The sequence below is a fragment of the Alosa pseudoharengus genome, unplaced genomic scaffold, assembly GCF_046254945.1.
Source record: "Alosa pseudoharengus isolate Yale_2024_CS ecotype anadromous, Long Island Sound unplaced genomic scaffold, YU_APseudo_1.1 YU_APseudo_1.1_scf_23, whole genome shotgun sequence".
Classification (NCBI taxonomy): Eukaryota; Metazoa; Chordata; class Actinopteri; order Clupeiformes; family Clupeidae; genus Alosa; species Alosa pseudoharengus.
The window spans coordinates 14,203,075-14,430,574 of record NW_027468685.1 but is presented as its reverse complement, the minus strand read 5'-3'; the positions used below and the strand labels follow the sequence as shown (position 1 = coordinate 14,430,574).

Sequence of the window (227,500 nt, the reverse complement as noted above, 5' to 3'; positions counted from 1 at the left end):
AAACATGTCGAAGCTTGTTTAAAGTTTGCCACAAAACATTTGGACAGGCCTATGAAATACTGAGAGAATGTAGTCTGGTCAGACGCAAAATGTAACTCTTTGTTTTTACAACACATCATGTTTGGAGGAGAAATGGCACTGTACATCACCCTAAAAATAGCATGCCAACAGTGAGGATTGGAGGTGGAGGCATCATGGTGTGTGGGGCTGTTTCACCTCATGGTACTGGCAGACTTGAGGGAGTGAAGAATGGAGCCATTTTCTTCCAGGAGAATCTTGCCATCCACCAGGATGATGAGGATAAGACATGGGGAGACCTTCCAGGAGGACAACGATCCAAAGCATAGAGCAAAGGAAACTCTCAATTGGTTTAGATAACGGAAATCGAGGCCCTGATTTAAATCCAACTGAAGATTTCTGGAAGGAACTAAAGGATTGACTAGCCTGGAAAATCCAGACCCTGTTAATCTAGAAAGATTAAGGGTCTGGCCACAAATAATGAAAATGGCCCAACTCGAGGGGCGGCACCAAGCATGCATTTGAAAAGCTCACTGGGCGCTATTGGATAACACTACGACCAATGTTTACTGACTGATTCGTTGCAGCGCTGTCGTCATCTATTTAGCTCGCCTATATCAGACACACCAATGTGATTGCTTCCTCGCGATGCAAGTGGTAAAAGTAACGTGCATCATTACTCATTGCCAGAGTGTCTCGCAGAGACAATTCAAATTGTGCTCTCACGAGAACTCTGGGTTTCCATGGTAAGGATTGACAAGAGGGACCCCTGGAATCTTCAAGATTTAAAGGATTAAATCTGTTTAGAAGAATGGGGCAAAATCACACCTGAATACTGCGACTGATTAGTTTGGTCATACAGGAAATGTCTTCAAGCTGTCATTACAAACAAAGGCTTTTCCACAAAGTATTTAAAGGTGCTCTTAGCAATGTTGGCTAACGTCACTTCTGTTGACGTTTAAAGATAACAGAGAGCTAGCTCGACCCTCCCTCCCGTGCAACTGAAACTCTCTTGAACGTGCATCTTGTCGGTGAATGGCTGGAAAAGTTTGTTAAGTTTCATGGACAAGGTTGCACCCGGCTGTTTTTGTTGCCATTTTTGGTCTGTCAAAATAGACCGCCTTGCTTTTACAGTGTATTTAGAGGACAGGCAACTAACGGATTGTGAGGAGACGTTTGCTGTATGTGACAAAAATGTTTTAGCTTAGAAACCGTGTGACATTGCTTAGAGCACCATTTCAGTAGGTGTGTTCAATGCTTTTTTCCTGCGCCATTCCACTTTTTAACACATCATTTTATTTATGGACTTTTTATATGTGTGGATTACTTGAGCTAATACTAATGTCTGGTGAAAATGTCATGTCAATAGACTCATTGGAAGTATACGTTCCATTCTTTTTGGAAGTACGCGTTCCATACTTATTTCCCCCACTGTACACTCACTAAAATAGGAAGGAACCACGAGGGAGGAGATGAGCTAGCCTACAAGGACCCAGTTCCTGATTGGCAGTGGAATGCTGCTTGTTCTTTTGCTGCTCTGATTAGAGTGATCAGAGACAGTGATCAGACACTGATCCCATCTCACGTCTCGTAGCATTAGCAGCGTTAGCAGAGATCAAAGTCAAAGTCAAAGTCAAAGTCAGCTTTATTGTCAATTTCTTCACATGTTCCAGACATACAAAGAGATCGAAATTACGTTTCTCACTATCCCACGGTGGAGACAAGACATATTTTACCAATTTTAAGTCCACAGACAAACATAACATTCAAGTAAACAAAAAAGTAAGTAAATAAGTAAATAAGAGGGCACATATAATGAAAAAATAAGAGCAGCAAAATTTGGTTGAAATTGTGCATAGACAGTCAATAAAATAAAATACTAGTGCAAAGTCAGGCCAATAAGAGGCTGAGGTAGTTCTGTTTGACCTAAGTAAGAAATAAAGTGGCATAGTGGTGCAAGTTATGTAAGAGCAGCAGAAGTGTTGTGTTTTCAGGACAACAGCAACAAGTTGCAAAGTGTACAAGTGTGCAAGTGGAGTGGTGCAGGCGGCCATTGTGGGTCCAATGTCCAGGATGTTATGTAGCTGAGGGTGGAGGGGGGAGAGGAGGGAGAGAGTTCAGCATCCTAACAGCTTGGTGTATGAAGCTGTTGGTGAGTCTGGTAGTGCGGGAGCGCAGGCTTCTGTACCTCTTCCCAGAGGGCAGTAGATCAAACAGATTGTGAGCGGGGTGACTTGCATCACTCACAATTTTGGTCGCCTTGCGGGTGAGGTGGGTGGTGTAAATGTCCTTCAGGGAGGGGAGTGAAGCACCAATAATCCTTCCAGCTGTGTTCACTATGCGCTGCAGAGCTTTCCTGTTGTATTCAGTGCAGCTTCCGCCCCACACAGCGATACAGCTGGAGAGGATGCTCTCAATGGTGCCTCGGTAGAATGTGGTCATGATGGCTGGTGGAGCACTTGCTCGCCTGAGTTTCCGCAGGAAGTACAGGCGGCGCTGAGCTCTCTTCGCCAGTGATGCTGTGTTGGTGGTCCAGGAGAGGTCTTCACTGATGTGCACCCCCAGGAATTTGGTGCTGCTCGCTCTCTCCACCACAGCACCGTCGATGGTCAGTGGCAGGTGTTGGGTGTGACCTCTCCGGAAGTCAACAACAATCTCTTTGGTCTTGCTGACGTTCAGCAGGAGGTTGTTGTCCCTGCACCACGTGGTCAGATGGTCGACCTCCAACCTGTATTGAGTCTCGTCGCCCTTGGTGATGAGACCCACCAGAGTTGTGTCGTCAGCAAATTTCACTATGTGATTGTTGCTGTAGGTTGCAGTGCAGTCATGCGTCAGCAGGGTGAAGAGCAGCGGACTGAGCACGCAGCCTTGGGGGGCCCCTGTGCTCAGTGTGATGCTGCTTGAGGTATTGTTGCCAACACGTACTACTTGAGGCCTCTGACAGAGGAAGTCCAGTAGCCAGTTGCAGAGGTAGGTACTGAGTCCCAGTTTGTCAAGTTTGCAGATGAGTTGTTGTGGTATTATGGTGTTGAATGCAGAACTGAAGTCTATAAACAGCAATCTCACATATGAGTCTCTTTTTTCCAGGTGGGTGAGGGCTGGGTGGAGGGCAGAGCAGATTGCATCCTCTGTAGACCGTTTGGCTCGGTATGCAAACTGGAAGGGGTCCAGGGTGGGGGGGAGAATGGATTTGATATGTGACATGACAAGCCGCTCAAAGCACTTCATGATGATGGGTGTCAGTGCCACAGGGCGGTAGTCATTGAAGCAGGATGGAGCAGTTTTCTTCGGCACAGGTATGATGGTGGCAGCTTTGAAACAAGATGGGACGATGGCTTGCTTCAGGGAAGTGTTAAAGATGTCTGTGAAGACATCCTTAAGCTCCCCTGCGCAGTCCTTCAGCGCACGACCAGGGATGTTGTCTGGACCTGTTGCCTTACGGGTGTTGATAGCAGCAAGTGTCCTCTTCACGCTGTCAGCAGAGAGGCACAGGGGCTGCTCATGTAGAGGGGGATGGGTCTTCTGTGGGCAGGTGCTGTTTTGTGCTTCAAAGCGAGCAAAGAAGCGGTTCAGGTTGTTGAGCAGAGGGATGTTGCTCTCGCAGCTCTGTGGCGCGGGCTTGTAGTCCGTGAGGGCCTGAATGCCCTGCCATAGGCTTTGTGCGTTCCTGCTGTCTTTGAAGTGGGTGGTTATCTTGTGAGTGTATTCCTTTTTTGCTTCCTTGATGCCACGGGACAGGTTGGCTCTCGCTGTTCTCATGCCAGCTTCATCCCCAGCTCTGTAGGCTTTGTATCTGGCCCTCAGCAGCCTGAGGACATCCCCTGTCAGCCATGGCTTCCAGTTAGCCCGAGTGATGATGTCTTTTGTGTGGGTCACATCATCAATGCACTTGGTGATGTAAGAGGTTACAGTGTCTGTATACTCCTCTATGTCTGTCTGGTTGTTGTAAGTGGCTGATGGGTTTTTTAAACTGATCTTCACACTCCAGCTTACCTTCCACCATAAATAAAAAAACTTACCTTCCGCTCTAGCATACAGTTATTGCGCACAACCAATTGAAGACATCACCACAGACATGATGCACACACACAGACACACACTCACACACACACACACACACTTTCACTCACAGATACACACACTCTCACACACTCCTATTCATATTGCCTACCGTTGTAGTATCCATACTTAACATGGGCATGTATGCATGTACGTATGCCTGCATGCTAGCACGCTCACACACAGATTTGTCACAGTCTTTTCTCTTTACTCAGGGTGCATCAGAGGAGAGTGTTTGAGACAGTAAAAAACATCAATCAGACCGTCCGACAACGCAGCCCAGCCCCACCTTTCTCCAACATCCCAGGGTCCAATCAGATGCTGTCCCCTCTAAGCTCCGCCTTTTCCAGTGGTATGGCCACTCCTCAGTCCAACCTCAGTGAAACAAAACTGAGTGGTAGCAATCTCGCCCTTGACAACCGCACACAGAGTCTCCTACAGGAAGGAGAGTCCACTCCCGGCAGGTGGGTTGAGTCTGTTTCCTGTTCTCTGCCTTAAATATATATTTTTAAATGAACATCTTAAAAATAAAAAAAATCTTTGATACAGTTAGAAGTGATTATTAAAGTAAGTAAAGTGAGTAAAAAGCACTCCAGTGCGGGGATATCACTTATTTTAACATTTTAGAGTTAGTGGAATACAAAACAGCTTACCTCAGTGGAACACTGATAGATTCATATTCTGATAGTATTGTCTTCTACCAGTGTTGAAATTTCAGCCTGTATTTGAATACTGTGGTATTTGAACTCTCCAATTTAAATTCTTTCTAATTAATATATGTCGTGTTTATTTTATTCGGGCAGTGGTATGGACACCCCTAAGAAGCGCACAAGCTCTGAGGACCTGAAGCTGGCGTTGCGCCGGCTGTCCCTGAGGCGGCAGAACTGCCTGAGCGAGCGGCGCTTCTTCGAGGAGGAGCGCGAGAGCGGCCTCTACCCGCACGACGGTCCTCACTACGTCAGCGGCCTCGTCCACAGCGACAGCATCATGTCCCTCGGCTCACACCTGTCCTGGGCCAGCCGCCCCTACCTGCCTGACAAGCTTCAGATCGTCAAGCCTTTAGAAGGTGACCTTAATCCTGACCTTAACCCTGACCTTCACCCCTGCCTGCCAAACAAGCTTCAGATCGTCAAGCCTTTAGAAGGTGACCTTAATCCTGACCTTAACCCTGACCTTCACCCCTGCCTGCCAAACAAGCTTCAGATCGTCAAGCCTTTAGAAGGTGACCTTAATCCTGACCTTAACCCTGACCTTCACCCCTGCCTGCCAAACAAGCTTCAGATCGTCAAGCCCTTAGAAAGTGACCCCTACCCTAACCCTAACTCTAACCCTAATCTCAATCTTAACACGTACCTGCCTGACAAGTTCCAAATGGTCAAGCCCATAGGAGATGACCCTTACCCTAACCCCAATCCTACCCCTAACCTTAACCCCAGCACTAACGATAAACCCAACACCAGGAGGAGTACGTATCTTAACCCTAACGCCAGTACCAACACAAGCCCTTGCATGACCCCCAGTGCTAAACCATTTCGGAAGGCTCCCCAAGAGCAGGAGGTGAGGTTTGACCTCCGACCTCGCCAAAGGTCCGCGAGGCGTCCCGCGCACCGCACACACAAGCGGCCCCCCTCCTTCATGCTCTTCAACTCTCTCTGGTCGGTTATGCACCACGGCAAACACACAAACTTCACACACAAGCAGGCTCGCAGGTGGCTGGAGATGCCTTAAAACACAGACACATGCACACACACACACACACACACACACACGCACGCACACACACACACATGCACACACGCGTGCGCATGCAAATCTTACAAAGCCGACTGTCTTGTTTACTGCTGTGGAGAGTAATGCAGATAAAAGATAAAAAATGAATTAATAATTAATAGTTAATTTCACGAGTAGTAAGTCAGTGAAAAGGTAGTGCTAGTCAGATTTTGTTTTTCCATGAGTTCAGTAGTGCCTAAATATATAACCTATATATATGTAGAAAATGTATTCTCTTTATATTTCCCTACATGCTTTTCAACATTCATCCATTGTCTCCATCCATTTCTGTGTTTCTGGTTTTATTTGTGTGCAACATTCTGGTTTACTTTGATTGTCATTTGACTTTCATTGTCATCATTTTTTCATCTCATGTTTACAGTGTCATTCATTGTCAATAAAATTATTTCTTCTTCATTTTTTATCATTTTCCTTCATTTCCCATTTCTCATATAATTTTCTATTTTATTATTTGTTACATTTGTTACTGTAATTTAGTTGTATTTCTATGTGTTTTTACGATCATGTTGTTCACGTGATAGACACAGGAATATGTAAAAACACATAATGACTGAGATGTTTGAGGGGCAGCCGTGGCCTACTGGTTAGCGCTTCAGACTTGTAACCGGAGGGTTGCCGGTTCGAACCCTGACCAGTAGGCCACAGCTGAAGTGCCCTTGAGCAAGGCACCTAACCCCTCACTGCTCCCCGAGCACCGCTGTTGTTGCAGGCAGCTCACTGCGCTGGGATTAGTGTGTGTTTCACCTCACTGTGTGCAGAGTGTGTTTCACTAATTCACGGATTGGGATAAATGCAGAGACCAAATGTCCCTCACGGGATCAAAAGAGTATATATACTTATACTTATATATGTAATTTCAGTATAATACAATCAGCATGTAGTCAGTCCTACATGCTTGATTATTTCTAGTTTTCTAAACCATTTCTATAGGCTCTGTAAGAGCAGGAGGTGAGTTTGACCTCCGACCTCCCCAAGAGGTCCCCAAGGTCAAACTCATAAACACCACACAACCAAGCACCAGGCCTGATGACCTCTCAGGCTGCAACTACTTATACATTTACATTTAAGGAGACCTTACTGTAGGTAACAATAAATACTACTATGCAGAGGAGACCTTACTGTAGGTAACAATAAATACTACTATGCAGAGGAGACCTTACTGTAGGTAATAATAAATACTACTATGCAGAGGAGACCTTACTGTAGGTAACAATAAATACTACTATGCAGAGGAGACTTTAGGTGACAATAAATACTACTATGCAGAGGAGACCTTACTGTAGGTAACAATAAATACCACTTTGCAGTGGAGACCTTACTGTAGGTAACAATAAATACCACTTTGCAGTGGAGACCTTACTGTAGGTAACAATAAATACTACTATGCAGAGGAGACCTTACTGTAGGTAACAATAAATACTACTATGCAGAGGAGACCTTACTGTAGGTAACAATAAATACTACTATGCAGAGGAGACTTTAGGTGACAATAAATACTACTATGCAGAGGAGACCTTACTGTAGGTAACAATAAATACCACTTTGCAGTGGAGACCTTACTGTAGGTAACAATAAATACCACTTTGCAGTGGAGACCTTACTGTAGGTAACAATAAATACTACTATGCAGAGGAGACCTTACTGTAGGTAACAATAAATACTACTATGCAGAGGAGACTTTAGGTGACAATAAATACTACTATGCAGAGGAGACCTTACTGTAGGTAACAATAAATACCACTTTGCAGTGGAGACCTTACTGTAGGTAACAATAAATACCACTTTGCAGTGGAGACCTTACTGTAGGTAACAATAAATACTACTATGCAGAGGAGACCTTACTGTAGGTAACAATAAATACTACTATGCAGAGGAGACCTTACTGTAGGTAACAATAAATACTACTATGCAGAGGAGACCTTACTGTAGGTAACAATAAATACTACTATGCAGAGGAGACCTTACTGTAGGTAACAATAAATACTACTATGCAGAGGAGACCTTACTGTAGGTAACAATAAATACTACTATGCAGAGGAGACCTTACTGTAGGTAACGATAAATACTACTATGCAGAGGAGACCTTACTGTAGGTAACAATAAATACTACTATGCAGAGGAGACCTTACTGTAGGTAACAATAAATACTACTATGCAGAGGAGACTTTAGGTGACAATAAATACTACTATGCAGAGGAGACCTTACTGTAGGTAACAATAAATACCACTTTGCAGTGGAGACCTTACTGTAGGTAACAATAAATACCACTTTGCAGTGGAGACCTTACTGTAGGTAACAATAAATACTACTATGCAGAGGAGACCTTAGGTAACAATAAATACTGCAGTGCTCTTGCAGTGCAGGGGTATAACTACTAGTCAAGTGTGTGAAAGGAGATAGTGGTAGAAGGAGATGGAGGTGAAGGTAGGAGGTACTTTCGGAAGAGTCAGGTCCTCAGGGGCTTCTTGAAGATAGAGTGGGATAAGTTGACCCACAATTGATGAACTACGAATGAAAATAGCCTGGATAGCAGTGTGTACGTTTAGGGGCGGTAGTGCCAGGCGACGTTTCTTGGAGGGACGTAGCGTTCAAAGAGTAACATAAGTCACTTGTGTCTAATCTAGCTTTCCGCTCAATAGTTTGCCACTGACAGTGCTAGTGGTGTTTCTATATCCTATGTAGTTTGTTGGTTTCATGAAACTGGTTATGATGATGCCAACAGTGCACAAAGTAGTCATGAAGGTAGATGGAGGCTATTTTGAAGAATCTAATACTTAGACATGTTTCGATTTTTAACAAAAGAAAACAAAATATGTTTCATGAATCAGATTCTTCAAATTAGCCTGTGTTTATGACTGCTATGCACACTAGTGCCATCATCATAAGCAGCTTCATGTGTGTAGGTGATGAATGTCATAACCGGCTCTCTCTGCTGTTTGTGTCCCCCTCTGACCCTCAGGCTCAATCACCCTGCAGCAATGGCAGCAGCTGGCACAGCCTAACCTGGGCGGAATCCTGGACGCCCGGCCGGGCGTGGTCACCAAGGGCTTCCGGCCGCTGAACCTGGACCTGGAGGAGGTGTGCCACTACAGCGACTTTGAGGAGGACGAGCCTGGGGAGCAGTACTTCCAGAACCTTCCGACCACGTCCACGCCCAACCCCAACCCCAACCCTGCCCAGACCCATGTCGTCTCCACAGCGTCCCCCTCCCCCTGCCTGAGCACTGGACAGGCCCTCAACACAGACTTCTCAGGTAAAACTCATTTACACTGATTTCATTCCCTACCACTTCTCAGGTAAAACTAATTTTAACTAATCTAATCCACTTCTACTTGGCTACTCATCCTGATTTTTCAGGTAAAACTCTGTACAGGAAAGTTCAATTTGATTTAATTTGCTTACATGGCCACTTATCATGACTTCTCAGCTCCAACTAAACTCAATTCAATTTCTCAATTAAATTTAATTTAAAGCCATTTATCCATACTTAACAACTTGTCTAGACCCATTACATTCAATTCTGCAATTCCAGGTGCAGAATTTCTACCACAAGATGGCGCCAAAGCTGTATCTATAAATGTCTAATATGTCAAACATTTTTCTATTTCTCTCTCTCTCTCTCAACAAAATAATGACATATCTAATTTTCCTGATTCCGATCATGTACTTTCTGGAAGTAAAACTTTCTGAATACAGACAGTCTATAATTTCTTTGATGAAACAGCCTGAAAAAGAGACCAACAATAATATTTCTTGTAGATGTTTCTTTTAAAACATCTAAGCAAATGAAACAGTGAAATGATATGCACAACAATGCATGATTCATGCAATGATACATCAAAGCAATGAACAATAACATCCTAGAATTTGTTTTAAAAAAGTAAACAAATTTCTGAGCTGATGAAACAGAAGTAGATGTGGTCAGCTTTTCTAGTCTTCTCTCTATCTGCATTAATGTATAAATAATGTGTAATTAATGTGTAAATATGTGCGATTGTGTGTGTGTGTGTGTGTGTGTGTGTGTGTGTGTGTGTGTGTGTGTGTGTGTGTGTGTGTGTGTGTGCGTGTGTGTGCGTGTGTGTGCGTGTGTGTGTGTGCGTGTGTGCGTGTGTGTGTGTGTGTGTGTGTGTGTGTGTGTGTGTGTGCGCGTGCGCGTGTGTGTGTGTGTGTGTGTGTGTGTGTGTGTGTGTGTGTGTGTGTGTGTGTGTCTGTGTGTCTGTGTGTGTGTGGTTTTGCAGTGTATTATCCTGGCAAGTGCATGGCGCACACCAGTTCCACCTACACCTTCACAACCTGTCGGATTCTTCACCCGTCTGACGAGCTGACGAGAGTCACACCAAGGTACACACACACAGACAGACACACACACACACACACACACACACACACACACACACAGACACACACACACACACACACACACACACACACACACACACACAACACACACACACACACACACACACACACACACACCTCAATAACAGCTCCAGTAGCATTCCATAACCTTGTTGCCAGTCTCCAGAGTGTTCTATAATCATAGAAAGCTTATTGGTCATTGCTGTGTTTCGTTAGCTCCATGTGAATGCCTCTTGGAGGTGATGACCTTTATTGACCCTTTCACAGTTTGAACCCCGGCCCCACTTCCTCCTGTGGGCCGTCCAGCAGCCTGCGCTCCACCCCGGCGGTCACGCCCTGCACGCCACGCCGCATGAGCCTCGCGCAGTCACAGTCCTTCACCAACCTGCGCGACTCCACCAAGACCTTCAGCACCTCGCTGGGGCTAGTGCGCCTCCTGCAGGAGCGGGGGATCTCCGCGGCCGTCTACCAGCACCAGAGCTGGGACCGCAGCAGTATGGCTCCCGGAGGCGGAGGAGGAGGAGGAGGGGGGGTCCTCTTCAGCACGACCGTTGCCCCGCGCACATCCGCGTACCCCCAGAGGCCGTCCACGCCGCCCAACTCGCCCGTCCACGGCACGCAGAGCCCCAGCTCGCTGGCGGAGCAGGACGACGACTTCTCATTCAAGAGCCCGTCCAACGAGAACTTCCTGGCCTCGCGTCCGGCGCGATCCATCCTCATGGAGGTGGCGGCTGCCGGGGGCGGAGGAGGAGGAGGAGGAGGAGGAGGAGGAGGGGCGGCGCAGCAGGCGCGCGACTGCGAGAGCCAGACAGACGTCAGCGTGTACAACCTCAACCTGGTGGACAAGCTGAAGCGCCTGGGCCTGGCCAGCCCCGGCAGGGGGCAGCCCAGGGGCCACGCGCCCATCCTGGGGGCCCTCGGTGGGCTGCGGAGGCCCGGCTCGCCTTTCTCCCTGAACGAGGGGATGCGGAGGAACCGCAGCTATCCTGTGATGGTGGGGGCCAGCATGGCCATGAAGGGCCCGGGGCCCCAGGACGACGAGGAGATGCTGCTGGAGCCCAAACTATCCAAACAGAGCAGCTTGAAGTAAACAAGTAAACAACAACAACAACAACAACAACAACAACAACAACGCAAGGACTTTACTGAAAGTAAATAGATATGAACAACTCTGATTTTGCCCAAAGTAAATATAAACAACTCATCCACACAGACTTTACTTGAAGTAAATAAATATGAACAACTCATCCACACAGACTTTACTTAAAGTAAATAGATAGAAACAGCACATGCAGGCGTGGTTGAGCAGTGGTAATGTCACCGACTGACAATTGGTCAACCCGGGTTTGATTCTTGCCCTTGCGAGTCTGTGTGGCTTTAGATAAAAGTGTCTGCTAAATGGCAGTCAACTTTAACTAACTTTAACCTGGACTTTACTTAAAGTAAATAAATAAATACACGCCCAACACAGCATGCATATAAGCTACTCATAGCCCTGTGCAGAATATACAGTAGGAAGCCTATACCCGAACCCATGCACACAATACTCTCATAAAGCCTATACATAAACTCCTGTACTGAACAACCTTTATAAAGCCTATACACACTGTATACACTCACCGGCCACTTCATTAGGTACATCTGTTCAACTGCTCATTAACACAAATATCTAAACAGCCAATAAAATGGCAGAAACTCAATGCATTTAGGCATGTTGAAGTTCAAGCTTTAGAATAGGGAAGGAAGGTGATTTAAGTGAAGTTGAGTGTTGAATGTGGCATAGTTGTTGGTGCCAGATGGGCTGATCTGAGTATTTCAGAAACTGATAATGCCACAACATGCCTGATTGTTAGTGACCATGTCCATCCCTTTATGACCGCAGTGTAGCCTACCCATCCTCTGATAGCTACAATCAGCAGGATAAGACGCTCGATGGTGTTTTATGCCCCCAACGTTGTCTTCCAGGCAGCGCTGCCACCACTGATTTAAAGGCACCTAATCCTAAACCTAACCCCAACCCTAACCCTAACCTTAACCCATGCCTAACCCTAGTGCCTTCCAGGCAGCGCTGCCTTGAAGACAATGTTGGAGGCATAAAACAACAAGAAATGGATAAGGCGCCATGTCACAAATCTCGAATCAACTGGTTTCTTGAATATGACAATGAGTTCACTGTACTCAAATGGCCTCCACAGTCACCAGATCTCAGTCCCATAGAGCCCCTTTGGGATGTGTTGGAACAGGAGATCCACATGGATGTGCAGCTGACAAATCTGCAGCAACTGTGTGATGCATGTCAATTTAGACCAAGATCTCTGAGGAATGTTTCCATGTTGAATCTGTCTGTGGCACAAAAGAAAGCAGTTCTGAAGGCATAAGAGCATTTAACCTGGTGCTAGTAAGTGTACCTAATAAAGTGGCTGATGAGTGTAAATTCCTGTCCAGAAGTTTCCATAAAGTCCTGTGGCAGGACTTTATGAACCACTATACTGTACAACTTACCCACAGCCTATATACAAAATGTGCACAGAACAATTATACATGACTCACACATGGTTATGTAAATAAGTAAACACATGTATGTGGCACATAACACACACTCAAACTGCTGCTGTACAGAATGAGAATAGTTACCACACAATTTACACACAATGTGCTGAAGTAACACAAAGTCCTGTATTGTACAATAACATACAGCTAGACAAAGCCAGGAGATGTGCATTTTTTGGTCACAGTGGTGTCAATGGTGCAACTCTCAGATTGTATAGCAAAACACTCATACAGAAATGCAAACACACTTTTCTGTTCAAAACCCTCTTGTATACCGGTGGTTCTCAAAGTGTGGGGCGAGCCCCACTAGTGGGGAATAGAGACTTGACAGGTGGGGCGCAAGGAACAGGAGGAAATTAGTTTTTTTGTGCCTATTTTTAATAATGCCTTTCTTTTTTGAAAAGGAACATCATAGATTCAAAACAAAATAGCCACACACAAACATATGAACATATTGTTTATGTCATAAACAAACATCCACATCCATACACAACATATGAATTAAAACAACATCCGATCCAGCGGACCGAGACGGGAAATGTAACATGGAACCAAAATGCAAAAAAAATATTTTTTTTTTTTAAATTAACATGACCATGTTGACAGGTTGATGGGGTCAGATGTGGTTTGAAAATTCCCCAACGGCAACGTTTGAGAACCACTGTTGTATACAATCAACCACGTTTAGGAATTGCATCCAACATCATCACAACCACCTGAAATACTAAAATAACCCAATAGCCTCAAATTTTATTGTGAGAAGTACGCACACTTCCTCACTGCTCACACTGCAAAGCATAGGGATATAGCAGCCTCAAGATTTGAAGTATTAAAATATGTAAAAAAATCTCTCAAATCTCATGTAGAGTGTGTATATAGCCCCCTCCAAATGATAGAGCCATAAGAATACACACTCATAAACATGGCGTTACAGAGATTATTATTGTTTCTCATCGTCAAATTGTCTTTTAAAAAGCTATAATAGATTTCTGCTATTGACAGCAGCGTAAAAAAATCAAGATCCATTTATAGATGTATCGTACACAATCATACATTGTCTGTCACATCTCAAAATCCTCACAGTCATTCTATAAACATGTAAATACACACATATCAGACACAGTCCCCATGCTGTAATCGTTAGTTGTGTAAGTATGTAGCAAGTGCTTAATATACAGGTAGTTCATGCTCTAAATAGATGTAAAATATAAGATGGACCTTCTCCTCCATACGTTTATATATGATGACCACAGATTAATGAAGAAATGATCGAATGAGTGAGTGAGTGAAGAGATGGCTGGAACAAATGGATGGATTAATGAATTGAACAGAAGAGGGTGGTATTTCAAAGAGAAAGCCAAAAAATAGGATTATCTAATGTGGATTATCTAAGGAAATAGCTGGGATATTCATTACAGGTCTGAACTATGTTTTACCACCTAGCTTCAGCTTAAACTGATACATATTAATTAAGCTAATTAATGCTTGACAAGTCTAATGAGAAAAGGCATCATTTGTAAACAAAATCATGGTGTTATCAAGCCTTTGTGTGTACAATTCCAAAAACCTCCAAGGTTTTAAAGGATAGAGATTTATATATGGAATTATTTGTCAGTCAAAGCGACTTCTTTAAGGCTGAACATCTACAAAGATGACAGACCATAATTGTTCCCAAAGCGTCCTTTAAAATAATGATCAGAAGCTTGTGAGCCCTCACTGAAGAACCCCTTTTGTCTTAAGAATGTACATATTTTACAAATGATAGTAGTTGTAGTTGTAGATAGTTTTATCTCAAATGTACATCCATGAGGTCATCTGATCAGTAATCAGTACCTCGATATACATGCAGTAGTTTTCCTATAATACAGTATGTGAATATATTAAAACCAATTAGGTACCAAATGGGTTTTAAAATAATGTTTCTTAATTGGAAATGAATGTGGGGGTGGAAAAGGTCAACATTACAAGTCATGGGATCTACCTCATAGCCCGAACTACAGAGATGGATTATTATGGATAATTATATATTGTTCATTATTTGTTATTTGGTCTCATTATTTTTACATATGACATACTACACGTAGAGCTAAAAGGCTACACACTGTTCAGAATATTTCATTTCAGTGATATGTACGACGTTTCATGTACGGAACTGTTGCATTAACCATGTAATCATGCCAGTCTGCCATGTTGTCATCTCTCTCCTTGCATGTTGAGCTCTGTTACTATAGTGTCAGAGGAAATGTTCTTTTTATCAGCCATTCTAGTTCCGGTGTCTCCATGATGGTCTTTGTTCATACTCAATATGGTTATGGTCCATTTACTTACATCTAGCTGAGGAAAGTTTGCAATAAAAACGTGGGTCGGAGTGGGTCTGCCATTCCCAAGCAAGCCCTTTAGTGAATTTAACCTCCAGCTGACCTTTCATACCTCCCAAACATGCCTTGCATTTCAGACGTCTTATTATCCACCCAGACTTTGTTCAAGTATTTCTCTGTAGAGGAAACTGTAGCCCAAGATAGATGTGTCTGGTGGAAGTTTAAGAATAGAAATGGAAGTCCTATGAGCAACCCAATATATCACTTCAAATCCACCTCAACACAAATATTCAATGAGTTCTCTAAACACCGCACTCACAACTCCACTTGGAGATATTAAATTGAAATATAGGATAGATTAATTCAGAAAACATGTACAGAGCTGCATGTGGCCTGAAACTATTTAAATCTCTGAGAGACTGAGAGCTGAGAGTTCTTTAAATTGTATGGAAATGAATGGAAAGCAGTGCAGACTCCTCATTACTGAGGGCATATGGCGGGCCTTTTGATGACCTAAAATATTCCAGGAGAAGGCCAGAGTTTCTGAATTTCGAAACATCTGCTTGGGACTGGACCCTGGAGAGAGTTTAATTGCTCCGCTGGCTTCGTGACTAATGCTAATTCCTGCTCCTACAGTGTATCACAGAGATGAACTTTTAATCCTGATAATCAGAAGAAGATGTCTGTGCCTGAGTGTTTCTCTTTTGAGATGGTCATTTTTCTGCTCATATATTCATGAATATTGTTTAAAAAATGCGTGAAACATTTTTGGTGACATTTCCAACTACATTTAGGATGTGCACTTTTTGCTGTGTGGATAGCAAATGTTGTTTGAATGTTTGTTTGTTTATGTACATTTCCTATGTAGCAGCCAAACCTTAGACAGATCCAACCCCGAGTTGGTGCGTATCTATAGGAAGGATACCAGATCAGGACCACACCTGAGCTCCAACATACTACACGCCGTGACACCAACATCAGGTGCTGTTTGTTGAATTGAGTCATTTCATTTTTTTCTCCTCAGGAAGATCGTTTACACTGATTTTCATTCACTGTATGCAATAAAAGTCATTTAAAAGTTTTTTTCAATAAAAGTCTATCAGTGATGATGCTTATGCCTTCAAGAGTGAGTATCTATTAGAACACTGTAAGTATAAAAGTAAGTACTGATGTGTGAAAATCAGTGTGTAAACTGATGACTTAAATTAGATGTACTCCAGTACAGTCCGTTTCAGTGTCACTAGTCCTGAAGAAGAGAGGATTTTATTTTCAAATAGGCTTAATAACCCTTCCTTCTCATTTAGACCAGTAAACCAATCTGAGGTTCTGTATGGACTGTGTAATTCCAAGTGTATGAAAAGCTCTCTGGGTGCAGATCAGTTAGACCCACATCTCTTAAAGATTGCAGCCCCTGTCATTGCTGAACCTTTAACTCACATTTTTTATTTAACATTCTGCTCTGGCTCTATTCCAGAAGTCTGGAAATCAGCCCTAGTCACCCCTTTACATAAAGGAGGAGACCCAAGTGATTTGAATAACTATAGGCCAATCTCCAAGCTTCCATGTTTAGCTAAGATGTTAGAATCATTTGTAAATGAACAGCTTCGTTCCTTTTTGTCATCATATTCTATATTAAGTCCTTATCAATCTGGGTTCAGAGCTGGCCACAGCACAATTACAGCAGCAACTGCTGTAGTAAATGATATAGCTACTATTGTTGGCAGTAAGAAACATTGTGCAGCTTTGTTTATTGACTTGTCAAAGGCTTTTGACACTGTTAATCACAGGTTACTTCCTGAAAAACTAACCTCTTTTGGTCTAGATGAAGTTTCCTTTAAATTGTTTCAAAACTACCTCTCTAATAGAACACAGTGGGTAGATGTGACAGGATCAACCTCAGAGCCATTGAGACTAAATAATGGTGTTCCACAGGGCTCAATTTTGGGACCACTATTGTTTACATTGTATATCAATGACATCTGTGCTTCAATAGAAAATTGTAAAGTTAATTTCTATGCAGATGACACAATCCTTTATGCCTATGCACCATCTGTAGAGCAAGCAGTGTCATATCTTCAATATGCATTTGATTGTGTGCAGAAATCCTTGCAAGATCTTAAACTGGTTCTAAATGAAGCAAAAATGAAGCCTCCTTTTTGTTTATAAGGCATTACTGGGAAAGTTACCTTTTTACCTAACTTCTCTTCTGAACATAAAATCAATCTGCCACAATACACACTCACAGGGTTTTATATCTCTTCAAACTCCTCAAATTAAATCTGAATTTGGTAAATTAGCTTTTAAATTTGTTGCATCTAATAAATGGAACAAATTGCAAGAGTTATTGAAATTAGATAGGTTTGTGTCACTAGACCAATTCAAGGGTATGATTGATGATTTGGCTGTTGCACAATATTCTTGCTTTGACTGATATTTTAGACCTTTTATATCATTATTATTTATACATTCCCCTTCTTTTCTTTCTATTTATTATTATTATTTTTATTTGATTTTTGTTGTTGTTTTGTAACTCAGGGCATTGCTGTAAAAGAGCTTGATGCTCAGTCAATTTCTCCCTGAATAAAAAACGGTTGATGATGATGATATACTTATGTACACACATTTCACATATGAAACTCATAAAGATGCATGCATGTACTATTTGTATAAAGCCCCTTGCACAGCACTTTTTGGCTTCTGTGGCTGTCATTCATCAGTACCAACACTAGAGTATCTGAATTAAACTGTAGCCTACTTCTTGTCCAACAGGACAAACACGGTTTACTTCTGCAACCCCTGGTACTGGTAAATTAGCTCTAGAATGTCAAAACATTCAGCACAAAAATGTTGATATAACACAGTAGCACTGTGTCAATATTTAAATGATTCCACCCATACAGGCTTTACCTACCGTTCCTAAGACAACAATACTGTCACTATATCTAGCGATTTGCTATTTAATGACTTGTAATATGTTGTGCTTCTGCCAGAGGATTATCAAAGTGAGATTGCATGAAGGAGACACCAGTCCACAAGGTTTAAGGCCAAAACTGAATTCTGTGTAGCTTTATTGAGATAAACCAAATACTTTCTCATTAACAGGGTAAATTAATTGTTATGCTGGGATGATCATACTTTCAGTCAACCCTTATTTTATTTTCCTCATCTTAAATTATGTCATACATTAATGTTATTCGTAATAGTATTCATAATATGCAGTACAGTAGGTATCATCATTACAAAGAATCAGAGCACATCCAGAACTGCACTGGCTTCTGTAGACAGCTCTACAGACAAATATGCATCAAACACAGAAAGATAATGGTAAAAGTATATGGTTTACTGCACTGCTAAACACTGCCTGTGCAGCGGATTTTGGAATGAACGGGGCTGAGATCTGTGTGTCGGATATTCTTGAATTGGCTTAATGTTTTCATTCTGGGCATTTCCACAGTCTTTCATGAGGAGTAGTCGTACTGCTCTGCGCTACGGCGACCAAAGTCCATCCAGCCCAGGTAGTCTCTGTCCTTTATCTGGTGATTGTTGCTTAGGCCACTTGCTTTCGATTTAGACGACGAGTTCTTACGAAGCAAAGCTGAAGAGGTGAGAGAGAGAGAGAGTTAAGAAGAGAGAATTTAAAGAGAAATAAATAAGGATAAGAATGAGGAGAGAAGATGTTAAAAAGAGGGGGAACAATGATGGAAAGAATGAGAAAGAAAGAAAGAAAGAAAGAAAGAAAGAAAGAAAGTAAAGATTTTCAGGATGTACAGTATGTAGATCAGTTTCATTCCATGGGAGCGCACAGCTAATAGACAGTCTGAGACTCCTAGTCTACATGGCCAATGCCAACACAAAGCCACTGCCAACAGATCTCATCCTATAATGCAAGGAGGTGATTAATTAGGGGGCCATATAGGCTACAAGGCAGAATGTGATAGAGATTCCCTGTGCCAAGATCACAGATAGGGAAAGACAAGAAGAAACAGACACAGAGGAGACAGCACACAGCAGAGAGGCAGATCCAATGAGAGAGAGAGAGAGAGAGAGAGAATAAGAGGGGAAGTGTGAAAAAGAGGAGAGGAATATGGACACAGCACCAGAGAGCAGGAGAGAAAAAGACCATTTGGTGGATGTGTGTGTGCCAGATAGCACCTTTCAGAAACAATGTGCATCTGATAGACTGCCAATTAGTGGCGGCAAATATCTGTGTAAGTGGAATCTACAGACAGCTTTGATTAAAAAAGCATGCTGTAGGCCTATATGATCGAGTTGCTTATGATAGTGATGACAATGAACAACATGATGGTGATTATTACGAGTAATGCAGTTATTAAAGTAATCATATCAATTGTGAAATGCGGCACCATATTCAATGCATGCCTGTGTGTGCATGAACTAGAGTAAAACAACAATATGTGCACAGGAACAATATTTAAATCTTTAAATCTATCAATTAAAAGGCCTACTAAAAGCTAATCATGATTAAGTTAATTAATAAATATATGAAATAATTTATGAATAAGGGCATTATTAGATGTCTTGAATGCTTTGTCACCTTTCCTGGCCATGAGTTTGGTGAGGAGCTCGCCTAGGTTGGCGGCGGCGGCGACGTTGGCACCTGTGCCATCTGTGGCGGGCATGGGAGGCTCAGCGGAGCGGGCGTGGCGTGAGAGAGTGGGCGCGGAGCCCTCCCGCTGGGCAGAGCAGCAGGTCCGCCGCAGGCACGACGCCGACAGGGTCACCAGGAGCACACACAGGCAGATCCCACTGTTCATCTGGGCAGGTGGAGCAGGTGTGTGTGTGTATTTATGAGTGAGAGAGAGAGAGAGAGAGAGAGAGAGAGAGAGGGTGTGAAGACAGGGAGAGAAACAATATGCCAGTAGTAGATCAGTGTGTGTGTGTGTGTGTGTGTGTGTGTGTGTGTGTGTGTGTGTGTGTGTGTGTGTGTGTGTGTGTGTGTGTGTGTGTGTGTGTGTGAATGTATTGATGGAGCAAGTCCAGAATTGGTTGGTGAAGAGGAGGTATCAGACTAATGACAAAATTACATAACTGATTGAGACAAAAAATGAAGGAGACAGCAAAATGATTTTAAAGATGCTTAAACCCACCCAGTATCTATAAAGCATTGTAAACACATTCATACATTTCAATAATGCATTTATAATAGAACTGACATAAATCTACTATTTAGAAATATAAATGACTGAAAACATAAAGTGTTACGGTGTTTTAAACCTGTAAGCAACAAAATAGTGCAGTCATTCCTATAGTTATATAGACATACAAATGCTTGTAAGGCATTAAGCATACCTTATAACCCTCTATGAATGTGTTTAATAAAGTAATGCTTTAAGGACACTGGATTTAAATAAAAATGTACCATCAATTCTTTACAGCAGTTAGTCTAAAGTCATAAAACATTGAGATGTACATTGGGGCATGCACATTAAGCAGGTTTGCATTACATTAAGCACCTTGTTTAACCACAGAAATACCTCTAAACCAATTGATAGGTAGATAGAAAAAGATAGAGAATCTCTCGTTTAATCTATAAACATATAAAGAATATAAAACATGGTCAGTAGTTATAGAACATTTAACATAGAAGAATCGATACAAGCATTTTCAGGTCAACATAAATAATCCTGTAACAGAACCATATCTCAGACAGATACAATACAAAATTATACTTAACTATCCTTAATACAAATTCATTAGTAATACCTAAGTGTAACAGTCTTTCCATATTCAACAAGAGAGATCTGCATTAAGAGAGACTATGGAAATTATATGGTGGACGTTAAGGTATGTGTGTTATGTGTGTGTGCGTGAGAGAAAAAAAAGACAATGCAGAGGAATTGGTTTCTTACCTTGTGCTATAGAAGGGTGCAGGGGCACGTGAGCATGGATACAGAGACCTCGTTTGAGAACCGGGAGGAGAGGTTCTTAAATACCTTCCTTCCCCTCTGACGTGTGTGTGCGCACACACACACACACACGCATACTCATACACACACAGAGAGGGATGCTCTCACGTTCACTCACACACTGATGCATCTGTCTGTGTAGGCCAACGCACATGCATTTTCCAGTGTGAGAATCAGCCGATATCCAAAGCCTCCAAACCCAAATCATAGATAACACTGATGTTATGGAAAAACTTCTGTCTTAGAGAGGTGACATTGGATAGCCTGAATCAATGATGCAGAATTGACCTAGCTCTTTGGGCATCTTTCCCTCAGTTTAAATTGGTATAAAGTCCTTACTGAGAGTCGAAATGTAGAGATCTGTGAGTTAATATGGTTTCTCCACTGGCCCCGATATGTAATTTGGAAAAATTGGTATTTTCACGATTGTCACTCTTCACTTCAACCTCCTAGATGCGTCTCTCATGGAGCAACCTTGCATCTTCCCTATACCCCCCCCCCCCCATCACTGCCATGGTGACAGACTGCCAGCACACTCACTGACTGGCTTTGCCAGCTGTCCGCCCTTAGAATGTATGCTGCTAAGAGCCTATCAGCTAAAAACCTACCAGTCTGTCTTGAACCTGCATCCTGAGTAGCTGCTGTGGTCTGACTTCTTTACACTGTGCATTTGCTCACTGCCGCAATGATAGCCAGTCCAAACTGCACAACTACAGCAGCATACTTAAGAGTATTTGGTACAGGAAGACATATTTTTAGCAGGCACGCAAGCATGAGTAATGACGTCCTGCTGAGCGTGCACAATATATAAAGACACATTCATACTATCACCAACAAGATGCTCAATAGCTGTAGCTGTGCAAGCCACTGAGAAACAAGGATATGCCAGCAGAGTATTATGCAAGACTCACTCTCTCCAAAGCCTACCATGGATCTGGCAAACAACTTCAATTTTGCAAAAACCCTCAAACCCTGAAAAATGTGTGATTGCTTTCACCCATTTTCCTGTAATGCACAATTGCAATATTTGCAATAGAAACAATATTGATTTAGCCAAAGATGAACACGGCGATCAATATAATCTTCCCAGCCCAAGATGTCGCTATGAATACGGTGTTTGTATTTCCCCCTTAGGCGTTTAACGTCTCCCAGAATTATGGTAATTAACTTTGGTAAATCCTCATATGTGGATATGTCTGTGCTTCAATAAAGGGAAAGTAGAGTAAAGTAATTCTAGTTGGGAAGTAATTCCGGTACATTGATTTTGTTGGGCTGGCCTGTGAGAGAGAGTAATAACAAAATCTTGGTTCAAGATTCAGCCGGCAGAAGAGAAACAGCTGTTGGGCCATCTAATTACTGGTAGGGGCAGGTAGTTCAAAGTGGTCAGATGGATCCTAGAACAAGTATGCTGTAATTTCTGATGTAGCGGCCAGAAAATGACCAGTAGACTGGACATAGGAACAGAGATGAGGAGAGAGACTGAGAAATGACCCCACCCCAAACAGAGTCATGCCATAGATATGGAGAGGGATGGCACTACTGCATCAAGGCCCTTTCTCACTATGAGTACACCTACTCTTTTGTCTTTCACTGAGAGTTATACATGTCAGTGCAATAGGATTGTAAAGAGAAACTGCCTTAAAGAGGCACACCTCAATTTGAGAGTGAGAGGTTCCATAGGATAGATGTGCTCAACAACCTCAAAGCACAGCCACACTAACAGACAGCTAGAGGACACTTGAGGGACACTTTTGTCAACAAGTGCAATGAACTAGTTTAAAGGACTGCACCTTAAAGATTAAAGGATGTTTTACGGGCTTAAAGACTGATAACATCTATTCAAAAATCAATTTGCTGACTTATTAACTCCTGCACAGGAAATTGGACTGTGTGCTATCTCTGCCACCAGTATATGTTAGGTCTATACGAGTACAGAGTGTAGAGGTGAGGGAAATTCAAGAAGCCTCTTCAATGTAAAGTTAGTACTGTAGTGATAACAAGTCCCTACTGATGCGTACAAAGACTTTGGAAAGACACAACAATATGACAGCTAGGTACAGTATAGGTCCTTTAAGCTCCCAGTCCGTTTTAAGATTGAGCAATACTAGCCAAGCAAGTGTAATTTAAAATGGAAATGTCATAGATGACGGCACTTTATTATTGCAATAATGTCCACACGCATCCTGGATCCACTGTAGAACAAGGGAAAGTCAGGGCTGTCCAATTTATGAAACCACATTACATTAAAATTACACAGGATAATGTATACCAGTCTAGTTTTGTATGAACATTATTATGTTCAAATAGTCATTCTGATTGAGCATTCCATTTATCTGATTAAAATAGAATATTTAAAGGTCATAAAATGATATGATAAAGTATGTGAGATGGGATTTCTGTTCAAACAGCATTGTGGTATATGGGACATGACTCGGATGGTGCTCTTGTCCATAATGATCTTTTGTCTGGGATCACCTGTTTGAAGAAACGAAATAGAAGGCACCGGAAAACAAGGATTAAGACACAGAAACAATCAGTGAAAATCATTATTCTCTAATTAGCACAGTAACAAGTGATGGATCATGTACAAACAGCACATTGTTTACATTGTGTGTGTGTGTGTGTGTGAGTGTGAGTTTGAGTGTGTGAGAGAGAGAGGACTCCATTTATCTGTTGATAATGTGATGATCTTATTTTTTATTTTTTTGTGATCAAATGTTTATTGAGAATTATATGGACAAATCACACACTCAGAAACATACACAATATCATAATGTAATATCAAACTGAATATAAGTAAGCAACCTCCCCCACCCCCCACCCACACAAACCAAACAAAGCCCAACCCCCACCCTTACCCTAAAAACAACATACAGGAAGAAAAAGAAAAATGACCGCCCCACGCACGCCCCCCCGCCCAGTCATGCTAAGGGGACGTAGACAAACAACAACAACAAAACACACTGAGACAAGGACACAGACACACAAACAACAACAACAACAAAACACACTGAGACAAGGACACAGACACACAAACAACAACAACAACAAACACACTGAGACAAGGACACAGACACACAAACAACAACAACAACAAACACACTGAGACATGGACACAGACACACAAACAACAACAACAACAAACACACTGAGACATGGACACAGACACACAAACAACAGGGGGAAAAAAGTTCATAGAAACTGGGATGAAATGATGAATGGCACTGGTAGATCACCCAAGTAACTCCTTTAGAGAGTCAGCTGCCATAAGCCAGTTATTAAAGGTCTTCTCAGTGGCTCCATGGACCCGAGCTGTTGACAGTTCCAGATACACTACATCTAGAAAAGTAAGAATCCACTGCCTGATGTTGAGCACCTGAGGGGGTTTCCATGGTAGCACAATCATCTTTTTAGCAGCTGTCAGGCCAGCTAACACGATGCGCTTATTTAATTTATCAATATTAAGTTCAGACAGATCATTCAGTATCAAAACTGACACATTAACTGGTAACAACACTGATATCAGGTTAGACAGTGTAGCTGCAACACCAGCCCAAAACTGCGCAACTGGAGGGCAATCCCACATCATATGAAGGAAAGTTCCAGGTGTGATGATCTTATTTTTGACTCACTTTTTAGTGTTCTCTCTCAAGTCTGTCGGCAGCATGTGGTTGCCGCATTTTACAAGTTTGTGCTCACTTGTATGCAGCTCTGACTTGTGGAATCGGTATATCTATTTGGCTGGATTTGTGTGTGTGGGGGAGGTGTGTGTGTGTGTCACTGTGGGTGGTGTGTGTGCCTGTCTGCCTCTCTGTGTGTATGTATGTGTCTGTGCAGAAGAGTGGGTGGTGCGTGTGTGTGTGTGTCTGTGTGTGTAGTCGTGTAGGTGGTGTGTTGGAGTGTTAGCGGTTGACTGGCTGGGGTGTGGGAGGTGTGGAACGGTTGCCGTGGTGAGACAACCTGTGGCTTCCCCCCCCCCCCCCTCCTTCTTTAGAGCCCGAGTACCACTTAATGTATTCCTCAGCAGATCATCAGAATGTCCCTTCTCTGCAGTCACAGACACACAATCATAGTCACACATAGATGTATTTCTGCATGTTACGTGAAAAAAGACAGGGTTTGTTCATGTACAGACCTATAAGGATCTGAAGGTTTTGGAAGTTGAAGAACATGAATCCATCATCAAGTTTTGGAAGTTAAGATATGATCAGTTCACAAATTAATGATGACTGTACTTCCCATTTAGAATACAAAACATAAAAGTATTTTCATAAACCTAAAGTTTCACAAATACTATTTCAATCAGTGAAACAGGGGAAACTAAAAAAAATATCTTCACTGTGTGGAGCAAATTGGGCCTACTTACATTATCATGCATGTTGCAATAATACTTGGGACAGAATAATAATGTTAACTTGGCATAGAATAGTTGGTAGCGGTGGTAATGCAGTGCCACCTAGTGTGGAGAGTGGACACCCTTTAGATTTGGAAAACCATGAGCATCAGAACAGAACCTCCCTTTTTCCAATAGTTTAATACACTGCGACTGACTTTTGTAAAACAAAAAAATGTATAAAACGTAAAAATCATGCCATAATAGATCATATCCTGTCAGCAACTATGTGACAGTAGGTGGCATTTACTCTTGACACTTGCTTGTGTAGGTGATAGGTCAAGATGCTGCAACCACCACATGCTATTATCATTTCACAGCATCAGGTGTAATTATGCAAGGCAGGAACTCGACTTGCTATCGGGCCTTTGTCCAAACATGGCACGTCGGCCATTCTGTGTTGCTGTAGACCAGTTCAGCTTGTGTGTGCACCAAGCCCCAGCCATTGATTTCCTCTAAATGGGGAAAGAGAACACTTCAGCTGCAGGGACCGGTTTAATTAGATCCACCGACTCAACCATGGATGAAATCGGACATGACCGATTGATCGTTGGGTGTGGGTGTTGAGTCGTGTGAGGTCACCATGTTCTGGCGGTGGGTAGGCAGCACTATGCTGGCAAAGAACACTCGCCAACACGAGAGCATGGCAAAGGGGCAGACCTCGGATTTCATTTAGTTTACGAACCAAATGAATCCCTTTAAAAATCCATTAAGGGCAATTAACAAGATTTAACACATTCAGTTCAGGTTTTCAATCCAAATAAACTGATTTGTTATTCTTTTACGTCTACTGATGCATTCTTTATGTCTTCACACAATACAGGTAATATAAAACACCCATCACAAAATCTAAATCAGTATATGTTAGTGTCTAAGCAACTGTGACGTGACTTGTGGCAATATAAGAGCAACATTTATATTCACCTAAAGCATGCATATTAAAGGCCACCGTTATTCCAGAGCAGATTGCGTGCAGTGTAAACATGGCTGATCAGGGGTCAGTCGGGTCAACATCACACACGCTAGGCAACTAGAGCTTCCTCTCGACCTGCCGCTGCCTTCAGTCCATGCAGCCGGCCTGCACCACTGGCAAAGGCCATGACAACACAATCCCACATTGATTTCTGCTGTGCAGTCTATAAGTCCAAACTGACTAAACCCAACCCACAAGGATGCACACTGTTATCACTGTAGCTCTGGACACACAACACAACTGTGATACATGCATCACTGGTACTGGTGACTTTTTACATGCGCCAAATTGCACATTTCTCCTGTAACGCTCACCATGTGCTCTGGATTACGTCGAGTGGATGAATCTCCGGTCCTGAAAGGCCTTTCCACATGTGTTCTACTTTTGAAATGAAAGGTTAGTCTAACATTGTTTAAAATGTATTTGGGACCATAACACATAGTAAATAGATATGGCTATACTGTACTTGTATTGACCCTTTCAACAATAAAAACAAAAACAATGCTTGAACGTTCTATTTGGGCCCCAATCTACTTCCTCTGCATTAAGATAACATTATGGAATGTTAAAAAGGAAGTCTTGTGGGGCCAACTATGATGCTGATAATGGAACTCTCTTGAAAGGGTCTATACTAAGTTTGGTTTTGTATCTATGGTGTGGTGTACAGTTCTCAAAAAGACAATCTCACATTCTATCGTACATTTTTCACTCATCTTCGCCAATCAACTATGTTGTAGCATTGACGCCAAATTCAATCCCCAAATCTGACATTGTGAGTCTGATTTGGATTAAAAAGTCTAGCTGATTTACCTTTGCACACTTTTTTTTTTTTTTCCCCAGAGATGCCCACGTGAAAATGGGAGATTGGAATTTCCTGGGGGGCATTTTGGAGGAGGTGCACATCCACTCCACCATGGTGGGCAAGATCTGGCTGACCATCCTCTTCATCTTCCGCATGCTGGTACTGGGGGTGGCCACAGAGGACGTGTGGAACGATGAGCAGGCCGACTTCATCTGCAACACGGAGCAGCCTGGCTGCCGCAACGTCTGTTACGACCGCGCCTTCCCCATCTCCCTCATCCGCTACTGGGTGCTGCAGGTCAGGTCTATTTGCGATGTCTAAAGTGCTTGGCTCTTCCCTGGAAGCTAAGGCCCTTAATCCGGTGACTAGCACTGTTAAAATTAGGCATTCATAACTAGACGTGTAAAACTCCAGCATCTGAAAGTCCAACCATATGTTTGTTCAAACCATTTACTAAACCATATAATTCTAATTAGCACAACTAATTAGATAAAGTAATTAGTGAAACCAGAGACTTTCTAATGAGGAGACACAGCACTCAAAGAATCCATAGAAATGCACAGGGTTAGTTCGTTAAAACCAATATGGCAGTAGTCTCTAGACATATCCCGCCCCTTCCTGTATGCCTCCCCGTTCACTTGAATAGGAAAATAGCTGGCCGATAACTGCCCAAAGTGCATTGCAAGATGGGGGGACTTGCATAAAAGGACTTTGGTGAAACTTGTTAAGTGCACAGGTAGAATCAATACATAGTACATCTTTTACTTTCTGAAGCCAGATTTTGAAGGCGCCTGTGTCTGTAACAACAGCACTGTAACATCAGTCTAAAAATGACAATCTGTACGTGCTCATACTTATTCTGCCCTCATCCTCCAGATCATCTTTGTCTCATCACCTTCGCTCGTCTACATGGGCCATGCCATCTACAAGCTGCGGGTGCTGGAGAAGGAGCGTCACTACAAGCGTGTGGCGCTGCGCCGCGAGCTGGAGACGGTCGACGTGGAGCTGACGGAGGTGCGGAAGCGGATCGAACGCGAGCTCCGTCAGCTGGAGACGGGGAAGCTCAACAAGGCGCCGTTGCGGGGCTCGCTGCTGCGCACCTACGTGGCCCACATCCTCACGCGCGCCGTGCTGGAGGTGGGCTTCATGACGGGTCAGTACGTGCTGTACGGCCTCCACCTGGAGCCGCTGTTCAAGTGCGAGCGCGAGCCCTGCCCCAACGCCGTGGACTGCTTTGTGTCGCGGCCCACCGAAAAGAGCGTCTTCATGGTGTTCATGCAGGGCATTGCCGCCGTCTCGCTCTTCCTCAGCCTGCTGGAGATGATGCACCTGGGCTACAAGAAGCTGAAGAAGGGCATCCTGGGATACTACCCTAACGTCAAGGATGAAATGGACGACTACTATGGCAACAAGTCCAAAAAGAACTCGGTGGTGCACACGGTGTGCATGAGCTCGGGGGGGCGCAAGGCAACCATCCCCACGACAACCAGTGGGTACACGCTGCTGCTGGAGAAGCAAGGCAACGGGCCCACCTACCCCATCCTCAATGCCACCTCCACCTTTGTGCCCATCCAGGGCAACCCAGTTGGGCAGCCCGGCGTGGACATTCCCAAAGACCCAAAAGATGTTGTGCTGAGCCCCATGGAGCACAACAGCAACTCCAACAACACCAGCAGCGAGACGCGGTCCCCTCCGCATGAGCCACAGGAGGAACACCTTCCGCACCTCCTCCACCCCCACACCGAGGACCTGGAGCTGGCCAGCTCGGAGTACCCCACACTGCCCGTAGTGGTGGCCGACTCTGCAGCCTCGTGCTCCGTCTTCACGCTGGCACGGAAGCCGCGGCGCGTCAGTGCCCCGTGGACCTGCAGCACGGTGGTGGAGGGCCAGGCCTCGGACAGCGGCTCGGACTCCGCGCGTGGCGTCGACATGAAGCCCCGCTGTAGCTTCGCCTCCAGCCGCGCGCGCGCCTTCTCCAAGCCCGACCTGAAGCGCCTCACCAGGCCAGGGAGTCCGGACTCTCTGGGTGGCCTGAGCCTAGAGTCCAGGCACAGCCATGGTGCCGAGCGTGGCGGCAGCAGCGACGCCGCTTTCTCGCCCGATCGCCGAATGTCATTGGCAAGTAGCGCCAGCAGCAGGCGAGCCCCGACTGATCTGCAGATCTAAGCGTTAGTTTTTAACACCTTATCTTATCAACACCAGCAACTTACAACTAACCTGATTTTACTGTATACATACTGTATACAGTTACAGATTTAAAAAGAGCCATCTTTGTTGTTTTATTTTTCCGTACAACAATGTGCACCTATAGTTTAACCATTGCCTCAGTTTTAATACTGAATAAAATCAGGTGATGTCTTAAGTATGGTTGTTTGTATGAACATATATGTTAGATTTCTTCTCAACAGAAAATAGGATTGGTTTGACTTCATGTGTGCTCTTCACTGAACCCTATGCATTGTTGACTTCCTCTAATGAGTCAAAAATCTATACTGGAAACTCAGATCACACTCGCCATTTGTATTTTATCCAGTAACCTAACTACGCTTGGGACATTACTATTTTTTGGCAGGACTCCATAGCACTGGCAATAATGCACTGAATTCAACTGAGTTCATTTTTATGCACATCAACATTTAATTATCCCTGTACAATGTGTACAAACTAGAGTAGGAAAATCTATGTGCAGCCTTAAGGCAGTGTGTGTTTGGGTGCTTATGTAAGGTACAGCTCAATACTCAAACTCTACAAACTACACTTTGTTGAAAAACAATTACTATTAGGTCGAAACTTTCTTCAGCATGATCTGTAAATCACTGATCAGACAGTCGTTAATGGGACCATAATACCAGAGATTCAAGATTTAAATACCTTTCCGATTACAAGTCAAAACTATTCCGTGCAAAAACTGCTTAACAACAGCAACCCGGATTCTAGCCTACATTTAACTACATGACAAGCCAAGTCTTTGACTGATGGCAAATAACTCTTACAATCTTGACTTTGTGTGTTTTTTCTTTCTTTTACAGATCACCGTGCTGCAGATGTCCTCCATCTTGAAAAAGCACTGATGTAATTAGGACCCTGGGTCCATGGAACAGTTTGCACTGTTTGTGAAACATATTCATGGGGTCCGGCTGGGCACCTCTCTTGCCACAACATGGGGGTTTAAGTTCAGGAAAAGAGAAGTGAGTTGTTAACCACTCATCCTCATGCCTGTAGAGCCCATATTAGATTTAGGTTTCTGGATCACAAAATGATGTGTATCTTTTTCCTTTAAGGGTGCAATATGTAGTTTCTGTTGGAAACTGGAAAATGTTTTGTTTTTTTGTCTTTTGTTGCAACTGCCTATAGTTTTCTGGATGTGTACATATGAACATTTCGTTATAAATACCGGTACTCAAGAAAAGAACATAGCTTACACACTATGCACTAACATCATGATGAACATTTTCAATTCATTCTTTCTGTAGTGGCACCATTATGTTTGATCTTCAGAGTTTTGTCAATGAATAGGGCAACAAAAATTGATTAATTGATTAGCTGTCAACTATTAAGTTAATCAGCAACTATTTTGGTAATCAGTTGATCGGTTTGTGTCATTTTTGAATGGGGGGGGGGGGGAATCTGATTACAGCTTCTTAAACGTGAATATTTCCAGCTTTACTTACTCCTCTAACTGTGCACTGAATATCTTTGGCGTGTGAGCAAAACAAGGCATTTGAGGACATGATCTTGGGCTTTGGGAAACAATGATTGACATTTTCTCACCATTTTCTGACATTTTAATCGATCAAATGCCAAATGGATCAATTAAGAAAATCATCGGCAGATTAACGGACTATGAAAATAATTGTTATTTGCAGCCCTAACTGTAGCAAGAAAAACTATATATTGCACCTTTAAAGCTCAATGTGTGTTCTACACTTTGGCAGTGAAGGTCAACCCATTCTTTGTGGTTGCTAGCAATATTCCAACCAAATGCATGAGTTTGTTCTAAGCTAATAGTACATTTTTTAACTGATGATTATTGGTATGAGGTCAGTATGAAGGTTGAATTTTCACTTTTGGATAAACTATCCTTTTAATGTAATATTTTTAATTGTAAGTAAAGTTGTACTAATATTTTTCTGAAAATGAATTTGTATTAAAACAAAAGCACATAAAATGAATTAATTCTTTTACATGTTTCTTTTACATGTTTATTTTCCTTGATAAAGAGTATGTTTTATGTAACATTATGCTTGAAAATATGCATTGAACTTAACAAAAGCTCACTCACAGGAGTTACCTAAGTAATAACCTAAATAAGTAAAAACCTAAATATTTCTTTTTACACGTCTTACAAAAATCACAAATGAAAAATACAACCTTGTTAACAGAAATATATTACTTTTGTAGTTTGTTTTACTTTTACGGTCCTCCTTGAACAAGACTGAGGCAATAATGGGATATCATTCTGTTCCTCCATCCTCTTTGGCTGGCTCATATTGGAGAAGCTGTGAAACAAATTTCACACATAGGGTCAGAGTCTTCCCATCAGTCAGACCCATAATTCATCTTGTGAAGTGCCAGGAAAAGAAACAAAGTAAACGGAAAACAGGACAGAAACAAAATTAAAGGCTAATCCAAAATACTTTTTGACAAATTTCTCATAGTCCCTGGTTGTCCTTTCTGTATGTGCATTCACACACACTACAGTGTTTTTACGTGGTTTGGCTTTGTAAATGGGAAAGCAAAAAAACAAAACCGCTTTGACTGAGCCATCAATGCACTGCTGTATTGGACTATGGCAGGGAGGGGAGCATGTGATCTGAAGGCTGTTGAGCTCCAAGATCAATAATGTCTTGCCAGAATCTCAGACATGATCTTGACATGAATTTCCTCTGTCTGCCACTCACCCGATTCTTGAGATCTTTGTTCTCCTCTGTCAGCATTTCGCATTTGTGCCGGAGGTCGGTCAACTCCAGGCGGAGTGCTTCAGTGTCAGCCGACTCTACCCCGGCACTGCCAAGATGGTTCTTAATGAAGCTTTCAAAGTGGTTAAGGTTATCAAATCAGGTTTCAAAATAGATAAATCACAGATTAAGATAAAATATTGCAGAAGACTTGTATCAGCTAGTCAACATCTTTGTTGAATGGAAGGATACTCCAATGCATTATTTGGTTTTTCTGTCTCTTCATAAAGAGCAATCAGCACTGAAGTCAGGGATAGAAAAGGGCTTTGTTACATTGAGGGGAAGACAATCTAAATATCAAATTGTAAAATGTGTATATATATATATATATATATATATATATATATATATATATATATATATATATAAATGTAACATTAAGGAAACAGTGGGTGGGGGTTGGAGCTTAAAGTTACCATTGGTGAGTCCATCAATGACTCCAGTCTTTTCGAGATATCTCCGAAATTGTTCACGTTTGGACTCAGATCCCTGAGGAAAATGAACACCAGTTAGATTTTGGGTACATATGGATATCACTGTCTCAGTTTTTTGCCTCTTAAATTATAATGCAGTTGTCACTTGTCAGGCTTGCATGGTGGTCATTATTTTGTAGAGGGTTAACATTAATGGAACACTAACATGCAACAACTTGCAAATTTTAGCAGCATTTTTAATGACCAAAATACTTTTGGCATCATCTTGAATGAACTTCAATGGATTTTGGCTAAGTGATGCACTGATAAACACCTGTTCACATTAACTAGGACGTAAGCCTTCACAGTAGCTCCATCACCAACAATCACCAAAATATGGCAGTAACTTTGGTTTATACAGAACCCTGGAGGGTACATTGCAAGATATGTTTGGTGTATCCAGAAAACGTGCGCTCATTTTACTCAATTGTGCACACATTTTACTATATTGTTTTATTAAATACTGGTAGACTCCAGGTGGTGAGGGTAGGTAGCCACACCTCTTCATCCCTTACCTTCAACACAGGAGCACCACAAGACCGTGTTTTAAGTCCACTGTTGTATTCCCTTTACACACATGACTGTACATGAGTTTACACACATGTGAGAGTACATGACTTCAACATCATTGTCAAGTTTGCTGATGACACAGCAATAGTTGGCCTCATGTCTAAGAACAATGTGCAGGCTTACTTGAATAGGTAGACAGACTTTCAAACTGGTGCTAAGACAACAACCTACTCCTAAAATGTTACCAAGACCAAGGAGATGTTTATAGATTTCAGGCGTGATCAGCAGAAAGACTTTCAGGTGGAAAGGGTAGAGAGTTTTAAATATCTTCTTGTTCATATTTCTAGGGGGTATTCCAAGTGTGTGATTTAGTGACAAACCTGGGTAAGTTAACTCAAGAGTTGTAATTTAATTTATTGTACATATAATAAAATGTGTGTACAATTGACTAAATTGAGAGCACAATCTAATAAAGTGAAACCACAATTTAATAAAATGAGCACACATTCAATATACAAAAAATATCTTGCAATGACACCTCACGGGCTCGGTTTAAAAGGTTCACAAGGTTTTATTTATTTATTTATTTATTTATTTATTTATTTTTATCAAAGTTTGTTTGTGGTGTTTTTTTTTTTTTTTTTTTTTTTTTACTTTTAGGTAACTTTAACGTTGCAGCTCATTATTTTTAGACCTAGTTTTACGAACCTAAATAATGCTGTTTATGACAAAATCAAAGTAGCTGTGCTAATTAATATAGAACTAGGCCTGGCTACTGCATCTTAAAAACAAGGTGTACATAACCCACCCAATGAGTTACATGTTCAGAGCCAGAGACCACCAATCCGTTTGTTGGTGTTGTACATTGTCTTCATATTCGGTAACGTTGAATTAAAAGTATGAAACTACATTCAGATATGTTATATAGAACACAGAAATAAGGATACCTAAATTACATATTTCCTTACAACTTAAGTAACAAGTCGTTGCTACAGTGGCTATTGACTTGCGTTGATGGTAGCAGCTAGCTACCGCAGGATAGAAGCTAACGTTAGCGAGAACCACATTAGTTCTAACTTACCCCCAACCTAACAACACTTTAGCAGGAACTAGTTTTCAATACAACATGTTCAAAATGTATTCATAGAATGTTACTTACTCCAGTATGTGCCATTCTGCCGATTTGGAGTCGGTATCTTTTATGATAACCAGTATGACAAACCTAGATCTCTAACTACCAACAGCTGAACTTCCCTCCTCTGCAGGCGCGATTAGGAACAGCTGGGTTTAGTTACCATTGGTTACGGTACACAAAAATGGGCACCCAGCGTCAAAGATCTAAAAGGCAAAGACAGAGAGGGTTCAAGCGGAGCGAGTAATCTATGGACCCTTTCAAGAGAGATCCATTATCAGCATCATTGGCCCCACAAGATTTCCTTTTTAACATTCCATATGTTATCTTAATGCAGAGGAAGTAGATTGGGGCCCAAATAGAACGTTCAAGCATTGTTTTTGTTTACCTTGTTGAAAAGGTCTATAGTTCCTCTGGTAGTCTGTTCTTGTTCCTGGGCTGGTCATCAGGGCTGCAAAATCCCTGTCAGTGAGGAGGGAATGGGTCCCTTCCCACAAATGACTGAAAACAGGCTAGGCTAGAGCATGCACAGGTAGTAGACAGGTGTATTTACTATTTTTTTTTACAGGTTTACATTTGTGTTTGGAAGTTATTTTGTGCAGGTTGTTTTGCCATACAGTACGTAGCCTATGTACGTAAAAAAAGATGGCATTGCCTGTTATAAAAACCTGCTGAACATGTTGATTAATTGCGTCAATTAGGCCTATGCAGTAGGCTAAAACATATTCACATTTCATAGAATATTTAATATCAGAGAGCAGAATGTACCTTTCTTCGACATAGCAGTCTGTCGATCTGCCTATTCAACAGGCTACTCAAGCCTACTCAAGACTCAAGAAAAAAACCTCACACCTCATTGCATTCAGGGTGCGCATGCGAGCGTGTTACAGTACATGTCCCTTCATGTCCCATGACACAACGAAGTTAGTTATTAGGTATGCTAAATGCAAAGTACTGGGCAGCTGTGAGATTGCCAACAAAAGCCATAGAGACCCATAGAGCCAAGCAGAACGACGTAAGGACTTGAAAAACGGAGGTAAAAAGCTTTCATTGGGAGAGGCTGTTTACTGTCTATGGAGAGGCTTGGTGGATACACACCAGGCGCACAAGAGCGCGCTGCACACAAGTGTGCTAGGCCTACTCCTATTCAATAGGTGGCGAAATAGCATGTGCATGTTATGACATGACATATCGAGTTAGTGCTGTAGAAGAACCGTACGTTTGTCTACACAGGGAACGCCAGGTTGTTAGACCTGTGTACAATAAGTGTATCCAACAAAATGACAGGTACGATGTGGATTTGGTAACTGCCACAGTAGCTGTACTTATGTCGTATCCTGCTCGTGGGTTGAGAGGTTAGTTGCTTTTAAGTGAACGGTAGCTGTCGCGGTGGAGCCAGTAATCCAGATAGCAGATAGCTAGCTAGCATAGATAGCAAAGAAGGCAAATCAAAATGTCGATTCAGTATGAGGAACCACTGGGAAGCTACAGTGGCGACTCTTTGAAAGACTTCGACTATGGAGTGGACGAACCCGACATCGAGGACAATTCACCCTCCTCTGATAGCAAACCAAGAATATTACTAATGGGTTTGCGACGGAGCGGGAAGTCATCTATTCAGAAGGTAACGTTACTCACAGCACACAACGTCAGGTAACAGTAACAATAGTGGGTAATGTTAACGTTAACTAGGCTATTTCATGATTGTACTGCAGTGCAAGATCTGATTTACCTAAGATAAGATAAATGCCGACATTTTGACCTCTGGAATAAATGGTCAACCATGGGGAATCCGGGTTGCTGGTTACTTCATAGCCAAGGCCTACGTGTTTTTAAAAAACTCTTTACACGAACAGACCAAGAGCTTGGTCAAGTTATCAGCTGTCAATAAGGTAGTAGGCCTAGGCCTAATATCTGTAATCGTCTGATCAAAAATAGCCTTCAAAGTTTTGATGTTCTATTTCAACCCTTTTTAGGTGGTCTTTCATAAGATGTCGCCCAATGAGACCCTGTTCTTGGAGAGCACTAACAAAATCTACAAAGATGACATATCGGACAGCTCCTTTGTAAATTTCCAGATCTGGGACTTCCCAGGTCAAGTGGACTTTTTTGACCCTACCTTTGATTATGAGATGATCTTCAGGGGAACTGGGGCTTTGATCTTTGTGATAGATGCACAGGTAAGATAAACCACTTTGCCTGTTGTTCTTAATGTCATGTCAAAACCATGTTTAACATAAGTCATAACAGTCTTATAAGTGTAGGCTACATTTTACATTCGAACAATCACAAATGCGCTGTTGGTAACTATCAGTTGGATAGGGCATTAAAACAATACAATCGTTTGTGTTTGTGTAACTGGAACAGACATATGTCAGTTTCTAAATTAGAATTTCTCCATTGCACAGGATGTTGATCAGATGACTGCTAGACTTATGATTGTGGTTTCCATTAAGTGGGCTTCATTCTCCCTTCATGTGATTAGATAGACACACAGGAAGTCCAGAAATACAAGTGTTAAAATGTGTCCTTTGACTTGGAAAGTTGTTATTGAAAAATGAGTTGACTTTGCCTAGGCAGGGTCTCTTCAACCTTTTTATTTTACATTAATCCGCTTACCGTATGAATCCTGTTCTGAACATGCAACCTCACTCAGTAACAAGCATGGCACTTACATTTGTCCAGCAAACGCTCTTCTCATATGTGAGGTGAAGTATCGTAAGGCGGATCAAGTAGCTGGTGTCAGTCACCCACCCACCATATATAAATCATATGGAGATCATCATCTGATATGTCAGAAGCTGTCCTTAATGGCATTATTCAGCAGTTTCCTTCATAATCATATTAATAGTTGTAGGCAAACTGGAACTTGGATCAGCCTTAATGCCATTATTCAGCAGTTTCTTCATATTCATATCAGGGCTGTCAAAATAACTGATTAATTTCGATTAATTCATTTGAGAAAAAATAACTGATTAAAAAAAATAACGCAGATTAATTGATTCCGTATGACCTTTGACCCCGAGCCGTTCTAGTTAGTAACCATTACTGTAAAATGAAGGAGAGAGAAGAAAATGTGCTGCCTAGATCATTGATTGGACCATTTACTTTAAAAAAAACGGCCTGATGGTGTTGACAAAACAAAAAAATCTGAGTGGTGCAGCAGGGTGTAGCATCATGATGGAGTGAGCTGCAGAGTGTGGCTTGTGCTGAGTGGTGCAGCAGGGTGTAGCATCATGATGGAGTGAGCTTTTTGACAAAAAAATCAAGTGTTGATTAAAATAAAGTCCTCTGCAATGTCTGCAGCAAGGAATTTTCATATCACCGGAGTTTGTCAACTCTAAAGTCGCACATCAATGGAAAGAAATAGTGTTGACATTGAGGGGAGTCAATGTTATATCTGTGGAATGAAATGCCTTGTATGTGAAAAAAACTTCTTCCCGAAGCACTTTTGAATTTATTTTCTCAGCATATTAGGTCATATCATAAATTATTATGGCCATTATTTGAACAGTGAAAATAATAATAAAAGAGTTTTTGAACTTTAATGTCACTAATGCTGATTATTCAATGATTCATTTGAATTTAAATATTTAAAATACTTTCTCAGCAAAAATTATATATGCAATTAATTAATCATAGAGTATGTAATTAATTAGATACATTTTTTTAATCGATTGACAGCCCTAATTCATATTAATAGTTGTAGGCGAACTTGGACCAGCCGCTTTCCATCTGAAGAGTGACTAAACCATTTGCTTGTGTGCATTTGAAGGATGACTACGTTGAAGCCCTAGGTAGGCTGCATTTGACGGTCTCGCGAGCCTTCAGAGTGAACCCAGACATCAACTTTGAGGTCTTTATTCATAAAGTGGACGGCTTGTCTGATGACCACAAAATTGAGACCCAGAGAGATATACACCAGAGAGCCAACGATGACCTAGCAGATGCCAGTCTAGAAAAGCTCCACCTCAGGTTTGGGATCTTCATCTTCATTTCATCTGTATTTATTGGTCAGATTGAAAAAAAAACATAATTTGGAGTTGACACTAATAAAAACCTATGAGAATGCCAACATGTGCCTCTTGGGAGAAGATTTGATCAGCGTCTTGCAGTGCTAGCATCTGAGTTTGTTGTAAGAGAAAGTGGAATAGAGCATTATGTCCAATATTCCAATATATGGTTTAATGTTCTGCTTTATGTCCAATATTCCAATATGTGGTTTAATGTTCTGCATTTCTCATTAGTGGATCACTTTGATACTAAAAGTATGATTCTATGTAATGACTGTATGATATCTGTACTGTCCCTGTGTATATCTGTGTGTGACTGTATTTAGAGATAAGCGGGAATATTATGACTTTGCAGTGTTTCACTGTTCTGCATGGCTGTGTCAGTAGCTATCTGCTCCCGATTGCCAGGTTGCCACTAATCAGAGTCTGATTCAGTGTAGTCCACGTGAAATTGGATGACCAACGCCATCTCCCGTCAGCCTGGAAGGATACTTAAACCTTAAATATTTCCTTGTCTAGTGAGAGCAGCTGATGGATCTTTAGGTGAAGTCATGCTGTCTCTCCCTTGATGCGCATCATTGTAAATAAACTCTGTTCCTGATTTTTCATACTATTGGTCTGACTGGGTCTCTATTAAATCTATGGTATCAAAATTACCATCAGTTGCTAAATCTGTTTTTTTCCCCCCTCTTTTCTTTTTAGCTTTTATCTAACCAGCATATATGATCACTCCATATTCGAGGCCTTCAGTAAAGTAGTTCAGAAGCTCATCCCTCAGCTCCCCACACTAGAGAACCTTCTAAACATCTTCATATCGGTGCGTACCAACCAACATGGCAATAAATCTTCTGCAGTAATAACTGTTGCACAAGTTATTAGTTTCTAGGCCCTTAAGTGATTGCAAGGAAACAGGTTTTCTCATATTCTTAAAAAATCTGTAGTGTGAACAACAGTGTGTGGTGTTCGCTATTCCTCTAAGATGATATGGTGATTTTCAAACAGAATTCTGGGATTGAGAAGGCTTTCCTGTTTGACGTTGTCAGCAAGATCTACATAGCCACAGACAGCTCCCCTGTGGACATGCAGTCATATGAGCTGTGTTGTGACATGATTGACGTTGTCATAGATGTTTCCTGTATTTATGGGTGAGGAACTTGACATTTTTTCTTTTTATTCTCTCTGTTTTCCATTTTGTTGGTGTCATCTTGTGTTTATCAAACCAATGGAGATGGGAGTAAGGAAACTTTGGCTTAAATTATTTTTTTAATGGATTGTAAAACTGTTGCTGAAGTCTGAACACTTCTGCTTTCAGTATGCTTGCTCACATGATGTGTGTATGTGTGTGGGTTTTGTGAAACTGAATGGTTATTGTGGCTGTTTTTGCCACATTGACCACAGTATAAATTACACTAAAGCGCTTCCCCTTGTGCCTGCCCCCATGAACACAGCCTCAGAGAAGACGGCAGTGGAAGCGCCTATGACAAAGAGTCTTTAGCCATTATCAAGCTCAACAACACCACAGTCCTCTACCTGAAGGAGGTCACCAAGTTCCTGGCACTAGTCTGCATCCTTAGGGAGGAGAGCTTCGAGAGAAAAGGTGATGCACTGTAGCTTACATGAAGTTGTATCGGTTTGGTACTTGGTATTTGTGGGTCTCTGGTGTCAGTATTTCCCTATCTGTAAGATAATGTAAAATGTAGTTTGGCTCTTGAACTTAACATGAAGTTGAACATGTATGATTTTACAAAATCATGTGTGCACACCATAGCCATTTTAAGCTGTTTTTTTTTTTAATCAAAATAATACTCTTCTGCAGGTTTGATAGACTACAACTTCCACTGTTTCCGCAAAGCCATCCAGGAAGTGTTTGAAGTGGGCTCCTCTGTCCAAAGATCGGGTTTTCTGGACGGCAGCCCGCCCACCAGCAGCCTAGCAAGCCTGAAGGCAGGAGCTCTCAACGGCACCCCCAGGAATGTTATTTGATATTTGGAACAGTGGGGGCAAGGTGACGGGCAGGGGGTATGGGTGGGGTGGGGTGGGGTGGGGTGGGGTGGGGTGAGTGGGGTATACAGAGAGCCTGCCCACTAACCACAGAAGCCTTCATAAACTCGGGGGGTGGGGGTGGGATGTAGAGAACAATGGTGAGACACTAGTAGTGATGACATCACCATCCGGGGACTGACAATGAGGACACTAAGAAGTATTTCTTTCTCTGAGGCCTGGTTGTTATGCTAGGATATGGGGAGAGGGTCAGATGTTCTTGGTGTCCTTGTACTGTTACACTTGGGGGGGGGGGGGAACTATCTGGAAAAAATAGGACGCCACTTTTCTTTGCCCCCATACCAACAAGTTTACCTACCGTAAATCACAGCTCCAGTATTATGGGATGTTGGCTGCTTATAAGGCTGTGAGTGCAGTGTGTTGGAAATCAGTGATCATTGAGGTTTCAAGTGAGAGGCCGTGTGGAGCTGGAGCTGGAGTGGACCACAATGAATTTGTTTCCACCCGGGCCATGCTGGGTTGGATGCCCATCTGTTTATCTGGACTCCAGATATCCCTGACGATACAGGGATTGTGATTATCTGTGATGTGTGAGCAGTACTTTTACAGCAACCTCTCATAATGGGTCATGCTCAAATGAGAATGCACATGGTCTTGGACGTTCTGGGAAAATGCGAAAAGTCCTGAAGCTCTGTGGGTGACTAAACATCAGGAAAGTGCAGCTGTTCCTCTGAGAGCTACTTACACTCCACTGCCAAGCGTGCCCTTATTTGTAAGCGCAGCGAAGATTTACACACCTCTGTCTGAGATCAGCAAACACGAAACACAGACAGCTGTGTATGTTTACATTTGTACAGATCGACCCCACCCTGCTGTGATGCTGCACTTACTGAAAATGACTTAAGTTCAGAAGGCAAACAGACTGAAAGAAAAAGAGAGTGGAGTTGGAGAATATATATTTTGATGTTTAAATATATATTTTCATGCTCCAGATATTTTGTAAAATGTATGTGCTGTTTTTTTTTTTTATAAATCAAAACATGTAACTGTTGATTGAGTGAGAGTGTGTGTATGCCTGCGTGTGTTTTGGTGTGTGTGTGTGTTTTTCTTTCTGGGGACCAATGTTGCAGCCAGTATTCAGCCCAAGCACTTATCCCCGATATGTCTGGTTGAATACAAACTTGGATTCAGATTCAAATTGGTCAAAGGCCTGACTCGGTCTGGTTAAAGTAGTCATCTTATTTCTGAGTCAATTCCAGTGCCTCAGACATCATATGTGTTGAAATTCAATATGTGCTGTAAAATGACCATGGACAATGGAAACCACCGTTGGATGAGATATAACCGTATATGACTTATTTTTAAGCAAGGAAATGAACACTTATTGTGGTAAATAATAAATAAATTGTGAAATACCATTACTATTCCTTTTTGTTTCTCTGTCATTGTAAATAACTTGATTATGTTATTATTTCTTGTTAAAAATGTAAGAGACAGTCTGTTTGGAGAGTTTGATTTTGTTGCTGTATAATTTGCTGTAGCCTACTCCTGAATATTTGCATGACGTTCTAAGCACTGTGCTAAGGTAATATTCATGGGATTCATGAATTAAGTCGTAGGTCTACCAGTAGATGGCAACCACGTAACATCTTGCAAAAAGCCCAAAGATTTACATTAAGGTAATTCCTGGACTGCTGTCTTTTGAGATAACAACGAGGGAACTATTTCGTGCACTAGTAAGTGGTTCTGGAACTATCCCGTGCTTTTTTGTTTTTGTATTGACTTGCAGCATCACCGATTAGTCCAAACACCATAGGCTACAGCAAAGATTGAGTCAGATAGGATATAGCTATAGATAAACACCCAAGACGTTTGAGGTTTTTGCTAAGTTTAATATCGGAATACAGTTAAAATGTTTTAATTATTCATGTTGTAGAAATGAACGGTGGGAGTATGACGTCTACCACGGCTGGGTGAGGCGGGACCGGTGACACTGTTTGGCGGAGGACTAACTAACGCAGGGGGGTGGGAATGACACCCTGCATCCCGCATAGCTGCGAAACTTCGATAGTGTCAGTGCGTCTCAGCGGGGCAAGGGCGAGAGTGGTACAGCACTAGACTTCTTATCCTTGAGCATAATTCGTGGTAAGTCATTCATTTGAAAATAATTATCCATGAACGTTTTATAGCCTATAGGCTACTGAACTGTCTTCAAATCGTGCCCGGAAGCTGGGGTGAAAGTTAAATGTAATATCCTAGATGTATCCTAACCATGAATCATATAGCCTATGCCATTCCGATAACATTTCGAGATTTCTATAATTCATAGGGTGCTAACACTAATAACCAATCCTGATTATGGCCCAGATTGGGTTATTATAGGCCACTGATGTCTTGTTGATGTTCATAGACTAGATGTTAAAATAAAATTACCAAAGAAATTACAGCAGAGCATTTAAACAAGCTCATTGCAAACTCTCCTAAAAGTGCCTCCGGGAGCTTGTAGCATTTACTGTCAACAGGGATCTGTCTCTTGACATTCCACCCGGTTGTCATCTGATTGCGGAGGTGGTTAAGTGTCTTCCAACGACCCTGCCAGAGGTGGATAGAGGTGGACAGGAGACCATGCTACAGACTAACCTGGCAAGAGAAACGTGTCCACTCACTGAGGTCAGACAGTGTAATGATCACACCGTAGCCTAAAAGCAGGAACACAACCCCAGTGAGCAGGAAGAGAAGGTTATTTTTGTCTAAAAACTAGGCAGTCTTTGCCCCGGCGAATTTGTGCGGCTTCCCCTCATCTATTTCAGTTTTTTTCCATCTTCCCGTTCTTTTTCTCTTGTCCTCCCTGGTCTTTTGGATAGCTGTCCAGCATAGGGGTCTGGTTTGCTGTCTTGCATGTTTCAACTGAAACCTGAACTTTTCAGAACCGATCCATGGATTAAAATTATCATAAAGTCATAGACCTCATCATACACTGAAGTGCTGTTGCTTATGGTGGCACTGCCATGTAGACCTATTCCCAATTAAGCAGGCTGATTTATGGGTGTAGTGTGAGGAAAATATTCAACTCTGACAGACATACTCAAAATAAGGATTAGGTAATCCTTATTCAAGATAAGGTTGATGAGGACTTGGAAACTAGTAGCCTGTGTTGATCAAACTGGCATGCTGGAGAGGGCAGAGTGGATTGGAGAGGAGGACTGTGCAAACCTGTTACCCAACTATTGCCCAATAAGTTCTTACACATCATATAGCTTTGATTGTATACGTGTTTGAAGTGGCATACAAGATTGTGTCACAGGAGAGAGCTTCAGAGGATTTGGTGGTTATGATGATGATGATGATGATGATGATAATGATGATGCCATCCTCAGTGGGCTGCTGGAATACATCACAAGACAATAACAATGTCACAACGTAATAACAAAGTGTAATTATTACTGTCTTCTCTTAGACACTCTGCGTGTCTGTCTGTAACAATGTTAACAGTTCAGCGTAAACGTACTCCACAGACTTGGATTTCACAACATTAACAAAAGAATAAACAAAGTGGTACATTGAGTTTGCTCTTGATTTAGCGGCTTCTGTTGTCAACATTGGGATGTTTGTGCTGATTTTTATTTATTTATTTATTTATTCCCACTTTAAATTGATCTTTATCTTTGTGTCACTTGACAAAGCTGAATATAGCAAGATACACCCTGGGCATGGTTGACTGCAACTTCACCTCCAGAACCAGCAAGCCCATGAAACATTTCTTTCTGCATTTACTTTAAGATTCACACATGCTATGCATGCAGCAGCTGCGTAACACTATTAAACCATTTTCCTCTGTGCATTTATTTTCACGCCCCCCCCCTTTTTTTTCTGAGTCTTAAGTGAGTGATGTCACATTTTTATGCTAAAGACCGCAGAAGAGTTTCCAGACGCTAACCACTATTGGCACCGTTCAGCATACTTTCCACTCGCATCCTGCAAACACTCAATTTCGAACACTGAAACGCAACATGTAAAACAGGGCCTGTGACCCATGGGGTAATGACCACATAGCTCTTTGACTACCCCAACAATTGGACTGCTGAAAGGAATCTTTCTCTATGAGTAATCATCAGCAGAAATGTAGCTATAGAAAGAACAAGGTCCTCATTTTTTCCCTGGCTGGAATGCGCCTTTTTTAGAACAGAAAGGGAGGAAAAATGCATTAGTTTGCGCTTTTTTTTCCTTCCAAATTCTTCTCTGGAGCCACACGACTCGGTCACTTATTCTGGCCTGTGCATTCCTTCGCCATGCTATAGTTTGGGGGAGGATCAGTGCTGATGTTTGAAATGGTGGTGTGAAGCAGAGCCAAAAGCACAGCAGACGACTGTCTCCCCTTCTCTCCGTCTCCCCGCCTGTCGCTCTTTCTTTCGCTGTCTCTTTCTTCTGAATCATGCCTCTCTCTCACTCCCAAACTCTCTTCCTCTCTCTCCCATCTCTCTCTCTCTTTCTGTCTCAGTTTCTCTCCTCTTCCTATCTCCTCATCTCTCTCCATCTCTGGCCATCCATGGTATCTCTCCCTCTGTCTCTGTCCTTTCGCCCTTTGGCCATATCTATCTCTCTCTGGCTATCTATCTCTTTTCTCTCTCTGTCTGCACAACCGCCCTGTGTCTCTGATCATCTCTCTCTTTCTCTCTGTGTTTGCTTTGCATGCGACCTTCACACATCATCAGAATGCATCCACTATCACCCAACATCAGAGACAATGAGCTGGTTTCATCATAGACACCCCCTCTCTTTCACACATGACCCAATTAGCTCTCAGTTGCTCAGTCAGCTGCTAGTGGTAGAACTGACCCATCCCTGCTTTGGGAAGAGTATGGAGGTGCTCTATACAACTGAAGAGAGAGGGGAGCACATCACCACACATCACCACATTCCATTTCTTTGAATGGCCAAATACCAACTATCAGTCCTGAAACTAAAAAGAAAATGACCACCAACCATCTTGGTTGATGACATTCAGTTTTGACACCAATACTATGAAGAGGTAATTGTCTGAACTGCAAACACCATGTAACCAATGACCACAGATACCAAAAACCCTAACCAGTCACATAGGTAGCCTACGTGACTATTACCTATGGGCCACACAATAGCAAGATGACTAAATGAACCCTCTCCACTGTCATGCAGACAGCAGAACTTTCATCAGGAGCACAGAATTGGTCTTTAATGGGTGGACACCCGGTGTGGCGATTTAGTTTCATGTGTGATTATATTGTGGTGGATTTGGAGGGAGGTGGGGTTGTTTTTTTGTATGGTAATCATCAGAGGTGCGGGAGATTGAATGGGCCTTTGAAAAGTAGGCTCCATTCTTCTGTAGGGGTAAACAGCACGTCCCAGGGGCAGAACAAAGCACCACAATGCACATACTGTACCCTGGTATTATAATATGCCTTGAAGTGTTTTACAGTTTTAAAAAAAAGCACAAAGATCATGAGATTGGTGATCGCACCTCAGTGACAGAAAGAGAGAGAATAAGAGTGAAAAAGAGAGAGAGAGTATGAGAAGGAGAGATGTTAATCAGAGTCTCATGTGTAACTATGGAGACCAATCAGTCTGTACAGGGTAATTACATCGACTTTGGGGTGTTTGAAGTAAATGTACCGCGAGCATGTTTTCATTTTGATGGCAGCCGACCGAGAGTGCAAATTGCCACATATAACTTCACAAGACGGCATGCAGCACAGCACACGGTTATGATGGCCATTCTGATTCAATCAATAAAAGAAATCTCATTAAAGATTTTATTGTGGCAAGCTTGTGTGTGCATGCTAGAATTTAAAGTGGTCTCTGATCTGGAAACTAATCAATGCCAGGCTTTTGTGCCGGGACTGCGAGAGAAGCCTTTCATCTAATGGTCGTGACTCCAGGCTACAAGTCTCCTGACCACACAAACAGACAGGCATTTCCATGTTAGTCTGTGTCCTCTGTGGCTTCATAGTGATAGTCACCAGATTGTCTAGTTACCAGTCTTGCCAAAACAGTCCTGGAATTCTTTCATTTAAATGCAAGTAAATCTAAAGAGAGTTCAATCTAATGAGAGTTCAAGATGGCTCAATACATTTACAGTAACTTAGTACAGTAGCAAAGTAATTTACATTTACATTTAATACAGTAGCTTTACCTTCAGTTTTCAACAACAAAACTTATTTAAGGTTTGCATCATAAATGACAATGCATTCATGGAACCATGGCCATATTTTCACATTGTGTGATTTAGTTTTTCCCCCCTAGTTTTAACGGAAATGAAACGGGCACTGTTAAACAGTGGGAGAGTAGGCCTATGTAGACTAGTCTGTTTTATGATCTTCCTCACCTTGTTAAAGTCTGAGTGCGTGCAGTAGTGTTAATGAAAGAGCTCTGCTCATTACAGTTAACATAACTTCTCTGTGTGATGCCACCATAAGGATCTCAGTTTTCTGCTGGGTGACGTGTGGAAACTGGACTTAAATCCTTTAAAGGTCTGGACATGACTCACATCCAGTGCACTGTTTGTCATATTCAGGAAATTGTTGCTCACAGTTAGGGATGTAACTGTATGAAAATTTAACCTCATGGTTATAGTGACCAAAATGATCACGGTTTTCGGTATTATCGCGGTATTTTTAAAAGTGTGTTCAATATGTTCAGAAAGCACTGATAGGCCTACATAAACTGAAATAGTTTCAAAAAGTGTCCCGTTCACTTTTTCCGTGTTCATGTTTAATTGGCTATGTGCTTACAGTATAGCTTAGCTTACCCGACCATGACTTGGAGTTTGCTATTTCTGTTATTTGGATCCAATGAGTGCGACCAAAGTAAGTGTTTGAAATAAAACTTTAGGCTACTATATTTTCCTGATAACGCGAGTGGAATGGATTTAATGTATGCGACCATAAAAAGATGCCGAGTGGCTACATGATATAGTGTATGTACGTTCCGCTTTTTAAAATCAGGTGTAGCCTAATCCGAGTTAAATCCATCAATTAGACAACAGAATCAGGGTACCAGTTTTGCTTCATTATACCAGGCCTACTGTATGCCAAAAGCAGGCTCGCATGAATCTGGGAAGGATTAAACACATGGTTTCCACACCATGGTAATCAACAATGATAATTATGATATTTGAAATGAAAACGGTAATTGTTATCGTCAACATTTTTATCGCGGTTTACCATTATACCGGTAATTATTGCATGCCTACTCACAGTCCTGTAGCCAGTTAGTTTTGTTTGTTTAGAAGTTAGCTAGGGTACTAGGGATAGATGTTTCTTTGGAAGTGATTGGTTTGTTTAGCCAGAGTTTGTTTAAATTTAGTGGCCAGGAAGAATTTTTTTTTTTGCGTTGTTGCGATATTTTTGGATGTAAAGACATTTAGCTTACACAATTCCAAACAATGTATAGCAGCCCTTAAGTTGCAATTAAATGCAAACATGTTCCTGCTTCAGGATTTAACACATCATTAAACAGCCAGCCAGACTTTGGAGGGCACAAAACACACTTGTGTGAGACTGACTCAGAGCATATCCACCCATGCTGTTACTTATTTATTTGGTTTCACAAAGACTAATTGTTTGTTCAACCTGGTCTGTGTGTATCCCTTATGAAGCAAAGTTAGGCTTTGTGATGCGAATCACTAGATTCTGTTGATATATTAAAACAAGCGTCCACTCGAGGCCGAGTGGATCAGTATTCCCGCTGCGTGCATGGAGATTGCGCGTTTGTCGGCACGTCATGACGGAACAAGTTCGGGGTCATTAAGCGAGTTGAGGAATTTATGTGGTTCTGGCTAATGCCAGTGCCTGACGGTGTTGATGTGCTTACGTAAAGAGAGTGCAGCGTTCCCTGGGGAGGGAGATGGTGTGGTTTCCAGATGAGAGGACACATGGAACTTGGAGCAGTTTCTTGGCCTTCAACAATGAAGGACAAAGAGAGCTAACATGTCAAGCACTCATTAATTGTTCATCTGAAATCATTACTGTGTCTGTCTGTCTGTCTGTCTGTATATCCACCTGTCTGCCTGTCTCTCCAGCTGTCAGTTCGTCTGCCTATCTGACTGTCTGTCTAGCTCTCTGACCTTCTATTTGTCTGAGTGTCTATAACCCTACAATACACACACACACACACACACACACACACACACTCTGATGCAATTTGGAGTGAAGGCCCAGAAGATTCCTCCGCTGTCGTCGTCTGGTGGTGGTGGTGGGGGGGAGGGGGGGGGGATAAATAGCTCTTCGGCAGCCCTTCCATCACACACTCACACGGCTCCAGCTGGCACCGGCACAGCGGACAACCGTCACAGGCCAGGGTTCTGGAAGGAACTCGGCGCTCGTATCCAGAACCAAGCCCCGGGGCCTCCCCAACACTCTGAACTGACAGGCCAAGGCCTGGTCATCATCTGGACCAGGGGAGTGTTTGCTTATAGAGTTCCGAGTCCGACTTCAAAGAGAAGGAGGATGGGGGGGGGGCGCAGGGCTGCTCGACTGCGGGTACAAGCAACATTAATCTTTCACCAGTGCTGGACATCACGCATGGGAATGCCCATATGAGCACATGCTGTCTGTCTAGTGTCATGCCAACATTAAACAGCCTTGCACTACGCCGAGATGGACATCTTTTAGTGTTTAGCTTAGCCATCTGCCACGATAGATTTATGTATGTATGTATGTATGTCTGTGTGTCTCGTGGTTGTAAGTTTGCTCATCATGTTGCCTGTGACTGTGTCCACTCATGGACTGCTGAGAGAGTCTGAGGAATGTGTCTTTTCTTCTTTGTGTGTGTGTGTGTGTGTGTGTGTGTGTGTGTGTGTGTGTGTATTCCTTGACAAATGATCTGATATCTGTGCATGTACAGCCATAATAAATAACATTCCAGCTCCACCACTTTGCAGACAGGCATAGCTGGGGGTGTCATAGTCCTGCTGAGCTTGATCATGCACTATTCAGAGGGTGGCGTAAGCGCTGCTGTCAGTTAACAGTTTGCAGACCACTCCGGCCGAGATGCTCAGAAAACGTAATGCAGTAATGAGTCATTTCATGTCGTGTGAGTCAAGAGTTTTATTATCTAAAATGGCGTCCAAAAAAAAGAAAAGGAAAATAAAATGAAAAAGAAACAACAAACGAATCTGAAATAAGATCGACGTGACTTGAATGGCCATATTTAGACCTTCCACTTGTTTATCGCCATGCCTGGGCATTGTTATGGACTTGTTTTCATCGCTTGTTTTTGAAAAAAAACAAACAAGAGGAGAGGGCAAGAAACGGTCGCGGAGAAGGGCCAGAACAGCTGGAGAGAGAAGAATGGCCTAGCAGATGTCAAGGGCCAAGGAGCAAAAGTTAGTGCGGTACTCCATGAGGAAGGAAGGCCATTGTTGTATCAGTATGTGTGTATCCATTCATCTGCCCTGATCTGTGGAGGACAATAATAGATGAACTCCCTGCTCAAATGTAGACAGGAAGTTAAGTTGAAAGTCTCAACAGGACAAAGTAATGGGTGCGTGTCTGAGTCACTACATCATAAGTAAACAGACATAAACTCTAGTTGAGGATTACTGGCATTTGCAGCTGCAATTGTTTCCTCTGACCCACAGTGCCAAGACAGTAATTAAGACAAACTGTATCGTTAAATTATGTGTGTGCGTGTGTGTGTGTGTGTGTGTGTCTGTGTCTATGTCCATGCATGTTTGTTTTTGTAAGGACGGCTCTTACGCCTGACTCTCATGGTCACCCATAAGGCAATTCATCATAAAGCTATGATAGTTCTTAATGAGTCGCTACGCCACCATTCAGAAACGTCATGATAGTTTTCTGTTTGTGTGTGTTTGTGTGTGTGTGTGTGTGTGTGTGTGTGTACGTATGTTTTGTTAGTGGGGTGGGGGGTTCAAGTACTGTCTGTGCATTTTTGGACATGGAGACTCCGACCCCCAGGGCCAGGGGAGCCAAGTTTTGTTTTCACAGGAAGAAATGGTGGCTGTAGAACAGTGTAAAGGCTATGACACTCATTTTGCATTTTGGTCATTTATTCAGAATTACACAAGGACACATACAGCACACAGTTTAGTTGAGTGTCGTATCAGTAAATATATTATAACGAAAAACATGCTAGTCCACGTTTTGAGCTCAAATACTCCACAAATCCAGAAATACTACCCTAATGACATGTTTTGTTTATGCCCTGTGAAATGGCATTGCCCAGCCCTCCCCACCCCAGTCCACTCCAACCTGGTCCAGGGCCGTTTCGGACCTCCCGCCCACATTCAGGCTCAGCACAGAGGTCCCAGAGGAAAGCCAACCCCCCTCTCTTTCCCACCCTCGGTTCCCGGTCATTCCCACTGCGCTCCGGACCGTGTTGTAGTGCATGAATGTGACCCAGTGGCTCTCCGCTGACCTTAAAGAAGGGGGAAAGCAACCAGCTGTGCCTCTTCCCAAAGCTCAACAGCCTCCTGGTTCATGGGCTGTTTCCTTGAGTTGAATGGAAAAGCCAGGGTTTTGTCAGAGCCAATAACATTTTACTTAGCTTATGAGAATATCATTGGTGCTCTTTAAAAATGTTGGAGATTCTTGAAGGTGGTATTGTCTGAAGATTCTTGAAGATGGTATTGTCAGTGTTCAGCAGGGGTTGTGTTGGGTTATGTTGGCACAATGTCAAAGGACCAGAATATGGGTCAATTCTTCATGTTTCTATCCCTCTACTGTCTCAAAAACAAACAAACAACATGTATGAGTAAAGTCATATCTGGAGCTGCTTCATCTGCTAATCACAGAGAAGGGAGAGGGATCTATGCGTACTGTATCAAAAATAAAAACAAAGAAAGAAATGGAAAAAGATGAGATAAATAATGTCATGCTTGTATACAACTTGTGTAATCTCGGAATTGGTTCTGATTATCAAAATCACGGAGGAAGAAAATTCTCTGCCATGTCCTTCCAAATCCTAACCACATCCTGATTCATGTCTTCTTTCCTTATGTCTAAACTAAAGCCAAGGTGAGTGAAAACTATTTGGCTTGGAGTCACACTTTAAAAGGGCGTGTGTGTGTGTGTGTGTGTGTGTGTGCGTGTGTGTGTGTGTGTGTGTGTGTGTGTGTGTGTGTGTGTGTTGTTTCAGGGTGAGATACAAGACGCCAGGCCAGCATGAGCGAACCTTTCGACTGTGCCAAGTGCAAGGAGACGCTGTACGGGCGCAAGTACATCCAGGCGGAGGGCAGCCCCCACTGCATCCCCTGCTATGACCGCCTGTACGCCAACACCTGCCAGGAGTGCAAGGAACTCATCGGACACAACTCACGGGTGAGCGTGTGTGTGTGTGTGTGTGTGTGTGTGTGTCTATCTGTGTTCATGTGGAAGGTGGGTTTATGGCTTTGTATGAAGAGAGACAGAGAAAAATGTGTGGCTTTGTGTGTGTATGTGGGAGTGTTGTTATGTGTATGTCTGTGAGAAAGGCAAAGAAAGAAAGAGAGAGGGAGAGAGAGAGAGAGGGAGAGAGAGGGAGAGAGAGGGAGAGAGAGAGAGAGGGAGGGAGAGAGAGAGAGGGAGAGAGGGAGAAAGTGAAGAGCTGCTGGTAATTCTAGGAAACCTTCCATTCCTCCTCCTCTTGTTTAGTTAACACCATGGCGACCGAAATCCCCAGGAGCTGCCGCTCGTCAGGCAATGGGGTGTTTGGCCTGAGATGGGGCCCCTGACTCTCTCTCTCTCTCACACACACACACACACACACACACACACACACACACACACACACACACACATACAGACACACACATACACACACTCACACTGGGAGACCCACACCGGGCAGTAAATAAAGCGCATGTTTGCCTTGGACCATCGCGGCAGCGGCCTCCCAGAATGCCCTGGGGCTGCCAGGCGCTCCCACCATCCTCTGATGTGCGCTGACCCAGATGGGTTTCTCATCTCACCCAGAACCTAACAGCGTCGTTAATCACTGCGGCGCGCGTCCGCCATTGCGCTTCATCCCAAATCTACATCTGGCCCGATGTGTTTTCTAGGATTATGTGCTTCATCGCAGTTACAGCTGCAGCCCTATAATACTTTTGTCAAATTCAGCGAAATTCGACTCAGAACAATGCGGGGCAGTGTGTGTGTTTTAAAAAAAAACACTGTTTGTCTATTAGTCCTGGCTCTGTAAATGGGAAATGAAGAAAGTGTACCGATCAGTACAACAATCTCAGCCAATCAACTCACTGCTTCAGGAGCACAAACAGGTGACGTGAAATTTGATTGGCTCCTGTGCTCAAACATCAACAGTTCTTCACCTTTTGACACCATTGTGATGTTTTTTGAGATGTGGCTAGATGTCTTTTCTAGGATTACGCATCGAGATGGTATTTTGTTGATTGGCGGTATGAGTGTCAGGTTCTGTCTGAGTTCTTTGTCCAGACCACGGGCCATCTGAGTACGATTCGTTTATTAAACAGCATGTCAGTTGATAATGCACCAACGGCGTGTAGGGAGATGCCAAGAGAGTGCTCCCTGCTCTGTTTGTCTTTGTGCTTTTTCAGTTGTCATAATGTTGCTATACCCTGGTGGGTGGGGAGGACTAGGTTTCAAAGTTGTTGTCTTTTCACTTCTTTTTTCTCCTTCCAGTTGTTTTTTTTGGCATGTAGCCCTTTACGAACCACTGTGTTTTTTATCAGCTATGCCTTAAAATTGTTTAGTCTGTGTTGTGTAAACTCCACTGTACAGGGAGTGCATAGAATGAAAGCATACATTAATCTACACTTCTACTCCACTGGAATTCAACATATGACTTGTGTGTCCACAGATATGGCACAAAGTGCTCTGAACACAGTTCAATTATAGTATGTAGATCCTATGGCTGCATTTGCCAGACTGAGGCTGGGGTCTCACGGCAAAGTCTGTTATCTTTGTACTTTTGTCATTGTAACATCCTATTCTTAAATTCTTATATTTCTGCCTACTGAGTGTTTATGGTAGAACTGAACTAACCCTGAAACTGGACCGTTCCAGATTCAGCCACTACTTCAAAAGACACAAATTAGAGTCATACTCTGCCATTTAACAACGATGACACTCCTTTCATGCTTTTGAGGATGGTTGCCCTGTGTTGCCAGTATTGCCATCAACAGACACAGCACAAGGTTCCAGCATTTACAGTGTTTATGGAGTATAACTAAGTTTTATTTTGTGTGATTTTAATGAAGTAAGCACATGATGTTTTCACCTAGTCTGACAAATTATATGGAACTGTTGTTCATTCTGTTAGTATTCATCTTCAGTCATTTAAGTCATTATCCCTCGGTTATGTCTCCCACATATGCATTCAGTTGCCAGTTTATCAGAAACACAGAGCTAAAATGAATGCAGTCTCATACATCAGTAATTCTTAGCTTCGCAAGTCTATAATTAAAGAGGTAGCACTCACTGTTACAGTAGTAGCTACCAGCAGCTCAACAACACCAAGGTTGTAGGTTCGATCCCCACTGGTGCAGGTCTCATGTATTGCGTCTTTAATTTGCAGGAGCTGGTGTACGAGGACCAGCACTACCATGAGCAGTGCTTCCGCTGCATGCGCTGTGGCCGCTCGCTAGCTGACGAGCCCTTCACCTGTCAAGAGGAGGCGCTGGTTTGCAATGACTGCTACTGCAATGAGTTCTCCTCCAAGTGTGTGGCCTGCGACAAGACCATCATGCCAGGTATGGTCAGTGGGTTGAGGGCCAGAGCTCTGCGTCCACTGAAGATGGATATATCAATAACAGCCAATCATTACAATATAGCGTTAGACTAATGTTAGACCAATTGCATATTATTGTAGTAGCTTGGTACTACCAGAGACTTTCTAATTAGGAGACACAGCTTTAAAAAAACCCTCCATAGAAATGCATGGGGTTAGTTTATAACACCAAAATGGCAGTTGTCTACCCCTATCCCACCCCTTCCCCGGCAAAACGTGGACATGTGAATACATTGAGCCAATCATGTGGTGTGTTGTGAATACATTGAGTCAATAATGTGGTGTGTTGTGAAGACATCATGCCAATCATGTTTTGTGATCTCACTGCTGAAGCAAGATTGGTGTCGTGAAGCCTTGCGCATGCGCATTTCTGCTGAAATAGATGCCCGACAAGTGCCTAAAAAGTGTTGCAATATGGCCGCAGAGTGGAGGGACTTACCTAAAAGGACTTTGGTACTAGTATAGCCAAAAACATGCCAAGTAGGGTCAATGGATCTGGGTCAAGCTTTACCACTGAATATCTCCAGATGGATAAATAACTCCACTAGTGTAATGTGTTACAATACATTGCTGGTAATAAGTGCTACTGATACTATTGTAACCTAATGTGTCAGCCATATGACCTGAAAATGACACATGAGAATGGCTGCTACTCAGTTTGGCCGGCAACAAGACCTCCAAACAATGATACAATCATACATGCACTCATATTACAAGAGGGAAAAGAAGCTACCTGGTCATTGTCTTGTACATCAGCGCAGTCAATGTTCTGCTTTTAGATTAGCCTAATGCTAGTAATACAGAGAAAGAGACTTAATAATGGTGTTTAAGTCACTGAAAGGGGTAGTAAACACAGTGATAACAGGGTACTCTTTCTTAGTAGTCTTGTGAATTCTGTCTTGAATGCCGAGAGCCTTTTTCTTATAGGCTCTCATTTCTTCCTACTTACTGAATGTGCTTTTCTTTCTTTTTTGTGCAGTTTCAAAAGAATAACGGTGATGTGCCATGGATATAATTGGTAGCATTGATAGAAAGGAACATTTGTTTATTGTGTGTAATAAATCTGAAGAACAGATTAGTGATTGTATTTGTGAGATAGAACAAATTCACACATCTTAATCACGCCCCTACAAAAAGCTTCACTTGATATGCAGGAAATGCAACATTTTGGGCATGGAAAAATTAATTGCACTACAGTACATAGTATTGCACTTCACTGCAGAAATGCAATATTTTGGACATGAAAAAACTGAGCTATATCAGATTGTAATAACCAAACCTTAAAACAAACTCTCAACTCTCTTTTGCCTTTAGTTTGAGGGATTTCAACTCTGACTCTGTTGTGTAATGCGCCACATATCGACCGTAGAACGGCTTAGGCACAGTGTTAAATGTCATGCCCAAGAGAGCAGAGAAGAAAAGCCAGCTAATGAGTTCTTGTGCGTTTTGGGTGTGACAGCACGTCACAGCAGCTCAGATGTAACTGAGCGATTGACTCACTTGACTGAAAGCGCCTGGAGTCGCGGTCGGATTCCCGCCTCCTCCAGATCTCGACAGTGACGGAGCAGGAGCCAGTGAGCGGACAGGTTTTAGATGACATACAATTACACATAATTCTGGCCCAGGCGGAGTCACGTTTCCCTCTCTCTTTCTCTCTCTCTCTCTCCTTTCCCCCCTCTTTTTCTCTCTCGAAAGTTTCTGGCCAAATGAGTGGTTATGCTTACATGGGTTTCTGTGGTGAAACTTCTGTAGAGGGACAGACCAATCCCACCCCATCCCAGCCCTCAGCACCCCCCCCCTCTCTCTGCCTTTTCAAACTGTACCACCCTGCACCCCTCCCCCTCATATCCCCTACTCCTCTCCACTCCTGACAGTGAGGAAAACAGAGATAAAAAAATATGAAGGCATATTTTTTTTTCTCTCCAAATATTCATGTCTTTCCACTTGTATCCAGCCACAGCTCTCCACTTCCTCAGAGTGTGTATATTTGTGTATTTCTGTGGGCAGGTACCCGCCCATGGGATTGGCATTGTTGCCGCTAAAAACAAACCAAGGGCAGCCCAGCCACTACGGTACACAATCAAGTATGCTTGGTGTTCACACAATGCAGTGCTGTTGGCTGTGGACTGCACTAGCAGTGTACAGACAGGCTTGGTTGTTTGGCTTTTCCCCACACTGGTTGTGGTTTAGCTGCAGGGCATGAGGCACGTTGCGTGTGAGCGCTGTGGCGCACGATTGCGCAATCACACGCATCTCTCATAAAAGATTACTCACAATTCACAGTGACACCTGTTGGGTGTTCATGTTGATTCCGGTAAATCTACCCCCCCCCTCCTAATCTCCACCCATTTCAACCGGATCTCTATTTGTCTCCCTTTTCTCTTTTATCAACCACTATGACAGGTTCCCGAAAGCTGGAGTATGGAGACGCGGTGTGGCACGAGGAATGTTTTGTGTGCCGGGTGTGTGAGCAACCCATAGGCGCCCAGGCTTTCATCCCAGACAAAGGGGACTACTACTGCATGCCCTGCTATGAGGGCAAGTTTGCCCCCCGATGCAGCCACTGCAAACAGGTGAGTTACAGTATCCGAACAAGCTACAGTATCCCACAATTCCCTATAAGGAAGTCTGTAGCAATGGACGAGTATAAGTAGCCACAGAGTATGATAACCGTATTTGAAACAAAGGGTGCCCTAGTTTAACAGTGTAGAGTATTTCACAATTCCATATAGGGGTCTGCAGCAATGCACAATTACAAGAGACATTATGAAATCTGATAGTTTGATGCATTACAGATGCATTACAGGTGCTTATATCTAATCCATTAATCAACCAGTCAGTCAAAGGCGCATTCCTAAAAGCGTCATAGAGCGGCCAACATGGTTTCCAAGGGAGAGTGAAAGTCGGCCTGTGGCAGTAGTTGTTCAGTGATGCTTTTCAGAAACATACCCACACAGAACTCAGTCACTAGAAATCACCATAAAGTATTCATTCACTCATTCATTCACTCATTCATTCTGACGTTACTCATATCTTACAGCATTGATGTACCATGTCAATCCATCAACAGTCTGACGCCTCTCTGATAGAAGTGTGCCAGTCAACTTAAATGTGAGGATACACAGGGAAAGTACTTGAGAAATCAGCCAGGCAATGTGGTGTTGGCACTTTCCCATTGATATTGAGCAATACATTTTTCATCTAAAGTGCCATGGACTCGCAACGGCGGTTTGGGAATTGAACCTGGGGCCAGCCGAATGTCAGGCAGCTTATCATTGCATCAGAACACAAGAACCAGTCATGTGGTCGCCCAGCCACATTGCTCTGAAAGTTGACTCGTGTATCATCACCTTAACAGCCTGTGTGTCTGGGGCCCTGCCCTGATTCTGCTTCTCTGCCAGCCTCTGACCCAGGGTGGCGTGACCTATCGGAACGAGCCGTGGCACAAGGAGTGCTTCCTGTGCACGGGCTGCAAGAGTCCACTGGCCAGCCAGCCCTTCACCTCCCAGGGGGAGGACCCCTACTGCGTCAAGTGCTTCAGCAGCCTGTACGCGCAGCAGTGCGCCGCCTGCAGCAAGCCCATCACAGGTGAGTGGGCACAACCGGCAGCGTTAGCTTTAAAGGTTTTAGTGCCAGGAAATGAGTTTCCCGGAGGCTGTTTTTAGTCTTGTGCCCTTATAGCTAATTTGGATAGTTTTGCTGCTCTCTCTCACAATGGGCTCTTCAAAGTTTTGGTGCCAGAATTAAGCACCATGAAATGAGAAAGGGGGAGGGACCATCAACCATCAACATTGGTCAGCATGATATTACGTTAACATTGCGATCATCCCAAGTGCACAGATGTTGTAATCAATTGGACAAAGTACATAGTATACACACTATTTCAAAGTGCACTAATAGATTTATATGGAATAAGACACAGAGTCAGCCTCCATCTGTATATCAGATTGTGATCAGTGACTTTATTTGTTTCTGGTACATTTGTTCAAAGTGAGCTGTTTATTTAGTGCACTAAGAGTACTCTAAACACTTTGTTCGTTATGCCTTCCATGTCAGGGTTGAGGGACTAAAACATACTAGATGCTGTATCCTGCTTGCTGGGAACAGTGACTCAATGACCCTCAGCCAGGAAAAGGCTCAGACAGGGAACCCTACAATATGAAGACAAACACTTCACCTTGCTCCGCTGTAGCTTAAACTGTAGCTGGGTTGCTATTGTGTAGTTTCATAGCTGGCGTGGCGTCCCTGGTAGTCAGGCAGTAATCATATGATGTTGACAGTTTAATGTGGACATTGTAGCCACTTGTTTAATATTCAGAGCTGGGCACCATTTTGTCTGAGGGACTAGGGAGGCAGCACAGAGGCTGCTTATTGTCTGCATAGTTGAGACTGAGACAAGATGGACTGGAGTTATGTCAGCCACAGCCAGAGCCACAGGCTACACCAGCCTGGAAATAGATACCGTGAACATGTCTCATCCAGGGTCAGTGTCTCACATGAATACACAATTATCACGAGTTCAACACAAGTTCATAAATAAGGTTTATATTGCTGGTTCTCTTACATATTGTTTATAAATTATTCAGTCCATAGTGACAACATTTAAGTCTCAATGAAACAATTCAGGCATTTATTATTAGTGATCTGTCATTGTTTAATTCATTGCAAGTGATTTGTAGGTGTTTGTATTATTGCGATTTGTGGTAGTTTCATGTATTATACATGGTTTGTCGGTGTTACATTTATTTCAAGTGATTTTCTAGTTGTTTAGTTTATTAAGAAGGTAGCACTATGTGCAGTTGTTGAATGTATCGTAAGTGATTTGTGGTTATTTGCAGGCTTTGGAGAGGGGAAGTACATCTCCTTTGCAGAGCGCCAGTGGCACCAGCCCTGTTTCAAATGTTCCCAGTGTTCTGTGTCTCTGGTGGGGGCTGGGTTCTTCCCCAATGGAGAGCGCATCGTCTGCAAAGACTGCAACGAGAAGTAACCGACTCCTCCTGGCAAACACCAAAGTAACCACCACCACCACCACCACCACCACCACCACATGCCCTGGAGGTTGGAGCATCACTACGTATGATACTTTTATCACAATGCAATGGTTGTCCTGTGCCAAACAGTTGCCTTCGCTGTGCCTTTCTTGCTCTCTTGAATAATTCTATTTGTGTGCTACTTTTTCTGTAACAAAAGCGGTAACACAAATATGCTTTATAAGCTGGAATGTACTGATGCTCATTTGTTTTGCCACGACCTGCAAAACAAGCGCTATTTAGGCCCAAGTAAAAAGGAGAAAGAGAGAGAGATTTAGTTCTGTGTGTGAGATATCTCTCTCTGTGTATTTATACCTGTAATAATATATCTGCACATACCTGTTGTCCTTTGCTACAATGGTATTTGAAATATTTATATTCTAAACTGATTTTATCAGCATGTGACAAATGTTTTTGTCCACTGATACCTTCCTCTGAAATACATATGGCATATATATATGTATGTGCATATATATGTGTATGTGTATATATGCAGACCTTATGAGAAGGCTGATTAGGCTCTGGATGTGGAAGTGACAAAACCCAATACTTTTTTTTAATTAATATATTGTACAGTATTTCCCGTCCTCTTACACGATAGCACTCTATATCATAGGCCAAATGCATATCTTGTCTATTTACATGCTTTTGGTCTGATTGTTTCAACACATAGTCCAACTGTGAAAGAGGACAAAGTATTTTTCAAAAAAAATAAAAATTGTAACACTGAAATAAAATTCCAAATTGTATCTTACTTCTTTATCTGATGTATTCATATGTTTTTCCCCACAATAACTAATACACTGTAATTTATATTATATATTATTTCTAAACTTAAATTAACTCCACCATGTGCACTACATACTGTACATCTTGAAACAATATAACCTACATGGTAAATCAATTACACTCAATTAAGACTGAAGCACACAGTGTTTAGGACACTTAATTGCTTCTCAGATACTTAATAGTACATACTTATAAACTTAAAAGTGTGTCTGACTAATGCCACTCCTTAGCCCTCATTTGCCATCTCCATATATGGCAAAAGGCAGACCCTTGCCAAGAGAATAATGGGTTGCATCTGATGGTCTTGTGGAGTGTGTCACCTCAACTATTTTCCCCACCCAATATGCAAAATGCCAGATGCTTACTGGTACTCTGGATGCCTTCGTATCAACATCGTTTTAGCCAAATAAGGAAGGGGATTACTACTATGGGCCTGGCAGATGAGGGCAGCTGGGAGTGTTGGAGTTTAAGGATGGAGAGCCACTGAGGTTGCAGTGCTGCAGTGATTCATTACGCTGACATGGCCATGTGGTTACGCATTAGTATTGGCTTCGAGAGGACTGGAAAGCTGGAGAATTATGCTGACAGGACCTGAACTCTCCAGCTCAGAAAATGTCATTGGGAGATGGCAAGGAAGAGGAATCAGATTTCAGAACCTCAACTATATCTTGGCCCAAAGGTATGCAGTAGAATAGAATAGAACATGATAGGATATCTCAGAAAGGGGATTTTAATCTGGTTTAATTACAGGTGGACCATGTGGATACACATATTGTATGCACATACAGTAGTATACAGTATATATATTATATTATATTATATTATAAAGGCCAATCAATCCACATTCTGCACAGACAGAAGCCAAACCAGGATCTATTTCTTTAATAATCAACCGTGTGTGTTATTTTAAAATATTTCCCATGATCTGCTCTGAAACCCAGCTGACCCTGTTTTCAGAAATCTAAACAACGCCAACGAAAACAGACTCACCCTCTCTTCCCTCAGTCCCATGAGAGGACAGGGGAGGAGGGGCAAATGAGGAGACATGATCAAAGACTACGGCCCTTGGCACTCGCCTCGACTACTGCAAAGAGATGGACGTTCAAAGGAAGACGCTCCCAGCAGCGTCTGCCCAGTGGCATCTGCTAAATAGATTATTGTCTTCAAACCCAGCAATGTGACCACACACACACACACACAGACACACACACACACACACACACACACACACACACACACACACACACACACACACACACACACACACACACACACACACACACACACACACACACACACACACACACACACACCCTCCTCGTCACATGGCAGGGCAATAAAGGTGACATTGAAAAACAACAACTGGCCCATTGTGCATTGCAGTGGCTGACCTGAGCCTCCCACTGAGTTACATCATTCCATATAGATTCTTAAAGTCGCTCATTTTCCCATAGATTGTGTGCACTCCCTGAAGGTTGTGCATGTGCATGGTCACATTCTGTGTGTTCCCTTAAAGCTGTGCGTCATTCCACATAGAATCCATGTGCTCCATAAGATTTTACCAAAAATAGTTGCCTATAAAAACAATTCTTTGAAAAAGGTGCAAATAATTGCATGCTTTTGCTTAAAAGGTATTTTGGCCCTGGGAACAGCCAGTTCAAGTGCACACTAGAATAAAAGCAGGTTGCCACTTAGCTTTTACCTGTAACAAAGCCATAAATCTGAGTGCGAAATTCCTTCTGCTCTAACTGGTGCTTCTCTCGGCCAAATCGTAAGCTGCTTGACACAGGCACAGACAGGCCAGGGAAGATCCATGACTTTGTTTTGACAAGGGTGGAAGTCGAGACCAAAGGGGTGAGTTAGGGTGAGCAGGGAGTCTTAATGTGCCCCATGCATCATCCTGCCTTGACTGCATCCTATCTCTTCTGCACCTGTCATCTGGGATAGATGTGGCCCAAGCCCCGTTCAGTTCAGTTACTTTGTCATCTCAAAGGGAAATGTGTTTTGCAGTCAAGTACACAGGATAAAAGGACAACAATACTGTACAAACATACAGCAACAGTAAACAAACATGCTGTGCAAGAATGCCATTGCCTTTTCATCGCCCCAGTCTTGATCTGCTGGGGGTTTTATGAAGTTAATGCCAGATAACGGGGTCATTTTCTGCTCTCCAGTCTCCAAACACAGGTCCACATTTTCATTTAGTTTTCAAGTCATTGCATTTAATAATAATGATAAGCAGAATATGCAGCAGGCCTGGCCAGATTACTCTTGTGCAGGGCACGAGGTGAGTGTATGGGTATGTGAATAAATATGCATGTGTCTATTGGTGACTGTGTGGGTGTGTGATGAAATGCCTTGCGAGTGCGACTCTGTGATATACTGAAGTGTTTTGTGATTGTGCTACAAACCAATGTCCCCACAGGGACAAATAAAGTATCCATCTATCTAAGGTGCAGTCAGCAGGTTAAACATAAGTCTTATGATCAATCTGTTCATAGCTGTGTCCTGTAACTACACAAGATAAGGGCAACATTGGCTGAACTCAACTGCCCTCTGTTAGGGCCAGCTGGTCATGCAAACTTGAGTGATTGGCTTAAAATTGATACTGAGTTACTGGTGCACCAAATTGATGTGGAGGGGAAAGCTTTGTGTGTTTACGCATTAAAATGGCAGAAGGAGAGGGAGAGTTATGCACTAAAGCCCCTGCGCCTGCCAAAGCAGCTAATAAACTGGTGTCACTTTTGTAATACGTGCCTCGTCACAGAGCCAGAGACCGAGGATGAGACGGGTGATTCCAGAAAGTCATGAGTTCTGGCTCAACCAGATGGTTGTCTATGACAGAGGGGGATCCTCACCCTTAAGCCTGCTGATGACTTTCCAATACACATTTGTCTCTAAGCTCGCAAATCTTACCCTGACACTCGGAGCACATGCATTTCATAAACAAATTCACAAATTAATTTCAAATATATCTCTGTAAACTAATGCTAGAGCAACAGGGCATTGACTTGGGGTATGTATATAAAAAACACCTAAGACAACCAAGTGAAAGAAAAGGATGACCATGTTGTGTGTGGATGCTTTGGTAGACCACATTCAGAACACAGGCCTATACATTATAATAATAATAATAATAATAAGCTTTATTTGTATAGCACCTTTCATACACAGAATGCAGCTCAAAGTGCTTTACATTTGAAGCATGTAACAAAATAATAGTCAGTCAGTCATTATCAATCACATTTCTTCATTGCTGGGGCCGTTTATGATCCACTCAGCAACATATCAATTATACATATCAAAATATCATATCATTAATCAGTGTGTCAGCTCTTAACAACTGGAAACAACCCTTTGACCTCATAGCTTGCATTAGCAGATACTTTATCTGCTGTGGTGAAACTGTCTCCACTGAGGATGAGGCCCATTGGAAATAAGTCACAGACTCAGCTTCATCACACGGAATCACCCAGTGGAGGTCTTCCCAGAGTGGCTGCTGACTCCTGTGCTAATCTGACTCAGATCAACACCGGTTCAGTTCCTCTCAGACACAATCCATGACTTCAACTAGCCAGACTTCAACAGTATTTGTCTTCACAAACTCACTGACTCCATTTTACACTTTTAGTATGTGCACGATGTGCTTGCTCTATGGGAAATATAGCCTTGGGCACTGTCAAGCGCCTTAACACACGTTCTTCATGGCTCGCTCTCTCTATATACTGCATATGTGTATATTATTAAATTGTCAGTGTCTTGACAGTTTCGGCGTGCAAGATTGAGATATCACTTGGAATTGAAGAGAGCATCTGTATCATGCAGCTTCTCACCACTGCAGCTCATGGACACGTTCCATCAAACTCACCATCGGGCCTGTTTTTTCCCCCTCTCCCTTGAAAACGTCCCTCTGCTGTGAGAACTCATACCACAGGAATGCTTGCACAATTTCATATCTTCTGTACAAACAGTGGCTTTCCAATCCTACCAGCGGGGCTTGACTGAAAATGGTGTTGGTCAGATTTCCCTGTATTTCACAAACACTGGGGCTGATGGGTAATGAGTGTGGTGATGGTGGTGGCGGTGAGGGGGAATCTGATGGGAACTGCCACTTTATGTCGAAGGCCACTCTGACAAGGTCAGAGCCTGGGGTGACACATCATCAGAGAGGGGGGAGAAGGAAAGGGGAGAAGGGGGAGAAGAGAGGGGAAAGAGGGAAAAAACAGGGGGAAAGAGTGGAGAGGGAGAGAAAAAGCAACAGAGAAGCAGAGAAAGCAAGAGTGAGAGAGAAAGAGAGAATATTCCTCCAATCCGTTCAGAGGGCCACTGCCTGAGAAAAAAAACAGACATACTGTTCCGTGTTCCTGTACAGACCGGCTGCCATCTTACTAATGAAAATTCCCAGGCCCCTGGATTAGTGCCGCGGTTCTCAATCAAGCTCTCAAGAATCCCCAGCTCTGCAGACCTTAAAAAACCTGTCAGAGGCTCTTATTTAGCCAAATACACCTGACTTACAGGGAGGCTACAGGGAGTTGAGGGTCCACAACTGAAGCACTCCGTTCACATAGCATAAAAATAGTCTAGACTGGTCTAATTTTTTGCCGCCATCACTTCTGGAACGCTTCAGTTACATGCCTGGTGTAGGCTCCATGTAAGATCATGAGGAACATACCACATAGCATGCATACACTTAGCATCAAGAGCCTACTACACATATTTACATTGAAAGAGGAGTCGCAGGAGAAGGATTAATTAGTCAAACTGTATACTACTGTCTACACTGCACTATATCTTTTGTCATGTCTATGCACCACCTACTTTGTATATCACATTGCACTTTTCTGCTTTTTTGCACTTCTGGTTAGACACAAACTGCATTTTGCTGTCTCTGTACTTGTACTCTGCAAAATGACAATAAAGTTGAATCTAATCTAATCTAATCTAAAACTGAAGTATGACACCTTCCTTGAGTATCTCTCAAGCAACAAAGGGGCATGATATGATTGGGGATGTTCTGAAATTTATTACACTTTTACAATTGTACACTTTTATGCAAAAACAAACATGGTACAAAATAATATCCACAATGACAAAATTAAGTCACAATGAATAATATCGAACACGTTAAGAAAAAAAAAGTATACAAGTTTTTGTTTTCTTTTAAAAAAAAAAATCAAAACAGTAGAAAACAAAATGAAAATTACTATGAAACAATACAAAACAAACACCAAACAAATGGTCTGACATAAAATACAAAATGCATGCTTAGTGTCCCTGCCTTGAGTCAACTGGAACATGCACCCCTGACATACTCTCTGTACAAAGCTTTTCAGAGACCTCCCCATCACAAAGCCTGTCCTATGCCCCTCGCTCTGATCACCAAAGGATAACAAGGCATGAGTGAGCAAACCAAAGAAGACATTTCTTCTATGTAATACAAACACAAGTGATTTTTCACACTGTTTGCTGGGAACGGCCAACCCCTTACTCTTTTCAAAAAGGGGAGGGAAAAAAAAAGATAAAGAATCACTAATTCATTAAACTTTCTGCTGCATGTGTAGAGCTCTTGAGCGTTCCTTGTGCGCTCTGTTGTGTGGCCGGTCAGGACCACCATCAGGCCGAGTAGTCCTGCGGACGCAACAGGTTACATAATGAGGGCGTCTGGACAATGAGAGCGTGTAAACTCTACTCGGGACACACTGTGCCGGGCTGAACTTCAAAAGTCACTCACCGCGCGGGGCTTCTTATTCATCTTCATGTCAAACCTGAGAAAGAAACATCACAGGAAACATCGGTTTGAAAAAGTACAGTTTGAAAATGAGAGGGAAGAGGAGATGGAGAAAGATAACGAAAGAACCCAACTCAAGAAAAATCATCCACAAACACCATCAATTTCATCTTATGCATTCCAAGATGAATTGACATATTAAAGGAAACATAACCTTAAAAAAATTTAATCTAAATAAAATTAAAAAGTGGCATCAACACGTGTTTTTAACACAACAATACAAGACAAAAATAATAATTTAAAAAAGTAAAACAGGTTGCATCGCCTACAAACATGCTTAACGGAGAATGGATCTACAGTGTCGGACAGACCAGTTGATTGGTCACTAGCAATGACAAACGTAAATCTGAGGTGACAGTGAGGCAATCGGAAGGACAGAGCAAGGGGCACAGTGGGAGGAAGTGACATCACAGGAAGCATGGAGGTTAAACTGGGACTTACTCAAAGTCATAATCAAACATGGCAGAGGGACTGTAAAGGGAGCAGCAATAAGAGAGGAAGAGAGCAGAAAAGGTTAGTATCTCAGCCTGACATGGCACCGCACCAGACCCAACACCACACCACACTACAGGGGTGCCCATGTGTTTCCTACCCTAATGTGCCCTAATAACACTTTTGACTAATCTTAAATGGAAACATCAAACGTATTTTTAAAAGTGTAATTCCAGGGTAATTTGAACCCAGGGACTATTTCACTACGGGGCAATTCTGCGCAAAACTGTCACATCCATAACGGCAACACAATGCCATGGTATTTAGTTTGCGTTATGGACGTGACAGTTTTACGTGGAATTGCCCTATGACAACAAGTCGAGCACCCCCCCCCCGAGAGCTAAATTACGTTGATCGAAGGAGTGCTGAGTTTGACCGACTTTAGTGTTTATAGCCTAAAAGGCTAACAGTGCAAGTACTAAGGGCAGTGCGCCAAGCGTATCCAAACCACCATTTTTTAACCACTAATAATGCTCAAAATAGCATCACACTTCTGCAGTAGTATGAAATGGGTCCTTACACATAAAATGAAGCATCAAGAACTTAGTAAGTGTACATTTGATTAACGCAATCTAGCTCTCGAGGGGGTGTTCTACTCGTTGTCATGGTGAAAAAGACCCTGGGTTCAAATTACTCCGGAATTACACTTTAAGCAGGGCTCTGTTCTCCTATCATATCTCATATCAAGGAAATAAACCCCAGGTTTAAAAAATACCAAAGTTTCCCTTTAAAAGATATGTTTTAGAATGTACCGCTCTCAGACCTTCCGTAGTTCCGTAGGTAAAATATGATGTCAGCAGCACCAGCTACAGAGTATGAGCCAATTTTCCAGAAGGCAGAAAAATACTGATGACACTGTATAGGTCCCTAATGGAACTATTCATTTAAAGATCACTTTTAACCAATTCCTGTAAGTGACAGGACAGAGAAAAAGTAATTGATAGGCACTATAGGTGGTTTAATCATATGAAATAGCTTGATATACTCTTTCCATATATTTTTCCACAAGTGGAGGAAGTATGGCCTGCTTTTAAGAACCGCTAATGCAGTGCAACTACCTCATACTTAAATGTTGCATGACAGGAACTAAACAGCTTGTATAACCTATACCGGAATTTATGTCTTGCCAGTAACTATTTCCTACCCTCAACACTGTCAGACACATCTTAGAGCCCAGGATGTGTACACATTCAGATACTGTAAACTGACCGTGCGTTATGTACTGCAAACTGTGTGCTATGCATGTATAACACACACACTGAGGTGTGATGTTGACCAGATGAAGTGTCCTACAGCTATTTAGAATCCTGTCTTGGCATCTGAGAATACTTGAACATGTCATTCCAATCCATCCATTTAGTGTTTTTTTCCCCTTCTCGGAGGAAGAGTTGAGTTTTTTTTTTTCCTTTTCACTACAACCGAGTTTCAGTCTGAGTGCTCTCATAGCACTCACGCCATTGGTTCAATCTTAACATCTGTCTAGTTAAAGCTGACACAGAAACAACTCGTGGGAGACTGCAGGAGATGAGAAGAGAAGGTAAGGGGAACAGGCGTAACCATGGGAGACAGGGTGGTACAGGAACAGTGGACTTAGAACACTTTCATTTACGCAATAGTCTCTCTATTGTCCAACAACTTGATGTTTACGTATGCTTCCCAGTGTTGCACATGCAGCAGAACTTATAAATAGGACATGTAAGCTATTTGTTTTTGTTTGTTTTTCTACTTGTGCCATTATGTAGTTCTTTCACAGCTTTTGTCCATGCCTTAGTGGTTATGAAGCCAATCCTCTTTCAAAATCCTATGGAGGCGTCTCTATTTAGGTTTTGAAATCTCTCTGCTGCGGCGATGATGTCAGTATTGTCAGAATTATGTCAGTCCATCCTGTATAAACGTAGAGACGTACCTGTGTCTGTTCTTGTTCTTGCGCTTCTTGTGGCTCCCATGGTGACCGCCAGAGGAGGAAGAGGCGGCCTTCTGGGGCTTGAGGTCCTGGGCGGTTCCGTCGCCGTCCTCTGTGTCCTCCTGACTCGGCTCGTTCTCCTGGTTCTGGAGGTCCGGGGACGTATCGCTTTCGGTTCCGCTGCCTGGCTCACCTGGGAATCCCATAGAACAGTTTGTCTAAATGATCAACCCTTTCTTAAATTCAACTGCACAGTATATAAGCATATACACCGTTTGCATTATCATATCAGTACTACCATAGGATCAATATATATAAAATATCTGTTAACAATATGTTATTTCTGTGAAAGTTTAATGTTGAGTAAAATACGATTTACTACATTACATGCAATAGGTGCAGGACACAGCGTAGAGGTAGTCAGGTCTATTAAAAGTTGGGCAGTCTGATGCATTATGCAGAAGGAGCCCCCTAGAGGCCATTCTACACAATGACACTCAGGCTGTGTACAGATGTCACTTCTTGCTCACCTCATGCAGGTGTGCTAAGGCTGCAACTGATGATTCTTTTCATAGTGATTAATCTGTTGATTAAGTAAGGGAAAAATAAGTCCCGACAGGGCAAACTGGACCCCGACGCACAGCGGAGGGGTTCTTGTTCTGCCCTGAAGGGACTTATTTTCACAGTAATGACCGGCGTTCTATACATTATCCCGCTTATTATACGGCTACTTGCCAAAACGAAATAATAAACTCCCCACGATACCACTCAGCCTACATAACCTAGCCTATTTGTTACCGTTCATCGTGGCATTTGCTGAGAAACAAATAGTTTGCAACAACACGCTGCTGAACTTGAATCAAACATTCTTTAGAACACAGCTGATCAACCGTCTGCTTTCACGTTTGAATGAAGTTCCAGTCCTTGCGTAGTGATATGAAAGACATATCAGAAGCACAAAACCCGTTGCCATTGACAGCGGTAATTATATGTTTGCAGCGGTAATTACATGAATATATCTTACCGCTAGAACTTTGGGAAATCCCATTCAAGTCAATGGAGTGTTATACTAGCATTGTGAAGAGCCGTATAATAATGTCTAAATAAATCATTTTGTTGTTTAATTGATAATATATTGAAAGATGACGAATCTCAGTTTTTCCCCAAAACTTATGATTATGTCCAAGCGACAAATATTTAGCTTACTGTCAGAGAGAAGTAGAGCAGAGAATATTCCAGAAGTTGCAATAAGCAAATTTAGAGTTTTTTTTTCCTTTTACAAAAATTAAAGTTTACCAAAATAATTGGCCAGTAATTTAATAGTTGCAAACTAATTATTATAATTAACTGATTAATTGTTGCAGCCCTAGTAAACATACTGTACAACAACAAAAAATGATGTCAAAGACATTATTACTTACGTTTCTCATTCATATGATCTGGGATGCCCCCAAGTGCACAGACAGCCTGAGACGACAGAAATTCAATGTTTTCAACAACCAGACACAAAAAAATATGAATGAATTTCTAGTTGACATACATTTGTATGGCAAGGTAAGTAATACATAGAGTATAGAGGTGAAAGGAATTTCCGTAGTTGCTGTGAACGTTCATACCAAATTTTAAGAAAAGACAAAGCATTCTCAAGGCATTGTTGAGATATCGTGTTCACAAGAATGGGACATACAGCGGGGAAAATAAGTATTGAACACGTCAAAATTAACTTAGATAATCCACACATATTAAAAAATCCAAACATTAATGTCCATAAGTAGAGTTATGAGTAAAAAAGTGGAATGCCACAGGTAAAAAGTATTGAACACGCCTACTGAAATTTCTTAAATACTTTGTGGAAAAGCCATTATTTGTAATGAGAGCTTCAACGCATTTCCTGTATGACTAAACTAATCAGTTGCAGTATTCAGGTGTGATTTTGGCCCATTCTTTTAAACAGATAGTCTTTTAATATTGAAGATTCCAGGGGTCCCACTTGTAAATCCTGATCATTAGGTAACTTCCAAAATTGTTCAATTGGATTAAAGTCAGGGCCTTGATTTCCTTTCTCTGAAACCAATTGAGAGTTTCCTTTGCTGAATGCTTTAGATCATTGTCCTGCTGGAAGGTCTAGCGGGGTGAGCGTGCATAGAGGCCATGGCGGTGGAGTGCATTACCTATGATTTTCTCTGTAACAATTGAACCTGCTGCCTCCAAGTCTTTCTGGAGCTTTCTCCAAGTGGTCCTTGGCTCTTAGGCTACACTTCTGACTATCCTTCTGACTTCCTGGTCAGAAATCTTGTGAGGAGATCGTGTGCATGACCGATTGATGATGCAGTGATGTTCCTTCCACTTGAAGATAATGGCTCCGATACTGCTTACTGGATGATTCTTAAGTTTTGAAATGCATCTGTAACCAGTTCCACTGATATGTTTTGCAACAATAATGTTGCAAAGGTCTTGGAAGAGCTCTTTGCTTTTACCCATTATGAAATGTTTCTTGTGTGACACCTTGGTTTAGAAAACCCTTTTTATAGCTCATTAATATGTACTAATCCATCTTATATTAATTTGCACAGATATGAGGGATAATTACTCTCTAACTGTGTATAGATTCCAGCTCGTTCCTGGCCATTCCTTGCCTTTGTGCACTGCTTTTTCTTAGCGTGTTCAATACTTTTTCCCTGTGCCATTCCACTTTTTGCTCATAACTCTACTTATGGACATTAATGTTTGGATTTTTTTGTATGTGTGGATTACCTAAGTCAAACGTAATGTCTGGTGAAAATGTCATGCTAATAGCCTCACTGGAAGTATACTTACTGAAAAAAATTTTGACGTGTTCAATACTTATTTTCCCCACTGTAAATGTGATCTCGGTGACCTTAAACTTTGACCTTTCACCTCAAAAATCAAATCAGTTCATCTCAAAGTCCAAGTAAACATTCATACTAAATTTGAAGTCTGTGTCTTGAGGAGTTCTTGGGATATTATGGTCATGAGATCATGACGGACAGATGTATACAACCCAAAAACATAATGTGTCCAGCCACTGCACAGGCATTAAAAGAATATAGCGATAAAGCTCTTTAGCAGAACTAAGAAATCAAGACAGGATGAAACACCTTGATTCATCCTTTCTGCAATATTTATAAAATGAAGCAATGGACTTACAGCCACAGAGGTGACAGAGGACTTGCTGAAAAGCCTTTCGGCCTCCTTGAACTTCCTATTTCTTCTGTCAGTCTTGCTATTTGAGTTCCTACAATATAAAATAGCGTGTATGAATGCAGGAGGACACAATCCATAGATAATAAATTATATACATTTAGGGCTGTGCGATATGATCAATACTTCACGTGACAATATAGAGATCATATCATGTCCTGATAATATAACAACATACATCATGATACAGCCCATTTTCTGCAAATGAAAAAAAAAAAAATCACAGCCTATAACTAAACTCATTAACTAGCCTTTACAATGGATATTAAATAACTCTGCATATGCATAGGCTAAAACATCATAATGCAACACTATCATCAATACCGCGATATATGACGATATGGTTAAATTCTTATCATGGGGAGTTATTATCACTATATTCAATAAATAAGCGATACAATATGGCACAGAAATGCAATTCCACAATTCTTACTTTTGATTGGTGAGGTAGCGGTCCCAGCCTCTGATAATGTTCCCATACATTTGAGTGTCCTCCAGGTAGCTTCCCTCAAACGCATATATCTGCCTCTCAAGGTTTACCAAAGTTTCCTGTCAAAACAACGTTAATCATGCATTGAAATATTGTCACAGGGTTGCAAAACAACAAGTAGATTCATTTAATATCTGCTGTCTGTAAATGCCTTGTGTCATAAAAAAAGGTAGCCAGTTAATAACAATGTAACAATCTATCGTTAACACACAGCCAAGGTCTTCATGGCAGTTGTCACTGTATGGATGGCGCGCGTAACTTCAAATGGCTAACGTTAGCTTCATTAAGGTTGGTATGATAGGTTTGCTAGTTGATCTTTGCTAATGCTAGCTAGCCCTAGCCGCTGTGTAACCATATTTAAACGTTGAGTTGTTAGCTTGCTAGTGGGCCTTCTGTTCAGTTGTTTGAGCTAGCCTAAAAGCTAACTAGCTTACTACGTTGACACAGAGTCGATACGTTCAGCTAGTCTTACAAATCACGTAGGCACACGACATTATTAGGTATCGAATCTAAACAGCCTTATTAAAATCGGCCTACCGCTAGTTCTTGTTTTCTCTTCACAAGCTCTGATAATTCCCGACGTGTATCGGGAATTTGTGGCGGTGTAGCTTTCGCATGCATCGCCATGATGGATTTCGCATAAAAACAACGCGCAAACGAGTGACATCCGGGAAGCTGAGAGGGATATCTAAATGAGTAGTAGAAGCTACTACTACTGATTGCCACATGGGGGCAATGTAAAACAAATTATGTAAACTCTGCAAGTAGTTTGACAGTGAACATGTGACATTCAGTGCGTGTGCGCTACCATGGTAACATAAGTACTTTATCACTGCAACAATGTTTCAACAATCGCAGTTTTGACAAAGTTTTTTTTCAGTGAAGAGGTAAGGACATCTTTAATTCAGCAAATATTTAATATGAGTCAATATGTTAATGTTGACATTGACAACGTTTATTTACAACGTTATTTGAGCTTTTCCTACTTCTAATGGTTCGGAAAACGTTTAGACAAATCAAGGATTAGGCTATCAATGTGTCTCGTTCTATGTTAACATGCTGCTAGCAACACATTTGCAAACAGCTGTGCCCTTATCCACAGGTCTCACTTTTTCCCTCTGCTTGACATGAAACATCAACACTTGAATTTATTTCATCTTGCATGGCTATAATGAGAAAAGTACATAGAAGTTCAAGTGACTGTGAGTATATTGTTAGCATTCTCTCCATGTGTCACAGTATAAAAGAGGCTATTGACATGCTTACAATCTCTTTCTGTGTCAATACATGTACCTGTCTCATCAAGGTTATAAGCCACTTGGATGTACCTCATCAATTCCTGTGAAGTATCAAACAGTTGTCATCAGCAATGAGGAAAAGAAGGGCTTTTGTTCCAAGTCAAAGAGGTTTCTCTTGGAAGACAGTTTGGTAAACAAGTAGCCCACTTTACCCAGATAAATACATTATATGAATAACACAGTTATTAAAACCAATTTTTTTTTCTTTCTTTCATTTAAACATTATCATTCAGAATGAAAATCCTGGTCCTGGTGCATACTTATCACATACACCCGCAGAAAATAATAGCCCTTCTTTTTCCAAGAAAGGCACTGGGGGCTTTGCATCAAAGGTTGGGAAAATCATTAAAAAAAAAACCTTATGTGAAATGTAAACATTCTCGTTTTCCACTTACTGTGCAACTCTGATTGCTGGTTGTTGTATTCCATCAGGCTCACAGAGTTTCTCGAAACTTACATAGAGGTATCCCAGGACCCAATGCTTATAACCTGCAATCCAGTTTGCTGCCTAAACACACCTTTTTAAGGGGAAGCACAAGAAATTTCCGTCTGCCTATTGCAGTGAAATTGGATAGTGTGACCAAGGGAACTCCAGCTCCAAACCAATACAACGTGGGTGCATTGTGTGACATGCCTATCGCAAAGGCACAGAAATGAGAAACTAGAAGCCTTTTTTTTTTATTGCAGATGGACCATATTACATTGTTGCCAATACCGTCTCAAACATTAAATTACATTACATTTGGCTGACACTTTTTAACCAAAGCGACATCCAAACTTAGATGATTAATTACTGCCTCTAAACATTTACTTATGAACTGCAGTATATTAACTTTTATTTTTTTACAGGTGTCTTACGGTGGTGTTGACAAAAGCACAACCATATCAGCTCACTCTGTCTTCCTCTCCAAGACAACAAGAAACGTGGCCAATTTGAATGGTTTAAAAGGACCATCCCCCTGTAAGTGGTATGAGTGAAAGTGAGATCAAGCTCTTAGCAGTATTATATTCACACTTAAAGGTTCTCTTCAGTCTAACATGATGTATATAGCCATTTAACAGAAGTTTCTTGTTACATAAAAGTAATTGTTTTACTTTTTTATCTTGTTAAAGGTCACTATAATGTAAATGACACCATAACGCAGAAGGACCCAAAGGTGCCCTATTCCTGTTTTAAATCAAACATTGCCCGCAACCCACTTCCACTGAAGAGTGAAGGCCCAGGGCCTGGGGCATACAACCCTTATCAGATCCCAGAGATGGTGAAAAGGACAATCTTACCGTACGTGAAACACATTGGTGTATACTTTTTAGTAGAACAAAGTACCCACAGTTACACTTAAAATGAGTGCAGGGTGGTTGTGGTTATGATCTGTCTAACCATCAGATCACTTGTTCTGGGTAACACATTTTGTGGATCTGGATAAGATAGCAGGACCCATTCCATGCTATTGGTAAAACCATAAACAAAGAACTCACTGTAAGGTTGAATTTAAAGTTAAATGACCAGTTGTCAATGTAGCATGTGTGATATAAGGAACATAATGAAGGTTCTAGTTTGGAATTTTATGTCACCTATCTACCAGACGGAGACATTATCTCGGACTCTCAGCACCTCCTCTGAAACTCCCAGAGAACCCACCTTTGCCAGGCCCGGGGCAGTATGACATTGTCAACTATGAGGGCTCTCCCAAGCACTTCATGTCCACTGCTGCATTTGTCTCAGGGACAAGCCGATGGGTACAAAATCCTAAAGGACACGATGTACCTGGTCCAGGTATAGCATTGCTATGTCAAGTTAATTGCAGTCAAGTTAATTATCTGAATCCACAAAATAACTCTTCAATTTGAATGTGCTTTTTTGTTCCTTACAGGATTTTATGATCCAGAGATAATGTCAAAGAGGTCTTTCATATACAACCATAGAAAGACCTGGGTACCAGCGTGAGCTGGGCAAAAATTGCTGTTTAATGTGAGACAAAGAATACTCAACAGGATTTTGGAACAGGAACATACTGACTTAAATTTGCCCATGGATGACCTTTTTATGTCACAATACTGTTATGTGCATTAAAACAGCAATTTTCATCATGCCAATTTATGTATTAAATGTGAGCTGCATTGTTATGTGATGAGACGAATAGCCTGTTTTCATTTAGTGACGACTGCATTGTAATAGGTCCTGTAGCCAGAGAGTAGCCTGTCCCACACCCTCTTCATCTGATTCTAAGAGACATTCCAGAACACTCCCTCAGAGGGTGACAGCTGACAGCGTGTCCTGACAGTCAGCATCCACACAGGGAAGACAGAAGGTGGGGGCTGGGACTGTCCCTCTGCACCAACTGTTGTGGTTTGGATGGCGTTTTCAGCTAGATCAGTATTTGAACTATGCAACTAGACTGTGTTTCAAACTCAGCACAAGTGGCTTTTTTATTCATAGTATGTATGCTATCTTTTCAAAAAGGATAAATATCAGTAAAGATATGTTCTATACTGATAGTATACCAGTATTGTCAGTATTAAACCTGTATTGTTAATCATATCATATTTACATTTAAACACCCATTGCGTGATGTGTGGTTTGGCCATACATTTTTGCTCAAACTAAAACAAGACATGTCCCATCTTATGGTGTCCTGTGAAATTGCCGCACTGCTCCGTAAATCTAAAGTAAACTTTTCTATTGAGGCTGTCCAGTTCTGTGACGATGTCGGTTGGAAAATTTTCCAGGCAGCTTTAGCTCACTGCTGCAGCTGATGCCACAGCAACTGTGGCTACAGTCGCCTCCCACTCTCAAACAGCTGTGGAGACATTCAGATACACACTGCAGGAGCACATTGTATAAAGCTATTAATCCTGTCTTCTCCTGTCTTTTTTTTTCATTTTGTTCAATTATGTTGCCTCTGGAAACTATTTTAAAGAATCATCTTCTGTGACATGTCATATGGTGTAATGTTTAACTAAAAAAAAAATATATATATATAAAAAGGTTTATATAAGACATCTTGTGATACAGTTGGCTGAGCCTTTAGGACCATCCTGGAAAAGGAATAAAATGTGCCCTACATTTCTAGTTGGAGAGCTACTGGGTAGCAAGAGAGAGGAAGAGCAGGAGAGAGAGAGGCGTTTAGCAAAGCTTGAAAGATAGGCCCCATAGAAATTAGATCTGTGTTGACCTGCTACTTTTCTTGTGCGGGCATTAAATGAATGACTCATAATGTCTCTGTTTTGGGAGCAACTGTCTCCATAGTGGTAATCCAAGAGGCGTAAAGGGAAATGAAACGCCAGAGTGAGACCTCTGCTGGTTTGTGGGCATATCAGAGCGAGAGTTATTTTAGCAGTTATGAGTCAGTTACAAGGACTCAGTGCCAGTTAACATGGTACTCTGAAAACTATTTCAGCAATCAGCCAGACCGTGTGTATGTCTAGGTGTCTGTTTTTGCATCTGTATTTGATACTAATTTTGCCCAGCTGACTGATGTTTTACCAGTCTGTCTTTGGCAGTCCCCTCTTTCATGCCGTGGTGTGCTGGCGAGGCAGCATTAAGAAGAAGGACGCTGGGCGACTGAACAGGCTGGTAGGGAAAGCTGGCTCTGTTCTAAAATTTCTAAAAGTATCTATCTATCTAAGAAAGTCTCAGCCCCAGTTTACCAATCCCCACATCCTATTTCCACAATCAGCTTTGGCTTTTGTTCTAAAATGAGGAAGCAAATTATTGGGTAAATGCTTTGCTTGTATTACTTGAAGAATCCTCTTCAAGGGGTTTAAACAAAACTAAAACATACTTTTTGGCTATAATAATAATTGGTTGTGTGATATGCACCCAGGCATTTGTGAATGTTTCTTATTCCTAATTGTTGTGTAACAGCCTGTTGGAACACTTCTCCAATCTGATTATGATCCCAGTGCCTTCAGATGACTGTTATGTAAGTATACATAATATCAGTGGGGAAAAAAAGATTAGACACACACCGCATTCAGACATGGCACCTGATTACTCAGCCCCCTACACTCACAGTCCTCCTCAAATCGTTATCCATTCAACAATTATTCACTTCATGATGTCCGCCCTCTGCTCTCCAACTGTGGAGATGTAAACACACTGTTTTTGAGGAGCAATAAGTTCCCACACTATTTTGCTAAGCACAGGTCTGCTTTGTTTCTCAACACACAATGTTCAGTATTTTTATTTACTTTCCAAGAACATCTATGATCTCAACAAGAGCAGTTATTTTTTAAACCGACCATGTGGTAATTTGATGGCAGGTCTGCAGTAGGAGAAGAGGCACACTCTATGGGCAATGTTATTACATTAGTGTTTGCCTCTTGTGTTGGAGGCTGTGTTTGTCCAAATCCCAATCACTCTGTGGTGTGTCTACAATGTTTCCTGATACCCCCACAACCCTCATGATGGCAAGGTCAATCCTTCTCAAACTCTCAAGAGGACCTCATTAATGCACAGAGGCATCCCTCACAAAAATGTCTCAAGATACAGACCTACCACCTTTTCTTTCAATGGTACAATTTGTGCACATACACCTGATTTATTCAACCTGGCATATTCTCTCTGAAATTGTCTATGTGTTCAATAATACCATATGGTTTGTAGCCTTGCAAAGATAGTTTTTTTTAGTATTCCACTGGACACTCTTGATAATGAGTCATCATAATTCACCTCTGTTCTATTTGACCTTATAAACAATTTTTTGATATTACACAGTGTAAAATAATGACTAAAGCTTTGACAGTGTAGTGTCATGAAGGTAGGTTTCTGTGCCTCAGGTTAAAATGATTTGGACAAATATAGAATCAGCATCTCATGAAGTAGGTCAAAGTTTCCTTTATCTAAATAAAACTGTGATGATTTTAATGACCACATCAGTTGTGCCAATGCCTCAGCCAGTCTGCTTGTGTGTTTTTTTGTTTGTTTGAGTGTATATTTTCTCCTCGCCTATTGCAGTTAGCCTCACAAATTGCACTGACACTTTATCTATAATTCATACGGACTTGAATCTGAAGGATTAAGGTGGGATGAGTGAATCAGGCCAAGCTAACCTATATTTACACAATTCCCGTTAAAAATGGATATATGTTGGTTTTCTCTCTTGAATCTTTTGGGAACAATCATGGCACACTCTTTCTATGACTGCATTGTTATCTTACATTGTGGTATCCTTATAGGCTTCGAGAGCCTAGTATAGCTGCAGATATTTTAGGCCCTAGTCTGAGATTTCTTGTTGATAAGCTAGGGTACTAGACTACAAATAATGAATTATCATTTAACCTGTCACATTTGCATACACTTCAATGTCAAAGACACCCATTAATCATCATAACAGAATAGCCTAAACGAAACACAAAATAATAAATTCAATCATTTTCACAACATTTCATTTTACATAATGCCTAACCACATTTCGAGGTTGGTATAACTCTCATCCCTGACTAAATAACGGTTCAAGAAATGTCACACTCCAGCGTCCCAGCCCGCGCATCTAACATTCATTATGAGGCATTCATGCAGACTTTCTACGACCGTCCACCTCCCCGCCAACCGTACGCTCGCTCTGAAGTGAAGAGGACGCACCGTGCCAGCCAGAGGGGAATCAGATTTTTCGGCTATGCCCATATTTTAGCTGGCATGTCTGTGTCAAGTGCCATGCCGAGTCAACAAATGTGCCAGTATACATCACCCTCCTATCAACACATATTTTGGCCGGAGTTACAGTAGACAGAGCAGACGTCAGCGATCTTCATGACACTGGTTCAAAAAGTATATCCCTGCCATATGGTACAGTCCATCGGAGAGTCAAAGACCATCCCGCATAGGCATTCTTCAAGCAGTCTTGCTGCTATGGGCTTGTCCGTGGACGTGGCCCCTCACTTCAGTTTTTCCTTTTGAAATAGGTTCTGAACTGCACATTTTGTAAAGTAGGATAACTGTCGACGACGGGTGTCTTAACTCCAGAACTAGTAATTTATTGAGACTGCAGTTCTTCTAAAGGAAACTTATTTTATGTTGACGTTTGCAGTCATTAGGTTACCTCTGAGATACTGGGTGTGTTGAAGTGAGTAATCTTGGGAGTTCCTTCTCTTCTCCTCTGTTTAAGTTTAGTGAAGGAATGACTAAATCTGTAAAAGGACACCGAGGCGTCTGAATGGAGAAAATGGAGAACAAAGATCTCGAGATAAATTTCGAAGAAAAACTAACACTGTCAGACAAAGGTAGGTCATATCGAACAGAACAATATATGACATTCAAACGTGCTTTCTTAATAGGGGATGTCATATGGAACTATTTTTGAAATAGTCATGAAACAGAGTAAATCATTACGAGCTATGATTCACACCATGGGAGCCTGTTCGATGGTGTATTATGGATGTCATCTCGTTGGAAAACATGCTGTGGTTTGCAGCTTGAAGTTCAATCAAAACGTGACCAAACAAGGTTTTATTATGTGTTACACTGTTGTCATATTGCGTGGGTTACATGTAGGCTACACATTTTGTCAAACACTTAACACATGAAGTCAATGTCATCAATGTCCTTTTCATTTTTGATTAGTGCCGAGGAAGCTTGCCGGTGTTTGAGGAAAATTACGCGCAATGTCGGTCTGATGCGCATTTGTCGTGGAATATTAATTTGGCTCATAATGATGCTTTTGGATGTGTCAGAGAAGTAGGCTAGTGCATGTACCAGATGTGGGATGTGGGCGTTTTCCGTCGTGACACCTTGATTTTACAGCCCCCACCCCCACCTTTCGACCTTTTCTTCGCTGCCTAGATATCATAACGACCACGAGCGGCTAAAACGCCAGTTCTATGGAATGCTAATGCACTCCAGCGGTATAGAGCAGTTCACGCCAAACGATGTGCGTGGGGATTTTGCGATACACGCCTGTAAGTCAGTGAAGTTTACTTCTTTCCATCACATTACGCCAGCACTAGTCTTTGCTTAGCGCCCCCACGTTGATGTATTTTTGATGTTTTCCTCCAGATGTTTTTCCTCTTGCCATAGACCAGCACTCACTCACTAGGCAGCCAAAATAGTACCAGCAGTCATAGCGACAATGCAGATTGCTCCAAGTTGCAGTTGATTTGGTTATCAAGAAGATCTGCAATGAAACAGCTTACTGAACGTTACAGTAAACATTCGTGTGCACAATTTGGATCTTCGAAATGGACATCCTGTGCATATTTTCTGTGATTTGTTTGCATGTTTCAAGCTCAGAAAGGAATCCAATCACATCTAGCATACCGTAAATGTGTTGGAAGACTGAAAAATGATCATGCATCGTCCCTGAGAAGACTTTTGCCAGTATTGTTTGTTAGAAGCATTTTTATTTCTATGAACAAAAACTTACTTATTGAATCATTGACAGCCAAGTCATTCATAACTGAAACACGACAGAATATGATTGTGGTTCTTCTAATAGTAAATGAATATCATTATTCCCCAGATCTCACTGAGAGATAACTGTAGGGCACGGATCTGGTGTTTGTTTATGCTGTAGGGTGCCAAGCTCCACCGCCATGCCAGAAATGTGCAGAGAAGAAACATCACTTCACAGTGACCTAGTTTTTAGGCATCAAGTGTATCATTTGGTGGGAAGTCTTGTGGGTTATTCAAGGTGTAACACTACCTGACTGCATTTACTGCTTGAAAGGCTTTGAAAAGGTGGTTTCGGCACATAGAAATGTCATTATGGGCAATAGCATATAATCAAATACCTTTAACCTAAAGGATGTTTCAACAATGCAGTATAGTTTTCATAACTCTATTGTACAATTTCAAATAAGTATCCCCTTTGGGAATCAGTAATATAGTAATATAACATAAATACATTATGAATCATTGGTAGTATAGGCGATGGATAACATATAACTGATATAACGCCTGAAGCCTATATCACCTCAAACACAGTGAGCAGTTACAGTATCGTATGGGCTTTAAATGGTGAAACTCAAGTGTAGGTGATGCTTTTGTGGTCTGTATCAGTATCAGTGTGGCAGAGGCAGAACCATTGTTTAAAGGGAAAACAGAAGACCTACATTCCTTTCCCATTGCTCAACACAGAGAGAGAGAAGTCCCCCTGAGCAGCCATTCCTCCCACCTCTGGTGCAGCCAACCCTGTTTACCCATCTGGGGGAGATACAGAACGTCATCTAGTTACATTCTGCTAGAAATGTGCTAGATAGGATAATTGGGAATTTATAGGCAATCTTGGTCTGCTGCTAATTCCTAAAGTTCATCTGCATTGCCCTTTGACCTACTGACTGGGTAATTTGTTAAGAGGAAATGTTTATGTCCAAGACCCTGACTTCCTATTGATGCTTGAGGATTCACAGCAGAGACGGACAAGCCCTAGAGTCTTCTCTTGGACAACATTAGATGCTTTGTTGCCAGAGTTGTGGGCTGGAAGAAAAATCCCCAACACAGGCCAAGATCTGACATGTTCAAAGAGATGTTGTTTAGTCTCTCTTTAGAAGGCAAGGTTTTGGTCACCCTGTTCAAATACAGCTTTCCGCTTTATCTCTCATAAGTACCTTATGTTTAAGATTGCATGTAGCTGCACATGAGGAATTAAGGAAATCCAAAAGATCCAAGTTTTATTTTTAAGTGTTGTTAATATAAATATAAGCTGTGGTTAGAGGCTTTTAAATGTCTTTTAAACCAGATGTTTAAACCACAGTCATAGCTTTTCTGTTTCAAGTGGTTGTGAGATGAAAATGATAACGTTCCCAGGTGCTCTTCAGTTCTTGGTTCAGTATTCCTGGCTGCAATTCAACATCATGTGAAAAGGGAAACAAAGGATCCTTAGCCTCCTCCTGATGCAATCTGCCTCAAAAATGCTTTTGTCAGACCTTCTATGCTTCCTGGAGAGTTCTATAAGCAACATTAGCCGTTCTTATTCATTTTGACCAGACTTACACACCTTAAGATTCGCTTTTGGTGCTTCCAATATTCTAGTTAAGTTTTCAACATGCATATTAGTATATATTATCCTTTCCAACATGGCTTCAATTCCTCCAAGCACTGTAAAAGTAACACAGTGGCGTGCAGCAAACAAAGGAAGGAAAGCCGGACATGCATGTGGTCAGACACACTAACATCCTCTCCACATTAATGGACCTCTCAATCAGTCCTGTACGGGCTTTGTGTGTTTTGTATGTATGAGCTGTGTGCTTTTAGAGAGCTGTGGGTGTGTGTCTGTCTGTGTCTGTGTGTGTTTTGTGTGTGACTTCCCACAAGTGGTAGAGACTGCGCTTTGTTTATGTATGAAACCATGTTCTCTGACTGTTTGATTTGAGCTGAGGCTCAGTCCCCTGTTTGAACCATGTCTAGACTGTTACTGCGAATGATGATGTTGGGTCCTTTGCATTAGATTTGCATTAGAAACTGGCCTCATCTGCCTATCTGCTGAACAGAACAGAGGGAGAGACAGGGTTAGACTGGAGAGGCTGTGAGGGTTTTCCTGTGGCGGTGTGACAGAACCCAGGCAGGGTGTGGAGAGTGAGTAATGACTTATCTGTGTAAGGGAGGACCGGGGGTCTTTCTTCTTCTGTGTGTGTGTGTGTATGCGTATGTGTGTTTGTGTGGGTGTGTGTGTGTGAGAGTCTGAAGGACAGGAAGAGGTGGAGACAGAGGAATAGAAGGAGGGGGGGGACTGATGCTCCTATCCCCTCCTCTGTTCCACCTCAGTCAGAACAGCGTATAGCGTCACTTCACACCGGATGAGATGATGTAAATCACAAATTAGATTCAATTAGATTAGATTAGATCAACTTTATTGTCATTGTCCAGAGTACAAGTACAAAGACAACGAAATGCAGTTTGCGTCTAACCAAAAGTGCAGAAAAGCAGAAAAGTGCAATGTGATATACAAAGTATCTAGGTGGTGCATAGACATGATAAGATATATAGTGCAGTGTAGACAGTAGTATACAGTTGGTTTACAGAAGGTGGTTTACAGATATATATATTAAATATAAATATGCAGTGCAGTGCAGTTACCTTATAAGACCAGACACACACACACACACACACACACACACACACACACACACACACACACACACACACACACACACACACACACACACACACACACACACACAGGGGAAGAGGAGGAAGTGGTATGTATGACTGAGTTATAGTGGACTGCACAGATCAGGCTGAATGCATTGTGTCGCATTGTGCAAACGTCCAGCATGCGTTATGTTCAGCCAGATCTCCGCAGCGCTGCATGAAGTCGTACGAGCCTAATCACAGGGGTTTGTTTAGTGGACAAGGACCAGCTGTGCCCACTGTACTGTACTGCCCGCATCCCCTGTGTGCCTGATCCATAGACGTCATTTTGCTATGAGGTATTTTAAGCCACATAAGGATGCCCAGAATACCTCCCTCAGGTGGTAAAACAGCTGTGCTCAACTGTTTATGCTTTAGCCTGGTGCTGCCATCTCATGAATTGCACAGTTTTCACAATGGTTTATGTGGAGTATGTAGAGACTGCCCTGGACTTGGCTTGACTGACCTGGGCGGGTTAGTCACGTAAGAATTGGGTGTAGTCCAGATTGGAATTCAGAGCCATTGAATCAGCCATTATCCAGTTAGAATTGACACTGCTGTTCTACACTGCCAGTTTGTGAAACACTATGTTTCTTTGTGATTCCTTTTCACCAAATGAGATTCTTGACTAGATGATTGGCGCACCAGAAAAACAGACTCCACACAAATTGAGGGCTAGAAGACTACAGTATATCCCCATGTGTATCTCAACTCAGAGTGTACTAAGTCTGAAAGGAGCAGGTGTACAACGCTTCTGCATCTGTGTCTTAGTGGACTGTCAGGGCCAGCTAGGCCACCTGTACAGGTCTAACTATTTTCAAACAGAGGCAGAAATCTGGGATTTTTTAACGTTGTTTATTCTGTGCAGTCTAATATTGGGTAATCAGTGCAGTGCACACCGTGGTGTTAGTTAACGAGGACACTAAGAATGCTGCCTTCCACCCCTCTATCAGAGCACCATCTCTGTAACATATGGGGGCAGCGTAGTCACGTTATATAACAACATCTACTGTTCCCGAATTGTCTTTGTTTTTCTTAAACATGAAAATAATTGGGCTTCCAGGACATTTGTGGGTAATCATGTGTTTTGTGTGATCAGTTGGTCTGGGGGTAAAGAGGTCATGGATTAAACAAGAGCAAAGGATTGAGCAAAATTCTACAATACACTTCATTGTCCTGTGCTCCACTTAAAAATTTTAATCACCACTCGCGTGAATATTTATGCAGATTCATGGCTAATTGCGCATGTCATTAGTAACTAAATTATCATGCCTTAGGATGTAAGCAAATTCATGCCCTTGGAGTTAATACAGTGATAGTGTGAAAAATGTCTCTAGGAGATAACCTATATTTCACCAACATCAAAGCCTTTCTTTTTTTTAACCCGGTTGAGTTGAGTTTTTGCACAGAAATGTGTATCATGTGAATAAACGTCACAACAGATTGTGCTGTTGGCTTGGCCAAAGCTTGTTTTTAAACTGGTCCTGTGTTGTTGAGTTTTGAGGCTTTCTGACCGAACGCCAGATTCAACATGTTTAAATGCCTTGTGCTTGTGATGAATAGGCTTTTTCTTTTTCTTTTTCTTTTTTTATTCTTCAGCCACTGAGAGTGTTTCATACTCAACCGCTTATGAGAGTTATTTTGCATGCCATCAGTCAGCCTCCTCGGCCAAATGCAGGGGCAGGAATTCATTTGTCATCTTAGTCATTCCTCTTACATGTAGTGTATGAAATGATACATAAATATAAATTGACGTCACATACTTGAGGAATACTAACATTTCTTGAAAATTATTGGCTGAGTCATGCCTCTGGCTACTCAGAGAGGTTTTGTTTTGAGCCTGGACATACAGTATATAGGTTATCTGTCTGGGTTCTCTATAGGTTGTGTGTTCAGCTGTGTGTGTAGGTTGTAACATATAGCATGTTCAGCTGTATAGTGTATATCAGGTTTGGCTATGTGGTGTGTATTGTGCTTTGCTATGTGGTGTGTAGTGTAGTGTGTATTGTGCTTTGCTATGTGGTGTGTGTGTATTGCGTATTGTGCTTTGCTATATGGTGTGTGTAGTGTGTATTGTGCTTTGCTATATGGTGTGTGTAGTGTGTATTGTGCTTTGCTATATGGTGTGTGTATTGCGTATTGTGCTTTGCTATATGGTGTGTGTAGTGTGTATTGTGGAATGAAGAACTGTTCTCATGGCTCTGGAGTCTCCCAGCACCATATTTCATTTGTATGCACTAAAGCCTTGCGAGCAGCTGTACCCCTGCTGTGGCTTTGAAGTGTGTGTATGTGCAGGAGTGTGTGTGCAGGAGTGTGTGTGTGTGTGTGTGTGTGTGTGTGTGTGTGTGTGTGTGTGTGTGTGTGTGTGTGTGTGTGTGTGTGTGGACTGGAGGACAAATGTGTGCCGTGTATATGTCTGTATGGGTGGGTGCATGTGTGGATTTATTTATGTTTATGTGCAAGAGGTATGTGTGTGTGTGTGTGTGTGTGTAGATACAATACATGCTTATAATGTGTGTGTGTTTCCATATGCTTGTCTATGTCTATGTGGACTATATACTCTCTCTGAGTGTGTTCCTTAGCACACTGTTCCTCTGTGACACACACACACACACACACACACACACAGCCGACCAAGGCCCTGCCACCATCACCATCACCATTCAGCACTGTCACAGGACCCAGGTGCTAATATTAGCACTGTAGCCGAGGAGCTAAAGATCAGGACAGCACAGGAGGCATGTCCGACAGGCCTGGCCTTCAAACCACCCGGACAACCTAGAACCACACACACACAAAGAAATAAACACACACACGCATAAACACAAACACACACAAACCAGCCCGCAAACCACTTCCAACTTCCAACCACATACACAAATGCGAAGTGCATAACAACACACACACACACGCATAGTCACTGACACACACACATACACACACACACACACATTGGATTACCCCCCACTGCATGGACTCTGTGACACATACCCCCTGTGCCCCATTCCCAAGGGGAAACTGGCTTTGGCCCACATTACATTACAAATCACCAACATGGCCATTACTGACCAAGGGAGAGTCCCACATTTGTCTCGGATCATTTCATACTTTGGATCGCAGCCACCCACGCACACACACACACACACACACACACACACACAGATGGAAGTGTCCTTTCCTGTCCTAACGACTGTCCTCCGTATGCCAAACCAGGACACACTGTAACCAAGAGGCAGAGTCTGTATCTGAAACAAATGTTGTCATGCCATTCGACAACAAATGAGTCATTTATCCACAATCTTTCTGTTATCAGTGATTTCCAGTGACTATCAGAGGTATCCATCCACCCCGTTACTTCAGCAGAGGGTTGTGAAACCTGCTGTGCTACTCATTGGAGCCCCAGACCCTCTGTGAGGCACATGGAATGTGTTCAGATGTGAGATGACGACATCCGATTGCTCGAGACTCACAGGGGCTTGAGTCATGGAGGAGCCTGTGTTTCTGAGGCTGCGCCGTTTCCTGTCACGTCTCCAAGGCAACGTAATGGAGAAAAGGTCGCCGCCCGTCCTCGCTCCAGGAAAATACTTGCGATTGGTGTCATGTGACCTGACTTCCCAGTGAGAATGGGAGAGAGAGAGGAGTAGAGAGTGTGTGTGTGCTTTGGCAGAATTCCTCAGGCAGGAAGTTTGAGCGCTCTTTTGACCTCCACTTCCTGGTGTGGAAGGAAGAAGCTCTGACCTGATCCCCTCTCATTCATCCACTTATGAATCATTGCACTTGTATCATGTGTATAGGGATTTTTTTATTTTTTTTATTTTGTTACTTCCGCTTTGTAGTTCTGACAGCCTCTCACCAACTACACTGAGCTCGGATTAATTGATTTAGACTTCAGTCTCTGAGTTTTCCCTACGTGAGGTTAAAGTGCAAACACACACTCACAGTCCAAATCAATTTTTAAAATACTTTAAGGAGACTTTTGTTGCACCTCACGCCAACACACAGCGTGGCAACGTGTAACAGCTGACCAAAAGTGTTAATGATGCATTAACCCACTGCGGTAATCAGTTAGAATTGAGTAATAATTGAGTAATAATTGAGTAAGAAGGCAGAAAATAATTAGCAGGGTTCATATTGAATGATCATTAGTATTCCAAATGAAGACCTGTAGTGAAATTCAGTATTGTCCTTTTACTGGACACGACAAATGAGACAGCATTACAAATTGACTTCACTTTTTAATACACTCCAAAGTGAATTTGGAGTGTTGTCCTATTTGTTAGTATTCATCTTGTTGAGGATTTACCACCCATCTCTCAAGCTATCATGAGGAGTTGAGCGTGTTGTACTGTTATTTTTTATGACATTCCTCAGAGCCTTGTGTGTCTGTGTCAGCCACCAGTTGTGTCAGAAACCTGTGAGCGAACCATCCCATGATAATAGCAGGACTGGCACAGTAACCTGCTTCAGCTCCTGCTCTCTGTTTTTTTTGAAGGATCCCTTCCCTTGTCCTGCACACACACACACACACACACACACACACACACACACACACACACACACACACACACACACACACACACACACAGACACACACACAGACACACACACACACACACACACACACACACACAGCGCTGCCAAGAAGGTCACTCCAGCGCAGTCATGCTCCACTTACAGTATGCCAACAGCTAGATAAGGTGAGAGCCGGAGAGGTCATCTACTTTCTGCTGCGCAGGCAAAGAGGGGGATGGTGGTCTACACAGAGAGATGGAGGCCTAGAGAGGCCAGTTGGAGTTATCTGAGGATTGCCAGAAAAACAATGATCATGTTTTTTTTTGTTTTTTTTAAATGGGCTTCATCCTGCTTGAACCCTGTAGTATCCTGTACATTAGATAGGTGGTATGTTGTGGGCTGTGGTCACATTACATGACAGTATTTAGGTCTGTTAGTATGACTGCTTGGTTTTGCAGTAATGGAAGACAATTCAATGCAAATTTAAGTCATATTCTCAATGTAAACAGAATGGTATGTGGCCTTTGTGATGTATGTAAATAACTATTTGAATTTCAGATACATTCTAAAGATACAGTTATGTGTGGCAACGTTTTATCCTAGAGGTGACTTAGCAAGTCAGTGATAAAATGAGTTACACTCTCACACCACACAGTTGTGTGGCAGTAGGCCAGTAGAATGGATATGATATACAGTTACTATTTGTATAGATTGCCTGGGGGTGAAAATAGGGCAGGGCTACTGTGGTCGAGGCTATTCAGCTCTGCAGGAGAGCATGGGGATGTTTGATATGCTACCTATGTTAATAAACATACATCATCATACACACACACACACACACACACAGACACACACACACACATAAACAAAACCTTGTAACCCCACACAGTATATTCTTGCACAACAAACAAGCTTGTTCACACTATTTTTGTTGCATATCTATTCTGTTCACATGTTGTTTTGTGAAATGTGTGAAAACTAACACAAATAAACCGTGAACGTCATTTCTACATGATGCTTAACTCACAAATTAAACACTCTCTAGCACACACACACACACACACACACACACACTAACAAACAGACAATTATCCAAAAGGTAGTTGCCACATGTTTTGCAGAGAAGGAAGATCGGGTGCTGCTGATACTGCAGTTTTCTGTGCCTCAAGGGTGTGTTCGTCATGAACATTTTGTTCTCCTTTACTGTAAAATATGGGGCTGTGGCGGCATTCACACTCACACAGCCTCAGATACACCGTCCTTAGGCTGTGACAAGACCTGCCACAGTAAAGAAGACACTGCTGTTTATACCAAAACAATACAGAGTCCAGCTTGACCAACGTCTTAGGAATGTGTTACAGGACATAGTTTTCCTCTGGCGAGTGAGTGCATGTATTTTGACAGACGTCTGACATACAGGCATCTTCGAAATGTCTTACAGCAGAGATTTTTGTAGTGTGCCTAACTGTAGCTTTCTTTGTTAGGCTTAGTATGTCAAGCATGGAGTGGATCGCCAGTGGGTTTTATGTCTTTTTTATTTGTTTTTTGTATGGGGTTTTTGTATGTTTTTTCCATTCACTGTTGTGGCAACTGTTTATGTTTTGGAGAAGGTGACGTTAAGTATAAGTATTTAAGTATATATACTCTTTTGATCCCGTGAGGGAAATTTGGTCTCTGCATTTAACCCAATCCGTGAATTAGTGAAACACACACAACACACAGTGAGGTGAAGCACACACTAATCCCGGCGCAGTGAGCTGCCTGCTACAACAGCGGCGCTCGGGGAGCAGTGAGGGTTAGGTGCCTTGCTCAAGGGCACTTCAGCCGTGGCCTACTGGTCAGGGTTCGAACTGGCAACCCTCCGGTTACAGGTCCGAAGTGCTAACCAGTAGGCCACGGCTGCCCCAATTGTTAATGCTCACTCTCAGTAGAGCCAGCCTTCCTGGAAGTTATTAGCCACACACACATAAGTTGTTATAGTGGTGCATAAGTTGTTGATAGTGGTGCAGGGTGGCTTCTGGATATTGTAGCAACTATCACTGGCTTTTGGGAGAGGAAAAAATTGATTGCCTGATCTGGCGGTTTAGTGTTGGGAATATACTAGTAGTATAAGAGTAGCTAGCGGGAATACTAGGAATGTACCTGGAAATTTGAATTGAGTTGCCAGGCCATGAACCCACTTTCAGGAGTTTCTAGGAATGTAGAGGTTTCACTTAAAGATTTGAGTAATCAATAATCCCAGAGAGATGTATTTACCATCTCCACATCCTAAGCAATGGGGACACTGCAGACTCAATACAAAACATGCCAAGCACTCAGTAGATATATCTTCTTTGTCATACCATCAGGACAAAGGAAGTGGCATCTTATGCGTTTTGTCCTTGACCTTGTCTACCCTTGACCTCTCCATGGCGCGTTTCAGTTGGTCCACAGGAAGGAACTCTTTCATGCATGCCACATGGCACAGGTGGCACTATTCTAATTGGCTCTGTGCCCATTGCATGCCCATGGCGTGCCCTTCACATGTGCTATAAGGCCCTGCCTGTTTCTGCCTGTCTGTCCTTATCTGTCTCTCTGCAGGGCAGAGTTACTGGACAGGTGCCTACACTGGCCTGATTGTGGTCTGGTGCTTTTGGCTTTCTTTGCATGATATCATATAACACTTATGATATCATATCACATTTATCCTTACTGCATTTCATCTTTTCAGTATATTTACTTATTTTAATGAGAAGGTTTTGGTCCCAGACAAAGATTTAGACTTGTTATCATCTACAAATAGACCCCTAGGTTGTAGTATACTGAAATGCTCCTTTAAACCTTCATCTGCATGTTATCTCACCAAAAACAAGCCTAAGCACATGTGCCCATCACCTGCTCCCGACTGGTTCTGTGCCAGTGCCTCCAACCTCAGCTGTGAAGGGACAAGTGTTGCCACCCTCCGTCCCACCCCCCACCACACCCTAGTCAGTCACTGCCCATGGCCACCACTCCCAACCTCTCCCACACATCTGTGCATTTTCAGCCTGCTCTAGTCCTTATTATATACTGCAGTGTCATTCCCTAACCCTCCTAGATTTGTATTCCCAGTCCTCTCTCTTCTCTTCTCTTCTCTTCTCTTCTCTAATCTTCTCTTCTCTTCGCTTCTCTTCTCTTTGCTTCTCTTCAACTCTTCATATGAACCATACATCAATACATAAATGTTCTCTTCTCTTTTCTTCTCTTCATCTGTAATGTTTCATCTTTCCCTAAAACATACACCATTTGTATCCCTGACCAATTCTACTGTCAATAGAAACCTTATTCATTTAACTAGACTAAAGCCTGTACAAAATGTGTCCATGCCCATACAAATGGCGCCCACAGGTATTCTAATATAATTTCATGTGGTGGGCCAGTGAGTGTGTGGATGGTTGCCTTTCTCATGCAGTTATTGGGCTCTAACACCGCTGTGACACTTCAACTTCTCCAGTTCATCTATTTTCATCTGAACTTGACACAGTTGCATGAGCAATAGGATACTGTAGGTGTATGTGTGTGTGTGTGTGACGGGGGACGGGGGGGGGGGGGGGGGGTTAGTTTGCAGGGGGTCGTGAGCTGAGTGAAGATGCTGCATCATTGATGGGCCATCCATGTTTCATGCACTCGTTCGCCCATGCCTGTTTGTGTTCCCGCTCTTTCCCATAATCTCTGTGTGAGTGAGCATTGCACATGTGGGTGACCCAGTTCAACAGGCAGGCTTTCACATACACACACACACACATATAGTGTATATACACATACATGCACACACTCACACACACATGCACCCATTCATATGCCCAAACAGGCATTAAACACACACACACACACACACACACACACACACACACACACACAGAGTGGGTCCGTGGGGAGAGATGTGCGGCTGGAGGATCGCTTTCCACTCAGCTGGAGGAATAAGAATGCCGCCCACCCCCCTCCCCTCTCCTGCCTTCTCCAACCCCCCAGCCCCTCCATTCTTTTTCCCATCATGCCTCATCCCTTCCCTCCCATCAGGCCGTGGCGTTTGTTGACATCCCGTCCACCCTCAGGCTGGGCGCTGGCAGCAGCAGCCGTTCGCCATCATGGCTCCTAGCCTCACTGATGCATGATGGGTGCTGCTGCTTGACAGTTTTAACCCTCCGTTTAGATGCCCAATCAGGAATCATTTCCATTGGAAATGCCTTGCAACTGGAATACACTAGACACTAGATAGATTTAAGCCATTGAGGGTTGGTGAATGAGTTGTGTGTGTGTGTGGGGGGGGGGGGGTGAATGAAATTAATTTTCATAAATCTTTTTTTTACATTTTGTTTTCAAAGTTATTTCAGTAGAACTGTATTTGTGAATTGTTATTTGCAACTGCAATTTGCTTGATATTACCTGAAATACACGATTAAATAGCATGACTTTTAATGTTTTTAAAAACGGAGCGTTTTCGAACCAAACTCTTCATATGAACCATACATCAAGACATAAATGTTTCTGTAAATTAGAGTGGTGATCAGTTTAAGCTGTTTAATGTGCTACTATACCCATTTCCCCAAGTTCCTTGTTTTGGGGCACCGTAGCCAGAGAACATATTTTGCTTCCAGACTTCTCCACGGCTCTGCACTTACTGTAGTAAGAGGCCCAAGCAGCAGCAGGGCAATGCCTGTGTGGTTGTGATTCAGACTTTTATTTTGTCATAAATAGTTGATTACTTTTCAACAGCTAAATGTCAGCTCATTTTATGCTCTATTTTTAGTGGAGCGTCGGACGTGCATGGAACAGTTCTGTGTTCTGTGGGAAAGGGCAGACGTTTGAGTGTATCCTGAGGTGACCAGTGTTGTGGTGAAGGGCAGTTGTGTGTACTCAAACCCCACCATTGTCTGGGTGAGCTTTTATTTCAGCTTTAGCTGAAGAGTCCATCATACAGTTCACCATTTATTATATATCGGGAGGGCACATGCACACACATCTTAGTGACAAGCATGCAGGAGTTGCAGTCTGTTGGGTCGGAGTTGAATCAGATGTTTTTCGGGCACTGGGCTAATTGAAAACACTTGTACCCACACACACACACATACACACAGAGAGAGACAGAGAGAGAGAGAGCGAGAGAGAAGCAGCCTTTGATGCTCCTGATGGGATTTGCTGTTAGAGCTAGTTGAAAACACTTGTACTCACACAAACACAAAGAAAGAGAGAGAGAGAGAATGATAGAGAGGAAGAGAGAGAGGGAGAGAGAGAGAATGATAGAGAAAGGGAGAGAGAGGGAGAGAGAGAGAATGATAGAGAGAGGCAGAGAGAGAGGAAGAGAGAGGGAGAGAGAGAGATTGATAGAGGAAGAGAGAGAGAGAGAGAATGATAGAAAGAGGCAGAGAGAGAGGAAGAGAGAGGGCGAGAGAGAGAGATTGATAGAGAGAGGCAGAGAGAGAGGGAGAGAGAGAGAGAGAAGCAGTGCCTGTCGCTCCCTGTGGGGTTGGCTGTTGGAGCTGTGCTCTTGGGCTCCACGGTGCAGTTGCCGTCGTGTGGAGTAGACAGGCAGAGGGGAAGCGCATACTGCAGATGCCTGAGGTTCGCCTGACCCAGTTCCTCTTCTCTGCCTCCTCGTGCTAACGCTGATGACCCTTTAAACACATTTGAACACACACACGCACACACACACACATGGACACACACACACACACACACACACACACACACACACACACACACACACACACACACACACAGTCATGACCTCTGAAACACACAGAAACTCACCCTCGCGTCCTTGCACAAGGAAAAATATGCACACACACACACACACACACACACACACACACACACACATTGATACATACCTGCATTTTCACACGCAACATAAACACAGACCACATGCCATTCCCTGTCTCATGTAAACACGAGATACACAAATAGAGCCACCTGCAAGTATTCAGCTGGTACTGACAAACAGGCACACACACACTGGCACACATACACACACACACACTGGCACACATACACACACACACACACACTGGCACACATACACACACACACACACACCCACACACACACACACACACACACACTGGCACACACACACACACACACACACACACACTGGCACACACACAAACACACACGCAAACACACACAATTATGATTTCCCCACATTACAGTAATAGCTACGCAATCTCACCTCTGTTTGAACGTTTCCCTGTTTGAATGCTCTCTACGCTTCAATGCTCTTACACTGGCATACAGGCAGGGAATGAAATAACATGGCCTGGCCAGGCCAGATATGGAGTGGAAACACAATAACAAAGTGGCTATGCAGAGTGTGGCTTCAGAGCCCTCTTGTCCTCCCTGGTTTTCAGGCCGAGGGACGTGGGGCAGAACAGCACCACAGAAAATCTGTGCATCTCTGTGTGTGTGTGTGTATGTGTGTGTATGTGTGTGTGTGTGTGTGAGGAGAGAGAGAGATCGAAATAGAGAGTGTGTGTGTGTTTGAGAGAGAGAGAGAAAGAGTTTGTGTGTGAGAGAGAGAGAGTGTGTGTGTGTGTGTGTGTTTGGTGGTCTCGTGATGCCCGCTGATAAACCCAGTACCTTTTATGGGTGTGGCCCCTCTGTGGGGCAGTCAGTCACCCGTCTCTATTTTTAACATGTATGTCGCGCCACTGGGACTGCAACCTGACCCCAAGGAGCCATCTCCCTCTCTGTCCACTCTCTCTCCTTTCTCTCAGTCTCTCTCTCAACCGCTTTCTCTCTTTCTCATACTTTATTTTCCTATCTTTTTTTTCTTCGGTTTCACTGTCGCCATCACTACATTTTCTTGGATTGATTGATGGATACTTTATTGAGGACTTGGAAAATTTAGGGACTTTTCATTCTTTTCTGCCCTCACTTTCACTCTGTCTTTCCACTCATTTTTTTATTGTCACTTCCTCTTAACCCCCCACCCCCCCCCCCCCCCCCGCTCTCTTTCTGCATGTCTGTCTTTGTGTCTTTCTCGCTCATCAAGACTCTTCAGCTCAACACACTTGAGCCCATTTCCTGTGCTGTAGAGAGAGAGAAATAAGGGGGGGGGGGGGGAGTAGCATTGCATTACAGGAGCTGGGTGTTGGGCATGTGGCAAAGGCTTAACGCAGACTAGCTCCCTTGTGTTTAACTAGCTAAAATAGATTCAGCTGAATCTTTGATGTGCCTCACCATCGAGTTACAGCGAGCTGAGTGTATGTGTGAAAAATATTCATGACTTGATTGATATTTAACAAGTACAGTCCAGGTCAGTCCAGGCTGTATAACTAAATTACAGGAGGAAAGACTTGGCAGTCTATTGTGCCTGAGTTGACCTTGTTGCACTTCTGGGCTGGCTATTGGGTGGATTGCTTGGCCTGGTGTAGACTGCTTCAGATTGGTGCAAACCCAACCTATAGGCGCAGTAGGATAGTATTATAGGATAGCAGAGACTCTGGCCAGTCATAAGTACTCCTTAGTAAAGCATATAATTGCTATGACTTACTGAAAGACCATTCATTACTATAATGATCGGTGTTGCAGTGTTTTCACTAATGCAATGGTCTCTGTTGGCTCAGACTGGGCCTGTGGAAGCATGTTTCTGTGTGTGTTTGTGTGTGTGTGTGTGTGTGTGTTTGTGTGTGTGTGTGTGTGTGTTTGTGTGTGTGTGTGTCCGTGTGTGTTCTTTGATGCAGCTCTCTCTGTAATGTTTTTGTCTATCTTCAAAACATCCTGAGCTAAGCACATGGTCAGGCAAATATACACAGACACGCTTTCATGTATGCAGACAGACGCGCGTGCGCGCGCACACACACACACACACACACACACACACACACACACACACACACACACACACACACACACACACACACACACACACACACAGCTTTCCTTGCAGCAGACGCAGCGCCGACCTTCATCTGCCTCAGTCACTGTGTGTGTGAGACTCATGTGGTTTTGGCGCCGTTCCTGTTGCCATGCAGACCGGTCGTCATAGCGCCTGGTCTGTCCTGTCCCGTCCTCCACTCCACTCCACTCCGCTCCGCTCGGGGCCCTGCGGCTTTGTGAGCTGTGGTTCCCATACCCAGGGCCCAGCCCAGCGCCAGAAGACAGCGCCACAGTAATCTGCTGCCTTCCCACAATCCCTCACTGCTCCTCAGCTAGCGGACGTTACAGCCGGGCAGGGCAGACAAAAGCCCCAGTGTTCTGGCTCACGTGATCATATTATTCATATTGATAAATGTTTGTGTCGTTATTAGAAAGAGCAACCGCAGTCAAGACCTTATGAAACAATAATTGTGTTTCAGTAAGCATGGCATAATATATGCTACCCACGTCCTGAGGAAAAAATATGTGCTGAAATAACTCTGAATGAAACACAGAGAAAGGCAATTATTTGTGGGTTTAAATCACTTGCACAACAAACACATCAGCAGGGACAGTTCCAGCCTACTGTGTGACAAACTAACATTGTCTTTCCGCCCATATGGCATGGTGATAATTTCCTCCCAACGTATTTACATTCATAGAATTTTGAAACCATTCACATATTTACACATGCAGACAGTTTGCTAGATTTCCTTAAATATTTTTGTTAACTAAACAAAATGTGTGTGTGTGTGTGTCCTGTCCCCTGCATGAATCCCCTGTTTGTGTATGTTTTTATGAGTGTGTGTTTGATGGGTGTCTGAGCTCATCTCCCATTTACCCCTCTGAGGTCAAAGGTTAAAAACCTTGTCTGTAGACAGGACACATGCTTGAAATGCTACTAGCTGGCAGACTCTGCCCTGAACTATTAATGCACCCTGCTGCATTGGTTTCATCATGTTGTATGATATCACACCACCATATCTCATCCTAAAAAGTCCTGTCCTATCTTATCCTCTCCATTGCTGTTGTAACATATGGTATTATATCACATTGTCCTGTCCTATCATAAACTATCCTTCAATATAATATAATATAATATAATATAATATAATATAATATAATATAATATAACGTGCAATATAATAATATATAATATAATGTGTAATTCAGGACACTAAAGATGCCTACTGTATTTGACATGTATGGATGACTACCCGATTTTTTAGCACTATATAGGTTGTAGGGTGTTGTGGTTTGGCATATCACTTTCTCAAGTGGATAAAACATTTTTTAACCTCAAATGTATTTGCTGTAATAGGCAGCTGACTTTGGTTGGTTGTTTTATTGGAGGAAAATGTGCTGTCACAGTAAGCAGAAATGTACCCATCGTTTATAAGTAAACTGTACTTCATCATGATGTTTCAGCATTCATGGTTTGTTGATGGGATTAGAGGACTTGTTATTATGATGACCACATAACCTGCCCTGTAATATCTGCAGTCTGACCTGAAAGATTGACCTAAAATGCTGCGGAATACTGGTCTATTTGACGGTAGAAGTTTAGTACACCTCAGGGCTGGACAGGGAGGAGCTGAGGTCATCTCTTGGGATTAATTTAGAAAAGCTGCTGTGTGTGTTTGCGTTTGTGCTGTACCGATCACATTTCCCTCACACTTGCGTGTGAAGTGTGTGTGTATGTGCGTGGTTGTTTGTGTCATAAGTGCGTGTGAATGAGTTAACTTGAGGGTGAATGAGTGTGTGTATGTGTGTGTGTGTGTGTGTGTGTGTGTGTGTGTGTGTGTGTGTGTGTGTGTGTGTGTGTGTGTGTGTGTGGAATAGAATGTATGTTTGTGTGCATGATTGTATCTGTGAATAAGATCTCAATGTATCTGAGTCAGTTTGTGTTTCCAAGAGAGGGAGAGGTCTACTGCAGACTGCAGACTCCAGTGAGATAGAGAGTGTGAATAAGAGTGAGTGAATGAGGGAGGGAGGATGAGGATGTCAGACTTCATACCTAGAAATAAGGATTTAGACAGTGATAGAAGAAGTGAGAGAGCGAAAGAAAGAAGAGAGATTATAGAAAGAGCATGAGGTAGGGAGACAGAGAGAGAGAGAGAGAGAGAGAAAGAGAGAGAGAGAGAAAGATGGGTGAGTCCAGACTCCAGAGAGAGATGGCGTATATATCCTTTGGCGTATATTTGCTTTGATGTGTTCTGCTGACTGATGGCTGATGTGATGGATGAGGCTTGGATGTGAATGAGATGTTAATGGGCCTCTAATGGAGCCTGAGGACTGCAGCAGTAATGAGTCTCCTCAGACTCCTCAGCCTCCACGGCCTCCACAGCCTCCAGGCTCCAGCTGTAGTAAATAAGGAGACCTCCTGTATGCCACTAACTGGCAGTGTAAAAGTTGAATTCAAATCAAAAAAGAATTCCACTGATGATGATGGTGGGGAAATAGAGGGTACTACATGATTTACAATAACAGAAATACTTTTGTCAGCAGAGTCACTGTCGCTGTGTATAGATAGATAGAGGTAGAGGTGGATAGCACATTGTACCTCAACCTTCAGTAGTCAAGAGATTAAGAAGTAGCTAAGGGTTCCCAAATGCCTGAATCGGACAGAAGTAGAGGTAGATGGGCGGATGGTGGTTGTCGTGATACATTGTCCTGTGAAGTCAGTTTGATATTGACATACAAACTCCCGCTTAAAGAGAAGAATTTTATACTGAAAAAAGGAAATTAAATAACTAAAATGCTAAAATGTCCTCTGTCCTTTCAGGTCTGCCCCCCACCCCCGACAGCAGCGCTAATGGCTTGGACGCAAGCAGCCCGCTCAAAGCAGATGACACCACCATCACAGACTCGTCCCTGGTGACGGACCCCCCCTCAAAAACAGCCCCCACCAGCAAATCAGACGGGCGGCCCTCCACACCAGGCAACAGCAGCAGCCCCCAGCCCAAGAAAGGTACGAATGTCTCCTGGAACTGTCCCGTAGAACAGTCCTATGGAATATTCCGTCAATGTCCTGTGGAACATACTGTGAATGTCTTGTGTAACTGTCCAATGGAACACCCAGGGGAACTTTCTGTGAATATCCTCTGGACAGGATGACATTAATAAGGGATTTTGACTCTGTGGGTAAATGCTGTGACCTTGAGGAGTCTTGGTGCAGTAAAAGGGGAAATAAAAAAAACAAACATTCTATTGTACAAAAAATTGTACAATCAAGTCAGCAGTGCTCATATAATGCTATGGTTACTATGGTTTCACTGAAAGGCATATCCAATGTTGGACTCCCAAATAAGCTGTGTAGGAGTTGGTTATTAAGTAACAAGACTGTTAGTTATGGGTAGGTATAAGTTATATGACTATAACAAGTTTTCCCTTATTACAGTTGAATTACAGCATTAGTCTATTTTTAATAACCAACCCCTATTGAATAATCCATCTGTGATAGATTATGATAGCAGGCTATTATAGTCCTTATTTTCCACTTGTCTTTTCTCTGCACATCTTTATTTACGGATTGTGCATTCATGAGCTCTGAAAAGCCTGCACAGACTAAACGGCTGGAAACTGGGTCAGGCATTTGGGCAGCGTACTGCATCTGTCCACGCAGTACACCTGTGAGATTGCAGCTTGTCTACTGGGGCAGAAAATCCCCATATTATATGAAATTAAGAGATCAGACCATACCGAATCAGACACTATCAGGCTATTACAAAGGACTGACATGAGGTATAAATATCCTCATCGATATTTATCTTGAGTCAAAAAAAAGATTTTACCCTAATGCCCAAAAAATGCAAATGCATTATGCAAATTGAGAGAAGCTATACACAGGTACTGGTTTAGTATAAACTGGTACTAGTTCAATATAAACTGCTACTGGTTTAGTTTACTTTCCCACACTAGTCACATGCGAAAAGAACATGTGGACGTCCACAGAAAGCCCAGTCAGTGAAATATACCCTCCACCACTCCCCCGCCCCTCAACTCACCTCCCCCTTCCCAGGCAGATGGCATTGGCACATGTGTGTGTATGTCTGTGTGTGTGTGTGTCTATGTGTGTGGAAAAGTCTGTGTGCGTGTATATGTCTGTATATGCGTATGTCTGTGTGTGTGAGTGTGTGTGTCTTTGTGTGTGCATATGTCTGTATGTGCATGCGTGACTGTCTATATGTGTATAGGTATGTGTGGTGTGTGCATGTGTTTGCGTGAATGTGGTTTGTGTGCGTGTGTGCGTGTGTGTGTGTGTGTGTGTATGTGTGTGTGTGTGGGGGGGCGTATGCTTCACCAGTTGGGCCATCTTGAGGCCTTATGAGTTCAGTGATGGAGCTCTTTGATGCTAGTAGAGAGGGAGGAAGGGAGAGGGGTGGAGTGAGAGACCCGTTACCATGGAGACGGCTCCGTCGTCGCAGTGAGGCTGCACCAGCGTTCTTCTCGGGGAGAGAGAGAGAGAGAGAGAGAGAAAGAGCATTGCATGCATATTGCATGACGAAGACACATTCATAATGGAGCCGTGCTCCGCGGGGGCCCTTGCCGCCTCCTCCGCAGACAAGGCCACCACAGCACTGCGTCTCCTCGCACGGCCCGAGAGGGTGACAAGGTGGGACCGCCGAGTCTTTCAGGGCCGAAGAGAGAAGACGGACAGAAATGATTCGATTTTTTTACCGCTGACAACGGTGATAATCAAATGCAAAGGGTGAAAGCCTGTCCTTGAAAAAATATTTTCATTACAAAGCAGTTTAAGAGTGCACGAGAGAGATGTGCAGTGTCCTGACATTGATTTGAGTTGAATCAATAGGCTCTTCCTTCTGAAACGCACGAGATGGAGTGTTTCGTTGGGAAGGATTCGATTAGCCCCAGAGTACTCAGCAGAGTGTGTCATAACCTGGGACACCCCTTTTTGGCAGTGAAGTCACCCTTAAAGGGCTTCTATGGGACACAACACATTTCTGTCTTCAAATTTCAGCTGAAGAATCAACTTTTTTCAACCAGCATATTCTTTACATTAGAAACAAGCATTCATATTGTTGTTCTTACTGTTTGTTAAGTTACCTGTTTTGTGTATTGATATTACCGGTACATGTATTATGTATTATGTGGCTTTGTACAGAAGTGTCTGCTAAATGAATAATTGTAAATGTGAAAAATAAACAGAAATCCTCTCCTGTGTTTGTGTCTTTCAGATGGGATGAACTCAGAGCAGAAACAGAAACAGGCAAAGCAGCGGAGAGAAGAAAGAGCCAAGTACATCGGTAAGAAACAAAACACACATGAACACGTCCAGAGATGCACTACTACAGTACTAAAAGTCAATATATTTATGGCTCATAAGGGTAGAATATATTTCTACTTAGACTGAGATCTAAATTGTATCCTACTTCTGTGAGACACATACCACCATGGACGGAGGAAATTCCTTAAATAATCACTTAGCTGAAGCCCCTCTGTTGCGGTGATATTTCAGCCCCTCACATCTGGGACAAACATAGATTGTTTTGACCAGAGTAACCAAAATAAACATACCGGTAATCTAGCAGTCTGCTGATTCTATTGATATCCCCTCATGCTGTTTCGATATTCACCACCAACCCAAATCTCTCACTGCTCCTGCATGCCTGGCAGCCTGACCGATGTATTGCTTATGACACTGACATGTCTGAGGGTGTGTTGTCCTTTCTGGGATGACTGACATTTGTGTGCCTTGTGTGCCTTCTTCCTAACGCTACAGAAGAGCGTACGCTGGAGCAAGGTAAGTCCCTGTGACTCGTCGTAATGATAATCCCCCCCATACCAGTCGCTGCATCATCACACAGCTCATCTCGGCCCAATTGATCCCACCCATGTCTGTTTGGAACACTGGTTCCCATGGCAACTGAGCTGAACGCGTAACAGTGCATGGTAGATCAGCTCAGATAACAGAAATATGAGACTCATATTGCAAACCAGAGCACCACATTTAATCTACCGGCAGGTCTGTATATTAAAAGATGAGTTCATCTTCCAGCATTAACTATAATCCATATCCTTTAGACGGCATATATTCTATAACAATTAACAGATACAGTAACTGTCAGCTGTCATGTATATAATGAATCTTGACTCCAATGGGATCCATAACCTAATACAACCAGTGCCACTCTCACTTCGTTTCACTCTCAGAAAAGACTTTTTATTCATGGGATCACTTCCCCCATTATTTCCTTACTGGGTTGATGATATGGCTAGCTGTAACAGGCTAAGTAAGTGGTCCATCAAACGTGGAGAGGTGCCTGTGTGTTCGTAATAGAGGATAATGGGCCTCTCTGTGGGCAGATGTTTTTTGAAGTCTGGTGGTCTGGTGATTATTCAGTGCCTCTATTTCTCCGTGCTTCTGACACAATTATGATTCTAGCATCACTGATTGAGTATTCAGTCGACTATAGAGCTGCTCCATTTGTCCGATATTGTAGTGTTTTCTGTTTCCCTTTCACAGCTCATTGACTCTTGCCTTGTGTGTCAAACCAAGTCTTTAAACAAATTACTGTGGAAGTTCAAATTAGAGCTGTTTTGTAACATCCATTGTAATTTATGGAAAATAACATGATTCTGAATTATTGCTGTAAAATAATTCAGTCTTTCTCTCTCACATCTCGGACATGGCTTTAACATGTAACATGTAACATGTGTAAAATGTCTGCCTCCTTCATTATCTCATCTCTGCTTCTCATCACCACTAAACTATAGAGTGTATGGAGAGAGCCTGTACTGCAGGAGCCTGCAGTGTGCTCTGTGCAGTTACACTAAAAAGATGAAGCCATTAAACGGCAGTCAGACGTGGCCTCTCGCAGAGACGGCTGTAATTACTTTCCTCCCAGTCACAGCTATTACCCTGCATGCCTGCCGGAATATTCCACTGTGAATCCCAATCGGCAGTCGCAGGGAGGTTTCAGCTGACGAGAGCAGACCTCGGAGGAGCAGGAGTAGGGGAGAGAGCAGAGACTTCTGTCCTGTTTGATGCAGAGTCAGCTCATTGTCAGCTCATTGTCATTGTCAAGATGTGTGTGTGTGTGTGTGTGAGAGAGAGAGGAAGAGAGAGAGCATACAGTATAACATATACATGTCTGTATGGATATATATGCAGGGTGTGCGTGTGTGGGTGGGAGTATGAGTCTGTGTGTGTGTGTCTATGTGTGTGTGTGAGAGAGAGAGAGAGAGAGAGAGAGAGAGAGAGAGAGAGAGAAATGAGGCCTCAACTCCACACACAGCCTTTAACAATACATCCCTCCAGAGCCTCAGTTGTGTCTGTGCAATGCGGGAAAATCTGTGTGTGAAAAATTCAGAGCTCACAAAGAAAAGAAATCCAAGCCTCCATTGACAGAGTGAAGGGGATGTTTGTAATGCCGGTGTGTTAAACCTTTGAAGCCCAAAGCCACCACGGCCCTATTTCTCTATTGCATTAGTGTCACTGTGCGAAGCCCCCCTAATGCGATCACAGTGTTAAGCACTAGTGTTGCCCATATTACTGTAAGCTAATGTCGGAGTGTGAGAGAGATGTGAGAGGGGAAATAAAGTAGGCTAATTCCATTTATTCTTACTATAAAAAGGGGGGAATTTATGTGTCCAGGCAAATCCAAATCCTTATTCATGAGAATTGTGAGGAATCTGTGAAGGAGAAAAGCGGCTAAAATATTGGGTTAAGTGCGTCAGAATTTGACTGCCTGGTAACCTCTACAAATGGGTGGCCTGAACATTAATGCATTAATTAAATTCACTGTACTGAATAAGCTAGTAACAGACAGGGGGATGAATACATTAGTCATGAAAAAGGGTGTATTCTTATCAGTCCTGTCATTCATTCATGCATGAGGCATTCATTCATTCATTCATTCATTCTGAGACGATCCATAGCCCTCTTACACATCTGTGTGTTGCCAGAACCATTTCCGATGCCCCACCCCCCACCCACCCCCAACCCCCTCCACCCTCACCATGTTTAGCTCCACTCACATATCATATCTTGTGCTGTACTCAAGTGTATTGTAGATAGAGGGCTGGTGTGTGAATGTGTGTGTGTCAGTGTGTGTCTGTGTCTGTGTGGTTGTGACTGAAAAACAGGAAATTCCAGTGTGTGTGTGTGTGTGTGTGTATGTGCCGTGGCAGCCTTAAGGGAGGCCTGCTGTGCCGGGATCAGCACACAGCCGGCATGCCACATGCAGCGGCTCTTAAATAAGGAACCCAGACTGCCATTTTATTGGTTATTAGAACCGCCAAAGTGAAGATGGAACTACTTGTAGTACTCCACGGGAACTTAATTACATGCTGCTGTGGGCAACACTTCCCAGCACTAGCACTGCCATCCAGCCATGTTAATGTGTTTGTTTGTTTGTTTGTTTTTAGCCCATCGCCTTATCTAAATCATGTTATTATTATGTTGGCCTGGGTCTGTAATCAGAGTATTTCATATTGCACTCAAGTTGCAAGTAAAGGAATAGTTTTTACGTGCAAAAGAGCAGTATGTGGGGAAAAAGTACCAGCACTTTAAGCTTTGTGGGAAAAGAAATCCTGTGATTGATGTGATACAATCACAGAATAGACAGACAGGAAGCATGTTAAAGTAACTAAATGACTCAAAAGTCGTTAGGTTCCCCCCAAAGACACACACGTAGAGGCGCGCGCACACACACACACACACACACACACACACACACACACACACACACACACACACACACACACACACACACAGTGGCCCTCTCTGAGCGGGAGTGTAAAAGTCATCAATCTCATGTCCCGTATTTTACACCTTCTCCCTGATTCCACTCCCTGTTACCCACTGGAGGAATAGAGGAGTATGCAGAGCAGACCACTAGCCGTGCTCATGTCATTGTCAAACCCAGGGGAAGAATCAAGAGAACATCCACAACAAAGTAAAAAGAGATGAGTCACCATTGGGTCTCCCTCCCACAGTGAAAAACCCAGGCACACACTCCCTGACTTTCACTCCAGTTAGCAGGAGAACGCCGGCCTCCATTTTGTAGAAGGGAGTAGTAGCCTATTTACAAGTACAGTAAAAAAAATCTCTTGAATTCTCTCTAGACCAACTCCATAAGTCACTTACCTTCAATAAACCCAGTACCCCTGGGCACAATGTTGCCCTTGTGTGAGATGAGTTGAGTTGCATATACTGTATGTAATGTGAGAATAGGGATCAGGGGCCTTGTTACAGAAACATCTTAACTCTGAAATCCTGTCTTATCTCAGTTTAGGATGGCATTTAGGATTTTTGGTATTACAGAAGCATGTTTTCTAACTGCATTTAGGAAAAAATTCTATCTTAACTTAAGATAGGAATTTGGCCATTACAGAACCATCCTGACTTAGAAATGTCCTAATTTAGGAATCTAAGTTAGGATGGCACAGTTAGGATATTTTTCTGTAATGAGGCCCCAGGAATTGGAATACAACCCAGGACACGGCCCAATGTGTACAAAGATAACGTTAGTCAACTTCAGTGAACTCTAGACTGAAATACAACACGCATTTTTTTTGCTCAAGCGAGCAGTTCTGTATAGTGTGCCTCACGTGAGTGAGGGATGAAAGTGAAATGCAACTTAGATTCATCCCCCGCCACCCACCCCAACCCACCTGACCCTTACCTTAGATTGACCTTTGACCTCTGTCCTCCTCTGCAGCTGCGAAGAAGGCCCAGTGGCTGGAGAAGGAGGAGAAGGCGCGGCGGCTGCGGGAGAGCCAGCTGGAGGACCGGCGCAGGAGGCTGGAGGAGCAGCGGCTGAAGGCCGAGAAGAGACGCGCCCTCCTGGAGGAGCGACAGAAGGAGAAGCTCGAGAGGAACAAGGTAAGGGGGGGGGGGGGCAAGCAGGCAGGCGTGCGGTCCTGGTTATATTGGAGAAAATATGTGGCCATGTTCCTAAAAAGGTATAGACCCTTTCAAGAGAGTTCCATTATCAGCATCATACAGCAGTTGGCCCCACAAGGCTTCCGTTTTAACATTCCATATGTTATCTTAATGCAGAGGAAGTAGATTGGGAACCAAATAGAACGTTCAAGCATTGTTTTTGTTTTTATTGTTGAAAGGGTCTATATACGCAGCAGAGGAGCAAGAGGAGGACAAGCAGTCATTCAATTCAGTTGTATTGATATAGTGGCAAAATATTTGAAGTCATCTCAAATTGCTTCATAGAGCCTAGAACCTAACCACCCCCCCCCCCCCCCCCCCCCAGTCTGCAGAGAGATAAGATTAGGACCAGCAGTAATCACAGTGTTAATATAAAAGCAGCAGTGACGATGCAATAACTGTACAAAAAGACGTAAAGTGTTGACCAGAGCCAGAGTCAGATATTAGGACAGTATTTCTCTTTCTTGTTTTTAGACACCCCTCTTAACGAGCTGGACATAGTGTTCTTGTACTGATTAAGAATTGTACTGATGCTACACATGGTGATGTGTCGTGTTCACTAAGGACCACACTAATGTACTCAGAAACATTAACGTCAACATGGGTCCTTCTGCTGTGACTTCAGGAGAGGTATGAGGCTGCCATCAAGAGGTCCACCAAAAAGACATGGGCCGAGATCCGACAGCAGCGATGGTCCTGGGCCGGCGGCCTCAACCAGACGTCCCGCAGAGAAAGTGAGTGACCCTGACAGAACAGTACACCAAACAGCTCAACACAGCGCAGCACAGCACAACACAGCATAGTAAACTATTGGCCATAATAAACTATTGGCCGGTTTCCTGTTGGAAATTAAGATGGAAATTAAGGTGGATTAAGCCTTGTCTAGTAGGACTTCAGTGGAGATCTCCTTTGTGAAAAAAATTATTTAGTCTAAGTCTTACTTCACTTAATCCATGTACGGGAAAAACACCCAATATGACACACAAAACACAGACACTCTGCAGAACTCTACACAACTTCACACAGCGAAGCACCACATCACACAGTACAACAAAACATTTTCACAACTCATGGTGTCTCTGAGTCTGATGAGATATATGATCAGCCTATCCACTAATGAATGGATACTCTGAGGAATGGATTATACGTTTCAGTCAACAGCAACTTCCTGTAAGTTGTCATTGTTTCTGCTTTGCGGTATTTGCTCTGACGTGGTTAAGTCCCCAGTTTGAGCTGCCATGCTGTCATTTCTACAGTAAGCTACTGCTGTGATCTGTACTGTGGCTTTACAGAATTGAAATTGTAAAACAAAACAAAGAGAACTGACCAATTTTGTTTTTTATTTTTGTTTATTTTATGTCACATTTGATTTCATTTCGATTTGTATTTGTTTTTCGATTCATGTTTCATCCCACCGTGTGACTTTGCACCAGCACAGAGTGTCAACCTTTGTCGTCATGGTTGTTTATATGTCAGTTGTTTTCATCATGTTGTTTTTTTGTTGTTGTTGATCCTTTCTTTCCTTCAGGCAGTGGAGGAGAGGACCTATCTCATTAGACAGGCAGTGTGAGGCTTAGAAATGCTACTGTAACAGTGGCCTGTGAGAGCCCAGCTCTTTAAGGGGTCACTTGTGAAACCCACAGTGTTGTGAGGGCTGAGAAGGCCGTGAACTCTGCTCTCACACCCAGGTTACGAGAACCTCTCATTTATTAATGCGTTTTTTCCCCTTTGTATGTCGACTGGTTGTAGTCACATACAGGCGAATCGGGATGAGTGGTCCATCGTTTTCAGGACCATAAAAGGGAATGTTTCTTGTTGAAGTTACAGTAGCTTTCTATGGGGATTAGATAGTTGATTTTTTATTGTTGATTTATTGATTTGTGGTCTTTTTACTTTCTTGTCTTTTCACCTCTTTTCCATTCAGTTTGTCTTGTTGTCTGTCCATAACTGTTACATTAACATGTCTGTATCTATCTGTGACCGTGTTAAGATATCTGTCTGTCTGAATGCCTTTCTTTTTATTCTTTTCTAAATAACCATTATTATCTAGGAACTAGATAACTAGTTCCTCCTTTTTATCAGGTTATAAGTTGTTAAAAGGCCCAGATCAGAGGGAGAGTTTCACCAGTTATCGACTTTAGAACATGTTGGCTAAAACTTTGATGTGATAGCCAGAGAACATTCTAGAGTGGCATCTGGAATTTTCTCTGACTCCATTTCCCCCCCTGAGGAGTCCATTATTTTACAGCACACACAACCTGTATGTCTGGAACTCTTTCAATGTCCAGGTCTCGGGGCAGAGAGTTCTGGTTATTTGGAAGATGGCGACACGAGCAGGAGAAAGAGGCCTGATGTGGCTCTTCCTGGCATTCCCTGTGACCTGAGTGAGTGTGTGTGTGTGTGTGTGTGTGTGTGTGCGTGTGTTACGTGTGCTGTGTGTTGCATTCTCTCTGTCGCAGGCAGATGCTCGGCCTCCACGGTCAACCTGCCGCGACAGCTGGAGCCTGTCATTAACAACAGGCTGTCCAAGTCCTCTGCCACGCTCTGGAACTCGCCCAACAGAAGTAAGGACGAGCCGTGTCGGGGTCACCCGTGACCCCTGACCTGTCAACCCCCCACCACCACCACCACCCACCGTCCTCCAAATCCTCACCCGATCTGATTTTTTTTTTGTTTTGTTTATTTTGGTCGGTTTTGAGTTGATTTTGGTTGGTTGGGGGGTTGCTTTTGGTGTCATCGTGGTTTCTGGTGGTGCTGCCTGCTTGCCTGTGCTTGGTGGTTGGTCATTCACACATCCCTGCTCTTTTCCTCCTCCTCCTCCTCCTCCTCCTCACCAACGCCCGTTCTTGTGTGCATCGTGGGGTTGTTGTTGTGTTGTTGTTTTTATTTTGTTTGTTTACATAATTCCCCCTCAGAGTGCATTTTGACCAATCCTCACACCAGTATCGCTCCACGCCCTTGTTGATAGTTCCTTGTCTCCATGGCGACATCAGTGTTATACGTTGCTATGACACTCTCCTCCCTACGTGTGTTGATTTGGATGTCCACTCCTCCTATCCTCTCTGTCAGTGATATGCTGTGGTGAAAGTGTTGGGAAACTTTGTGGTGACCATGACGAGACAGATATCTTTAATGTGATAAGACACAATGACTTTTCCAAGGTTACATTTCCCAGTTGTCTTTCTAATGAACAGTTGAGTGTTATCTAACACCAAAGTTATTTTAGATTGTATCTCTTTTGATTGTATCTCTTTTCATGACGAATTCTAGCTAATAAGCATTTTACTGTTTGTGCCTTAGGTCTTAAATAGACCATAATCACAAGGATAATCAAGATATGATTGAGACGTCTGAACTACCGTAAACAGATGAGGTTACACTAGGCAAATGGGAGAGATTAATAAACTAGAAGAGAGCAGACCTTCTCAAGGGCAAAATGTCCTATCCGTCTCACAATGTCAATTAAAAATGAAAAATTGAGCCTATAATTAGTAATAAACATCTGTGTGTGATTTGGATTTGTTCCAAATTATAATTATTATCTTCCTTGGCCCATGCTACACTCCTTATGAAAGTCAGCCCAGTAGTTTTTTTCGATATCCTGTTGACAGACAGACAAACAAACAAACCATGCTAAAAATCCAACTTATAAGGGGGAAGCACACTAATACAGGGAACTTGTGAATATAACTAAAGCAGATGAACACATTTACAGTGAGCGTTTGTGTGTAAATTGATACACCGTTTACTGTATGGACTATACAGTATGTCATTTGGTATACAGGTCCTTTTGTCTTTTATGAGGAAGATGTAGACACCATAGCCAACCAAGGGCACTGTCAGAATGAATGGTGTGAGTATGTAATCCAGGTGTATAGTGTGGATGGTATTTGGGTTTCTTAAGAGTAAAGCTTCTGTGGCCGCAGCAGTACAGTGATCGTTCTGCCGCATTGAAGGAGCCTGCAGTTGCTTAGCAACAAGGAGGGGATGGGTGGTGGTGGTGGGGGGGGGGGGGGTAGAGCAGCAGCACGTTGTAAAAATGTCCAGCCAGAGAAGTACTCACTTGATCTACGACCTTGGATGTACTTCACTCACCCACAATGCTTTGTGGTTCTTATGGATTTGGATTGAGCTTTCTTTCCTGTGGGCTTGAAATACCATCTCCATTGTGCTTTACACATATGCTGTATATATATATGTGCAAATCAAACTGCTTATCATCGTTCGCAGACATTCTGTGTGTAGGTGTGTATCAGCAGTTGGTTTGGGTGAGCGTGGGCAGAGGTGTAATCCTTCTGCTTTTGTGTGTGTGTGTGTGTGTGTATGTGTGTGTGTGTGTGTTTAAGCAAATGTGTGTGTGTTTTTCGCGTGTGTTTGGGGTGTGTGTGTGTGTGTGTGTGTGTGTGTATGTGTGTGTTTATATGTTTATGCAAATGTGGGTGTGTGTATGTGTATTTTGCGCGTGTGTTTGATGTGTGTGTGTGTGTGCGTGTGTATGCGTGTGTCTGTATGTATGATTCTGTATATACATGTAAGTATCTGTGAGTGTGTGTGCGTGTATGCGCATGATCTCTTTTTGTGCCCAGGCTGTATATGTCTGTCTGGGTACCCATACTGTCATTGTGTAACTGACCAGAAAAATGGTTGCTCAGTTCAGAGATGGCAAATCAGATACTGAGGTATGCAGCAAAAGATTAAGGTCTGTCTGCACCACCAGAACTCTGTGTTCAAAACACTTCAAACTTTGAGTAACTTGGAGCTCCTTAGGGTTACAGTAACTCAATGTGGCGTTGCTCTGGAGCAAACATTAATTGGAACTAAATCTGCATTCCTGCACATCAAGACTGCAATCTGACGGTGCAGATCCTCAAACAAACCCCACTAATGCTGGACTGTACTGTTGAGATACAAAATAGCATGCTTGTCTGTGCATGTTGGGTATAACAATAACACTCATTATCTACCCAAACATTAAAATGTGTTTTCTTTTAGTCAGGCTTTGGCCTAGATCTGTAGTATCTGATTCCTGGTGGTGTTGTAAAATAACAGTAATAATAGATTGCATTTAGATATTGCCTTTCACAATCCCGTCTACATGGAGAAGAGGCGGAGAAAAGGCCGACTAAGCAGTTCAGGGAGAAGACAAAAGTTCATGAAAAAGAAAGTCTAGATTTGAAAGTAGAAAATGAAGAGCAGCAGTCTTCTTTGATCTTTGAGGGGTTTGAGTTTTTAGTGCAGTGTATTTGTCTGTGACAAACATAGTTGATTAAGTGTAGTGCATTCATTGCCACCTATTGCTATCTATTTGTCTGGGGAAGGATGTCTTAGCTTTTCTGAGCTTCGCCAACGATATTACCTGGGGCTATGCCTAATTGAAACTGACTCCAGATCAGTTTTTTTTTTAGGCAGGATGCACACAGCCCCATTGTATTGTGGGTAGATAAGTGTGCCACAGATGCTAACTGTCCACTTCTCCGTCCTTCCCCTCTCTGCCAGCCCGCAGCTTGCGCCTGAGCCCGTGGGAGAGCCGCATCGTGGAGCGGCTCATGACGCCAACCCTCTCCTTCCTGGCCCGCAGTCGGAGTGCCGCCACACTCCACAACAGCAGTGACTCCCGTGAGTAACCTCAGTCACACACTGTGACATTTCAACCTTGTGTGTTTTTTTCACTCATGAAACAGCCCAGGTCAGAGATTAGTCTAACCTCTGACCTAGGCTGTTTCATTAGTGAAAAAAACACACAAGGTTGAAATGTCACAGTATTTTGCAGGTCAATTCTGAGTGCTGTGTCATTTACACATTAGGAGACACATTTTCACATTTTTGTCCTGAGAATAAATATATTATCAAATATATTATCAAGATCATGGGGTTCATGTGTATTTTATATATACATGTATATATGTGTGTATGTATATATATATATATATACACACACACACACACACACACACACATACATTTGCTAGGAGCCTATTTTGATTCTGTTTAAATGTCACTGAATTGACACATCTAGATGTACATGTAACAGTGGCTCATCCGTTAGCTTCCCTGCTATTGCTTTTGGGTGCTACATCATGAAGTGCACTCAGAAGTCCCAAAACACGTAGCATGATAAAAGTGGTACATCTGTATTTTGCACTCAGTTGACTTTGGTCAACTGTTGTTTTTTAAATGTGCTATACAAATATATTGACATTGACATTGACGTCATCGACACAGTACTATGTTGTGACTGCATGTCTCTGCATGTCTAGCAGTAAACGTTCAAATGATAGATTCCCTGTGAAGAAGATGCTTTGATATTGGTTTGGACTGGTGTTGTGTCGCGTTTTGTTCCCCAAGACCCCCAGTGGTTTTGTTCTTCATCACCGAGCACCATAAAGATAACTAGTGGCTATGACATCCTGGTGCTGTAGGTGCTGGATACTGGTTCAGATGGGTTTGGTGTTATTTTGGGTTCCTTAGACTTCCAAAGTGTCAATCTCCCCTTCAGCAAAACCCGTACTGAATAGTAGAAGCTATGTTAGATCCTACTGGATCCTGGTTTAGATGGGTGTTGTGTCATGTTTTGTTCCCCAGACTTGCAGTGTTCCCGCTCCCCGTCGGCGAGCCCCCTGACGGTCTGCTCCCATCAGCACCAGCACAGCTCCGAGTGCTGGAGGGTCTCCACCAGCACACCCGACATCACACAACGCCAGCGCAGACGCCACTCGACACCCGTGAGTCACACACACACACACACACATCATACAACAACAGGACATATTCAAACCAAATCACATATGCACATCCATTAATACATTATTTCACTTACACAAAAAGTCATCTAATTTTCAGCTTTTAGTACCTACATTATTCAGGATCACAAGTGTTCACTTATTCAAGCAGAAGATAAATAAAACAGAGCTAATGAAAAAGAATGCCTCAAATGAATGTGCTGAAAAGAGAAGAAAAGAGAACATGTTCTCTCCTTTGTATACATAAAGGACCCTGTGCTATTTTTTACCCTTTGCAAAGCATGTTGTTCTAAAAGCAGTGTTAATAATAATAATTTTCTTTGGTTTCCAATTCCCAAAGGTGGAGAAAAAGACAAAAGAGAAGAAAGACAAAGAGAGGGAAAATGAAAAAGAGAAGAACGCTCTGACAAAAGAGAAAGTGCTGAAAAAGAGACAGTCCCTCTCTACCCCCAGAACAAGAACAGAACTCAGGTACAGTACCGTGATTTTCTCTCAAAAACAACAAAAACAACAGAACTCAGGTACAGTACCGTGATTTCCTCTCAAAAACATCAAAAGCAACAATCCACCGTAAGATGCTGCAGAGTTTGAGAATACATTTTTGATTCTACATTCACAAACTATGTATTCTCTTTGACACTGTGAGGAAGTTTCTCAAAGACTTCCAGAAATCTTCCAGAACGTTCTTTAAACAAGTCACACTCACTTCATGACTGCTAATCTAGTGTGGAACTGAGTGAATAGGGTTGTGGCTATGAGCTCGGTATGTCGTCCGGTCCACTGATGTGAAAGCAGTTCAGCTCCGGGGCAGGTTAAACGGACTGTCTCGCTGACAGATGGTGGAGACGATCTGGCGTCCACCCAATGGGACCTTGCTGGAAGCGCTTCAGGGCACTCTCTCTCTCTCCTGCCAAAGCCAGGGGCATTAAGCTGACGGTCAGTAACAGAACCAAACTGGACCGGGTGATGCGCTGGCCAAGAAGGAACAGGAAATAAATGAGGCGTCTGTGTGATGGTGCCAAACGCTCAGTGGGTTTATTTCACACAGTGACGCACTCCTCAGTCCTCGCCACTGCTAAAGAAAGGATTCTACTGAGCTAATTTTCAAGGCAGGGAATAAGATAGGAATGAGCTCACCAAGCTGTGAGCACAGCACTGGATACATTGTCTTCTTATTTGTTCCCTTCTTTTTGATCCTTTCATTCTTTCTTCCTTTTTGTTTCTTTCATTCTATTCCTCTATACCTCTTTTTCCTTCCCTTCCTTGCTCTTCTATCCTTCCTCCTTTCTTTTTTCCCTGTTATCCTGTTTTATTCTGTTCGGTCATCTCATGTCTGACCCCCCTCTCCCCTCCTCTCCTCCAGTGCTGCGACAAAACCCAGAAACAGAACTTCATCACCAGCACCCCCCAGAAGCAGACCCCTGTCCCCCTGCCCCACCGTCACCACTGCCAAGCCCCCCTCTGCTGGACGGGCCTCCTCCGGTACCAAGACCCGTCCCAAGCGCTCCCAGACCCCCGCAAAGATACCGCCTCAGACGGTCACCGCCGTCGCCGTGGAGACCAAGAAAGAGACCAGTCGGCCACACACGCCGGAGGCACCTAAGAGTAAGGACCGTCCATCGTCATGGATACTGTGTCGTAGCACTAAAGGCCTTCACTTGATTGAGGACAGCCAAAGGCTTTTGTTGATGTTTTAGTCTAACAGGAGCATGTTATTTTTAGTCAATCCTGTTTCTGTTTGTCATTACCCTGGTAGTTAGCTATTTAAATTGTGACACCAATCAGACTTTTATATGGATTCTTTCTCAATGGTTCTACTGAGACTATTATAAACTGGATTATTGATGGAAATATAAGGGTGGTGGCTGACCATCATTTTGTCTCCCTTCCTGACACAGGCACAGCCAGTGTCCCCTCCATTTCCGTCTCAGCGGCTCCTGCCACACCCCCTTCTGTGAGCGCACCAATCACAGCAGCTGCTCCAGTGGCAGCTCCCACAGTTCCCGCCCCTCCAGCAGCTGAGATGCCCACCCCAGCTGCCCCAGTCACTCCAACCACTCCAGTTACCCCAGTCGCCACGGCAACCAGCCCGGCTGCCCCAGCTGCTCCAGCTGCCGTGGTTACCCCTGTTGCCAAGCCGACTGCTGGTACTAATGATCCAGAGGAGGCGTCTCGCGTTCTGGCGGAGAAGCGACGTCAGGCCCGCGAGCAGCGCGAGAGGGAGGAACAGGAACGTCTGGAGCAGGAACAGAGGAACAAGTCAGTCACACACACACACACACACACACACACACACACACACACACACACACACACACACATTTCCAACATATCACATATGCTCACATGCACTTTCCATGTCTGCACAAACACTCCAGCCTATACCCAAGAAGACCCACATAAATACATAGACCACCTGTCTCCACTTATCAAGCCCAGATTCTCTTACTTTATACCGATGGTATCAAGCCAGATAAGCTATGATGGTTCCTGTCTTAGGTCATGGGTCATCAGAGTCAGAACATGAAATGAGTCTCTTCACAGATTGCTTCACAGATTTTTGTCCTAAGTGGACAAAATGAGTGAATGTCTCTCAACTCCGTACTGCCCACAGAGTCCTGCGTGAGGAGTTTGCTGCTCGTGAGGTGGAGGAGAGGAGGCGCCGGGAGGAGGAGGCACGCCTGATGGCCGAACAGCAGAAGCTCAGGGACGAGGCTCAGAGGCTGCAGGAGGAGAGGGAGGCGCAGCAGAGGGCCCTCGCCAAGCAGGAGGAGAATGTGCGCCTTCAAAGACAGGTGAGGAGCATCATGGGAAATGTAGTCCGGGAAGGAAAAGCGCTGAATTGCAGAAAAGCTTAAATGCAGAATTGCACAATGTTTCCTGTTCCAGTGTGAAACATTAGGGACGTTTTTCTTGTTACTTCTGTTTTTCTTTATGAAAAGTATCATTATCACTCTTCTCAGAAGATGTATCCTGACAGAATGTAGTCTATACTCAAAATCCTGACTCTGATCCCGCTGCCAAATTAAAGTCTTGAAGTTGGAACAGAACAAGAAAGGAACTGGTGTTAGCCTCCGAGCCAAATCAAATTTTATTATCAAGACAAGGAATGACAGACAGTGACAGTGTGACAGAGTATAGCTAAGCCCCCCAGCTCACTCAAATTGTTGTATGCAGACATGGAGAGAGGGGCACACTAGTCTTGACTGACTAGGCGTAATCATAACAAAAGTGTTCTAGATTGAAACAAATCGGGAATAATATAGGCGCCCTCTTGGGCTGTAAGTGGACAGTGAGGGGGTCAGTGTGGTGATCCCAGTCTACGCCCTCAGGCTTGACCAGCTGGGATCGCTCACACAGTCCCTGGTTGGAACAATTAATGCCATCGAATTGTCAGGGGAGAGGATGAGGCTTTGTCTTTAATCTGTCCGTCTGCTTCCACATACATAGCAATATTCAGCAGTGCTTACAGACAAACTACATTATTTTAGCCCTGTCTTTATATGCCTGTGTCTGTATTTGGTTTGCCTATTGTCATCCACTCAGAGCATTGCAATCCAGAAACATAAGGCAGTAAAATGACTTCATGGATCATATTTGGTCGGAGTACCATACATGGATTAAGCCTAGTCCTAGATTAACAGAACTGTTAAAAAAATGCTCCATTGAAAAAATCTATTAGTCCAGGACTTGATTTATTCCAGGTGTGGGAAACTAGAATAAAAAGCTTTTTTGTAATACTGTTCATTAGCTCCATGTTTGAGCTGGTTTTCCAGTCGGCTGCTTCTGGTCCCTCATAGACAACAACAGCCTCGTCTGGGCCAGATGTGGCCCACACATGGGCCAGTCAGACTAATGCCAGTCTCTTCTAGTCTAGCTGCAGAGACTCAGCTGCTGAGTGAAAGTGCTCAGTTGGCCGTCTGATAATGTGACCCCATGCAGGCAGGACAGCCCCACACAGCTGCTCACAGACTCACAAGTCTCAAGGCTGGAGCACTACTGCCCCCATGTGATAAAAAAATAAACCAAGCTCAGACATGCTGTGAAATGAATGCAGCCTAAAGAACACAGAGTCCTCTGCTTTTTCTCAGAAGTCTGAATGTCACTTGTATCATTTCATGGTGGTTATCATGTTAATTTATTGGAGATATTATGCAAATGGGATATGGAAAGGTACTGATTTATAAAGACTGTTTTATATGCTGTGTTGTTTGAGTCTAGTAGGCTGAATTGAGTAATTGCATGTTCTGATAATTGCATGGTGTCATATTAATGTGGTGGAGATTTAATGCGACTGTAAGATGGAAAGAGTTCTGACATGTGAGGAGGGTTTTTATGCCCTGTGTGCTGTTTGTGTGTTCAGAGAATAACATCTTATCATAATTACACGTTATGTTAATTTATTGAAGACGCCATGCAAGTGGGAGATGGAAAGAGCGCTGATACGTGAAGATGGTTTCATATGCTTGGTGCTGTTGATGTGTTTAGAGAGAGGAGGCCGAATCGAAGGCGAGGGAGGAAGCCGAGAGGCAGAGGCTGGAGAGAGAGAAGCACTTTCAGAAGGAGGAGCAGGAACGACTGGAGAGGAAGAAGGTAAAGACGAAGGAGAGGAGTGGATCTCTAGGGCCTGTAGCCTGTATTCTAGAAGTGTAGTGGCATTCTAGAGTGTGTAAACGGAACCTGTCTGTGTTGTAGCGTAGAACCCACTGATCTATAAAGAGAGGAGTGGATCTCTAGGGCCTGTAGCCTGTATTCTAGAAGTGTAGTGGGGCAATTCCATGGAAAATTATGTTTTTTGTAACATCCATAACGCCAATAAAATGTGATGGTATGGCATGATGTGAATGATTACATGTAATTTGAGCATTTGCTAATTTTGGCTGAAGAATGTACATGAGAAAAAATGCACAAAAAATGAATGTTATCATTCACATCATACAAATGCCAAGGCATTTCACTGGCGTTAGGGATGTGACAAAAAGTCAATTTTCCATGGAATTGCCCAGTGGCATTCTAGAGTGTGTAAACGGAACCTGTCTGTGTTGTAGCGTAGAACCCACTGATCTATAAAGAACATGTGTTCTTTATAGATCAGTGGTAGAACCTAGATGCAATGAAAATAAAACATCCTCTACAATATTTGGCAGCCCATGAGTTAGACCGATCTGATATATTTTTCTTATTTCTGAAAGCTTTATTTTTTTCACTGTGTATCTAGCGCCTTGAGGAGATCATGAAGAGAACCCGTCGCAAAAGTGACGTAGGTGAAAAGGTATTTACGACTATGAATCTTACCTCTGGTTCACAAACTTCCCACAATCTCTCAGTCTTCATTTGGGCTCAGATTGAATTCCTTCTTCCGTCGTTTTTTGCCTTGTAGAAAGACACTAAACCTCCAGTCGAAATCAATGGAAAGGACACAAACTCAGACCAGCAGACAGACAAAGGTACGTTTATTAATGTATAAACAACTCTCTGCATCACCCATAATGTGGTGCCATCTTCCTTGTTCCCCAGTTAACAACCAGTGTTATTTTAATTAGCAGATAGACTGAATGATATATTAGTCCAGGATTAGGGCAGCTCACTGGCTACCACATTCTGGAGCAGATTGGGATTTTAGCAAAGCATTAGTCTAATTACTCTTTCGCTCGGATGCTGAAATGGAGAGAGGATCATATCCCCCTGAAGGATTGAGTGCAGTTCACACTCTTTGAAAATGTGTCTAATTTACTTACAGCTCCAGGCAACCAGCAGGGATCATCTGAGATGCTGAGAAATGGTGCCACAAATTTGGGCCAATCACAGATTCAAGAGAGGTAAACCGAAAACTGCATGGTGAAATGACTACTGCCTACCAGTGCAAGTGACTGTGCAGTATTAGTGTACATGTGTTCAATTTGTGTAGAATGACCCATATACTGGCCTGAAAAATACACAGCCGTGGCCTACTGGTTAGGGCTTCGGATTTGTAACCGGAGGGTTGCCGGTTCAAACCCTGACCAGTAGGAACGGCTGAAGTGCCCTTGAGCAAGACACCTAACCCCTTACTGCTCCCCAAGCGCCGCTGTAGCAGGCCGCTCACTGCGTTGGGATTAGTGTGTGCTTCATCTCACTGTGTGTTCACTGTGTGCTGAGTGTGTTACACTAATTTACGGATTGGGATAAATGCAGAGACCAAATTTCCCTCACGGGATCAAAAGAGTATATATACTATACCATACACAAAACTTTAGAAAAAAAGTCTATCCAGAAAAAAATAAAGTATAAGCACAGTTTTTGAACATTTAAACAGTTTTTGTCATTTGAAGTTTATGCCTTCCGTGAAACATGGAATTCTCCTAAGTTAGAAAACTCCTCACCACGTCAACATGTTCTCCTCAGCCCAGCCGCCTGGGATTCAGCCCCTGTTCTGAACGGGGTCCAGCCTGCCAAACACCAGAACGGCCTGTCACCCAATGGAGACGCAGCTGACTTTGATGACATTATCCAGCTGTCTAATCATAGTGGCAGTGGCAACGTTGGCCAGGACAAACCAGCCAATAGCAACACAATCCTGGCCTTTGATGAAGGTGACCCCTTCCTGATGAAAGGGGGTGCTATGAAGACCCACCATGTCACAGGTACTGCTCATCTCTCTAACTCGCTGCTGCGCAATGTAATTAATGGAGACTTTAACAAGACATAAACAATTCCTAATTAGACATTTTACCTTGAATAATCCAGGGCAGTCAATATTTGTCCTTATCAACTGGATATGGAATGGGATGAGATATCATCCTGTTGCCCTCGCTATTTCATGAAATTGCTGAAAGAATAGAAAATTAAGTCAACTATTAGTTTGAAAAAAAAAAAGACATCAGTCTGATATGCAGTAGATACATAGGCATATTATAGACACAGCTGTCTCCTTGTAGGTGGTAGCCCATGTTAAATGATTCTGGCTTTTTCTTGTGAACAATGAACTCTAGTTTTTTTTTTTTTTTTAAACTCAGATTGTTGGAGGGCATCCACTCCACTTTGTGCCAACTGCCAAGACCCGCACCGATTTTTCTAGACTGCAGATAGAATGCCCATTAGCGAGCTGTAGGGCATACCCTCTCTCTCACACTGTGTGCTGGCCAAAACCCATGAAGACAGCTAGCCTGTCTTTAACACGCGTCACACACTCGCCTGATGGGAATATAATGTTCGAAGGAGCTCGAATTAGATGTTTTTAAGGGTGCAAAAGTTGATGCTGGCTACTCGTCATTCTCTCTCTCAAGTAGATAGATGCCCAGAAAGTTCTTTCTGAAATGGGTCCAGTCACGAACTGCCACACATCTGATGCCAGATTTGCTCTTGAGTCATCTACTATCCATGTGTCCATCACACAGACACATACTGTAATGTCAGGGTTGGTTAGCAAAACAGATTGAAATGTTTTATTGGCTGCTATCTGAATGCCATTAGATTTATTTGCAGAAGCCTTTGAGCCAGGCAGTCCTTGACACAAGAGTGTTGGCAGAGTCAGACAAACATGTTCAACAACAATCTACTTCACTCTCACCAAGACAGGCTGTTACAGCTTGATGTAAAGCCCTTCAAATTCTTTCTTTACAACTGTCTGTGATAAAGTTTGAGCAAATATAATTATGATTGGTTGCAAACAATGCATCTTCTGTGAGGTATAGCAGGGCTATTCAACTTCATTACTAAGTGGGCCAGACAGGAAAACCACTGGGTCTTCGCAGGCCACCCAATATATGATGTTGCTAAAATTACTCTACTACTATTGTGGCTATAAGAGACATGCGTTCATGAGTATCCAGCTACATTTAATGAGTTCTATAGAGAATTTCACAAACACTGGATGTAGTGGACATTCCTTTATTCTGAGATGCATCAATAGGCTCTCAAAACAATTCCAAACAGACATAAGTTGCTTATAGAGCAGGTCCATATAGATTAATGCCTCAATCAAGTGATAGGCTAACTATCATTAACATCCAACTTCTGTCATATTTCATTTGTAAAATAAACCACAGTGAAACATTACTGCTGCCAATGCGGGAATTCCTGTGTAGGTTATCTGACAGGCCAGTGTGACAGGCGCAAGCCATGCGACATAGTTTACTTTTGCAGCCAATCACTGCTGTCGTTTGATTTTATTGATTTTATCGTAGACATGGAAGTCAAATTTGAAGGCAGTTTACGGGCGGGCCGCAGGTAAAATCCAACGGGCCACCAGTTGAATAGCCCTGTATAGGATAATGGTTCTCAAACTGTAGCGTTGCACACATTTGCCTTGTAAAAAGTCTTATTGATGATTCAGTTCCAGCTTGATTAATGATTCCAATTCCAGCCCAGCTTGAATGTGATACTTGATACTTAGGCCTCAGAGCACTAAGGCGACAGACAGGGGCAATAAAAAACTCCAATGTCCTTATTGGTATACTTTCCATAGCTGTAAGTAAAAATCATATATAAAGGTGTGTCTTGGAAATACTTGTTTTCACAAAATCTGTGCCTTGTGACAAAAAAAGTTAGAGAACCGCTCGTAGGCCTATACGACAGATGACTGCTTTTAGAACATGATGTGGCAGAGCACTAGGTCTATTCTGACGCAGCCCTGTCTCTCTGCTATTTGTCTCCCTCCAGAGGTCCTCTGAGTCATGCGTCCATCTTTGGCCTTCACCACAGCGAACTGATATGTGAGACGCAGCGCCAGCTTCCAGAATGAAGTGTGCCAAATAATAATCATGTTGAAAAAGCAAAACACAAAATATCTGAAAGACTGCTCTTACCGTAAAACACTATAAAGACATCCATGGCCAGCACTTAGCAGTTACCGTAAAAAACATGGAGAATCTGCATCTCTACTACTGGACATTCATCTTAAAGAAGAAAAAAAGAGGAAAATGCAAAACTAAAAAAACATATTCAACCAACAGAAAAATCTGTCTGCTTCACTGCTTTACATGGTGCAACGTTGTTGAGTTTTATTGAATTGTCACTTGCAGATTTTGTTATGCACCTCAAGAGACTGACAATATAATAAATTTTAGAGTATAAAAACTAAGAAATACACAGTATTGTTATAATTATAATTGTTGTTATTGTTACATATGGCTGTTGTTCTCCTCCATTGATAAACAGTGTGTTTTTGTCTTGAATTGTTGAGTTATTTAATTTCAGATGCATCATGGGAATGGGGAACAGTGTATGTAAATGTATATGAGCCTGAACATGGATGACCTGTGGAATAAAGCTTTATGAAAGGGAGTGAGTTTGTTTATTTGTGTGTGTGTGTGTGTGTGTGTGTGTGTGTGTGCTTGTAAACTGGAAGTACTTTGTGCATACAGCTCCAAAATGACTACTTTCCAATATAAAGTGGAACATATAAAATAGTAAATAATAAGGTAAAAGCACTGTTTAAACATTCATGAAGATGAAGTATGCCTTGTTATTTACAATTGCTACAGCTTCGTATAAGTAGTATCTTATGTGTGTATGCTTCTTGGATTTTGTCTGATTGTGTTTGTGTATCTGTGAAGCTATTGAACAACAGTGTTGATGCATATTTCTCTCCATTCTCTGAACTTTATGTCTGCCAAAAAATATCCCTAAAATTTGGATATTTGTGACTGTAATAAAAAAAATCAGGGTCAACATACAATACTCCATTCCTCCTACAGAGGGCAGTACTAGTCCTGAAATGTTACTGTCTGCAAAATTGTAGGTATTCTCCACATAGGTTATTATCTGCTAGTTTGTATATACAACAGTTTACAATCAAAGATGACAGAAAATGCATACATTACTTGTGCGTCATTTTATCACAGCATTATTCCAATGCCTTTCCATGTTGACCTCCGTTATGCACTATAAAGGTATTGTTGTTTTGAATGACTGTAATATGACATCCAGTTATGCCACAGTGATGTTAGGCCCTGCCTTTCTGACCATCACGGTTATTGACACATGTGGGTTTCTGAAAGCTTTTTGGCCTGGGATTGGGTGCTGATAGCCGTGTGGAGAGACACTCTGCTCTTCTGGTCAGTATTTTTAGTCTCGGTGTTGACAGAGAGTGAGCAACGGGGAGTGGGCACAGACCGTGCCAACGGGACTTTCGCATTTCACAAGGAGAGAATGCACCTGGACGTCGTCCCAGCTGAGCGATGTCCGAAGGACCGGCCTTGGAAGGTTTAGTGCATGATTCTAATCCAATATACATACAGTAAGTGGCATTAAAGGAAAGGTGAAGGATTCTAATTCAATAAAAATATTGTAAACTTTTTGCTTCGCATGTTTCTCTTTCCACTCTGTGTGTGTCCAAAAGCCTTCAATGTTCATATACAGCTCTGTTTCTAAATGAGTGAAAAAGATATAGTTGTAACATACCAACTATAAATATTTCAGCCAATCAACATTGCTTCATAGTTATGGAAACAAAGGGTGTTGGAGCATTACTATTTTGATTGGCTGATGAATTCAAATATCAAATACTAAAAATGCTGACTATATTCTTTACATTCAACAAAAAGTTATTGTGTGCACATCCCACCTTCTGGCAGGTGCAGGACAAAAAAAACTACTCAAGTGAAAAAATATGTAATGTCCACAACACTGCTTTAGACTCCCATGCATATATTTAATGTACAAAAGCAATGTTTCGACCCTGCTGGGTCTTCTTCAGGCAAAATGTTTGTACATTAAATATATGGGAGTCTAAAGCAGTGTTGCAGACATTATATATATATTCTTTACATTCTCATCAATGGATTGACTGAAGTAATCTTCCCCTGCCCTACCTTTATGTGTTAAGTAAAGAGACTGCATAATGGCTTACTCTTCTTTACCCATGTGCCAGTCTATGAAACAGATCTTTGCTGTTGTCAGAGTGAGGTGTGACTGTGTTTACAATGTTAGCTAAAGAGATATCTCAGAACGGCAGATATGAGATTCAGAAAGATCCGTTCGGATAAATTTCACGTGCCATCATACTGTGTCAATCTCTGTTCCGGAATCCTAAATGTCTGCGTGGCTGGAATGCTGAAGATACAAGACCCGGCCTGCATTTACAACTCAGATTCCTCAAGTGCAAATCTGACACAGCGCTGGTCTAAGGCCAGCTGGGTGACTCAGTCTGTGCTCATTTGTGTTTTACAAGAGGCTCCAAATGATCTCTGACCTTTCCTCTTTAAAGGTCACACCACTATGCCATGATATTCTGATGCAATGCCACAAATGGAAATGGTGGATGATATTTGATTTGGTATTATAAAGCGGGCGATTAAAGTAATGCTCTTTCATTGGCCATAGAGGCTACGTGTTAAGCTCATATAAACATTACGCAGGTTTAATGAACAGGAAATTGGCCTATTATTTCTGTAAAGGAAGCTCGGTGTGTAAACGTAGGTAAGTGCTTCCCTCTGATAATATAACACTAACAATATTAGTGTTATTAGCGTTATTATACAGAATTAATAGTTATTAACAATACTTGTAATAGACCTTGTATCATTCAAACTTTCTTGACACTTCTGTGACAGTCTGTCCATACAATATTGTTATTTTACAGTGCTATGTATGGCATTTCAAAGCATGTTCAGGGATTTAAACAAAACTCTGACAGATAAGTAAGTAGGTTACCACCTATTCAGTCCTTATCAATGAGGAGTCAAATGTGAGCATGCAAAGTATTCTCAAATTACAAGCAAATAACTTGCATGTTCTGAAAGTGTAATTCTTCCTGGTGACTTTATTTGCATTGGTGGGAATTGGTTTACTGACTGACATATGGTTTAACCAATCACATTACTGTCTGTTGAGGGAGGAAGTACTTTACATTCCACTAGAGATTCAGCCTTACTTTTGGTTTCTTTCTTACTAACATCAACGAGGTAAGTGTGTTTCCTGTTAGTAATATTTGAATGATCCTGACCTTATAACAAAGTTACTTCCACTTAATTTCAGCAGATTGATAAAAAGTGAAGTGGGAATGTCAATCTTCATCTAGTCATTTCTATTCATGTTTTCTAAAGATCTTGGCTATCTCTTTTCAATGACATGTTGGAGACGTCAGTCTTGTTTATGGTTGCCTTATTGGAAGAGCAAATGTTTTGTTCATGTCCTCTAAAAAACATCTGCTAATCCATTCTGTTATACTTGTGGGTGAATGTGATTGGTTCAAAAACTTACACAGATGCTTCTAAAGAAAAAAGGCATGTGCCGTGAATTCTGCCACACTATTGTGTAACTCCCTGCAAGCAGCGGATATTACATACCGCTCATACTGCAGATAGCAATCGACTGAAACAAATTCAGTTGTTCTGGCCCAGATCTGGGGGGGAGGGAGCGAAAGAGAGAGAGAGAGAGAGAGAGTGTGTTGACCGCCTTGACCTGAGGCCTGAATGAAATGCTTGTCATTATCTTGTCCATGTTTCCCCCGTCAGAAAGATATTGAAACATACATTAATTGAGGCCATCATTTGATAAAAGTGATAGTAAACGTACATTTTTGCATTTTGTTAAACAAATTCTCCACAGAGAACTAATGTAACATTATCAAATGTAAACGCCATAAACTGGCCATGACATTCTCACAGTAAAAGAAAAGCAAAATCACTTTTACATTTTTTTTAAAGGTCATTTGTTCCCTTCACTGTAGAGAAGTTTGCAATGACTCTCTCATGCACAGTAACATAAATTTACTGCAGAGTCAGCCTATATTGTTCCTTATTCTAGGTGACTTGTTCTAACATTACTTCTGGTCTAGTTCCTTAATTAAAATTCCAGAGTATCTGAGAAGCAAATGAGCTTCATTTCATTTTTTTTTACATTTTCAAAAGCAACATACGTTTTTTTCCTCCTGAATAAAAGAAGCACATAGGGATTTGAAGAAGGATACGTTAACAAAATGGCTGTTGCCTGATGCTATCAAATATCATACGATGTGTTTGACCTGTTAAAATGAGCATGGCAGGATGACTCCTCTTCCCCGGGAGATGTGTACCCAGCTGTTCTGGATTATCAAACTTACTCGCCTGTATTTTTGGCTGTAATACTAATCCACGCCTGACGCCATGTGGCATAAGTGAGCAAGACAAATCGATTCTTTTCTAACTCAGTCATGTCAAAGAGGTTTATAATTTACGGGAAAATCCACTATATGTCATGCTCCCAAGCAAAACTATGAAGCAACACATAGACCTCTATAAAGAAAATAATCAAATGTATCAATAACTCATCTTAGGCACATTTTACGACCTGACAGGCGATAAATTTGCCATTTGATCTTGAATGCATCCTGCCTGGCCAGCTCCTTAACCTCAGTGTCAGAACACAAATATCAATTCTGAGCTGGTGCAGAGCAGGTGCTCATGACAGAGCATGTTGCTGGGTGCCTGACTCAACAACACACAGAGAGGGCACACAGAGTGTGATAGCCTACAGATGCATAATTCACTTGGTGATCTAAAAAATGCAAGAGGAGGAAACAAACAGGCGGCCACACAGCACTCCCTGGGGTAGAAAAACCTGTTGTTTTTGTTGCTGACATTTTGAGATGGGGGGGGGGGGGGGCAGTTTTGAATACTTTAAATGACTTCCTGAGTTTAACAGTAATTCTGGGTTTTCATGATCGTTACACAATCCCTTGCCCTAATTTTACACGTATGCACTTTATACTTGTGCAATAATCATCTGGAATTTATCTAGGTTTGCTATGTAAATTCTGAACAAACTATTTTACGATTAAATTAGAACTGACTAAAATAAAACCTACATCAAGAGGAAACCCTTGTGCTTCAGCTATCCTGTCCACAGATGTGTACTGTGCACTCGTTTAATATAACACAGGTTTACAAGCAGCTCCACTTAAGTCCACCTTTCCCAGCTGCTGTGTATATTAATCTGACTATTGCTTAATGCCCATTTGTTTTTTTTAGCAGATTATACCAGATTACGCCCTATCTAGCTATAGAGTTGCAAAATTTACATTAACATCAGTCTAACCCAGTCAACTAACCCTACATAGGCCTAATATTAGGATAGGCCAGGAGTTTTCAACCAGTGGTCCATGGCCCATTGGTGGTCTGTGAAAGCATGGTCCCTAACCATGCATTGTATAGCTTCACTATCGGCAGACCTATCAGTATTTTCTATTCTGCAGTGGTCCTTACTGCAGTGGTTGTCAGAATGGTCCTGTATTATGTGGGAAAGCCTCTTAGATGAACGTTCCATGAAAAACTAAATTAAACTACATTTTTAATTGTGTTCCTCAAATGCCTTTATTGGCTACCTCAATCAGCAGTTCTGACTTGAGTTTTCTTTTAAAACCAAACCACCTTGGTGTACATTTGTCTGTTCACCATGAAAACAGTATGCACATATCAATGGTCTTTGACATTCTCACCTTTTGATTGGCAAAACATAAATCTCACCTCACTTTTCCAGGACACCATAGCAGGCAGAGTTGTATAAAGTATCTGAAACCCTGAGTAGAAGTGCAGAAATTTGATCAGAAAATGACTTAAAACTTGGTGCCTTCTGCCTACACTTCATGCACGTCTTGAACAAAGGTATGGCTGCCGTTCATTTTTCACTGCTGCTTCCTTTTATAAGCCTATAATGAAGTTTATTCAACATGTTTAGAAAGGCAGCTACATACACTCCATAAACACACTTTGAAAGCCTAAACAAAAGTGCTATTAATGAAAAGCAAGCAGTTAGATTTTTTATTTAATTCTTACAACAGCCTATCTAGGCCTGGATGTGCTATACCTTAACTCTGTCTTCATACATTGCTATGTCCTGTGATGACATCAGGTCAGAATATTTTGGGATTACAAATATTTAACATGCTGAATGGAAACTGTGGCTTTTGTTTTCATTTGCACATTATTTAGCCTACTTTCTTTCTAGGCTACTTTATGGTGCTAATGAAAATGTAAGTGAGTAAAAGTATTTATTACCACTTTTTAAAAAGGTGGTGAAGTAAAAGTAAAAGTAGGAAGAAAAAGAAAAACTCAAGTAAAGTAGAGATACTGTACTCCCCATTCATACTAGCTGCTAGTACATCTCTGATAGCAGGACATCAACACTGGTCTTTGTAGTCTTGCCGCGAGGCTTTACCTTTAACCGCGCGAGCAAGGCAAGGCGAGCAAAGTGGAACCAGGAAGGAAATTCGACCTCCTGCATTGTGGCTCCTCACGCTGAGGCGACCAAATGGCTAACCATAAAAGGTTTATAATGTTGCAAGATCCGTTTGTCGTGAGATAATATCGATTATATTAACAAAAGACATGAAAATATTTTGCAGTGTGTAAACAGATTGTGGTGCGCTACAGTTTTTGCCTCGAAGAGGCTCGTTTTGTTTCGTTTGCAGCGTCGTGTTCCGAAGGAACTAGCCTACTAGATAGCCAACAAGCTAACTAATTAATCAGCCTGTTCGCTCAAACGGCATTTGCAGGCGCTAGCAGCTAGCTTATCAGCAAGCTAGCAAACCTGACCGATTTTCTTACTGCAGCTAACGTTAAGTTACCTGTGAAGCTAACGTGAACTGCGTGTTTTGCTGTGTGAGTCTGCGGTAAGTGTCTCTAATCTCCGTGGACATAGTAAGCTAACTTAAATGTAACGCTACCATTAATAAAATGTGATCCGTTTAAGTCGGCCAACATCGACTAGGTCTTTCTAACCTAATCCAATTACTGAGATAACGAATGGTAGTCAACTATAACGTTAGCTTCTTTGCCTAGGAGATAAAATGGTGATCTATGTAGCAGCTAGCTAGATAAATTATGTGGCTAACGTTAGCTGTTGTGTTGTTTCATTTCTAGGTTAACGTTAACGTTACGCTACCTGACACTTGGGCTAGCTGATACGTTAGCTTGCTCAGTAATGTCAATGCTTATCATTTAATATTGGCAAGTTAGCTAACGTAAACGTTTGCAACCTGTAATGGGAAAATAATTGTTAACATTCCCTTATAAGTAGCAAACAATTCTGTTATTACGTAAGGCTAACACTACTTGATGCCAGCTGCCATTTACATTTGATTTGGTTGAGAGTAACGTAAGTCTTCCTGCTTTAAATGTTGATTTGAAACAGGCTTAACATTTAATTGATTGTATTCAATGTAATGATAACTGTCTTCAATGTAAGGTGGGGGATGGTGTAAGATTACAGGCTATATACATTAACTCTCCAATCCTCCCATCTTTCATGCTCACAGGCAGACACACACACACACACACACAAACAGGCTTTGCAAATGGCATTTTGGGCTGTTGGATAAATGCTGTGAAATATTCTCTCACTCTGCAAGTTTTTCAAAGTGTTCTGCTACTGCTACACATTATGCAGAGCAGATGCAGAAGTAGTAAGACTACACACTCTGTAGTGTCCGGCTGCATGGGTTTCAGTATCTCCCTCTACAAATGTGCTGAAGAGTTTCATTTGATATTATTTAGCATATCACTGGTTCATATTTTACTAGCAAATTGCAGGACCAAGTCTAACCAGAGTGCATATCTCATTTGATTATGCTGCTACTTCCTCATGTTGCCTGTGGCACTCAATTGATATACTGCCTGATGTCTTGTTAGTTTGAGTGAGAAAGCAATCACCAAGGACTTGCATGTGTAATGTCACTGAGATGTTTGGGTTTTGCTAAAGTCTGTGTTTTTGTTTGGAGTTCAGTGGTGCAGGCCATAGGTGATTGCTTGACTGTTTGTCCTCTTGGAATGATCCAACCAGTTTACTGGAAACACAGATTTAATGTTTGTTTTAAAAGTTCACTTTGTAAATATTTGGTGAGTTTCTGACTCAAAATGGTTTCTATAGCTACCCAACCCCAAGTAGATTAGGCAACCCTTTGGTCATTTTGGACCAGCTATCCTATTCACCCCTTTATACCCCGTTTTACTAGATAGCTTCCTCCCAATGTTTGTTATGCTAATTGTCCAGCTATTGAGTATTTTTCTTACACAGTCGTTATCTTTATTACAGTTTCACAGGTCATTCAATGGTGTTGTCAGTCTTGCCACACTGCGAATGGCTGTTGGTTTTTAAAAGTGTTTTCCTGCAGTCTGTAGGCAACAGTTTTCACAAAACAACATGAAGATTGTTACTGTTTCACACTTTCACACTTGTTGAGCCACAGTTACTTACACAAAGTTACTAGAAAAATGGCTTTCTTGTAATGCAGCTCTGAATGCATAGATAAGGAAAGGCAGGCTTTGTTTTGCAAGTTCATTGGTCAAATCTCCAATAAACAGAAGATAACTTTAGACTCTTTTACAGTGCTGATAAAGCTCCTGCTTTGTCTGCGGATTTCTGCCATCCTGCCAATGCCTTTTGCCCTTAATGCCATCAGCATATGCCATTGATGTACCCAGAAATCCCCTATGATTAGACTCTCAATCTGTTCCAAGTCTACTCTTTACCTCTTCAATACCCCTGTTATGATACATGCAGCTGTCTTTGCGCTTGCCTTGTGTTTCTCTCTGTTGCTAACTGCCCTCATGCCTCCCATATCCACGATCCACAAAGCTCACATCTATGTGCATTTGGCCTGATTGGGTCCCCACGGGCATAATCGGATCCTTTGGTGCAGTTGTTACGGCCTCTCTGTCTAACCCTCATCATAGTTCTCGATTTGGCTATTTTGGCTCGAAGCGGGAGCTTGGGAGTTGCCCGCTGCTCACAGACAATGTGTGTCTTCATTACAGTGGACTGCACAAGTTGTTCTGTGTTGTCACACAAGCTCTGTTGTGGGTGTGTGTGTGTGTGTGTGTTCGCGAGCGCTTGTGTGTTTGAACACATTTGTGCGTGCGTGCTTTTGTGTTTCCGTCCATGTGCATGTTTGTCAGTGTTTGTGTGCGTGTTCTTTTCTTTGTGCGTGCGTGGGTGTGTGTGAGCATCTGGCTTTCTTTGTGTGTCTGTGTGTGTGCATGCAGGCTTGACTTGTATGTCTGTCAGTGCATCACAGTGTGTGTCCATGTCTTTGCACGTATGTGTGTGTGCAGGCTTGTCTTGTGTACGCGTGACTGTCAGTATGCAACGTTTGTGTGTGTGTGTGTGTGTGTGTGTGTGTGTGTGTGTGTGTGTGTGTGTGTGTGTGTGTGTGTGTGTGTGTGTGTGTGTGTGTGTGTGTGTGTGTGTGTGTGTGTGTGTGTGTGTGTGTGTGTGTGTGTGTGTGTGTGTGTGTGTGTTGGGGTCATCTGAAGATCATTCTTTTGGCTGTTCAGGGCTGGTGTGGTCAAGCATGATGTCATCAGCCTGGACTCTTGACGCTTCAAGCTCTCTACAAATACTCACCAGATTAGGGCTGTGTGCAACCAGCCATCGAGCAGCAGCAACGACTGGCTTCTGCATGCAGTTCATTCCAAACACAAATAAATAAGCGGAGTGCTGGACACATGAATAAATGTCTCTGTCAGTCTCCTAGCGAACAGTTTTCCTTGAAATTCAATTTATGTGGCCATTGTAGTCAAGATGTCACACGTGGTTAGGCTGAAATGGCAAGCGTTGGACTGTGGCCAAGAGGCTCGTGTGTTTTGATGGAGAGCAATGGTTCTCTTTGTGATTTGACCCCACTAGTTCTGCCTTTCCATTTCCTCTCCTAATTTGGGCTTCTCTTTCTTTTTTTTTTACGGACAGGTCTAAGCAGGACTGCGACACGTGACAGCGGCGATGTCTAAGCCCCCAAACTCCCCCTCGCGCTCGCGCTCCAGGTCGGCCTCCCGGTCCAGGTCCCGGTCGTACACACGATCCCGGTCCAGAAGCCGCTCCCGTTCCAGGAAGCACCGGTACAGGTAACCACAAACCCAGCACCTGGTGTTCACGTCACACACAATCAATCCTTTTGAAACAAACAAAACATGCTCTGACAGGGACACGATGTTGAAACATTAGTTGTTTTATCAGTGTGCTCCAGTATTTCTTTCTTTGTTTTAACAGTCTACCGTCCTACCGCTGTGAAGCATTTGATTGTACAATTTCAACTGGATGACTTGTGGAGTATCCCACTTTAAACAATCCTTTTGATCAGTCTTTCACACACAACCCAGTTTATTGATGTCTGTGACATAAATATAGTGATGGTAAAATGCTTCCTCATGATAGAGGTTAATACAGATATTTGTAATCAATTTCTGACAGTGTAGGATTTTTTCAAATATTTATTACTAATTACAAACAACTTCAACATTTTTGTAGGTTTTGGTTTCCTCTGAGATTGTTGCTCTCAGCGTTTTTAAAGTGGATGCCACACATTGTCGCAGTGCAGCACCTAAATTATTGACCTTGTCCTTTACTTTTTAATCGCCTTGTTTTTATTCTGTTTTATAACTTTGTAACAGTGTGTGTGGTATCTTCACTAATGGCCTTGAAACGTGAGCAAGTGCTCTGCTCCTCTACAGAGTATATAGAGAGAGAGAGAGAAGGAGAGATGAGATGAGGGAGACTAAAAGACAGAGAGCATTAAAGGCTTCTTAAATCAGGGCTCCGAACCGGTTCAAGGAACGAAAACGAAAACCGAAAACGAACGGAATTTTACAGAATTTTACGAGGAGCGGAAACGGAAACGAAAACAAAATGGTCTTCAACTGTTCCGGAACAGAAACGTTATTCTGAAATCCACAAAACCGGTTAATAAGGTTTTTTTTTCGTTCTCTATATATTTTATAAAATTTCACAAAAGCATATCCTAAGTGTTCTACTCGTTTGATTGTAGGCGAACAGCCTAATAATTTGATTTCTGCAGTTTGAAAAAACCCCCCGAATAAATGGACCTTTGGTCCAAATGTGTATATTTTGTCTTTCTGTTGTAATGTAACCTATCCGTCTACCACTTCAGATCTTAGGCCAGCTCGTAGCGTAGGCTACTGAAACTGATTTGGAAATTGTTTGTAGCCTATGCGTAATAGCCTATTTTGCCTGTCCACGCCTTGTCGTTATAAAGTTGGGATTTGAAATGCGCAATTATAGCCTATTCTATGTAGAAGAGTTAAACGGGAAATTTGAGATAGGCCTTGTCAGCAACAGACAGGTTCGTTTATAAACAGGGTTGGAATTATAGCGCAAGCCTTTGAAGATCTCCATATGGATAAAACTTAGGCTACAACCAGGTAAGGAGTTTAGCATGTATCCAGAAATATTTTTGATAAGAAATTATTTATAGGCATATGTTAGGCCTACAGTAAGTCTGTAGGCTATGGGATGGATTGCCCATCTGAATGTTTTTGGATGCCGCCTGTGATTTATTATTTTTGGGCATAGCTACGGTATAGGCTAAATCAAGGGGAAATAATGAGTACGTCTATTCTAAAGTAAAGTCCACAAAAATAGACTTGATAGGCCCGCCAAACACTGCCGGAACTTTAAGAACGAACGATATTTTGCGTTCCAAACCGGTTCAGGACCGATATGTTGGTGGCGGAACGCATGCAAGAACGAAAACGTTAAACATAGGCCTACCTGAACCGTTCGGAACGGAACGTTTGAAAAATAATTTAGTTTTCAAGCCCTGTCTTAAATATTTATCTTTTATGGGCAGTGACCCTGCTTCCTGTCCTAAGGTAGCTGAAGTTGTGTGAAGTTGCAGAGATGGACCCGTGAGGGAGGGCGGTGGTGGTTGTGTGTGTTTTGGTAGGAGCATGTGGCAGGGTTTATGACCTAGAACTAATTTTGTTTGTGGCGTTTGGTGCATCTCTCTCAAGAGGACAGCTATTTTCCCTTCCTCCTTTTCCAAACACAAGAGTGTCCTGTAGTTATTGCAACAGTGAAATGGGTCGACACAGGACAGGACTCATCAAAGTTGGCAATGGGTCCCAGCACAGGTGTGTGAAAAAGACCTGTCACACACACACACACACACACACACACGTACATGCATACTCCTAAGTGCAAGTTTTACTCTTCCCCTCTGCTCCTCTTTGTCCATGCCTTTTGCTCGTCCTGAGAGGATTAGTTTTTAACCCCCAACACCCCTACCCCCCCCCCCACCCCCCCCCCACACACACACACGTACATGCATACTCCTAAGTGCAAGTTTTACTCTTCCCCTCTGCTCCTCTTTGTCCATGCCTTTTGCTCGTCCTGAGAGGATTCGTTTTTAACCCCCAACACCCCCCCCACACACACACGCCTCCACACACACACACACACACCCACCCACCCACACACTCTCACTCAATGTGATGATCCGTTTCCACGGCGCTGTGGCATAAAGAGAGGTCGGGTCCCTGTTCTAGTAGGGGTGAACGTTAGTCAGTATGTTGTTGCTGCCACCGCTTGGCGCACACACTCTCGTCTCTCCTCTCGTCTCTCCTCTCCCCCTCCGTGCGCTGGGACTCGCTCTCCAAATCGCACACTCTCTCTGTCCTGATGAAAAAACACGGACGGTAAGTCAGGTTTGCACATTGTGGTCTGTTTGCCGTGTAGGGGGGGGGGGGGGGGGGGGTTATTAGTGTGACCCATAATAGTCTAATAGAGTACGTTCTGCTTCACTTCCCTTCCTGTGTTTTTGCACTTCAGACTTTTTCCATCAGTCACTGTCTTGGCTTTGCCTTTCTTTCTTTCTTTCTTTCTTTCTTTCTTTCTTTCTCTCTCTCTCTCTTTCCTTCTCTCCTCTGTTTTATTTAATCGCGCTCTGTCTTTTTCTCCTTCTCGCATTCTCACGCAGATTATCACAATTATTGTTGAGCAGAAACAAGCTCATTTTTCTTCCTGTTGACCTGCCTTTTGCTTTGATGTGTTGAAACATGTTGCCAAACAGCTTTCATTATCATATTTTGATGTTATTTTAAACACGTCATTATACATTGCAGCCTTAATGCGCTAAACAGCAATTGGTTGGTGAAACAGTGGCTTCTATTTTACTCCGTTCTATACTGGTACCGTGCAGCAAACCTGACTTTCCTGGCCTGTTTATTTCTGTGTGGTTTGAAGCGGTTTGTGCAGAAACCTTGTATTGAATGCCTGAAAGATAAGTTCCTTTCTCACCCCGCCTTCATATCAGGTCATGCATGTGTCGTCAATGTTGGTTTTGCAAACGTTGTGGCTCGGGTGTTAGATGTAGAGATGAATACCCAAGGCGGGGAAAAAATGGCAGAGACGAAGACCTCGCTGAACTGCCGCATGTGCCGTTGCACTGAGGCCACCGTTTGCCCACAATGATGCTTCTGATTCTTCTTCTCTCTGCAGCTCTGAGATGTTTCAATGATTTATAGTTTGAGCAGATTTTTTATGAGGGAGGTTTCACTCACTGTCAAAAATGTAATAATTACCCAAATGGAGGCCTGCAGCCATAGTGAAGAGCAGATCATGTCCTAGCCTCATGTGGCACATTGACAGATTGGGTTGCTAAGCTACAGCAGTTCCTGATTGACATGAGTCATGAAGTTAAGGCGGAATTCTCATAGCCGGGGGCTAAGACTGCCTCCTATGTGCAGGGTAGGGAACAGGAAGTCTTGCTTGGTAGCGCCACCTAGTGGACCATTGTGTCTCTTCTCTGATGTGTATCAAAATGCTCCATTGCTTAGGAATAATCCAGTTTTTGTTATTTTTGAACAAGTTCATTTGGAAATGAATGGCAATTTTGAGAATTGAGTCTTTTGATTATGTTGAGTCCTCTTTATGTCCGGGATTGACTTGCAAACTCCTATGGACAATTTTGTGTGAAAGCTTTGTTTTATTTATTTATTTATTTTTAAACCCAAAGAATATTCTTTGCCAGGATGTCATTGTCATTAATAAGTCATAGATACATATTAATGTAGCTGACACTGGTATTGAAAATGAAGTCTTCCTGTTCACTTGCCCTTTCTCTTCATGATTCATAGTGCCATTTTAAATTAGTGTCTTTTTCTCCTTCCCTGTGATTGTGTCTCTGCAGCTCCAGGTCTCGGTCCCGATCCAGGTCTCATTCTCCGTCCCACGGCCGTGAGCGTAACTACCCCAGCCGTGACTACCAGAACAACCGCGGGGGCTACAGGGGCTACAACCGGGGCTTCCGTCGGCCTTTCTACCCCCGGGGTCGAGGCCGCGGCTTCTATCCCCGCCGCTTCCAGCGCGGCGGTGGCAACTACGGCTACCGCAACAACAACTGGCAGGGCGACTACAAGAACCGCGACCACCAGGGCCAGCACGACTCGTACCGCGACCACAGCCCTCGCCGCGGCCGATCCCGGTCCCGCACACGCTCGCCACGTCGCCGCTCCGGCAGCCGATCACGGTCCCGCTCCTACCGCTCGTCGTCGGGTCACTCACGGCACTCCAGCTCCTCGTCCCGCTCCTCGCGCTCCCCGCGTCGCCGCGCCGACAAGCGCGCTTCCCGCGACAGAAAGCGGCAGCAGCAGCAGCAGCAGCAGGAGGAGCGTCGCTCCGGCTCCAGAGCCAGCAAAGATGAAGCCGCAGGAGGAGCAGGAGCATCATCATCATCAGCTGCAGCAGTGTCCACCTTACCCAACGAACCCCCCGGCGGCAGCAGCAGCTCGCTGGACCGCAGCAAGTGGAAGGGCCTGACTGAGTACGAAACCAGCCCAAAGCTGACCGGCACCGGAGCCAGGCCCGGGGCCTCCATGGGGGCCTCAGCCGGTTCCGACACGAAGAACCCCACTGGGCTCTGGAGGACCATCGGCCAGGTCAATCCGCCTGACCAGAGCCCCCCCAAATCGTCCGCAGGCTCTGGCGGGGCATCATCGGCCACAACTGGCTTCGGTTTCTTTTCCAAAGGAGAGCGTCCCGGAGACAAGAACCCAATCTCAACTGCTTTCAAGAAGTATGTCCCCATTTCATTCATCTGCTCACTCTTTCTTAACTTTTTTTTGTCTTCTGTAATTTTTTCTCTCTCTCCTTTTCACGGTAAAATGTGATTTATAATCATTCTTTCAAATCTGTCTAGTCTGTGTGCAGCTACAAAGAGCCTTGGAAGAATTCAGGTTAAAATGGAAGCCGTAGAAAGAAACACACTTGCCATTTCAAAAGCAAAATTACAAAACTCCCAAAACTTGCCGGTGCTATGCGTTAAAGTGGAAGTTGTTTGCAATCCCATAATTTAGGAGGTGATGAGTTAAGCAGCTGTAAGTATGATCAGCCTCAACCCAGGTGACTCACTCATATGCTTCTGTGGTGCCAATGTCAATGATTCTTCTCTTTTTTTTGTTGCCAAGATAACAACGGGAAAGTTATCACAACAAATTAATTGTTCTAGCCCAGTTTTATTGTTAAAAAATGGTATAACTTCATGGTTTTATGTGTAATTTTTTATCATATATAATGAATGATTATTCAATCTATAATGAATTGATTAATGTGTAGTGTAATTAACATTTTTTTTTCTCCTCTGGCAGACTCATGATATGTCTAAAAATCCTACTACAGCTCTTGATACATACACTGGTGTCTTGATGGGTTAATGTCTTTGTCCGGCAGGTTTTTAGCAGAGCAAGGCAAAAAAACCGAGGAACGTGAGAACGGGCGCGAAGGTGAGCCCACATCCACGGCCGACGCAGAGAGCGGAGGGGCCAAAGCCTCGTACGACCCGAGCCCAGGCTACAGCGCCACCAAATCCGACAAGAGCCTGCCCTTCCTGGACGAGGACTTGGACCTGGAGTTCAGTGAGGAGCGGAAGAGCGAGGTCAAGCCGCCGTCCTCGCTGACGGCCCGCGACCTCGCCGAGGAGCGCTTCGGCAAGTGGGACGACTCCGACTACCCCTCCACCAACAAGGAGCCTCCCGAGGACGTGGAGGAGGAGCTTCGGCACATGGAGGAGGAGATGTACCTCAGCCGCAAGCAGGCCCGAGGCAAGGAGGAGCGCAGCGCTAAGAAGAAGGAGAAGAAGAAGAACCGGGTGAGCCCCACCTCCCCTACGCCGGCCGCCAGGGGTGCCCCTGCCGCGGAGGGCCGCACGCGTCCACTTTTCCCCGTAGGGAGAGACGACTCGCCCCCGTCCAGAACAGGGAAGAGGGAGGAGGAATTTGCCAACTTTACCATCAAACCTTACCAGGACGAGGGAGAAGGGTAAGTTACTACAAAGATCTCCCTGTCCCTGTCCCCAAAGATCTTCCCCTAAATGTTCCCCTGATTTGTTAATTAAAAAAAATGACAGAATATGAATAGATTACTAGAGAATCTAGATAGATTATTATAGATTACTGTTTATTTGTCTTCTATTTTTATCATCATAGACATCTGTTGTCCCTTTTAAGATGTGTGTGTGTGTGTCTTGCACTCTCTGTGATTTCTCTCTCTCTCTCCTCTCTTTCTCCCTCCTCTCTTTCTCCCTCTCTCATCTCTCTCTCTCTCTCTCCTCTCTCTCTCTCTCTCTCTCTCTCCTCTCTTTCTGTCTTTGTATAACTCCTCCACATGCCACCACTCTTAACTGCTTCTTGTTCCACTTCCCTGTCAGTGGTAGCACGTCAGGCTCGATGGCTAAAGAGCGACGTTTGTCTCGTGACCTGGTCCACCCGAGTAAGAAGGACCAGGAGTTCCGCTCCATCTTCCAGCACATTCAGGCCGCGCAGCTGCGCCGGAGTCCCTCTGAGCTCTACGCTCAGCACATAGTCACCATCGTACACCACATCAAAGGTATGCGAGCACACACACACACACACACACACACACATACACACACACACACGCGCACACATACATGCGCACGCGCTCACACACACACACACATGCACAGACACAAACTGAACTGATGTTTAACTCTTGAAAAGGATTCAGGACAGGTGTCAGCTGAAAGTGTTTTTAAAAAGCCATTGGTAGCACCCTTGTAGCGTTGGTAGACTTGAAGACTTACAATTTATGTCAGTAACTTAATTAAATTGCTTTTGATGTGTAATTATGGTAAATAAAATAGCATATTGTTAATGCTGAACTAGATCCTGATTTAAATTCATCGTCATGGTACCAGTTGCCATCCATCTCTTACAAGTATCCATATGCAGTTGTGCATGTGTCATTACACTGATGTTGCCATTGGCATTTCTGTATGGCAAGATGCCTGTATGTAACGTATGTTGTTGAGGATTAAACAGAGTCGACTAAGTGGCTGTAAATAACTGGTGTTCTTTCCCCTCCGGATAATTATGTGTTGGCTTTCCAGGTCACCAGCTGCTCCCACATGTTGCTAACCAAGTCTTGAGTCGTTGACAACAAGGCTCTGCGATGTGTTAAGATAAAAATAGTCTCTGTTAGTGAGTACAGCTTGACAGATGGTGTACGTGGTGTAGGTTAGCAGCATGTCTTGGAAAAAGAACTGCGGACCTCCAATTGGAGTCCAGCAATTCACCTCACTAAGTGGTGCCTTTGTGAGGGTCCCTGAGTGTTTAACACAATGTTTATTGCATTTTATTATGACCACATTCTGACCACATCCTGTGTGACAGAAGCTCCTTAGATTGCTCTCTTTGCAGGAAGGCTTTATGAGTTTGATAATTCTATTGATCCGTCAATCGATTGATTGATTGAGCAGTTGGTTGTTATGGGTGATTTGATGTTGCCGATGTGTTTCCCTGCAGCGCAACATTTCCGCTCGTCTGGAATGACTCTAAATGAGCGCTTTGCCATGTACCAAAGACGGGCCACTGAGATGGAAATGCTGAAGCCAAAGAAAAGCCCAGAGATCCACAGGTATGTATGGCAGGGGTACACACACACTCACACTCACTTTTGGTCCTATATAGAACCATACAACTGGGTGTATACGCACACGTGCACACCTGCTGACCACGCACATACACTCACACACACACTCACACACACAGACACACAGACACACACACACACACACACACACACACACACACACACACACACACACACACACACACACACACACAGACAGACAGCCATCACTGGACTTGGACTCGATTTTGCATAAAAGTAATTTTAAGTCTCACACGTGTGTGTTTTTTTTCTTACAGGAGAATTGATGTGTCTCCCAGTGCTTTTAAGAGGCACGCTCACCTGTTTGAGGATTTCGAGGAGAGCAGCTACAAGGTGACCGACCGTTTTGACCATCTGAAATAGTGTCTCTCTTTTTGGAAAAGAGTAAGCAGCAAATCATTCCAATCAAACAAACAGGAAAAAAAATACAATCAGGAAAAAAGAAAGAAAGAAAAGAAGCTGAAACTTGAGAGAGAAAAAAACCAACAATATTGAGCTTTTGCTTTTCTTTTTAAAGGAGGTGCATAAATCTAATTCAGCCAATTCTGTGTGTTATTACTGAGTGGTACCCACTGGCCTTTGCGATATGGTTAGACGGGTTGGTACATACATGCCCCAATGCAAAAAGGCTAAACAAAAGCGGGAAGTGACTATTGATGCCCAAAAAGTGTCCAAAAAAAGCCTTTCACTGGACTACTAAGCAGTGCCAATAGTAAGTATTTCTCCTCGACAATCATCTGTTCTTTAAAGGAAAAAAAAAAGAGAAATGTATGACATTTGTTCTTTTGCCTAATTTAACTTGACCTAACTTGTTGTCGGGAAAGCATTTTGGAGCATGCTGCTTCTCCCCTGTCTGTCCTGTAGATTGTGGTGGCGTTGAGAAAGCTTTTGTGTAGATGTTGGGTTTGCGAAGTGTTGACGGCATCCTGTCATTTGCACCAGCCCGTATGTTGTACTTTTTAACGTTGTAATACCTGTGTGTGTGAGTTGACTGGGCTGCGCTGGTACAAGGTCCATCGTTTCTGTTTACTAGTGTGCGTGTGGTTGTGTGGTTGAAAGGGTTATGCACGGAGTACAATATGCTTAGCACAAAACAGCACACCTTGTGAAATGTTTCAGCAACACAACAAAAATATTTCTGGTTCGTCCAAACAGTATCGAGGATATCTATCCCCCCCCCCCCTTTAGGGGGGGGATGGGTGAACACTCAGTACATCAGCTGGGTAAGGCTGTGCAAAGACTGGGCCAAGAACCAGGGGCACTTTAAATCGGTTCCATATTATGTTCATTTGTTGGTTGCCAGTCATTTTCAGTACATACCAGAATTCTGTGGTATTCCCAGATCTGCTTTATTCATAGTAGCCCACACAAAACAAATTGTAACCTGGAACAGAATTGCGTGAAATTCTGTGAAGCATACCTATACAGAGCGGCACACTGTCAGTAGCAAATAGCACCTTTGGAACCACTCTGTAGTTGCTTCATCCCACCACTAGATGGTGCAGTTGCACAATTAACACTCGAATGTCCTGCGTTGTCCTAATGATCTAACCCATTTGCATTTAAATATCTATGTATGTGTATATATTTCCAGCTGTAATCCTTGTGTGCTTAGCTAACTAGACCTCCCTGGTTGTTCTGTGTCCTCAGGAGGGTAAAAAATATGAGGGCGACCTGCGTCTGGACATTGAGAGGCGTAAAAAGTACCCCCCTAAGGACCGCGAGCACAAGCGGGAAGGGGGCAAGGGTTCAGGGGGCTCCCAGGGTCCCAGCAGAGAGCGCTCCCCCGAAAAATCCTCCAAACACCACAAAAAGTCCAAGTATGTCTGCACACACACACACACACACACACACACACACACACACACACACACACGTAAATACTATATCCTCCCTTTTATGCTTCTTAATGCCCACACAAGCATGCACACTTTTCTTTCATTAGCACACACTGAAATGATAATTATGATTCATTCTTTTTCCAAACAGGGATCATGTAATGAAATCTTGAAATCATGTCAGTGGAAAAAGTTCTGACAGTTCAGAATAATTTCAATCGGAATACAGCCACTTATTTCTTCTCGGAAATCAGTTGTATTTGATTCCTTGATGTCTTTTTTGACAGTTCTCTCAATTATCCCAGATTTGTATGTTAATCAGTCTCACCCTCCAACTATTGAATTCAGAACTATTACCCTAGATATTGCTGCTTTGTTCACATCTGCGTTCTCCTTTTTGCAGGAAGAGCAAGAAAAAGCGAGAGAGGTCTCCCTCCTCATCATCCTCCTCTTCCTCCCCCTCCCCCTCCTTCAGGGGTAAGGAGTACATGGGGGAGGAGATGGAGCATATGGAGGAGGGGGGGTACGGCAAGATGCGCATGGGGGGGCCCCGAGATTACCCTATGGACCGGGGTCCCCGCGACTACGAGGGCCACGGCGACAGGGGCCGTGGCGGGTACGGACGCGGCCGGGGGGGTTACGACGGCGGTCGTGGGGGATTTGTAAGTAACACATCTCGGTCATCTCAGTCTTAATTCATTCATATGCTAAATCAGGCTTTTGTAAGTTGATGTAATGTAGAATCTTCAGACGTGTTTACATGGAGAGTCTCATATACAGGGACGTATTTCTAAGACTTTGGGAGGGATTAAGGAGAGTTCATCTCTTCATATTGGCTTTGGGAGGGATTAAGGAGAGTTCATCTCTTCATATTGGCTTTCATCTCCTTGCAATGTCATGGTCCTTTTGACCCAGAGGCTTTTTTAACAAACTAAATGAAGGCCTTAAACAGCTCTACATATCCTGTATATACTGCACATAGGTACAGTTGTGTAATGGTATGGCGGTACATGAAAATGGCATACCTGAATGGTAAATTAAAGATGGTATACCGGCTCATCTGGTACATTGCTCAGCACTAGGTACTTGGTTATCATACACCCATGATTAAAGCGAGCACATAATGTTTAGTAAATGTTTGTCACTGTTACTTCCTGTGTGAAACCCTACTGTGTTTGTTTGCTCACAGCAACCAAGGATAAGAGGCAGAGGATGGGGAAGAGGTAATTACCCTGGCAACAATAACAATGGAAACCCGCAGCAGATGGGGGGCCCGCCAGTGCGCCCCCCTGAGGAGGAGTGGGACCCGGAGTACACCCCCAAGAGCAGGAAGTACTACTTGGTGAGTAACAAACCAGCAACAACACTTCAGAGTTCTCAGTGCTCTCTTGGTCTCCATTTCTGTGCTTGTCCTTGTCTTCCTGTGTTTATTTTTTTCTTTTTTCTCTCTCTCTCTCTCTCTCTCTCAAATAAGACCAGAAACAATGCTTTAGTGCCACAAATAAGTAATTGAACATCTGTCTTTCTCTCTTCCTGTTTCAGCATGATGACCGTGACGGGGAGAACAAGTGGGTGGACATGCGAGGACGCGGCCGTGGCGGCCCTTACCCCCGGGGGCGGGGCTTTGTGTTCCGTAAGGGTACCGGCGGTGGCAGCCCCAAGTGGACCCACGACATGTTCCAGGGCTCGGAAGAGGGCGAACTGGGCGACAGCAACGGTTCTGACGTCAACCACAAGGAAGAGGATAAAGCCGGAGACGCCGCCATGTCAAAGATGTAACTTCGACACGACATCCTGTCCACCACAGTCCCCCAGTCCCTTATTATCCCCCCCCCCCGCCCCCCTCTTCTTTTGGAATTTTCAGATTTGTTTTAAGATTGTTGTATTTTTTTTTGTGTTATTTTGTTTTGTTGTATTTTTTTTACTTCTAAATGTGTAGCCATTGCAGCACAAATAGACTCGCATGTGATTCAGCCGGTGTAGTTAACGCATCAGAAGAATGTAACTGTCCTGTGGACTATAGTGCCACTGACTGTGGAGATTTTAATGGAGGGAGGGTTATTATTGGTTTAAATTTAGAGCAAAAGACCTTGTAACTTCTTTGCCTTTTATCAGAGATCTTTGCTGTTGTTGTCGTTTAGATTTATGCAATACTTGGTATATACTTTTTTTTCTTTTTCTCAGCTGTTTGAAAAGCTATGGATCATAATAAACAGTTGTATTTTGATACAGCTTGTGATTGACAAATATTAATTCAAAACATTTTTGTTTCTTTTATCATTTAAAGCACACTCACTGTTTTTGTTTTGCGTTTTCTAAGTAGGCAGAGGGGATAAAGTATCTGTGCCTTAGAGATGACAACCATACATGCTGTACGTATCTCAGTTTTGTATACGTACCTCTACTAATGTATTTCTTAAAGGTTATTTTGATAGGGTGTTTTCTTTTTTTTCTTTTTTGTTTGTTTGTTTGGGAATATGTGTCGTGTCTGGGGGTGTGGCGATTTTAGCTCTGCCCCTTCTGCTCTGGGACCAATACACTGTGAGCTGCCTGAAGGAGCTCCACCCCCTGTCAGTGTCATTCAAACAAACCCCCATTAAACTGTACAGGTTCATTCTTGTGTTCATTCATAATGATATCCACAGTCTTTTTATGTTTATAATTACATTTAATGCTGTTATTTTAGTCTGAAACAGTTTCAGCAGTGAAAACTAACTGAATATTGAAGAACTCATAGTGTGGAGTGACTATGACGTGTCATTATATATATCTATATATATATATATCTATTTTCTTTTTCTTCCAGTTAAAAAATAATCCTGTGATCCCAGTCATATTATAACAGATAATATACCCTCCAAGTGTATATAGTTTATTTACATAAACGACATCAAACATTGATATAGATGCTTGTATTACAGAGTTATTGTGGCCTTTGTATGAATAGTGTTGAAAGTGAACAGTGGGCCTATGCAGTTTTGTCTGTTATAGTTCAAAGAAATGTCAAATAAGAGCTTGAGCTTTTTCTTGCCCCCACAACTCCCACCCAACCCCGACTCAAGAGATGTGTTGATGTGAAGGGAAACTGGATGCAGAGTCCTGCGCCTCCTTGTGTGCAAAACAGATTGTACTGTGTGTAGGGCCGTCTCCGCTGGTCGTGCTTTTGTGTTAGCTATTGTACTCTACTTTCTGTAGAACTGTGACTCTTATTTCTTTTTCCCTTTGCATATCTATTGATTTATAGCTATGTGAATGAACCTCTTTTCCCCCGGTGCTTGTAGAAACGTCCCTCCAGTGATTTTTTTTTTTTTTTTTCCAATAAATCAGTTTATGTAAACTTCAGGTTTTGTTATTTATCTTGTGTCTTGTGAACGACCAGAGTGAGCTGTGCTGTGTTCTGGTCTTGGCCTAAGGTTTTTTGGAATGGCATTCTTTCTATATGCGGCACATCTGTCATCCATTGGCCCTTTTGCCCTGTGCATGAGCCAGGGCACTGAACCGGACTAAACTGTACTCTATATCTCCTGATAATGTTAAAAGCAGCTATGCAATGGGTTGTGACTTATAACTCTTGGACCTTTGATAGGTAAACTTCAACCATTACATCATACAACAATGGCAACAGGCTACATGCAATGGCAAAAAAATACCGTACACTAAATTGTCAATACAGAAACATTTGAATTGTTCAAGCATGTAAAAATGCATATAAAAAAGCATATTCATTTCATAACAGTCCAGTTCTTTTGATAGAGGCACTTCCTGGTTGGCACAATGCTTTTCAGTGTTTGGGACTGCAGAGCATGTCCCTGGTACAGACCTGAAGACGGCAGGGTGTTATTCTTGGATAGGGAGAGACAGGAAGGAGCTGAAGAGTGACGAGGTTACACAGTTTCCCCCAGTTAAACTACAAAGTAGCTTGTGTTCAAGGGGGTAATAAACTGTACCTTAACTTGGATGTGAATTTCATTGGCACAGATTGAAGTTGAAGAATAGAGTTAAACATATGAGTAGGCTACAAGGGATTCTTACAATTGTCAGACCAAGGTTCTGGTAGTTGTGACACTAAATTTATCATTAAGTGTAAAAGTGTCGAGCATTTGGTAGGCCTAACTCTCACAGCCACACCTAAGGAGACTTAACTGTAGAAGCCAAATCAAAGCCAAATGGGTAAGCCAATTCATAAACAATATTTGGGCCTAGGCTACTGCATAGCAGGGAGCACGAATTACTAAACATTGCTGCCATGCCATCTATTCACAGTGGTTTTAGCAGGCCAAGTTATCCTGTAATTCATGATAGCCTACTCTGAGGACTGACAGTAGCCTAGTAGATTGAATTTACGCTTAAGGAACTCTAAGGCCCCAAGGGAGAAGCTTAGTGATAGGAAAACAATCACACCCAGATAGGCTATCCAAGGATAAACAAGCTTCCACGAACAAAAAATAATTTTAGCCTATTACTTTTTTTTCCCAGAAGATGTGTGTGTTACGTAAATTATAGCCTAAAAACTGCATAGGCTATGAGTTGCTACTTGACTGACCATCAAGTCAATGCTCAATCTGAGGTGGTCAGTGGTAGTGTACCCGTCCAAGAGTGCCTGTGCCCGTCGCCAGTATGTCTGGCTGTCCGTTTCTCCAGATCTCCCTGACGATGCGCTCCCGCTCCTCCAATCTTCGCGCTTTCTCCAGCTCCTCAGCTGAAGTGAAGACGTTTACACTTCGCAAGGTTCCGTTGGACTGGCTGAGATCGCTCATGGGCGCCACCGTCACTCGAGGAATCTCCGCTTCTTCGTCATCTTTCACCTGGCTTGGCTCATCGCCGTCTTCCTCATCGTCCTCATCTTCCTCGCTCGACTCTCGCAGCTGCCGCTTGTCAGGTGAGCGAGGAGCTTGTTTAGCGCGCGGCCGGCACGCGAGACCTAACACCAGCAAGCACAGGGCCACGAGCAAGCCGGAACACACGCCTAACATGAAGAACAGGGCAAAGCTCTCCACGTTTTCTAAAATGGAAGAAAAAACAATAGAAAGAAAGAAACTTTTAACAGATCTGAGAAATATACTATTTTTGTCTTAATGAGAAATTGAGATTGTGGACAAAGTCACTGCCCTTGGCCTAGTTCCAGAGCACATTTGAAGCCTACCCTCACATAGGCCTATGGCTTACAATGTAAGTGTTTAAGATTTAAACCAACCAAAAATAAAATATTTTACACTTGCAAATGCATCCTCTATGACTGTAGCTTTGTGCTACATGTGAAGGAGAAAACCCAAAATCTACCAGTTACATTCTAAACCTACACACTGAGGGGGAGAAAACACAGGGACCTTTTTTGAGGACATTTTCATGGGCTTGAGGTGTAAAGCCAAGTCAAACAGAACAGTTAAGTCTCAGGAATGATTTGCTGCTCACTCAACTGGCTGTTGATCCTCCCGCAGCAGATTTTAGGCAGGAAATTGTAATTCGGGATGGCCTGAACCTTGGCTATACCCACAATACCTCTCTGCTTTCCAATAACCACCCTCCCCTGGCCTCTGTCAAAGAAGGGTGAAACTTAGTCTTTTCCTAAAAGCACAAAAATATGAAACAAAATAAGACACTTTTACCTTTGAGGTGGGCATATGTTGCCATGCTGTTGCTCAAAAGCTCCATTTCTGCTTGTGTGTCATTCATTTTAAACATCAGCCCGTCTGCTTCTCAGGATGTCTACATTGCCGTTATGATCTGTTTGTGATGGGTCTTCCTCACCATATCTGGATAAAAGGAAGGGGAGCATATTGATAAAAACAGTTCTGTGCCATGGGGCATTTTTACAAGCAGGTCAGAATATTTATGAGCCATCAGTGCTTTCAAGCTAGCCTGGTCCTAAATAAAAATTGAGCGGAAGTACGTAGGAGGGCGGAGCCAGGCTACTTTCAAGCTACCAATGTACAAATATGCAAGGGGGATATTATTGTCCTCATACACACACACACACACACATAGACACACACACACACACATACACTCACTCATGCACACAAACACACACTCACACACATTCACTCCCACACATATGCACACACACACACACACATACACACACACACACACACAGATTGCAGATCTCGCTCTCCCTCTGCCTCCCTTATCTCCACTGTTGTCTGTTGTATGTACTGGAGGCATATTGAGATCTGCCCATCAGAGAATAATGGAACGAGGTTAGATCTTGATGGCAGGACCTATAATCTTACTTTTACAGCAAACATGAGGTTTCCCTGTTCTTTTGCACAGCATGTGAAGCTGGGTGGCTTTCTCTTGCTCGGCCTCTCTTGTTTTTTTCTGTCTTCTGTGCTCTCCTGTTCTCCTAACCACCCACTTCTGTTTCTGTCTCTCTCTCTGTCTTTCTCTCTCCTTTAATCCATCCCTCTCTCTGCATCACTGTCTCTCTCTCTCTCCCTCTTTTCTTATCTTTGCCTCTCTCTCCCTCCCTCTCTCATGTGCAGTGTTGTTTATGATGTTGTGACCCTGCCTCCTCTCTGCTTTTTCTCAGAGTCCCCGGGGTTCCGTGTTTCCCACAGGAAGCCCCGCATGTCGGCTTTCACATGCCTGCTCCAGGCTTCCACTCCCACTCCCGCTCCCCAGGTCCACCCTACACAGAGACTCTGCCGACACACACACTCACTCGTCGCTGGGAAACTGGCAGGGGGCCAACACGTGTCACTCACTTAAAGGAGAAGAGAGATGACTGGAGAGAGAGAGAGAAAGAGAGAGAAAGAGAAGGGAAAACAGTTCCTGGAAGAACTTTCCATTTGGTGCCTGCCCTCCACACACTCAGATTTCTGTTCAGTGTTACGTAATGTGATGATTGATGCATATGCAGATGATTAAAGGCACGCTGATACCCAGACGTAACCTTATGGTCACCCCCCCCAGGTCAGAATGAGCAAAAGCTGTCCAAACAGTCATAATCAAAGATTCTAGAACAGAGCTCTGTTCTAGTATCTTTGGTCATAATATCAGGTGACGCAGAGGCCCCCTCTATGTGATAACTAGCCCTAATGATGGCTGGTCCCGCTTGCTTAGAAATGAAAGTGTACTGTTTTGTCTGCTTCCCTTGGCTCTCTCTTTCTCTTGGGAGCCCATAATTACCTCTAGTTTCAATCTACTTCATCAAGACTCTGTTTTCTTCCCACCCCGATCCCTATCTACCCACAGCTTTGCCCGGCAGTCACCGGGTCACCCTGCCAAGATGGCCAACACAGGTTAGGGGCAGATAAGGGCTTCACTCCACTGACTTTACTGTAACTGAGAAACTCCCAAAGGTTCAGTGATTAGGTGCTGCTAACCTAAACTGTTTTCTTCACTGTGTTCAGTTTTGTCCACTTTTTCATGGGTGCTTATGTTTTCTGACACGTGTTATGATTAACAAAATACTACTTCACTTTAGGTTCATGGCCAAAGTCAGGCCACTGGTCTTCGAACTTAGTTAACTGTGTTCTGTGTTACATAAGATGGAGTAAAGAGTATGGCCTTAGGATATTTCAGCAGTCTCTGCAGCAGTCTCTGCTGCTGTCTGCCATCTAAGGCTGCCTCGCTGGGATGGGACTGACTACTGACTTCCAGACGCGCAGAGCCAGCATCAACCAGTTCCAAATGGCCAGTTACGTACACTTCACCGCGGCTATATCCTCAGCCAGAGATTCTTTGGCAGAACAGGAGCTTCAGATTTTTCTGAGCATGAGCAATTTGTGGACTCCCTGTTCTTTTCTGTGTGAAAATATCTGCTTGGAGACGACAGAGGGGACCAAGGAATTTGGATCAGGTGGTGGTCCTGAAAACAGAAAATCTGTATAGTTTGAGGCAACATGCTTGATCAATTCTTTTAAGAGTTTTATTGCTTTCATTGTATTATTTAATCTTTTTCATAATTAGTCACACTGTGTTTTCCCACTCTGATATTTAACAGTTGAGTCTATTTTAAGGTCTTGGCCATCTCCACCCTTGTCAGTCTCAGCAAGTGGACGCGTAAAAAACAGTTGTCCAAATACAAGTCATGAAACTCAACAAAGCCCTTTGACGCCCATGTGCCCACACTACACAACACATTCCAGATCCGCTGTAGCAGTACCAACCAAGAGACCATAAACATTTGTCACCGCCAGACAGGGGAGTTTGTGTAGACACTTAGCCACAACAACGTCTCAAAATATCTTTTTTACTTCCAAAAAAAAAAGAACGAAACAGCATTCCAGTGGGGTGAACCGATGGCTTTTTTACATGCCAGCTATTCGTAAATGCAAAGGAAAACATCTTTTACACACAAACCACTTCCGAGCGGGCCAAGCAGTTTCCAGAACCAGTAGCTGGGCTAAGACCCGCATGGGTCTGAAGCAGTGATGATGTTTACACAGCCAACGGAACAGATGTTGCCCACTCCACATACACACACACACACACACACATATCATGAGGAGAGTAAAAAGTTCCAACAAACTTCCAATCATTTTTTTCTCCAAGTGGAAAGGATGCCAAGATACCAACTCAAGCCAAACCCCACTCAATGCCACACCACACCTTTCTCAAAGTAGCAAACAGCAGAGGTGGAGAGTGTATATTTTTACAGAGATATTCTTCTTCTCCCCAGCATCCTCTGAAAATCACTATAATCAGATGAGTCAGTGACGCCTGATCATCTGAGGTAGGGTGCTCTTCAAAATGGTGCTTTTATATATATATTTCTTTTAAATATTCTATCTTCTGATGTGCTTTCCTAGTGTTATATGTAGCATAGTGGTACTGAGTGTCTGGAAGTTTGAATTTCCTTTTGGGATTATTAAAGTTTTGATCTATCTATCTATCTATCTATCTATCTATCTCTCACTTTCTCTCTCTCTGGAGCATATCTTCTGATCCACTGCACATCCCCATGGATCTTTTCCCATTAGTTCTTTCCAACATATCACAGAATTTTTACATTTACGAACCTAGACAACACCTGCCCTGAGTTCAGGAAAAAATCCACTCATTCACATAGAGCTTTAGTGAATAACCACCATTGTTTCTCACTATACAGTGCACTACGTAGTGAATGACTGGATGTTCCAAACACAATGCTGAATTATTCCCTAGACAGACCTTGTAGTACAAAATTAAAAATACAGACCGACAGTACACCCACACATGAACAAGACACAGCTCCTATCTAAGCTCTCACTCACCTTAATTCACCTGTGACATCGCAAATGGACTGGCGACTTTAAAAGGAAGCCTCCAAAATTGCCCCACAGGTGCTCAATAAACATCAGCGGGGGGGTAAGTGAAGTGGGGTAATTAATCCCGGAACAGCTCCAGCTCTCAGTGTTGTGTCGTTGTGTCTATGAGGAAGGGGAGAGGATGGAAAGGGAGTTGGAATCAGCCGAGGGAGGCGCTTGTCTACTCTGGCGTGCGTGGATGTGGAGTGGGAGAGAGAGGAGAGAGGCAGCACTCACAGCATAGTGCGCACACGTGCCCCACCTCCCTTTCTGTACCGGCACTAGGCCGGCCTAGGCACAATATGAGCTCTCTGTGCTCTCTCTCTCTTACACACACACACACACACACACACACACACACGAGGGAGTGAGCACATAGAGGAGCCGCCAGGGAGGGCTGAGTCAGGGAAAAGGGGTGGGAGTGTTTCCAGCCGAGAGAGAGGGATAGAGAGAGAGGGAGAGAGAGAGAAGGAGTCAAAGAGAGGCAGAAGAGAACACAAGAGCAAGAGTGCTTGAGTGAGAGTGAGAGGGGGAGAAAGTTAGTGAGAGACATAGAGAAAAGTGGATAGGAGAGAAAAAGGGAACATTGAGAGAGTGAGAGAGAATGGAAATGAGCTGAAGAGAGGGGGGGGGGTTGCGGGAAAGAGAGGCAGGCAATTGGCATTACTCATGAGAATACAAATCCATGCACCCTTGTGTCATGTTTAACTGCTAGCAATTCAACCCAACAGTCTCACCACTGTAAACAAGCAGCCACATCAGGCCTACCACACAAACTCACAACCCAGGAGGGGCCTGTGTCAAGTGCTGCTCATCTGACCGAAGAGATGGACCCAGGCGTGGCGTAAATAAGATCGTAAACCACCCAGCACCCTTCCAACCCCCACCCTCGCTTTGTCAGTCCCAGACGTGCCAATGAAAGGTCTGTTCAGCGTTAAGTCAAGAGGGTGTAACAGGAAATAGCTGTTGAGTTTTGGCAGCCGGGCACAAGGCCTGCTCCTTCGGGCCACTGGATTAAATGAGATCTTTGTGTTTTCAGTCAGAGGGACGCGATGGTTTGGGGTGCTTACGTCGCTGGCACTGGGGTGGCTGTGGAATCAGTGAGCGCATAAAATACCGTACATACAGGTGCATGCTGGGAACGGAATCTGGTTATTTAAAAAAAGGCTATTTTCTATGTGTGTGTGTTTTACACATTAAATATCATTTATCTTGTGATGGGAATGAGTCAATTTTGACTTCATCATCCCAGTGGGTAAAGTTATGTGCATTTCTTTAACAGTGTACAGCAGAGGCCCTCATTATGTGGTTGCCATCGTTGAGAGGCTCGTCTTGCTCATAGCCACGGTGGGTCCTGCTAGGATGGCTGTTTGTTTCTGAGAAGAATGAGAATGGGGAAACATCAAAACCACCATGCAAGTCCAAACCACAGACTCTGACAATAGCACTGTGACACAGGAACGCTCCCACAACGACCCGAACATTAGGTCACAAACCGACGAGGACTCAGAAGTCAAGAATGAGGCACAGACGAGTCAGTCAACTCTATGGACAAAAAAAGCCACCTGTTCCTATATTGAAAGAAACAAACCAACAGATGACAATGAAAGACTGTAATGTGAGGAAATATTTAAACACTGAGCACAACAAGATTCTCTGTTATAGGTGACATTATCCTCAGGGTAATTTCTTCAGTGTTATGAAACACCTCAAGCTTTGATGTGATTATTGTTTTTTTTTTAAAACAAACAACAAAAAAATGCTTGGCTTTGCCCCCCCCTGCAGTTGATCAACACAGTGTTAACGTTGTTCCGAGGCCAGAAATGGTTTCCACTTATGTTCCGTGCATGCGTTCCATCAGCCGAGACTGTTTCTGATAACACCCTCCCCTTATACAAATTCCTTGAATTCTTCAACACATACATACTCTTTTTATTCACAAACACAGAGTACAGTAATGTAAACATTAGAACCCAAATGTAGGAAAAGAGGCCTCACTCTTCATGCTTGCTCATTTAAACTTCACTAAGAGACAGCTTTCTCAATTAAGTATCCACTTCCAAGTATCCAATCAGTGAGAATAACAGCATCCAGGGGAGGGGGGGCATGATAAAGTTTGTTTTGTTGTTTGAAAAGTCACATCAAGACCCTGGAAATCATGTCTTATGTTGACGTTCCAAGCCACTATGATGAATTGTTAACAATTCCCTTTAGTGGTGTAACATTAAGGACCAGCATGAGAGCCAAGTGCCAGCGTCAACACGGCCCTGGGTACTTCAGCCAGTGCAAACAACAATGAAATCCAATTTATTAGGGGCAGGGCAAGACCTGTCAGGAGTGCCATTCCCTGGAATGGCATTCCACAATTTTCATGTCATCTGTCATACTGTCATTGAATGTCAAAGCATGAGGCACTAAATCTCACCCTCAAACTACATTCAAAACATCCTCTTTATATTGTATGTACGTCACCAACTGCATGTGTTTCTGAAAATTAATGCATTCTGTTAGTTGATAATTCATGTTGATAATTGACACATTATCCTCTGTCAAAAGGTGGTTAGTAGATGATTGCCTCAATACAGTTTGAACATAAATCAGAATCAACCAGACTTTTTAGTAGTCTTAACTTGCATTCACACTGTACCTTGCTACCAAGAGCTGCTATTGGCTCTGCACAGGGATTTCGGTTTAGTTTGATGACGACACTTCACACATCGACATTATATGTAACTAATATTATTGAACTAGTCATATGATGATCGACAAATGGAGCTCCACCCTTGACTTAATTTACAGCATATCCTTTTTCCTCATTTTTAACCATTACTATGGCTAATAGTTAGTGTATACACTGGGATGCACAGTGTACATGACAATAAGGGCTTGTTTTTATGTAATGTTAGCTAAACTCCCATACCGTATAACAGCATTCAGAGGAAAGACAGATAGTTTGGTTGTTGAACTAAAAGGCAAACCAAGAACATGAAGCCACTTTCAAGAATTGTGAAAAACAAGTTATCTTGGAGTTGATACACTAGACAAGCACGAGACCCTGATACGAGCTTCAATACGACACTGTGTCAATTATGCCCGCATCAGCGATGACTGGACTGGCCTTTCCTCACTCTTATATTATAGTTAAGCTATAATGTTAAAAGGCATGAGCAATGTGAAGATCTGCTAGATGAATGGAGAAGATGAAATCTCAGACAACAATTCTGGCTTCTCCATTAAAAACAATATACACTTCTCAATGCACTATTTAATCATTAGGCTTAATATAATATAATAATATAATAAAGGCCACACTGAATCTGAAACAATTTGTTGAAGATTCAGGCTTGACATAAAGGGGCCTAAGTAAGAACCATGACATGAGGGCCTGGGGCCCATTCTTCCAAAGTTTTTTTTTTTTAACAAGTTTTATCGTCAGTATGCCAGGACCTGTTCAAAAAGGCACTGTTTTATCTGATGACTGCCTTTTAAAAAAGGGTGTCATTTTTTCCCTTTCTTGGTTGAGTACTCTTTCCTGCCGGCCTGTTTCCCAGAGAAATCCCGAACTCTGTGAATCCTGGCCAACTGGGTTTTGATGGTCTCCACGATGTCCATATGATCCGGAATGTGTACATAGCGAACGTTGCGTCCAGTGATGAACAGGTCCGCCAGCTTAGTGAGACGTCCCTTGCGGTCCTGGTAGAGCACCTCTTCCAGACGCACGTTCATGAAAGCATCCACGTTGACCACGCGGCCTCTGGCTTTGCTCTCGTCCCGCAGGTCCACTGTGGTCACCTGGCCTTGCAGACCCTGCAGTAGGACAACCAGACTGTTCTCTGCGATTGTGCGCTCCCTGATTGAGTGCGACACCTCCATTGGCCCTGCCAGATACAGTATACTAATGAGATCACAGATATATCAGGGAATATAGAAACATAGATCATATTGTTTTCCAAAAATACATATCCAGAATATCTTAATGAGTGCAAGTTTTAAACGCAGGCATGACGATCTTGCAGACACTGAACTGACAGTAACGTTCAGCTCACGACACCATTCATATCATAAAGGTGATATAGGCTATTATGGGAAGACATAGACATACAAACTTGTAAACACTAACTGCATTCTAGAGGAAGGAGAATACAATCTAGTATGAGAAAGCTACATGCCATTTTTCACCAAAAGTCTTTGCGAGGAGAGGAGATACGACAGGCTTTCCTCGGTTTGACTGGCCTGCTACTCGTAACGTTAGCGTCATCTATGTTATAGCTAGGCCTATTAGCCTGGTTGACATTGAGTGAGCTAGTGCACTCCTAATTTTCCAAAGTTGTGTTCTTAAGCAGAAGCTTCGGTAAGGTAGGGACGACATTACAAGTTCTTATAAAGGCCGATTTTGTATGTGGAGACATTACACTCACGTCTGCTCAAATAAGCTGCGTAGATCTGTCTGAATGTGATGCATGCTGAACCTCGTCAGAGCCCATTTACGGAACTTCTCTGACTTCATGCATTGTGTTAGGTCCAGCAAACATCACATTCAGACAGATCTCCGCTGCACTGGATAAAGTCTAAACTTAAAAACTCTGAAGAGCGAAGAAAACAGCTACCACAAACAACGTCAGTACCTGTGCCGTTGCCAACGCTGGAGGCAAGTCTCAAGCAAGCAAACCTTTCAGACTATTAAGATTCCAGAGACCAGTAATCAAACGTTCACAGTTTGGGGTCCTCTTTAATCTTTCTTTTAGATCCTGTGTATCCTTATGCTAGTGGGTGCCGCTCAGAGATCTAGCCACTAACGTAGACCAGAAACATAGACAGTAAGAAACTTTAACCAGAGAATCTGCTTTAACTTTAGTGAGGAAAGCTTTTGCGTAGACTGGCGCCGGTGGTTTATGATGATGATTACGTCATTTCCTTTTTAAGACGTCATCAAACCAGAAAACTATCAGGATAACTACTCCCTCTAGTGACTAAAGGATATAAACACTGCAGTAAAAACATCAGCAGAGGTAAGAGTTTTTTTTTGTTTTTTTTACAGTTTTTTTCAACTGCTTACACACAAATGTTTTGCTTGTCACACAATTTTCTAAACATGTCTTTAAAACACCATAACTCCACACCAAATCTGCAAAACCATACACTAATTATCAGTGTTTGACTGTTTTCAATTTCCTAAAACACATTTTGCAAAATGCCACACTTATTCACACTCAGTCTTCAATGTACAAACACTCATTACTTTACTAAACACCATCAGATCATTGCCTTATGAATAGATATACTCTATATAAAGGTAGATACTCTCTATATACTGTATACTCTATATAAAGGTAGGCCTATCTAATAGGTGTGTAATATTTTCACATGCAAATTAGGTTTCTGGCAAAGTTGAAACAAATTTTGCAGCAATGTCATTATGCAGGTAGGTTTGTCACCAGAAGTTCACTGGAAGTTTGCCATTATTGGTTAAGTGTGGTGGCAAACCACTGGCGAACACTAGTGGCAAACTTCTTATTGTTGCCAGAACTTTGCTGTACTTCTTATTGTTGCCAGAACTTTGCCTCTAGCAGCCAACACTGGCAAACTTCTGGCGATATTTTATAGTGAACTCATTTGTCTCCTACACATCACCCACAAGTTTGCTGCAGATCTGCCGCAAAACATTTCATTTTTGTAAGGGTAGGCTACCCTTTCAATCTGTTCCTAGAGGATTTCCAGATTCAGTTCATTTCCAGTTCAGAACCAATACTTGTTCAGAACCGATACTTTGAAATGAAAATGAATTGGACTTTAGCGTAATGTTCTACAAAAAGTTGACTTTATGTAAAACTTGTCTTCTGTCTCCAAGTTACCAGCAGCTCAATGTTGTTAAGTGTGCCTCAAGAAATGCCTTAGGAACGCACATGTTTGTTTCTGCAGTTGAAAGGGTCGATCCTTTTTTTTTAGGGGGGGGGGGCTTTTTTTATGCCTTTACAGTAATGCGACAGGATGTGGAAAGTGACAGGAAGTGAGTGGGAGAGAGAGTCGGGGTGGGATCCGGAAAAGATAAGGGGGCGGGAATCGAACCGGGGTCGCCGGCGCACGGTGCAGGTGCCCCAGCCAGTTGCGCCACGGCTGGGGCCTGAAAGGGTCTATCATATGAATATACATGCCCAACTGCCCTGCTCTCTGTAGATGACTTTCACTCTTGTATGGAAATATACATAGAAGATGAAAGACAGAAGAGCTTTAGGTTTTGAGCAACAGTGTGTACATGATGTTTACAAAATGTTGTATTATGACAAAAGTGTTTATAATGTGGGGCGAATGTTTGCTTTAGAGATGTGTTTATGACATTTTTAATGTTGTGTGTCATTTTGCTGGAGATTTGAGGCATTTTGCATTTTGTGTGAGCAATTGTGGGGTTTGTGTGTAGAGTTTTGAAAAATAGAAACAGAGTTTAGAAAATGTGTGTAAACAGTTGTAAAAAACTAATAACTTAAAACATATGTTTATTAGTGGACATGAATATCATTTTTTTGTGCTTTGTAACTATTACATTATATGGAAATTTCAGAAATTCAGTGTCTGCATTTAACACTTATCATGCCATGACATTATGTCCAGACAATTTAGTTCCATTATGTTGTATTGCACTTCAATAGACAGATTGCAAATAATAATAATAATAATTAAAAGTAAATTAAAGCATATTGTTTATCTCAAAACCACAGAAACCAGAGCACTAACAGCAAAAACGCTAGGGACGCTATGTGACCTCCAACACAATTTTAATAAAAAAAATTACCACACACACAAACGTGTGACTACATGAACTCCTCGTGCCTCGTGGCACGCACCGCCTCCACAGAATGCCTCCAATGAGTCCTACTGGCTAGAGTATTCTTCTCCTCTTTCCAGCAGTGCCAGGTGGCGTCTGCTCTTTCTTTTTCTACCTGCAGAGCCATGTGACAAGACTAAACATGAAACATGACCAAACCACAAGCGTCAGTTCTTGTAGTTTAAATTCAGAGTTAATGCGTAGCACCATTCCTGTTTGTCTTATGAGGTCTTTCTCGTTTCGTAGCTCATCTTCACAGGTCATCCATCAGTGACAGCAGGTGGTCCCCTTTGCTGCTGGGAGCGTCCGAATTCTCCTCATGATCGGTGAACTCACCAGCAATCCTGGCCAGTTCAGAATTGGCACGGTGATCCTCAGAGAAAACATCAAGAAAATAAAGTGGTTTACTGAATGATTTGGTCCTTGCTGTAGCAGTGAAGTCAGGTGGGTAAAGGGCTTAAAGGGTTCTTAAGGCAGATTTTCAGGAAGTTAAACCGATGCCTTAGAGCATGACCTGAGGGCATTGTTGGATTAGCAAATTGTATGCAAAGTATCTGGCTTCCCACCAAGTAAAACAAACTTTTTTGAGTTCTTCATTGGAAGAAGCTTTGCGATTCTAGTTTACCTCACATGCAGTTTTAATATACTGCGATGATGAGTACATGGTTTGGTTTGCAACTCATATCAGCTGTCAAACATTTCACTGATGATTTAGTACTTCACAAAGCCAGGTACTGTTCCAACAGTAAATAAAATAACTGAATTCCTTCACAGAAGTATTTACCTTTGTTGCTTGGATATTTATGACACTGAACATTCCGTGTGTCTCACTTGCGGTTCCCCTAAAGAAGATTCCACAGATTGAACAACTGGGTAAAATGGCAGGATAAAATATTAATTCTGAATAATAGCCTTATGTTCACACTGAATATCTATGAAGGCTAATGCATGGGTAATCACACTGAATTTGTGAATCCTGAATTTTTCTGAAATGTTTATGCACTTCATCTGCATCTATGTGGCATTTGTATGTGGTAAAACTGAAACATGGCTTTAAGAAGCTTTTCTTTCTAGTTTATTATTTAACAGCTGTTTGATTGCATTGTACCTTACTCATGAGTCACCTAAGATAAGCGCCATGAGTTGTAAATGCAAATCTAACTTTTATGAAGTGTCTGAATGGTTTACACACACACACACACACACACACACACACACACACACACACACACACACACACACAGTGACATAATGTCACCACAAGCTTGGACACTGAAATTCTGGTAACATTACTCCCAACCATCTACTGATCATGCCACTCACGCCTCCTCTTCCTCCTGGTCTGTGGTGAAGAGGTTGACGCGGAAGGCTGAGTTCCCACTGGGGCTGTCCTGTACCTCCATACCTCCCATCAGCTTAGCCAGCAGGTTCAGTTCTTCTTTAGCCAAAGGGTTGGGGGTTGTGTCAGCCTGATAGATAAATAGATAGATAGATAAATGGATAGACATTTCTTAAATGCAGTGGTGGAATGTAACGAAGTACAAATACTTTGTTGCTGTACTTAAGTAAATTTTCCATATATTTGTACTTTACTTAAGTAGAATCTATAGTGCATACTTTTGACTTTTACTTCGTTACATTTTGCAGCAATTATCTGTACTTTTAGTCCGCTACATTTCTACAACACCATTGTTCCTTTTTACGTTACATTTTATGATCATTTTTTTTTTCTCTTTGACAAACACGTTTGTTTTACCAGGGGGCTGGGTTGCTACCAAAGATAGAGGGCTGTATTTTGGGCCACCAGCGCATGGCGTAATACTCGTTATTCACCCGCGGAAAGTTGAATTCGGTATTTTGCACGTTTATTTTAAGAGCGCATGTCAACAGTCATATTGGCAGGTGCACGCACCATCCTTCTATCATTCATGAACGCACACCAGCGCACGTCCATGCAAAGCATTACAAATTGCACGATTACAATGGGAAACATAATTAGAATAAAGATATTACGAAATACTGTACATCTCATAATGAGTAGTTATTCACCATCATTTGCAAATTGGTAATGACGGTTAAAAGTGATTAGGGGAGAGGCGAGAGACACGTATGGAGCACAGCTGAAGACGCACTGTCACGAGATATAAGCAACTCCTCTGCAGGATAAATGTTGTGTTATTCAGTCATTTGACAACATTAGGGTAAGTGTTGCTTTTTCCAGCCTATGTTTTCGATGGTAACCCATTGTCAGTCAATAGTGAAAGTAACTGCATATAACTGTCTTGTCGTTGACTGACTCCTTGGTGAAGTTGCCAATGAGTTCAAATAGACGAGTGCAAATGCGTGAAGGCTATGCTAGGTTTTAGTAAAGCATGGTTTAAGAATGACTTCTATACGGTCTCGCAAGCAGCCTCCTTCAAATGCGTCTTTGAATGCCAAAATACCGATGCATTTATTTGACATATCGCGTGTTGCGCCGTTAAAGGGAATGACAGATGTCATTCTCATTGGTTTAAAATGATGTTACGCCCCAAACACACCCATATGACTGATTAAAATACCTAGGAACACCTTGTTACGCCATGCGCTCCACTTTTGAGAACGAAACCCCTCCCAATGTGAACTGGACATCCTACTAAATTTGAATAGACTTTTGACGAGTGACGATGCACTTTAGAATGTCATGATAGGGCCCAGAGTTAGCCTGGCGAGCCAGACCCACATTATAATGTAGGGTCTGGGCACTCACCGTTCGCAGTGCTCAGTCCGAGGGTCGGGATAATCAGTTGTCTTTCAAATTCCCTCTGCACGCAATAGGACGCAATATGATATTTGTTTTCAAGTAGCAGGGAATTCAAGCCAAACCGTTGCAACTCTGCCATCAATCATTATGTTAAGCCCAACAAACGACTCTATACACGATTTCAATGCCAGATTTAGTTTCGATTTCTAGAGCTCACAAGTCAACGGAGAGTTGCTAGACTAGCCCGCTAGGGGCGCGTCTAGATTTCTAGGCTAGCCCAGAGTGCTACTTGCCCCGCTTCTAAATCTTTTAAACATAGGCTTCTAGTCTAGACCAGGCAAAGCGTGAGTTTGTAGCCATCTGTATTCGGTAGGCTATATTCACCAGACCCATGGCTACACTGGACATGCAACTGTGTTCTGTGCCCTGAGCATATGCTTGCCTTTCTCTGTCTATTATCTGCAGTGTTAGGGCCTCTTCTCCGATGAGATTGCTAGTCCGCGGAGCAGCGAAGTTACAGGCTATGCCCTGTCACACGTCTGATCATTTGGGGCACAAATGAATGGTAGACTATTATTGAACCGCTGTCCGAAAAAACTACATGTTCCAGATTAAAATATTTCTTAATTGTGTGATCAAATAAAGAGGCATAGCCTACAATTGGGGGGTAGTAATGTGAGCGCTCATTCAATGTCTATGCATGTCTGCACAAGTGAAATTGAACCTTATCATAAAGACACCTTTCTCAACAACTTTTCTGTTCAATCTGGACTTGCAGAATTGGCTTTACGATCCACCGGACGTTTCCCTTGTCTACCCCGTTAAACTTCAGACTCTTGTGTTCAGCTGAATGATATTTAACTCAGAAAATCACCCTAGTAGATAACCAGAATAGTCTCCAGAATTGTAAGTCAGACTGTAAACGTCAACTGTAAACGGGGCCATGGATGGTAAGCACAATTACATCAGCTTAAAACTATCTAGTATAACCTAAAACTAGCTATATTAAAATGCCACAGCTCATAGGCTACTGATTTATTTTAATTTGAATAAGCCTATAGATAATAAGATAATAACTCATTATGCAAGTACTTTTACTTTTAATAGTTTAAGTACATTTAAAAGCAGGTACTTTTTACTTTTACTTAAGTAGGGTTGGCATTGTGATACTTTTACTTAAGTACTGAGTTTCAGTACTTCCTCCACCACTGCTTAAATGGAATAGTGTAGTATACACCTTATACACATGCCATGTGCCATGCCATGCAACAGGTTGGACAGGTTAGTGTTTCGACAGTGACTAGGCCTTGAACTCTGTGAAGACCTTTGATACTCCAGGGGTTTTCAACTAGTGGTCTGTATGCCCCTGGTGGTCTGTGCATTGCAGGTGGTCCCTGACCATGCATTCAGTAATGTAGTTTCACTGCAGAAATCACAATTTTTTAAACCTCCCACCCTACAACAGGTTTTCCTGTTACTCAGAATGGTGAACCCTGGGTCACAATCAGTAGTGAAAAAGCCCTGCTATAGACCAATTCAATAGATTAGGTCAGGGTCATAGATTAGGTCAGGGAGTGGTTAGTGACTCCAGAAAACTGTCTATGTACCTGGGAGTTCTGCTTGAATTTGGGAGATCCTGAGGTCTGTGTATTTTCCGCTGACTCACTGTACCTGCTCATAATGAATAGTATCACAACAAACAAACAAATAAAAAAGGGTTCTTGAGTCACATTACACACAACAGGCATTTTTCAAATGTCCAACAAATATCTCAAGGTGTTGAGGTATTTTAAATGGCCCAATAGAATACTCTTCAAACAATAAACATTGATGTCAAAGTTGAAAATGAGCATTTATGTACATGTTGGTGCCCAGTCGAGTGACTCGGTCCCCAGCCATATCGAAGGAGCCCTCACGTACAGGGCTGGTGTAGGTCCCACCACTGGGGAACTCACATCGTTTCACCTCTTTACCCTGATTGTTAAATAACCTGTGCAGAGAAAAAAGCTATTACATGACTGTGAAGCTGATAAAAGACAAAGCAACTTTGTTACGCAATGTTGTTGCCCAATGTTCCTGACCATTGTGGTTTTGACACATTCCTATTGATTGACTTTGACTTAATTTTACTATTTGAATTAATTTGTTTTTGCATGATTATTCCTACATACATGGAACTGGTTATGGGGTTGCCTATCAACATTGTTCAAAAAGTAAAACCTTCCCTATAAAGGTTAAATGTTGAATAATACATTGGCCTTTTGCTTTCAGACTAATCTGCAGATCGAGAACGCCGTGCACTTGTTACCGTGACGCCAGAGAGTTTACTGTGTCAGATATATGCCAGCTTCATAAACTCAGTCACTTCCTTCCCTCGAGCCAATCTGAGATTACCTGATTAGGCCGGGAACATCTGAGCCTTGAGGTACAGGCCCGGAGGTGCTCAGCACAAAGTGACCATTGGCATTCTGCAGCTTCTCTCTGAGAAACACTGACACCTTAAAGCAGATCAAAACATGTGGAAATGTAGGTGTTTATAAGCAGTCTTGATTAACAGTATCTGAAAAAATTACTTTTTTTTCTGAGCTTCAGAATCAGAATGCAATACAGATATGCAATATACAAAAACACAACTTCGCAGTGCTTACAGTATATTCTTGTCATTATCTGTGCAGAGATGTACCTGCTGACAGTCACTTTCTCAGTGTCTCAATGTCTCAGTTAAACATTGTCCATAAACCATATGACATAAAACTTACCCTAACATGCATGTCTTGCAGAAAGATTAGTAGGGTTTGTCTGATAAGATGAAACTCCCCATCAGTCAAAGGTTTATACATCTACAAAGAGGAGCATGAAACTAGAATCAAATTTGTAATGACATAATACTCCTCTACAGTAGACATGACATTTTAGCCCTTCGACAGTAATTTTATATAATTACGACATGGCGGTACAATATTGTTATCTCTTTAAAGTCCTCCATTTCAACCTTGAATAGAGAAAAAGACATCCTGAACCATATTATTAGGTTGTCTCAGTCTTATCGGCAAGTCTATCTGTGTGAGCTCATAGTGAAATGACAGAGATTTGACAGATTTCACAAGTACCTCAATTAATTGTCGTTGCGCCTCATCTATCTGGTTGGAGAGCCTGGGGTTGTGTCTTACAAAACTCTTAATAGTGTCAATGTGATTAAGTGTCACTAGCAGTAAATCACGGGGCCTTGGACAGAGTTGCACTTGATATTTGAATGCCATGATCATCAGGTCATACAACTGAATGGGTTAAATGAACAGTGAAGAAACAGTAAAATTATTAGTTTGCAGCAGTAAATGTTTTGTAATAGACAATAGGTGCAAAAGAGGGTTAACTTTTGTACTAAGTTTACAGCATATAGTACAAAACCATAGACTTTACATGTACTATATAGTTGGGTTCAAACGAGTAGGTTGTAGTAAACTTCTTTGGTTGCTTCAAAAGATTTGACCTCAAAGTTGTGATAGTACTGATAGAGCAGATGTAGAGGTATGGGACAGACATACATACCTTATCCATGCTGGCAGGGTTGAGCCTCATGATTGATGCGTGCGCTATGCGTGTCAAAAGAGTCCTCATTGCCCTATGAGAGTAAATATCCTGGGGCTTCAACAGTTCCTCCATAAAGGGCTTGTTGAACATGGTACCAATGATATCACTCATCACTGCAGGCAGAGCCAATAATGACAACATGTCTCAGTAGGTGTGTTAATGATAGCTTTTTGGCAAACCTATAAATAGTTAATTATGAAGTGAACTACATGAACAGAATACTGCAACTCAGTAGTTTCAATGGTGTCAACTGGCATAGAGAAATCTGCTAATACCTTATCTACATAAACGACAGAGAGGACATCCGTAATATAATTACATAGTTCTAATTTCAACTAAGCTACATATTTACTATTACATTTGACAGTTAAAGGATTTAAAACACTAGAATACACTAACTGGGATAATCATTTGGGATGCTTTTGATTTGGGGAAATTACATTTCTGCAGGACTATCCTCTAATGTAAAATACATTCGCTTATCTAATACATTGTTCATCTGGGTAACACCATGGGATTCTCACAAACTATCAAGATGGTAACAAGCTACATGGACAGTGGGACGACCTATGTACCTCTTTTTCTGTCATCCTCTGACCAAATACCCGCTGCAAAATAAGCAAAGATTGAATAAACATAATTCATTCAATGCAAATATATTGGGGTGAGACACTGAATTAAAACGAGTGTGAATGCTATCTTTCTGATAGGCCTAGCCTGCGCTCTGACGCAAACCAAGGACGCTGTGGGAACTCCAAATGACACTACAGCCACGTCACTTGACCACTTCTCTTAGCAGCTCTGGAGCAGCTAGACGCACTGAGCAACTGGGATTATCTACTGCTCTGAGCGTGTGCGGGGTATTTCAGTTGGCCACCTACGAGAGAGTATAACCTACTACCGTTATTCATGAGCAAACACTGATTTTGAGTTTAATTGATGCCATGACTCCGTCACCAATTACTTACTTCCGAGATATTTCCTGAGTGAGAAATTGGGATGTCGTGAGGTTCAAGAAGGGACGCTACACTTACAAACATGCTACATGTACTTTCAGGGATTAACTGAACCGGCCATCTAGCACGTCGATTTTACTTCAAAGTGGCATAATTCTCAAAACAAAATCCTATGTCTTTACCCTTTTGCGATTTATCCTCTGGGATATTCGGAGCTTGAAGACGTTGATCCAAAACGTAAAGCATTTCCCCTCCGAGGTTCATAACCAGCAATGGCAACGTCTTTAAAGACATTTTAGCGACCTGTAGAATTTCAAGTTGGCGTGATAAAATGAAAGATTTTGCAATTAGCTAAGATTATCCGTTAACATGGTGCCATTTCAACCAGAACCTGAGTTTTATAGAGTCTAGCGAAGAGAAGCGCAACACTGTACTGCTCTCGAAGTGCCCATCGCCACCGGTAGTCCTGTTAAGACCGTTATCTGCTGAGCAGCAAGAATAAGCATCGCACTGAATCGACTTCTCACATGTCTAAAGCCTGTTACCGAGTCTCGAGGTCTGTTGGGCATGGAAGGCTCCTCAGCCCACACACGTTGACCTCATTTGCTTTAATTATACAACTTAAATGTCTGGCTGAGCGTATGAAAGAACAGAAATGCCAATCAGACTACAATTTAATGTCAGTAGTCTAGACTATTTACAGGTCAGGTGAAAACATTATTCTCTTCACAAGCCTAGCAATTGAGGTTAGCCCATATGGTATTTTCATAGGTCAACATTGCTGGACCTTCCGACTGGGTTGATTAAGATGATATAACTCTCAATGCAAATGTTTCAACTGCCACTTCATAAGAATAATTTAGTGTGTGTGTATGTGTGTGTGTGTGTGTGTGTGAATGGAGAGAGTGTGAACGGAGAGAGGGACATGAGCACAGAGAGTGATGTGAGCACGGAGCATTAAACGATCTCCTCTTTATGAGAGTCATACAAGAGATGACTACAAGTTATCAAGTGAGTATTTTATTAGATTTAAACTTAATATTTTATTTGATTTACACTTAAATGATCAATTTGGATCTAGCACATTGATTGGACATTGAAATCTTGGTCACCATGTTGAATTGCCATATTGTCAAGAAATATATGAAATAGGAAGCCTTATGCCATATGTTAGATATGTGACCGCATATCAAATAAACAAGTGACAATTAACAAGGAAGTAACAAGTTAACATTTACTTTTGGAATATATCATTGCTAGCTGATTGATAAAAAGACAAGCCACTACTTTCCAAGGAGTGTGCAATAGGTTACATAAGTAGTCTCTATTGACAGCTGGTTTGTCACTAAATGCATTATTAATTGTTCAATTGTAGGTTTGTAAGAGTGAACTCTGCAAATATTTACTAGAGTTGGTGAAAACTGTAAGTTTACATTGATTGTCATTTCATCATGACATAATATGAAACAGATATCCATAATGTGATGAATGATTCATTTAAGTGTGTTAATGTTGTTGATGACTACTTCAGACACTTGTTCTGTATCCAAATGTATAGATTCATTGAAACAAATTATATTACTGATGGGAAATTATTCCAGACTATGATTGGGTTGCCTAAAGTAAGCCCCTCAACGCCCCTTTGCTATCTGGGCCTTATACATATCTGTATACATAGGCCTATGTACAATACCTACATACATGCATTATTAATATACATTTATTATAACAGCAATAATAATCATGTTTTATTGTTGCACAGACTTCCAGCTTTGGACACAATTAAGGAAACAAGTGCAATGGCATTCTACAAGTGGTCCTTTATTTTATTCATGTAGGTATCAGTGCAAATTTACATATTTGAGCTTTTCCATGTGTGTTAACAAGAAGCGTCAGAACAGTGCAGCGTGTCAAGCAGCCAATAACATAATGGCGGCCAATAAAGTAATAAAATGTCTGAACCAATAATATAATAACTTTTTACCGATAATGTAATACGTTTGTGTAAATAACTAGATGTACCGCAGAGCGGTACAAAATATGACCGCCGCCCAGTCCAGCACATTTTTTCCACAAAAATAAATCACGCTGAAAGGCCTATATGATTCTAACTGTCTCACTAAATTGCATTATCCACACTCAATTCTCACTGGTATCTGCTACAAAACAAGTACCAAAACATGATTAGTTCATAGATTTCACAGGTAAAATTCATTTTATACAACCCCACCCCCATCTTGCCTGTTCATAATTCTGAGAAATTCTTGAATTGTGTGCATGTGTGTGTGTACACGTTTATGTTTATGTGTGTGGGTGTGTGTGTGTGTGTGTGTGTGCGTGCTTGTGTGTTTGCCTGGTATGTGTGTTTGTGCATGTGCATGCATGCGTACATATGTCTACTGTGTGAGTATGTGTCATACGTATGATTACTGTGAATGTATGTGTGTGCGTGTGTATCTGTTTATGCACATGTGTGCACATGGAATGGGTTAACATGACCCCTGGAGGCAAACATACGGAAAAAATTGGTCATCCTAGGCCCTACGGTTCTCAAGATATTCACAGAAAACTGTGTCTGCCCTACCCTCCTTTCGGGGGGGTCCAGTACAGCGGGGGGGCTACAGATCAAAACAAAAAACGATGGTTCCATGCTATCCATGTGGGGTTACATGCCCACCAAGTTTCGTGTACCCCGGTCTTTCAGTGTCCCGGGAATCCTTGTTGGTGTACGGTCACTAAATGTACACATAAATTATTTTATTGTAAGGCCCCCCATGAACGAAAGTTCACAAAACTTGGCATGCATTTGGAGGGTGTCATAATGATCCTACACTTTCAATTTCGTGCAGTTTTGACCATGTCAGCCAGAGATATTGTGATGAAAACACCTAATTTTTTGCTTTTTAATTTTTAACTAGGTGGCGCTATACATGAAATAAGTGGTAATGGGATGGGTTGACATGCCCCCTTAAGACCAACATACAAAAAACCTCCTAGACCCTACGGTTCTCGAGATATTCACAGAAAACTGTCTCCGGCCACCTACAGGCCAGTTGGTGTATAGTAATATAAATTAATTTATTGTGTGGCCCCCCATGAACGGAATTCCACGAAACTTGGCGTGCATTCAGAGGGTGTCATAATGATCCTACACTTCCAATTTCGTGCAGTTTTGACTATGTTAGGTCACAGATACCTGCGATTACAACACCTCATTTTTACTTTTTTGTGTTTAACTAGGTGGCGCTATACATGAAATGAGTGGTTATGGAATGGGTTGAGACATGGCCCCTTGAGATCAACATACAAAAAAAAATGGTCCTCCTAAACCTTACGGTTCTCGAGATATTCACAGAAAACTGTGTCTGCCCTACCCTCCTTTCGGGGGGTGCAGTCTAGCGGGGGGCTACAGACCAAAACGAAAAATGATGGTTCCATGCTATCCATATGGGGTTACATGCCCACCAAGTTTCGTCTACCCTGGTCTTTCAGTGTCCCAGGAATCCTTGACGGAAATTTGGACATGCAAAAAAGAAAAAGAAAAAAGAAAAAAAATCTGACTAAACCTATATGACTGCCGCTTCGCTGCGCGGCGGTCATAATAATGTAACAACTGGAGCCGATAATGTAATAATATACTAATATCATTCTATTTATTTGATAAAGTTAAAGATAAAGATAACGTTTATTTGATAAAGTGTCACACTTACACGGCACACTTACCTTTACTATTGTATTTTTTAAATACCTGCTTTAAGACCTGACCACACAAACACCAGAACATAGAAATGTTAGAGATTGGGTTCATTTTTTTAACTAAATGCTAGCTAGAAACTTGGTGGGCATGTAAGTCCCACTATCTGATGAGGAAAGTAAGCTATTGTTCCCTAGGGACCCACAAATATTGGCACAAATATGCATGCACACACATTAACCTACATACACACTCACACAGACACATGCATACAGATGCACATACACACATACACACACACACACACACAGGCACAGACACACACTCATACACTGGCACATAAAAACATGCACACATGCACGCACGCACACACACACACACACACACACACACACACACACACACACACAGAGCAATAGAGAGAAAGAGAGAGAGGTGTATTGTTATTACAGACACACACATATACACACAGGCCCACACTCATACAAACACACACACACAAACACGCTTGAAGCTGATGTTCAAACTGTTCAGACTGTGTTGTTATTTTGCATTGTTAAACACTGTTTGAGTTATCAAGGAGAACATTTAAAGCTGCACTATGCACATTTTGTACCTTAATATAACAGCTTCGGAGTCAGGCTCTGTTTACACAACAATGCTCGCAGGTGAAAACGACAAAATATTTTATAAGATGTGCCTTTCATTTAGACAGCGATGGCGTTTTCGGGTAGCCTAGAAATCTAGATGCACCCTAGCGGCGGCAAATTAATTTGCTCAGCCTGTACGTCTAGTAGCAAACCATAGGAATTTCTATTGGCTGACGCCGTTGACGTCATCCAATCACATCGCTCTATTTTGTTAGAGAGTCTTAAGGCGGGCTTAACAGGATGACGACAGTCCTACGACGGTGAACAACAGGGAAGGTGGCTATGGCGAACGAAGATCGGTTGTTTGAATCGGCGTTGGCGTCAACTTTGGAAGAGTTGGACTTGTGCTTTTCTTTGAAAGTTGAGCAACACAATGCACTTAAGTTATTCCTTTCGAAGAAGGATGTATTTGCCGTTTTGCCGACCGGATACGAATATAGTCGTAGCGCTGGCCTATTGCATGCCTAGGCAGTTTGAAAGACAATTCTCTGCCCGCCCCTTGGATTAAGCGAGGTGAATGGGTCGATTCCAGACTATACATTTCAATGATATAGGGTGGCCCGCCAGGCTAGTTTTCGGGGCTTAAAAACGCAAAAAAAAGTGAAACCACCTTCCAGAGTGAAAATCTTAACCTCCACCGTTGCGTTCCCATTTAAAGGGTAAAAACGCAAAAGTCTGCACTGATGTTGTGTGGTAGTGCTTCACACTATGCACGCAGATCGCAGCACGCACATAGTCCTTCGGCTCCAAAACAATGGCGCATGCAGTGTGTACAGGGGGAAGGACTCAAGCCGTGAGAAGTATTTACAATGACAAGGTAAAATATAATATTTCACGACTCTAGGGGGAGCTCTAGAGTTACCAAAAATACCCAAAACTACATTGAATGCCTTTAAGACCTGATGGTTACAAAGAGTTACAGGAGTAGGGCATGCAGAGTTTAGTTTAGTTTAGTTTATTTATTTAGCACACATTAACATTAAATGGTGCAAGGAGGGAACGAAGCCCAAAGGGCTTATACAGAGCTCCACCCCTTTCAATAATAACACTTAAAGCGATGGTTCGGAGTAATTTCACCCTAGGGTCCTTTGCACCATGACCCCGAGCCAAACACCCTCCCAGAACCTTTTTTCCCTTGGTCGAACCCTGGTCGAGTAGCGCTATCAAAAACTAATGACGTTCTGCACTCGTGATGGAACCAACTTTTATCTCGTAAATTACCCCACTAATAATGCCCTGAATGGTACAAAACTTCTGCAGTAGTACAACTACGACCTTTAGTCCAATAACGAGGCATTAGAAAGTTTGTAAGTGCACCAGGAGTTTATTTAAATAAGACTTGCCTGATTATCTGCTACTATACCGCTGCATAGACGTTTCTTCCGTGATTTGGGAAAAGCCTGTAAAAGTCCTGGCAGGAAGCATGCATAAGGATGTAGATCCAGGAATGCACTAATATTTTGTTCGTAGTCCAGTTTGCAACAATTATTAGTTATTACTAAGTTGTAAACACTTCGAAAAAAAATATTTAAAACTGGATATACCAAAAAACGTTGATGTAATCGCTTCCTGCAAGGACTTTTACAGGCTTTTCCCAAATCACGGAAGAAACGTTGACGCAGCGGTATAGTAGCAGATAATCAGGCAAGTCTTATTTAAATAAACTCCTGGTGCACTTACAAACTTTCTAATGCCTCGTTATTGGACTAAATGTTGTAGTTGTACTACTGCAGAAGTTTCGTACCATTCAGGGCATTATTAGTGGGGTAATTTACGAGATAAAAGTTGGTTCCATCATGACTGCAGAACGTCATTCGTTTCTGAAGGCGCTACTCGACCAGGGCTCGACCAAGGAAAAAAAGGTTCTGGGAGGGTGTTTGGCTCGGGGTCATGGTGCAAAGAACCCTAGGGTAAAATTACTCCGAACCATCGCTTTAATCATGTACGGCTGACAAATAAACCATGAGAGGAGATAAAGTACAAATATAATCAATGACAATAAGGGAAAAGAAAAAACAGGAGACAAAATACAAAAATCATCCAAAATGGATGGAAGAAGATGTGGCAGATCTATGGACTTGAAGGATGCATTAGAAATGTTAGATAGTATAATGACAAGAATTAAAGCAGGCAGGAATTAAGTAGATGATTCATGACAGGAGAAGATGTTTTTTAAGCTGTTTTTTAAAGAGAGAGGTAATCCATTCCATAGTATGGGGCCTCTGTATGGCATATTAAATTGGTGATGAGATGAGCGAGTGAAGGGTACAATATTATTGTGGCTGTGTCTAGTGCGATGAGAATGTATATCTAATGACCGGGTAAAGAAAGATTGAAGGGAGGCCGGAAGATCTTGGGTAGTGTAAATGAACTTGTGAATGAAGCAAATCTGGTAAGTATTCAGTTTGTGAATAGGTAGAATAGAGAAATTAATAAAAAAGTGGTGCTGACGGAGCATATCTGTTTGAATGTGAAATAAATCTTAGGAACCTTTTTTGAATAATGCATAATTTCTTGAGATGGTTTGGATATGAAGCTGCCCAAACCATGTTACAGTAGTTTAAATATGGAACCAAAAAGCTGTAGTAAAGAGTTAAGTGAGGAGGGTGATGAATTAGAGGACAGACTTTTCTTAATATACCTATCATCTCTGTGGACCTTTTGCAGACAAGGTCTATATGGTTTGTCCAATTAAGTCTTTCATCTACTAGTACTCCCAAGAATTTTGTTGCTTTTACTTGCATGATTTATGCTCCACTGATAAATATTTTAGCTAACTCTTTGGGGTACGACTTATTTGTACTGCAAAAGATCACAAAGTTACATTTCTTCACATTTAACGTTAAGTTGAAACCATTTAGAAATAACAGATAATTCATCATTTACACTGTCAATCAAATACTTAAAATCATTATGAGTTGCTATAAGATTAGTATCATCAGCAAATAATACAGGACGAAGCTGTTCACAGGTCATGGCTAGGTCATTTATATAGATCAGAAACAATAACGGGCCCAGAATAGATCCCTGTGGCACCCCATGAATAATTCTGGACTTGGTAGAATTATAACCATTAAAGGGGTGGTTCAGGATTTTGGACATAAGACCTCATTTCCAAGTAAGCAAGTGTGATATTTATCAGTGGAGACCGTTTTCAACACGTTTCATCCAGTCCTTGTAATTGCAGAGTTTGCAGGTGCTAGGCTAGCGCAAGTCAACGGTATGTGCTAGCCTGCCACTAAAGACAGTCTTACGTGTATGGTCAGGTCTTAAACCCACAGGTATTTAAAAGAGACAAATGTAAGTGTAAGTGTACCATGAAAGTGTGACACTTTATATCCAATAAATAGAGTAGTATTAGTATATTTTATTAGTACATTCAGTACGTAATAACTTATCACATTATTGGAAAAAAGTTATTACATTATTGGTTCAGACATTTTATTACATTATTGGCAAGTGGGACTTAATTACATAAAATGGCCAAAATTATTATGCTTGGCAGTTATTACAATATTGTCTGTTATAATGTTATTGGCTGCTACAAGCGTGGCAACTATGGGGATATATTGTGTTTACATAGTACATTAGACTTTATAAGTATTGACAAAACAGCCAGGAAAATACATTTTTATGATGTAACTCCTAACAACTCCTGCAATACAATTCTGTTACATTATGTTTTTTTCTGCATGAATTCCAATGCTGGCTCTCTGCAAATGCATGCATGTAAGTCTGTATATCATATTTATTAAAAAGGACCATTTTCGTTTTCACTCATAGGGTATCCATTTTCAACTGTGATGCTCTACCTTTCAATAAGCGCTCTGAGCTTGATCCTTTAATTATACGGACAGACTGGATGGCTGCCCTTCCTAATAACCTAAGCTTATCGTCTATGACCATCCCAGGAACTCACGAAAGCCTGACTGAAAGAGGAATCATCTGGTACCAGCACCAGGCATGGAGCTTAGAAAACCAGCTTATAGCTGGTGTGAGATATTTTGATGTACAAGTTAAGAAGGGCTTAATCAAAAAAGGAACCCTGTATGTCAAAACTGGAGGTGTCCATTTATTAGAATTTACAGATGTCTTGGAGATTTTGAAGGAATTTCTAAGTGTCCACAGGTCAGAGACAGTGCTTCTGCGAGTTACACCTGAGATGTCTGCTGTTCACATGGTAATAGACCTTTTCAATCAAGATCCAGATGTATGGAAAGTGCCAAATATCCCTTCAATGGGACAGGTCAGGGAGAAAATTGTCTTAGTACAAAGCTCAATGTTTAATCTGGGTATTGCAAGTGGAGTCACGTTCACCTTCAATGAAGGTAAGCCAAAAGAGGACCAACTACCAGAGAACCTTAAAAAAGCCGAAAGGTTTTGCCCCAATCATTTCGTATACACAGAAATAACAATTATGAATAGATTTCAAATTCCTGAACAAGAAGCTGCAGAAATGAATATACTGCTGTTCCGGCTGGTGGATAAGCTCTTAGACACATACAATCCAGTTTGTTTGGGGATTGTTGCAGTGGACTTTCCTGGGCCTGAACTCATCAAAGCCCTCATTGATCTTAATTGCAAAAATACAGGAAAAGCTGAAAGTGATGAGGCAGAATATACTGAGCAAGATACTCAAACAGAAGAAGAACAAGAAAAAGAAGAGGGTACGGCAGTAACATCTATGAATGAAGTGGAAGAATATGATAAACCCGATAAAGATAAACAACCAGACACTGAAGACGAAGAACCATCTGATGAGGGTAAAGAACAGGAGGCTGATGAAAAACAGGAACCAGATGAGAAAGAACCAGACCCTGGAGAAGGACATCAACCAAATGAGAATAAAGAAGAGAATGAAGGAGGACAACAACCAGATGAGAAAAAAGACCCAGACACTGAAGGACAACAACCAGATGACAATAAAGAACTGGATTCTGAAGAAGGACAAGAACCAGAGGAGAATAAAGAACCAGACTCTGAAGAAGGAAAAGAACAAGATGAGAATAAAGAACTGGATGGTGAAGCACAAGACACAGATGAGAATAAAGAACTGGACAGTGAAGTACAAGAAACAGATGAGAATAAAGAACCAGAAGGTGAAGCACAACAACCAGATGAGAATAAAGAACCGGACTCTGAAGGACAACACCAAGATGAGAATAAAGAACCAGATGCTGAAGAAAAACTAAAACCAGATGAGAATAAAGAACCAGACTCTGAAGAAGGACATGAACAAGTTGAGAATAAAGAACCAGATGGTGAAGCACAAGATACAGATGAGAATAAAGAACTGGACACAGAAGAACGACAAGAACCAGATGAGAATAAAGAACTGGACTCTGAAGGACAAGAGCCAGAGGAGAATAAAGAACCAGACTCTGAAGAAGGACAAGAACAAGATGAGAATGAAGAACTGGATGCTGAAGAAGGACAACAACCAGATGACAATAAAGAACCGGACTCTGAAGGACAAGAACCAGTTAAGAATAAAGAACCGGACTCTGAAGAAGGACAAGAGCAAGATGAGAATAAAGAACCAGACGGTGAAGCACAAGAAAAAGATGAGAATAAAGAACCAGATGCTGAAGAAGGACAAGAACCAGATGAGAATAAAGAACAGGACTCTGAAGAAGGACATGAACAAGTTGAGAATAAAGAACCGGATGCTGAAGAAGGACAACAACCAGATGAGACTAAAGAACCAGGCGGTGAAGCACAAGAAACAGATGAGAATAAAGAACCGGATGCTGAAGAAGGACAAGAACCAGATGAGAATAAAGAACCAGACGTTGAAGCACAAGAAACAAATGATAATAAAGAACCGGACGCTGAAGACGAAGAACCATCTGATGAGGGTAAAGAACAGGAGGCTGATGAAAAACAGGAACCAGATGAGAAAGAACCAGACCCTGGAGAAGGACATCAACCAAATGAGAATAAAGAAGAGAATGAAGGAGGACAACAACCAGATGAGAAAAAAGATCCAGACACTGAAGGACAACAACCAGATGACAATAAAGAACTGGATTCTGAAGAAGGACAAGAACCAGAGGAGAATAAAGAACCAGGCTCTGAAGAAGGACAAGAACAATATGAAAATAAAGAACTGGATGGTAAAGCACAAGAAACAGATGAGAATAAAGAACTGGATGCTGAAGAAGGACAAGAACCAGATGAGAATAAAGAACTGGACTCTGAAGAAAGACAAGACCAAGATGAGAATAAAGAACCCAACGGTGAAGCACAAGAAACAGATGAGAATAAAGAACCGGATGCTGAAGAAGGACAAGAACCAGATGAGAATATAGAACCGGATTCTGAAGGACAAGAACCAGATGAGAATAAAGAACCGGACACTGAAGGACAAGAACCAGATGAGAATAAAGAACCGGACTCTGAAGAAGGACAAGACCAAGATGAGACTAAAGAACCAGACGGTGAAGCACAAGAAACAGATGAGAATAAAGAACCGGATTCTGAAGAAGAACAAGAACCAGATGAGAATAAAAAACCAGACTCTGAAGAAAGACAAGAACCAGATGAGAATAAAGAACCGGACGGAGAAGCACAAGAAACAGATGAGAATAAAGAACCGGATTCTGAAGAAGAACAAGAACCAGATGAGAATATAGAACCAGACTCTGAAGAAGGACAAGAACCAGATGAGAATAAAGAACCAGACACAGAAGAAGGACAAGAACCAGATGAGAATAAAGAACCAGACTCTAAAGAAGGACAAGAACCAGTTGAGAATAAAGAACCGGACACAGAAGTAGAAGGAACAGATGAGAATAAAGAACCGGACGCTGAAAAAGGACAACAACCAGATGAGAATAAAGAACCAGACTCTGAAGAAGGACAAGACAAAGATGAGAATAAAGAACCAGACGGTGAAGCACAAGAAACAGATGAGAATAAAGAACCGAATGCTGAAAAAGTACAAGAACCAGATGAAAATAAAGAACCAGACTCTGAAGAAGGACAAGAACCAGTTGAGAATAAAGAACCGGACGGTGAAACACAAGAAAGAGATGAGAATAAAGAACCAGACAGTAAAGCACAAGAAACAGATGAGAATAAAGAACCAGACAGTGAAGCACAAGAAACAGATGAGAATAAAGAACCAGACGCTGAAGAAGGACAACAACGAGATGAGAATATAGAACCAGACTCTGAAAAAGGACAAGAACCAGATGAGAATAAAGAACCGGACACTGAAGAAGGACAAGAACCAGATGAGAATAAAGAACTGGACGCTGGAGTAGGACAAGAACCAGATGAGAATAAAGAACTGGACTCTGAAGAAGGACAAGACCAAGATGCGAATAAAGAACCAGACAGTGAAGCACAAGAAACAGATGAGAATAAAGAACCAAATGCTGAAGAAGCACAAGAACCAGATGAGAATAAAAAACCGGACTCTGAAGAAGGACAAGAACCAGTTGAGAATAAAGAACCGGACGGTGAAGCACAAGAAACAGATGATAATAAAGAACCGGACGCTGAAGAAGGACAACAACCAGATGAGAATATAGAACCGGACTCTGAAAAAGGACAAGAACCAGATGAGAATAAAGAACTGGACTCTGAAGAAGGACACGAACCAGTTGAGAATAAAGAAGTGGACGGAGAAGCACAAGAAACAGATGAGAATAAAGAACCGGACGCTGGAGTAGGACAAGAACCAGATGAGAATAAAGAACCGGACACTGAAGAAGGACAAGAATCAGATGATAATAAAGAACCCAACTCTGAAGAAGGACAAGAACCAGATGAGAATAAAGAACAGGACTCTGAAGAAGGACAAGAATCAGATGACAATAAAGAACCAGATGGTGAAGCACAAGAAACAGATGAGAATAAAGAACTGGACACTGAAGAAGGACAACAACCCCATGAAGAACAAGAGACTGAAGAAGGACAAACAGAAGAGGGAAAAGAGCTAGAAAGTGAACGCCAACAACTAGATGAGAGAAAAGAACAAGACGACGAAGGACAACAACCCGATGAGAATAACGAACCAGAAACTGAAGAGGGACAACAGCCAGATGAGAGAAAAGAACATGGGGTTGAAGAAGGACAACAACTAGATGAGAATAAAGAACCAAAGCCTGAAGAAGGACAAGGAGACCAAAATAATAATGAAAATCCTGAAAAAGTGATAGCACCAACACTGAATCCTATAAACTGGATGGCATCCTTAGCTGATGACAAGAAGCTCTACTCCATTACAATCCCAGGCACACATGAAAGTCTCACTTATGATGGGCTACTCTTTTACAGGTGCCAGGAACTTGATTTACAAACTCAGCTTAGTGCTGGTGTAAGATTCTTTGATATGGAGTTGAAGACAGGGATTATTGATAAAACCACCCTTTATGTCAAGATCGGAAATATCTTCAAATATGTCAAGTTCATAGATGTTCTGAATACTTTTAAAGTATTTTTAAGTTATCAGAAGTTAGAAACCTTGCTTTTACGACTTACCCCTGACACAAATGCTGTTCACCTAGTAAACAACCTGTTTAGTGAAGACATAAATGTGTGGAAGGAACCAAACATACCTTCAGTTTCTCAGGTAAGGGGCAAGATAGTCTTGCTTCAAAGCTCAACCTTTCATCTAGGGATTGCCAGTGGCGTCACATTTAGTTTTCATAATGGAAAACCAAAGGAAGAACAACTACCAGAAAACCTCAGCCAAGCTGGAAAGTATTGTGTTGGTAACTTGGTTATCACAGATACCAGCTCTACAAATATACTTGATATGCCGGAAAAAGTAGCAAAGAAATTCAACACAGTGATAGATCACCATCTAGAGATGCTTTTACATGACTCAAATAGTCCATCTTGTCTTGGAGTGATTGTTATGGATTTTCCAGATCAACAGATCATCAAGAAAATTATTGCTTTTAATTTAAAAGGAGCAACAAAGTCATCATCAAAAAATGAAAAGACAGATGTATAAGGAGGTGCACAGATGCACAAGGACAGGCATGAAGCTTGACAAATTCAGTGCATGATTTCTGAAAGGTGCAATAGTTCTAATATTCCAACCTTAATGACACCAAGAACATCCCACCAAGACCACCCACTGAAAGTGTTATCATCCACCCTGGATGGTTGAATGACACCCAAGGTCAGGCACAATGCAAAATAATTATTAAGATTTAATTTACTCAATTAATTTCTGTTTCAGCCATTTGATTATGATATATATTAATAGATTATGGTTACGGTATTTGGCAGACACGTTTGTCTGAAACATAATTAAAATGAAATATAGTTAGTATTTCTTAAAATGGAAAATAGTTAGTAGGCTACTTCTTGACCTTGTCATAAAGGTGTGTTCAATGTAACCATTTCTTAAACTAGTGAAGGAAATTTAATAATACATGATAGTTAAAATCCAACAATGACATCAGGTTGATAACAAGTTTGTTACTCAAATTTATTGTTAAATATATCCAAATAAATTACTACAATGAGTTGAAAGAGAAATTGACTAAATGGTTCTTGTAGGACAACTCTATCTTGCCCATGATATGAATGGGAGGGATTTGTTATTCGTTTTATCTGTCTGTCAGTCTGTGTGAGCATGTCCACTTGCATAACTTACCATACTCATCCAATTTACTTCAGACTTTCAGTCAAGTAGTGGTGACTCCTTATAAGGAGGCAAGGGAGGCATGGCTTCCTCTAAATTTAGAGAGAGCAATTGTAGCCAATGTGATGACATTAAAACACAATTCAATATTTCATATTCTCTATGTATTTATTCAAAGAAAATGTAGTAATTTTGTTCTGTTACAGTGCTTACTGTGTCTTAAAGTGATGAAACGGGGGCAACTTTTTAAACAATGTTACTGGGCAACCACATAACCAGTTCCATTTATTCAGATTGGATGATCATGACGATTTGCTTACTGATGAATACATTCTCCAGAAAATAAATTGCTGCCCAATATAAACGGGTACAAGCCAGAACCACAATAATGAGGAACATTGCCCAGCAACATTGCTCAAGCTTTGTAGTAGGCAGGTTTAGGCTACTATGTGAGATCTACTCAGCCATCAATGGAGGCAAAGAATGATGAAAACTTCTTTGCCTCCTTGACACTTAAAATAACCAATCAGAATTGAGTATACTGCGTGGTTTTATTGAGCAATGTGTATAAAAACATTTGTATTTGTAACTTGCACATGGTAAAGGTAAACTGACTGGGCAATTGTACTTTTAAATGTAGCTCCAACATTGCTACATTGTGTATGCCTTTGCTACTGTACTTCGAATATAGTTAAGAGCTTGAGTTAGAGCAAAAAGTTAGCTTGTAGTTTATCCTGCCATCTTAAAGCAACACCAAAGCACTTTTCCTCTGTCGCACACAAGCTATTTGTTTATCCAGCACCGACTTTGGAAACAATGATGTTCACAGACAATGTAGAGTAGAGTATTGCAACATCAGAAGCAAGTCAAATTTGTAGTTTCTTATGTCTCATCCGCTACCCGATCTGGCAAACTTGCATAGTGCGGTTATAGCCAATAGAGGGCCGCGAAGCGAATGCAGAAGTGCCGTTCACCCTGTTACGAGTTGATGTACCACTGAAACGATTTTGGAAAGATTATTTTAAGGTACAAAAAACTCTTTGGTGTTGCTTTAAGAAATGCCCAAATCTAAATTGGGCTACATTATGCACACTCTCAGTAGGCCCTACCTGCCTTTCGCTATTGTGTGGAGCCTTTTTTTCCTCAAATTGATTTTATTTTAGCTATCATTTTTGAACAGAACATATGTTATAACCTACATGTGTTTGTAGAGACGGGTGCACATATCCAAAATATGTTGTAACAGGTGCCAGACAAAACGTGTCAGAGAGAGAAGGAGATGGTCTGCACACTGTATAGGCTCCAAGAGATAGCCTACATGTGTAAATCAAGGTGAACTTGTTAGCCTACTGTATCTGTTATGACTGAGTTAAGTTGGCTAGGTCAATGAAATAGCACTGACTTGGTGGTTTACTTTATTGGTTTATGTACATTTTTGACAAATTACAAAGTAGCTTCTGATGTAGTAAACTACTTTTGCAAAATGTATGTAACTTAGATTGCTACATTTTGTCTTGAGGTAGCTTTTGTGTAGTTAAGCTTTATTTAATATAGAGTAACTGGTAGCTTAGCTCACTACATTTTCTAAGTAGCTTGCCCGTCACTGCATTTAAGCTATTATAAGGGTGTGATATGAGGGTTTTTTCCCCCTGAAAATTTTCTAAGCATATACTTTAGAGCAGTGGTTCTCAAATTGTGGGACGGGCCCCACTAGTGGGGAATGGAGACATGACGGTGGGGCGCCACAAACAGGAGGATTTTTGTGCAGGGTTCCCAAGGGTCATTGAATTTCTGGAATATCATGGAATTTTAGAAAGTCTATTCCGGAGATGGAAAGTCAGGGAATTTTACCATTTTGGGGACAAGTCATGGAATATCAGAATTTTGTTGTAGCAGTTTAAAATTGACTTGCCAAAATACATTAATACAAATATATTTTCATGCAGAATTGGTGTATATCTGGTTATTAGCTTTACTGCTTGCTTGAGTGTGCCAACTGTGCTTTTTCAATGCCCATTTATTCATCTCACGCTCTAAAAAAAGTAAAAGATTCTTGAACACTGCGTGGGTGCTCTGAAATCAGTGGTACTAGTGTATATTCATTATATAGTATGTCATGGAAATTCAGGTTTTTTGACAGGGAAAGTCAGGGAAAAGTCATGGAATTTTACATTTGACTTCATACATTAAAAAACAAAACAGCCACACATACAAATAGGCGTCATAAACAGGCCTACATATAAATTAAATTCAAATTAAAGCACCATCAGATCCAGGGGACTAAGACGGGAAATGTAACATGCACCGAAATGCGAAAAAAATATTTTAACGTTACCATTTTGCTGGGTGATGTAGGTGGGGCTTGAAAACTGGAGAAAAAGTGGGGAATGACAGAACAAGTTTGAGAGTTTGAGTTTGCTTTAGAGGAACAGAGAGAGAAAGAGAGAGTTTAATGGGTTTAATAAACCGCAGGGGTGGGTCTTTAAGTGTCAGTGCATAATTTCACTGCTAATGAACTCAACACAAAACAAGATTGACATTGATAAAATGCAATGATTTGACTGGTGGGAAGTTGACTTCCCTTTTCAGTACTGGCTAATCAGAGTTTAACTATAGCCTCAACTGATTGGTTGCCCTTACAAAAATTAAATGTTTGCAGCAGATTTGCAGCAAACTTGTGGGTGATTTGTGGGAAACAAATGAGTTCACTAGAAAATATTGACAGAAGTTTGCCAGTGTTAGCTGCTACAGGCAAACTTCCAGCAAAATTCTGGCAACAATGAGAAGTTTGCCACTAGTGGCAAATGTGTTCGCCAGTGATTTGCCATCACTTAGCCGATAATGGTAAACTTCCAGTGAACTTCTGGTGACAAACCTAATTTGCATTGCTGCAACATTACCAAAAGTTAACCGCAACTGTTTGCCAGAAACCTAATTTGCATGTGAAAAATGTGTTGGGAATGTGGAATCTGCTTCAATGGTTTGAGAGGTTCCTCCTTCGACCATGTTACACCTTTCCACCAGTTTTCATGGAAACTGGGTTTATAGGTTTTTCCCCTCAATCCTGCACACAGACAGAAGGGTGGACAAGGGGCCCTCTATGCCAGAGCATGTATCAATCCAACATGAGAGACACATACACCAGGGGGCATCAGTGTGCCTATGTCTGTGTCTGTGGAAAAGAAAATTCTCACCTACACATGCAGAAATTATGGGGATTCCCAAATGACTGACTTCCTCATATTTCAGTGACTACTGCTTCATTCGCTCTCGAAAACCTCAGTCCATGTGAAGGCATCATCACTGCTATCTTGTTCCTCAGTCGTTGGCTCGTCTCCTTTCGTTTTGATTGAACTAAAAACATGAAATAGTTGTTTAATTCTAAAAGTAGGCTAATAAACAAGGTGAGGTGTGTATACCTGCCGTTAGTCTTTTGAGGACCTGAAGTAGGAGTGTATAGATATAGGCCTACCTACTTCCCGATACAGGTGTGGCAACGTGTACCTGGGTGTTGTCATCTTAGTTTGTCGGGATTACATAGGTTTTATTATACTGTACAAGGAAACGCATACAGCAGGACTACAATTTTTCATGGTCGAGAAACTACTTTGTCTGACCAGTCACTTCGCTGGGGAGGACGAAGACTGTTACATTAAAGGTGAGTAGAGTCAGGAACAATTACTTGGATTTGACGAAAAGTTTCGTCGTTTTAGCGATGGCTTCAACTGAGACTTCTGCTTCTGACTGTTTCCCAAGACCACTGCGACATGTAGGCGTAACGTTAGACTGTATGTTTTTATGTTTTTGTTAGTCAGATGACACTAGAGTCCCGAACTTAGATTCTATTTTTGTAATAGTTGTGGATGAACCGGATAGGCCTACTGCGCAATGAACTTTTGACCAAATTTAATCATGGCAAGCCCTCGTAAGGACTCATAAGGTTGGCTATAGATTCGCCAAATGTCGGCTATGTGATGAATGAGACGGACATGTGCAAACAAACAAAAAAAAAAAACATTTTACAGACTATTCGGATAAAAGAGGGAGTCTGGCCAAGTTAGCCTAATATTCTAGAAAATAGAACATAACAGCAGATTTGGTCGAAAATGTAAATTCATAGGCATGCATAGCCTATAAACAGCATTATTATGAGCCTGTCTGGCATCAAATACACGAGTGAAGTGAGGTGTTTTGGTGCTGGTGAACATATTTTCATCACAGCAGGCAACAAGTAACTTGTCATCTTGATAATATGATACACTACAATAAGAAAGCAACATAATTCTGTTGTCTGTTTCTCTGTTCCTACCTGAACAGTAAACTTTCAAAGCGATAAGACCTGCTCAAAATGCCATTAACTCTATTAAGAGTTTATGGGCTTTCAAAAATGATTTTGGAAACGTTATTTTAAGGTAAAAACTCTTCATGGGTCCTTTATGCATCACATGACTCATTTGGGGTTTGAAGGGCCAGATTATACCTGTTATAATCAGCCCATATGTATAGTCATTCACCTCAATCTGATGAACTTTACATTATAGCCCCCCCCCCCCCCCATCATCCTCATTGAGCACATAGGTTCTTGTAAAGTAGGCTACTACTTAATTGCATTTGTAACCATTACCTTTTGAATATACAGATTCTATATGACCATACCCTACATTAATAACATTAACCCATTCATCTTGTGTATCTGAAGGACTTCTGTAAATAGGCATCATCCATGTAAAGCTAGACAGTGTTTGTAAGGTAGGCCTAATAAAGCATATTGACTTAATGTAGTTATAACCTTTATGGATGAACATAACCAATACTGTAAGTGCATGGCCCATATTGATGCCCTGCCTCCCTAATGGTACAATAACAACATTATTGTATAAAAAAAGTTTTATTATTTCACAAGACTCCAAGATATCAGAATGTCCAATAAAGCATGCCTTAATGATCTGTTTTGGCAACAGAGGTAGCTGGGCATTGTAATGCACAAGTTTGTCAAACATGTTTGTGTAGGCAAGCATGCATGACCAAACCTCGAAACTCATTGGACATCACACACACAAAAACAAATGATGTACTGACACTTTAAAGACATCTACCATGATGTCCCACTGACATTACGACTCTAAGTGCTAAATAGCTTATTTAAACAGGGCTAAATGAAAGTAATGACAATTTGATAGGCTGTAGGCTAGCCTGTCTAGGCTACACAAGATCAAACGCCAAATTGCATAATCGTACACTTACTCGACCACCAGTGGTCGTCGAAATTCTCACGTTTTTCCACAATAACCCATATAAACATTCAAAAACGTATTAAAATTGCTGTAGGCCTAGTCTTCTAGCTTCTTTACCAACATTTTCAGTTCCATTTGAGTCACGCTTCATGAATGCTCTCCAGGCGTAAATAAATATTCACGCTGAACTCCACCCGACCCCACCCATTTAAACTCAGAATCTCAGAAACCGGTAACACCGGCGTGGGGTCCCATCAAGTTTCGGTGAGAAAGAGCCTATCTATTAGGCTACAGCTACAATTACAAATCGACGATTTGGTATTGGTATGTTATTCCTTGTTAATTCCTGAGTGTGTTGTCAGCCTAGCCTAGTCTAGATGACAAATGAAGCCTTGGTCCGTGTAACGCTTTGCAGTGCTTTGTTCTATTTGCTCCATCCATCTGATCCAAATAAAAAATGTGTTCAATAATCCAATTTTCAATTTTTTTAACTGGTCAGCAAATAGATAATTGCTGCTATTTTCTAAATGTGTCATTAGTCACGCAAGATAAAGAAAAAAACAGAAACTGGATTGGAAACAAAAGTAAAATTCAGTTAATATTGGATTTTTGCCTTTTTTTTTTTACCGTTTTTGTTGGGGTGAACCACAAACGTAGGGGGGTGACCTGATACATATTGGCGCGCGGTGTTGGTGATCACATTTTATCAGCGGATGTAGAGATGGAGGGCTATCAAACACAGTTCAGCTTGCATCAAGGTGCCAAGCGATTGATAATGTCAGCTCGAGATCAGAACCTCAGATGCAGAGGGAGACATTGCTGCATCCTGACACTTATGAGTAGGCCTACGTGTGTAAATGTTCATGTTCTGGGAGGCTTTGGAGACCTACATGATCCAATGGACTTGAGCCGTAGTAGCCTATAGACTGACGTCGATGGCAAAGCATTCTGCTTTGGGGAATTATTTGCTATGGTATGGCATGGCCATGGTATTCAAATATACTGTAGATATGTTCAACGTAGGCTGAAAATTATGTTTAACGTGCCATCTCCCAAAAATCGGCGAAGTTTTAGTTATTAATCTCTATAATGAGTCAAACGCACAACTTCAGGCGGCGCTCTCTTCCACCATCTAGCCTGGCCCAGTTAGATGGTGTTCTCCCCCCGGTGCTCGTGGTTCAGTGCAACCAAAAGCTCAAAAAAGGAAAATTAGACAATTGACGCATCATTTAAATGTTTAACTTCTGAACAGAAAACCGTAACTGTGCTCAATTGAAAATCAAAATATGCAACAATAACCCATTTACTGTGCCGTCCTAAAGAATGGATAACGGATTTTTAGACCTATTTATATATTTTTTTCATGTGAATTCTGCAAATAGAACATAGCACTGCAAAGCGTTACACGGACCAAGCCTATTAGAGGGAGAGCAGCTTCACAGAAGAGAACTTCTGACGGCAAATTTGAGGAAAAGTTGGTAAACCACCCTTCTTACCTAATTTGAGGATGCTGATTCTGAATATTTTGTTTACCAAGCTCAATTCTGAGTTCTAAGCCACATAATCAGCATTTTAACATAAAATAGCGATTTTCTTTGCCTATTTTTCCCTAAATTGGGTTGATTTCAAAAGTAATCACTAAAACCATAATAAAAGTGTACTTGTTTGAGCATTAAAGAAACCATACTATAGTTTATTAATGTATTTAATGGGAACATGATTACAGTTAACATGTAATAAACTCGGAAATTCTAATCAAAACACAACCATATTTTTATTGCTAACATAGTGAGTCACTCATGTGGTATTTAATTAATTTAATCACAATAACAAGTTGCACAGATAACCTTCAACTCATAATATATCCTACAGTACATATGAACTTAGATAGCGGGAATAAGCCTAATGCAGAACTGCATCTACCGTCAGCAACAACCGACAAGTAAAAAAGATTTTACTTCTAGTAACACTGGATTTTGGTATGTGTGCTTGCCTCCATACTAGAGCTTGATAATGAGCTCTTCTAATTTGCCATTGAGCAGCATCACTTATTGGTGGTAGAGCCTCCGATCCTCGACATCTAGAAAACAGAGTGGCTCTGGCATAGTGTTGTCACGATACCAAAATTATGACTTCGATACAATACCTGCCATAAATATCTTGATAGTCGATACTGAAACGATATCCAAATCCTAAAATATCTGGAAAAGAAAGGACGCAGGCCTCCTCCAAGTGTATTGAGTCATATGTGTTGAATTTGGTGCACTTTTGGTCAATTCTGGGTTTTAAACTTCTAAACTTCCTACATAATTATTATTTTTGTAGTCAGTAAAATAATAGTTTGTGTGTGATTAAGTCCTTTATTGTTTGTTATAGCTCATTTATATTGTGTGGTGTTTTGGCAATGAATTACCTTTAAATAGCCAAAGTAGGCTAGATCAAGGTCAGTGTTCAAATTACTGCATGCAAGTCACTTAATGCTATGCAGAAGAGCCAATCTTTAGGCCATCTGATGTAGGCTACCCTAGGCCTTCCTGTGTTTATGGGATTTCTTTGACAGTTGCAAAGGGAAAAAAGTGAAGATAGTCTTCTTTGCTCCCAGTGTAATTTAATAAGTATGTTTCAACCACTCAGGTCTTAATCAGATAGGCCTACACCATTATCTGTTGCAATATCTGTGTGCATTCCTACATTAGGTCTATTTCTTTGATAGTTTACATAATTTGGTACCACATAACAAATACCAAATAACAATACATAAGTTTCTTACAAACTTTCCTGCATACTTCCTAAATGTGCTGCAGTCAGATGGGTGTCCTAAAGACATAGATCTTGAGCATCTATTACCAGTGTTGAATGAGCAGTTTTTGCAGTGATCACTACTGGACATTCCACATTGCTAGACAGCACTTGAGTGAGGATAGACTTATTTCCACTTCACAAATAACCATCGCTATCTGCAATAGCTACAGTACATTAATCAGTTAATAGCTAAGGATTTGTCCTAGGTCCACTTCCCTTTCAGCATCATATGCAGTAATGATGCACTGGAGAATGTTTCTTTTTGTTGCACTATAAAGATATCTTGTGTAAATTGTTTTGGTGTTTCCAGCTAAAACAGCTATTCCCCAACAGATTAACATCCAGCTTGACCCAACTTCACTAACCCCAACTAGAACTTGGGCGTTGTAATTGATGACCTCTGGGCATGTAGCTTCTATTGCAAAATCATGTCAGTGTATGCTTTACAACATTAGGAAGATCAGACCTTATCTAACACAAGATTCCACACAACTTCTTGTTTAAACCATGGTCATCTCCAAGCTGGACTATTGTAATTCACTATTAGTTGGCTTACCCGCTTGTGTAATAAGATCATTACAGCTGATTCAGAATGCTGGAGCACGCCTGGTCTTCAATCAGCCAAAGATAACGCATATAACTCCTCTCCTAGTTACTCTCCATTGGCTCCCTATAGTAGCCAGAATTCAATTTAAATCTCTCACTTTGGCCTATAGGACACTGACTGGATCTGCTCCTAGTTATTTTAGTTCAATAATCAAGGCATACATCCCCAACCGCCCACTGCAGTCTTCTGATGAGCGTTTGTTATGTCGACCAGTCATAAACACTAGGTCTAATTCAAGACTCTTTTCCTCAGTGGTTCCATGTTGGTGGAATGAGTAGCCCAGTGTTCTCCGTTCCTGTGGTAGTTTTGGGTTGTTTAAGAGGGGTCTAAAGACATCCCTGTTCAACATACACTTAGATCTTTAAGTGCTTCTTATGCATGATGGTTTGTATAATATTGTTTTATTTCCATTAGGCTGTTGATTAATGTGACAGTATTGTTTATTATTGATATTCTCCTTAATATAGTCTCACCATGTCATTGTTTTTTATATTATTGATTGAATGGACATTATTGTTTATTATTGCTTTTTCCCTCATTTTCATTGCTCATTTTATTAGGCTATTGATTGAATTGACATTGTTGTTTATTATTGCTATCCTCCTTATTATAGTTTGACCAACATTCTAATCTGTTCCCTGTTATATTTTAAATATTATGTTGTTTTTGTATTTGTGTGTCGCTTTGGACAAAGGCGTCTGCAAAATCCCATAACCATAACCATAACCATACATTTTTTGCAAATAATGCAATCTCCATAACACTCTTCAGCTCTCCTCCAACATGCACACTCTTCCATTTTTCTGCATGGCTGGAATTTGAATGATAGGAAAGAGCACCAGTGAGATGTTTTAACTAGGCAAGCACAGTCGCCTTTACAGTAAAATAAAATACCTCTGTAGAGACTGACAACTGTTCATAATAGTTAGTGACAAAGTACTTTCTACAGAAAAATGAGCAGTCACCTACTTTTTTATCAATTTATTCAGGGGATCTATTTTGTTTCTAAACGTCATACTGAATTTTAGCTATTATTTCAATTTATATTTTAGTTGTAGCTTATTTTCATTTGCTTCTTGAGGGTCATTGGGGTAATTCCTGCCCTGTCCTACAACATATCTGATACATAAAGAGTATATTAATGCCTTATGTTTTGCAATTCCTATGATATCTGATGGCAAAACCAAAAAGTATGTGAATTATGCTAATTATGCTAATTAGCAAGCTTAAAACTCAAAATTGAGCTTGGTAAACAAAATATTTGAATTCAGCACCCTCAAATTGTGTGAAATTGCCCCTTTACCGACTTTTCCTCAAATTTGCCAACAGGACTTTTTCTGAACGTTTGTTAGCTATCTGCTCTCCCTCTATATCCTATATCGTGAACATGCTAATTACCAACCATTTCGTTCGAAAATTGTAAAACAACAATGTTTTTTAATACTTAAAAATAACATTTGCTAAATTAACCTTACATTTTTCAGTAGCCATAGGTGTGTCGATTTGAACAAAATCTAGTTTGGTTCTTACCGGGGCTTTTACTGCCTGAAATATCTGGTGGGTGCTTAATCCCAACCTTTCTCAGACAGGCATAAACGGTTAGACCGAGAATTCTCGTCAGCAATTTACACTTCCACTGGAGCTCCAAGCGGATTTGTACACGCAGCCTTACAACACTGTTTACAGCTCTTCGAGTCACGATAAAATGTAATTTTTGGTACATAGCTAATTTAGATAAACGTATGGAGTGGGTGCTTGCGTTTCTTTAGGAATCCGCCGTCTTGGTTTGTATAAAAATGAATATTAAGTGACACATACACGTAAGAGGTTGGACATACGGTTGGTAAGATGTCAGTGCCTATATATTTGTTGAAGTGTTATTCATAGCCTAAGCGGTGAGGTAATTTGTTGTGTCTAAAGTGAAAATTATGTTTCCAAAGGAGCTTCCAAAAGTGACTCACTCATGCTGGCCCCATACCAAAGTAATACAACTGCTGAAGCTTTCCTGTGGTCCAGCAACCACCGTACGGTCAACGAAACTTCAGAAAACAGTGATTCAGATACATGGATGCTGGCGACCCCGCTTCCACTGATGGACCCCTGTCCTGCCTCTGAAGGAATGAAATCCGACAGCACCAGTTCTAGCCTTGAACCAGAGATAACCTCGGACCATGAGGAGTCTCAGATGCAGCTGGACTTGTTCCGCAAACTGGGTTTTTCCGCATCGCAGGTGCGCGCGGCGCGCCTGAAACTGGGACTCAACTCGGACACTAACACTGTCCTGGGGGAGCTCGTGCTGGCGGGCGTAGAGCAGGAGGAGAGAAATTGTTCTGGCTTGGTTCCTCGCGTTCCTTCACACAAACCGCCTGGCAGTTTACCCCGTGTAACAGTTGCATGCGCTTCCACGCAGCAGGATGAGTGGATGGATGGTGATGCTTTGAAACCGATCATAATCGATGGGAGTAATGTTGCCATGAGGTGGGTACACATATATGCGCGAGACATTTTCAAAGTGTGTGTGTGTGTGTGTATGTGTAGGCTAAGAGTGTATGCAGTGGCGTAACTATAGTAGGTGCAGCAAGTGCAGTCGCACCAGGGCCCGTGACCTCCCGGGGCCCGTCGCTACCCCCGCCCTGCCTTCTTTTTTTTGAGAATGTTAGAGCACGGAGAGTGAAGCGTCACTTTGACGAACTATCGGAAGATGAGCGCTTAACCGATGCAGAGAGATACTTTTTAATGCAACTCTGGACATCATAATCAGTCAGCTCTCCCAAAGATTTGCAAGTATGCGGGAAACTTGTCATGTGTTTGAGTCTTTACGTCCTGACCCTTCAACTTGCAGGTGATGATGAACTGCTTGAAAAGGCAAGACGTTTGTCAGACCATTATAGCAGGGACATTTCACAGAAGTCATCTATTTTTCAACTTGCAAAAATGCTGGTGGTAGATTATGACAGTGTAACATCCACATTCGGGGAAGTGTGTACTGCTCTCATGTTGTTTCTGACATTGCCTGTAACTGTGGCAACAGCTGAGCGATCTTTTTCCAAACTCAAACTTATTAAGGAGCAGCATGGGGCAGGAGAGGCTCAGTGGGTTAGCTATCCTGTCCATTGAAAATACGAGAGCCAGCATTAAATATTGGGAACATCGTTGACGATTTTGCACAACGAAAGATGGCCTTCTTCTAATGGCCTAATTCGCGCATATTGGGGATTGTATGCATATTAATTATTTTATTTGGTTTCTGCACGGTTAAATAAGTTAGGCTACATTAGGTTTTGTTTCTGCGCAGTGCGAGGTTATAAGCAAGCAATCTACGCTTCAGCAGAGGGTTGAAGAGGCGCATTGAGCGCATTGAGTGTTCCCATAATTCCATGCGAGTTGATGTTAATGCAGTAGCCTAATATTAGATTACCCTGGCCTGCAGGCTGTTAATAAAATAATTTTTAATGTTTTCACATGTAATAGGTCCTATGTAGTCGTGTGTTTTTTATTTGAAATTGTAATCTGTAACTACTAAACTACTTCGGTGCCTCAGGCCCTTTGCATAAACAATTGAAGTCACCCTTAATGTGTATTGCATGTATCAGAGCTAATTCATCCTGGGCCGATTTATACCAGTATGGGGCCCGCGTAGCGCTTTCGTACCTGGGCCCGCCATGGACTTGTTACGCCACTGAGTGTATGTGTTGGAAGGGGCAAAAGCCCAGATAGCAATATCAGATGTTCAGACTTCGGACCACCATCCCATTTTAAACTTTCCTGACTATTAAGATAATCTCATTGATTGTTTCTTAAAATGAACGTGAGTGGAATAATTGAATCAGGAGAAGTATAAATGAATGATTCAATGTGTTAAAACAGGAAATTTGCCTGAGTAAAATTGTACTCTGCCAGAAAACATTTGGTCCCACCCCATTAGGGCCACATGAAGACAAAATATTTTGAAAATTCAGAGAAAAAATTATTTCTAGATTAAAGTCAAAAATTGTAGAAATAAAAGTAAGACATTTTCGAGAAACAAAGTCGGAAATCATTTCTGAGACTAAAATCAGAATTTTGCAAAAAAACATTTGTGGCTTTAATCTCAAACATTCTGAGATTTTTTCTCTGAATTTTCAAAAATATTTTCTCTTCATGTGGCCCTACTACTCTTCCGTGGTATGTTAACCTCTGTAAACCTCATGAATAGCCTACCTGATTTTAGTTTTTTTTGTTTAGATTTTAACTTAAATGACATGAACAGGATTTTAGAATGGTAGTAATTATGAAACATGAGCCTTAAAAGCAACATATCAGCACTGTCCATCATGACATATGGTCAATTACATCTGAGACTGCAACAACTGAGATTTCAATCTTAACCAAGTGTGTTGTGGATAGTAATCTGCTTGATGGTGTGTGGCATCAACATAAATAACACAATAGCATGACAGGTATAGTATGCATAGCCTTAAATTTCAATTACATATTTTTTCAAAGATTAAATTTCAGTCAAGATTAAAATGTGATAATGTGAAGAATACTATGGACAGTGGCATTCTGGGAAATATAACCCCAACTTGACTCTGGAAAAACACCTTTATCTAAAGAGTAACTTTTACTCTTTTCAGAGAGGGACCAAATGTTATCTGGCAGAGCAAAAATTGTCATCTCTTTACATGCGATGCGATTAATTGGAAGTTTCATTTAAAATAGAGGCTATTTTTTAACTAATTAAAACTGAGGGGGATGATTGCTGTCAAATTTCCAAGGGATAAATCCCCTGCATCCCCTCACCGCCTGCGTCTACACATTATGATTGTTTCCGGGGTTTTTGGTGACCCTTGTTTTTAGATGCTCCTTTTGCTAAAGAGATTCATATAGTGACATATTCTTAGAGTGTTGAGGGAGTTTGGCGGTTTTCTCAAAGTGTTTTTTTCCTTTTTTCGCCTTTGGCTTACACTAACCTTTGCAGTCTGACACAAACCTGATCATGCCCTACTTTTATGGAAGGTGTGCCTTCTTGACTCAGTATGCAAATTTTAGAACATGCAAATCAGAGTATTCTTTCCAGGGATATTGATGGACAGTTATTTGGCAGTTGTTTGAAGGTCATGATACTTGATACAACTTGATAAAATCTTTTTATGTGTGCACACTGTAACTGGGCTTTTTATGTCAATATTTTTTTCCAATGATCTCAAATGCTACAGCAAAAGCAGTAGCAGCTGCAACTGGAGAGAGGAATTATTTTTTACCAAGTGTGTAGGTATTCCCTTATTAGTGTATTGTGATGATTAACATTGTGTGTGGTAAGATGACAGACGTTCAAGAGGGAAGCATCACTTTTTGTTTCTGTCTTCGTCTCTCTTTACAGTCATGGCAACAAGGAAGTGTTCTCCTGTCTGGGAATCCAGCTGGCTGTGGACTTCTTTCTGGACAGAGGTCACACTGATATCACCGTGTTTGTCCCCTTGTGGAGAAGAGAGCAGCCCAGACCCGACGTACCCATCACTGGTGAGTTTCTTGTGCAAAAGTCACTTTTGTAAATTTAACTTTTGAAAACTTTATTGTAAACAGGGAGTTTATGTTTATATTTACATTTTTTGTGTTCAGCAGATGAAGAATAGCATTCAAGTTACATTGCAGAGGAGACCTGATTAATATGACAACAATAAGTACAACTACCAGAGGATGATAGGGCAGACGTTTAAGTTCTACACTTACAATTAAATGTTTGCAGTAGATTTGCAGAAAACTTGTGGGTGATTTGTGGCAAACAAATTAGTTCACTAGAAATATTGCCGGAAGTTTGGCAATGTTGTCCACTAGAGAACAAGAACAAACTTAGAGAACAAACTTCCAGTGAACTTCTGGTGACAAACCTAATTGCATATAACATTGCTGCAAATTTTCACATTTTGCAAAAACATTGCCAAAAGTTTACTGCAACTGTTTGCCAGAAAACAAATTTGCATGTGAAAATATGACGCTGCATATTTGCGTCAACTGTTCGCCAGAAACCTGAAATTTCTGTATGGATAGTGAAAGTCGTGGGGCAGCCGTGGTCTACTGGTAAGGGCTTTGGGCCGAAGGGTTGTCGGTTCGATGCCTGACCAGTAGGAAAAATGTGGGCGGGGGTAGTGGTTGAGCACTGCTCTCCCTTGCCTACATCCACGGATGAAGTGCCCTTAAGCAAGGCACCTAACCCCTCACTGCTCCCTGTGCACCGCTGTAGCAGGCAGCTCACTGCGTCCGGATTAGTGTGTGCTTCACCTCACTGTGTATTCACTTTGTGCTGAGTGTTTCACTAATTCACGGATTGGGATAAATGCAGAGATCAAATTTCCCTCACGGGATCAAAAGAGTATATATACTTGTGTCGAAGGAGATAGAGATAGAAGAGAAGTGAATGGTAAGTGCTCGGTAGGTGTGTTAGGATGGTCAGAGGTTAGGAGAGGAGGTACTAAACGTTTCTGTTCATTGATTTTGCAGACGGAAGGGATAAGGGATACTGTTATGTTTATGCACAATTTTTTGTAGCTTGAGAAGTTTTCTAAAAGAAAAGCCTTCTACAGTATTTTACAAGGGAATCGATTCCATCCCTTTTATCAACTTGTGACTTTTATCCAAGTGACTTGAAGAGAAAACTCTTTTGAGCCAATGTACTTGGTAGTGTTATAATCCGGCATGGTAGCAACGGCAACACTGCACAGCAAGATTTGAAGGGAACCTGTGATCGCATTAGTGTCACTCATTCCTGTCACACCAGTTCATTTCATGGAATAGTGCATCTGTAATCCTGTAAGTGTTCACATCACAGCTGTGTTATCTGAGTTGTGGGTACTTTGGTAATTTGTTCCAGACATAAAGTGATTTTGCATCTGGGTTGCAAGAGTACCGGTACTCACACTTACTGATAATCCATTAACTTTATCAAGGGTGCACTCCCTGATAATGAAGCTGTGATGAAACAACCATTGTTAAGGGATAGAGTAACTTATTAATCAATAAAAAGTGCATTTTTAAGACTAGCTATGTTGCCCCAGTCGTTACACAGAGACACCTTTAAGGAACAGACAGACACCTCTAGTGTAATTTGTTCAGGGGAAAAAGTGCTAAACTGAATACATCTATATAAATTATCTGCTTGCATTGATAAATGAAAATAGGCTAGTCCCAACCCGGCAAAGAGCTTTAAGCATGAAGAAAGCTATCAGCAATCTGAACATGTTTTATGACCATGGTTTCCTTAAAGGTCAATGAATGATATCTCAGGATTCTGTCAAACCGACATGTTTGTCCTAATTGGGAGACCTTCTTTCAAAAGCTATCTTACTCTCACAAAAATATATCTGTCACTGACATATTTGTAGATTTTAGGATTTATTTTATACAAGTTGTCAGTCAGTCAGGCAGGTCAGTTGGTGTATATAAGCAAAGCCAAGCACAATTCACATTCAGCTCAAAGCATAAAAGCATATGCAAAAATTACTTCTACTGTATGTGGATAACATACATATGCCTGAGTTTCCAGAATGTTATATATTTTTATGTATATGAACTATTGATCAGTTGTTGTAGCATTCTGTTGTAATTGCTTTTAGGGGCTTGCTCTTGAGAAAAAGAGCATAAACTGCAGGGCTGTGTGCACACAAATTGAGGCTGAAGCGGCAGTCTTTTTCCTGCCATAAATTATATATGAGCAAGACCATTTAATTACAATATAATGTTGAACTGTCATATTCATCAGTTTATTTAATCAGTCTATTTGTTTTTGCTGTTTTATTGACACCATTTCCACCTTTCTGCAGATCAGCATATTTTGCGGGAGCTGGAGAAGAGAAAGATCCTGGTGTTCACGCCGTCACGACGCGTAGCTGGCAAACGAGTTGTGTGCTACGATGATCGCTTCATTGTCAAGCTGGCATACGAGTCTGATGGCATCATCGTCTCTAACGACACATACCGTGACCTGCAGGGTGAGAAACCAGAGTGGAAGCTCTTCATCGAGGGCAGACTCCTCATGTACTCGTTCGTTAATGACAGGTTAGTTACCTCAGTTGTGTTATAACCACATTAATGCTTTCCCTTACAATGGTTTCAGGTTTCAGGTTTCCCTTACAAAGATTTCAGTTGCCGCAAATTTGCGGCAAGGCCATACAGTATTTTCACATGCAAATTAAATTTCTGGCAAACAGATGCGGTTAACTTTAGCCAATGTTGCAGCAAATTTGCATCAATGTCATACGCAGGTTGGCAAATCAGGTTTGTCACCAGAAGTTCACTGGAAGTTTGTCATTATTGGCTAAGTGGGGACAAATCACTTCTCATGATATCTTGTAAAAACTTGAAAAAGATATTGTTATAACAAGAAACTTTTCACACAATTACGTGATACTGAGCCTTTCCGTACTGTGGTTTTATTGTGTTTATCCTTTTGACCGATAATGTACAGACATTTTATTTATTTATTTATTTTTATAAGAAACATCGTTTGTACAGAAACGTCAATGAATAATTTCAATTAATCAATAAAGTGGATATGCTTGTGATTTATTTATACATGTTACATGAAATCCTAAATTTTTTGTGCTTTTTGTATGTGCATTGGTTATATTTTACTGGAAAAGGGAAATTGTATCCTGGTATAACCAGACCCTATTCATGCTCCATGTTCCATTCCTGTTTCCAGCCCTTGCGTGTTAATGAGCGTAGATCTCAGTTTAATTTGGAAACTTATACCAACGTAACCTAATAATATTGGAATTTTTCCAATTCCCCTTGATAGTAAGGATATAATGTCTTTACTATGACTAAAACATTTACACATTCCTCCTGCTGTGGCTTCAACTTTTTTTTATGTTTGCCAGAGATGGTTGTTCTAAAACAGGTGGGGAGCTACTGGTAGCTTGCGAGCTACCTGTTGGAGACCCCTGTTCTAAAGGTAGATCTTTGATTTAGTTTTGTCCAGCTCTACCACTCTGACACTGTTATTAGTACATTATGACATCATCACACTTAGGTTGCTGGTTGGCCTGCCGGTTGGTCCCCACATAATTGTCCATCTACCATTAAAGGAGCGGTTTGTAGGATTGTTACAGAACGTTCTGTAGGTCAAAATCAAAACACTGGTGAACGTTCTCAAGACTACCTAGACGCAAGCCTCTTCTGGGTTGCCAGATGTAATGAAGACTTAGCTAACGTTGGTTGACCTGCAGCTGCTTTAACGTTTCTCCAACCATGACCCAGCTACACATTACGGAAACAGTGAAAACAAAAAATACCTCTCTAACCAACATAACATATTTAGCTGAAGTTAGTGATGCAGATGTTTAACCTAGGCTATGTCGTGGAGAAATATGGCCAGCTCTGCGTCAGACTTGATATTCTTCGTTTGACGAAGATGTCGCCATCTCAGGAAGGCTCCTCCGATGTCCACTTAATTGGTTTCTTGTTTTAATTTTAAAAATTTGCCAGCTTCTCGTAGGCTACTCGTCCATGACTACAACTGACAGCTGTTGACAGTTGGCTGTTGACTGGGCCTAGCCTACTCTATGCTTGCTCAAAATATATGCTTTGTCTGGTGGAGGTGCTTCAAATTGGTTCAAATTTGTTTTAAAAATCGCCTGTCCAGGGCAATTCCACGCAAAACTGTCACATCCATATTTAGTTGGTGTTACGGACGTGACAGTTTTGCGTGTTTTTGTCCCAGTATCGTTATATATAGCTCTGTTCTCGCTGTCTAGCTTTCTCCTCTTTGAGCAATCGATGATTTGAAAATAACTTACTTATCGTTAACTTAGATATCTATCTGATTGTTTCCTGTCCCGTCTCCTCGCTCGTTTCAGGCTATCAGTGAGTCTCTTTCCCATAATAGGCTACTTTAGCCTACTCACTGACTCGACTTTATCAGAATTCACAGATTTCACTGGCTGAGTAGCATCAAGCAAAATGATGGTTCCTGAAGCTCCTGAAGTAAATGCTGTTATCCTAACCAACGAAACATTAAGCGCAGCTTTGAAATCTTACGTGAAAATCTAAATTAGGCTATTATGGTCCGGGTCCGGATAGGATCACGTCAGGGTCCGGACTCGGACCGCGGTCCGCCATTTGGTGACCCCTGATGTAAACCATCTCTTTGATTTTTTCCAAACAAATAGACCTGTGTTATTACCATTGTCAGCTAAATATTTTACTGAGTTATTTCTGTATTAATCGAAATACTTACCTTGTGTTATTGTCCTTACAGGTTCATGGTTCCGGATGACCCTTTGGGACGGCGTGGTCCAACACTAGAGAACTTCCTACGGAAAACCCCACGAGTTATCAAGCGACATCCATGTCCTTATGGTGAGGGCACGTCTTCCATTTGAAATGTTAGGGCTTCTACCATTGCCTTGTTATGCCTTATTTAGCCACCTTTTTTTCTCCCCACAAAAAAAGTCTGACAACTTCTTGCCTCTTTCTTTCATTCACACTTTAGGTAAGAAATGTACATATGGAATCAAATGTAAGTTCAGTCACCCGGATAGGCCAAAGCAGTCTAACCGCGCCCTGGCAGACGAGCTACGTGAGAAGGCCAAGCAGCCCGCCTCGTCGGCAACTCCTCACAAACACTCCTCTCCAGCAAGTGTCAGAGCCGGCCACAGCTCGCCTTTGGAGGAGATCCTGGAGAATAAACTGCACCTGGACCCGCCAGGGGCACCAGCCCCTCAGTGGAGAGCCCAGGCCAGCGAGAACATGCTGGTGTTGGTGGGACCTCAGCAGAAAACAGAAAAAAGCAGAAAACAGTGTCAGAAAAAAGACCGCCACAGCCACATTCACCCCAACTATAGTCTTTCATCAGCCGGTATGGACTCTTTCGCCAGCGGTTCCCATGAGTGTCTGGACTCGGGTCTGGGCTCCTACGAGGGCCACCCTGAGCGCCACAACCCTGGAGATCCCATGAAGCCCAGGTCCCTTCAGAACAGGGGGCAGTACTACCCCCCTCCCCCCTGCAACAGCAGTCAGTCCTGCCCCTGTTTCCGCCACCTACCTCCCCCCATGCCCCCTGCCCCCACCCAGCCCCAGGCTAACCTGCGGTACCCCAACCACGTTCCAGGCTCGGTTGGCTCTCACGGCTTGGACATGTCCTATTTCCCACAGCCTTGCTACCCTCCGTATACTAACCAGCAGCACACTGCCAGCCTGCCACAACACAACATGGCTACTTATGGTTCTCAGCAGCCCGGGCACTCTTTTGTGCACCATCATGGCCAGTGGTCTGCCCCGTACCCCCAGGGGTACACCCAATCCGTTCACAGGGATCCAATTCAGCACCATCCCTGGGGGAACCCCATAGCCCCCCCGATACGCTCTAGCCCCCCCAGATCGGGAACCCGAGAGGAAGTGCGTAAGAAGCTGATGGCCATCTTTAATGGTCATTTAGTGGACCGAGCTATGGACATGTTCCCTCAACTGCTTGACCCCCAGAGATTGGCAGCAGAGATCCTGACTCTACAATCCCAGGAAGGGATCTTGTGAGTAGGGGATGACGTTGCCATCCTTATGGTCAAGAGTGACTTTCTCTGGAAGTAGTTTTTCACGTGCAAGGAAGGCGGACATGTGGCAACGATGCCCTAACTGTGGTCAGGCCAGGGTCAGAAATTACTTTTGGAGGATTTGTCTTCAGTTAACAGGTTTAGTTGTGCCTGTGCAAATGATGGAAGGGAGGATAAGTGAAGTCAGACAACATTATGCAACACTTTGCCACTTTTAAAGGTATATTTTCATAGGAAACTAATTTTGGAGTAATCTTCAACTCAATTTGGAATGGTAATGGTTTCAGATTGTCATATTTATTCTAATCCGTTGCTACATTCAAAGAGCTTTCGTGAGACATAAATTATTCTCTTTTTAATCATGAAGAGGTCTCAAGAAATATTCCAGCATGGTGATTAACTATTTCTTGTTTCCACATGCAGAAGACTTTAGACTTGTCTCCACAAGATGTATCCGTCATTTACTGACTGGTCTAATAGCAGAACCATTGCTTCTGAAAAGCACATGCAGATAAAGCAACGACCTGTTGACACAAATTGTGTCATTAAACTTAAGGGGGTTGGGTTAAACTTGTTTTCGTCAATGCTTTTGTTTTTTGTAGGAACCTTTCCTCTCCTTTATGGTACCAAGTCTTATTTGACTGTGGGCCTTATTGCGTAAGAAATTTGAAAACAAAACTGGTATATGTTCGCTTTGTACCAGAAAACGTTTATTTGTTGAGTCAACAGTCATGAACATGAACAGGTAGACAAGTATTTGTCCTTTTTTTGTCCTATTTTTATCTTTTAACTTAATAAACTACACAGTTGTAATGTCTGGAAATTTAAATATCACTGTTGGCTACTGTTATTATTGACTTTGTCTGCACAGACTCTATGTTGTATTACTTTGATACTATTGTAACAGTGCCCTTTGATATTGTTAAACAAACTAAATAAATAGACTATTCAACTATTTGACTATCTGTTGGTGTTGTTACAAATGCTTGGCTCGAAACATGAGAACATAAGGGAGGTCCACACGTTAGAGATCTGCACTCCCGCAGTAGACCCGCGGGTCCCGACGCAAAAGAGTGCGGCGCGGGACAACTTTTGAAAGCTCTTTGCGGGAGCGGGCCTGATGAGAGAGGTGCGTTCGCGGGTACGGGACAAACCGATGATTCACTGCACTCCCGCAAATGAAATATGTGCGTAAAATTAAATATGGAAACGATTAAAGTAGTCTTCATAACTATAGTTCAGCTGGATGTTCTGTTAGGCAGCATTAAAAAACGGGGTTTAAGCATAACTGACGGATAGCAGGCCTATAGCCTATATTGTCGTTTACGTGGGTTCAATTTGTTCATGCTGCTCATTGTCAAAACTCAAAATCGAAAGCATGACAGAGGAAGAGGGCACAAGGCTAGGCCTACTTAAGTTGTTAGCTTACATTCAGAACCAAGAAACTGACATCAGGAGTCATTCTCTGGTCTGTGTGCTCCTTTCGTGAGACAGAAAGAAAAGCTGAATAGGCTATCCCTCCTGCATGCGGGAATTAGCGGGCGGGAGCGGGACATCATGTTACAGATGCGGGCGGGAGCGGGACTAAAAATGACACATTAATGCGGGAGCGGGACAGAATATTGCGGGAGCGGGCGGGCAGACCTCTACCACACGTAGATAACAATAAATAAAGAATGTTTATTAAAGGTGCTCTTAGCGATGCCATGCGTTTTTTAGGCTAAAACATTTTATGTCACTTACTGCAAACATCACCTAATCAGCCGCTAGCTGTCTGTCCTGAATACACTGTAAAAAAACGCAATCTCTTTGGACAGCCCAGGCTCCAAAAACGGCAACAAAAACAACCAGGGCAAACCTAGCCCATGAAAACATAACAAACTGTTCCAGCAAATCACAGACGAGATGCGCGTTTAGGAGAGTTTCAATAGGGTGTGGGCGTCATGACGTAATTACTTTGCCTGGCCGCCATGTTGATTGCCTCCTTTACCGCTACTCAGACTACTGCCTATGACTACTGCGTACTGTACTCCCTCTCAGCCGTTAATAATGCTGATTTTGTCAACATACCGGTCCCTGGCTTCTCTATTTAATATGTCCTGGTAAATTCCAGATCCTTTTCGGGATTTTAACATATTTCTTCTATCTATTTTTCTATCTATTCTTTCTCAACTCTACTTCTAGCTACGTCTCTTCGTTCAACAACGTTATGTCAGAGTTATTTTAACGTTTGCGTAGCCATCAACATGGCCGCCACGTCCCACAATGCAACGCGGATTCCACGCCCTATTGCACAGGAGCAGCACGGGAGGGAGGGGGAGAAAGTAGTGAGCTAGCTCTCTGTTTTGTTTGAAAGTCAACAGAAGTGACGTTGCCCTAGGGGTATGAATCAAAGCGAAACACCGAGAGAGGAGCGGAGAGGGAGTCCGCCTGCCCCATGGAGCCAAGTCGCCCATCAGTTAACTCCGCACACCTGCAAATTTCCAGCCACCCAGCTACAACACAGACAGCAGTAGAAAGGGGCGGAGCTGGTGCAGAGTGCATACCTGACAGTGTACTCATGGAAGCTGATATTTATGTTTGCTTTAGTGCATATTATTTATTTTTTGCTTCAGGACATATTTCTTATTTTTGCTTCAGTGCGCAAGCATTAGTAGAAGAATCCATACCATGTACTTTTGGACTAGCCAATCAATCTCTTTCTGTGAACTTAATTATGTCCTATTCTGAATTCTTAGCTCCAAACTTCTGTTGCTTATTGTTCAGATCCCAAATAGAAGGCATTAAAGTCTACCTGGGGTCCAGAAATTGCATAACCTCAACCGGTGGAGTTGAAAATGGAGGAATGCCATTGATTTAAAAGTTGACTTCCCTCTGCTGTTGAGGTATTGAATTAGCCTGACGAGCCAGACCCACATTAAAATGTAGGGTCCTCGCACTCACCGTTCGCAGTACTCAGTCCAAGGGGCGGAATAATCGGTTGTCTTTCAAATTCCCTCTGCACGCAATAGGACAGCGCTAGTCCCATGCGTTTCCCACCAGCGGAGCTAGTTGGCTAATAAAAGCTTAACTCGTGTCACACTGTTCGCCAACAGCAACATTATCTTTTTGTTTTCAAGTAGCAGGGAATTCAAGCCAAACCTTTGCAACTATGCCATCAATCATTATGTTAAGCCCACCTAACGACCTACACGATTTGATTGGCCTGATAGAAGTTTAATTTTTCGAGCTCACAAGCCAACGGAGAGTTGCTAGACTAGCCCTGGCAGCAAATGTAATTGTAAATGTAATTTGCTGCCGCTAGGGTGCGTCTAGATTTCTAGGCTAGTACTGAATGGAATGTTGTGACAGATGTATGGAACAATTGACCTCTGCTCTACTGACTAGCAATATGCAAATGAACAGAGCACAGAGCCTCTGTTCACTGTCCTCCAATTCTTGATCTCTCTTTGGCGTGCAAACTTATAAACCAATAAATCATAAATTGTACCAGGCTGTCACATTTATGCTGGAGTTTTAAAAAACAATTTTCTTTTTGTGACTTTAAAAAAACAACAGCAACTACATAGTTGTCAAAACATGCCCACTTAAGTGCAGTAGTATCACTGTGAGGGTCTAAGCCAGGGGTCGGCAACCTTTTTTGCCTGGAGAGCCACTTTTACCAAATTTATTTTTTTTAATCTCAGAAGAGCCACATAAAGACGGTTACAAGAAAAAGTTTGGATATTTAAGTGTCATCCACTCCACAACACTTTTGTTAAGCAGAAGAGCCTGATCAGCTGGAGACTTCGCTCACTGCCTTGAACAACAGACAGACTGAGGAAGTCATTCGTCCCCAGGGCCATTGAACTGTTCAATGCTTCACTTAAGGGAAGAGGAGAAATAGACTTCTCCGCATAGTCTGTCTGCCTCTTCATCACCTCCATGTCTTGAACTGTCTGTCCACTAGCCACTTTTTACCACTGTCTTCTGCCTCACTGTTTGCATGCTATATTAGCACTTATGCACAACCCCTCCCTCCATGCCACAGCCGAACTGTGACCACACTTATACCTTCCTTAATATAGTTATATATATATATATATAGATATATAGACTTTATTCTTGCACTGTTGCACTGTTTGACTTACTCATTTGCACCATCACACTCATTCACACAGATCACCTTACCTTACCTTACATTACCTTATGCACAGAGAGGCTCAGTCCCTGCCTCAGTCATTGCAAGCGCATCTTGTTTGATTAATCACCCACTATGTGGATACTGTTTTTTTAGTTTTTTTTTAGAATTGTGTTATTTAGTATAATTTGTATTTTAGTATATTTAGTATTTAGTATATATTTATCTTCTACTGTCCTTATTGATTAGTTGTGTTTTTTATATTATATACTTTTAATTACTTTCTGCTGTTAGTGAATGTGTGTGTGTGTTGTCTGTATGCTACTGTGACCTTGAATTTCCCCTGGGGATCAATAAAGTATCTATCTATCTATCTATCTATCTATCTATCTATCCAGTTACTTTCATTCAACAGAGGATTTTTTAATACCTTTTCTACTAGTTATAAAAGTAATGTGCAAGTAACTTGAAATGTAAAGTGGAATGACAGAAGTATAGACCTTAGGCTTCCCATGTAGGCTAAACACCACCCCCTATTTTTCCAGTGTCCTTTGGTATGCAAAGGAACATCATAGTTCACAACACAACTCAATTTTCATTGACATGTCATTGGCGAAATTGAACATTAGGCCTACCAGAGAATAGATTTGATGATGGCCTTGGAGTCTGGCTCATATTCAGTGAGGTGAAGTTTCATGCAAGAATTGAGGCTGTCATCATTTAAGGGCAACTCCACGCAAAACTGTCATATATCCATAACGCCAAATAAATAGCCGGCTAATACGCCTACCATGGCATTGTGTTGGCGTTATGGATGTGACAGTTTTGCGCGCCCTTAAACGTGAGCACAGGTTTGTATTTTTCATATGTGAGAAATATTTCTCACATGGAAGTGGAATAGGGTTAACACAGCAATACTAACTCGTTGCAGTGCGATATACGGGCAGTTCATTTCGCGTTTTCAGAATCAATCTTCGGATGGAAACTTTCCCATTTCAGCCCGCTTGTGTTCGCACTCGCAAGCTGACGTTTCCTTTTTGACATTTTCCTTATCTAGCCTACAGCAAGCGCATACATCAACAATAATTAAAGACAAGTGTTCTCGTTGACTGAAATGGTGATTTTGTTTGATATTGACATGGCATCGAACCGCGAATGTAACAAGCAGGCTATGGTTACGGAGTCAAGTGAGGTGGGAACTTATATAAAATAATCAGATAGACCTAGGCCTATACGAACTAAAATAAAATACATTTTAATTAAATAGGCCTACTCATTATTATTTTCAAAAGCTGAGCCGCATCAGATGGATCAAAGAGCCGCATGCGGCTCCGGAGCCGCTGGTTGCCGACCAAAGCAAAGCTTCGTCTGACCTATTTTATACATTCAGAGTGCCTTCACTGCAAAAACTGCTTATCTAATAAAATCTAATCAAGTGTTATTAATCTTATATCAAGATCAACAAATGTAGTTGGTATTGTTTTCAGTATGAGAGACTTACATAGCACTTTTTCTTAAAATCATTTGTCTTAATTTAAAAAGAGTTTGACTAATTTTAAGACATCTCATCCTAAAAACAAGCACATTTGTCTTGATAAGTCTATTCATACTAAAAGCAATACAAAATACTTTTTTTTATTTTAATATAAGATTGATAACACTTGGCTAGATTTTATTTTTTGCAGTGTACAAATGGAGAGAGAAAATGTTTTTTCCTCATTGATATTATTTCACTACTTGGTATTTAAGATCTGGAAAACTTCCTCAGCTTCTTCAAAAAGCAACTTGGACAATTCTGCTTTTGCTTGAATCTCACTCTACGATTTGCATATTGTGTGAACTGCCCACAAAAGGAACCCTTTTGGTCTATGCATACCATTGTAAATTTGAATGACAGATGTGAAGATGCAGGAATGAACTTGAGGACAGTTTATCACCTTTTGATGGAACATTCCAGCAAGGTCAAACCAGTAAAGTGGGCGCCTTCAAATGTCAGGGTAAATTTTTGAGTTGTGCCTCAAGCCTTACACATTCCTCCTATACACACGAGGAATCTCACCCATTATGCAAAGACAAATGCTATGAGAAATTACATATGCTATAAGGAAATGGTAGTAAGGTATGTGTGTACAACATGCCACGGACTCCAACCCCCTGCGGTGTGGCATGGCATGGAGGTCACTGAAGACATCAGAATTGACACACATCCTAAATTAGTATAGTATTATATATACTTTTTTGATCCCGTGAGGGAAATTTGGTCTCTGCATTTAACCCAATCAGTGAATTAGTGAACACACAGTGAGGTGAAGCACACACTAATCCCAGCGCAGTGAGCTGCCTGCTACAACGGCGGCGCTCGGGGAGCAGTGAGGGGTTAGGTGCCTTGCTCAAGCCACTGGTCGGGGCTCGAACCAGCAACCCTCCGGTTACAAGTCCAGAGTGCTAACCAGTGGGGCACGGCTGCCCACAATTAATTCACTAATGATGGCGGTGACGGTGGTATTTTGCCTTTAGGAATTGTATCCTCGTTTGACCTGTGTCCAGCAGCTCTATCTGACTCATAGATCTGAGTAAGGAGGGTGGGGTGGAGTAGCCTGGAAACCAGACCCTCTGACTTCGCAGAGAGTCTGGCCTAGATCCATAGGCAAACGTTTATTTCCGGGTGGGAGGGCATAGTTTATGGTTTAAAATCATTGGAGTTCCTTTGAACCGCTTTGAACCAATCACTAACAACCGGCGTTTCGTCATACAGAGAAGTTATTCTGCATCACGCTCATAACAAGCAAGCGTGAATCTTATCAGCAAACAGTCACACGTTACAGCTGTGTAACTCTGGCCAAAATGCATCATATGGTGTTTTGTTTATGTACCCAAGTTAAACTTTCATATAAATGCATAAGTAGCCGTCCAAAGCGTCACTTTTTAGCTTGTATGCGTTATCGTTTTCGGGTGAAATGACCTTTTGAATGGGAATCCTATAGGGCCACTACTTTTTTGATACAATCACGTCAAAATCGCTATTTTTCAAACACTAAGAAGGCTCGACACAACATGAAACTTTGATCGAAGTATCATCAGTGTCTCTACACATGAACTCAAGCATTGAGAACATTGTTGGTGTACACAGAGTTTACTAAAAGAAAGGTTTTGAGGAACAACTCACTTGTTTTTTCTGCTTGCTGCCATCTTGCAAGGAGAGAGTTGTCCAAAATCTTTCTTTTTAGTAAACTATGTGTACACCAACAATGTTCTCAATACTCGAGTTCATGAGTAGAGACACTGATAATGCTTCATTCAAAGTTTCATGTTATGTCGAGCCTTCTTAGTGTTTGAAAAATAGCGTTCGTATTTCAAGTGACAAAATTAAGGTAGGCTATGACTAAAGTTTAGCTGACGATATAACATCCTACTCGACTGTGACTTTGTTCGTGACACTCCTGTTAATAGGCTAAACTAGAAAGAGCTACAATAACTCACACCAACCTTATTTGCGCCTTTTATTCACATTTGCTCAAAGATTTAATAAGTATAAGCCCTTTTTGCTCCCTACGTTGATGTATTCCAAGCGGTCAGTTGCTTCGGGGGCGGGGATGTAGTAATTGAAACACCATGCCTGTGTAACGTAAAAGCTCTCAGGGCCGCCCTCTGTTCGCTGGTTGGTTCGGCTGTCCAACTGCCGAAGTAAACGAGGGCGAATCAACCTATTCCAGACGGAGTACTGTAGGGAAAAGAAATCGAGCGGAAGTACGTAGGCAGGCAGAGGACAGGCTAGGGGTGGAGGGGTATAGACAGTAGGCTTGTTTGAGATCGACTGAGTCTGACTTGGTCTGGCTTTCTACGTAAATGTGATCTTCAGAGGCCAGCCGGCAGGAGCTACAACAGAGGGCAGCTCATCCCAGACAGACAGGCTACAGTCTGCCTGACGTGATCGCGGGAGATATCACAGAATTTTGTTTGCAATAAATACAGCAGAACTTTCATTCTTACTCATTAAAATGAGCATGATGACTGACGAAATAAATTCTTATGATGTAGTTTAAATAAACCACTGTTGTCATACAGTTAACAGGCCTGCTTTGTAGCACATAAATTCAATATCAAGTGTTTTCCCTATACGTGTGTCTATCTATTTAACCAACAGCAGAAAATAACAGAATATCCAAACGTTTTCAGTAGGCTAGCCTACCATTGTTGCAGAAATCACGTATAAGAAGGTATCCCTTCGATTTCTGTTTATTTTCGCATATTCCAACATAAGGAAGCAGCATGAGACTCCCGTCAAAATCGTCATGAGGAGATTCCTCCCAAATAGACCTCTCCGGAATAAGTCCCGCCTCCAAAGCAGCCGTGTCCACCCAACTTCCGGGCGTCGAATGTCTATGGGAAATAACATGGTGAGAGAAAGTGGAATAGAACATTTTGTCCAATATTCCAATATATGGTTTAATGTTCTGCATTATGTCCAATATTCCAATATGTGGTTTAATGTTCTGCATTTCTCATTAGTAGGTCACTTTGATACTAAAAGTATGATTCTATGTAATGACTGTATGATATCTGTACTGTCCCTGTGTATATCTCTGTGTGACTGTGTTTAGAGATAAGCAGGAACATTATGACTTTGCAGTGTTTTACTGTTCTGCATGGCTGCGTCAGTAGCTATCTGCTCCGGATTGCCAGGCTGCCACTAATCAGGGTCTGATTCAGTGTAGTCCACGTGAGATGGGATGACCAACGCCATCTCCCGTCAGCCTGGAAGGATACTTAAACTCTAACTATTTCCTTGTCTAGTTAGAGCAGCTGATGGATCTTTAGGTGAAGTCATGCTGTCTCTCCCTTGATGCGCATCATTGTAAATAAACTCTGTTCCTGATTTTTCATACTATTGGTCTGACTGGCTCTCTATTAAATCTATGGTATCAAAATTACCATCAATGACGTTTCGAAATATCAAAAAATGGTGGGCCGATTGGCCTACACACTTCTGCCATCTAGTTTCCACTGGATTTTTTGATTGTCGGTGCCGTTAAAGTGGAAATATATCAGTAAGAAGCACTAAGCTAACGCACGCTTCAGACGCCGCGACTCCCCCAGTCAAGGTTGAATAGCAACGGCAATGTTTTATAGTTTGTCTTCACCAAAATGGAGTTCGTGGCACCAGAGCCTGTCTACGGAGGTGGCACTAACCCTGCGTGAAATCATCATGTTTGATAGGTTGTTAATACATTCTGAAAATATTACTGTTCTGATCAAGGTCATGCAAAATAAAGCTATCGACTCAATACGACTCTGCCTCTGATTCCTAGTCTGCTTATCATTATCTGTTTTTCGTGTTTTTCTCGTCATGTCTTTAGTGTCTTTGTCGGCGATTTCTTTCTTTTTCAAATATCTCAATAACAGCCAACAAACTTGCACAGTCAAACCAAAGTTAAGTCGTGTTGAAAAGAGGCTGAACCTTGCAAACGATTTACTTTTATAGACCACTGAAATCACGCATGAATCACACGTGAAAATGACCATCACGTTAGGTTGTGACTGGTTGTGAGCAAGATCACATCAAGTCAGATCTGCACAGATCTGCCTCAAGTCGAACAAGCCTAAAGGCTTGATAGGAAAATTGCCTGGAAGTTTATGTAGGCCTATGTTCATCAGCTTAAAACAACTGTTTTGTGTGTCTCAGTACAACTTCAGTGTGTTATGGTAACAGCTAGGGCTGTGCTGAAAATATATGGCAATAAATTGTGTACTGCTGTATCAATAAGTAGGCCTATCGATACAGATGCTGCTGTATTGATATGGCATCAAAAAACTAAAAGCATAAAAGATAACAGAAAAGGTTATTTTAAGTCTTAAAGTTAATAACTGACAGTTTTGAAATAAAATTATTGAATTTCACATTTAAGATCTCTGTGGGCTTGAATCAACATGTTTCTAAGTTGTGTGATCCTTAATGCTTAGTCTTTGCCGTTATAAAAGTATGAAGAACATGTTTTTTTTTTCCAATTATTATTATTATTTATTATTATAATTAATTAACAGTACGCTGTGTTAAGGGTACTTTTGTTTAACTTTGTTTGTAAACTCAGGGCATTGCTGTAAAAGAGCTTAATGCTCAGTCAATCTCCCCTAAATAAATAATGACATGATGTAAGAATTAATTCTGTTTTGGACATAGTCATTATTCAGCATCAACATGCGTTGGGATACGTAATGCATTGTGGCCTCTGTATTGGGATATACATTGTATCCAGTTTGCAGGTTGCAGGCAATACCCAAGACTAGTAACAGCACTCTACAACTTGTGTTGACTCTACATGTCTAAATGTTGCTGTATCAGATATCCACACCGCAAAAGTGTTGATGTTATTCCTTTTTTGTATTCTTTGATAATAACAGTAAGCACAGGTGATACCGCCCGGATTAACCATGACAACAACTGTAAGACATGTGAAATGCCCAAACCCAAGGGTATGATCACTTGCCACATAGGAAAATTACTCACGCCTCAAGCCACTATATGCAAGGTGTGTATCAGAGGTGTAGACTTCTCCTGAATTAACAGATGTGCATGTGCTTCTTAGCTTCCGTACCTGGGTCGTGTCACATAAAAAGAAAATAAATAAATATATATATATATATATATATATGTATAAAGACACTTAAAGAAGCACTATGCAACAATTTTAGCAAAAATGACCTTAATTATGCAGGTTGAGAGTCGTTCTGATGGTTGTACAACACTTTCTGGGTCGTTTGGTGGGTGCTTCATCTCCCTCTATCGCTTCTCCGCAGAAAAAACGAATATGCAACTTTCTGTTCCCGGTCCGAGGAAATCCGGATGTGACTCAGCGGAAGTGCCTTGTAGTTTCTAAGAAGACTGCAAAACGGACGCCGACTTGGCTTTGTTGCTGTTGAAATTGTAAGTAGCCTACTCTTGGGTGAACTTTGTTTTTGTTATGTGGTTTGATAGTCTCTTGAACAATGTTTTTGCTCGACCATTTTATTGTGAGCCCTGTATGTGTAGCTTGGCTTTAAGTGTGCATGTGGTTAAATGATCCCCTTTTGATCTGAAGAGCATAACAAACTCATATTCATATTCAAATATTGTCAGAGTAGTTTTATGTGGGACCATATAAGCTCAGAAAAGTGTTAAAGACTCTTACAGTTGAACACTGGACAATTCTTAAAATGAACAGGTCACTGAACACTGTTGATTTTACTGTGTGTGACGATGTGACCCACACATACTATTTTTGAATGTCTAACATTGGATTTTCTTTGGGAAGAGGACAAGTCTCGGTGCACACTGGCTTGTTATTTTTCTTTCCATTATGTTTCATGCTGTTATTTTTGCACGCCATGATTTTTGTTAGTTGAATATTTAGTTGTGCTAGATGTGCACAATGGGGGTGAGCTCCGGTCCTCGCATGGTCGGTTAGGGTACCCTATTTATGACGAGTAGGCCTGTTTTTCAACTAGAGAGGTCATCTCGCCAGTTTAAATCCCCATGGTAGAAAAGGTGGAGGCCTCTCGATTGTACTTGTGCATGTTGGTATTGTGAGTGTCAATATTATTTTGCGGCTTGATGATTTAGTGCTCTTTTAATTGTTCATTTCTTTTTTTTACTTACGGCGTCTTGTCTTTATGTGTCAACATTTCACAATTAATATTGGGTGTAATATTTCACGGGTTAGGCCGCAAGGCTACCTGTTCTGTTCGACACATCATGTCTGGCATCACATAGGCATTTTTGTGTGTAGTACGTGTGTGTGTGTGTGTGTGTGTGCGTGTGTGTTCTTCCCTTCTTACGGTAACCTGAGAGTCACAACAGCAATCTGTGTTCATCTCGTAGTCATTTCCTGTCACTGCTGAGCCTTTCTGAGACTGAAATATGAAACTAATGCTGGAAAAGACGGAGGATGACAGTGAAATGCAAAAGATCTGATCAAGATTAGGGGCAGATTTAATCTAAGGACAACTACTGACTCAAGTCTGTATAACTCGTCCTTTTGAACTATTTCCTGCTTTCCTGGATGACATATTACAGATTTAACAAAAATCCACACAGTTGTGTCACCTAAATATGAATGAATGAATGAATAAACTAATTTGAAAGAATCCATAAAGAAATGTTGGTAGAAAATGATGGAACTTTTTATTACAGGAGTGAAGGTATTGTCTAAAAAATATACAAAGTACGGAAATTGTACAAGTACGGAACCCTAGAGGGGTCATTGCAAGATATGTGTTGGTATACAGAAAACGTGTGCTCATTTTACTAAATTTTTTGCACATTTTACTAAATCGTGCGCACGTTTTACTAAATCGTGTGCACGATTTACTTAATTGAGAGCACAATTTAGTAAAATGAGTGCACAATTTAATAAAATGTGTGCACGATTTAGTAAAATGAGCTGCTTTGCTGTAAACCTGCCATGAAGATTAAATGTTTGTAAGGGCATGGGAAAGAAAGTGGTTTGGGTTGTATTTCACAACAGTATTACTCATCCCATGCAATATTACTCTCTAGGTAACGAAACAAGAACAGTGGTGTGTGTGTGTGTGTGTCTCAATGGCTATTTTGTTGCATTTCATAAAACTGCAGGTAACGCCAGTTAACGTAAATGTTGCAGCTAAGTAGCTTTGTAGGTAATTCACAACTTCATCCATTTACATTAGCTGACGTCTTGCTTCACCCTAACTAATTTTTCAACTGTGAAATATATCTTAATCTTATACTGTAAAATCTTTGCATATTAAGTGGAGTAATTGTACTGTATGTAATTATCAAAGAGTTTGACAGCTTCATGCAAATGTCTGATCATCTCTTACTGACTTTGGCCTCCAGGTAGACTTTAAATCTGGATCCAAAAATGTCAGTGATTGCTCTGGTTTACCGAATCTAACACACACAAAAAAACTCTTAAGCATGAGGCTGTCAAACCCTTTAATCAATTAAAATACACATAATGTGTGTGTGAAATACCTTTACTGTCAAGACCAACCAAACTGTTGAGAGAACACACAATCAGCTAAAATAACAATAAAGTAATTCAGTGTTTGATATACAGGAAGAAAAAGAGACAAATGTAGTATGCAAAGACCTTACAATATAAGATTCCTATAACATTCCATTTTCATAACACAGTTGAAAAATGTTGACACCACTGGATTTGTGATGAAACGATTCATCGGGTCGATCATGAGGGCTGTTAGGGAGCAGTGGGCTGGTGTGGATGGGGGAAACATGCCATTTTGACATCAGCTTGTAAGGCATGCATATTTTTAGGCTGTCATACACTCTCACACTCAGAGAGAGAGAGATAGAGAGAGAGAGAGAGAAAGAAATGTTCTCTTTGGCAATTTGCATATTTGCACTGAGTGAGAAGGTCATTGTCTATCCTGTTTGTCATATTTCACTTGGCCTTATGGCAAGTCAATAGATATTTACACATAATACATGGCAGTCTATTAAGTTTGAATTTTGGAATAACACAAAAAGGTAAGAAGGAAAAAACACTTTGTAGTGTTTATGCTTAGGCCTATGTGTTTATGTTTCTTTCACGCTTTGGTCCAAAGTGACTTATACAATAACTATAATTGTTACATTAGCATTAAAATAAATGAAAAGTCAAATTAAAAATATATAGACTAATTTCAAATATACACAGGAGAGATGTTCAATGCTATAGGTAGGGGATTTCACACAGCGGCTAATCTACAACCAAGCCTATTTACCTTCAAAACCCAAATCACTTACAAATCACAAATTACCGGTAGGCCTACTAACAAAATGATTTCCACCTTGTGCCACACTAACTGTGTGGTCCCCGCCAGTTTGATACATGCAATTGTGCAACCTCTAGGCTACTTATATATCTTGACTCTAAAGCCCTTAAAGGCCTATAGCCTAGTTCTATTCACCATTTATCTCTATGATCTTGAAAAAGATCGTCATCTCTCAGGTTTCCTCTTGTTTGAACTTTCAACATCTTTGACAAATTCCAGTTTGGTTTTCTCATAGGCTATATAGGCTACTGAATCTGCCCTCTCAGTCCATTCTGGATCTTCCTTCCTAAATGTCCATAAATGTCTTCAACCCAAGATCCAAGCTGCCTGCGCTGTAGCCTAGGCTACTTGAGCTGTTTTTATGTCTCTCCTTTTCTTCCAAGTAGGCAACCACTGGCTGCAGCCTACCGCACAGCAGCCACGTGTTAAATGACGGCTCTTAGAAAAGGCAGAGACGTAGCATAGAGATATCTATAGATCTCTATATTCGGCACTGAGAAAAGGTAGCCTATAGTGCCCACAGCTGGTTGACATAGGCTACAGCCTAGACTAGGCTTTGTTGACAAAGAGAATACCGGCAAAGACCAACAGAAGCGTTTCAGCATGCTGTTTGTGTATTTGCGTTAAATAATGCATCCTAGTTAAAAGAAAGACAATAAAATCTAGGCCTACCTCACTAACTATCCCATGTAAAGTGACCGGTGTACTTGCACACACATCCTCCTTAGAACTACACGACCCAACATCCACCACGGCAGTAGGCTACGGAAAGAACTCAATCCGGGGCACTGGAGCCACTGGTGCCGTCATTTGGAGTTACTGTAGAAGTAGGGTTGTGTTATTAAAGCAACTCCGGAATGTTGCAATAATGTAGACATACAAAAGTCTACAAGCACCAGATGAAGTGCGTCCGTCCTTTCTGCAGTGGACAAAGGGCGCCTCTGGATTGAGACAAGAGCGGACGTTGTCAGCTGTTGTATGTATGTCACGATGTGCTAACGTTATGTGTAGCTAACTAGCATATCATTAGCTTGCAGCTGTGATATTGTACTTTGAATGTTGTTTACTTACCAACTGAAGTGTCCTACTTCGTCTGCCAGGTCCATATAGGCTTGTATTATCTCTAGCACAGCGTGTCTTTTGAATTCCATACGTTAATCAGTGGGTGCTTGTTCATTTTTGCAGGGTAAATTGGGGAAAATGTGGCAAAGCGTCGGACTCACTGTGCTGGTTATTATTGCCACACTAATATGTGCCCTACTCTTCATGGTGTTCGGTACGTAAGACAAATTTCAGATATTGAGATAATGTAGGCTAATAGTCATGTAGCCTAGGCATATATATAAGGGCCAGTGGCTTATTCTGTTGAAATTTGTCATAATGTGTTTCAAATGTCAACAAGTGAGATGCAAATCAGTCACAGTGCCAAATAATTGCAAAAGTAAAATAATATTTCACCCCAAACCAGTCGCCTTCTGAAATGAGTATACTTGGTCCTCTGTGTTTCCATGACTGCATATTGCACACTTGATATTGTTTTCCTCCTCAACATTTTACATTTGTCTACACAGGATGGTATGTGGTTTGGCAGCTTTTCCTGTCCAAGTTCAAGTTCCTGCGCGAACTCGTTGGTGACACAGGCTCCCCCCAGGCTGAGACTGAACCTTCGGAGTCAGAGAGTGAGCGTAGCTCTCCACCCACACCCCGTCACAAACACAAGCCCCGCCAGAGAGTTGTTCCTCAGGATGCCACCTCATAGGTCCCCCATCCCCAGCTCATCACCAGCCAGTGCTTCCCTCCGCCGAACAGATAGCCCACTCTGCTGGACGCAAGCCATCTTCTAACTGTTAAACTTTACCCCCCGTGCATATGTGACCCTCCCCTTAGACCACGGCCGCCATCTTGTACCCAAGTCCCACAGTGTGCCATCGGGGCCCCAGTGGTCTGTCTGTCTGTTTGTTGTCTCCTGGTCCTCCATTTCGCTGTGTTTGGCAGAGTTGTTGAATGTCAAAGGGAAAACACCATCCAGTGAGTCATGGCATGGATGGAGGCCACAACACACTGTGGTTTTGTTTGACATTTATTTGTACAGGTGTATCATCCTCTGCCTCCCCCCCCCCTAAAAGAAAAACAGCCATATGGAAGTTTCTATTTCTTCTGTGTCAGGTGGAAACATTGTTTTGTCTATGTTTTTATCGTACTAACCAGAAATATCGAAAGCTGCCCAACTGACCACCATGGACACTCTATCAGCATATAAAGCAAACGATAATTCAAAGACACAAAAGATGAAGAAAAAAAACAACAAAATCAATTTTAAACTGACAACTGAACGTCCTCAGCTTGTAACTGTCAACTCTACTGTTGTAACTCTTTTTTTTGTCTCAGAATTTGGAACTTGATACAACTTTCTTAAGTGCAATGATATGGATATCTTCTTCTGTCAATGGTCAAAAAGATGCAAAAACCCCCCACATGTATCACTACGGTTCAGCACCCTTGTTGAATGAGTGGGAATGGAACACCGTTCATTTGAAACTACAATAATGTCCAACCCTTTATATGGGAAACTGACAGTAATCGATCACTATGCTGAGTTGCTGCTTCACCGATGCTGCACTAAAAGTTGCCATGGTTCTGTCGTAGTGGCCATGGTAGCACCTGAGCCCACCCCAGTCCCACACCCCTGTGCCTCTAAACCAATGGGCTTTCAGTAGTCACTACTTGAGCGTGTTGCCCATCTTCACAGTGATAGAGTGCTATGTAAAACTGTCCATTAAACATGATGAGCATTACATTTCAAGTTTATTTCTTCTTTTTTTGGCAAAACCAATGTTTTCCCTTCATAATAAATCTGTTTGATAAAAAAGTGGATGAGTTGGCTCTTTTGGTCATATTGTTTGTGACTAAAGCACAGGGACTTTGGGTGTTGTATCATTTACAGCTGTGTTAAACAGCAGCATTTAAGTGTTAGGTTTTAAGTGTTGTTCTTCTATGCGCTCCACCTAGCAGTTCCGTTTCACACGGTCTTAACTTTTGGTCGACTCAAAAACGTGACGCATGCCGTAAAAATGACGCAATTCTCGTCACGCACTCACCAGTGCCGCGCGTGCGAGATGCAGACGTGGGAGCATATCATAGCCCTTAGAGTGAAAGCTGTAAACTTGTTTCCTAGAGGCCCCTATAGAAAAACAATTAGAGGTTTTTGTTACCTCAGAAATACAGTAACTTTTGTTACCTCAGAAACACAGAATTAGTCACTATTGTCTTTATAGGGAATTAAGTTTTGGGATCATGCCCAAAATCATTTTTGATGCTATGCACATGTGAGTGACAGCTGAATATGCCTGTTACCAATTGGCAAAACACCAATCATCATGCTGGCAAGCTTTCATCAGTGTCAACTATGCATAAGTGTCATGCAAGATTTTACATGCAGTTTGTTACCAGAACCCTTTTAATGCCAGAATCTGAAGTGAGTGCCAGAATCTGAAGTGAGCAAAGCAATATTACTTTTGACCAACAGGTGGCAGTATTGGCTCATGTAAAACTGAGAGTGTTGTGTCATTAAGTGTTTCTCATAGCCAGAATCCAAAAGCCAGCCTTAAAAAGCACACCCACACTCCACACTGTTTTTGAAGAACATATAACCTCCTTTACAACAAAGTAATAGTTGGCCATTTTTTTTTTAATTCCTATTTTAGTTTTTACTATTCCCTCACATACTAAACAGGAGCTGCCCTGAGTCTGTTGAGGCATAATGAATCATGGCTGGGCCCTCAAGGACCCCAAGATAAAATTAATACCCTGAACTGCAACATCAATGCCTGTGTGGTCAGTGGAAATAAACTGCGTCCTACGTAGATGTCAGGCCCAGTCAGGGGAGGACTTTCTGAGAACAAGTGTGCAGCTTGGTGAATCGACAGAGAAAAGCGACGGACTGGCTGAGGGCTGAAGCTGTAATTTCAGCCCCTGAAAATACTTTACAGGAAATGAGTGCGGTGAGCCAAGGAAATGACATCGCTTCGCTTCGCCTGCCTGTAGCACGGCTTGTGTGTGTCTCTCTCTCTCAGTACGCGCAATGCAAGGACAGAAATATCACACGTATTACTCTCCATTACTCACCATCACGGTCGCTCAGGTGGCCTGGCCTGGGTGCCTTCATACTCAGCCACCACTCTCGGGTCGCACATCACAAACAAAACCACTGCCCTATAAGAGACAGCAGAGCATGGCTTCGGCAACATCACCTATTTAACCCTGCGGCGACACTGGGGATTGATGGGGTTTTGAAGTGGTTTTCACTCAAGTATCTGGCACAGATTGGAGAAGTGCTGGTGTCACTAGTCCTACATACCTCTGAAAGACCTTACACATCATGTACGGTGATGTGCCTGAACTAGGCCATGAGCTCACCAGTTGTCAGGTAGCACACAACGATTTTTTACTTTGTGCACTAAGAAGGTGCTACCATGAGCCACTTCGAGTGCAAGTGATATGTTCTCTACATGCACGTGCAACACAAGTGTTTTTTTTTCTTGTGGTAAGAGGTGCTCCTTAAAAACAACTGTGCTTAAAATCTTCTATCAGACTGACGTAAATACTCCTTGGGTCTGCACGTTTTACATCAGTTTGATTAAAAGCTTTAAGCAAGTGAAATGTATTTGATAGTTGGTTTTGTTTTCTTGGATGATTAAAACCTACCTACTTTGTATTATGAGCACCTTGCTGTGGAGCCACCAGCTCATCAACTGCAGCAACAGTCATGCTCCTCCGTCCTTACCACTAAATAGCACTTTCAGCTTCCACCTCCAGTCTCTCACTACCAGGCCTGCCTGCCCCATTTGGTCATACACTAATTCAATTTAAGCCCATCTCCTTCACTTTCTGGGGTGAGACATTCTTTGGATGCACTCCTGGATGCCTTTGAGCCATTATTGGAGCCTGATACTGGAAAAATAATCTACAGAGATGGCCAGACTCTGAGAGATAAAACATCCGTGATGGATCGATCCTCAGCTATTATTAGCAGTCTGAGCTTAGAAATAAAATAAAAAATCCTGGAGAGCTGGCTCAGCTGCTGCGACTGACCACCCTCCCCATCTCCCCCTGGACGGGAGCATGGATTTAGTGGCACTCTGTGTACTGGGAAGGAATTTGGGGTGTTCGGTGAGATTTGGTGATTAAAAAAGACGTGCTGTTCCTGAGCACATGTTCAACAGACAGGCCCTTTCAGGAAAGTGTCTCTGGCACAGATTGGCACAAACACGGGCAGCACTGTCTCTGTACACTTCTCTCATAATTAACTGTTTTATTCTCTAATCATGCTACTACATATTTAGATATATTGCATACTCATAGTTTTATTTGCCATCAAAAACTTCGAATCAAATGTACAGTACATGATCTGAATAGGAAGGGACACACAAACATGTTTTCCTCCCATTCAAAAAAAACTTCTGTGCTTGGTTGCATGATGCAAGCGTTTCTTGCGGCTGTGTGGCAAGCTTGGTAAAAAAAATGACAGATAAGATGGATGGATGCTGCCCTCTCTCCACAGATGCGGTGGCGAAGTGGGTGCTGTGTCAGAGCCACAGGATGTGTGTCTGATGCAAACATTTCTAAGAAGGTGTTACATGTTCCTCACAGCTCCAGCTTTCGTTGTTGTAGCTGGGTTTTATCCCTAGGTTCGTATCTTAACGTCATTTAAAGTTGTTGTATTAGTTAAAATGATTGTATGAACTGATACGTATCTTCCACACTCTCTTTTTTGAAGTATATTTGTAAGCCTCTTGCCTCTATTTAGACAGGACAGTGAAGATTGACAGGAAGAGATTGGGAGTGAAAGATGGGGTGGGATCGGTAGAATGACCGCTGGTCAGATTCGAACCCCAGGTACCTGAATATGGTATGGACAGGCACTGTGCCCATTTGCACCACAGCTTCCCCCAATGTTTCACACCCTCTTAACAGCTGGTGTACCACGTGTAAAATGTAGCATGTAACGTGTTGAAGATTCTCAATTCACCCATGCCTCTTGAATTTTAGAGATGATTTTAATAAATATGTTCTCTTTTAAGATCAACAAAAGACTGATCCTTCATTGGAGAAGTACCATGCTTTAACAGTTACCTCATTCTTGTTAGACACTGCAGCTTCAGGCACATGTTCCTCCTGGTATGCTGGTTATAATTAGCCCATTTCACAAGATGGGGCCGCTGTGTAAATCAACTTCCTATGGAAGAGCACTGTCCCATAGACAGCAAAAGAAAAGTCCACAGGAAAGACAGAAACAGGAAGACGTTTTACCCTGCCAATTAATATATCATTAACATCAATGAGGCCGGACACCTGGACACTGTGAAATTGGTCTATCGTGAAGAAGAGGCATGGCATTGGCACTGGCATCCCTCTGCCATCTTTTCCCCCGGCTTACAGTAAAATCCCTTTAGCCTGGTCTTTCATCAACCCAGCTGGGGCCTGTACGGAGAGTCCTTCCTAATTATCCTGCGGTGAAATAAAAACAAGCGTCCAAGGGTACGCGCCGCTCCCGGCCCTGCCATGCAAGGAGACGTGAGCCGTTTCTGTTTAGGAAAAAATGGATGCTGACACTGATGACACTGTCTCTCCCACTTACATAAGGCGTGTTATCATTCCAAATGAAATTGGATTTACCGCCAAGTTGGAGCTTAGCGGTCTACTCTGGAGACATGTTCGGGTGGGTGTGTACAGTGTGTACTGGGACTCATGTTGTTCTGATTTGGAGGCCAGTAGGACTAAGCCTAACAGTGGGTATGACAGGGTGATTTGTGTGTTTAGAGAGAAAGGAACATTTAGGAGATCCAGACTGAGAATGTCCAGTGGACGCCATCTCAAATGAAGGAACCTTTCGAGCAAGAGGATTGCTTGAAAGGATGTACACCTAGAAATACACATCCTGTCACTCTTGTGCGGGTGAAAGTGGTTAGTTAAGGATGGAAGAGGTAGACTTGTGCCAGGTATCCTAAGCCTCTTTCATATATGAATGTTGACAATGCCTGTGGAATAAGACCAGGAAACTGCTCAGAGGTACCCATTCAGGTATGTAGTGTCCTATGGTGTTTACAGTACTTCCCCCAACACTCTTGAAAAGAAACAGTCATACGACTCGTGGAGGAACAGACTTTTACTTTGCTATAAAGCCCACCTCTTTTTGCCAGAGACAGATGCAACAAGAATTACAAAGAACTACCGTCATCTCCAGCAGAGAAGCATGTCTCTTGTCTACCGATGGCAATGAAATAGAGTCCATCTCATAAGGTGCTTGATACCAACCAGGAATGTTACAGAATCTGTGTTCAAGTCACTCTACAAAAGCAAAATACAATTTTATACTCATATATTTATGTCATAATAATATAAAACAATCTACACATAAAAATATGGACAATAATTTACATAAAAGAAAGGGAAAATGCTATGTACAAGGGGAAATCTCTAAAAGCAGAGCTTTTTGATGATGTTCAACATATTGTAACATAATAATATATATATATATACATCTGTGGTTGGTGCAGGACATTAGAGGTGAGTATCCCGGCTCCAGAAAGCTAAAGTCCGACCACATTTGTTCCAACCATTCACTAAACAAGCTGATTCTAATTACCAGAACCCCTTAGCCAGGTAGAGGAGCTAATTAGTGAAATCACCTGTGTTAAGTGCCCAGGTAGAACCTATTCATGGCTTTCATCAGGTCCCTTGCCCGAGGTGTATAAAATCAAGCACGTAGTTTATGAATGCAGACAGCATGGTGCTTGATTTTATACACCCGTGGCAAGGGACCTGATGAAACCCATGAATACATAGGGCTTTTACTTTCTGACACCTGGAAGTCCACTTCTGCAGGACAGTGCAGGGGCTTGTTACAAAGCAGCCATCTGGTGCAGTTGCGTCTTGAACTTCTGGGCCTCGTGCGAGAGCTCGGCCACGCGGTCCACCATCTCCTGCACGGCTGGCGTGTTGGGGTAGTTGAGGGCGGCCATCTTGGTGGCGGCCACCACCGTCTTGAGCAGTTCGCAGAGCACGTTGCTCGAGTTCATGACGCGGTTGGCCACGTCGGGCGTGCCGGCCTGCCGCGAGAGCGTGTCGCCGATGAAGACGAGCTTGTGCGCGCTGAGGATGACGAACTTGCTGTGCGCGACGAAGATGCGCGGAGGCTGGCCGGCGGCCACACAGCCGAAGAAGGCGTCGATGGCGTTCAGCAGCGTCACAAAGTGCTGCTCGCACTGCTCCGCATAGAAGCCCAGGAGCTGCCGGTCGCGCCCACACACCTGGGTCCCGCTTCCCATGGAGGAGGAACAAGAGGAGGTGGAAGAGGAGGAGTCTGATGGGGTGGAGGAGGAGCCAGTGGAATGCTGATGGGAGATCCACCGAGTGATGTCATTCTCCACTGGTTTGATCACTTCCTGTTCTAGCTGTTTGAGCTTGTTGAGCTGTGAGTGACACAGAAGGAGAAATAGAGGACAGAGAGGATGAGAGAGAGAGAGAGAGAGAGAGAGAGAGAGAGAGAGAGAGAGAGAGAGAGAGAGAGAGAGAGAGAGAGAGAGAGAGAGAGAGAGAGAAAGAGGTTGACAGAGACAAGAGGGAGGTAAAAGAAAGAAAAATAAGACAGAGAAAAATAAATACAGAGACATTTATTTTTTAAAGTAGTATACACTGGCTTCACTGGGAAGGAAGGAAGTATTTTTGTCTGCTTGAACAGCTGGGGGACACACAACAGACAGTTCAGCAGTCTCCAAACTGATTGCTTCTCCAGCTGAGGGGAACATTTTTTTCAGTTTGGGGAAAATGCATTTTTAGAGTAAAATCGCACAATCAAAAATAAATCTCCAGGGTGATTATAGTGTGTGTGTGTGTGTGTGTGTGTGTGTGTGTGTGTGTTTGTGCGTGCCTGTGTAGGTGTTTGTGTGTCTGTGTCTGTGTGTACGTGTGTGTGTGCACATAAGCATGTCTGCAGGTCTAAGGGCCATCTGCCACATGTCATATTCTGGCAAAAATGCTCCAGATGTTGCGATTCCCCAGGTCTGTCCATGAACTCTTCAGGCCACGGATACTAACCAGCCTTCCTCTGTTTGTCTGCCCTACACTATTCAGCAGTAAACAGCCGCTGGGCTTGGTGAAAACCTATAGAGAACCGTGTGGTTTTGGCCCCCAGTTTTATTTCCATTGAACCTCTGCTCCCTAATCTGCCTTTCTTTCAGGGTGGCCCCAGTTGGGAAATAGCTGTAATATTTCAGCGCACTGTTTAAACACAGCACTCACTGATGCACTTATTCTTACTGTACTTTACCGTTTTTAAATTGTCCTAAAATTGTTGAGAGAACTGCTTTAAAACTCAACTGTTACCATGTTGTTAGTCGCTTTGGTTGAAAATGTGTCAGCCAAATGTAATGTAATGTAATGTAATGTAATGTAATGCATTGCCAGGGCCTCCACAGATGGAGGTCTCTGCTCTGCTAACTTATCAGAACTACAGACTGTAAAAAAAAAAAGATTTGTGCATTCAACGTAACACAGTCAAGTCATTTGGTTGCTTCGGCTGACTTATGTGTGAAAAATACGACACTACACGTTGACATCACTTAGCAACAAGATGACTTCACTGGGTAATAACCATGACACTACACACTGACATAACTACTCAGTGACTTGACTGGGTTATATTGAGTGTGATCTTTTTCTTTTAGAGTGAAGAGGAGAAGGGGATGGTGTTACCTGTTCCTGCTCCAGCTGGACCTTCTGCTTAGTGATGTTCTCTTTGTCCAGGAGTTCCTTCTGTTGTCTCTCAAACTCATCTTTGCCCTGGAAGAAATTACAGGTATAGTAGTAAGGAACACACTCTCACATTCTATGGGAATTAAGTCAAGAGAAAAATGCATGTCCAGTGTGTTTAACGTTAGGATTAGAGTGTTTGTGTGTGTGTGTGTGTGTGTGTGTGTGTGTGTGTGTGTGTGTGTGTGTGTGTGTGTGTGTGTGTGTGTGTATATCTGTCTGTTGGGTTTAATTTCTCGGACATTCAACTTTTTGATCCTTGATCACTGCACCATTGTGACTTTAATAGTAAGCAACAGTAAATCCTTTCTGGCATAGCCTCAATATCACCTTAACCCTACCCAGCTCTCATCCTCAAAGACTTTCCAGATTAAGATTAAAAGACAGCCTCTTTTTTCTTATACTCAGAGCAGATAAACACCCATATAAAGCACCGCTCGAGAGGAATGTTGCTTTTACTAATCCACTTGCTTGAGAACCAACAGATGGAAGAAAGGAGGCTTTACGTTTGCAAGAGGGAGCTGCTATACAAAGCATTAAGTGAGTGCTGCTCAATAGCTAAATGTTTAGTCAACAGTCTGTGGATGTCTTTATAAAAAGCTGACTGGTATGGCATACCACTACTACTGCTGCTCTGCCTCACTTTTCATCACCCAGTCCACATTACAGTGTAACTAAACCACTGCAATGTGTTTCATAATGAAGACGAACAGCACCGTGCGGTTGTGGAGCGGATGGAGGACTAAGGTTGGGGTTATTTAAGAATATCAGTATCTATGTGCTGTAACATCATGATAAATGTATGACACTGTACTTTGCATTGATGTGATACGACCTATGTGATAAGAGCCATGAGATCTATTTAGCTCCTTGCTTTAACAGACCTGAGACGTAACTGTATGTGAATTAGGATTTCCTTTGTTTGCTGGAATTAGTTAAGACTTAAGTGGATGTAAACTTGGCTTGCTTTTTGTGACATGGTGGTCAGTAATGATCAATTAGGAGTTTTCTTCAAAAAGGAAACCATATTCAACCGTTTTTTTTTTCAGGCTATTTGCGTATTATTTCCCCCTTACTTGCAAATGGACGTAATCGTAGTCCTCCATCCAGCTCTTGACACATTTCTCGCTGTTGTTCATGTTGGCCTTGTCCTGGTTTAGGCTCTGGGGCACAGGAAAGGGCTTGGTCTGCTCGTTGTAGTTGTCGTCCGTGTGGTTGTGTGTGAGGGGGTGGACGATGCCCACGCTCTCCTCGCCCATACCCCTGTAGTAGGTGCCCTCCACAGCCGCGGGCGACCTGCGGAAGAGCAGCTCGGCGTTGGCGCTGACCGTGGACGCCAGCTGCTTGGTGTCGTCGGGCACGGCGCGCGACACCATGACGAAGCGGTCCAGGTCGTCGCTCTTGCCTTGGTGCTTGGCGCTGCCGGCGAGCACGTGGACGGCCCAGCCGGACGATTCCAGCGCCTGTTGCGTCTGCTGCAGGATGACCTGCGAGTCCTCCAGCCGCTGCAGCTGTCGCCGCAGCTTGCTGTGGAGGCTCGGGTCCGAGAGCGCCGTGGCGTTGCTGGCCGCGCCGCGGCCGAACGCCAGGAAGTCGGCGAGAGCGGCGGGCACGCGCTCCAGAGCCGCGCGGGCCTCGTTGGCGTGGCGCTCCATGAAGGCGAACGTCCGCCAGTGGGGTGAGGAGGCCAGAGCCAGCAGGGCGGCGCTAGAGGACTCCACCGCCTGCTGCAGCTGACCCAGTCTCTGGACGGCCGAGTCCAGGTCCAGCGCAAGGCGCGGCTCGGAGGGCGAGCCGGCCGACGAGGACGAGGTGGACATGCTGCTGCGCGCGCTGCCCGTGCTGGAGACGGACAGCCGGTTCACGCCGTCCGTCACGTCTCCCAAAAGTCCCCGCGGTGCCGTCGGCGCCGCCTCCTGGGCCTGAGGCACGTCGTAGATGCCCCGGTTCGCCCGCTCGCGCTCGCCCGACGCCAACCTCCGCGGAGGGGGCGTCTGCATCCCGCGGGGGATGTCGTACAAGTCCCTCTGTGCCCCTGCCCCCGCCGCCGCCGTCAGCTGGCTGGGGGGGACGTCATAAATGGCGTTGCTGTCGCCCGCGGTGACCCGGCGATGAGAAGCTGTGTCGGAGCCCGACTGGGGGAACTGCGTGGCTTTGGAGTGCGTGGAGGGCGGGGGGATGTCGTAGATGCCCTCCTCCTTCGGCTTGTGTGGCTGGGGGAAGTCGTAGTTGCCCTCCTCCTGCACCGGGTTGTTGCGACAGGGAGGCACCGAGTAGAGCTGTGGGAAAGAGCGAACGCATATTTTTTGATTAAACACAGAAAGGCACATGGGCGGTTTCCCTCACAAAAACCAGTGTTTAGTCAAGGAGTCCACATGACGTGTGTTTTGTAGGATCCTGAACGCAGATTTCTATCGAGATCTAGGTCAGACCCCAGTCACGAACATCAACAACCAACTACTCTCAAATAGCCTCCAACTTGACCACTTCGCATTTCGACCTACATAAAACCAAACCGGGGGCGCCCCATGCATCCGGTGGTTTCAATATCTCAAAACACGTGAAAACAAGTGACTTTCAGAGTTGAGCCTCGAAAACGCCGTCCCGCACGCTGTGAAAGCGGACTCCTTCAAAAGCTGTGATTACGGATGACGCAAATGACAGGTTCCCGCATACTTTCAGTTTATTACAAACAAACGGGCTGAGCTGGTCTGCGCTGAGCCGGGCCGAGCGTTGAAAGGCAGCGGGATCTGGAAAGCGATTCTGCAGACCTTGACTCTCCCCACAAAATAGCTACAGAGAGGTCCTGCGCGTACAAAGCTGGCAAGCCCACTCTTTAATTTAGCAACCGGGGGGAAAAGTAATAAAAATGATTGTATCAAGTCTCTTTTATTTATTTTATTTTTTTGCCGCCACTGATGGTTAAAAGCAACGAGGGAAGTATAATAAGCCAACAGCAATAACCTCAAAAATGAAATAAATAATCAAGACAGAACATTACAGACTCGACTGGGACCACACTACATTTGAGCACAGTTTTAGTCTGCGAAGTCACAAGAGAAAGTGTTTTTTGCACAGCAAGATTTAGGCCACAATGATGTGTAATGTTGAGTCTATCCACCCCGTGGGATGACCAGTGGTCAGTCCTGCATGCTAAACCCTGGCCCCACCCCTCACTTTAACCATCCAGAGTATTACCTGCATGTCTTGCCACATCTCAACTAGATGACCACTTGTGTGCTCTTGTTGTGAACACAAAACCCTGGGCAAAGTTTGGACTTGATTCTCCGGGCACTGTCCGGATGCCCCAGTGTGTGTGTGTGTGTGTGTGTGTGTGTGTGTGTGTGTGTGTGTGTGTGTGTGTGTGGGATGGTGCGTTCTCTTACCCCTTGAGATGTGGGGGGCACGTCGTACACCCCTTGGTGCCTGGGGTCGGACTGTGAGGGGGGAGGGATGTCGTACACACCCTGGCCGTGAGATTTCCCCACCTGTCTGCCTTGGGGAACATCATACACCTGTAAAACAACACATATAGATAGTGACATTAGCCCAGTGGTTACATTCCAGTCTGTGTGTGTGTGTGTGTGTGTGTGTGTGTGTGTGTGTGTGTGTGTGTCTGTGTAAGTGTGGGTGTGTGTAAAAGTGAGAGCATGTGCTTTTGCGATTGCATGAGTGTGTGTGTCTCTCTCTCTCTCTCTGTGTGTGTGTGTGTGTGTGTGTGTGTGTGTAAGCTACACACCCCCTGTTGCCTCATGGGAGGCACATCATAGACGTCCTGCTGCGGCTGTTGTGTGGGCCTGCTGTAGGTGTAGGAATTCCCCACACGGGTCGGGGTCACCACCTGTGAAACACACACACACACACACACACACACATTAGTTCGGTTATGTGGTGGGGTAGGGTGAAGAGGAGACACAGGTCATTCATGAGAATGAAACACATGTCCACATACACACACACACACACACACACACACACACACACACACACACACATTGGTTCGGTTATGTGGTGGGGTAGGGTGAAGAGGAGACACAGGCCATTCATGAGAATGAAACACATGTCCACACACACACACACACACACACACACACACACACACACACACACAGTGGCATTTTGTGGGGTGGAGAGACAGGTCATGAATGAGTTTCCGTATCCATTTTTCCATTCAGATTTTCCCTACTTTGCTACAGTACTTCCTCCCCAGTACAAGTCAGTGGACATTTACTGAAGACAATATGGTGTTTTGCTTGGATTATCACTGCCCCTTCAGATCCCACGAGCCAACATATTCAATTTGCGGCGGGTCTAAGTTTGGCCTGGTTCTCTCCCGAGATCTGCTGGTGTCAGTTAAGGTTCTGGTTTGACCTAGCCAAGGCATTCGCTCAAACCCCTGCTTGACAGTGGAGACTGCCAATTGTCTAACCCCACACTAGACTGGGTCTTGGGTCATTAAGATGTGAAAAATTCATGTAGCACAGTCATATTACTTTGAAGGTAATTGGCCCGATTTAAATGACAAATGGCAAAGTGCAAAGTCAGACAATAAGGGAAGTGTCCTGTGCATGAACTAAAGCTACCGTGTGGTGTGTGGAACAATGATGTGACCCAACAATGTCAGTGTTTACGATCTTGGTCATGGTATTAAATTATCAAATTGATTTTGCCAAGTTATTAAATTAGCTTTAGTGCGACTTTTCACTTTGTCCATCATCCAAATTAGGGGCCGTGTTGAGATATGAGGGCATGAGTATGATTGAATGAGTGACTCATATGTTATGACTTTCCCAAATGCTACTGGGACTTTACTGAAACTAGGCCCGGGACTCCAGCTAGTTAGCAGCCTTCCATCCAAGCCGCATGATAAAGGCTTTTCTGAGAGCCAAGACTTGGTGAGGATGTGGTCACTCCAGTCTAACGCATTAATGGAGAGGAAAGGGTGGGTGGGGAGGGGTCTGGACTAGCAGCGGAACCCGATGTTATCTTTCAAGCAGGGGGAAAAAAAATCAAGAGTCAGAGTCTGAGCAGATTGCTGATGTGGGTGGAAACAGAGAGGAACTGGAGTGATGGACATTAGTCATCTGTTCAAATCAGTTTCACACAGACAGCGGTTCGCACAATCCCTCCTTCTATGCAGATTTCCCTTTACCACTTATCTTTCATTCCTCCTCCGTCCTCCTCCCCTTGTCCTCTTCCTCTCCTTCAGTCAAGTACTGCACATCTCTCCATCTTAATGTCTATCATCCATCCCTCTACCCCCCCCCCCCCCCCCACACACACACACCTTTTCAACCCCTATGTGTGTAACATTGATTGGGCCAGGCACAGTGTGGAATGTGCGGTATGCCCCCCACAGGCCTTGTGCCCCCCCCCCCCCCCCCACACCATGAAAACAGCACTCTAAAGCCATAACCACGCTGGAACATTCAGGGTTCACTGACAGGTCTGGAAAATGGGAACCATGCGTACTGCTTCCCATTCAGGGAGAAAAAGGACAACAAAAAAAAACACAAACCTCTCTCTCTCTCCCTCCCTCGCTCTCATTTTCTCAATTCAGTGAGATCTACTAGCATGACAACACACAAACTATTTTAACAAGGAGTTTAAACAGATTTTAACAAAAGGAAAACATACAACATGTGAATCTATAGCCAACCTTTTCTATGACTCTC

General features: G+C 42.3%; 17 protein-coding genes across 23 annotated transcripts in view; 10 read left to right on the top strand and 7 right to left on the bottom strand.

The window, feature by feature from the left end:
- trak1b (trafficking protein, kinesin binding 1b) overlaps positions 1-11,318 on the top strand; it is a 21,324-nt gene extending 10,006 nt beyond the window's left edge. Inside the window, exons 12-16 of the mRNA XM_076300958.1 lie at positions 4,293-4,541; positions 4,881-5,143; positions 8,829-9,122; positions 10,108-10,210; positions 10,496-11,318. Of these exons, the coding sequence (XP_076157073.1) occupies positions 4,293-4,541; positions 4,881-5,143; positions 8,829-9,122; positions 10,108-10,210; positions 10,496-11,318 (1,732 nt within the window). The remainder of the gene's footprint in view (positions 1-4,292; positions 4,542-4,880; positions 5,144-8,828; positions 9,123-10,107; positions 10,211-10,495) is intronic.
- Positions 11,319-18,554: 7,236 nt separating this feature from the next.
- On the bottom strand, positions 18,555-19,871 carry LOC143140134 (cholecystokinin-like). Its single transcript, XM_076300957.1, has 2 exons — positions 19,652-19,871; positions 18,555-18,691 (listed from the first exon to the last, which is right to left on the bottom strand). Exons 1-2 carry the CDS (start codon positions 19,869-19,871, stop codon positions 18,555-18,557), a joined length of 357 nt encoding a protein of 118 aa, XP_076157072.1.
- Positions 19,872-27,245: 7,374 nt separating this feature from the next.
- On the top strand, positions 27,246-29,357 carry LOC143140132 (gap junction alpha-9 protein-like). Its single transcript, XM_076300955.1, has 2 exons — positions 27,246-27,488; positions 28,068-29,357. Exons 1-2 carry the CDS (start codon positions 27,246-27,248, stop codon positions 29,355-29,357), a joined length of 1,533 nt encoding a protein of 510 aa, XP_076157070.1.
- Positions 29,358-31,397: 2,040 nt separating this feature from the next.
- Positions 31,398-35,048, bottom strand: mycbp (MYC binding protein). Its single transcript, XM_076300956.1, has 6 exons — positions 34,653-35,048; positions 34,292-34,470; positions 32,566-32,638; positions 32,342-32,390; positions 32,093-32,222; positions 31,398-31,690 (listed from the first exon to the last, which is right to left on the bottom strand). Exons 2-6 carry the CDS (start codon positions 34,304-34,306, stop codon positions 31,646-31,648), a joined length of 312 nt encoding a protein of 103 aa, XP_076157071.1. The 5' UTR covers positions 34,307-34,470; positions 34,653-35,048; the 3' UTR covers positions 31,398-31,645.
- A 365-nt stretch (positions 35,049-35,413) lies between these two features.
- On the top strand, positions 35,414-40,306 carry LOC143140663 (ras-related GTP-binding protein C-like). Its single transcript, XM_076301702.1, has 7 exons — positions 35,414-35,888; positions 36,241-36,444; positions 38,040-38,239; positions 38,980-39,094; positions 39,280-39,422; positions 39,726-39,874; positions 40,094-40,306. The coding sequence occupies exons 1-7, from the start codon at positions 35,718-35,720 to the stop codon at positions 40,258-40,260; spliced, it is 1,149 nt and encodes a 382-aa protein (XP_076157817.1). The 5' UTR covers positions 35,414-35,717; the 3' UTR covers positions 40,261-40,306.
- A 1,990-nt stretch (positions 40,307-42,296) lies between these two features.
- fhl3b (four and a half LIM domains 3b) lies at positions 42,297-59,802 on the top strand. The gene is made up of 6 exons (XM_076301700.1): positions 42,297-42,423; positions 51,412-51,593; positions 53,806-53,980; positions 56,422-56,591; positions 57,420-57,606; positions 58,857-59,802. The coding sequence occupies exons 2-6, from the start codon at positions 51,438-51,440 to the stop codon at positions 59,003-59,005; spliced, it is 837 nt and encodes a 278-aa protein (XP_076157815.1). The 5' UTR covers positions 42,297-42,423; positions 51,412-51,437; the 3' UTR covers positions 59,006-59,802.
- Positions 59,803-64,837: 5,035 nt separating this feature from the next.
- Positions 64,838-72,376, bottom strand: meaf6 (MYST/Esa1-associated factor 6). The gene is made up of 7 exons (XM_076301699.1): positions 72,270-72,376; positions 71,676-71,791; positions 71,189-71,276; positions 69,442-69,487; positions 68,024-68,213; positions 65,569-65,602; positions 64,838-65,465 (listed from the first exon to the last, which is right to left on the bottom strand). Exons 1-7 carry the CDS (start codon positions 72,357-72,359, stop codon positions 65,451-65,453), a joined length of 579 nt encoding a protein of 192 aa, XP_076157814.1. The 5' UTR covers positions 72,360-72,376; the 3' UTR covers positions 64,838-65,450.
- A 643-nt stretch (positions 72,377-73,019) lies between these two features.
- stpg1 (sperm-tail PG-rich repeat containing 1) lies at positions 73,020-74,978 on the top strand. Its single transcript, XM_076301852.1, has 7 exons — positions 73,020-73,160; positions 73,264-73,362; positions 73,463-73,642; positions 73,880-73,991; positions 74,144-74,312; positions 74,617-74,807; positions 74,905-74,978. The coding sequence occupies exons 1-7, from the start codon at positions 73,020-73,022 to the stop codon at positions 74,976-74,978; spliced, it is 966 nt and encodes a 321-aa protein (XP_076157967.1).
- A 3,913-nt stretch (positions 74,979-78,891) lies between these two features.
- Positions 78,892-121,401, top strand: LOC143140658 (uncharacterized). 2 transcript variants are annotated; one of them, XM_076301697.1, is made up of 18 exons: positions 78,892-79,255; positions 98,275-98,460; positions 100,688-100,756; positions 105,176-105,339; positions 106,025-106,133; positions 107,859-107,963; positions 110,896-111,015; positions 111,982-112,121; positions 112,480-112,610; positions 113,503-113,744; positions 114,038-114,398; positions 114,754-114,934; positions 116,628-116,732; positions 117,358-117,411; positions 117,520-117,586; positions 117,880-117,958; positions 118,524-118,762; positions 120,780-121,401. In XM_076301697.1, the coding sequence occupies exons 1-18, from the start codon at positions 79,189-79,191 to the stop codon at positions 120,788-120,790; spliced, it is 2,430 nt and encodes an 809-aa protein (XP_076157812.1). In that variant the 5' UTR covers positions 78,892-79,188; the 3' UTR covers positions 120,791-121,401. The 2 variants fall into 2 exon arrangements, with proteins under 2 accessions (XP_076157812.1, XP_076157813.1); XM_076301698.1 differs by lacking the exon at positions 107,859-107,963.
- A 2,602-nt stretch (positions 121,402-124,003) lies between these two features.
- thrap3b (thyroid hormone receptor associated protein 3b) lies at positions 124,004-143,980 on the top strand. Of its 3 annotated transcripts, none has more exons than XM_076301690.1 (11): positions 124,004-124,024; positions 130,785-130,939; positions 135,022-135,906; positions 136,560-137,147; positions 137,536-137,714; positions 138,653-138,764; positions 139,058-139,133; positions 140,451-140,620; positions 141,042-141,300; positions 141,828-141,980; positions 142,181-143,980. In XM_076301690.1, the coding sequence occupies exons 2-11, from the start codon at positions 130,818-130,820 to the stop codon at positions 142,415-142,417; spliced, it is 2,781 nt and encodes a 926-aa protein (XP_076157805.1). In that variant the 5' UTR covers positions 124,004-124,024; positions 130,785-130,817; the 3' UTR covers positions 142,418-143,980. The 3 variants fall into 3 exon arrangements, with proteins under 3 accessions (XP_076157805.1, XP_076157804.1, XP_076157806.1); XM_076301689.1 differs by lacking the exon at positions 124,004-124,024 and adding an exon at positions 127,309-127,710; XM_076301691.1 differs by lacking the exons at positions 124,004-124,024; positions 141,042-141,300; positions 141,828-141,980; positions 142,181-143,980 and adding exons at positions 127,309-127,710; positions 140,790-141,035.
- eva1bb (eva-1 homolog Bb (C. elegans)) lies at positions 143,490-150,184 on the bottom strand. The gene is made up of 3 exons (XM_076301693.1): positions 149,839-150,184; positions 146,245-146,391; positions 143,490-145,640 (listed from the first exon to the last, which is right to left on the bottom strand). Exons 2-3 carry the CDS (start codon positions 146,318-146,320, stop codon positions 145,210-145,212), a joined length of 507 nt encoding a protein of 168 aa, XP_076157808.1. The 5' UTR covers positions 146,321-146,391; positions 149,839-150,184; the 3' UTR covers positions 143,490-145,209.
- A 1,304-nt stretch (positions 150,185-151,488) lies between these two features.
- On the bottom strand, positions 151,489-154,740 carry lsm10 (LSM10, U7 small nuclear RNA associated). 2 transcript variants are annotated; one of them, XM_076300953.1, is made up of 2 exons: positions 154,497-154,740; positions 151,489-153,766 (listed from the first exon to the last, which is right to left on the bottom strand). In XM_076300953.1, the coding sequence occupies exon 2, from the start codon at positions 153,742-153,744 to the stop codon at positions 153,370-153,372; it is 375 nt and encodes a 124-aa protein (XP_076157068.1). In that variant the 5' UTR covers positions 153,745-153,766; positions 154,497-154,740; the 3' UTR covers positions 151,489-153,369. The 2 variants fall into 2 exon arrangements, with proteins under 2 accessions (XP_076157068.1, XP_076157067.1); XM_076300952.1 differs by having other exon boundaries at positions 151,489-153,749.
- Positions 154,741-156,610: 1,870 nt separating this feature from the next.
- On the bottom strand, positions 156,611-163,125 carry oscp1a (organic solute carrier partner 1a). Its single transcript, XM_076300951.1, has 9 exons — positions 162,984-163,125; positions 162,545-162,712; positions 162,194-162,274; positions 161,829-161,932; positions 161,296-161,424; positions 161,042-161,105; positions 158,015-158,160; positions 157,476-157,533; positions 156,611-157,064 (listed from the first exon to the last, which is right to left on the bottom strand). Exons 1-9 carry the CDS (start codon positions 163,113-163,115, stop codon positions 156,945-156,947), a joined length of 1,002 nt encoding a protein of 333 aa, XP_076157066.1. The 5' UTR covers positions 163,116-163,125; the 3' UTR covers positions 156,611-156,944.
- A 1,774-nt stretch (positions 163,126-164,899) lies between these two features.
- LOC143140651 (uncharacterized) lies at positions 164,900-178,053 on the top strand. 2 transcript variants are annotated; one of them, XM_076301687.1, is made up of 4 exons: positions 164,900-164,992; positions 165,357-165,404; positions 165,744-165,815; positions 172,109-178,053. In XM_076301687.1, the coding sequence occupies exons 3-4, from the start codon at positions 165,781-165,783 to the stop codon at positions 177,291-177,293; spliced, it is 5,220 nt and encodes a 1,739-aa protein (XP_076157802.1). In that variant the 5' UTR covers positions 164,900-164,992; positions 165,357-165,404; positions 165,744-165,780; the 3' UTR covers positions 177,294-178,053. The 2 variants fall into 2 exon arrangements, with proteins under 2 accessions (XP_076157802.1, XP_076157803.1); XM_076301688.1 differs by lacking the exon at positions 165,357-165,404.
- A 3,126-nt stretch (positions 178,054-181,179) lies between these two features.
- zc3h12ab (zinc finger CCCH-type containing 12Ab) lies at positions 181,180-199,060 on the top strand. Its single transcript, XM_076301685.1, has 6 exons — positions 181,180-181,590; positions 188,516-189,053; positions 191,938-192,077; positions 194,375-194,609; positions 196,813-196,913; positions 197,047-199,060. The coding sequence occupies exons 1-6, from the start codon at positions 181,524-181,526 to the stop codon at positions 198,084-198,086; spliced, it is 2,121 nt and encodes a 706-aa protein (XP_076157800.1). The 5' UTR covers positions 181,180-181,523; the 3' UTR covers positions 198,087-199,060.
- Positions 199,061-212,792: 13,732 nt separating this feature from the next.
- smim13 (small integral membrane protein 13) lies at positions 212,793-214,818 on the top strand. 2 transcript variants are annotated; one of them, XM_076301683.1, is made up of 3 exons: positions 212,793-212,991; positions 213,201-213,291; positions 213,587-214,818. In XM_076301683.1, the coding sequence occupies exons 2-3, from the start codon at positions 213,216-213,218 to the stop codon at positions 213,772-213,774; spliced, it is 264 nt and encodes an 87-aa protein (XP_076157798.1). In that variant the 5' UTR covers positions 212,793-212,991; positions 213,201-213,215; the 3' UTR covers positions 213,775-214,818. The 2 variants fall into 2 exon arrangements, with proteins under 2 accessions (XP_076157798.1, XP_076157797.1); XM_076301682.1 differs by having other exon boundaries at positions 212,794-212,995.
- Positions 214,819-219,165: 4,347 nt separating this feature from the next.
- nedd9 (neural precursor cell expressed, developmentally down-regulated 9) overlaps positions 219,166-227,500 on the bottom strand; it is a 29,733-nt gene continuing 21,398 nt past the window's right edge. Inside the window, exons 3-7 of the mRNA XM_076301681.1 lie at positions 225,565-225,666; positions 225,212-225,340; positions 222,902-224,104; positions 221,769-221,855; positions 219,166-220,486 (exon numbers count right to left, since the gene is read on the bottom strand). Coding sequence (XP_076157796.1) covers positions 219,917-220,486; positions 221,769-221,855; positions 222,902-224,104; positions 225,212-225,340; positions 225,565-225,666 — 2,091 coding nt within the window. The 3' untranslated portion in view covers positions 219,166-219,916. The remainder of the gene's footprint in view (positions 220,487-221,768; positions 221,856-222,901; positions 224,105-225,211; positions 225,341-225,564; positions 225,667-227,500) is intronic.

Excerpts from the sequence above, each read along its gene's own strand:
- LOC143140134 (XM_076300957.1), bottom strand. The coding sequence starts at position 19,871 with ATGAACAGTGGGATCTGCCTGTGTGTGCTCCTGGTGACCCTGTCGGCG. Across the intron at positions 18,692-19,651 it reads CAAACTCATGGCCAGGAAAG|CTTTGCTTCGTAAGAACTCG; the intron begins GTGACAAAGCAT and ends TCACCTCTTCAG.
- LOC143140132 (XM_076300955.1), top strand. The coding sequence starts at position 27,246 with ATGGGAGATTGGAATTTCCTGGGGGGCATTTTGGAGGAGGTGCACATC. Across the intron at positions 27,489-28,067 it reads TCCGCTACTGGGTGCTGCAG|ATCATCTTTGTCTCATCACC; the intron begins GTCAGGTCTATT and ends CTCATCCTCCAG.
- mycbp (XM_076300956.1), bottom strand. Across the intron at positions 32,391-32,565 it reads CATTGATGGACTCACCAATG|TGCTGATTGCTCTTTATGAA; the intron begins GTAACTTTAAGC and ends CCCTGACTTCAG. Across the intron at positions 32,223-32,341 it reads AAACCAAATAATGCATTGGA|CTTCATTAAGAACCATCTTG; the intron begins GTATCCTTCCAT and ends CCACTTTGAAAG.
- LOC143140663 (XM_076301702.1), top strand. The coding sequence starts at position 35,718 with ATGTCGATTCAGTATGAGGAACCACTGGGAAGCTACAGTGGCGACTCT. Across the intron at positions 38,240-38,979 it reads CTAGAAAAGCTCCACCTCAG|CTTTTATCTAACCAGCATAT; the intron begins GTTTGGGATCTT and ends TTTTCTTTTTAG. Across the intron at positions 39,875-40,093 it reads GGAGAGCTTCGAGAGAAAAG|GTTTGATAGACTACAACTTC; the intron begins GTGATGCACTGT and ends ACTCTTCTGCAG.
- fhl3b (XM_076301700.1), top strand. The coding sequence starts at position 51,438 with ATGAGCGAACCTTTCGACTGTGCCAAGTGCAAGGAGACGCTGTACGGG. Across the intron at positions 51,594-53,805 it reads TCATCGGACACAACTCACGG|GAGCTGGTGTACGAGGACCA; the intron begins GTGAGCGTGTGT and ends TTTAATTTGCAG. Across the intron at positions 56,592-57,419 it reads GATGCAGCCACTGCAAACAG|CCTCTGACCCAGGGTGGCGT; the intron begins GTGAGTTACAGT and ends CTTCTCTGCCAG.
- meaf6 (XM_076301699.1), bottom strand. The coding sequence starts at position 72,359 with ATGGCGATGCATGCGAAAGCTACACCGCCACAAATTCCCGATACACGT. Across the intron at positions 71,277-71,675 it reads CGCTACCTCACCAATCAAAA|GAACTCAAATAGCAAGACTG; the intron begins GTAAGAATTGTG and ends TTTATATTGTAG. Across the intron at positions 69,488-71,188 it reads CCTCTGTCACCTCTGTGGCT|GCTGTCTGTGCACTTGGGGG; the intron begins GTAAGTCCATTG and ends CTGTCGTCTCAG.
- stpg1 (XM_076301852.1), top strand. The coding sequence starts at position 73,020 with ATGTACCTGTCTCATCAAGGTTATAAGCCACTTGGATGTACCTCATCA. Across the intron at positions 73,363-73,462 it reads CTGGGGGCTTTGCATCAAAG|GCTCACAGAGTTTCTCGAAA; the intron begins GTTGGGAAAATC and ends GTATTCCATCAG. Across the intron at positions 73,992-74,143 it reads TTTAAAAGGACCATCCCCCT|GTCACTATAATGTAAATGAC; the intron begins GTAAGTGGTATG and ends ATCTTGTTAAAG.
- LOC143140658 (XM_076301697.1), top strand. The coding sequence starts at position 79,189 with ATGGAGAAAATGGAGAACAAAGATCTCGAGATAAATTTCGAAGAAAAA. Across the intron at positions 114,935-116,627 it reads ATGTGCGCCTTCAAAGACAG|AGAGAGGAGGCCGAATCGAA; the intron begins GTGAGGAGCATC and ends TGATGTGTTTAG. Across the intron at positions 117,412-117,519 it reads AAAGTGACGTAGGTGAAAAG|AAAGACACTAAACCTCCAGT; the intron begins GTATTTACGACT and ends TTTGCCTTGTAG.
- thrap3b (XM_076301690.1), top strand. The coding sequence starts at position 130,818 with ATGTCTAAGCCCCCAAACTCCCCCTCGCGCTCGCGCTCCAGGTCGGCC. Across the intron at positions 137,715-138,652 it reads CATCGTACACCACATCAAAG|CGCAACATTTCCGCTCGTCT; the intron begins GTATGCGAGCAC and ends GTTTCCCTGCAG. Across the intron at positions 138,765-139,057 it reads AAAAGCCCAGAGATCCACAG|GAGAATTGATGTGTCTCCCA; the intron begins GTATGTATGGCA and ends TTTTTCTTACAG.
- eva1bb (XM_076301693.1), bottom strand. The coding sequence starts at position 146,320 with ATGTTTAAAATGAATGACACACAAGCAGAAATGGAGCTTTTGAGCAAC. Across the intron at positions 145,641-146,244 it reads AACATATGCCCACCTCAAAG|AAAACGTGGAGAGCTTTGCC; the intron begins GTAAAAGTGTCT and ends CTTCCATTTTAG.
- lsm10 (XM_076300953.1), bottom strand. The coding sequence starts at position 153,744 with ATGGAGGTGTCGCACTCAATCAGGGAGCGCACAATCGCAGAGAACAGT.
- oscp1a (XM_076300951.1), bottom strand. The coding sequence starts at position 163,115 with ATGTTCAACAAGCCCTTTATGGAGGAACTGTTGAAGCCCCAGGATATT. Across the intron at positions 162,275-162,544 it reads CGCAACGACAATTAATTGAG|ATGTATAAACCTTTGACTGA; the intron begins GTACTTGTGAAA and ends TCCTCTTTGTAG. Across the intron at positions 157,065-157,475 it reads TAAATATCCAAGCAACAAAG|GATCACCGTGCCAATTCTGA; the intron begins GTAAATACTTCT and ends GTTTTCTCTGAG.
- LOC143140651 (XM_076301688.1), top strand. The coding sequence starts at position 165,781 with ATGGCATTCTACAAGTGGTCCTTTATTTTATTCAT. Across the intron at positions 165,816-172,108 it reads TGGTCCTTTATTTTATTCAT|GGTATCCATTTTCAACTGTG; the intron begins GTAGGTATCAGT and ends TTTCACTCATAG.
- zc3h12ab (XM_076301685.1), top strand. The coding sequence starts at position 181,524 with ATGGTCGAGAAACTACTTTGTCTGACCAGTCACTTCGCTGGGGAGGAC. Across the intron at positions 181,591-188,515 it reads CGAAGACTGTTACATTAAAG|GAGCTTCCAAAAGTGACTCA; the intron begins GTGAGTAGAGTC and ends ATGTTTCCAAAG. Across the intron at positions 192,078-194,374 it reads ACCCGACGTACCCATCACTG|ATCAGCATATTTTGCGGGAG; the intron begins GTGAGTTTCTTG and ends ACCTTTCTGCAG.
- smim13 (XM_076301683.1), top strand. The coding sequence starts at position 213,216 with ATGTGGCAAAGCGTCGGACTCACTGTGCTGGTTATTATTGCCACACTA. Across the intron at positions 213,292-213,586 it reads CCTACTCTTCATGGTGTTCG|GATGGTATGTGGTTTGGCAG; the intron begins GTACGTAAGACA and ends TTGTCTACACAG.